This window comes from Emys orbicularis, chromosome 4, assembly GCF_028017835.1.
Source record: "Emys orbicularis isolate rEmyOrb1 chromosome 4, rEmyOrb1.hap1, whole genome shotgun sequence".
NCBI lineage: Eukaryota > Metazoa > Chordata > Testudines > Emydidae > Emys > Emys orbicularis.
In genome coordinates this window covers 97964905-98253262 of record NC_088686.1, presented here as the reverse complement: position 1 = coordinate 98253262, position 288358 = coordinate 97964905, and the positions used below count along the sequence as shown (strand labels likewise).

Here is a 288358-nt window from a genome sequence, read left to right as displayed (position 1 = left end):
ACTCTATAGAGTTTTCAGGTGCCTAAGTAGTCCCTGGAATCATGGCTAAAGTTTCCTCCTACCCCCTGTCCCCAAAAATCTGAAATGACACCCCAGGTGAGCCAGGAGTGGCCAGAGGGCTCCAGGAGGACTGCGGGCTCTGGCAAGATGCAGCACCCGTGTGACTAAAGTAATGGTAAAGACTTTGTTAACATAAAGCAAAGTTAAGTTGTGAGCAAGAGGCAGGCCCTGTTCAGAGTCTGGCAAGGAAAGGGCTGATGTTGCAAAGGTTTATGTTTCAGGGCCTCATCTTACTACAAGCGCAAAACCCGCCTTGAGCCACATGCTGAGCATCAGGCACCAGAAGCCACAGCAGCAGCACAGAAGGGTGGCAATACACCATATATCATGCCACCCTTACTTTTGCACTGCCCCTGCTGGCAGTGGTGTTGCCTTCAGAGCTAGGTGCCCAGCCAGCCATAGGCGCCAACTTTTCCTGACACTGGTGGGTGCTCGCTCCTGGCCCTGCCCCGACTCCACCCCTGTCCCACCCGCCTCTGCCCCACCCCTATTCCAACCCCTTCCACAAAGTCCCCACACCAACTCCGCCCCCTCCCTGCCCCTATTGGATTCCTTTCCCAAATCCCCGCCCCGGCCCCGCCTCTTCCCAGAGCATGCCGCGTTCACCCTTCCCCCCCCCCCAGCACTTGGAGCTAGGGGGAGAAGCAGGGATGTGACGCACTCAGGGAAGGAGGCGGAGATGGAAGTGAGCTGGGGCGGGATGGCGGGGTGGAGAGCTGCTGGTGGGTGCAGAGCACCCACCAATTTTTCCCCGTGGGTGCTCCCACCCCGGAGCACCCACGGAGTCGGCGCCTATGCAGCCAGCAACTGCCAGTATCAGGCCGCCCTGTCAGTGCTTAATTTGTGCCGGGGCTGAGCTCTGGCATCTCTTTCAATACAAATTAAACGCTGTGGGAGGTAGCAGGGCCCAAAGGTGATGGGGGGAAGCCCAGTTCGCCCAGGGTGCCATTTTCCCTAAGGCAGGCCCTGGTAGGTGTAGTTAGGAGGATGCAGCATCCATGTAGACTGGGGTGGCCAACCTGAGCCTGAGAAGGAGCCAGAATTTACCAATGTACATTGCCAAAGAGCCACAGTAATATGTCAGCAGCCCCCCATCAGCTCCCCTCCGCCCCCCACTCCCAGTGCCTCCTGCCCACCGGCAGTCCCGCTGATCAGCGCCTCCCCCTGCCTCCCGATCAGCTGTTTTGTGGTGTGCAGGAGGCTCTGGGGGGAGGGGAAGGAGCGAGGGCATAGCAGGCTCAGAGGGTGGGAAGGGGTGGAGTGGGGGCAGGGCCTGTGGCAGAGCCAGGGGTTGAGCAGTGAGCATCCCCCAGCACATGGAAAGTTGGCGCCTGTAGCTCCAGCCTCAGAGTCGGTGCCTATACAAGGAGCTGCATATTAACTTCTGAAGAGCCGCATGTGGCTCCGGAGCTACAGGTTGGCCACCCCTGTTGTAGATGCTATGTTACTTACATTGGCTGTCATTCTTGACAATTTCACAGCTCTGCACTGGAGCTGTGAAAATGACAAGAAAAGCTAACAGGCTCCCTGCTCTGAACTCCCCCAACCCTGGGGCAGTTGTGAGGGCTGCAGCTGGAGCGCAGCTGCCACCTGGGCTCAAAGCCAGGAGCAAGGTGGCAGCAGGGATCTCTGTGGGGAGTGGGGAGCCTGGGCAGCAGTCGGACTTCCAGCAGGAAGCTCCACCAGGAGATGAGAGCCTATGCTCTCAGCCCCCCCACACTGCCCCTCTTAAGTTGGTGCAAATACTACTAGTAGAGTAGAGACATGCTCCACCGAAAGAAGGAGGCTAGTGTGGACCTGAAAAACCACAGTAATTACTGCAGTGGCTGTAAAACTTAAGCTTGTAGTGTAGACATGCCCTGAGAGTCACTGTGCCAGCCTCAAAGGCATTATCCATTTATCCTCCCTCCCTGGAGAGCACTGTGATATTTGTATGAAGAAGCTATATTGCAAGTTTCCTCTGTACGTTATGTATGTTATTAAACTGCTGGGTCTGTGCGTTAGCCAGATGGGGAAAATGTATATGGACTTCTCTCAATCTGGAGCAGCCCTATAAGCCTCGGGGCCGCAGGGGGGGGGGGGAGTCCAGCTTTGCATGATTTACAGGGAGCAGCCTGCTGCCCGCCTAACCCCGGTGTGAGCTCATCGCCGGTCTTGGGCTTTTGGGGGTTTTCCTCCAACGCCAGCGGTTCCAGGGGAGCCTCCCGCGGCTGAGCCAAAACCCGCAGCAACAGGACACGGCGTCACCCCAAAGGCTGCCAGACACACGGCAAAGCGGGGCCCCCGCCGTGCTGCAGCCACTCGGTTGCATCCTGTGGGAGCCCGTCTGGGGACTTCTGAGGGCTCGGGGCTGGCGATGCTGAGACAGGCGCAGACTCCGCCCGCGCCCCTCTCCCCACAGCGGCCCGGGCAGGAGCCACAGGAGCCCACCGCCGGCGGAGAGCAGCGAGCCGGGCCCGCCCCAGCCGCGGCTCCCGCTCCAATGGGCCTCAAGGGCGGCCGGGGTGAGCCCGGCAGCAGGGGCAGTACCTGCAGTGAGGGGCGCGCGGCTGCGACCCCGGCGAACCAGAACTCGTCCAACTACCCGGGGGCGGGGCGGCCGTTACCCGGCGTGAGCCCCATTCAAACTCGCGGCCGCTCCCTGCTTGCTCCCGGCAATAGGGCAGAGGTCATGTGAGGGGGACAGGCGAGTTGGCGCATTCTGGGTTCTGAGCACCAGGGGGAGCCAGCCAGACTGCCAGGCACACAGCCCCGGGGCACCGTACGGTGTCTGCACTCCCAGGGCTGCGGGGGTGGCACTCGGGGTAGGGGCAGCGTGCGGAGCCCCCTGACCGCCCTTACCCGTAGAAGCTGGAAGGGAGACATGCCGCTGCTTCAGTGAGCCATGGCATGCGTGCAGGGAGCGGCCCGAGACCCCGCTCCCCCGATGGAGCGCAGGAGCAGGGCAAGCCCGAGACCCTGCTCCCCGATGGACGCAGGAGCAGGGCAAGCCCGAGACCCCGCTCCTCCGATGGAGCACAGGAGCAGGGCAAGCCTGAGACCCCGCTCCCCGGCGGGAGCTTGAGGGCCAGATTCAATCGGTTGGAGGGCCAGATGTGGCCCGCGGGCCGTAGTTTGCCCACCCTTGCTACTGAGCATGAATTATAGAAGTGTAGAATTGAAAGGGACTCAGTAGGTCATCTAGTCCAGTCCCCTGCACTCAAGGAAGGAGTAAGTACGAAATAATTTTGGACCTTGCTACCTGACAGACTGTCTCTCTCCCCACAGTTACAGTTATCGTTGGGATTAGGAAAGGTGCTTCAGCTGGACTCCTTCAGGATAGGGTTACCATACGTCCGGATTTTCCCGGACATGTCCGGCTTTTTGGGCCTCAAATCCCCATCCGGGAGGAAATCCCAAAAAGCCGGACATGTCCGGGAAAATAGGGAGGGAGGGCCCGGCGGTGCGGGGCCGGGGGCCGGGCTGGGGCCGGCGGTGCGGGGCCCGGGGCCGGGGCCGGGCCGGGGCCAGCGGTGCTCGGCCGGGGGCCGGGGCCGGGGCCGGCAGTGCTCGGCCGGGGCCAGACCGGGGCCGGGGCCGGCGGTGCTTGGCCGGGGACGGGACGGGGACGGGGACGGCGGTGCTCGGACGGGGCCGGGACGGGGACGGGGACGGCAGTGCTCGGATGGGGCCGGGACGGGGCTGGGGCCGGGACCAGCAGTGCTCAGACGGGGACGGGACGGCGGTGCTCGGCCAGGGCCGGGGCCAGGGCCGGGGCCGGGGACGGCGGTGCTCGGCCGGGGCCGGGGCTGGGGCCGGGGCTGAGGCCGGCAGTGCTCAGACGGGGACGGGGACGGGGACGGCAGTGCTCGGCCGGGGCCGGGGCTGGGGCCGGGGCCGGCAGTGCTTGGCCGGGGCCGGGGCCGGGGACGGCAGTGCTTGGCCGGGGCCGGGGCCGGCGCCGGCGGTGCTCGGCCGGGGCTGGGACACGGTCGGGGCCGGGGCCGGCGGTGCTCGGCCGGGGGTGCTCAGCCAGGGGCCGGGCCGGGGCCGGGGCTGGGGGTGCTCGGCCGGGGGCCGGCGCCCCAGGGCCCGAGCCAAGCCGGGCAGGAGACACCGGGGCCAGAGCCTCTTGGTCTGGGCCGCCCGGCCGCCGGAGGGAGCCGCTCGGCCAGGGGGGCTGGACTGGGCCGCGCCCCAGCCCCAGCCCCAGCCCCAGCTTACCTGCTGCCTCCCTGTTTCAGGCTTCCTGCGAACATTTGATTCACGGGAAGCAGGGGATGGGGAGGAGCAGGGGGCGGAGCATTCAGGGGAGGGGGCAGAGTTGGGGCGGGGACTTTGGGGAAGGGGCGGAGTTGGGGCGGGGCTGGGGTGGGGAAGGGGCGGAGTTGGGGCGGGGCAGGGCCCTGTGGAGTGTCCTCCTTTTTTAAAACTAAAATATGGTAACCCTACTTCAGGAGATAGCTGCTTTCAGGGCACTCCTGGCCCATGAGGGCCAAAACCTGTAGTGGGCATGATGCAAAGCCCATTTATTTTCTAAGGCACTTTGAGAGGGGGGAGGTGGTAGACTTTAAGGTGTAGTTAGGGAATTTTTATGGTTTGTGGTTAATGGATAGGGTGGTGTGAGCAGCACTCAATGTCTTCTGAGTTTTTAATGTATTGGATTCCACTTGTTGTTTTAAATGAACTAGTGTGAATTTTACTTCCATTTGCTTTGGCCCTAATTAGCTAATTACTAGGGCTGTCGATTAATTGCAGTTAACTCACACGATTAACTCAAAAAAATTAATCGCGATTAATCGCACTGTTAAACAATAGAATACCAATAGGCTGTATGACTGCATCAAGGTCTTCATTCAAAAATAAATGGTTATATTTGTCTAACTAAGCAGAGATGGAAAGGTGCCCTCTTGACTACAGCTGCTACCTGTTATTGAAAATGAACAGTCTACTAAACAAAAAGCCAAATTCCTCTCTCACTCGCGTAATCTCACTAGCAGCTGCCTAAGTAAGGTGGGACTGCTCCGTAGTGCACCATTCCAGTGCAAAAGGGCCAGTCTTGCTTACTTTGCTCAGGTGTAGAGCCTGATTGATTTTAAAGGGACTAATTCCTTGCAAACAGAAAACAGGATTTGACCCAAATTGTACAGCAGCTCAAATTTTCTTAGCCAATGTACAATACAATAACAAAAACATTATCTAACTGTGTTCTAGAAAAGTCACAGGTCAAAGTTCTAATGTTTTACCTTTTGATAATTAAGGAGTATAGACTTTCACTAGCTTTATGCCTTTTTCAAGTACACATTTAGAAGGGCTTAAATGTATTATACAGTTATCAGTTTTCATACAGGCACATCAATATGTTCACAGAGTGCTTGTGTACCTCACACATGTATTGTAAGGATTTATTCATTAATGTCTGTAATACACTTTGAGCATGAAGTGTAATTAGGAATTCCTGCATTTTGAATTAGATAGAAAACACATTCTTTGGAGGATTTTTTCCCTTTTAATAGCTAATTATTGCAACAAGTAGTCTTTTTGTATTTTGACAAGGTCTGTGTAGCAGCAGCGATGTTTCCACTTCCTCTTACACTATTGGTGATTGGGTGATTTTAGTGCTTTGGTGCCTCCAGCTAGAGCAAAAGCCCCAGAAGGGAAGGACAAGAGACAGTCCTTTTCTCCCTATGGAGAACAATCCTAGCCCTCTTGCTGCAGGTTTTGTTTCACCAATTTTAAAGGTAACTCCCTCCCCAACAAACTAAATTATGCAACAGTGATCTACCCTCTACCCAAGATGGCTTTGCTCCACTGGTTTCCATGGCCACTTCCTACAGTGCCTATTACCAGTCATGCCTTCTCCTTTGGCTCCTGAATGCATGAAACCCTCCTCAGAATCCTTCTATAGCCTGTCTCAAGGCCTCTTTGGCTTTTATACAGCCCTTCCCAGGCTACTCCCTGCCGGTTCTATTCAGGCCACAGCTTCTTCTGCACTGGAAAGTCTTGTCAGAGGCCTAGCTTCTTTCTCTGGTCTCAAAGTCCCCCTTGGGTGCCTTACCTGGGTACGTGTCCGGTTTTCAACCGGAACACCCAGTCGAAAAGGGACCCTTTAAAAGTCTGATCGGCGGCGCAGCGGGGCTAAGGCAGGCTCCCTGCCTGCCATGGCTCTGTGTGGCTCCCAGAAACAGCATCATGTCCCCCTTCCGGCTCTTAGGCATAGGGGTAGCCAGGGGGCGCCACGCACTGCCGCCGCCCCAAGCACCAGCTCCACAGCTCCCATTGGCCAAGAACAAATGGGAGCTGCGGGGGTGGCACCTGCAGATGGAGCAGCGCATAGAGCTGCCTGGCTGCGCCTCCACGTAGGAGCCGGAGAGGGGACATGCCACTGCTTCCGGGAGCTGACTGAGGTAAGCACCGCCTGGAACCTGCACCCCAGACCCCCTCCCATGCCCCAAGCCCCTGCCCCAGCCCTGATCCCCTTCCTGCCCTCTGAACCCCTTGATCCCAGCCCGGAGCACCCTCCTGCACCCCAAACCCCTCATCCCCAGCCCCATCCCAGAGTCTGCACACCCAGCCGGAGCCCCCACACCCATCTGTACCCCAACCCCCTTCCCCAGCCCAGAGCCCCCTCCTGCAACCCAAATCCCTCATCACCAACCCCACACCAGAGCCCACACCTCCAGCTGGAGCCCTCACCTCCTCCCACACCCCAACCCCCATCCCAGAGCCCCCTCCTGCACCTTGAACCCCTCATTTCTGGCTCCACCCCAGAACCCGCACCCCAGCCCAGAGACCATAACCCCTCCCACACCCCAACCTCCTGCCTCAACCCGGAGCCCCCTCCCATACTCTGAACCCCTTGGTTCCACTCCCCCAGCCTGGAGTCTCCTCCCACACCCTGAACTCCTCATTTCTAGCCCCACCCCAGAGCCTGCACCCTCAGCCGGAGCCCTCACCCCCTCCCACACCCGAACCCCCTGAGCCAGCCTGGTGAAAATGAGCGAGTGAGTGAGGGTGGGGAGAGTGAGCGACAGAGGGAGGGGGGATGGAGTGGGTGAGGAGCGGGGCCTTGGAGTGGGGGTGGGGCCTCAGAAGAGGAGGGGTGGAGCAAGGGTGTTCGGTTTTGTGCAAGTAGAAATTTGGCAACCCTATACCTGGGGGTGATCCCAACAGCCTGCTTCCACATAACTCATTCCCTCATTCCTTTAGTAGAGTCCCATACCAGCTCCTGCCTCAACCCTTGTCTCCAGAAAACTTCCCAGCACTAATCTGCTCATACCAACTCCCTTCACCTATCGAGTTATATCTCTTAGCAGGCCTGGCTCTCACTCATACCTGTGGGGGGGAATGCAGGCACTGGTCAGAGATGAAACTTGAAACCCTTAAGGGCCTGCTCACCCTGTGACAGTCTCTTATGAGAAAGTGATCTAATGCTTTGAGCACAGAACAGGGAATCAGGAGCTCCTAAATTCTAAGCCTGACTTTCTCATTTACTTGTCTATTGTCTTTGGCAAGTTAGGGTTTTTGCCAGTTTTATTATTATTACTATTTTTTAATAATGCTTAATACAGAGATGTATTATAGAATGGATCTGATCCTACATTGTTTGTTCTACACCTGGCTACTATATATAGCTACTGCAAAATTCACTCCAAATTAAAAAATAAGAGTCAGGAATAACAGTTTTAACCTTCAAGGGTAATGGAACAGAAATTCAACTTAACAAAGAAGTTGACTCAGAGTATAATTCTGAGTATGGAAGGTGGAAAAAAATACCTTATTGACTACCGCTGTTGTTGTAGAGAAAAATCAACCAATATAGAAATAATCTATGACCCATATGATAATGTGGGGAGCCTAATTGTCATTTTAAAGTAATCTTTTACTTTTGTGCTACTCTTGGGGAAAAAGGAATAATCAGTATGTCTTTTGGGGTTAGCAGAACTCTGGTGACTACTAGTAACCATGGAAATGAAAAGAGAGCTAATCAGAGACCAACACCAAACTAGCAGGAGTGCTTAAAAGCATAAAACAGACATATGACTAATTTTCCACACATCAAAGCTGACTGCTTCTTTATCAATTACATTAAGGACACACACAAAAAGTCCAGGAAGCCTTTTGAGTGTATTAAGTATACAGCATATGTCATTGCTTCCCACTGAAAACACAGGAAATGCCTTTGAAGGCTTGGGATTAGGCACACAATGCATCTGAGCTGGTTTAAAGAAATGAAATAAAAATGGCTATTGTCTTTGAAAAGGATTAGTAACAATGTGCAACAAAAGAATAAAAAGGCATAGCTGATGGAGTGTTTTCTCTCAAAGGGTAGAACTGGAGTTATGGAGCTTAGGAGCTAATGATTAGTAACGTCTTAGTCTATATCAAATGACATCTGACTGCTTGCTTACCAGCTGAAGAGAGTCCTGAATTTAATAGGCACAGAAAAGATCAGCAACAGCCACCACTCAGCTGATGATGTCATTAACTAAGCATCTTATGAACCATATAATTATGCTGGGTATTTGATTGCTGTATTTGTGATGGACCAAACCCAGACATTGCTTACCCAACCACAATTATGGTCCTCAAAGACATACATCTTCAAAGAGGAGGGAACTGGCAAAAAAGAGGCATTCCCTGCTATAGTATGCAACTTGTGATTGTTGACAGGGAAAACCTTTCCAGCAGTGCATACCCATAAATGACATCTGCTTTGAAAGGGCACTAGAACAGCGTTTGTCAAACTTCGGGTCGTGACTCAGTACTGGGTCGTGACATGTCAGGCACTGGTCACTCTGGTCAGCACCACCGACCGGGATGTTAAAAGTCCCATCGGTGGTGCTGCCCAGCTAAGGCAGGCTAGTGCCTACCTGTTTCGACACCACGCGGCGCCCCGGAAGCAGCCAGCAGTGGGTCCAGCTTCTAGGCCGGGAGAGCCATGGGGCTCCACGCGCTGCCCCCGCCCCGAACACCGGCTCTGCACTCCCATTGGCCTATAGTGTACAGTGAATCAAAAAGGTAAATATATCAGCCTGATCAGTGCTAGCCCTACCCTACATGGTTCCTGCCCCATCAGCACTAAACTTAGCATCACTAGACAAACTTATAGTGATCCAGGCCCTCCTCCTTGTCTTTCTTCCCTGTTTGCAGTTCAGAGACAGTACCAGAGTGGGAATTCCTATCAACTTTCCTACTTAGGAGGCTGAGCTCCTGGAGCAGCTGGAATACCCTAACAGACTTTGTGCCAAGCATGACTTGACGTAAGCATAAAGATTGCTGGTTTTGGAGTGTACTAGGCAGCTGGTATGCCAGGTTTATCAATGGCACAGAGGCATCTGCATCAGCAGAATGAAGAATTATGTCCTAGTGGGGCCTGGACCACCTGCATCAGAGTTCAGACAGTCCTGACTAGTCTGTCAATTGTTGCCCTGATATTGTTGTTAACCTCCCTGCCCCATCTCTCCTCTCCACACGTGTGAGAAATTGAATGTATTGCCTAACTCTACTAATCCCAGTCCCATCTTAATTCCCTCTACCATTTCTCTTCTTGCCTCATGTTCAACTTCTTGAATTTGTTTCATTTTCTGGTGCTCTTTCTTAATCAACTGCTTGTGGTGATTTCAATTTTAGGAGGCCAACAGAGGATACCATTTGTCAAAAACAGGTGAAGGGGAAGCCACAGCAGCTAGAGGTGAAGGTCACAAACTAGCATAGTATAGCTGAGTGGATATTCAGAGGTGGCAAGAACCCGGCAGCTGGGTGGTCTGCCACATTTTACTTTGAAGAGGATCCTGCAAAACTCAGGACTCTTGGATCCTGTTCCTGTTTCTGCCACCACCTTGCTATATGACCTTGGGCAAGTCATGCTTCAATTTATCCAGCAGTAAAATGGACTTAGTAACATTTACCCCTCTAGTGCATCACTTTGAGATCATCAAATAAAAAGTGTACAAAGTATAATTATATATTATTGTTTGATTAAATATACATTTTTGTTATAAAATATGGCATATTATTGTGGATATTCAGGGGACACTATAAGTGATGGTTGTGATATTGTTCCATGGAATAAAATCAAATGCACCAATAAAATGGATCTACCCAGTACTTCCTTTCAAGCAGTGTAGACAGAGAATCTCTTCTATTCTGAGTAGGTTTATCTAGATGAAGTCTTCCTGCTTTCTACTAGAATCAAGACCGCAATCTCAATCTAGTTATCCCAGCAGTCCAGCAGCCATGCTGCTGGCTGGAGAGACTTTGGATCCCTGAGACAAGAGATCCAATAAACTAGGAAGAAGGACTTGTATATTTGATAATAGGAGCAGAAGATTAGAGAACCAAAGCTGGTGAACATGGGACAGGGTTATCATATTGGCTCTGTCCTGTGTGACTTTCCAAACTGTCTTCTGGATCAGTGGAATTGGAGGCAATGCATAGAGGAACTCTTGATTTCACTTCAGGAAAAAAATGTCTTTTGGTAACACTTGGTGCTACCTGCTCCTGAAGGTAATGGGCACCCTCTAAGGTGGCAAGGAGATCTTCTTGGGGCTTGCCCCACCTATGGAACAGATAATGAAGGACTGCGTGCCTAAGGGACCTTTTGTGCTGTTGAGTTTACTATCAAGGGCTCTGTCAAAAGATTGTCCCTTCCTGGCAGATAAAGATCCCATTTGAGTTATCTGATGCTGAATGCTGCACTTCCACAGCAAAATAATTACATGTCATAGCTGATAGCTCAAACCCCTCCTTGGCAATTGGTGTAATAGTACCATATTGTAGTCTGTCAAAATTTGGTTAGGTTTGGAATTGATGAAATCATTGCAAGCCACACAAATAGCTCCCAGTTCCAGCACATTCATGTGGAGCCCTGTTTCCTGCAGATTCCAGAAACCCAGAAGATGGAGGAAATACAGGTGAGTATTTCAGCCAGCTCCAAGGCATCTGTGACTTACTGTAGAAAACAAGGGAGGCAAGAAGGGAACTCCCTGCCAGACATGTTCCTCCTTCATCTCCCACAGCAGGGAGTCCTGAATATCCTAAAGGCATTGTGACACAGATGTCCATGCTATCAAGATGGAGATGGTACACCTCTCATTACCAGCTCTGCAGAAGCCTTGGACATAATTTAATAAATTGTGTCATGTGAATGCATGAAGCCATCATGAGGCCTAACAGCAGTAAGAAAAGCTGCACATTTGTCCAATGCTAGGATCTCAAAGAGGAAATTGTCTTCTGGGTGATATAGAATCTTTCTGTTGTCAAGAAAGTTTTCAGAGTTCCAATTAATCTCATTTTTTGTGCAGGGATGAAAGTTAATTTTTTGTTTTGTTTCTGCTGCTAGGATAGAGAACAAGGAGAGGGGCACCACAGTGTGCTATTTCCTTTTAGGGAACATCTCCACAGACCTAGCATGTGTCACAAAGGAGAGCAGGGAATAAGGGAGCAGCTGGTTTCTGCAGCATGCTCCCCCATGTACCGAGTAGATTCCCAATTGGAAATCTACAGGGAAGGTAATACTCCTAGAAAAAGTATTAACTCCACAGTTAAGCTTCTCCCCCACTTTAGAGAAGAGTGTATCGCACAGCCACAGATATAACAGCCAGCAGAATCAAGTTTTTTAGAGCCTTACAGCTAGGCAGGGAGGGAATCCCAGAGAGCAGAACTGAGGTGAAGATCATCCTCAGGGATGGCCAGGGAGTCGCAGAGCTTTTCTGTGTGCATGGATCCTTCAGATCCAAACAGCTTGCAGGGTGCATCACCTGTACACTTCTAAGGCCAAGAAAGTAATGGAAGGTTAACCTAATAGAGCTTTAAAAGTGGTTTTCCTTTCCTGCGAGTTTTTTTCCAAGGAAGGAGAGCATCTGGAGCCTTAGATAAGAAATCAGGAATAGTCTGAGCACAGGATTGGAAAGTAGGATCTCCTGTTTAGGGTTGGCCAGAAACCAAGAATTCCATTTTGCAAAATATTTCAAGTTTTCAATATTTGTTTTCATTGTGTATTAGAATGAAACTGAGACCTTCCAAAAAATTTAATGAAAAAAGAATAGTTAGGGCACACCCCCAGGAGGTGGGAGAGCAAGGTTCAAGTCCTTGCTCTGTCTGATTTGGAGCAGGGATTTAAACTTGGGTCTCCACCAGGCTACACAGTCAATTTCTTGCGGTGGAGCTGTTACATCTTGTTTAAATAATTGTATATTCACTGGGTCAGAGAGGAAGAGACTGGTTCTCTAGTCCAGGGTACTCACCCTGGATGTAGGAGTCCTGGGTTCAAGATCCTCCTCCAAATTAGGCAGAGCAAGGTCTTGAACTCCCCCATCACAGGTGAGTGCCTTAACTACTGACATTGGTTGGTCATTCCCCCTCCTCCCTGATTCCATTCTGGATCTAAGAACCCTTCCTGACAAAACCTTTGCTGAAACCTACATGTTTCTGGGGAAAGGTTTGGGTTTGACAAATCAGGATTGTCCAGCAAAACACATTTAATCAAAAAATTCCTGACCAGCTCTACACCTGAGTTCTAATCCCAGTCTGATTGTGACCTCTCTATCACCCTAGACAAGTCATTTACATGTTCCTTTTCACTTTCTATCTCTGAAAAATGGGTGTACTAATATCTATTTAACACACAGTGTGTGATCAGGGTTAATTAAATAATATTAATAAACTACTTTTAAGATCAAAATAACGTAATACATACTAATTATTTTTAATTATTTTAAATACATATACATACAGTATTTTTATAAATAAAAATATTGTGTATTTTAAAATATTAATTTCAAGAACATAAAAAAAGTCTTCCTGGCCTTCCTCCCAGCCTGAAATTGAAAAGGAGTTTTGTACTATGTAAAAGCAAAGATAACTTCACATACACTGAAGGTTTGAATGGTCATCAGCACCCAGTAAGTGTTAGGTGCAGCTGAGGTAGAGAGTCCCAAATAAACCCATCTCTATACCCAGCATAGCGCATATACCAGCAGACTGTGGTACCAAAGATCTAGTATGCCAGCCAGGGATTACTGGAGTGCAGCCATGCCCCTTTACAATTCAAGCATGCCACCAATAGACCAAGGAAAGCTGGCAGTTGGTAAGACTTAGAAGAGCCTTTTGGATGCTCTTAAACTGACATCAGTGCACACCAGGGGAGCACTTAGATGACTTATTGCCATCTTTGCAACCCCAAGGAGCTCTGTCAAGCATTCCATAGCTGCATCAGGAACTGGGTTGCTGAGTTGAATTTGATACTTAGATTGTAAGCTCTTTTGATAACAAACCTGGGTAATTTTTCAGAAACACCTATGTCCCATTTTCAAAAGAGATTTAGGAATACAGAAGGATAAGTCCTATAGGCTTGGTCTACACTACATGGTTAGGTCAACGTAAGCTGCATTGAGTTGATCTAGCTGTAGAAGTGTCTTCACTTAAATTTGGCTCCCACTGACATAAGTGCCTCTCTACACCAATTTAATAACACCACCTCCCAAAGCAGCGTAGAGTCATGATCAATGTAATTAGGTCAATGAAGTATCAGTGCAGACACTGTGTTGCTTACATCAATTGTTACTGGCTTTCAGAGCTGTCCCACAATGTCCCGCATTGACTATAAAACCTATACAAGCGCTCCTAGTGAGGACGCGCATCGCCAACACAGGGAATTAAGTGATGGCTGTATGTCAACGTAAGATAGGTCAACATAATTTTGTAATGTAGACATGGCCATAGACTTTCAATGAAATTAGGCCCCTCAGTGCCCAAATCACTTTTGGAAAATGGGACTTAGGTTCCTTGGGGATTTAGACACTTGTAAAAATGCTACCCCCTATCTTCATTTGTCCTTTTATAGCACCTAGCACACTGGTTTGGTAATCCCTAATTGGGATTGGCTTCAGTGGAGTTGCATGGAGTGTTAATTAAAACAGAATATGGACCATTGTGTTCCATGAGAAATCTCAGTTTCTCCTTCTGTTTTTGTTTTGGGTGTGATGAATTTACTGGTATTGTTTGGGTATCAGTTAATTCAATATATGCTATGAACTGATGAATAGAGGCAGCAGTGAATCAAGAAGGGGAAGACAGTGGGAAGATGGTCTCTAGAGTTTGCGTGAAGCCTCACCAAGAGGTAGCAGATGGGGAAGCAGTGATATGTGTCCCCATTAACTAAAAGATCAGAGTGACTAAATCTAACAGAAATCAGGGAAGGAGGCAGGAGGTTGAGCAGTGAGAGACAGTGCCCAATCATTTCAAATTTCCAGTATCCCACCTAATTTATGGAATCATATTTGTATTAATATCACTAGATTTGCATTAATTCTGAATTGAGGAATCCATGTGTGGATGTTTGCAGGATTGGGGCCTTATTTGGTAGTTTATGGCTAGGTCTACACTACAGCGGGGGTCCGACCTAAGATACGCAACTTCAGCTACGTGAATACCGTAGCTGAAGTTGCGTATTTTAGGTCGGCTTACCTAGCGGTGAGGACGCGGGAAAGTCGACCGCTGCCGCGCTGCCGCCGACTCCGCTGCCGCCTCCTGCCGAGGTGGATTTCCGGAGTCGACGGCAGAGCGATCAGGGATCGATTTTACCGCGTCTTCACTAGACGCGGTAAGCCGATCCCCGATAAACCGATTGCTACCCGCCGGATCGGCGGGTAGTGAAGACAAAGCCTATGTTGATACATATCAATACAGAACTGCAATGTATTAGTGTAGTGTTGGATGTCTATTATGTCTAGTATTGTAAACATACATAAAAGGAAGAGTTCACAATGTAGATAAAAAGGGTTCATTTCAAGTGCTGAATTCAGATGTAAAACTTATAAAATATTTTATTGTGAATGTCTTTCTTTAAAACATTGTCCTGTGTTGATGTTTACTGTTACTAATTACTGTTTATAAAACTGAAGTTTCATACTCTGAATGCAATTTAATGTCTTATGAATTTAGAGTTATAGAAGGAATTGTTTGTACAGTCACCTCAAGCAATTAAGATAATAGTCATGATGCTTCAGCAATATAAATTCAAATAAAATGTCGTTTTCTGACATTTACATTACAAAAAGCACAGTTAAAAATGTAGCCATTGACAATTTCAAAGATTTTAATGGTATTTCTAAGTAGGAGCCTTCTGTGCTTGAACTAATTCAGGTTGAATGCTTGTAACCTGAATCTTTTTTTTCAGGTAAACTTAGAGAGAACAGCCTGAAGGTAACAAGTATTTACTGGTACCCATGGCTATAAGCAATTACTGTGTCTGCAATATGATGTATCTGCAGTGCACTACTAACTATGCTGTACACTGTGTCCAATAAGTCAGATAAGATTACACAGACACACAAGGAAACAACTTTTGGCTTTTGTTCTGCTGCTTCCCATCAGCATTTGAAAACCTTCAGGCAAACAAACATATATTCATAATACAGGTCAGTGCCCAATGGTACTGCAAAGAAATTCATTTCCAATTTCCTTGAAAACTACACAATTTATGTCATGTTTCCTGTAAAAAAATTGAAAGGACCTTTAAGATAAAAATCTTGGTGTATGTCCTCTGCTCCATCTGACGTGGCTGGGGTGCATTCATGGCTTTCCAAAACTCTTCGGCCTCTTTCTCCAATATTAAAATTTGCCTGGGACTGGTTTGGCACCAGGTACAAGTCAGAGCTGCTTCAAGGCTGCATTAAACTGTGCCAGCTGGAATTGCCCTCTAGGATCCATTTCATTTGCCCAGATCACTGGCTGTGCTCCAGTTTATGCCCCTTTTCATCCCTGACATGCCTCTGTGACGTTCCTCTCTGGTGTTATCTGGACTGGTGATCTGCTAGGTCACTCCAATCCTTGACTCTGGGAGCCAGCCTTACCCTGCTCTGCTATGAGAACCCCCACTCCTGGGCTGTTCAGGCACAGCCTCTGGCATGTAAACTGCTCCCTGGATTGTGCAACCGAATGACACTAGCCAATATCTCCAGTCCCAGACACAACCCTAGGTACCTCCGTCTTGCAGTGTCCAGTTATGCCCGCTGGACGCTGCAAGCTTTTATGAGTTTGTCAATTTAACAAAGAAATTGATATGTACCAGGCTTGTTATCCCAAGGGGAGTCTCTGACACGCTTAGAATCACAGAATCATAGAATATCAGGGTTGGAAGGGACCTCAGGAGGTCATCTAGTCCAACCCCCTGCTCAAACCAGGACCAATCCCCAACTAAATCATCCCAGCCAGGGCTTTGTCAAGCCTGACCTTAAAAACCTCTAAGGAAAGAGATTCCACCACCTCCCTAGGTAACCCATTCCAGTGCTTCACCACCCTCCTAGTGAAAAAGTTTTTCCTAATATCCAACCTAAAACCCTCCCCCACTGCAACTTGAGACCATTACTCCTTGTTCTGTCATCTGGTACCACTGAGAACAGTGTAGATCCATCCTCTTTGGAACCCCCTTTCAGGTAGTTGAAAGCAGCTATCAAATCCCCCCTCATTCTTCTTTTCTGCAGACTAAACAATCCCAGTTCCCTCAGCCTCTCCTCATAAGTCATGTGCTCCAGCCCTCTAATCATTTTTGTTGCCCTCCACTGGACTCTTTCCAATTTTTCCACATCCTTCTTGTAGTGTGGGGCCCAAAACTGGACACACTACTCCAGATGAGGCCTCACCAATGTCGAATAGAGGGGAATGATCCCTCGATCTGCTGGCAATGCCCCTACTTATACAGCCCAAAATGCCGTTAGCCTTCTTGGCAACAAGGGCACACTGTTGACTCATATCCAGCTTCTCGTCCACTGTAACCCCTAGGTCCTTTTCTGCAGAACTGCTGCCTAGCCACTCGGTCCCTAGTCTGTAGCAGTGCATGGGATTCTTCCATCCTAAGTGCAGGACTCTGCACTTGTCCTTGTTGAACCTCATCAGATTTCTTTTGGCCCAATCCTCTAATTTTTCTAGGTCCCTCTGTATCCTATCCCTACCCTCCAGCATATCTACCACTCCTCCCAGTTTAGTGTCATCTGCAAACTTGCTGAGGGTGCAGTCCATGCCAGCCTCCAGATCATTAACGATCTTCAAAACCAAATGCACTGCTTCAGGTAGAATAAACAAACAAATTTATTAACTATGAAAGATAGATTTTAAGTGATTATAAATCAAAGCATAACAAGTCAGATTTGGTCAAATGGAATAAAAGCAAAACACATTCTAAGCTGATCTTAACACTTTCAGTGTCCTTACAAACTTGGATGCTTCTCACCACAGGCTGGCTGGTTGCTCTTCAGCCAGGCTCTCCCCTTTGATCAGCGCTTCAGTCGCTTGGTGGTGATGTCTGTAGATGGAGGTGGAAGAGAGAGAGCATGGCAAATGTTTCTCCCTTGTATCATGTCCTTTCTTCCCTCTTGGCTTTGCCCCCCTCCCCTTCAGAGTCAGGTGAGCATTACCTCATCGCAGTTCCAAACTGACCAAAGGAAGGGGGGTGACTCCCTCGAGAGTCTAACAGATTCTTTTGTTGCTGCCTAGGCTGGCGTCCTTTGTTCCTGTGAGGCTGGGCTGGGTTTGTCCCATACCTGCCCTGATTAGGTGTCAACTGCCTCTCTGTTCTTGGAGAGTTTTTGCCTGGGCTTGCTTTAAGCCATGAGGATACACTTTCAGCCTCATAACCACATACATGAAATTATAACCTATAACATTACTATAACAACAATGCTCAGTTCATCATGAGCCTTCTGAAGACACCCAACATGACAAACTTTGCATTGGATACCACACAATCATTTTACAAGGATGAACATGGGGGTGCTGGGTGTTCCCCCGAGGTACAGAGAGTCACAGCCTCCAGTACATTTGCTATGCCAAGTGGCTCAGGAGCAGGTGACATAGAGCTGGCTATTTGGGTAGCTTGCCTTCCCCTCTGCACCATAGAAGAGGCTCAAAGTATATGGAGTTGGAGATGAGGATCTGGCCTTTGTTTAAAATAACTCACAGATAGAATGTTTTCAGAATCAGAAGAGAAGCCATTTAGAGGACTTGGAATAAAACAGTTGTTTATTGGTCTTTCAAGTTAAGATGACCGTGGCTCACTATGTACAGCGACACTACTGAAAATACTGCCCTCATTATTGTCGGGACTGATGTCACCACCTATTATTAAGGTTGCCTGCCACTTTCCATTATAAGACCATTTTCAGTTCCTTACAACATTGCCAACCTTAATTATTTGGGCTGAAATTTTCCACACTGGGTTTCTGCCTCAGACAGAATTTGATTAGAAAAATTTCAGCCAAAACAGTTCAGTCATTTTGAGAATGTGGCTAGTGAAAAAAACATTGTTTTTGCCCATCTTAAAATATTCTGGTGACTTTCTCACTGAGAACTTTAGCGCTCCCTTTTGGAGTAGTGATTTAAAATACGGGAGTGGATTGGCCTTTGTGTCAGGGACGTGCCTTTTGCCTTCCCCATGAGAATCTGCCCAAATTTGGCCAAGCTATAAACCTTGGAAAAATGTCAGTTTGCACATGCTCAGTAGAGACTTGCTACAGGTTTGCAGCTAAAAATTCCAAAACTTCTGTCTGCACTGAGCAGGTTCCAGCCTGGGGCTTTACCTGCAATTGCAGCTCTGAGCCATTTTGGCGCTGAAACTGAAAGAAGGGAATCTGTTTCTCCTGTGCTCTCAGTGACCCCCAGGTAGTGTGTAGAAAGAAGCTGCCTGATTCAAATGCAGAGGCAACAAGAACTGGAACTGTGTGGGAGTAGGGGGAGTAGATTGGGTCAAGGATGCTGAAGGGAGGGGATACACACAATTTGAAGTGAATACTGGCAGGAAGGAGAAGGAAACTGAGACTCTGAGCTGGGATTGGGGAAGACTGGGATAGGCTGGGCAAGGTGACAAGGATTGAGAGCAGGGAGGAGGGGAATTTAAGGCCAGAAGGGTACTTTAGATCATCTAGTCAAGACCTGTTCCCTGCAAGAGCTTTCTTCAGGTTGTGCATAGAAATGAGGAGAGGATGAAATATTTTCTTTTCCTTTTCTCTAGTTCTTGAAGTGCCATAGGATTTCTTCTCTTCTTCAACGCTTAGCCAGGCAGTCCGCCATAGCGATCATTCACCATGTGGTCCATTCCTGAGCAACCGCAAAGGCTTGACGGCCTGAGAGTCCAACATTGGAACAGACTTGATGAACCCATGTAATAGGGGGTCTGCCTCTGGGCCGCCTCCACCCCTCGGTTGGTGGAATTTTATCCTGGATGTTACAAGCCACCCAGAAAACGGCGTTTGCTGGAACATCTTGTGGCATCCTTGCGATGTGTCCGAAAAGCGCAAGGCGCCGCCTGCGGACAATGGCCCCAGTAGTCTGTAGATCTGAGCGACCATAAACATCTATGTTACAGATGAAGTTATTCCACTTTATGCCCAATAGACGACGTTGACATTTTGTGTGGAAAGCCTCCAGCTTTGTCCAGTCTGAGCGGCGTAGTAGCCATGTTTTGCAGTATGGGAAGGATACAGCTCAAATAAATCCTGAATTTAGTTGTCATACTAAGATGATGTTGATTCCATATCCATTGTAAATGGCCCATTGCAGATGCTGCAATGTCAATCCGATGGAGAACCTCCTTGTGAGAATTGGAGGAGCTGGTAAGTATAGAACCCAGATAGCAAAAGGCGGAAACTGATTTGACGGTTTCATTTTTCAAGAGATTGGAGTTGCAGGTGGACCTGGTCCTAGATTTTGCAGTTTTGTCTTTGACCATGAAATATGGAGACCAATCTTAGCTGACTGCTCCTCCATATGCTGGAGTGCATCACGAAACCTGTCGGGGCTCTGGACTAAAAGAACAACGCCATCAGCGTAGTCAAGGTCTGTGAGTGAGAGTTCACCGATCTCAATGCCTGTGGACCTGACGGAATGCTGCATTATGAAATCCATTGCCCGACAAAAGAGTGCAGGGGCCAAAACAAACCCTGCCTCACACCAGATACTGATTTAAAAGGCGCTGACATCCGGTTCCCCAGACGAACGCGGGCAGTGGTTCCATTATGCAGCCATAGGATTTGCTAGGTTTATATGATTTGGAGTGGTTTGAGAGCGATGGATGGACAGAGGAGTATAGGGCTTCAAAATTTGGCCCAGCGATTATATTTTTATTAATTTCTGCTGCAGTTTTTATTCATGTAAAGGATGGAAAGGAAGTATTTCCATCATCAGCTAAGACTACAAATATTGCTTCGGTGACTTAAATACTAACCAAACAAGGAAGAGTATGTACCATTAGACAGTTCACCAAACAAGGAAGAGTATGTACCATTAGACAGTTCCATGAGGTGCTTACTAACTTTTTCTCTCCTCCCTCTCTCTATGAATAGAAAAACAGGCATGATAAAAGGCTATCTACTCCAAATGTAACTCCACTGAAGTTAATGACATCAGGTATAAGTTCAGTGTAACTAGTTCATATATACTGGAAAAAATTCCCATTAGAAAATGTGGTTTCATTTAAATAGGGTTACCGTACATCCAGTTTTTCCCGGACATGTCCGGCTTTTTGGTAATCAAACCCCCGTCCGGGGGGAATTGCCAAAAAGCCGAACATGTTCAGGAAAAATACCGGCCGGGCACTTCCCCTCCCGGGCTCCAGCTGCTCTGCTCCTCCCCTGACTCTTCGGCTCTTTTTAAGAGCCGAGCTGCCCGAGCGCTCCGGCTTCGGGCAGCCCCCTTGCCTCCGGACCCTGCGCCGCCGGCCGGGCACTTCCCCTCCCGGGCTCCAGCTGCTCTGCTCCGGCGGCGCAGGGTCCGGAGGCAAGGGGGCTGCCTGAAGCCGGTACCGCTCGGGCAGCTCGGCTCTTAAACAGAGCCGAAGAGTCAGGGGAGGAGCACAGCAGCCGGAGCCCAGGAGGGGAAGTGCCCGGCCGGGGGCGCAGGGTCCGGAGGCATGGGAGCTGCCCGAAGCCCGAGCGCTACCGGCTTCACGGTTTGCCGGGCAGCCTCCAGACCCTGCGCCCCCGGCTGGGCGCTTCCCCTCCCGGGCTCCAGCTGCGCTGGGGAAGCGCCGGCCGGGGGCGCAGGGTCTGGAGGCTGCCAGGCAAACAGTGAAGCCGGTAGCGCTCGGGCAGCCCTTTTCGCATGGCTGGGAGGGAGGAGGGGGAGTTAGGGCGGGGACTTTGGGGAAGGGGCGGGGAATGGGCGGAGTTGGGGCGGGGCCGGGGTGGGAAAGGGGTGGGGCCAGGGCCGGTGGAGTGTCCTCTTTTTTTATTTTTTAAATATGGTAACCCTACATTTAAATTTAAATTTTCTGCTAGAAAATGTCTATTTAGACAAAATTTTCCAAATTTTTGATTGGGAGAATTAAACAAAAAACATTGTTTTGAGTCTACATTTTTAAACAAAATTACATTTTTTGTTTTGAAATGTTGTTTTTATTTTAAAATGTCAAAATTGTTTCATTTCAATTGAAAATGTAAAAAAAAAATCATTTGGACATTTCCAATTCAAAACTTTCCAGAATTTTTTGTTCCACAAACATGTCAACACTTCAAGTTTTCATTCCAATTCATAATGGAAACTAATTTCAAAAATGTCAAAATTGCCCACAAGACAAAAATTCTAAACAGCTCTAATACTTAGCGAAGTGGGCTAGAAAGCACACTATTATTCCACTTGAATGTCGGAAATCATATTTGATATATGTCAAATGTATTTGGCGGTCTAATATTGTTTTCTAGCATTTGCAGACTTTTTTTTACAGCATCCTAAAACCATTGTGATGAAGCTATCTGTACTTACAGTAATTAAACTGTGTTTAAGTAAAATCATGCTTGTGATTAAATAATATTTTATGGTATTTGTTTATTCAGATAATGGCAGATGTAAACCCCACAGATCATGACACTATACCTCTTAGCCCTGTTTGCCATCATTTGCAGGAGCTGCTCCTGAGGGGCATACTATTTTGTAGGACAGAACTAGAAGAATGCTGTAGAAAAGTTTGCACTGTATCTAGCCCACATTATATGCCATCAATGTAATTATGTGTGACACAGCACAATGATAACATAGCAAGCTTGAAGAAATCCAAAATGATAGTCTACTTCAAGCTGCCAGTTATGACTCACTTGTAGTTTGAATAGTTTGAAGGTACATCAATGAAAATATCAAATAATGAAATATATATATGGCCATAAGAAAGTGCACACTGAGAAGATGACTGATTTTCTAAAGACATTAGAAAGGAGACTGGTTCCAACCTGCTCACAACTGCCCAGCCCTATTGTGGGTCCCCCACTACCCTGCAGACTCTGGTCCGGACCAGACTGGGCCAGCTGGAGTGGCCTCCCTCCGAGCGGGAGAGCGAGAGACCCCTACAGGGAGCTAGTGGAAGGGGAAATGGAGCCCCCTGGCACTCACAGAAACTCTCTCCCCTCTCTGTGGAGCAGGGTCCTTCCCTCTGTCCCCCAAATTCCTTCATCTAGGGCAGGAGCTCTTTCCCTCGCACCCACTCCCCTTCCCCCTTTCCTTGGTCTACCCCCTCCCATTCCTCCTGCGCCCAGGCAGAGCTCTCCCTGACCCATATGGTGCAGAAAGGCCCTTGTGTCAGGGCCACAGCCCCACTGGAGCTCGGAAAGCTCCACTTTTGAGGAGGTGGGGGTGGGACAGAGGTTCAGGGCTAGCTTCACCTTCTGCCCTTTATTCTCCCCTTGGCCCTTCTATGGGGTCTCTAGGTGTGAAAGGAATAGGAGACTCCTTCCCAGCTGTCTTCCAGGCCCTGGGATCTGGCACAGCCTTCCAGACGGGCGCATCCTGTAGCTGAGCCACGTCAGGGAGCAGTGGGGACAGGTCACCTTGTCCCAGCAAAGCAAGCAATGCTGGCTCTCAAAGAGGCTTAGATGGAAGATCCCACTCCCTCATGGAGGTAAGAGCCATTTACTCCTTGGGACGTGTGGGTCTCTTGGGGGAGAAATGTCATCCCCAATGCATAGCCTGTCTGGGAGCTTCCACATCCCTGGCTCCCAGCTCTGGGACAGAGACGTCTCCATCATCGTACCACCCTGGTTTTGTTCCTAGGAAAGGGCTCTCCAGAGACATCCTCTAACCTGGACTCCTGAGAGCATTTCTGGCAGGAGACTCCAGCTCCTCGGGCATGAAGAGAGCATCGGGTAGTCTTGATCACCTGGCATCTCCGGTCTCCAGCTCCACTTCCCACAGCAGTGCGGTTTCTCCAGCCCCCTCACCACACCTGTCAGCCTCTGAATGTCAGAGTCACCAGAACGAGCAAACTCCAGTTCCAGGCAGTGGGGCCTGTGTGTCCTCAGCCCCTCTGGAAACCAGGTCTGAAATGGGGACCAAGGACCGCAGGCCAAGAACAGTCGGAGTGGGCAGAGCAGGCCTGTAACAGGGTGCTTTCCTCTGGGCTGCACAGCCTGGGGCCTAGCCAAGCTGATTATAGACTGAGCCCTAACTGAGAGGCAAAAGGAGAAGCCAGCCCCTCCCACCTCCCCTCCCCCGGAGCGTCGCTAAACTATCAAAAATGAATACAGTGGAGTCACATCTTACGCGGGGGTTAGGTTCTAAGGACAGCGTGTGTCAGGGTTCCTTCCCCACTCTGAATTTTAGGGTACAGATGTGGGGACCTGCATGAAAGACCCCCTAAGCTTATTTTTACCAGCTTAGGTTAAAAACTTCCCCAAGGCACAAATTCCTTCCTTGCCTTAGTAGCACTGCCACTACCAAGTGATTTAAACAGACATTCAAGGATGGCCACTTGGAGCCCTACCTTCCCCAAATATCCCCCCAAGTCCCTACAGACCCTTTCCTGGGGAGGCTTGAGAATAATATCCTCACCAATTGGTACAGGTGAACACAGACCCAAACCCTTGGATCTTAAGAACAATGAAAAATCAATCGAGTTCTTAAAAGAAGAATTTTAATTAAAGAAAAGGTAACAAGAATCATCTCTGTAAAATCAGGATGGTAAGTACTTTACAGAACAACAAAAGACTCAGAAACACAGAGGATTTCCCCTCTAGGCAAAACTTTAAAGTTACAAAAACAGGGATAAACCTCCCTCTTAGCACAGGGAAAATTCACAAGCTAAAACAAAAGATAACCTAATGCATTTCTTTCCTATTACTTACTACTTCTGCAATACTATATGCTTAGTTCAGATATGCTTAAGGAGATATAATTTCCCTGCCCTGTTTCCTGGCTGGCTCCGAGGGACACAGACAAAAAACCTTTTCCCCTGCCGATTTATAAGTAGAATCATAGAATATTAGGGTTAGAAGGGACCTCAGGAGGTCATCTAATCTAACCTGCTCCTCAAAGCAGGACCCATCCCAAGACAGATTTTTGCCCCAAATGGCCCCCTCAAGGATTGAGCTCATAACTCTCTATTCAGCAAGCCCATGCTCAAACCATTGAGCTATGAAAGTATCTTCTCCCCTTATTGGTCCTTTTGGTCAGGTGCCACCCAGGTTATCTGAGCTTCTTAACCCTTTACAGGTAAAAGAGGAATTAACCCTTAGCTGTATGTTTATGACAGCATGTAAGAGGAAAATCGTGTATAGTGAAAATTACCATAAAGTACAGTATACACTAGAACAGGGGTCCTCAACCTACGGCACACGTGCAAAAGGTGGCATACAAGCCTTTTTTTTGTTTGTTTTTGTTCTTTTTTAATGGCAGGCTGCGGGTCCCGGCTGTCTCTGAGACCACGGCCGGCCTGGGGTTCCGTTCACTCAGCCCGCTGCCGGTATGGGGTTCCGTCTGCCGGCTCCTGCCAGCCGGGGTCCCAGCCGCTGGCCCCGCTCAGCCGGCTGCCAGCTGGGATCCCAGCCACCGGCTCTGCTCAGCCTCCTGCCGGCCTGGGTGAACGGAACCCCAGACCGTTCACCCAGGCCAGCACGAGGCTGAGTGGAGCTGCCAGCAGCCGGGACCCTGGCTGGCAGGAGCTGGCGGACAGAACCCCAGACCGGCAGCAGGCTGAGCCCGCTGCCGGTCTGGGGTTCCGTCCACCAGCTCCTGCCAGCCAGGGTCCCAGCCGCCAGCCTTGCTCAGCCCGCTCAGGGTCGGCAGAATGCTGAGCGGGGCCGGCAGCTGCGACCTCAGCCTGACACCAGCAAGGGTCCCAGCCATTGACTCTGCTCAGCCTCCTGTTGGCCTCGGTGAACAGAACCCCAGGCCGGCAGTGGGATGAGAGGGCCGGTGGCCGGGATCCCGGCTTTCAGGAACCGGTGGACAGAACCCCAGACCGGCAGCGGGCTGAGCAGCTCAGCCCGTTGCCAGTCTGGGGTCCCTGCCACCAGCCCTGCTCTGCCCGCTCAGGGCCGGCAGGAGGCTGAGCAGGGCCGGCGGCTGGGACCCCGGCTGGCAAGGCGCCTGCAGCCAGAACCCTAGACCGTCAGCGCGCTGAGAGGGGTCAGTGGCCGGGACCCCAGATCGGTAGCGGTCTGAGTTGCTCAGCCCGCTGCCTGTCTGGGGTTCTGTCCACCAGCCCGCTGCCAGCCGGGGTCCCAGCTGCCAGCCCTGCTCAGCCCGCTGCCAGCCGGGGTCCCGCTCGGTGAAGGGAACCCCAGGCCAGCAGCGGGCTGAGAGGGTCTGGCGGCCGGGATCCCGGCTGGACAGAACCCCAGACCGGCAGAAGGCTGAGCAGCTCAGCCCGCTACCGATCTGGGATCCCAGCCACCAGCCCCGCTCAGCCCGCTGCCAGCCGGGATGAACGGAACCCCAAACCATCCACCCAGGCCGGCAGGAGGCTGAGTGGAGCTACCGGCTGGGACTCCGGCTGGCAGCGGGCTGACCAGGGCTGGCGTGGGGAGCCGGCAGACAGAACCCCAGACCGGCAGCAGGCTGAGTCCGCTGCCGGGCTGGGGTTCTGTCCGCTGGCTCCTGCCAGCTGGGGTCCCAGCCACTAGCCCTGCTCAGCCCACTGCTGGCAGGGCTGGTCCAGGCACCAGCATTCCAAGCAGGTGCTTGCGGCGGCAATCTGCAAGGGGCGGCAGTCCGTGTGTTTTGCCACTCCAAGCAGCGCACCGAATTGCCACCGCGGACTGCGGGGGCAGTCCGTGTGCCGTTAGGGTGGCACGTGCGTTTCCGCGGTGGCGGCAATTCGGCGGCAGCTTCTATGTTCAGCTGCCCGCGGGGGCGATTCGGCGGCTTCTGTCTTCCGGCTGAAGACAGAAGCTGCCCCTCAATTGCCGCCGCCGCGGAAACGCGTGTGCAGTCCTAATGGCACACGGACTGCCCCTGCCGTCTGTGGCGGCAATTCGGCAAAAACAGTAGAGCCGGCCGTGGCTGCTGGCCCCGCTCAGCCCGCTGCCAGCTGAGTGAATGGAACCCAGGCCGGCAGCAGGCTCAGCGGCAGCTGGGACCCGCAGCCTGCCATTTAAAAAAAAATGTAGCTTGCATGCCACCTTTGGCATGCGTGCCGTAGGTTGAGGACCCCTGTTCTAGTGTATACAGTGTACACTGTGTGTACTGTACTTTATGATTTTCACTATACGCGATTTTCCTTACGTGCTGATGTTAGAACCTAACCCCCGCGTAAGATCTGACTCCACTGTAGTGTAAAAAAAAAAATTGGGGCACCACTTTTTGGTGTCCCCAAATCTTGGTGCCCTAGGTGGCCACCTAGTTCGCCTAGTGGTTACACCGGCCCTGGAGGCCAGGGCCCCAAGAAGTTAGAAAGAAAGAAGAAGGTGTCCTCTGACACAAACCCACATGAGGCAGGCAACGTGGAGGTGGCAGGGATGGCCATGGACTTTGCAGACCCTCCAGCAACACACCCTGTCGGGTGCTGCAGAGAGGTGAAGGACAAAATGGTTGGCCCAGAGATGAAGCAGACTGAAGTAGGAACAAACACAAGGGTGGAGCAGTCCACGGTGGGCTCTCCGACCCTGATGGAAAAGGTTTTGGTGTATGCAGCGGCAGTAGCAAAAAGGCTACAGAAGAAGCTAAAGGCTTTAGAACAGGCTCTGCAAGCAGCTGTTACTGAGACTGAGCAGCTGCAGGAAGAGCGTTGGGATACTGCAGAAGAGGAGGATTGCCTCTCCATTCTGGTGAGCGAGCTGGCAGTGGAGCTGGAGACACTGTGGGTGCAGGCGGTACAAGCGCGCAGCCGGTGACAACGATGAGATGATGAGGGATGAAGCTTGGAGAAGAATAGAACTTGCCCCCATGTGGGCCAGTTTCTAAGGAGGAGCGTATATGACAGGGGGGCTTGGCCTGTGGGCAATAAAGCCTGGAGCTAGGCCAAATGGATTAGAGTGAGCTCCACCTGAGGGGAAAGCCAGGGAAAACCGCAGCAAAGGTACAGGAGCAGGCCTAGCTGTTCGGTACAGGGCCTTGGGGCAGAACCTAGAATCCAGGGTAGGACTGGTTCTCCCACAGTCTCTGTGAAAGAGGACATACAAGGCCAGAGAAAGGGCTACCAAGGCCAGCAAGGGCAAGGCCGAGCCAAAGTCAGGCTGAGGAAAAGCCCCCAAGGGACGGAGGACCTTGTTTCCGTTAAAGATATGTTTGGACTTTTCGTTTGGGATGAGCGCGACCCAGGAAGGAATGGACTAAAACACGGTCACCTGGCTGAAGGGCTAAGTTCCCAGCCAAAAAACTGCCAGAGTGCCCTAGCGACTCTCGGCGGGGGTGCTAGCCCAGCAGGAAAGCTGTGACCCCAGGCCTGGCCAGGAAGGGGCACCTATCGGTGAGTGAACTCTGTTACAAGCCTGCTTCCATTATGGAAACAGCCTGGTAGTGGAGAGGGCCTATGGGAGAGGATGGCTGGAGGCGGTCATACAGAAGGGGCAGCAGGGTCCAGTGATGAGAGCAGGGAACAGGTTCTACTGCAGCCCTGCCACTGAGTGGGAACGTGATCCTGGCCAGATCACTCACCCCCCTGGTGCCTCACTTTCTCTATCTTTGAAATGGGGATCATCCTGTCCCACATGAAGAAAGTGTTTGATCCTCTGCTCTTGCTTCCCAAATCCCTGCCCTCCTTGCCCCACACAGGCCTCTGCCCTGTTCCTCAAATTTCTGTGCCCATGTTGCTCTCTTGGTAGTTGGGGGTGCGGCGGGCCATTGGGCCACCCGTGGTCAGGGCAGAGCAGTGTTTAACCAGTTACCAATCCATGAGAGGACCTTATGATGTACCTGTATGGCACAATCATTCTTCATTGAATCAATTGCTTATTCTTTGGGGTTCAGACCCTCTGTTCTCCCCCAGAGGTGACAGAATCCTGATTGTCACATCTGTCTTTCAGGCTCTGTCCAGCCTCTCACACAGATAGATCCTGCAGCCAGCCCAGCTCAGGGAGCAGTGGGGACAGGTCATCTCATCCTGTCAAACCAAGCAACATGGGTCCCATTGAAGCTCAGGTAGAACATCCCATGCACCTCCTGGCGGTAAGAACCGTTCACTCGTTGTGCCACTTGGGGCTCTTGCAACAAACAGGGGGCTCCTGCTACATATCCTGGTTGGGAGCTTTCCCTGTCCCCGGATCCCGGGCCTGGTACAGAGACCTATTTCTCATCATGATATCCTCATTTTATTCTCAGAGGATGTGTCCAGGATCCTGGAGACTGTTTCCTGCTGCAGGAGGTTTGAGCAGGGAGAGATCACTCACTGTCATGACCCAGGGGTCTTCAACCCAGGTCTGCAGGGTTCATGGGAGCAGCCACACTCCAACCCTCCACCTGGAAGCCTGCTGAAAATTGCTTACCTAGGACCCATGAAGTTCAGCCCCAGTTTGCGGCTTCACTCCTGAGGTCCTATTGGAGGAGTCCCAGGAAAGCTCATTGGCCCCCTAGCCCTGCTTAAGACAGCAGCAGGAACAGGAAGCTGACTGAACACCAGGGCTGCTCCCTGTTCTGGACCGTGTGCTTCCTGTTTCTGCTGCCGCTCCCCTGGCTTGATTTCCTGGCATCTGATTTGTGATTGTGATCGCAAGTTTGTCTTTTGCTGCTGATCTTCCAGTATCCTGACTCTCGACTCCTGTCATGTGAGTGTGGACTCTGGCTCTGACCAGTAGGTCTGGCTGCCCTTGACCCAGCCGTGACATTGACTTTTGTACAATTTCTCCAATGCCCTTTTCTGCTCTCCAGCAAGATACACCAGTCCCTTGGCTCCCAAAGTCCTAGTTGCTGCTCTTCAAGGGCTCAGGGGTAGTGCTTGTATTGCCCCCACCCCCACCCCCACCCCAGCTACTTTTCCTATGGGAATCCCCCTAGAGCAGAGGAGAAATCTGCTCTGCTCTTGGGTAGGGTTACCATACGTCCGGATTTTCCCGGACATGTCCGGCTTTTTGGGCTCCAAATCCCCGTCCAGGGGGAAATCCCAAAAAGCCGGACATGTCCGGGAAAATCGGGACATGCGGGGCCGGCGGTGCTGGGCCAGGGGCCGGGCCGGGGGCCGGGCCGGCGGTGCCGAGCTGGGGGCCGGGCCGGGGACCGGGCCGGCGGTGCCAAGCTGGGGGCCGGGCTGGGGACCGGGCCGGCGGTGCCGAGCTGGGGGCCGGGCCGGGGACCGGGCCGGCGGTGCCAAGCTGGGGGCCGGGCCGGGGACCGGGCCGGCGGTGCCGAGCTGGGGGCCGGGGGCTGGGCCCCGGGCCGGCGGTGCGGTGCCGAGCCGGGGGCCGGGCCGGCGATGCCGGGCCGGGGGCAGGGCCGGCGGTGCCAAGCTGGGGGCCGGGGGCCGGGCTGGGGACCGGGCCGGCGGTGCGGTGCCGAGCCGGGGGCCGGTGCCGGGGGCCGGGCCGGCGGTGCCGAGCTGGGGGGGCCGGGGCCGGGCCGGCGGTGCCGAGCCGGGGGCCGGGGGCCGGGGCCGGGGCCGGAGGCCGGGGGGTGCTGAGCCGGGGGCCGGGCCGGGGACCGGCAGTGCTGGGCGGGCCGGGGGTGCTCGGCCGGGGGCCCGGGGGCCGGGCCAGGGACCGGCAGTGCTGGGCGGGCCGGGGATGCTCGGCCAGGGGCTGGCCCGGGGCCGGCACCCCAGAGCCCGAGCTGACCCAGGCTGAAGACGCCGGGGGGTGCCAGACTGGGCCGCGCCTCCTCCCCCCACACCCCCCTTACCTGCTTCAGGCTTCCCGCGAATCAAATGTTCGCAGGAAGCAGGGGAGGGGGCGGAGTTGGGGCGGGGACTTTGGGGAAGGGGCAGAGTTGGGGTGGGGCATGGGCGGGGCTGGGGGCGGGGCCGGGGCCCCGTGGAGTGTCCTGCTTTTGGAGGCTCAAAATATGGTAACCCTACTCTTGGGATCAGTCCCAGCAGTAATTCCACTCACCCTGGCCTCAGCTCAGCTACTTTGTTTACCTGGGGTCAGGGAACACTTTTGAAGCCCTTAGCGTGTGGGTGGAGGTGGGAGCAGAGGCTGAAGCTCCAGCGGTTTCCACCAAAGAACTCCCCCCTGTCTTTCTATAGTCTGACTAGGGCTCACCATCCATCTTGGAGCTGAACACCAGATGGGAGCTGATAGATTGTCCTTGGTGGACCATGTTCTTGTGTGGGATGGAGCTGTGTGCCAGAGAGGACCAGGAGCAGATGCACCACGCCTAGCCAGGACCAGGCTAAACAGCCTGTAATGCTAGGTGAGTCAAACCATGGCCACAATACAGACCCCCTGGGCATCCATGGGGACTGAACCTGGGCCCTTCACCACCAAGAGCACAACTCATTCCAATTTGAGTCATGACAGTGGTGACCCCTGCCAGCCCCTCTGAGGTGGGTCAGTATTATCCCTGTTAGCTGGGGCATAGGGATACAAAGCAACTGGCTGCAAGGTCACACATAATGCCACTGACAGAGGCAGGAAGGAAGCGTGGGACTGATACCAGTCCAGCTCCAACCACTAGACTCCACCCACTTCCAAAGTCAGAGAACCCAGGAGCCCTGACTCTGACAGCGAGGCCTTAAATGACAAGACCAACCTCCCTCCCACTCAGGAAGCCATAGAAGGGACTATCTGCTGAGCTCCCCTTTGCAATGCCGCTGTCAGAGACCATTGCTAGTGGGTGCCAAGTGACTGAGGAGGGAACAGCTTGAGAGCCTCCTAGAGACTCACAGGTTTTTCACTGTGACCCTCTGGGAGACGTGGGAAGAGACTCCCTGGCTCTAACAAAGGGTCTCTGTTCTCCTAGACAGTCAGCCAGTGAGGCCACTTTGCAGAATGTGGAAGAGTCCTTTGGTGATGGGTTGGAGGATTCACCATGAGGGTGGCAGCAGCTGCAGTGCCTGGGGTCCCCATGGGCCAAGCCTCCACTCCTGACACTCCAGGCTAATCTCCCCCTGCTCTCTGTGGGGCTTGGCTTTAGCTGCTGGGCCTGTGAGCCTAGACCAGGGGTCTCAAATTCAAATGACCACGAGGGCCACATCACTGAACGCCCCCCTCGCTGACCCCGGCCCTGCCCCCAGAGGGGGCAGGAGGGGTGTGACGGGGGCTCAGGGCAGGGAGTTGAGATGCAGGGTGCAGCAGGGTGCTCAGGGCAGGGAGTTGGAAGGGTGAGGGGTGCGGCAGGGGGTCGGGGTGCAGGGTGCTGCAGCGGGCTCTGGGCAGGGGGTTGGGGTGTGGGGTGCAGGAGGAGTGAGGGGTGCAGCGGGGGCTCAGGGTAGGGAGTTGGGGTGCAGGGTGCAGGAGGGAGTGTGGGGTGTGGCAGAGGGTTGGGGTTCAGACAGGGGGCTCAGGGCAGGTTGGGGTGCAGAAGGGGTGGGGGATGCAGCAGGGGGCTCAGGGCAGGGAGTTGGGGGGCAGGAAGGGTGTGGGATGCAGCAGGGGGCTGAGGGCAGGGAGTTGGGGGTGCAGCAGGGGGTTGGGGTGCAGGCAGGCGGCTCAGGGCAGGGGGTTGGGGTGTGGGGTGCAGGAGGGAGTGCAGGGTGTGGCAGAGGGTTGGGGTGCAGGCAGGGGGCTCACGGCAGGGGATTGGGGGGCGGGGTGCAGGAAGGCATTGGGCTCTGGCCCGGAGCCGCTTACCTAGAGCGGCTCCGGGGTGGCAGCAGCGCACACCGGGGCCAGGGCAGGCTGCCCGGGCCGCTCTGCTTCGGGAAGCAGCTGGAACCGTGATGCCAACTGCTTCAGGGAGTGGTGCAGGGATCAAGAGGAGCAATCCTGCAAGCCGGATGGGGCCCGCGGGCTGTAGTTTGCCCACCCCTGGCCTGGAGGTAGGAGGGTGGGCGGGGCGCGGGCTGCTTGGCGGGCCAAAGGAAATAGCCCCGTGGGCCGCATGTTTGAGACCCCTGGCCTAGACAGAGCACTCAGGTATTTCCATCAGGCTGCTCAATGGCAAATGCAGCTACCCAAAGAAATGAAGAAGAATGGAAGGGAAAGAGTAAAGCTGGACCATCCGCTGAGCTGCTGCAATCAAGTGAGCAGAGCTGGGGAGAGAAGAGGGAGAACTGAAGGTGGCTGGCAGCAGTAGGGAGGAGAAGCAGTTTGGGAGCCAGGAGAGGAGAAATAAATAGTTCATGACAAATACTGCAGGCTTTCTCTTGTGTGGTGAAGGGTTGAAAAGGGGTCTCTTTACTATCACGCTAAACTCTAAAATAGCTGTGTATGATGGGGGGCGGGGGTCTATAAAGGTAAGAGGTCACTCTAGGGGCTTGAAGTCCCAGATTCTGGGGCTATTGCCTCCTTCTACCAGCTGATCTCAACCCAGCAACTCCCTCAGGTGGTAGCAGTAGTGAGCTCTTGTCCTCCTTTTCTGGACTAGCCACCAGAAAAAGGACACGATACATGTGGCCAAGGAAATAGAGGCAGTGTTGCCTGTTCATATGGCTCTTGTGGGGGAGTACGGCAGGTTACTTTGGACTAGGTAAGAGCCACATGTCTCCAAACCTCTCTCCAGATCCCAGAGCTTCCTCAGAGTCCTAAAGAGCCAGATGGAATCTGGCCTCTCTCCCCCCACCTCAGCAGCCCAGAAAAAGTTGTGTAGACATGTTATGTGTCCTCTCCTGCCACACTCACCTGTTGGCGACTAATGCAGTCACAGAGTCCAGGCTTGGTGTCATGCATTCCTCTGGGCTGTGACGGGAGGAGGACGTGAGCTGCAATGCCATGCCTGTGCATGGGCTGAGTGGGCAACCTCTCTACTGCCATATCTGGTTTCCAGCCCACACACAGTAAGGAGGAGGTGAGGGACTTACCCCAAAGGTGGGGGTGGGAAGAAGCAGAGTGAAGAGGAGATCAGAGCGCCATCCCATAGCATTCCTCCTAGAGTCTCTCCAACCACCACCTGGCTCCTTCCTGCCATAGGCCACAGCCCCTAAGTTCCACAGGGAATTTCTGAATTAACCCTCTAGAAAGCTGCCTCTGGCTTTCTACAAGCTCTCACACAGCCCTGTCACGAGAGGTAAGGAATAAGGTCCTGCCTCCCCCCAATTGCTCGGGGGAATCCTCTCAGAGAATCAGTGCAGGGCTTTATGCATCTCTACAAACAGATCCCTTTGCATGGTGTTGTCAAGAAGCTGCACACCCCTTGGCAGCTCTTTTTAGAGCAACATTAACTCCCACAGGGATTTCTGCTCTAAATGCTCCAGGCCTGAGGGAAGGATTCTGTGGAAAACAGGCCTTTCCTTTGCTCCAATCCAGGCTCCGCAGTTCTGATGCTGCAGAGGCTAGAGGGTTCTTGGAGAGCATGCTGCAACGCCAGCAATCCCATGCTGCCTCAGCCCTGGGGACACATTCTCTTCCCCTCCCCCCCCCAGCACCTTGCAATGGAGGGAAGAAAGGGACATGTGACATGGAGTCTCTCACTGCAGGATGGGTTATCTGTAAGCCAGGAACACCAGTGTGGACTCAGGGGAATGCTGTCCTGTGGTGTATGTGCCCTGCAAGATATCACTCGCGAAGGGAAGCAACACTGCTCTTGGCAGCGGAATCTGGGCAATAAGGAAGAGGAGTTGGAAATTCTCCATGGGGAGGGGAAATGGGGAAACCCGGTGGGACGATGCGTATGACTGGAATGTTTAGTGTCACTGGTTACAACCCATTGAGGTAGTGGACAGAGGGTAAAAAAAAGTGGTGGGCAAGGAGGCGGTTCTCAAACTGTGGGTCAGGACCCCAAAGTGGGTTGCAACCCCATTTTAATGGGGTCACCAGGGCTGGCTTATCCTTGCTGGGGCCAAAACTGAAGCCTGAGCCCCACTGACTGAGGCCAAAGCCACAGCCTGAGGGCTTCAGCCCTGGGCAGTCAGGCTCAGGTTGCAGGCCCCTTGTCTGGGACTGAAGACTTTGGGCTTTGATTTTGTCCTCCCCACGCAGGGTGGGGGGACTCGGGCTTTGGCTTTCCCCCCGCACCCGGGGTTCGGGAGGGCTCGGGGTTCGGTCCCCCCTCCTGGGGTCGTGTAGTAATTTTTGTTGTCAGAAGGGGGTCAGAGTGCACTGAAGTTTGAGAACCCCTGCATTAGACACATCATAACCTGTTTTACGTTTTTGGTTATTGAGAACCCCAGGACCTCGAATGGATAGGGATCAATCTGCTAACTAACACAGCCCAGCAGACAAACCGGTGGGGGGCTGGCACAGATCACTGAATCCAAACCAGAGAGCAGGAAATGTTTCTCCTTTTGCGCCTGTCTGTGACTTGTGGGAAGAAATTAGGTTAGCCCGGGGGACTTCCTATTGGGAGACAGATGGGGGAGGTCTCACGTAGCCAGGAGTAAATCGTCCTTGGAGATTTTGAAAAATTATAGATACTTTTCTAATACAAAGTTTTCTACCCAACTAGGGGTGACTCTATTGTGGGCCTCCTTGTGGTGGATAAAGATGAACTGATCACTAGACTGGATGTCCGTGGTTGCTCTGGGGCCAGTGATCATGACTTGACTATTCTGTAAGGACCAGTAATGAGGTTTTGGAACAAATTGATAAATTAAACAGCAATAAGTCACCTGTTCTTTAAATCAGATTCCATACCAGATGCCTGGAGGAGAGCTAATATGACACAAATGCATAAAAAAGGCTCCAGAGATGCTCCTGGCAATTACAGGCCACTAAGGCTAACTTCAGTACCAGGCAAATTGGGTGAAATTATAAAGAGCACAATTATTAGACACATAGATAAACACAATCTGTTGGGGAAGAGAGAACATTGTTTTAGTAAAGGGAAATCATGCCTCACAAATCTACTAGAATTCTTTGAGGGAGTCAACAAGCATGTGGATAAAGGTGATCCCGTGGATATAGCGTACTTAGATTTTCAGAAAACCTTTGACAAGGTCCCATCCCAAAGGCTCTGAAGCAAAATGGGATAAGATGGAAGGTCCTCTCTGGGATAGGTAACTGGTTCAAAGGCAAGAAAGAAAGGGTTTGACTAAGTGGTCAGTTTTCAGAATGGAGAGAGGTAAATAGTGGTGTCCCCCTGGGGTCTGTACTGGGACCAACACTGTTCAACATACTCTTAAGTGATCTGGAAAAAGGGGTAAACAGTGAGGCGGCAACATTTGCAGCTGATACAAACCAACTCAAGTTAGTTAAGTCCAAAAGAGAGTGCAAAGTGTGACAAAGGGATCTCACCAAACTGAGTGACTGGGCAACAAAAAGGCAGATGAAATTCAATGTTGATAAATGCAAAGTAATGCACATTGAAAAACATGATCCCAACGCTACATCTAAAATGATGGGGTGTAAATTAGCTCTTACAACTTAAGAAAGAGATCTTGGAGTCATTGTGGATAGTTCTCTGAAAACGTCCACTCAATGTGCATTGGCAGTCAAAAAAGCGAACAAAATGTTGGGAAGTCATTAGGAAAGGGATAGATAGCAAGACAGAAATGTAATATTGCCTCTCTATAAATCCATGGTATGCCCACATCTTGAATACTGGAGCTGGTCCCTCCATCTCAAAAAGATATATTGGAATTGGAAAAGGTACAGAAAAGGGCAACCAAAATGATTAGGGGTATGGAACGGCTTCCGTATGAGATGAGATTAATAAGATTGAGGGGAGTTTTCAGCTTGGAAAAGAGATGACTAAGGGGGGATAGGATAGAGGTCTATAAAATGATAATGGTTATGGAGAAAGTAAATAAGGAAGTGTTATTTACTCCTTCTCATAACACAAGAACTAGGGGTCACCAAATGAAATGAATAGGCAGCAGTTTTAAAACAAACAAAAGGAAGTATTTCTTCACACAATGCACAGTCAACCTGGGGAAACTCTTTGCCAGAGGATGTTGTGAGGGCCAAGACTATAACAGGGTTCAACAAAGAACTAGATAAGTTAATGGAGGACAGGTCCATCATTGGCTGTTAGCCAGGATGGGCAGGGATACAAAACCATGCTCTTGAAGTGTCCCTAGTCTCTGTTTGCTGGGAATGGGTGACAGGGGATGGATCGCTTGATGATTACCTGTTCTGTCGATTCCCTCTGGGGCACCTGGCATTGGCCACTGGGGGAGGATAGGATTCTGGGCTGGCTGGACCATTGGTCTGATCCAGTATGGCTGTTCTTATGACCAATAGAGGGCAGTCCCCACCAGCAATATTTATATTTGGTGCACTGAAAGGGCTAACTTTCCAAAACTGACCAAAATGATTAGTGAAAGTGTTTTGGAGAAAAACACTAAACAGAACAATGTGAATGAAAATTGGGAGCTATTGTTTAAGGAGCTTGTTAGATGGGGCATAAGCCACATTGCATAATTAGCTGAGCTTGCAATGGCCTTCCACTCAATTCGCTGACATTTCTCCATCTGCAAATGTGGGAACCTTTTTAAAATCTAGATCCAATCAATTACAATGCATCAGGGAAGATTCTAGGCATCAATGATCTGATCATTGGGTTGATGGCGGTAAACAAGAGATTCCCATAAGGCTCCCTCCCTCCCTCTTCCCAAGAGCCACCCTCATCCTCTCTCCCCTTTCTGCTCCCGCATCCTCTACAAACTTTCAAAGACGGATGCCTCGTGATGGCCTTTGCTCATGGGGATGTTGCCTAGTGGTCAGGGTTTTGGCTCTTTAGGGGGAAAGGGCGCAGCAGATGGTGGGGGAGCCCAGGGCCTCCTACTGGGCTCTGACCCAGGCCGCTCTGGGGGCAACACAAGGGGGTGACACTTCCTACCACCCTGCTATTGTCCAAAGTTCGCAGTTTATCACAGGAAGCTCTGAAGGGTGCTTGGCACCTCTTCGCGGCCAGGCGTGGCATGGCAGCTCTTTTCTTGGGGTGGCAGCTGCCTCTGCAACGCTGACAGATCCCAGTCATCGGTGGGTGGGATCAAACCAGGGACCTCTGGAGCTTAGTGCATGGGCCTCTACAGCATGAACTAAAAGCCAGCTGGCTGTTAGCTAAGGCTGTAGAGAAGAGTCATTTTATCTCTCCCTCTAAGTGGTCTTGGTGCCACTAGCTGGGACACACCACCACACCCAGAAGGTGTGTGGGTTACATACTTCCCCTAGCTGAGGAAGCGCGTCCTGAGCTTCAGAGACTTCCCAGTTGTAATCCCGGATGACCCCTGTAATGATGCAGCCTCTGGCGGGACGCTACTGAGAGTATCAATTCAGGACAAATTGCTTGGAGCAGGGCAGTCACAGCCCAAGGCTGTGTGTCCTTTACGAGTAAAGCACGCCAAACCAGCCATACAGAGAGGACTTTGGTTTTACCCCACTGGCTAATCGGAAATCATACAAGCAATTCCTTCAGATACTCCAGTTCCCTTGTATCACCACCAGCACCACTCCTTATGGGGATGAATGGTTATTGTAGCGAGGCGGTGGGATACCCCACAGCCCCGCTGAGGGCAGAACCTCCCCTAATACCGCCAGGGGCGGAGCCACCGGGTCCGGCGCCCGCCCCTCAGAGGTCACGGTGCCGACCCGGAAGTATAAAAGCCCTCCTGCATTGCTCAGTGGAGCCCACGCCGGCGGAGAGAGCAGACGTCTCTGGCCGAGCTCCCGCTTGGGAGACAGCCACAGGCCACGAGTGGCCTGCTGACTTACCAGGCCTGCCGAGCCTACCTCTCGCTCGGTACCCTGAGGAGGACTGGCCGAGCCTGCCCCGTGCCAGCTACCCCGAGGAGGACTGGCCGAGCCTGCCCCGTGCCAGCTACCCCGAGCAGGGCTGGCTCCAGGGTTTTGGCTGCCCCAAGCAGCCAAAACAAAACAAACAAACAAACAAACAAAAAGCTGCGATCGGGATCTGCGGCGGCAATTCGGCGGGAGGTCCTTTGCTCCCAGGCGGAGTGAGGGACCGTCCGCCGAATTGCGGCCGAATACCTGGACGTGCCGCCCCTCTCCGGAGCGGCCGCCCCAAGCACCTGCTTGACAAGCTGGTGCCTGGAGCCGGCCCTGACCCCGAGGAGGACTGGCCGAGCTTGCCCCGTGCCAGCTACCCTGAGGAGGAGCCAAGCCTGCCCCGTGCCAGCTACCCCAAGGAGGAGCCGAGCCTGCCCTTCGCCACCTTCCCAGAGGAGCCGATGCTGGTGGAGAGCACCGAGGACAGTAGGACGGCACAGGTACCATACGAGGGGGAGTGTGGAAGTAGCCCGGGGGCAGCCGACCCCAGTCTGCCTGCTGTACTGCCAGAGCCGATGTCAGTGTGTTGCGGCCAGGATCCCCACTGACAGCAGCGAACGTCCGTCGCTGCTAGGGCCCCGGGCTGGGACGCAGTGGAATGGGAGGGCCTGCGTCCCCCCTGCCACCTTGGGTGGCAGACTCCCCCTTCTTCCCTGGCCTAGAGAGGCTGCAACCTGCTACAAACCCTGACCCAGCCCCTGCTTAAGGCCTGGGCTACTGACTGCCTATTTGCTTGCTGCCCCGCCCTGACCTAGGGCCTGGGCTGCTACAAACCCTGACCCAGCCCCTGCTTAAGGCCTGGGTTACTGACTGCCTATTTGCTTGCTGCCCCTCCCTGCCCTAGGGCCGGGACTGCTATAGATATTGCCTCAGCCTCTGTGTAGCGAGGCGGTGGGATACCCCACAGCCCGCTGAGGGCCGAACCCCGGCTGAGACTGTTACAGTTATGAAAACTAATACCCCAGTAAAAGAAAAAAGGTTCTCTCAAAGGACCCCAAAGGACCAAGCCCCACATCCAGGTCAATAGACAAGTTAGATCTTACCCACAAATCACACTGTTGCCAATCCTTTAGCATCTAAAATCTAAAGGTTTATTCATAAAAAGAAAGAAATATAGATGAGAGTGTTAAAGGAATCAATTACATACAGAAATGACAAAGTTCTTGGTTCAGGCTTGTAGCAGTGATGGAATAAACTGCAGACACAAATCAAGTCTCTGGAGTACATTCACAGCTTTGGATGGGTCATTCAGTCCATTGTTCAGAGCTTCAGTTTGTAGTAAAGTTCCTCCAGAATGGAGGGGTTTCCAGAGCCTTTTATATCCTCTGCCGTGTGGAAGGACCCCTTTGTTCTTACTGTGGAAAATCACAGCAGCAAGGTGGAGTTTGGAGTCACATAGACAAGTCACATGTCCATGCATGTTCTTTACAGGTAGAGCAGCCATTGCTCACATGCTACCTTGAACGTTCCCAGGAAGTTCTTCTCATACGTGGATTGGAGTCTCCTAAGGTCCATTGTGAGTTAAGTGATTCTTGATTGGGCACTTAATCTGAAAATTCCTTTCTCAAGAAACTGACCAAATGCTTCACGAATGCTACTTAGAATCAAACACATTGCGATACAAGTGCATAGCCAATACTCATAACTTTAAATACAAAAGTGATACACACATACAGACAGTATCATCATAACCAGCAAATTACAACCTTTTCATAGACACCTCACATGACCTCCTTCGTACAAGATTTGGTGCAACTATAGACCTTGGTTGCAGCAATGATCTATACGGTCACAGTTCATGTCACTAATGTCACAACCCCCCACTTAGAACACTGATAGTCCCCGGTCGTCAGCAGGCAGAATCGAACCTGGGAGCTTAGTGCATGAGCCTCTACAGCATGAGCTAAAAGCCAACTGGCTATTAGCTAAGGCTATAGAGCAGACTCATTTAATTCTCTCTCTATGTGGTCTCAGCGCCACTAGCTGGGACAGAACACCACACCCTGGTGCAACAGGAGCAGGTCCTCCCTTCCCTCAGGGTGAGGGACCTTCAGGTAGTTGCTGAGGGAGAGATCCTGCTTCCTTCTGTGCTTCTCTCCTAGGTACCAGCAGGGCTGGATGGCCTTTTCTCACTGTGCTGTGGGGAGCAGGTCCTGGGGACTAAGAATCTGAAGAAGCTCTCAAGGACTAATTTTTTCAAATATTTTTTATCAGTGAATAGGGAGAAAACATGTAATCACAGCAGATAAGATTGGTGGGTGAGAAAATACTGGTGGAGTGGTAATTATTGATTAGGAGAGGGCAGTGATACAGAGCGATCTGGCTCATTCAGCAAGCTGGCCCCAGTCAAAGAAAACAAGTTTGACCAGAGCCAAATGCAAGGTCCTATACCTACATATGTGACAGAAATAGAACACCGTGGCAATGACTGACAACGGCCCCCACCCATCACAGCGCGGCAGGTGGGACTGGTGCCCTAGGAAATGTTTTCATTGATAAAAGCTCCCCTCTTCCCCACCCCCCCTCACAGGAGGGAAGCCAGCTGTTTATCCCGCAGCCAGATGTTTCAGGGTGTTTTCCACTGCAAGGGGAGGAGGAGCACAGGCAGAATGAGCGTGTGTGCGTCTGAGGCACACGCAATCAGGCCCACTGACGCTAACACACGTACGTAGCCAAACACGAGTCCTGACGGTATCAGAACTGGTGTTTCACCCGCGCCCCAGATTCCTCTATGTGTGTTTTTCACCGAGATCAGGGCCCCCGTCATGCTGGGCAAACCTTCCCCGCCCTCCCCAAGTGAAATCAGTGCCCCCTTGTGCTCGGTACTGCATGGACCCGACTTGCCCTTCCCTGACTGAGATTGGGACCCCCGTCATGCCAGACACTGCAGGGAGCCCCCCAGCCAAAACCAGATCCCCCACTGCTCCAGATGCTGCACAGACCCCCTCTCCGCAACCAAGATTAGGGCCCACCATTGCGCCAGACGCTGGGCAGACACACAGTGAGAGATGGTCCCTGCCCCGCAGAGCTGACAATCTAAACAGACAAAGGATAGTTCTCCCCGTTTTACAGATGGGGAAACTGAGGCCCAGATGCAGCATCTGAGGCAGAGCTGGGAACAAAACCAAGATCTCCTGGGTCCCAATCTAGTGCCTCACTACATGGCCCAGTCCCCACTGGTTCTGTTGACACGCCAGGGTCATTCCCCTTCCACCTCTCTCTGCCAGTGATAAAGCGTCCGTCACCTCTGCCCCGTCCCTGCGTTCGGTCTGGCTGTTTGCAGAAGAATGAGTAAACTTAACTGTGGTTCTTTCCCTCCACCCCTCACACCTCCCCCCAGGAACATTTCCCCCCTCTACTAAAAAGGACAGCAATTCACTCCAGACCCTTCAAAAACATTTTAAAAAGAAGTTTCAAGGGCCTCCAAATGACATGTAAAGTAGTTTCAAGTGCTCCCCCGTCCGCCAACTGAAAAGTAGTTTCAAGTGCCTCCCTCCAATTGTGTTATAAAACAGCTAAATGTTTGCCATTTTATAACACATTTCCCTATATTTTTAAAAAATGTTTCTTGCCCCCCCCCCCCCCGCCTCAACTCCCCAGTCTCGGTATCCTTACAGTCGCTCCTAGAAGCACTAAAGAAGGATCAACAGCCCACAGCACCAGGCGCTGTACAAACCAGGGCCAAGATGGCAATCCTTGCCTCTGAGAGCTGAGCAAGAGCTCTGAGCTCCAGCGAAACCACATTCTAGCCACTTGGCTGGTGGGTCCGGCTCACTGAGGGTCGCCAGATTTGGGAAGAGGAATTCCCCCAGCTCAGACTGGCAGGGGCCCTGGGGCAGACTTCACCTCCCTCTGCAGCGTGGATCACCTGGGCACATCTCAGCAAATCCATTCCCTGGCAACCTGAGGGCCTCAGGCATTGGGGCCCCCTCAGTTTTGCCTGTTCTCTGCCTGATCCCGCTCAACACAGAGGTAACTGGGTGAAACTGATGGCTTGCACTCTCCAGGTCAGACCAGATGATCTCAGGGTCCCTCTGGATCTACCGAACAAACTGGGGGAGTTGGCAACACAGAGCACAAAGGGGACAGGCTGGAAACAGAGATGCCAGGTCATCAGCAGGGCTGAGGCAGCAGGAAAGGACTAAGCAGAGAGTGCACAACTACAGGGCTCTCGCATGGAGTGGGAAAGCACATAGGGCCTAGGAGGCTGGGGTATGCCCCGTGGGATAGGCACATAGGGCTGCAGCATGGCACAGTGGTGTGGGCACAGCACAGGGGGCAGCAGGGTGGAACACAGCGCATGGGATTGGGGCAGCAGAGCTATTGCACAGGGGGGCTGGGGCAGTTGGGGGGCTATTGCACAGGGAGGGCAGGAGCACGGATGTCACTGCACAGGGAGGCTGAGGAAAGGGGGCTATAGCACAGGGGTGTTGCAGTAGGGAGATGGGAGGTTCATGCAATGGGGCTGGGGCTGCAATGGGGGGAGAGGGGGTCATGCAAGGGAGGGAAAGGGGGTCATGCAAGGGGGCCGGGCTGTTGCAGTGGGGAGCAGGTGTTACAGTGGGGCAAGGGGGAGTCATTCAATGGGGCCAGGGATTGCAGTGGGGGAGGGGGAATCATGCAATGGGGCCAGAGTGTTGCAGAGCAAGCTGGGGTTGCAGTGGGGCGACGGGGAGTCATGCAATGGGGCCGGAGTATTGCAGTGGGGGGAGGGGAGTCATGCAGTGGGGTCAGAGGCTGCAATGGGAAACAGGGGGGTTGCAGTGGAGAGAGGGGGAGTCATGCCATGGGTCGGGGGTTGCAATGGGGGGAGGGGGAGTCATGACATGGGGACGTGGGTTGCAATGGGGCGAGGGGGAGTCATGCCATAGGGCCGGGGGTTGCAATGGAATGAGGGGGAGTCATGCCGTGGGGCCGGGGGTTGCAATGGAGCGAGGGGGAGTCATGCCGTGGGGCCAGGGGTTGCAGTGGGGAGAGGGGGAGTCATGCCGTGGGGCCGGGGTTTGCAGTGGGGTGAGGGGGAGTCATGCAATGGGGCCGGGCTGTTGTAGTGGAGCGAGGGGGAGTCATGCCATGGGGCCGGTGGTTGCAATGGGGGAAGGGGGAGTCATGCCATGGGGCCGGTGGTTGCAATAGGGCGAGGGGGAGTCATACCATGGGGCCAGGGGTTGCAATGGGGGAAGGGGGAGTCATGCCATGGGACCTTGGAGCAGCTGACAGAGGGGCTCAGGTCGCACATGGCCCGGTACCCAGGGTCCCGCTCCCGCGAGCTCTCCACGTGCAGCGCGTACACAGAGAGCCCCCTCCCTTCCCACAGTCCTGACCCCCAGCTCCGAGCCCAGCCCCTCTGAGCCGGACACCCCCCTGACTCCATCCCCCCACAGCCCTGACCCCCAGCTCCGAGCCCAGCCCCTCTGAGTCGGGCACCCACCTGACCCCATCCCCCCACAGCCCTGACCCCCAGCTCCGAACCCAGCCCCTCTGAGCCGGGCACCCACCTGACCCCATCCCCCCACAGCCCTGACCCCAGCTCCGAGCCCAGCCCCTCTGAGCCGGGCACCCACCTGACCCCATCCCCTCCCACAGCCCTGACCCCCAGCTCCGAGCCCAGCCCCTCTGAGCCGGTCACCCCCCCGACCCCATCCCCCCCAGCCCTGACCCCCAGCTCTGAGCCCAGCCCCTCTGAGCCAGGCACCCCCCGACCCAGAGCCCAGCTCCCTACCCAGCCCTGGGCAGCAGCAGCGCCACCCCCAGGCAGCGACAGCCCATTGGCACCAACCATCACCATCACCCAGCGCCAGCCCATTATGTAATTCCAAATGTATACATACCAGTAAAACATTTAATGTTTTTAAATAATGTATTTAGTGTATTTTTAAATTAATTTTTGAATGTATTTCACTGGTTATTTTTTACATTTCCAAATACATGTTACTATAGTATTGCAACTTTTTTTTATGGAAGGGGCCCCCGAAATTGCTTTGCCCCAGGCCCCCTGAATCCTCTGGGCGGCCCTGCTAAGGCAAACCAAACTGGCCAAACAGAGAATACTTCAGTTTTACCCCACTGGCCAACCATAAGTCACACAAGCAATTCCCTTGGACACTGCAGTTTCCCAGTATCACCGCCAGTGCCACTCGTTATGGGGATGAATGGTTATGAAAACCAATACCCCAGTAAAAGAAAAAAGGTTCTGTCAAAGGACCCCAAAGGACCAAGCCCCAGACCCAGGTCAATATACAAATCAGATCTTACCCACAAATCACGCTGTTGCCAATCCTTTAGAATCTAAAATCTAAAGGTTTATTCATGAAGGGAAAAAGATATAGATGAGAGGTAGAATTGGTTAAATGAAATCAATTACATACAGTAATGGCAAAGTTCTTGGTTCAGGCTTGTAGCAGCGATAGAATAAACTGCAGGTTCAACTCAAGTCTCTGGAGTACCTCCACAGCTGGGATGGGTCATTCTGTCCTTTATGTAGAGCTTCCATTTGTAGCAAAGTCCCTCCAGAGGTATGAAGCAGGATTGAAAACAAGATGGAGACGGGGCATCAGCCTTTTATAGTCTCTTGCCGTGTGGTCTTTGCTTTCTTTGTCCCAAGGACACTCTATCCAGCACGTGGCATAGAAAAACCTTAGAGTTCTGTCCATAGGCAGGTCCCTGCATACCTTGCTGAGTCACAAGGTGTATCTGCCTTCTCTCAGTGGGTCGATTGTATAGCTCATGGTCCTTAATGGGACATCAAGCAGGCTAGGCAGAACTGACACCAATTTGTCTGGGGTGTTCCCTGGAAGCATAGCACAAGTTTGAAATACAGACAGTATAGAGCCAATATTCATAACGTCAACTACAAAAATGATACACATATACAGATAGCATAATTATAATCAGCCAATCATAACCTCTCCATAGACCCCTTCCATGACAACCTTTATACAATATTGGCTGCAAATATATCACAGTGGTCGCAACGGTGATCTATTCAGTTACAGATTATGTCAATAATGTCACAGGAGGTGACACGGAATCAGTGAGACTGATATTGGAATACTGCATCCAGTTTTGGTGTCCTCCTTTGAAAAAGATGTTGTGAAATTGGAGCTGGGGCAGCAAAGAGCCACCAAATGTTCTGAGGGCTGGAGAAAAATGCCTTCTAGTGAGTGATTGAAAGCGCTCAACCTGTTTAGCTTATCAAAAGAAGATTAAAAGGTGACTTCATTGAAATGTTGAAGTGCCTTAATGGAGAGAAAAGATTGGGTATTAAAGGGCTCTTTAATCGAGCAGAGCAAGGCAGAACAAGACCCAATAGCTGGAAGGTGAAAAGAGACAAATTCATATTACAAATAAGGCACAAATATTCAACAACGAGGATGTTTCACCACAGGAACAAGCTACCAAGGAAAGTGGTGGGTTCTCCATCTCTTGATGTCATTTAATGAACACTAGACACCTTTCTGGAATGTGTTTGCCCAAAAAGTAGCTATTGTGTCATACGGGAGACCTGTGACATGCAGGGGGTCAGATTAGATGCTCTAAAAGTCTACTAATTTCTGAAAAACTGAGGGTATGTCTACACTACGAAATTAGGTCGAATTTATAGAAGCCGGTTTTATAGAAATCGGTTTTATACAGTCGATTGTGTGTGTCCCCACATAAAATGCTCTAAGTGCATTAAGTCGGCGGATCGTGTCCACAGTACCGAGGCTAGCATCGACTTCCGGAGCGTTGCACTGTGGGTAGCTATCCCACAGTTCCCGCAGTCTCCGCCGCCCATTGGAATTCTGGGTTGAGATCCCAATGCCTGATGATGCAAAATCAGTGTCGCGGGGAGTTCTGGGTACATGTCGTCAGGCCCCTCCCCCTCCATCAGAGCAACGGCAGACAATCGATTCGCGCCTTTTTACCTGGGTTACCTGTGCAGACAACATACCATGGCAAGCATGGAGCTCGCTCAGCTCAGCTCAGCTCACCATCACCATATGTCATCTGGGTGCCGGAAGACATGGTACTGCATTGCTACACAGCAGCACCTAATTGCCTTTTGGCAGTAGACGGTGCAGTATGACTGGTAGCCGTCATCGGCTATCTGGGTGCTGGCAGACATGGGGCTGCATTGCTACACAGCAGCAGCTCCTTGCCTTTTGGCAGTGGATGGTGTATTACGACTGGTATCCGTCGTCGTCGTACTCCTCAGTGAGTTCGGTCAGAGGCACCTGGGCAGACATGTTTTGTCTCCTGGAGACTCAGTCCTGCCGGCAGTCCTATTGAACCGTCTTGACGATGATGTCTAGCAGTCGTAATTCAGCATTTTCTGCCAAGCACCCAGAAGATGCCGATGGCTATCAGTCATGCTGCACCGTCTGCTGCCAGCTTAAGATGTAAAAAATAGATGGACCAGATTTGTTCTGTATTCATTTGCTTCCCCCTCCCTCCGTGAAATCAACGGCCTGCTAAACCCAGGGTTTTGAGTTCAATCTTTGGGGGGGGGGGCATTCTGTGTGACAGTTGTTTGTGTTTCTCCCTGATGCACAGCCACCTTTGTTGATTTTAATTCCCTGTAAGCCATGTCGTCACTCGCCCCTCCCTCCCTCCCTCTGTCAGACAATAGTTTCGCGCCTTTTTTCAGCCCAGACGCCATAGCACTGGGATCATGGAGCCCGCTCAGATCACCGCGGTAATTATGAGCACTATGAACACCACGCGCATTGTCCTGGAGTATATGCAGAGCCAGAACATGCCAAAGCAAAACCAGGCGAGGAGGCGATTGCAGCGATTGCAGAGCGGCGACGAGAGTGATGAGGAAATTGACATGGACATAGACCTCTCACAAAGTACAGGCCCCAGCAATGTGTAAATCATGGTGTTACTGGGGCAGGTTCATGGCGTGGAATGCCGATTCTGGGCCCGGGAAACAAGCACAGACTGGTGGGACCGCATCGTGTTGCAGGTGTGGGACGATTCCCAGTGGCTGCGAAACTTTCGCATGCGTAAGGGCACTTTCATGGAACATTGTGACTTGCTTTCCCCTGCCCTGAAGCGCCAGAATACCAGGATGAGAGCAGCTTCTCACAGTTGAGAAGCGAGTGGCGATAGCCCTGTGGAAGCTTGCAACGCCAGACAGCTACCGGTCAGTCGGGAATCAATTTGGAGTGGGCAAATCTACTGTGGGGGCTGCTGTGATCCAAGTAGCCAACGCAATCAAAGACCTGCTGATATCAAGGGTAGTGACTCTGGGAAACGTGCAGGTCATAGTGGATGGCTTTGCTGCAATGGGATTCCCAAACTGTGGTGGGGCGATAGACGGAACCCATATCCCTATCTTGGCACCGGAGCACCAAGCCACCGAGTACATAAACCGCAAGGGGTACTTTTCAATGCTGCTGCAAGCCCTGGTGGATCACAAGGGATGTTTCACTAATATCAATGTGGGATGGCCGGGAAAGGTACATGATGCTCGCGTCTTCAGGAACTCTGGTCTGTTTCAAAAGCTGGAGGAAGGGACTTTCTTCCCGGACCAGAAAATAACCGTTGGGGATGTTGAAATGCCTATCGTTATCCTTGGGGACCCAGCCTACCCCTTAATGCCATGGCTCATGAAGCCGTACACAGGCAGGCTGGACAGTAGTCAGGACCTGTTCAACTATAGGCTGAGCAAGTGCCGAATGGTGGTGGAATGTGCATTTGGACGTTTAAAAGCGCGCTGGCGCAGTTTACTGACTCGGATAGACCTCAGCGAAGCCAATATTCCAATTGTTATTGCTGCTTGCTGTGCGCTCCACAATATCTGTGAGAGTAAGGGGGAGACATTTATGGTGGGGTGGGAGGTTGAGGCAAATCGCCTGGCCGCTGATTACGCGCAGCCAGACACCAGGGCGGTTAGAAGAGTACAGCAGGGTGCGGTGCGCATCAGAGAAGCTTTGAAAACCAGTTTTGTGACTAGCCAGGCTACGGTGTGAAACTTCTGTTTGTTTCTCCTTGATGAACCCTCCGCCTCACACCCCCCCCCCCCGGTTCACTCTACTTCCCTGTAAACTAACCACCCTCCCCTCCCCCCTTCGAGCATCGCTTGCAGAGGCAATAAAGTCATTGTTACTTCACATTCATGCATTCTTTATTAATTCATCACACAACTAGGGGGATAATTGCCAAGGTAGCCCAGGAGGGGTGGGGGAGGAGGGAAGGAAAAGGACACACTGCAGTTTAAAACTTTAAAACTTTAACACTTATTGAAGGCCAGCCTTCTGATGCTCGGGCAATCATCTGGGGTGGAGTGACTGGGTGGCCGGAGGCCCCCCCACCGCGTTCTTGGGCGTCTGGGTGAGGAGGCTATGGAACTTGGGGAGGAGGGCTGTTGGTTACACAGGGGCTGTAGCGGTGGTCTCTGCTCCTGCTGCCTTTCCTGCAGCTCAACCATACACTGGAGCATATCAGTTTGATGCTCCAGCAGCCGGAGCATCGACTCTTGCCTTCTGTGTGCAAGCTGACGCCACCTATCCTCTTCAGCCCGCCACTTGCTCTCTTCAGCCCGCGATTCAGCCCGCCACCTCTCCTCTCGTTCATATTGTGCTTTTTTGCACTCTGACATTGACTGCCTCCACGTATTCTGCTGTGCTCTGTCAGTGTGGGAGGACATCTGGAGCTCCGAGAACATATCATCCCGAGTCCGCCGTTTTCTCCTTCTAATCTTCACTAGCCTCTGTGAAGGAGAAACATTTGCAGCTGGTGGAGGAGAAGGGAGAGGTGGTTAAAAAAGACACATTTTAGAGAACAATGGGTACACTCTTTCACGTTAAATTTTGCTGTTCACATTACACAGCACATGTGCTTTCGTTACAAGGTCGCATTTTTCCTCTTATATTGAGGGCCTGCCGGTTTGGTGTGAGAGATCACTCACGCAGTGCCAGGCAACAGATTTCGGCTTGCAGGCAGCCATGGTAAGCCACAGTCTTTTGGCTTTTTTAACCTTCATAACATGTGGGAATGGTTTCAAACAGTAGCGCCCTCATTTCCCATACCAAGCACCTGTTGGGTTGGCCATTTAAAATGGGTTTGCAATGTAAAAGGAGGGGCTGCGGTTTCCGGGTTAACATGCAGCACAAACCCAACTACCCCCCCACACACCCAATTCTCTGGGATGATCACTTCACCCCTCCCCCCTACCGCGTGGCTAACAGCGGGGAACATTTCTGTTCAGCCGAGCAGGAACGGGCACCTCTGAATGTCCCCTTAATAAAATCACCCCATTTCAACCAGGTGACCGTGAATGATATCACTCTCCTGAGGATAACAAAGGGAGATAAGGAATGGATGTTGTCTGCATGCCAGCAAACACCGGGACCATACGCTGCCATGCTTTGTTATGCAATGATTCCAGACTACGTGCTACTGGCCTGGCGTGGTAAAGTGTCCTACCATGGCGGACGGGATAAGGCAGCCCTCCCCAGAAACCTTTTGCAAAGGCTTTGGGAGTACATGAAGGAGAGCTTTCTGGAGATGTCCCTGGAGGATTTCCGCTCCATCCTCATACACGTTAACAGACTTTTCCAGTAGCTGTACTGGCCGCGATTGCCAGGGCAAATTAATCATTAATCATTAAACATGCTTGCTTTTAAACCATGTGTAATATTCACAAAGGTACACTCACCAGAGGTCCCTTGTGTGCCCTCAGGGTCTGGGAGCCACGCCTTGGGTGAGTTCGGGGGTTACTGGTTCCAGGTCCAGGGTGATAAACATATCCTGGCTGTTGGGGAAACCAGTTTCTCCGCTTCCTTGCTTTGAGCTATCTTCATTGTCTTCATCATCATCTTCCTCGTACCCCGAACCCGCTTCCCTGTTGCGTGATTCTCCATTGATGGAATCAAAGCACACGGTTGGGGTAGTGGTGGCTGCACCCCCTAGCATGGCATGCAGCTCCGCGTAGAAGCGGCATGTTTGCGGCTCTGCCCCGGACCTTCCGTTTGCCTCTCTGGCTTTGTGGTAGGCTTGCCTTAGCTCCTTAATTTTCACGCGGCACTGCTGTGCGTCCCTGTTATGGCCTTTGTCCTTCATGGCCTTTGAGACTTTTTCTAATATTTTGCCATTTCGTTTACTGCTACGGAGTTCAGCTAGCACTGATTCATCTCCCCATATGGCGAGCAGATCCCGTACCTCCCATTCTGTCCATGCTGGAGCTCTTTTGCGATCCTGGGACTCCATCATGGTTACCTGTGCTGATGAGCTCTGCGTGGTCACCTGTGCTCTCCATGCCGGGCAAACAGGAAATGAAATTCAAAAGTTCGCGGGGCTTTTCCTGTCTACCTGGTCAGTGCATTTGAGTTGAGAGTGCTGTCCAGAGCGGTCACAATGAAGCACTGTGGGATAGCTCCCGGAGGCCAATAACGTCGAATTCCGTCCACACTACCCCAAATCCGACCCGCAAAGGCCGATTTTAGCGCTAATCCCCTCGTCGGAGGTGGAGTAAAGAAACCGGTTTAAAGGTCCCTTTAAGTCGAAAAAAAGGGCTTCGTCGTGTGGACGTGTCCAGGCTTAATTCAATTTAACGCTGCTAAATTCGACCTAAACTCGTAGTGTAGACCAGGCCTGAGTGTAGCATTGGGAACAGCATCTGATGTTTTACTGTCTAGCCGGCTTGCTTCCTAGAATGAACACTCCTTGAATGGGGTGATCCACAGGGAGTAGCTCAAACCTCCAAAGTGCCTGGCCAGCGGCAGGACATTAGCACAGCAAGGGAGGGGTGTGGCAGTGACATCACAAAGGGCTTTTGCAGGACCTCAGACTATTGGTCAAAGGTGGTGGGGAGGTGGTGACCTCACAGAGAGATGCTGACATCAGCCAGGCAGGACAGGGGTGAGGGGCCAGGGAAACCTCAGAGACTACTGTGGCTTTGCTTCAGCAAGTCTCCTTCTCAAGGTCTCTCTTTGAGGACTGAGAGAATATTCGGGTTCACGTACATGAGCGCCAGGAGGAAAGGGCACCCTAACCCTCCGATAACCCCTGCCTCCAGGGTGAGGGAGTCTTGCCTGTGCCTGAGTGTTAGCTCTACATATACACTCCATTGAAGTCACGCTACAAGGGCCTCCCCCTGACTGTGTCTGAACCCAGAGCCCATCTTTTCCAGGGACTATCCAGGGGCTGGAGGAAGAACATGCATCCTCCACAGACCTGCTACTGGCCCTCCCACTCCTCTCTGCTTGTCCCCAAACACATATCCAGAGATCTATGGAGAGGCCAGTGTAGTAGGTTCTGGGTGAGGTAAATAGTGTGATAGGTCCCCTCTGTGCACAATCTGATCCTCCAATATGGAAGAACTCAGTCTTTTTGTTACCACTCTGCCTACAGACTCTGTCTAGGTATTCAGGAGCCTAGGGAAAATATTTGCTCTTGAAAATCATGGGAAATAGTTCCAATGGCACTAAGAGCGCTAGAAAGACCTTTGTCTTAAAGTTTGCAATCAGGTGTGGAAATATAAAGCTAAATGTCAGGTGGAGTTCAAAAAAGTGTAATATACAATAATGTTTAGGATGTATGCCACTCCCAGTAAACTCCATACCGCTAATAATCAAGTCTCTGCAGTACAGTGAAATGGGTGTGGAGAGGAAGAGACCTATTATCATATGTGGTAGCCCTGACTTCAAATACAAAATTACTGAAACATGATAAGATCCTGCTGTAGAACTGGAAATACTGACTGCCAATTTAATTTCAGTCTATTGGCAGATTCACAAAAACACACAGTGAACACTGCCAAGTTTGGCTTTCTGCTCCCATTGGGAGTCGGTCAGCTTCAGGTTGCTCCCTTTCTTGCTGCCACTGACACGGTAATTGGCAGTGGCTGCACTCTTGGTGAGAAACCTGCTAGTAGGGATTGCTGTTTGTGTTGTCAACTAGTATGGCACTGGTACTCAAGTTATTGGAGGGAGAGGTCAGCTAGAAGTATGAAACAAACAACTGCCAGTATGCAGCCAATCTCTACTGTATACGATAATAAAACATGCATGAAATTAACCAAATTTCAAATATATAATTTAAAATATCTATATTTCATTGCCTTTCCTACCTAAGATTTTTCTGTTGAGAATATGGCCAAATAATCCATCTAGGTTCTTGCACTGTGCCCATCAATGTGATATCTCAGTAACCACATGACTTTCCTCCACTTTCTTCAGATATCCTGTCCCTTTCCTCTACACTCACCAGGAGCCATTATCCTCTGTGGTCAGCTTTTAGACAGCTTTTAAGGGTGGCTAAGAATTTAGTGGCTTCAGATGAAAAAGGACTTTACTGACTTTTTTAATGAATGGATGGATGGGAAAAGTCCTGGAACATCATGGCAATGGACAAGCTATTTGTATCTACAAATAGATTGCAGTATCTAAACTTTGTTGAAACCTGGCAACCATTTTCTACTTACGTAAATTAATATCTCTGAAATGGAGCTAAATCACGTATGCTGCCTGGCTTTTCACATAATTGATAAATACACAATGGCTCTTCTGTTATATGTGTTGTTCATTCGATTTCTCCCAGCGTTTTTATTATTGAGTCTTCTTTTTGTTGCTCTTTTAGGCAATGTACTCTATATTTTGCCACATTCTTTTCTGCATCTTACTGTATGTTCTGTGTGCATTAAGGGTATCTTAAAGATATGTAATTTGTTCACATCATAAAAAAGTTACCATGGACTATAACTGATGTTACTGAAAGACAAGACTAAATTTAAAAAAAAATTAAAAGAGACAGAAGATGCACATAGAAAAGGCAGTGACACTTAAAAACTGACAGAATACAGTTACATTAGAATAGACTTCACAACATTATATTACTATTATTTATCATTTATATTGTGGTATTTTCTAGAGACCTCAGATAGATCCTTTGTGTTAACCACTATCCAAATATATAGTAAATGGCCCTGAGCAGAAATCTTAAAATGCAACAATTGACGTGCAAGATAGTGTCTCTCAATGTCCATTCATAAAGACTCTGAATTATCCAATTTTTTTGTTTTTTCAGGCAAATCTATTTCCACTTGTTTCTAGCAGAACAAATGTACCAAACACATCAAACTTCCCAGTTTTCCAAGAAGTGTCTGCTGCTTGTGATGCCAAGTTCAATTGCTTTGTTTATATTATCAACTTTTTGGAAACTCCATTCTAGTCTCCTATCTGATTCATTAGTGCAGCTGAGTAACCTTCCTGGAACTCACTTGGAACAAGAGGGAATCCTTCCCTAAGTACTTCCTGTCTTTTCACATAAAGTGATGATGGACATAGTATACTTACTCCTACTTTCCCCATTCTTCAGCCTCCAGGCACACCCATGGATGGAATTATCTGTATCCCTGAGTGTGTATTTTAGAATATCTCAAGTTGCTTATCCTTAATGTTGTTCTGCTTACAAATACTGTACATATACTAAAGTAAAAGATAAAATACATTTGCTTAATATTAACAAGTATCAAAATAATATTAATAAATGTATAAATTAGACAATGTTCTTCTTTAGTCTGTAGATTGCAAGGAAAACATATTTCATTGCAAGTATGAAGCATGTAGTTTTTTTTGTTTGATTTTTTAAGTGATAACTACTGCGACATAAACTATGGCTGAATTTAATAAGCCATGCATGGCACTTATTATAGACTTCAGTCAGTGCATCTTATTTGGTGCACCAAGCAAATTTGAGGGATATGATGAGACAACTTGATGTCCCTGGAAAGATAGTGTCATTAACAGAAGAAGAGTTCTATAATGGAATGGAAAGCCAAGTTTGAGTCAATGGCAGATACATGGCATGGTTTCCTATCTCCACAGGAGTTCAGCAAGGGCTGCGTTCTGTCACCATTGTTCCTCAGTATTGGCATTGATTGACTGATGGATAAGCATATGGAGGCAGCTGTTGGTGGCGTTGAACTGACTTCAAGTTCTTGTTTTGTTGGCTCAGTTTAGTGAGTCACTGCACATGATGGCCAATCAGATAGGGCAAGAAGCAGCGCACATTAGTCTGATTATTAATCCAGATAAAATTTAGTCCCTGGCTATTACAAATAAGCAGCCTCCAGCTCCAGATTACAGCCAACTCAGTATTAACCTGTCTGGACAGGACATTTAGCAGGTGACAACTGTCAGATATCTGGGCAGCATCACACATAGTGCTGGAGAATGCTTGGAAGATGTGAACACTTGTATAGCAGTAGCTGCTGCCATGTTCTGAGCCCTTCAGTGTCCTTTGTGTGGACATTGTGACATCAAGTTTGTTACAAAATTGCAGATCTACAGAATCACAGGTATATCAACTGTATTGTATGGAATGAAACATGGCTGCTGAGAAAGGCTGAAGAACACAGGATTGACATTTTTAATTCTTGTCGTCAGCTGCTCCATATCAAGTGGGACGACAAGATCAGCACCGGATTGTTTTCGGTGGCTTTCTTGATATGGACATATCATTAGAATGGAAGACCAAAAAATTCTGAAGTGTGTGTACCACGGAATGCCGCTCCATGGCTGGCGACCATGTGAGCAGCAAAATTGTAGCTAAGGCAGTAGGCTGGGATTTAGGCAATCTGGGTTCAAATACACATATTTCCTGTGTGACCCTGTCCCTGGCAAATCACAATCTCTCTGTGCCTCAGTTCCCCATCTGTAAAATGGGAATAATATTTCCTTTCTCTCACTCTTTGCCTTTCTTGTAGGTTGTAAACTCTTTGGGGCAAGGACTAAATTATTATGTGTATATACAGTGCCTAGCATGATGGAGTCCTGATCTCAGTTGTGGCCTCTAGGTATTACTGTAATATACACAAATAACAACTGTTCTGTATTATGATTTTGACTTGCCAATAATGTAGTGAATATGTAAATATTGAATAGTTACATTTTTAAAAAATAGATAATACAAACAAAATCCTTTTCCTTAGGCCAAATCCTTATCTCAGTTACACAAATGTAAATCCAAATACCACCACTGCCTTCAACAGAGTTATACCTGTATATCTGAGGTCAGAATCTGACCCCTAGTTATTAAGCAATTCCTGGCATGTTCCAATATGCAAGGACCCGGAATCATGTCTTTCTGTGTTTGGAAAATGGCTAGCATATTTGGATGCTGCTGCATATAAATAAATAATAGCCACAGATGTTTCCTAGCCCAAATGGACTGTACACACACATTTGACAGCAAGGAAACCTCTAGTTCTAATTTTGACTCTGTGAGTGATTAAGCACATGTCTATACTACAAACATTTGCTGCTGCAGTTAGTATATCACTTGTGTATGTACATACTTGGCTCCTTGCACTGGCACTGCATATACTCACCAGGAGTGCTTGTTTTGATGCACAGTGAGGTGCACCATGGGTAGGTATCCCAGCGTGCAACTTGCCACTATCCAGTGCACTGTCTTTTGGGAAATTTTGGCAATGCATGGTGGGGCAAAAAAAGAATCACGCACAGGTGTGACTGGGACTTTGGGGTCAAGTTCCCATCATGCAACTTTCTCCATCCCATAATGCCATCTCTATCCCATAATTTTCACTCCTATTTTGAAAACCCCAAGAACCCACATGGGATTTCTCACTGTCCACCTCTTTGACAGAAGCATGGAGCTATGCCTGCATAGCTCTGCATTATTGTCAGGAATGTCAGGAGTGTTGCAAGCACAGGGTGAACTATCCTCCAGTATGTGCAGAACCGGAAGAAGAGTGGCAGGGAACATGATGATTTCCTGGAGGGCAGATTGCTGTGGGACTCAGTGAGAACCAATTCAAGGTTGTTAATGGAGTTCATGGAGCAGCTGCAAATGGTGGAGCACCACTTCTCGGCCTGAGAAATGAGCACTGGCTGGTGGAATCGCATCATAATGCAGACTTGGGGTGACAAGTAGTGGCTGCAGAACTTTCAAATGTGCAAGGCCACATTCCTAGATCTATGTGCCAAGCTCACCCCCATTCTCCAGTTTAGGGACACCAGAATGAGAACTGTGTTGACAGTGAAGAAGCGATTGGTGATCACACTGTGGAAATCTGCAATGCCAGATTACTACCAGTCAATGGGATATCACTTTGGAGTTAGAAGATCCACTATAGGGGCTGTTGTCATGCAAGCATACAGGGCCTTTAATCATCTCCTCTATGCAGGACTGTGACTCTCAGCAATGTGCAGGACATAATGGATGGATTTGCAGCAAGGGGACTCCTGTACTGTGGTGGAGTGATAGATGGCTTGACCCTTGGCTCTGGTAACTGACAGTTGACTCTGGTGCTGACCCTTGACTTCATTCGCCACCCTGGATGCCTGCTGTGCCTACTAGACCTGACTCCTGCTCTGACTACTAGGCCAGACCACATCTTGGTCCATAACACTCTGTGCCTGTTTCCCCAGTCTGTGAAATGGGGATAATACTTAACTCACAGGATGTTGTGAAAATTAATTAGTTAACATAGTACTTTGAAAATGTAAAATGCTAATTACATATTATGATTCTAGCTAGCTCTTCTATCATGGGCTTCCTCTTTAGCCCTTAAAACAATCTCATCACAATTGGTGTTAAAGCCTTCTCTGCTTGAGCTCCTACTCCCAGGAAAAGCCTTCATGCTATTCTCCATTTTATTGATCCTTGCCTTCATTTCAAATCATAGATGAACATAGATCTCCTTTCCCTTGCCTATAGTGTGAAACATGGCTTGAAATCATGTGGAGTGAGAGTCTCTTATTGGTTCAATGGATTTTGCTTCTCTTATAGCAAAGCTTTACTCCAGTTTTACTCTACTGTAATCATATGCCATCTGTTCTAATTCTCTTGGAATGCAGTAATTACCACCTACCAGATAGATATTTGCTGCATTTCCAAGGGAATTTTCCTTTCTCAGATCCTGTGAAGTTGCCACTACTCTGTAGGGGAGGAAAAGTAGAGAGAAGCACCTTGGCCTCAGACTTGCTGAAGAGGAGTCAGATTAGTTTTAGAGCTTGTCTATGTTAACATCTGTTCACAGCAAACTGGGGTGTAAGTCTACTCTGCATTAGCCTGCCATACACTGTGTCCAGGTGGATCCTGCTGCCGCGCACTAAAAGTTCCATACTGAGTTCTGACCTACCCCATTTGAAACGGTAGTAGATTAAAGTGCATTAGGAATATTTTAGTGCATGGCAGCAAGATCTATGTGGACACATGTTGAGCAGCAGGCTAGTGAGGGGGTAGATTTGCTGCAACTTGTTGCAAACTAAGTGTGTGTGTAGACAAGCTCTTACTAAAAGATGCTCCTAATTGCCCATGTGTCATACAGTCCTGGTCTACGCTGGGGGGGGAGGATCGATCCAAGATACGCAACTTCAGCTACGCGAATAGCGTAGCTGAAGTCGAAGTATCTTGGATCGAATTACCTGGGGTCCACAGGGCGCAGGATCGACGGCCGCGGCTCCCCCGTCGACTGCGCTACCGCTGCTCGCTCTGGTGGAGTTCCGGAGTCGACAGTGAGCGCGTTGGGGGATCAATATATCGCGTCTTAACAAGACGTGATATATCGATCCCGGATAAATCGATTGCTACCCGCCGATACGGCGGGTAGTGAAGACGTACCCAAAGAGTAGCTAATCCCAGAGTGAAGGTAGTGGTTCCCTAAGAGTCCAACCAGCTGTAGTGCCCCCTTCCAGTGTGAAGAGACATTGCCAGCAATCCCAAGGTAAAGAAGAGGGATTTTTTGCAAGATAGACCATCTTCTGTTATAGCAAAACTACTTATAGAAACGTTGGGTTTTTGTTGTTGTTGTTGTTGTTGTTTTGTAACAAGGAAAGAATCAGTCCTAGTTCTGGCATCAAGTTTAAAAGTAAAAGAACATAATAGTGGGAGGTATCAAAAGCATTATTAAAGTGGTTATCAACATTTTTCATTTATCAGAAACCAGAGTTTTCAGTAAATAAAAAGTTTTGATGAGTGTTTCAATAAATTGTGATAGGTTTAGTAAAAAGCAAATAATTTTTAAAAGTCAAGGTTTTTGTGAACTTTTCACTTTTTTTTTTTAAATAAGGGCCATTTTTCTATTTTAAAAATGTTGTATTTGAAAATTTTCAATCAGCGCTATCCTGAACTTAGACACTCGCACTCCCAAACTCTGAGACAGCTCAGATCAAGATCTGACTATTGCAGTTACTTTCTGAATCTATAATAGGCTGGACCAAATCTCAAAACCCCCAAACTTTGAGAAGTTTTGAATCCATATCCAGATTTAAATGTTGTGTCTTGGGCCTCTGTCTAATAAATAAACAAATATTAGAGAGAAGGGAAGATTATAATTTCTTAGGTCTGTGTACTGTAACCTCATTTTCCTGTTTTTTCTTCACACTACAGGACAGCAAGATTGCCAACTCTTGTGATTTTATCATGAATCTCACAATATGTAGTGTTTTTTTCTTAAGGCTGCTGGGAATCAAAAGATTGTATAAAAATCTAATCTTTCATTCAAAAAGTTTCCAGCCCTCATGGCTGCAGACAAAACCTTGTAAACACGGTTGTAAACATGAAGAAAGTGCATACCAGAAAGCTCAGAAAACAGAAAGCAAACAAAAAGAACCAGATAGTTATTATTTTTAAGCCAATTTCATGATCTTTTGGGACTTGACTCATGATTTTTGAAAGCTTAGGATTGGCACTACCGTGGCAGGAACAAAATGATAGGTATTTATGTAAATAAAAGTAGAAAAGCTTGTATTCTCCCATCTTAAATGTTGTAATGCCTCAAGGATCTGAAGAACCTGAGAAGAATGGGAAAGCAATAGTTCAGTGAGATGAACTGGTACTATAAAGTATGCACAGGAATGTAATAGAGTTAACTTTTTAGATTCTGTTAAAGAAACACAGAGGAGCTATGGTATATGATTAATCTGTCATAGTAAATATGATATCAGCTGCAACCTGTTTAGGTTTATTTCAAACAGTAACTTACAGATACTATTCTAAACCAATGTAGCCAATGGGCCAAATTCTCCTCTTACTTATGCCAGCACAACTCATTTGAAGTACATGGTGCTACAGCAGTGCAACAGAGAGTAAAATGTGTCTCAGTACATTTGTGAGTTGCTTTTTAAGCACACAAGCACAGTAGCAAGCCATGAACGCATTTTATTAAGCCTTGCTAATTTTCTGTCAGTTCCAGGAGCTATAGATTTTATCCATGTAGATATCTTAAATTCAAAATGCAAAATAATAATAATAATAATTAATAATAATAATTAAAAAAAACACTTGGAAAAAATATCCTTCAAAAAAGTACTAATACCAAAATCATTGTTGGGATGCAATAATAAACATCCTGAGTCTACAGTTAGGTGCTAATAAATTTGGAATTAATACATTTTAAAAAAATAAATATGTAGGGTAATGCTTCCAGACTTTTGAATGTACCACAAGACCTTAAGTGACAATTCTCTCTCTCTCTCTCTCTCTCTCTCTCTCTGTATCTTTAACTGAGACCCAAAATGAATGTCAAAATGAATACTCTAGAATAAAGACAGATTCAACATTCTCATGATAAATGTCCCCTTCATCATCAACTTTCTAGACAAACATCATATAGAAGCTTTTTCTCTCCTTTTTTCAAATATTAACTTTTAAAAACTACTAATCCGCTTATATTTCTCGTGTTAAAGAAAATCACTGTAGTGGCTTCAGTTGATTTATTATGGAGCAACCACTTAAGGTTGCAAGTAAATTTCTGTTTAAAGCCAAAATTTGCTTCTTCTCTAAAACCCACACCAGCCTTGAAAATTGTTAAGTCGGGTGCGGGGTCTGGGTAGAGTACCTGGGGAAAAATGTAGGCTACTTGCACAGGGGGCTCCTGAAATATAGCACTCCCAAATAGCTGCTTACAAAGTTTCAAAAGTCTTCTAATGCTTTTTTGTGCACAGATAGAGAATAAATGAGGGTTAAGATACATGAAGCTTATTTCTCTGAAATGAGATCTAGTGCACAATATGAAGAATAACGTGAAATTAAAAAAATAAAATGTTATTAGACCTTGTTTTGTAACTATAGAGTGGCATGATTGTGTCAGTGACCGATAGTGTTGTAATCCACTAACAGATTACCAGTACTGTAAAGACTTCTGACCAAAGTACTCTGCTGTGCTGTACTTCCCAGTATGTTCTGAATTTTGAGAGATACCTCCCCATCAGAATACCCTTTAGCCTAAGGGAAAGTGCACTGCCCATAAATTCAAGTCTCCTTTTCTATCTACTGCTGTTAATATTTCCGTACACTTCAGAACCTTTATTATTATTGACCACAGTCTGATGCCCCTACCCTAAGAGGCAGACAAGTATAATACCTTCTTATATCTTTCCCCCCACCTCCCATTTTACAAATATGGTACTTGAGAGGTGAAACAATGTTAATTCTGGCAGAGATGGGAGTAGAATCTAGGTCTCTAACATGGCAGACCCAACTCACTTCAATCTTAAATGTATCACTTCCTAATTCTTTACGGCTTGTCTTTGCAACCTTAATAGTTTTAATATATAATAGTCACTTATAAAGTTCTTTACAAACTTGCAGCAAGATGTGTCCTGCTCTGAACAGCTTGTAATCTAAGATTAATCTAACAATTAAAAATAGGGTGACCAGATAGCAAGTGTGAAAAATTGGGACAGGGGGTGGGGGGTAATAGGAGCCCATATAAAAAAAAGAACCAAAAATCGGGACTGTCCCTATAAAATTAGGACATCTGGTCACCCTAATTTAAAAAATATAAATAAAGAGTAATGTATGGTTGGTATGTGCCATCAGATACCAAAAGCCAGAATTTGATTAACCTGATGTTGTCACTTTCTTTAATACCTCATTAATAGAAACTACAATAACAAAAACTATCTAATGTAAAGTGACTATAGGTGGGAAGTCACAACATATGGCCTACTGTGTGGCTGCTCTCCCACTGGAATAGATGCAGACCAGTATGCTTGGCAATTGGCATCATTCCCTGGCCAATAATTACTGTGCATTAACCCAGATGATGGGGCGTGCATGTATGGAGAATCTTTCTTTAAGGTGGAAGGAAACAGTGACGAAAACTGCAAAAATTCATGGATAAGAAGCCAGAGAAATTCCTCCAGTTGCATGACCCGTATGTGTTCAAAAATATTTTAAAACTTCCCAGCCAAGCAATGTATTTTCTCCTTCTCTTTTTTTCCATATGATGTGTATTTTCATTTGCTGAATACATAATATGCTATTTACTGTGACCTGCTGGAGGGTTGCTATTTAAGATCTTCCTGATTTGAACAGGGAGATTCTGCATCCTGCAAGGGCCACTTGTGGTCAATATTCACAAGTCCCAAATCAATTTAATGGCAAGCAGACCTTGATGCTGCCATGAGATGAGATCATGTTCTATGGTGATGGGCTGAAGTAACAATGACAATGTGAGAAAATAATATTGCAGTGTGAGCTTCTGAGGCGATGTGATGCTAATAAACATTAGATGAAATTTTGATGTGATGACGTGATAGGATAACATAGGAGATTTTGAGGCAATGGGATAACGTGTTACAAGTGGTGTAATGATAATACAATGCAATGTTTGGGTGTGGTACAGTATATGAATGCAACAACATTGTGATTATGCAGTGGCGCAACACATCCTCTCTGTGTACAAGTACTGAGATGTCCATGTTTCTTCCTACTCACTTCTTAGCATGTGTAACTTTAGACTGTAAACTGGGGCAGTGAGTGGCTTTACTATGTTCTGTAAAGTGACTAGCACACTTTAAGAGCTGTATAATAATACTATTGCATTAAGACACTACATGAGCCTATTGTGAAATGCTATAGCATTTGGTAGCAAAGCTGGGGTGCTGTGAGGTGGTGATGCTGTGGGTATACTGCTGTGACACTGTATGAACACTGTGAGGCAATCTTGCAAGGACACTGTTGTGCAAGGCACTATGGGATAAGGATAAGTGTGAGGCAGTAATACGACAGTGATGCTGTAATAATAAATAATTAATGGAGATATCCCATCTCCTAGAACTGGAAGGGACCCTGAAAAGTCATCAAGTCCAGCCCCCTGCCTTCACTAGCAGGACCAAGTACTGATTTTGCCCCAGATCCTCAAATGGCCCCCTGAAAGATTGAACTCACAACCCTGGGTATAGCAGGCCAATGCTCAAACCACTGAGCTATCCCCCCCCCCTGTAGTGTAAGGGGATAATGTAGAAGCCTGAGGAAGTAACACTGAGCAGGTTCTGTGGTGCAAGATCATGACCAGGGATCCTAGTTTTCCGTGATAAAAAACCCAAAATTCTCTGATGAAAAAAACCATAAAAATTTGCATTTCCCCTTGATTTAAATGAAATACTGAACTTTCATTTCCCATGTCTCGATATATAGGTATTAGTTGAACACAATGTTTTATTGATACATTTACAATTTTTAAGCTGACAGCGCAAGTGCCGCTGCCCAGGGCTGAAGCTAAAGCCCTGCCGCATGGACCTGATAGCCCGAGCCCCACCCATTCTTCTGATTATCCAAATTATTGATTATCCAATCTGGCCCCAGTCCCAATTAGATCAGATAATCGGGGTCCACTGTATATGTTTTTATTTTTTCACAGATGTAAAAGCTAAAGATTATCTGTAAAAATGCAAATTCCCTGGCAAACGGATTTCTAGGATTCCTTTTGATGACGATGTGAGTGACATCATGGTTCAAGGCAATGATGCAGCAGTGGAAGCACTGCTGTGACACAACAGGGATGATATAGCATCACGAGACAAGGCTAGGGTTTCCACCTTTGTGATTGCAGAAAACGGAAGAATCTTGCCCCACCCCCTGCCTCGCCCCTTCCCCAAGGCCCCCCTGCCCCGCCCCTTCTCCGAGGCTCCGCTCCCCGCTCAGTCCATTGTCCCTCCCTCTGTCGCTCGCTCTCCCCCACCCTCACTCACTTGCTCATTTTCACCGAGCTGGGACAGGGGTTTGGGGTACAGGAGGGGGTACGGGCTCTTGGCTGGGGGTGCAGGCTCTGGAGTGGGACCGGGGATGAAGGGTTTGGGGTGCAGAAGGGGGCTCTGGGCTGGGGCCAAGGGGTTCGGAGTGTGGGAGGGGGCTCAGGGCTGGGTCAAGGGATTGGGGTACGTAAGGGGGTGCAGGCTCTGGGAGGGAGTTTGGGTGTGGGAGGGGGCTCAGGGCAGGGGCGGGCAGTTGGGGCACAGGAGAGGGTTCAGGGTGTGGGCTCCAGGCGGTGCTTACCTCAGGCAGCTCCCAGGAAGCAGTGACATGTCTCTCTGGCTCCTAGGCACAGGAATGGTCAGGGGGCTCCACGTGCTCCCCTGTCTGCAGGCGCCGCCCCCACAGCTCCCATTGGCAGCGGTTCCTGGCCAATGGGAGCTGCAGAGCCGGAGCTCAGGGTGGCGCTTGCGCCATGGGTAGTGGCAGCGTGTGGAGCCCCCCTGGCTGCCCCTGCACCTAGGAGCCAGAGGGAAATGCTGGAGGCTTTTGGGAGCTGTACGGAGCCGGACGCTGTGGCCAACTGCACTTTTAGCGGCCCGGTCAGCTGTGCTGAGCAGAGCCACCAGGGTCTCTTTTTGACCGGGCATTCTGGCCGAAAACCGGACGCCTGGCAACCCTACACAAGGCCATTGTGGTGACACAGCAAGGTCAAGCAGTAACAGTGAGGAGCTACTGTGGCATGAAGGGAAGATATGGAAGCATGAAGCAGTGGTCACACTGGCAGTGATGATGCTGCAGCACAACGGGATGGTGTAACAGTGTAAGGTAGTGACCCTGCACTAGAAGGTGGTGACACTGTAGTGACGATGCAGGGTGAGGTGATGATGTAGTGGCCCAGTGATGTCATGGCAATGACATAGAATCATAGAATCGACAGGGTGGGTGATGTCATAGTGATGACACGGCAACTGCGTGAAGCTGCTGTGGTGAACTGACCCACAGGAAGAATTGTTCAGAGACCCCCCCTCCAGCTCGCCCGCCAAACCGCTCCCCAGAGTCCGATCGGGGCAAAAGCGCGCCCGGCAGCACCAGCAGCGCTACATCCGGGTCCCGCCCGCCACCGAAGCGTTACGCAACTGCTGACTCCGCCCCCTCATCGCACACGCACGCCCCGCCTCTCCCCCCTCCCCCCCAGCCCCTAGTTAGTACTTCAGTGGGGCGGGAGGAAAACTGCGAAGTCCCTTTCTGATTGGGTCCCTCTCCTTGGGCGTGCGCGGATTGATCGGAGTTCTGAGGGGCAGGTCCTGGAGGCCCGCTTGCAAGCCATTGGACGACGACTTTTGTGAGCGGCTCGCTCATTGGCGGAGAGGGGCGCTAGGTCTCGGGCTGGGGGAAGAAGCTATTGGCTGGAAAGTAGGTTAGTGGTGCGACGTTCAGTGGCAAGCCAGGCGGAAAGTAGGTCAGGGACGGGGGCTGCCTGCGTTGCCCATAGCCCTCACCGCGCCGCCGAGGGGCACCGACCCCCTCCCCCCTATACGGTGAGGCGAGAGGGGTGGGGAAGAGGGGCTGGTGCCGGTCGGGGACCCGGCGGGGGAGAGACGGGGGGACTCCTGTCAGAGGGGGGAGAGACGGGGTTACCGTCAGGGAGAGTGCGGGGGCGAGAAAAGGGGGGCGATTCCTTTCCGGAGTCCAAGAGAGACTGGGGGCGAGGGGAGTGTGTGTGTACATCGAGGGGGCGAGGGGCAGGGAGTGGGGGTGTATGGAGGAATGGAGGTGTATTTTGGGGGTGTATGGAGGAGTGGAGGTAAGGGTGTGGGGGTGTATGTTGGGGGGGGTGGGGGTGTGTGGAGGGGTGTGGGGTATTTGTATGGGAGGAGGGGGTGTTTGTGGACACCCAGCAGAAATATATATTACAAATGTGTGTGTATACTGTATCTACATTACAGGTCCCCAATCCCCATACCCTGACCCCCCCCCCCTCCCCCTGCCCAGTGTATCCCCAGGGTATATAGTTTTCAATGCTTCGTGAGGGAAGAGGTGGGGGAATAGACCGAGTGCCTCCTTCTGAGTGGAGAGCAGCATTCTCTCTCTTCCAGCCATGGCTAAGGCATAGTGTCTGGTTCAACTTGGGGTTTGTTTTTGTTAAATAACCCCCTGCTGTGTGGTGTAATAAATGACATCAGTTAACCATAAGCGTATATATAAGAACCTAATGGAAATACTAAGACGTCAAACAGGATGAAATGGGCTTATTAATACACAGAAGGAGAAGCTGCAGGTGGATTCCACTGGTTATAGTTTACATGGTGGAAGATATCATGCATCAGTTCTTAGTGCTTAGAGTCTATCTTAGTACATTGGTTAAAATAATTTGCTTTACTTGTAAATCTGAGGTAATTATAATTATTCTGTGCGGAAAATGTCCAGTGCTGGAACAAAGTGTGGTTCGGTCCCCTCATGTGCTCTCTGAAGTATGAGGGCTCCCAGCCTTCCTGTAAGCAGTATTTGAGTAGACTCTCACCATTTTGCAGAGGCAGAAGAAGAAAGAGTGGGGCAAAGAGTATTAGGCCAGAAAATCTTGCTGTTTGATCATATTTAAAATGGTTGACAGTCTTTTCAAATTTGCCTTGCTCTCTTAGTTAGCTGAGCTGAGTTCAACCACTGAACCAAAGCGTATTGGTCCCTCTTTATGTAGGTCATCCTTGGGCCTGTTATCCCACTGTTGGCTGCCTCTGCTGTCTACCATAAATTATGTACCTGGTGGAGGGTTTGCTTATGTGAAGAATGGGATAGTTTGATGAACAAAAATGTATGTAGTTTTAGACACCCCTTCACACCAATGTAAACAGGGTTTAAACATCATTTAAAACAAGTTAACTGGTCATGATCAATCCTAAAATCCTCCTATGGATCCTTTCTGTACTGGGTTCTAAGTAGTGTCTAAAGTATTAGCTAACTAACTTTAAAAAAAACAAAATAAAAGCTACAAGACACACTATAGGAAAAGATCGAATTCCAACTGAAATGCTGAAACATGGTTCTTTGCAGACTTGATGCTCTGCTAAATTCTTCCCTGCCACCTAAACTTACTAATCCTGAAACTATCGTTGTATGCAGTGTTGTTGTAGCTCTGTTGGTCCCAGGATACTAGAGAGAGAAGGTGGGTGAGGTAATATATTTTATTGCAGTGGTTCTCAAATTTATTTGATCGTGCCCTCTTCTTTGTGTCTAGTCATTTACGCTCCCCCTGCTCCCACCACACAAGAACATATACCGCCAGCTCTGAAGGCTGAGTGTAAAGTGGCAACTGCTGACCAAGCGCCCAGCACCCCGTCAGCAGCAGCAGCACGGAACTAAGGGTGGCATGGGATGGCATTGCTGGCACTGGCAGTGGTGCTGCCTTCAGAGCTGGGTGCCTGGCCAGCAGCCACTGCTCTCCTAAAGCTTCTCTCTCTCACACCACACACACACACACACACCCAGAATACATTCCGTGCCCCCCAGTTTGAGAACCTCTGTTTTATTGGACCAACTTCTGTTGGTCAGAGAGGCAAACTTTCGAGCTTACACAGAGCTCTTCTCTGGAAGCTCGAAAGCTTGTCTCTCTCACCAACAGAAGTTGGTCCAATAAAGATATTACCTCATCCACCTTGCCTCTCTAATCCTGAAAGTATAATAACTGTCCAAAAGAATAATATTTAAGCTTTCGTGACTACAAACTATATCTAGTCAGTAAAACTAATATGAACATTAGAATATCTTTAATGAGAACTGCTATCTTAATACTGTCCTTTAAGACTTAGGGTATGTCTACACTACGAAATTAGATCGAATTAATAGAAGCCGGTTTTATAGAAATCGGTTGTATACAGCCGATTGTGTGTGTCCCCACATAAAATGCTCTAAGTGCTCTAGTCGGCGGACCGCGTCCACAGTACCGAGGCTAGCGTCGACTTCCGGAGCATTGCACTATGGGTAGCTATCCCACAGTTCCCGCAGTCTCCGCCGCCCATTGGAATTCTGGGTTGAGATTCCAATGCCCGAATGATGCAAAACAGTGTCGCGGGGGGTTCTGGGTACATGTCGTCAGGCCCCTCCCCCTCCGTCAGAGCAACGGCAGACAATAGATTCGCGCCTTTTTACCTGGGTTACCTGTGCAGACAACATACCACGGCAAGCATGGAGCCCGCTCAGCTCAGCTCACCGTCACCATATGTCATCTGGGTGCCGGGAGCCGTGGGACTGCATTGCTACACAGCAGCAGCAGCTAACTGCCTTTTGGCGGTAGACGGTGCAGCATGACTGGTAGCCTTCATTGGCGATCTGGGTGCCGGCAGCCGTGGGGCTGCATTGCACCAGCCCCCTTGCCTTTTGGCAGTAGATGGTTTATTACGACTGGTAACCGTCCTCGTCGTACAGCGGTGGCTGTCAATCATGGGCACCTGGGCAGACATGCTCAGTCCTATGGAACTGTCTTGATGATGATGGTTATCAGTCGTAGTATGCCATTTTCTGCCACGCGCCCTGTTGGCTCATCGCACGTTAGCTGAGTCTTCCCTGAGCAGCAGATCGTGCAATAGGCCTGAAGGCTAACTGCCAAGCGCCCAGAAAATGCCGAGGGCTATCAGTCATGCTGCACCGTCGTCTTAAGATGTAAAAAATAGATTTGTTCTGTATTCATTTCCTTCCCCCTTCCCTCCGTCAAATCAATGGCCTGCTAAACCCAGGCTTTTGAGTTAAATCTCTGGGGGGGGGGGGCATTCTGTGTGACAGTTGTTTGTGTTTCTCCCTGATGCAAAGCCACCTTTCTTGATTTTAATTCCCTGTACCTGTACGCCATGTCGTCACTCGCCCCTCCCTCTCTCCCTCCCTCCTTCCCCTGGTCCGTCAGATACTAGTTTCGCGCCTTTTTTCAGACCAGACGCCATAGCTAGCACTGGGATCATGGAGCCCGCTCAGATCACCGCGGCAATTATGAGCACTATGAACACCACGCGCATTGTCCTGGAGTATATGCAGAGCCAGGACATGCCAAAGCAAAACCAGGACCAGCCGAGGAGGAGGCGATTGCAGCGCGGCGACGAGAGTGATGAGGAAATGGACATGGACCTAGACCTCTCACAAGGCACAGGCCCCAGCAATGTGGAAATCATGGTGTTCCTGGGGAAGGTTGATGCCGTGGAACGCCGATTCTGGGCCCGGGAAACAAGCACAGACTGGTGGGACCGCATCGTGCTGCAGGTGTGGGACGATTCCCAGTGGCTGCGAAACTTTCGCATGCGTAAGGGCACTTTCATGGAACTTTGTGACTTGCTTTCCCCTGCCCTGAAGCGCCAGAATACCAGGATGAGAGCAGCCCTCACAGTTGAGAAGCGAGTGGCGATAGCCCTGTGGAAGCTTGCAACGCCAGACAGCTACCGGTCAGTCGGGAATCAATTTGGAGTCGGCAAATCTACTGTGGGGGCTGCTGTGATCCAAGTTGCCAGGGCAATGAGAGACCTGGTGATATCAAGGGTAGTGACTCTGGGAAACGTGCAGGCCATAGTGGATGGCTTTGCTGCAATGGGATTCCCAAACTGTGGTGGGGCGATAGACGGAACCCATATCCCTATCTTGTCACCGGAGCACCAAGCCACCGAGTACATAAACCGCAAGGGGTACTTCTCAATGCTGCTGCAAGCCCTGGTGGATCACAAGGGACGTTTCACCAACATCAACGTGGGCTGGCCAGGAAGGGTACATGATGCTCGCGTCTTCAGGCACTCTGTTCTGTTTCGAAAGCTGGAGGAAGGGACTTTCTTCCCGGACCAGAAAATAACCGTTGGGGATGTTGAAATGCCTATCGTGATCCTTGGGGACCCAGCCTACCCCTTAATGCCATGGCTCATGAAGCCGTACACAGGCAGCCTGGACAGGAGTCAGGACCTGTTCAACTACAGGCTGAGCAAGTGCCGAATGGTGGTGGAATGTGCATTTGGGCGTTTAAAAGCGTGCTGGCGCAGCTTACTGACTCGCTCAGAACTTAGCGAAAAGAATATCCCATTGTTATTGCTGCTTGCTGTGCGCTCCACAATATCTGTGAGAGTAAGGGGGAGACATTTATGGCGGGGTGGGAGGTTGAGGCAAATCGCCTGGCCGCTGATTACGCGCAGCCAGACACCAGGGCGGTTAGAGGAGCACAGCAGGGCGCGGTGCGCATCAGAGAAGCTTTGAAAACGAGTTTTGTGACTGGCCAGGCTACGGTGTGAAACTTCTGTTTGTTTCTCCTTGATGAACCCTCCGCCCCTCCCCCCCCACCCAGTTAACTCTACTTCCCTGTAAACCAACCACCCCACCCTCCCCTACCCTCCCCCCTTCGAGCACCACTTGCAGAGGCAATAAAGTCATTGTTACTTCACATTCATGCATTCTTTATTAATTCATCACACAACTAGGGGGATAATTGCCAAGGTAGCCCGGGATGGGTGGGGGAGGAGGGAAGGAAAAGGACACACTGCAGTTTAAAACTTTAAAACTTTAACACTTATTGCTCGGGAAATCATCTGGGGTGGAGTGACTGGGTGGCCGGAGGCCCCCCCACCGTGTTCTTGGGCGTCTGGTTGAGGAGGCAATGGGACTTGGGGAGGAGGGCTGTTGGTTACACAGGGGCTGTAGCGGCGGTCTCTGCTCCTGCTGCCTTTCCTGCAGCTCAACCATACGCTGGAGCATATCAGTTTGATGCTCCAGCAGCCGGAGCATCGACTCTTGCCTTCTGTGTGCAAGCTGACGCCACCTTTCATCTTCAGCCCGCGATTCAGCACGCCACCTCTGCTCTTCAGCCCGCGATTCAGCACGCCACCTCTCCTCTCGCTCATATTGGGCTTTTCTATAATCAGTCATTGACTGCCTCCACACATTCTGCTGTGCTCTGTCAGCGTGGGAGGCAGTCTGTAGTTCTGTAAACATTTCATCACGCGTCCTTCGCTTCCGCTTTCGAATATTCACTAGCCTCTGTGAAGGAGAAAGATTTGCAGCTGGTGGAGAAGGGAGAGGTGGTTAAAAAAGATACATTTTAGAGAACAATGGGTACACTCTTTCACGTTAAATTTTGCTGTTTACATCACACAGCACATGTGCTTTCGTTACAAGGTCGCATTTTTCCTCTTATATTGAGGGCCTGCCGGTTTGGTGTGAGAGATCACTCACGCAGTGCCAGGCCACAGATTTCAGCTTGCAGGCAGCCATGGTAAGACACAGTCTTTTGGCTTTTTTAACCTTCTTAACATGTGGGGATGGTTTCAAACAGTACTGCTCTCATTAACCATACCAAGCACCCGTTGGGTTGGCCATTTAAAATGGGTTTGCAATGTAAAAGGAGGGGCTGCGGTTTCAGGGTTAACGTGCAGCACAAACCCAACTAATTCCCCTCCCCCACACACCCAATTCTCTGGGATGATCACTTCACCCCTCCCCCCCACTGCGTGGCTAACAGCGGGGAATATTTCTGTTCAGCAGAGCAGGAAGGGGCACCTCTGAATGTCCCCTTAATAAAATTGCCCCATTTCAACCAGGTGACCGTGAATGATATCACTCTCCTGAGGATAACAGAGCGATAAGGAATGGATGTTGTCTGCATGCCAGCAAACACCGGGACCATACGCTGCCATGCTTTGTTATGCAATGATTCCAGACTACGTGCTACTGGCCTGGCGTGGTAAAGTGTCCTACCATGGCGGACGGGATAAGGCAGCCCTCCCCAGAAACCTTTTGCAAAGGCTTTGGGAGTACATGAAGGAGAGCTTTCTGGAGATGTTCCTGGAGGATTTCCGCTCCATCCCCATACACGTTAACAGACTTTTCCAGTAGCTGTACTGGCCGCGATTGCCAGGGCAAATTAATCATTAATCATTAAACACGCTTGCTTTTAAACCATGTGTAATATTTACAAAGGTACACTCACCAGAGGTCCCCTGTGTGCCCACAGGGTCTTGGGTGAGTTCGGGGGTTACTGGTTCCAGGTCCAGGGTGATAAACATATCCTGGCTGTTGGGGAAACCGGTTTCTCCGCTTCCTTGCTGCTGTGAGCTATTTACATTATCTTCATCCTCATCTTCCTCGTACCCCGAACCCGCTTCCCTGTGTGTTTCTCCAGTGAGGGACTCATAGCACACGGTTGGGGTAGTGGTGGCTGCATCTCCTAGAATGGCATGCAGTTCCGCGTAGAAGCGGCATGTTGGCGGCTCAGCCCCGGACCTTCCGTTTGCTTCTCTGGCTTTGTGGTAGGCTTGCCTTAGCTCCTTAATTTTCACACGGCACTGCTGTGCGTCCCTGTTATGGCCTCTGTCCTTCATGGCCTTGGAGACCTTTTCTAATATTTTGCCATTTCGTTTACTGCTTCGGAGTTCGGCCAGCACTGATTCATCTCCCCATATGGCGAGCAATCCCGTACCTCCCGTTCTGTCCATGCTGGAGCTCTTTTGCGATCCTGGGACTCCATCACGGTTACCTGTGCTGATGAGCTCTGCGTGGTCACCTGTGCTCTCCACGCTCAGCAAACAGGAAATGAAATTCAAACATTCGCGGGGCTTTTCCTGTCTACCTGGCCAGTGCATCTGAGTTGAGAGTGCTGTCCAGAGCGGTCACAATGAAGCACTGTGGGATAGCTCCCGGAGGCCAATAACGTCGAATTCCGTCCACACTAACCCAATTCCGACCCCTTAAGGCCGATTTTATCGCTAATCCCCTCGTCGGAGGTGGAGTAAAGAAACCGGTTTAAAGGGCCCTTTAAGTCGAAAGAAAGGGCTTCGTCGTGTGAACGTGTCCAGGCTTAATTCGATTTAACGCGGCTAAAGTCGACCTAAACTCGTAGTGTAGACCAGGCCTTAGTAAGAAAAATGGAAATACACTAATTCTCCATCTTTTTATGGTCTGTTGTACCAAATTAACTCTCAAAATTCCCCAACAGTACCTTTGATTTTGGCGTAGAAGTGCCAATATCTGTTTGAGTTGAATAGACTGACTCTATCGCTACACTACAGCTTAAGTTGACATAAGTTATGTCGCCTGTGGCTAATTCACACCCCTTCCCCTGAGCGACATAACTTATGCCTACTTAGTGCTGTCCACACTGGTGCTTATGTCGGCAGGAGAGCTTCTCCCACTGACATCGCTACCACCGCTTCCAGGGGCTGGAATAATTAAGCCGTTGGGAGAGTGCTCTCGGAATTGGGCCTATAGCATTCACTAACTATGAACACTATAAAAACAATAGATAAGAATGAGTTATCTTTCTATTCCTCTTAACTTTATCAAAACATTTTGGGATGAAGTTTTCCAGGTATGATTTTAGCACCAAGCAAAAAGTTTGTTTTTTGTTTTTTGTTTTAATTTGATCAATCTATTCAGGTTGAGTTATGAGTCTGCATAAAAATGTGGTGGGTTTTGTAAGCCTTATTGAAGGAGAAACTATCCAAGCTAAAAGAGAAAGTTGTATATTTTTAAAAACACCTTATGACGTTGTTAAAGGTGGCATTTTCACTCATACGCCTAGAGCACTTTCTGCTCGGCTTTCTACAGGGATGACTAAACTGGCTCAAAATTTTCAGATACTTGCATATATGGCTGCCTTCTGCTCCCTTTACTAGTTTTTTCTCCCTCGAAAGCAAGGGAAGTTAAATGCAAAATCTAATGGCAAGGTTGAAGAACTTAGCATATAAATCCTAAATTTCAAAAAATTTTTAACACAAAACATGAACTTGGCAGAACTGTGCATGCAGTGTTCTGATTCTCCTGATGAAATGTGTACCCTCATATAGTGCTGTTTAAATGTGAGAGATTCAGGAAAAACAAGTTAACAATGTATTTGAAATCCTAACTTTTGCTGTATTTCATTGAAAAATTTGTAGTTTTAAAGGTTGGTGAAATTGTATATCTTGGGTTTTCAGGTAATCTAATATAGCCTATAAGGAAACTTCTTTTATAAAAACCCTGGCTAGTTAACTGTTTTACCCTCAACTATGAATGGCTGATTCTGCATTAAATATACCCTGTTGTATAAAAATGACACATGGGTATATTTTCATCACCTTTTACATCAGATTATGTGCACCACTCTACAATAGGAGCTACATATCTTATCTGATGTTTTAATCCAATCTGTGAAAAGAAATTTAATGTTAGGCTACGTATTCAGGGCCCAGGCTCCATCTCCTTGGAAACCTGATCTTTCACTCAACATTGTAAGCTTAATTTGTCTATTTAATCAGTTTTTAAGAATAGATGCAAAACCTCAAAGCAGCTACCACTAGGTTTCAGCAGCTTGATGGATTCATGATCCATTTAATAAACTGGAACAAGATGTTATTTGTGGCCTTTGAGAAAGTTGATGGCTAACGTAGTTGTCCTTGCACTAATTTGGACAGTGGCTAATATCTAAAAACAAATTTCAAATTACATTATAACATTAAACTTTCAGTGGGCTTTAGCCCATGAAAGCTTATGCTCAAATAAATTTGTTAGTCTCTAAGGTGCCACAAGTACTCCTCATTCTTTTTGTTTAACTAAAGAATCTGAAGAGTAAAAATCTAATAAAACTCCTCCCCCATAAATGAACCTAAGATAGTACTAGGTTAGCGGTTCCTAGGAAGGACATCTGTTGTTAGCCCATGTTCTGTGTTTTTTCTCATTTGCAACTACAATGGGTATTTCTTAGTCAGCATACAAATTCTGTGTAACCTTTTGAGCTCCTGCTGTTTGAAGAGCTTGGTATTAAGTGTCTCTGATGTCAGATATCAGAGAGGTAGCCATGTTAGTCTGGATCTGTAAAAAGCAACAAAGAGCCAATACGGCTGTTAGTCTATAAGGTGCCACAGGACTCTGATGTCAGAGGTAACACTGGCAGCTGACTCAGAGTCAGAACAACTTGTGAACCTGGGCTGATGCCACACTGTAGTTTGGAGGGGAGGGAGGGAGGAGGAGTTTCTAGTAGGAAGGATGCCAATGGGCTTCTTTTAGAGCAAGAAATATCATTCACAGGAGTTAAAGCAGTAAATGGCATAATCCATTTTAAATGGCCCAGTCAGTCTACATTTCTTAGTAACTTTCTAAAGAAGACTACACAGACAAGTATAAACAGTGATAAAATACAAATTTATTTTTCATAACATGTCATTGCTTATGGCAACATTTTCTTTGCCTGTCATTAAATTAGCAAGCTTTCCATTGATGTGGGGCTTTTGAATAGCAGCTTATGTGAAGGAAGTACTGTTGTCTGAAAGCTTACTCTTAAGGTAAATATTTAATGGTACACTTCTGGTATGGCTACTGTTGAAATATAATTCCCATTAAGTAGTTACAGTATCATTGTGGAGGAGTATTTCTAACACTTGTCGTGTTAAAGAATGGTAGTTTCACAGTTTCTGAACAGTTTGCATTGGCATCATATCCTCCAAGCCATTTTGTAACAATCCTGCCATTGAGGTTTTTAGATTTCAGATACATGACAGATTTCAAAGAATACAGTCTTCAGCTATGATTTTTTTAAATGAAATTTAGGGGAAAAACAGCTAATGCAATCTATGTATTTTAAATGTTTTCAGTGTTCTGGTTACAGGATTCTATATAGAAAGCCGATTAGGAGGTATTGTTATCTTGCCGCTCATGTGCTTTTTTGCAGTTTCAGTGAATTACCATATTATTATAGGTTATCAATTTGCTAAGAATCAAAGAAATACCATGCAGTAATTGAGCACTAGATCTTTTTTATGCAAGTTGCCCTTCATCTTAGAAGTAAGTGTGTGTGTGTGTGTATGAAGAAGGGAGTACCTACATGACTTGTGCCTTTGACTGTCTTGGTACCATGGACAGCTGAAAAATTGGTAACTACAGAATGAGTCCATTTGTGTTTTTCCCCTCAAACCTATGTTTTGAATCCTTCATGAGAATTCAGATGTCCAAGAAGACTCAGCTAATTATGCATGTTATACAATTAGCTTTATTTTTTTAATGAAGTATTTCTTCTGCCCTGAGACTTTTAAATAGACTAGTTATTTATGCAGAATATAGTCTGTGCTCCAGTCCGGAAAAAATAAAAATGCAGAGTTGGATGTAATTGTTCCAGGCTAGTGTTATGAGCTTACTTAAACACTGGTATTATCATTCAAACATAGCCTTACATTGTCAGTTCAGGACCAGACAACTGAAGGAGTTTTCAGTCTTTAAACTATCTATTGGACAGAGGGGGTCACTGTAATCTTGAGATATAGGGAACTTAAAATGAGTTAAAAGAAGTTTTAAGTACTACACTTGCTCCCAAGTGCCCCTGCCATTTTAAAATAAAAAAATTCCAATCACATTTTCCTGTTTTTATATTTTAGCTGATTCTTTCCTTTGTGGTGAAAGAGAACCAGAGAAACAGGAAAAGCCTATTGACTATACAGGAGAAACTGAATAAGCACAAAGTGTGATCAAATGCTTTTCCAGTTTTATACAAGATGCCAGTAGAGTTGAAGAAATGTAGTTTCTTTTAAGGATTCTTTAAATAGCCAGATTATTCATTAAACATCTATATGAATATTTAATAACTTGCTCTTGGAAGAGCTTTAATATACAAACATTCTGCATGGGGGAAATTACAGAAAGCCCAAGTCCATTCTTAGAATGGAAAGTTCTACTATCTGAACACCTTAAGTTTAAATAATTGTCCATATAAAAGTTTCAGCCAGCCTTTCTTTGTCTGTACTCTTCTCTGTTTTCTGAGTGTTGTTACATTTCTGTCAATAAGACTAAGTACTGAAATGAACTGAGGAGGAATATAAGGAAAGAAGATGGAGTGGATGAATTACACCAGTGGAGGGCAACCTGCGATCCACAGGCCGCACGCGGCACATCAGGGTAATCTGCTGGCGGGCCGCCAGACTGTTTGTTTACATTTGCACGGCCGCCTGCAGCTCCCAGTGGCCGCAGTTCGCCGTTCCCGGCCAGTGGGAGCTGCGGGAAGCAGTGCGGGCCTGACTGCCACTTCCCACAGCTCCAATGGGCCACAGGTTGCCCACCACTGAATTATACCTTTCACAGTCTCACAGTAAGATCTTCAAAGGACATGAGTGAGTAAAAATCAGAAGTGCAGTGCCAATGATACATGAACTACTTATGGGACTGAGCATCAGATATATTCATGGGCTAGCACTGGAATCTAAGGGTATGTCTACTCTGCAAAATAAAAGCCATGGCTGGCCTGTGCCAGCCAACTCCATCTTCCAAGGCTTGGGCTGTAGGGCTGTTTCATTGCTGTGTAGACTTCTGGGCTTGAGCCCTTGCAGGGTCCGAGAGCCCGGGCACCAGTCCGAGCCCGGAAGTCTATACAGCAGTGAAACAGCCCTGCAGCCCAAGGCCTGTGAGCCCGAGTCGGCTGGCATGGGCCAGCCACAAGTTTTTCTTTACTGTGTACCTGAAGAAGACTTTGGGTAAAAACTATTGTACTTGGGCTCAGTGCCTGGGTGTACAGTTTGACTAACATTCTAAAGATGTTTAATATATGGTGTGAAATAGTGGACTTATCACTGGAGTTTCTCCTTGTTGCTATGCATGGCATAGCAGCGCGCGCTCTCTCTCTCTCTCTATTTCTTCCCGCCCTCCCCCCATGCCGCCTGCTGATGGCTGCTCTGGTCTTCCAGTAGTTCACCTCTTCCTGTGACTTGGTCCTCTGCAACCTTTTTCATTTATTCTTTGTTAGCCAGGTTTGTTTTTTAATATCCTTTCACTTAGTCTAGTGCAGTGGTTTTCAGCCTGTGGTCTGCAGATCCCTGGGGGTCTGCAGACTACACCTCTACCCCGATATAATGCGACCCGATATAACACGAATTCGGATATAACGCGGTAAAGCAGCGCTCCGGGGGGGCAGGGCCATGTGCTCCGGCGGATCAAAGCAAGTTCAATATAACGCGGTTTCACCTATAACGCGGTAAGATTTTTTTTTTTGGCTCCCGAGGACAGCATTATATCGGGGTAGAAGTGTATATCTAAAATTTCCAAAGGAGTCCACACCTCCATTGGAAAATTTTTAGGGGTCTGCAAATGAAAAAAGGTTAAAAATAGCTGGTCGGGTGTCCTTAAAAAAAAATGCCGCAAGGCTTTCTTTTCCCCCCCTCACCCTTACCCCCATTCCATTTCCCTGACATTCTCATTAGTCTCTTTAAGGAAAAATTGAGTTGGCTTGGAATCAAAGACTTCTTAATAAACTTTCCTTCCCCAGAATATTGCTTATTGTCTTTTATGCTTAGTCTGTATAGCACAGTTGTCTGTGAAAAGGGAAATATCTGTTCCCATCTGCACACTTTCTGGGAGATCATTTATCATAATGTAAAACAAAGTAGCAGTCCCAAAATGAACTGGGTCTCTTTTAGCTACCCTCTTTACGTCTGACATTTGGTACAATTGTACTGAGGTGGGGCGATTGGGTCCACAGGCCCTCATTAATCCCCCTTGCCAGTGAGGGGCCTGTGTGCCCTGTCATGTATGGTAAAAGTAATTTTGTAATTGATTAAAAGTGTGCAGAGACTGGAGTTTTCTTTTTATGTTGCAAATGGCTGACCTTAAAGTGCATCTGTTTCTTCCATAAATGAAAAGCTTCACTTTGTGAATTGCAATAAGTTGAGCTTTTTACTATTTTCAAAAGACTAGAGGTACATTCTGGAAGACCTTTCTGATTAAGTCTTTTCTGCTGTTTAAGTTAGTTCTAAGATAGGAGAAAAATGTTTCAGATTTATGCTTGGATCTCTTATAACTGAATTGCCGCTATAAGTGAGAAATTTGAAGGTCATCCCTGCCATATTCATAGAATCATAGAAACGTAAGGCTGGAAGGAATTATAAGCTATCAAGTCCAGTCCCCTGCACTAAGGCAGGATCAACTCAGCCTAGACCATCTCTGACAGATGTTTTTCTAACCTGTTCTTAAAAACCTCCAGTGATAGAGATTCCACAACTTCTTTTGTAAGCCTATTCCAGAGATTAACTACCTTTGCAGTTAGAAAGTTTTACCTAATATCTAACCTAAATCTTCCTTGCTAAGGATAAAACACATTATTTTTTGTCCTACCTTTACTGGACATGGAGAACAATTGATCACCATCCTTTTTATAACAGCCTTTAACACATTTTAAGACTATCAGTCCCCCTCCCCCCCCAGTCTTTTCTTGGGACTGAACGTGCCCAGTTCCTTTGCTGTTAGGTGCTAAAGTGATTATGTAGTTTGGCCCTCTGTTTTAGGAAAAAGACTCATTTCCTCCAGAAAGGGTGTAGAACAAAAAGTCCAAAGTAAACATTGGCTCTAACCAGTGTCTGGCATTCTTTGCTCTCTCCAGGCCACAGTACATTCCCTAAGGTTAGTGTGATATATTCTCCTTTATACTAGGATTCCCCACATATTTTCTTCCCTTAGTTATAGGGTACAAACTGGACAACACCAATCTCTTTTGTCTGGTTCTAATCTCTCTGCCAGGGTTATGACCACCTCCCATCTGACCACAGTGGAGATTGGGTGAAGATAGGGTTACCATATTTCAGCAAGCAAAAAAGAGGACGGGAGGAGCCCCGCCCCCGTCCTGCCCTAGCCCCGCCCCTGCCCCTCCCACTTCCTGCCCCCCTCAGAACACCCAACCCTCCCCCCCGCTCCTTGTCCCCTGACTGCCCCCTCCTGGGACCCCTGCCCCTAACTGCCCCCCAGGACTCCACCCCCTACCTAAGCCTCCCTGCCTCTTGTCCCCTGACTGCCCCCTCCTGAGACCCTCCCCCCATCCTAACTGGCCCACTAGAAGCCTACCTGTACCCTGACTGCTCCAACCCTTATCCACACCCCCACCCTCAGACAGACCACTCGGACTCCCACGCCACATCCAACCATTCCCCACCCCCTGACAGCCCCCCCAGAACTCCCGACCCATCTAAACCCCTCTGCTCCCTGTCCCATTGACTGCTCCGATCCCTTTCCCCACTCCTGCCCCCTGACAGCCCCCCCAGAACTCCCAACCCCCCCCTCGCTCCTTGTCCCCTACTGCCCCCTCCTGGGACCCCTGCTCCTAACTGCCCCCCAGGACCCTACCTGTACCCTGACTGCCCAAAACCTTATCCACACCCTCCCCCAGAAAGCCCCCCCCGAACTCCCGACCCCCCCCGTCTCTTGACTGCCCCATCCAAAACCTCTCTGCCCCTTCTCCGACCCCCTGGCCCCCTTGTTGTTGGCCTTCGCCTAATGTCTCTGTGAACTTGCTCAGGAACGGCCTGAGCCGTTCGTCCCGGCACGCTTGTCCGGGCAAGCTGGCTGGCAGGGGAGGAGGAGCGGGGGAGGAGCTCCAGACTGCGGGAGGCAATCTGCGAATGCAGGGAGGGAGGGAGGGAGTGATCTCAGCTGCAGGGGGGAGGAGGAGGGGCTCTCTCTGGCTGTCAGAGCTTCATGTAAGTGGCACCATCCGGCCGGCTGCCCTGTTAGCCGCGCTCTGCGTGGGGGTGGGGGGTGGGGAAGTCCGGACATTTACAAATTCCCCCCCGGATGCTATTTTTAGCTCAAAAATCCGGACATGTCCGGGGGAATCCGGACGAATGGTAACCCTAGGTGAAGAGGAATAAATAATAAATAAAATAAATAAATTAATGGAGATATCCCATCTCTGAGAACTGGAAGGGACCTTGAAAGGTCATTGAGTCCAGCCCCCTGCCTTCACTAGCAGGACCAAGTACTGATTTTGCCCCAGATCCCTAAGTGGCCCCCTGAAGGATTGAACTCACAACCCTGGGTTTAGCAGGCCCCTAAAGAAAGGGGAAGCTCACCTCCAGGGGCTCGGCATGCTCTATTACAATGCCCTGGGCAACTTCATTCACCCACTTCTGCAACTTCTCTCATCTCCTCCCTTTAGTAGATATCCAATGTCTATTACTTTTCAGGCTCTCTAGCACAGCCTGCCTGTTTGCCAGGAACTCTCAGAAGAAGAACCACTGCAACTCTTGATCCCTCCCTCCTCTCTCTTTCACTGGGGAACAGGAATTGCTTTTTTCCTCCTGCTTCCTTTCCCAGAATGCATTGCTGCCAAGTCTACAATTTAAAACAGTCCCTAAATGTAGATTTACACAACAGACTGTTATAGACTTGAATGAATTAAATTAAAAAGTTGTCTACGTTGTCACTGTTACTTATGGTGTATATTCTTTAAAAACACTTATCTTCAGGTCTTGGTTTTAATTCAGAACCCCAGAAAATCACTTAGTCTCTGTAGCAGATAGTTTTGCACCTGGCATTCCTAAATGGCACTCTTATTAAAAAGCCTCAGGACAGTAGGTAATTTTACTTCCCACTGAAATGAAAAATAGGGATAGTTGAGGCCAATTTCAGCCTTTACCCAGCATAGTGTGGCTTTTGTGGGTTATGCCAGACCTTCAACAACTTAATGTAAAAACAAACTGAAGTTTTCTGGTTTCAGATTCTGTCTGCCACAATTTGAAGTGTCTGTTACATTTCCATTTAGGAATTTTGCTTTTTATTTAAAAAAAAAAAAAGTTAACAAACCACTGTTCAAGTGACTTCCATGGCATGATTTTAAAACTCATGTAATTGAGGAAATTCAGATGTCTGTTACTTGATTCTTCACTAAGCATTGCAGTATGCAGTGTTATACGCTGTGTGAGTGGAGTGGGGAGATAGCTAGCTGCATCACCCAGTAGCTGCACAGTAGTATGGAAATGTGTCAATAAACTTAAGGATATTGACACACGCTATTCTAATTTATTTCTCATAACATTTCTTTTATGTGAAATAGATTCCCTGTTTTAGTTGCTGCTATAACAGTTAAATTGGTTGTTCCTAAAGTAAACTGAATATTCAACATAGGACTTGCATATGAGATCAGTCCAGTGGTCCAGCGAGTCCAGTGTCTTAGGTGCCATTGGGGAGTACCAAATGCTTCAGAGGAAGGTACAAACATTCTCTTAAGGGCAATTATAGAATAACATGCCCATAGGACAGTGATGTCAAACACCCAGTGTGCAGAGGATCCAGCTATCGTAAGGTATTTATTTGGCCCCCCTTGGCAGACCCAGATTCTACATAATTTAAGCATTCTTTGAGAGGCAGAGGAGGTAGTATTGAACTGTGGTGGTGGTTTGTTTTGGGACAACCAAAAGGGCTAGAAAAACATTTCAAATGTGAGCAGAATGTAAACCAGTGCATGCTTTTCTTTCTGAATTTGCAAACAGCCTGAAACAGCTCAGGTAGCTAACCTTCTTTAAGACGATAATTCTTAAGCATGACTTTGACACTTAAAAGCTAGATATTCAAACAATTTAAGTACTCAGCTGTGTGCCTAATTTCTGCAGTTACGGGAATTGTGTGTGTGTGATCAACTATTTACGTACACCAATGGCCAAACAAAGGGCAGCAATAGCTGTGGTTCTAAAAGTAGCATAAAGCTTATGTCAGTCTAGTTCGGGCGACAGTGTCTGTGTAGACACTGTGTCCCTTACATGTCTGTTGGCTGTCTTGCCATGAAATTGACAAGAAAGCTGGGGAGCTAGAACCCCTCCCCTTGGAGAGCTGGGTGGCTGGCTCCCAGCTGGGAGCCATGGCAAGAATGGACTCCTTCCCAGCTGGGAGCCTTCCCTCCTTCCCTCAGCTGGGAGCCAGGGTGAGAAGCCACCCCCATCCCACCCATGCTCTGCCAGGAGCTGGGCAGCCTTTTCAATGTCATGGCTCTGTGATAAGACAGAGTCTGTCTGGGCAAAAATCACATTGGGGAAGAAAGCTACTAGAGCCTCCCCTGGGATAGTGCTTGGGGTGTGCTATAGACCCCTGGGATCTGATTTGGATATGGATAGAGACCTCTTTAATGTTTTTAATTAAGTAAATACTAATGGGAATTGTGTGATCATGGGAGACTTTAACTTCCCAGATATAGACTGGAGGACAAGTGCTAGTTATAATAGGGCTCAGGTTTTCCTGGATGCGATAGCTGATGTATTCCTTCAACAAGTAGCTGCTGAACCAACAAGAGGGGATGCCATTTTAGATTTGGTTTTGGTGAGTAGCGAAGACCTCGTAGAATAAATGATTGTAGGGGACAACCTTGGTTTGAGCAATCATGAGCTAATTCAGTTCAAACTAAATGGAAGGATAAACAAAAATAGATCTGTGACTAGGGTTTTTGATTTCAAAAGGGCTAACTTTAAAAAAATGAAGGAAATTAGTTAGGGAAGTGGATTGGACTGAAGAACTTGTAGATCTAAACGCAGAGAAGGCCTGGAATTACTTCAAGTCAAAGTTGCAGAAACTATCAGAAGCCTGCATCCCAAGAAAGGGGAAAAAATTCATAGGCAGGAGTTGTAGACCAAGCTGGATGAGCAAGCATCTCAGAGAGGTGTTTAAGAAAAAGCAGAAAGCCTACAAGGAGTGGAAGATGGGAGGGATCAGCAAGGAAAACTACCTTATTGAGGTCAGAATATGTATGGATAAAGTGAGAAAGGCCAAAAGCCATGTAGAGTTGGACCTTGCAAAGGGAATTAAAACTAATAGTAAAAGGATCTATAGCCATAAAAATAAGAAAACAAAGAAAGAAGAAGTGGGACCGCCAAACACTGAGGATGGAGTGGAGGTTAAGGATAATCTAGGCATGGCCCAATATCTAAACAAATACATTGCCTCAGTCTTTAATGAGGCGCTTAGGGATAATGGCAGGATGACGAATGGGAATGAGGATATGGAGGTAGAGATTACCACATCTGAGGTAGAAGCCAGACTCAAATAGCTTAATGGGACTAAATCGGGGGGGGGGGGGGGGGGAGATAATCTTCATCCAAAAATATTAAAGGAACCGGCACATGACATTGCAAGCCCATTAGCAAGAATTTTTAATGACTCTATAAACTCAGGGGTTGTACTGTATGACTGGAGAATTGCTAACATAGTTCCTATTTTTAAGAAGTGGGGGGGGGGGGGGGGGGAAGTGATCTGGGTAACTACAGGCCTGTTAGTTTGACATCTGTAGAATGCAAGGTCTTGGAAAAAATTTTGAAGGAGAAAGTAGTTAAGGACATTGAGGTCAATGGTAATTGGGACAAAATACAACACGGTTTTACAAAAAGTAGATCATGCCAAACCAACCTGATCTCCTTTTTTTTTTTTTTTTGACAAAGGAAACGCAGAGGATCTAATTTACCTCGATTTCAGTAAGGCATTTGATACAGTTCTACATGGGGAATTATTAGTTAAATTGGAAAAGATGGGGATCAGTATGAAAACTGAAAAGGGGATAAGGAACTGGTTAAAGGGGAGACTACAACGAGTCATACTGAAAGGTGAACTGTCAGGCTGGAGGGAGGTTACTAGTGGAGTTCCTCAGGGATCGGTTTTGGGACCAATCTTATTTAATCTTTTTATTACTGACCTTGGCACAAAAAGTGGGAGTGTGCTAATCAAGTTTGCGGATGACACAAAGCTGGGAAGTATTGCCAATACAGAGAAGGATCAGGATATCATACAGGAAGATCTGGATGATCTTGTAAACTGAAGTAATAGTAATAGGATGAAATTTAATAGTGAAAAGTGCAAGGTCATGCATTTAGGGATTAATAACAAGAATTTTTGTTATAAGCTGGGGACTCATCAGTTGGAAGTAACAGGAGGAGAAGGACCTCGGAGTATTGGTTGATCTCAGGATGACTATGAGCCACCAAATGTGCTATGGCCATGAAAAAAGCTAATGCGGTCTTGAGATGCATCAGGTGAGGTATTTCCAGTAGAGATAAGGAGGTGTTAGTACTGTTATATAAGGCACTGGTGAGACATCATCTGGAATACTGTGTGCAGTTCTGGTCTCCCATTTTTAAGAAGGATGAATTCAAACTGGAACAGGTACAGAGAAGGGCTACTAGGATGATCTGAGGAATGGAAAACATGTCTTATGAAAGGAGACTCAGAGCTTGGCTTGTTTAAATATATGGAGATATACCTAGCTCATAGAGCTGGAAGGGACCCTGAAAGGTCATGGGGTCCAGCTCCCTGCCTTCACTAGCAGGACCAAGTACTGATTTTGCCCCAGATCCCTAAGTGGCCCCCTCAAGGATTGAACTCACAACCCTGGGTTTAGCAGTGCTCAAACCACTGAGCTATCCCTCCCCCTAATGAAAAAAGGGCTGAGGGGAGAGATGATTGCTCTCTATAAATATATCAGAGGGATAAATACCAGTGAGGGAGAGGAACTATTTAAGCTCAGTACCAATGTGGACACAAGAACAAATGAATATAAACTGGCCATCAGGAAGTTTAGACTTGAAATTAGATGAAGGTTTCTAACCATCAGAGGAGTGAAGTTCTGGAACAGCCTTCCAAGCGGAGCAGTGGGGGCAAAAGACATATCTGGCTTCAAGACTAAGCTTGATAAGTTTATGGAGGGGATGGTACGATGGGATAGCCTAATTTTGGCAATTAATTGATCTTTGACTATTAGCGGTAAATATTCCCAATGGCCTGTGATGGGATGTTAGATGGGGTGGGATCTGAGTTACTACGGAGATTTCTTTCCTGGGTGTCTGGCCGGTGAGTCTTGCCCACATGCTCAGAGTTTAGCTGATTGCCATATTTGGGGTTGAGAAGGAATTTTCCTCTAGGGCATATTGGCCAAGCCCCTGGGGGTTTTTCGCCTTCCTCTGCAGCGTGGGGTACGGGTCATGTGGGATCCTCTGCACCTTGAAGTCTTTAAACCATGATTTGAGGACTTCAATAGCTCAGACATAGATTAGGGGTTTATTACAGGAGTGGGTGGGTTAGATTCTGTGGCCTGTGTTGTGCAGGAGGTCAGACTAGATGATCATAATGGTCCCTTCTGACCTTACATTACAGTCTATGACTTTATGACAAGGCTGACCTGCTCCTGTTGGTGGGTGGGGATGAGGGTGAGAAGCCAGGGCAGCTGGACCCCACTCCTCGGGGGCGAGAAGCCCCAGGCAGCTTCCCCCTGCTCCCAGCGGGGAACAAGGAGGGGAGAAGCCCCAGGCAGCGATTAATCGCAATTAATTTTTTTTAGGGCTGTCGATTAATCGCAGTTAACTCACATGATTAACTCAAAATTAACTGTGATTTAAAAAAATTAATCATGATTAATCACACTGTTAAACAATAGAATACCAAATGAAATTTATTAAATATTTTTGGATGTTTTTCTACATTTTCAAATATATTGATTTCTATTACAACACAGAATACGAAGTGTACAGTGCTCACTTTATATTATTTTTTATTACAAATATTTGCATTGTAAAAATGATAAACAAAAGAAATAGTATGTTTCAATTCACCTCATACAAGAACTGTAGTGCAATCTTTTTAGTGAAAGTGTAACGTTCAAATGTAGATTTTTGTTTTTGTTTGTTTGTTTTGTTTTTGAGTGCAGTTAGGTAACAATGTAAAACTTTAGAGCCTACAAGTTCACTCAGTCCTACTTCTTGTTCCGTGAATTGCTAAGACAAACAAGTTTGTTTACATTTACGGGAGATACTGCTGACTACTTCTTATTTACAATGTCACCTGAAAGTGAGAACAGGTGTTCGCATGGCACTTTTGTAGCCGGCATTGCAAGGTATTTATGTGCCAGATATCCTAAACATTCATATGCCCCTTCATGCTTCGGACACCATTCCAAAGGACATGCTTCCATGTTGATGATGCTCTTTTAAAAAAAAAAAAAGTGTTAATTAAATTTGTGACTGAACTCCTTGAGGGAGAATTGTATGTCCCCTGTTCTGTTTTACCCAGGTTCTGCCATATATTTCATGTTATAGCAGTCTCGGATGACGACTCAGCACATGTTCGTTTTAAGAACGCTTTCACAGCAGTTTTGACAAAACGCAAAGAAGGTACCAATGTGAGATTTCTAAGGATAGATACAGTGCTCGACTCAAGGTTTAAGAATCTGAAGTGCCTTCCAAAATCTGAGAGGGACGAGGTGTGGAGCATGCTTTCAGATGTCTTAAAAGATCAGCACTCTGATGCGGAAACTACAGAACCTGAACCACCAAAAAAGAAAATCAGCTTTCTGCTGGTGGCATCTGAATCAGATTATGAAAATGAACATGCGTCGGTCCGCTCTGCTTTGGATTGTTATGGAGCAGAACCTGTCATCAGCATGGATGCGTGTCTTCTGGAATGGTGATTGAAGCATGAAGGGACATATGAATCTTTAGCGCATCTGTCCCATAAATGTCTTGCGATGCCAGCTACAACAGTGCCATGCGAATGCCTGTTCTCACTTTTAGGTGACGTAAACAAGACTTGGGCAGCATTATCTCCTGCAAATTTAACCAAACTTGTTTGTCTGAGCGATTGGCTGAAGTAGGACAAATGAGTGGATTTGTAAGTTCTAAAGTTTTACGTTTCATTTTTGAATGCAGTTATTTTTTGTACATAATTCTACATTTGTAAATTCAACTTTCATTATAAATAGATAGCACTATAGTACACCTCTACCCCAATATAACGCGACCCGATATAACACGAATTCAGATATAACACGGTAAAGCAGTGCTCCGGGGGGGGCGGGACTGCGCACTCCGGCGGATCAAAGCAAGTTCGATATAACGCGGTTTCACCTATAACGCAGTAAGCTTTTTTGGCTCCCAAGGACAGCGTTATATTGGGGTAGAGGTGTACTTGTATTAGGTGAATTGAAATATACTATTTCTTTTTGTTTTTTTACAGTACAAATATTTGTAATAAAAAAATAAAGTGAGCACTGTACACCTTGTATTCTGTGTTGTAATTGAAATCAATATATTTGAAAATGTAGAAAACATCCAAAAATATTTAAATAAATGGTATTCTGTTAACAGTGCGATTAATCATGCGATTACTTTTTTAATCGTTTGACAGCCCTAATTTTTGTGTGTGAATCGTGTGAGTTAACTGTGATTAATCGACAGCCCTAAATAATAGTAATAAGTTAGTCCCCTACACAGAATGAATTTAACACACCATACCCCCTGCCCCACCATGGGAAAATTCTTCCCAGAAAGCTAGTGATAAGCATATGTGGTAGGTCTATGTCCTGAAGTGCAAGTGCATGGTTTTGTGTGTTTAATCCTACTTGATTACTAATTTGGCCTCAGTGATATCTTTTTGGCAAAGAGTTTCACAGATTAATTATGTATTGTACTACAGAAATAAGAGTCCTATAAATCACTTTTAAAGTTTTACCTTTCAATTTGGCTGGATGTCCCCATTTTCTAAACGAGAGAGAGAGAAAGATAGGAGTGCCTGATTTATCCTGGTCTATGCTGTTAATTTTGTATCAAGGGTAGGGTTGTCTGGGAGTCTCTAGGAATCGGGCTCGATATCCCAGAGGATGCTGAAGCCAATCCGGTAGATTTTTAGGCCGCTAAAAGTCCGTTGGCATAGTGGGGCTAGTGGGAGCTGCGGGGGCAGCGCCTGCAGGCAGGTGCAGTGCGCGGAGCTGCCTGGCTGCCCCTTAGCCTAGGAGCCAGACTTGCTGGCTGCTTCCCAGGAGCTGCCTGAGGTAAGTGCCGCCTGGCTGGAGCCCGCACCTCAACCCCTGCCCCAGCCTGGTGAAAGTGAGTGAGGGTGGGGGAGACCAAGTGATGGAGGGAGGGGGGATGGAGTGAGTGCAGCGGGGCCTCGGGGAAGGGGTGGGACAAGGGTGTCTGGGTTTGTGTGATTAGACGGTTGACAACCCTAATCCAGGGAATCTGCTGCATCAGGCTTGAAATTGCTGTGGTTTCTCTCTTCTCTTTCCCCTCCCCCCATTCCCAGTTAAAGAGTCATACAAGACATTCGATTAATTTACGTAGGAAATACCATCTGCCTGTCGGCATCTGCTGTGGGCACACCTGGTGAACCGTACTGATGTTGCCTGGTGCCCCCATTTTCTCCTTTTCCTCAAGTTTTTTCAGCAGCTGTCTGAGGGCTCTATCTCCGGGTTATTTATTTATTTTGTCTTTAAACCAACTTCTCCATCTTTTTGCAGTTGGTCTCTGACAGGAAATGAATCCCGAGGGGAGCAAGATGGCTGGTGACTCCTCTTGCCTAGCAATAGAGCCTTAGCTATGTCAATGGGTCAGTAGGTCCCAGATGGCAACAAAAGTCTCCAAATTCCAGTATTTGGCTTCCTGCACTAGTAACCTCCACAGACAGCTTCTCCAGGTTTATTTTGAAGCTTTTCCTCAGCAGATGCCTGACTCGCTTTCCTAGCATGGGGCTTGCTTTCCCTATTCACCCTGCTCTAGTACTACAGCAGCCATCAAGTCTCAGGTGATTTAGCGGGGGAAGAATTGTTGGACTACTCCTGAATTGTGCAGGAGGCTGGCTGTTAGTGTTTGAGGACAGTCCTTGTACAAGTTCTGTTCCTTACTTTGCTTCTCCCACTGTTCACCCTCTGATTCATCTAAGAGGTCCCTTCCTTGTCTCCTTCTCAATTCCCCCTCAAGCTGTAAGTGACCAATTACCTCAATAACTTTAAATTTTAGGCAGATCAGGCTAATCCCACCTAAGCAACTTAAATCCTGTCTTTACTCAGATTCCCTTGCTCTGTTTTGACTAATTTCTCACAAATCCAAACCACATGGACTTCCCTGCTCACGAGTCCCTCGCACCTCAACAGGTAATCCCTCCCCTTTCCCCTGCATTTCACTCAGTGCGGAGGACAGAGTTCTCCTCTCTTTCAGGACTCTAAACAAAGGCCATAACTACCATACCTCCAAAAATGGAAATGGGCCTCTTCTTCTGAGTGTTCCCATAGAGACAAGTGTCTGCAGCAGTCCTCTGCTGATGAAGGGTAACTTTGCTCCTGCTTTAAATCACATGGTTTAGATTGCCTCTTTCTTAATGAAGACCGACATGAAGGTCTTGGTTGAATTGATTCATTCCATTCATTAAAATAACTTAGCCAGTTCGACCTCACCTTTCCCATCTTGAAAAAAATTGACTGCAGGTGGTCCATCCCTGACACAAATTGGGTCATCAGTAACAAGTCTTCTTAAATTTGATAATTTCACTTGTTAAAGGCCGGACTGCAGCTATTAAATGATATGGACTTCCTATTGATAATCCCTCCATATGTCCAGTTGTTACTTTACTAGTGGCGATCACCGTATTATCTCTGTGTGGGAAAACCTTTGTCAGATTTGCATGACTGATGGATGGACACTTGGGGCCTTACATGGCTCAGGACAGGTGGTGTCCTCTGGAATTCCAGATCAACATCAACCTCATGAATTGTCAGCCTTCTTCCTAGGGTCCCTCTAGGAACTGCAGTCATTCATATGGAGAGCTACAGCAGAACCACCATGGATTAGCTCAGCCACCAAGATGGTCCAAAAAATGAAAGCCAGAGGACAGTGTTTCAAGTGCAGAAGATTCTAACATTTGTCCTTGGCAAGACCATCAGTCAGGCCACCTGGCCTAGCATTGAAGCCAGATGTGGGAGAAAGTAAGTAAAGACCTGCTGGTATAAATCAGATTCCATTGTTGGTCCTTCCGTAAATCCACCAAAAAGATTACCAAGTCCTTGTCCTGGCATTGGCACCCACAGGTCTGAAGAATGGACACTCTCTATCGTTTCTCTGTCTGAATCTATAGAGAGATGTTTTTCCATTCTTTACCTCCTTATAGTTAGGGTGGCCAGAAAGATCAGCTAGGATTGAACTTTAGTAACTTTGTCTTACTTCCTGGCCCCAGATGCACATGTAAGTATGTCAGATGTGGATACTGCCAATTTCTCAGGACTTCATTCATCAGGGTCATTTGATACTTCCAGTTCTGAACAACCCACATCTCTTAGATGGTTACTGTCAGAATGAACACTTTTATAAAAGTGGACATTATCCAGAAACACTTCCATCAACTGATCTTACAGGGGAATTTGGAGGACCTGGAATCTAGTATATTAGAAAGAAGACTGTCCGTGTTCTGAACTTTCTTCTAGACTGTTTAATTTTTCTTCTTTCCCTGTAAGATTCTGAGCTCTAGTTTCTTCAGAGAATAATTCTTAGCCTTGAGCAAGATGTCTTATCTTCCCGGTTCTAGCATGTTGCTTCATCTATATGCCCCATTTTCTGAAAGCAACACTGGTATAAAGACTGCCCAACCTTCCACTGAGTGGAACAATGGCATCTTTTACTAAACCCTTTTTTGAGCCACTGTGAGAAATGTCCTTGTATTTCCTGACCTGAAAGTTTGCTTTCCTTTCTTGCTGTCACATAGACTTGAAGGTTTAGCAAACTTTGGAGCCTTATCTTCAATTTATTTTCCAAATAAGGTTAATTAAAGTCAGAGAATGGAAAGAAAAATTATTGCCTTCCACTTAAACCAATCCACTATCTTGTTTCTTTCAAGGCCATGATATAATTTAGGACAAGCAGGGCAATACAACTTTACATACATAGAACCAAACAGTGAGGAAGCCAGATGTTCTAGGGTATTTTATTAGAGACTTAGTAAGTGATGCAGAGTCATTTCTAGATGGAGTCTCCTATTTTTCCAAGCTTACACGGCATCTAAATGAGTCTCCTGAAGGTATAACCCCAGCAGAGTTACCGCTACTTTGTGAGTGGAAAAATACTATGTCTCTTCAGATGAGATTTGCTGGGCAGCTACTGAGGCTTCCATACACTTATTATTGAAGTCCTACAAAACTCATGTAATTTTCTTCATCTGAGGTGGCTTTTAGATGTAAAATCTTTCATTTGTTCATTGGAGGGCATCTGTGGAGATCCTTTTTAAAAAATAAATGTTCTGTCATTTGACTTGATATGTTTCCACTTGTTAAGGCATTTTCTCTTTTGTCTTCCAGTTGGATATTCCTTATGGCTTGCTAACTCCCAGTAGTTCCAAGCATAATGGATCAGTGAATTCCCATGACAGACTAATATACTTTTACTCATCATTTTTTGTTTTCTCTAATGAGAATAATCCTGGGTCCTCACAGTGCATTTATGTTCAGCAACTTCTGAACTTCTGGTAACTGAGATTTCTTGTCACAGAGAGAGATAGCATATCTGCATTTGTTTCATACTTTTCTTGTCCTGAAGGAGGAAAGGGGGGTGGAGGTTTTGAACCTGTTGTCTCAAGATTTCATCTTTTTGTTTTTTCTTGTTAGTTCTGGCAACATGACTTGAGAGCAGTATCAGTGCAGTTCACCGGGCATGCCTGCATAGGGTACTGACAAGCACACTGCAAGGAAGGGTGGGGAGGGAAGAGAGGAACTTCTTGCTAGCCTTAAAGACTTTGAAAAAGGCAGGAATAAAACCAGTGGTTCCAAGCTTGATGGAGCAGCAGATTCCTATTTAGTGAAGAAAAATTGCAGAGAAGGAAACTAATTTTATAATTTTCCCCCCACAAGTGAAATTTAATGTTGGTTTGCAGTGGGATGCTGTAGCTCTCCACCTTCAAATGCAAATTAGTCGCCCCATGATGTAAATTGGTTGGATCTGTTGCTTGATGGCAATAGTATACAGCAAGCTTCTCTTAAATGGTTATTTATTCTGTAGATCTATTTTTTACACATTTTGCCAAAAGGTACTCATAAAAATCTTTTCTCTGGCTGATCTAATCCATCCTCTTCCACTCTCAGCAGGTGCAGTCATTTACTACCTGTGGATCTCAATTCTTGTTTCCCTGTATAGTTTTCTCCACTGCTTTTTGCTTGCCTTTTTGTAATCTTCTAAATATACTGAAAAAGTGAGGCGAGAGCAGTTGCAAGGCGCTTTTTCTCATTATTATTCTGACTATAAAATGGTGGATTCATCAAATCCAAATTTGTCCGGATATTAGGCAATGCTCATCTGTTCACTTAAGCTTTTGTTTGCCTGATGATTGTGTGCATTGGGGATTTATATGTTTAGCTGATATTTTGTTAAAGTGAAGTCTTAAAAGAATAGTAAGCATATTTTAAAGTAGCCATTCACAAATTTTCATATGTACTCCACCTTTAGACAGTTCCATGAAACACATCCCATTACGTTAGTGACGTATGGAAAGATGAAAGTAGTAATAGGTATGCTGTATTGGCAACAGGAGGAGAGGAGCCACCTGCCCCCAAGGCTGCGAGACTCATGGCTCTTGCACACGAGGAGGAGACATAAGGTAGAGGTGGTCAGGGACTACCTTCTGAGCAGGACGGACGGAGAGCCCTGCAAATCTGCAGATATCCGTGGACCATTTTTGTGGATTGGACGCAGATATGAAATTTGTATCTGCGTAGGGCTCTAGACAGAGGCATTCATTTGCTGACCTTGACATGATGTACTAGGAACTGTGCTGTCTGCCTGGAGCCTGTATCCAAGCCATTACAAGAGGTTGCCAAAGCTCGTTTGTTATTCTGACCGCTACCCCTGCTGCTCATCCTGGGTACAAATGATAGTGTATGATCCTGAGCAGATGATCCTGATCAGATCAGTGGTGACAGGAGGGCTCTGGGAGAAAGGGTGAAGGTGTTGGTCCATCAATCCTCCCGGTTGAGAATAAGCACCCAGGCAGGGACCTGCATTCTGGAGGTGAAAGCATGCCTGCACAGATGGTGTTGATCGTAGGCCTTTGGCTTCGTCAATCATAGGATGCTATGCTGGGAAGGAAGACTGCAGGGAAGAGATGAGACCCACCTGACAAAGAAGGGGGAGAATGTCTTTACACACCAGCTCACCAACCTTGGGAGGAGGGTTTTAAACTAGGTTCAAAGGGGCAGGTGACAAAAGCCCCCAGGTAGATAAGCTTTTTTTGTTTTGTTTTTGTTTTAGTTCTTTTTTTTAAAGGGACCTTTAACAGAGCGCTAAAGGGGAGGGAAATGGAAAAGTATACTAGAATCATAGGAGCAACAAGAGCGATAATGGGGGAATCTACTCAATATCTTAAATGTCTATACACAAATCCAAAGAGTATGAAGAATAAACAGGAAGAACTGGAAGTATTAATAAACATCAGGACCCTGTCCTCAAAGCTAGGCCTGCTGGGTTTTTTGGGACGCAACCTTGGCTGTCGTGCCGTACTGACTTTTTGGGTTACCAGGGAATTCACAGGCTTGAGGGGGCCAGCTTCCAGGAGTCCGTGATCTGCTTCCTGATGAGCCCCACACAGTCTTGATCCCGATTGGCTGGTGCCTATGTATAAACGTACTGCTTCCCTTTGGGCCTTCTCGAGGGCAACCCATTGCCCATTAATTGCTATGGAGACCACCCTACTTAAATTGGTTCCTTGATCCTAACCGGAATCACTAAGACAACTGTCAATCAGATCATTCAAGGCAGAACTTCCCGTGGCATGCAGGCTCTACAGATTGTGGGTCACAGGGAGTGGCTAGGCTGCAGCTGCCAATGGGTGGCAGTATGGGGATGTTGGTCCTGCAGGCCTAGGCTCAAGTCCTGCTGATCCTTACAACTGTGCCCAGCTCCCCACCGCTGAGGACACCAACTCTTTATCTCCCACATTTTCCACCTCCATGGCCGCCTAGACCACATTACTTTTGATGGGGGACCCCAGTTTGTCTCATGGTTTTGAAGGGCAGTATTCAACTTACTAGCGGTGCATCTTCATACCTCAACCACCTATTACCTGCAAACAGATGGCTAATCAGAAAGAGGGAATCAGATACTGGAACAGTACCTACAGGGCTTCATATTTTTCCACCAAAATGACACGGCCTCACTGATTCCATACACAGAATTCACATATAATAATGCTGACCATGCCTTGACTCAGCTGAGCCTGTTTTTTTTTTCTAACTATGATTTTCAACACTGTTTTCATTCTGCACTTCCTCCCCGCAGCCTCAGATCTTATACATGACATCCCACAAACTCTCAAGAGAAGCTAAAGTGACACTTTGATGTGGCCACGGTGGTGTACCAGCATTATGCTTATCACCATAGCCAGGAAGGTCCCATTTACACAGTGTGGCAGAAGGTGTGGCCAAAAACTTCAAAACAGACTAACCTGCCCACAAACTGGACCACCAATATGTAGGTCCTTACGAGATCTGCAGACAAATCAACCTAGTAATCTTTGAGCTTCAGCTTTCCCTAACCCTAAAGCTGCATTCTGTATTTCTTGCTTCCTTCTCTCACAATCCCTCCCCCAACCAAAAACAACCTTCTTTCACACTAATTCAGATTCAGGGACAAGAAGAATATCTAGTTCATGAGCTGTGGACTCCCAAGTATGCAAAGGAAAGTTGTGGTATTTTATTGGTTGGCAAAGGTATGTCCCTGAGGAGCGGAGCTGGGAACCAGATCACCATGTACATACCCCCTTTAAAAAAAAAATACACTCATAGAAGCCTGGACCTCTGGTGTGAAGTTGCACCAACTGGGAGGGTGTGATGTCAAGACCCTGGTTCTAACTTAGGCCCATTGGGTTTTCAGGAAATAGTGTTGGCTGTCATACACACTGACACAGTGGGTTGTTACCAGAGAATTCACAGACTTGGGTGGGCCAGCTTCCAGGGTTCTGTGACCTGCTTCCTGATTTGGCCACACAGTCTTGACCCTGAGTGGCTGGTGACAATAGATTGTAGCTGAGGCCTGGCCTGACATGAGTAATTAACACAGGGGAGGAGGCCTCATTCTTTGAAAGTTAGGATTAGGGAGGTACATGAATCATTAGGCTGAAAACAGGATGTTTGTGCTAAATAAGATAAGTAAATAGGTCAGTAGGCTAAAAAGCCAGAATGTCTGAGCCAACTAAGAAAAGAGGGAGAACACCCAAGGCCTTATTTACTATGTACTAGATAACAAGGGACAAAATAAGTTAGGAATGTAAAGAGGAAGTTTAACCGGGGCCAGTGCATTCTGCACAGGCATTGATTACTGCAAAGTAGCCAAGCCAAAAATGTTTGATGCAATGTATAGTAAATGCAATGAAATATGTAATGTGTATATAAATGGAGAGGATTTCTGTGTAACTTGGGAACTGATGTATTCTACATCCATCACCGCTCCGTTTGAATCTAACTCAGCGTAGGATTGCTGTATGCCAAATAAAGTTACCTGATGACAGGTTTCAGAGTAGCAGCCGTGTTAGTCTGTATCCGCAAAAATAACAGGAGTACTTGTGGCACCTTAGAGACTAACAAATTTATTAGAGCATAAGCTTTCGTGGGCTACAACCCACTTCTTCGGATGCATATAGAGTGAACCATATATTGAGGAGATATATATATATATACACACACATACAGAGAGCATGAACAGGTGGGAGTTGTCTTACCAACTCTGAGAGGCCAATTAAGTAAGAGAAAAAAAACTTTTCACACTTGCTTCTTATCAAACTGTCTGTACTGAGCCATCTTGATTATCACTTCAAAAGTTTTTTTTCTCTTACTTAATTGGCCTCTCAGAGTTGGTAAGACAACTCCCACCTGTTCATGCTCTCTGTATGTGTGTGTATATATATCTCCTCAATATATGGTTCACTCTATATGCATCCGAAGAAGTGGGTTGTAGCCCACGAAAGCTTATGCTCTAATAAATTTGTTAGTCTCTAAGGTGCCACAAGTACTCCTGTTAAAGTTACCTGAGTAACGATGGCTCGTGTCAAACTGAGTTCTGGGGAAACTAAGTGGAAAAATGGTCTCTGAGAAAATCCAAACATAAACTGGGTTTCTCTTCTGGCCTTGCCCGAGCAACAAGCCGTTGCCTGCTGGTTGGCACTCAGACTCACCTGACCCTACCTTACTGCCCTGTTTGACCTGGCCATGCCACCGCATCTGAGCCTGCCCTGCTGCCTCACCTATGCTGCCTTGCCACCCCACCAGCTGCCTTGCTGTATTGTCCCCTTAGATTAGGTCTCATGATGATTGGACTCCTTGCATGAACGCCGATCACTAATTGGGACTGCCCTTTGATCTGCATAACTCTCGGTCATTATAATATGTAAGATAAAGTATGACTTAACTGGTATCACAGAGACTTTGTGGGATAAATCTTATCAGTGGAATATTGATAGAGAAGGAAAGAAGAGGCAAGAAAAAAAAAAAGGAGGACGTGCTGCATTATACATCAAGAATATATACACTTGTTATGAGTAAGGCTCCATGTTTGTGATGGAAGTCATGGATTCTGTGATTTTATGTGTCTTCTGCAGCAGCCTGGTGTGGCTGGCCTGGGAGCTGCCTGAGCAGCTCGGGCAGCCCCTGGGCCAGTTGCACTGGCTGCTGCTGGGGCAGTCTTGGGCTCTCCCATGCCCTAGCAGCAGGAGTTTGGGGGGCTCAGGGCTGGGGATTGAGGTGCGGGGCAGTACTTACCGGGGGGGGGGTGCTCCCTGGAAGGGCGACAGCAACTCCCCTCCCTCCACTCCTAGCTCCATGTGCTGCCTCTGCCCTCAGGCACCGCCCCCGCAGCTCCCATTGTCTGCAGTTCCCAGCCAATGGGAGCTGCAGAACTGGGGCTTGGGGCAGAGCAGAGGCAGCATGTGGAGCTAGGAGCTGGGTAGGGAGCCTGCCCCAGCCCCGCCAACACCTGGTTAGGGAGCGCCCCCCGGGCCGTGCCCCCCTCCCCAGCACCCGTGGGCCCCCGGGCCATGCCCTCCTGTCCAACACCCAGACTGTGCCCCTCTCTCCAGCACCTGCGGTGCTTCCCTGGGCCACACTCCCCCCACCACCCGCCCCACCAGCACCTGTGGTGCCTCCCAGTACTGCAGCGCCACCTCCTCCAGCACCTGCAGCATCCCCAGGGCCGCCCCCCTGAGTTGCCTCCCCCCCATTTTAGTCATGGGTATATAGTAAAAGTCATGGACAGGTCACAGTCCGTGAATTTTTGTTTACTGCCTGTGACCTGTCCATGACTTTTACTAAAAATACCTCTGACTAAAACGTAGCCTTAGTTATGAGGTCCAGAAGGAGGCGAGAGGCACGCTAGTTGAAAGTCTCTGGATAAAGATATAAAAGGGGTAAAAATAGAGGTGACATCATGGCAGGGGTCCATTATAGACCACCAAATAAGGAAAAAGGAGGTGGGTGAGTCATTTCTAGAACAAACAGAAACACAAGACCTGGTAATGCAGGACTTTTACTTTTCCAGCAGATGTCTGGATAGATATAAGGTAAAACACAAAATTTCCAATCAATTTTTTAGAATTGACTCTGATCAATAGGGAGGACTTGGTTCCAAAAGAGGAAAGCAATTTGGGTCAAAGAGAGAATGAAATTATAATTTCATGATTCTAAGGAATGAAAGGCACGAGCATCAGAATAAGGCAATAGACTTCAAAAAATGGACTTTAGCAAACGCAGAGAACTGGTGTGTCCCATGGGAAGAAAATCTAAGGGAAAAAAGAGTTCAGGAGAGCTGGCAGTTTCTCAGAGAGACAATATTAAAGGCATGACAGTTAACTATGTTGAAGTGAAGAAAATATAAGAAAACTGCAAGGGGCCAGTGTGGCTCCATCGAGATTTCTTACATGAACTGAAAATCAAAAAGGAATACTATAAAAATTGGAAACATGGATAGCTCACTAATGCTCAGTACAAAAGAATAGCACAAGCATGTAGGAACAAAATCAGAAAGGGTAAGGCACAAAATGAGTTACACTTATCAAGGGACATAAAAGGTAATAAGAAGAGGTTTCTTTATATACATTCGGAGCAAGAGAAAGATGAAGAAAGGTGTTTGCCTTTTAGGGGAAGGAGAGCTAATAATGAATGACCTGAAGAAGGCTGCGGTATTGAATGCCTATTTTACTTCATTCTTCACTAAAAAGGAAATTGTGATGAGATTCCCATAGGAATGGAGAAGGGCAAACCTAGTATGCATCTTTAAAAAGAGTAACAAAGAGGATCCAGGGAATTATAGATGAGTCATCCTAACTTTGATACCTGGGAAGATACTGGAACATATTATTAAACAATCAGTTTGTAAGCACCTAGAGGATAATGGAGTTATAAGTAATAGCCAGCATGGACTTGTCAAGAACAAATCATGTCAATCAACCTATTTTCCTTCTTTGATTGTAGAAAGAAGTGGATAGGCAGTAAGTTGTAGACATGCTATATCTTGATTTTAGAAAGGCTTTTGACATGATCCCTTCTGATATTCTCATAAGCAAAGTAGGGAAATGTATTCGAGATGAAATTACTATAATATGGGTGAAAAACTGGTTGAAAGATCATACTCAAAGAGTAGTTATCAACAGTTTGTTGTGAAACTGGGAGGACGTAACTAGTGGGGTCCTGCGGGGTCTGTCCTGGGTCCAGTAATAGTCAATACTTTCATTAATGACTTGGATAATGGAGTGGAAAGTATGCTTGTAAAATTTGTGGATGACACCAAGCTGGGAAGGGTTGCAAGCACTTTGGAGACAGGATTAGAATTCAAAATGACCTTGACAAATTGGAGAATTTGTCTGAAATCAAGAAGATGAAGTTCAGTAAAGACAACTGCCAAGTACTATACTTAGGAAGAAAAATCAAACGCACAACTACAAAATGAACAACTGGCTAAACCAGGGGTCTCAAACACGCAGCCCACGGAGTTATTTGCTGTGGCCCACCAAGCTCCCCATTCCCCCCCCCGCCCCTCCCTGAGTTATTTCCTGCAGCTGCCAAGCTCCCCTCACCCGCCGCCTCCTCTTCCCCCACCCCTCCCAGCGTGCCGCGTCCCCACTCCTCTGCCTACCTACAGGCGCTTCCCACTGCCAAACTAGCGCTTTCCAGGGGGGAGGGGGAGGTGCAGGGAGCCGTGCGCTCAGGGGAGGAGGCGGAGAAGAAGCGGGGCAGGGGCGGGGATTTGGGGAAGGGGTTGGAATGGGGGCAGGGAAGGGGTGGGAAGAAGTGGGGCAGGGCCTCATGGAATGGGTGGAGTGGGGGCGGGGGTTGCGGGGGTGTGTGTGTCAGTGATGCGGCCCTCGAGCCAATGTACTAGTCATCATGTGGCCCTCGTGGTTATTTGATTTTGAGACCCCTGGGCTAGACAGTTTTGCTGCTAAAAAAGATCTGGAGGGTTACCGGGAATCATAAATATAATATCAGTCAACAGTGAGATTCAGTCACGAAAAGGCTAAAATTATTCAGAGGTATATTACATGAGAGTTAGTTGTCCCACTCTACTTGGCTAGGTTTACACTGGGGGGGATCGATTTAAGATACGCAAATTCAGCTACGCAAATAGCGTAGCTGAATTCAACGTATCCGAGCCGACTTACCCCGCTGTGAGGACGGCGGCAAATCGACCGCCGCGGCTCCCCCGTCGACGGCGCTTACTCCTACCTGCGCTGGTGGAGTACGCGCGTCGATTCGGGGATCGATTGTCGCGTCCCGACGAGACGCGATAATTCGATCCCCGAGAGATCGGTTTCTACCCGCCGATCCAGGCGAGTAGTGAAGACAAGCCCCTTGAAACTGGTGAGGCTTCAGCTGGAGTACTGTGTCCAGTTCTGGAAACCACAATTTGAGAAAGATATGGATAAATTGGAGAAAAGCCAGAGGAGAACAACAAAAATGATAAAAGATTTAGAAAAAGTGACCTCTGAGAAAAGTTTTTGTTTTTGTTTTTTAAACTGGGCATGTTGAGAAAAGAAGAGTGAGTGGGGACATATGTCTTCACATGTGTTAAGGGCTGTTATAAAGAGGATTGAGATCAGTTGTTTCCCATGTCCAGTGAAGGTAGGGTAAGAAGTAATGGGCTTAATCTGCAGCAAGAGAGATGTGTAGGTTAAATACTAGGAAAAGCTTGCAGGGGGCTGGACTTGATGATCTCCCAAGGTCCCTTCCAGCCCTACACTTCTATGATTCTGTGCTTAGTGATTGGGTAAGCTTACTCCTTTCCCATTTGTGCTTGCATAAATATCCCTGTGTAAATTACTCCCCTATTAGCTGCACCTGTTTGCCTGCTGAGGTGTTTGCTGGTCAGGGAGTCAGGAACTATGCATTTACTGTGTGATTTTTGAGCAAGTCACTTCACCTCTTCCTCAGTTTCTCTATTTGTAAAATGGGGATAATGCCTCCCATACAGAATGTTGAAAATCTACTCACTAGTGTTTAAGTTGCTTTTGCGATTCTTGAATACATGGCACTGTGTAAGTGTAAAAGTAGTAATATTACTACATTCCTCAAACTTGTCTTGTATTTGTCTAATCCAGCCTCTGGTGCAATCCATATCATCATTATCATGGCAGAGTCCAAAGAGAGGTTGCCTCATTGCAAATTGAGCACCACCCGGATCAATCTCTGGCAAGGTGCTTAAGGTGGTCTTCTGATTGTATATTCAGTTTATGTCTATCACTGGCATTCATATGCCATCAAAGCTTTTGGCACCCACGTGATCACTGGCCAGGCAGTAGCATTCGTTGGTAAACATGCTTTGGAATTTGTTGGTGTCCCATTCTTATTTATTATATGTCCATACCAAGAAAGTCAGTGAAACCAAACCATGCTGATGGAGGTGGTTGCTGGTTTCAGCTTTGAATATCCTTGTTTCTGGTATTGTCCTGCCACTTTATATGGAGCAGCTGATGGAGACGACAAGAATCGCAAATGTCAATATAGTTTTCTTCAGCCTTCCTCAGTATCTGCCTTTCACTTCCATGCAACAGAGTTGTAATCCCACTCTAGTGATCTATATGCAGTCCAGAGCTAGTGATTCTTATATTTTATTCAAAGAAAACTTCCCTTACAGGGTTTCAGGCATTTGATTAAAATGGATGATTAAAGACAAAAAGTCCCAAAATTTAAGTTTGAAGTTTTCTCTCTCTCAGATTTTGTTCTCTTGTGATGTTCTGGTCTCACTAGTTGTTATTATTAATCATGTTTATTACAGAAGTGCCTAGGGACTAGATGATACTGGGGCCTCATTGTGCTAGTCACCATACAAAGAGTAGAACACATTCCCTGCCCCAAAGAGTTTACAGTGTAAATAGACAAGACTGACACAGGGAAGAGAAAAGGGATGTGTACAAGCAAAATGAACAATGTGATGGCAGCAAATGTCACATTAGTCAATCATCATGTTTTTCCATTTGTAGTTAGGAAATCACATGCTTAATTTTTTGAATAGGTCACGATTTCATATCTGTTACGTTTTGCATTAGTAATAATATAATGTATTCAATTCGTGAACACTTATGAGCCATAGAACAACTTTTCAACCTTTAGTCAAACTGCTCCAGAGGAAAATAGAGGAATAGTCATCCGAGTATCCAAGAAAACATAAAAGTGCAGTTCAACTTTCAGTTTTATTTTTGGGAATTTGATGTTTAGGACTCTAAAACTATAGGGTTTTTCTGATTATAGATGGAAAGGTAATCCAAATACCTATTTCTAATAAAGATGTAATATTTCACTCTAGAGTGTCTAGTCAAGAGACACAGGCCTGACTCCTCCTAGTTTCATGTCATATGTTTGACACTATTGGAAAACACGGTATTTTCTCAGCTAGGAATGTCAAACATGCTTAGTGAGCACTCAAGTTACAAAATCTAGTTCTTGTTAGTTTTATTTTGCTCCTTTCTTCTTTGAATATACAATTTCCTGTTTGCTGTATTGAAGATCAGATGCTTAATAAAAAAAATTTTTTTTTTGGTTGGGTGGAAGAGTAAGTAGTGCTGCACTGGAGGATAGTGTTCAGTGTAGGAGAGAAAAGGAAAGCTAGCCCTGTGAGCTCACTTTTTGACTAGTATTTGCGTTGAATACATATAAAATTTAGAAAAGCTGGATGAGCACAAGTCCGTGGGGCCGGATGCGCTGCAGCCGAGGGCGCTAAAGGATTTGGCGGATGTGATTGCAGAGCCATTGGCCATTATCTTTGAAAACTCATGGCGATCGGGGGAGGTTCTGGATGACTGGAAAAAGGCTAATGTAGTGCCCATCTTTAAAAAAGGGAAGGAGGAGGATCTGGGGAACTACAGGCCAGTCAGCCTCACCTCAGTCCCTGGAAAAACCATGGAGCAGGTCCTCAAAGAATCAATTCTGATGCACTTAGAGGAGAGGAAAGTGATCAGGAACAGTCAGCATGGATTCACCAAGGGCAAGTCATGCCTGACTAACCTAATTGCCTTCTATGATGAGATAACTGGCTCTGTGGATGAGGGGAAAGCAGTGGACGTGTTATTCCTTGACTTTAGCAAAGCTTTGATACGGTCTCCCACAGTATTCTTGCCAGCAAGTTAAAGAAGTATGGGCTGGATGAATAGACTATAAGGTGGATAGAAAGCTGGCTAGATCGTCGGGCTCAACGGGTAGTGATCAATGGCTCCATGTCTAGTTGGCAGCCGGTATGAAGCGGAGTGCCCCAAGGGTTGGTCCTGGGTCTGGTTTTGTTCAATATCTTCATTTATGATCTGGAGGATGGTGTGGACTGCACCCTCAGCAAGTTTTCAGATGACACTAAACTGGGAGGAGTGGTAGATATGCTGGAGGGTAGGGATAGGATACAGAGGGACCTAGAAAAATTAGAGGATGGGCCAAAAGAAATCTGATGAGGTTCAACAAGGACAAGTGCAGAGTCCTGCACTTAGGACAGAAAAATCCCATTCACTGCTACAGACTAGGGACCGAATGGCTAGGCAGCAGTTCTGCAGAAAAGGACCCTAGGGGTTTCAGTGGAAGAGAAGCTTGATACAAATCAACAGTGTGCCCTTGTTGCCAAGAAGGCTAACGGCATTTTGGGCTGTATAAGTAGGGGCCTTGCCAGCAGATCGAGGGACGTGATCATTCCCCTCTATTCGACATTGGTGAGGCCTCATGTGGAGTACTGTGTCCAGTTTTGGGCCCCACACTACAAGAAGGATGAGGAAAAATTGGAAAGAGTCCAGCGGAAGGCAACAAAAATGATTAGGGGGCTGGAGCACATGACTTATGAGGAGAGGCTGAGGGAACTGGGATTGTTTAGTCTGCAGAAGAGAAGAATAAGGGGGGATTTGATAGCTGCTTTCAACTACTTGAAAGGGGGTTCCAAAGAGGATGGATCTAGACTATTCTCAGTGGTACCAGATGACAGAACAAGGAGTAATGGTCTCAAGTTGCAGTGGGGGAGGTTTAGGTTGGATATTAGGAAAAACTTTTTCACTAGTGGTGGTGAAGCACTGGAATGGGTTACCTAGGGAGGTGGTGGAATCTCCTTCCTTAGAGGTTTTTAAGGCCAGGCTTGACGAAGCCCTGGCTGGGATGATTTAGTTGGGGATTGGTCCTGCTTTGAGCAGGGGGTTGAACTAGATGACCTCCTGAGGTCCCTTCCAACCCTGATATTCTATGATTCTATGAAAATAGCAGGTTGTTTAGAGGTGGAAAACATAAGGCTTCAGGAAAGTGAAAAGTTGTATGCAGTCAAACCTGACAGCTCTGACAATTGTCTTGTGCTGAGTCCCGGTTATCCGACTTAACTTAAATCCTTAGGATATCTGAGTTTTTCTGAGGGCTTGATACTTATCAATAATACCCAGAATGAATATGTGAAGAATATATTTTATGTATTGTTCCTTGTTATAATTGTTGTCTAAGAGCTTGAGTACTAAAGTTTGGTGGTTAACTAATCTCAAGAAACCCACTAAAGATACGGGAAGTGTTTTTCCATTTGTTAATGTGTGTACTGCACTCTGAAGGTATAGAAGTACTAAACATTTGGCTAAGAGTTGAAACTACTAATGACCAGCATTCATAACTGAGTGAGACCCTGTCAATGTGATATCAACATTAGTTAAGAAAATAAGCAACTTGCAGAAACAAGACACTTAAAACTCTCGTGCTAGTTTTATGTAGGAGCATGAACTGCCTCCTGGTATTCCCCAGCTCCATCAGGAGCAGACTTCACAGGTCCTGGAACATTGGAAGAGAACAATAGGTTTGACAATTTGTCTGCCCTACTCATCAAATATAGATTTTTTTTCTCTGTATTCCTCTTGTCGGAGAATAACAGAGTTCTCACTTTTTGTTTGGGTACAGCAAGTCAGATACTTTATTTTTTCTCTATCAATTGCATAGAGGGAGAGAGCTAAACAGGTCTCTTAACAGGTAACCAATTACAGCAAGCATTTATACCTTTTGTTACAGACAATAATGAGCAACAGCTGCATTTTGTTTATACATAGGTTATTCTGATATCTTGTTTTGCTCAGTAATGTAGACTCCTAGTCTACATTCCATATTATTTACACAAGGTCGCAACAACTTTTTACACAGTTTTTTTTCCACTCGCCTCACACATTCCTTGCTTCTACAAATTTCGCGTTATTAGGGTTACAGTTAGCCTGACTCTTGCTAACAAACTGTTATGCATTGCAATTCCCTTCCTGTCAGTTCTTTTTTTGCTTTCACAACCCCCCCTTTTGTACTCCTTGTACAACAAACATTTTCAAATTTTTATTTGCATTAAGTTTTGGAATTTAGATTTTACTTTAGATGCTTTAACCTTAGGGGTTTTGATTGGATGTAATGACAATGCATGATGAGCATGGACATGAAAGGTATTACTATTATTACGTTTTTTACAACAACAATAACATACTTTTACACTAGCTAACAACAACACAAGCAATAACATTTTCATAGCGATAATATGATGGGGTTGTTGTACAATTTTAGTTATAAAACACAATACATCATACTTAGTACATAAGGTGGACACTTTATAAGCTGTATGAAAGGCATACTTTTTAACTTGATATATATTTTGAAGCATGTGAATTTGCCCTTGTACTTCAGAGATTTTCTGAACCTCTGGTAACAGTGAAAGCAAATTTTGAAATTGATCTGGTACTAAACTAGTCTAATTAAAGGGTATTTGGAACCTAAGGGCTACTTGCAAAACTCTATTTGCAGGCCAGTAGATAATATGATTGCCTGCAGTGGTAGTGAGATTAAAATGTTGTGCAATGTGGTGGCACTAATATACACACAGCTATGGAAAAGTAAATGTTCTGTCAGGGTAGTTCCTTGTTCCCTATCCTTCCAGCAAACGTAGTTATGAACAGTGACAACTTTTCCTGGCTTCAGTTTAAGTATACACTGAAGCTGTGGGGGTTTTAACGGCCAAAATGTCCATTGACTCCCTAACCCCATCCAAATGTCAGGTGTAATTCTAGGAGCACTGACTAAAAATCGATTGGGCATACCAGGTAGTCTATGATGTCTCGGTGAATTACCCACATGCATCCTTCCCATGGACCCGGCAGGATTCGGTATGTGGGAGCCCACACCCCCTTAACCGGTCCATATGCTTGGAAGGAGCACTGAGAACGTCCACACTTCCACCCAGAAAGTTTCCAAGTATGTCTTCATGGCCACAGATCAGATGGTACTCCTGATGTGTCTGTAAGGGCAGTGGGCCAAGCCTGATGCTCAAGATCATTTCGAATGGCCATTAGCTGGTCATTCAGGAAATCCTGAATTTCTGAACATGCTAGATCCCACTGCAGTGCCTTCCCAGCCTTAGTGATATTCAATACCATCTCTGTCAGCAACTTTTGGGTTATTGAACTAAGGGCGGAAATAACATGTAACTTACCAACTCCAGCCTGTATCTGGGTTAGCTGTGCCCCAATTTTTTATCATGTTTTTGGTTTTTAAAAATATTTCAAACTGCTGCTGCACTATTGGCCCCATCCCAAAGGGATCCGGTCAAGTCTCTCTTTTTTCTAGAGGAAATAACCCAAGCCCTCTGTTGTGCTAATTTAATGGCAGCCCCCTGTGAGCAATTTGGGTATGTAGAGGTAATCTGGAAACTGGATAAGGGCAATGAAAATTTAACAGTCCCTAGTGTAGTGTTAATTACAGTCCATTGATATTCTAATACATCTTTTTTTGGTGTAGTACTATACCACATTGGTTGGTTGAACACCTTTATGTACTTCCGGGAGGCATTGATATTAATGGCATAAGAAGGGGTGTATTGCAATAAGGTACAGGTTACATTATTAGTCACTGGAATAATTTCTATGCAGGTAAAATTTCCAGTGGCAGAACAAACTTTTTGGGTATTTGTTTGATTATTTACTAATTGGGTGACCAAATAACAATAAGGGCCTTTTTTATTTAACACAGTGCAAATTTCAGGAACAGCCATTATATCTACTTCGCTATAGAACCCATCAATTGCAATTACAGATTCTTGGGGTTCGCTGGTAGTGATATTATGTATTTTTATTTTCACTGATCCATTTGTTTTTTATTTAATTGTTCGCTTATATATATTATCCTGAACTTTAAAGAATAATTTCTTTGAACAAAATTTTAGTAAATTACTAAGATGTGAAGGCCTTGGCCAATGGGTTTCATTGGAATATACAGTATTGTTGGTATCTGGGTAAGTAACAGTGGTGGTGGCAGGGGTCAAGGGACTAGTGGGCGTAATCTTCGTGGTGGCAAGGCGTTTTTGATATTTATTATCTGAAAGCCAATTAGGGAGGGCAGTGCATTCTGAAGGTACCTGTCCATAAGCACAAAGCCCTGCCCCTGGAAGAAATTCAAACCACCACTCGACCCCGTATTCCCAAGCACGATCCCCACAATTCCCTCCTTGCCAATTAACAATGCTCCGTTTTTTCCACCAGGGCCAGTTTTTAATGTTTTTTTTTGTAGTTAGGAATCCCTGGACTTTGATGGTTTCAGCAGAGCGAGTGTTTCTTCTTTTTTTCTCTAAAAGCAGTTGTGATTCAACATAGTACAGGGGAGAGGTTACTAGCACTTCACCCTATACTGGTGTGATTTCTTTAGAAAAATTTAAAGGCATTGTAGATTTGTCAGTGGACAAAGGAGAGGTTACTAGCACTTCACCTTGTCCTCCTTCCCTGTGTCCAGAAGGCACAGCAGAGCTAGCAGGAGAAATAGGCTGATTATCAGCTGGAGAATTATCTCCAGGTGAAGGGGTCTTTTTGCAGTGAGAAGCATGGGTCCAGGCAGGTAGTCCTTGGCACTTCACAGAGGTGTTGGTGGTTAACAGGACTTGGAAAGGGCCTTTCCAGTGTGGAGCCAAAGCAGTTTTACGTTGATGGACTTTACATAGACTCAGTCTCCTTGTTTTAATGAACGGCAGGGCTACTAGGGTCTTTGGGTAGCACTTCTTTTATCTGTGAGAAAAGAAACCTAACACATTTCATTAATGCCTGGCAGTGTTTTGCAGATCTTATAGTTGCTTGGGCACATTCAGGCCCCCCTTTTCTTGGCTGTCAGCCAAGTCCTAGCTGTGGGCAGTGTCCTTGGATGGGGCCAGCGTCTTATCTTTGGATTGAGCTTCCTAGCTATTTTTTCCAGTTAACGCGTTCTGGTTTTTTTCTTTTTTCCTTCTTGGCTTTTTTTAACCTACAAAGGAAACTTTCACTTTTTACTTATACACCTTTTTCCAACAATGAACACATACACATTGCCATTATACAGTACATTAGTTTTATTATTCAATGTATGCCATGTACACCCTTCCAGTAAAATAACTTTATTACAGAGCTTTGGAGCAACAAACCAGGACAAGCACACCCACTTTTGAGGAGTCCACTCGGTATAACCTCTGGTGTCCAATAGCTTTTCTTCCTCCCCAGCCCTCTGGCTAGAAATCTGAGGTAGCCAGAAGGATCCCATGGGCAATATGGGGAGTGGGTTAACCTTCCATGTCCTTGCTTCCAAAGACTGTTGGTATGCAAATTTTAACAACAATTTTGGCCATAGAACACAAAAATAATTTCTATTGTGCCAGTAAATGCATGGTACGTTGAATGCTATTCAGCTGGCATCCGTTTTCTCTGATGATCTGAAAGACAAAAGAACAGAGGTCTACCCCTTCTGGGCAGTTAGTCATTGCTTAAAATATTTTCTTTATATACACATACTTTTGTTGATTTTAGGCAAAACAGAGGAATTACCCCATATTTCCTTGTATTTGTTTTATAGGCAGCCCAGGTTTTAGTGGCTTTTACCTTATTAGTTAGAAAATTGCATTAATACAGATGCTTTCTGGCTTGCTTCCAGATCCAAAGCTATTCACAGCTTAAAGATTCTTACGTAAAAAGGGACACAATTAACTTTTCCAGACTTTTGATTGCCTTTTACTTTTAACTTCTGCTTTCAAACACACAGTGATTTGAAAAAGACAACACAACCTATATTGGTAGGTTTGCATTTTTTTTACCTCTACTACAATATACACTGCACATGTTCTGGGGAAAATGCACATTCTCTTCACAATTCAATTTTTACAACACTAGCCACATTAATTTTTACACAAGGTTTAACTGTTTCTTTTTTTAACACCGGGTAAAGGCCATTTACTTAACATATAATCCAAAGGACTATCCTTAGAGGGTTTTACCAGAGACCCACCCGTCTGCCTGCTGACACTCTAACAGAGAATTACACAGAGAACAGAGGGCATTATGGCCTAATAGGATCTTATTACAGGAATTTTTACTAATACTGACCGCTACAGGGGACGGGACAGAAGGATCCCAATTCGACCTCAGAGCTTCATTGCACGCGATGGCTTCCACTCTGAGGAATTACGAATGAGAGGCTCAGTTCCGTCCACACACCTAACGCCCAAATGTATAAGACAGAAATTTATTAACCGGTTAACCAAAACAGAACCAGACCAGAACCAGATAGTGTCTCCTTATCCTATTAGGACTCGCCTTATCGGAGCACGAACCCCAGGGGCTGCGGTGAAGCAGAGAAAAGGGGCGAAACACCCCGTTGGCGCCGTTCCCAGTTTGCCGCAGCCGTTCGGAGTCCAATGTCCGAGCTAGGAGAGTCCCGGCGGAGTCGCCAGAAACTGTCACCGAAATATTGGGTCCACCTAGCTGAGAGCCAATAACAGCCAGACAGGGATAAGGAAGAGTTGCTTTATTCTGCAGAAGAAAGGAGAGCCTTGCACCTTGGTACAAAGACTCTGTCTTACACACATTTTACCATTTTAATTATTATTCTGGGGATTTGAAATCCCCCATGCTTATAATTACTTACTCCTTTCCTTCCACTATGTCCTTAAAGTTTTCAACCTGTTTTTTAATCTCTCTATCTGTTGCCTGCCTGCTTGGGCCCGATCCTGCTTTTCTCGCTGAACTGTCCCTTCCATGGGCACCGGCTTTTTCACTACCAATTTAGCTAGGAGGGTGGGCCTCTTAACTAGCCCCCACCCTTCCTGGTCTCTTCCCTTAAACATTCTTACTCACAAGGCTACCCGAGTCTTCCCTTATGAGGCTTGCCACCTGGGCAAAACACATGGCTCATTGGCATTTAGCTATTCAAATTTTTTTTGTGGCAAACACACTGCTGTTACAGCATATGCAAACACAAATGGTTAAATTCTGACAAGTCCCTGAAGGACCGGTACTTGCTTAGCCAGTGCTTCCTTTTCTGCCTGGAAGTCATGTCTCAAGGCTTGCAACTTGCCCTGGGCGTAGGTTTGAGTTGCTGCCTGGTTCATGATCTATGCTCTTAATTGCTCAATTCTAGTTATCAAGTACACAACTCTTCCCTTTTCTCCAACTTTTCTATTGCCCAGTCCTGCTACGACTGGGGTAGATCCACCTGACACCTTTCCCGGTCAACCGGGGTGGAGAGAGGAATGCTAAATCCCTCTCCGGTTCTCAGACTTACTGCGGCTGAGAGTAGGCACACTTTCATACTCACACACGTACGTCCAGACTGGCCACGTCTGTGTATAACGTTCAGAGAAGGCGCTGTGCAATCTCCAACTTGCTTCCTCTCTTGGGAGGGCAGTTCTTCTACGCCCTAGGGGTCTCCTGGGGCGTCTTTTCAGTGATTCCAGTCCAGGCCGGCTGCCTGTGGCTTCTTCAGAGTCACCAAACCACGCCGGCTCCAGGGTCGCAAAGGCAGACTGTTGGATCTCACTGGACAGTTAAGCTTTGCAAATGTAATCTCAGCACTGTAACTTGTATTGCCTTTGGTTTGACTATGTCTATATTTTTTTCACAGCCAGCTGGGGCCGAAAGCAGTTTTTCTTTGTACTTAGCCTGGTCTGCATTGATTCTTGACCTTGAACGCAGATTAACTTTTTTTTTATCTCTGGACCAAGCTGAATTTTAAATTAACCCATTTCTTTCCTCAATAGACAGATTGGTCCCATTCTGTGTCAGAGGCTTTTTGGTGATTAAAAGCTCCTCTGAGATGTATGATCTTATCTAGATTGAAGGTACCTTTTAGTGGGCATTGTTTAGCTGGATTTGCACGCGTGTAATGATTCCAATTCTCTAAATACTTGCAGGTTTTAGGACCATAATGTACGTACATGAAATCAGATGGGGGTACCCTTAGGGGGTGAGAGGGAATGCTTAGACTGTCTCCCACCCATTTTCCAATCACACACACAGGGAGGATGCCCTGTCCGCTCTAGCGGCACATAAACTAAGGATCTTTCCCTACAGTGTACTCACACAGGAGAGGCTAATGAGGATGGCCACGACCCTCCTACACCTTCCTTCAGCAAAGAGCGTCGGCTAGTCTCTGAGAGACGGCGCCGCTTACTCTCGTTGCATCCAGTGAGATGATCAGACTGTCAGTGGCTCACACAGAGAGGAAAAGGGGGAGGAAAGATGGGTTCACACACTCCTAGACCCAGGTAGCTTCCTTGCCGGATGTTGTCAGGCCGAGTTAGCCCACCGTGGGTCGGATCTCCTAAAAGATCCTCTAGTCACCGGGCTTGCGTTAGAGTAGTTCTGGTCACGAGCCAAAAGACTTCGCAGAGTACTCTGGGCGTCTTCCGATAACTCTCAATTCACACTGGTGTGTACACACACACACACACACACACACACACACACACACACACCCCAAGGCCTCTATCTCCAAATACCACGATGCATCTGTACCTTCTGTCCGGACTCAATACACTATGAGGCGGTAACAACCCCTCATGAGGCGGTAACAACCCCTCATGAGGCGGTAACAACCCCTCATGAGGCGGTAACAACCCCTCAGCACCGGTGCATACCTAACGCATCTCCCTTATTCATATGGGGGCGGCCAAACTAATAGTTCCCCAGAACCGCATACAACTACCTTATTGGGGGCGGCAAAACAATTCCCCAGAACCGCTCTGCATCTGATCTTGCTGCACAGTCAATAAGTTCGGATGGCGTGAGCCCAACAGGGACAGACGGCCCCACGGACAGTCCTCCTCCGACACCCCAATAGAGATTTCAAAAGGTCTCTTACCTCTATTGTGGCGCCATGGGGTTCGGAGGGGAACGATCCGTAGCAGCTGCCGGTGCATCTGCGGGCGTTGCCATCCCGGACGAGCCCCCAAATTGTCGGAGAATAACAGAGTTCTCACTTTTTGTTTGGGTACAGCAAGTCAGATACTTTATTTTTTCTCTATCAATTGCATAGAGGGAGAGAGCTAAACAGGTCTCTTAACAGGTAACCAATTACAGCAAGCATTTATACCTTTTGTTACAGACAATAATGAGCAACAGCTGCATTTTGTTTATACATAGGTTATTCTGATATCTTGTTTTGCTCAGTAATGTAGACTCTTAGTCTACATTCCATATTATTTACACAAGGTCGCAACAACTTTTTACACAGTTTTTTTCCACTCGCCTCACACATTCCTTGCTTCTACAAATTTCGCGTTATTAGGGTTACAGTTAGCCTGACTCTTGCTAACAAACTGTTATGCATTGCAATTCCCTTCCTGTTAGTTCTTTTTTTGCTTTCACACTCTCCACTGCTTTTATTTTTTCTCAAAATGTAAAACCACCTATGCAGTAGTAGATACGTGATGATTTAGATATTATTCCAACCAACTTAGCATTTATCTGTACAAGAACCTTTCCTTTTCCTTCTATGGTTTTGTTCTGTTTTTTGTCTGTGTGAAAGTTTTTTTTTATAACAATCAAGGATGTTTGCATGATATAGAGATCTATTAAGTAAATCCACTAAATGTTCATAGTGCATGTATATTATGCTCTCTGTATTAATAGCCATCTCAATTTGATATGTATGAATGAGGTCCTAGCAATTTTAAAATATTGTTTTCAATTCCAATGATGACTTAAAGGAACATCTTACATTTGCTATTTTAAAACAATTTAGCTTTGGAATCCTTCCCCCATAACCAGTCTGTCTATAACTTAAAATTTGCACCCAAATTTATCTTTAATAGATAAATGTCATGTGGCTGATGATTTGAAGACATCAGCTTTGGAGTATGCATGTGCTGATAAGTGGAGCATGGCTCATCAGAAGTGCTCCAAGTCTGAGCTGCTGTCAGCTATAGGCATTCCCCAGGAGGACAAAAGATGCCACTGCTGTAGAACCAATGCCTAAAGAGTGGGTGAGGAACCCTTGATTCAATTGCCCCAATCTAACTTGACCATTTTAAAATATTGGAAAGAAGGCAGCCAACCCAGAATCACTAGCTAAAGTACACCTCTACCCCGATATAATGCGGCCCGATATAACATGAATTCAGATATAACACGGTAAAGCAGCACTCCGGGGGAGCGGGGCTGCGCACTCCGGTGGATCAAAGCAAGTTCGATATAACGCGGTTTCACCTATAACGCGATAAGATTTTTTTGACTCCAGAGGACAGCGTTATATCAGGGTAGAGGTGTAGTACATTTGGAATGTCTCAAAGGAAAGCCTATTAATATTAATAGAAGGATCCAAGGAAGATTCCAGAAGGAATGGGTAGCGATGCAAAACAAGTAGGAAGGGGTTTAATAAAGAGCACTATGTAGCAACCTCTGCTGAAACAGAGAAATCCAGGTAGTGTACCAAGTGTGTGAAATACAGTAGAAATTTGTAAAGAGCCTTGCTTAAAACACTAGGTGGGAAAGGTTGAGAAGGAGGAGATTTTTCTGTCTGTGTCACCATTAATATGGTGTTGACTTCAAGTGATTTACCTACAGCACTTTTATAGCCAGTATATATGGAAACTGGCAAATCATGAAGGGCTACTTGCCTGATAAATAAGGAGAACACAATATCATTGTGTAACATTCTTAGTTTTTGAGCAATAACTGATGCTACGTATGTTCGTCATTTGACCAAATAAGCCCAATGCCCCACTATATTTTCAAATTAAATCTTTAACAAAAGGACATTTCCCAGTACATCTGGATGCTGAAGAATGTTGAGGACAACAAACAAACATAATAAAAGATTAGTCTTTTTTCTTAAATATCCTGACTTTTGGAATTAGCAGTCGTTTGCAGTTTCTTCCAACAATTAAATATTGAGAGTTTTTTCCTATCGTCTTTTGAGTATAATTAAGAGTATGCTTTTTAGCCTACTGTTTGAGAAAAGGAGAATATGATAAGCCTGTTGTTAACAATCACATCTATAACTGAATGAACTTTGTATTTAAATCCATTTAGTGTACATTTTGATACCAAAAATGGCCCTTCAAGTTTTTGATTACCAGCAGTGTTGAATATAATAAAATATTTGATCTCTAAGTTTACCTCATTTTAAGATAACGTATCCTCGAGGATTGATGGATCATAAAATCTAATGTATGTCTGTGTTTTTTTTTATTTAAAACAAACTAGGATGATATTGTAGAGGGTTTTTTGACCAGAGATCAGTTGGTGGTGAGGGTGTAAGAGCAGAATACTTACCGAGGGCTTTTGACTCATATGAAGGAGTAGGAAGCTCTTTTAGACTTTGTGAAAGCTTTCCAACCTGCCTCCAGGAATTATCATCCAAATCAGAAAAGGAATCCACAACCATAAATATAAATGTCAAATTTTCAACTCCTCCAGATATGTCTTTAATTGAAATGAGGTGGTGTTTGAGGAATAAAAAGGTAGAAATCTAGGATGTAGGGCCTCATTATATGTCACGGCTTCTTCTTCCCCAGGTGCAATAGAATACTTTATTTGTTCACCTTTAGGCATAGGAGCAGGAGTGCACACACATCACTTCTGACAATAAGCTTTTATATGTGGTAGAGTTGTGGATATGTTTTAAATAGCCATTTTGATTCCAAATATCCCAAACTGTTATAATCATATCAGTCTCTTTAATGGAAAATTTTGATCTATTATTTTTATTTCTGTACAGTTTTATATATAATGCAGGCTAATAAGAAATACAGAAGTTCAGAATTTTGAAGAATTATACTCAACATAGCTAAAAAGGACTGATGGGAAATTTAAGAATCTCTGCAAAGATCCTTTGCCAGGAATAATGTATAAGCAGGAACAGATTCTTTAAAAATTAGTCCTGCACTTTATAAAGAGGATGAAAAAACAAATGTAATGTTGAATACCTTACGCAGCTAAGTAGGCAAATACATTTTTTTTAAAAGCACATAGATACAACCTCTTCATAGAACAATATTTAAAAAAAAAAAAAAAAAACCACCCACCAAATAAGTAGTACTAAATGGATACATACTGTAAACCAAGGCATATGTCAAAGAGGAGCAGAGGATATGTACCTCTCTAATAAATATTGTAATACTGGACAAAAGTACTACAGTAAGACAGTCGTACAGTCCTCCTGAATAAGCCTAATATGGCATGAACTGCAAAAATCACAATTTTCTTACTTATCAAATTTCCATACACAACAGTGTCTAGCATTCGGTATGTTTGGCTCCATCATTTATTCCTCCCTGTGAAAGGAAAACCAAAACTCCTGTGCCAAATGAAGATCCAACTTTCAAAAAGATCTGGAGTCATTATAGATGCTAGATAAATGTATGCATCAACTTCATTTCCTTCAATTAATGAGGCATCTATTGTCATTAGATTACTCTATGGATTTGGTAGATAAGAAACCTATCTACTTTGTCAAGATATAAATGAAATTTGTAAATATCTCTTCCATCCTCCACACACAAGCTAGCAAGGAAAGCTAGGTTTTCCTCCTGGGATATGGATCTGTGATGACTGATAACACATAATGAGGGAATTTCATTTTCATAGAGCATAACGCTCAGTGTTCAAAACTATCCTTGGTGAAGGAGCAGGGCTGGAAAATAAAGTAAGTGGATGTGTTGTATCTAAATGTTGACTTACATAAAGTGTTCCCCTTTTTTAAAGCGTGAATGTTATTCAAATCCACTAGAGTAAATGGTATAATATGGCCAAAAGACAGCAGATTTTCTACTTTTGGCAGTAGATCAGGAGCGACATGGCTCAGTATGTGCAAATCAGGAGATTTATCAGAGCCAAGGCATTCTCACTTGATAAGAGATTTGATCCAAAATCTGTTGAAGTATCCTGTTTATTATTTATCCAAAACCGGTTGAAGTAAATGGAAAAAGTTGACTTCAGTGGGCTTTGGATCAGACCTTTACTTGTAATAGTAGAAATGCTGCGAATCAGATGTGCCCACACATTAGGACAGCTTTGCATCACTCTGTTAGCCACAAGGGATCATTTAGGTAGCTCAGAGCTGCTGGAGAAGACCCTGTGCCATCCCCCTCTCCTATGGTTGGTACATAGAATGCAGTATCAATTGATACTCAGAGAGTAAGGTGCTATTCAACATGAGTAGGAATACCTGAGTCTGGCCCACAGCATTTTAAAGCGCCTGCAATCCCTCAGTATATATTACCTCTTTATTTATTTAATGTTGAGAGCCAAGTACTATTTCCCCTTCCACACATGAAGAAAAAAAGAGTCTTTAGAAGGACTGAAGGAAGGGAATATTAAATCCAGAGTGCCGGCATAGGTTTTATAATTCCTGTTAAAACTAGTCCCAATTAACACCTGTGCCCCTAGTTAAATACAAAATGTAACTATTAACATTCTGTCATACAGCTTACAGTTAGACATTATTGCTGTGCGAAATTTCAGGATGTCATGGTGAGCGAAATGTCTTCAGCTTTCTTTTAAAGTAAAATTGATTTTTTGAAATTGAAAACATAAAATATCCAAGATCAAACCCAGGTGGTCTACTTTAAGCCAATTTTTAAAATATTCTTATATGTTTAGCTAGTCCATGCTGTGCAATTTTTAACTTCTGAGACATGAAGTATTACTGTGAAAAGGAAATGAAGAATTTCCCTGATAGATGCAGTTATCTGACTATTTTTTGGTCCAGGCACTTTCTATAAACAAGATTGGTATCCCTTCAGTTATATTTCTCATGGAAACCATACCACAAATTTATTCTGTAATTGTGAAAGAATGCTTTTATGTTATTACATGCTTGTGATTCACAACAAGGCTGAGTGAAGTTTCTTTTTAAATAAATAATTGTTGTATGATGGCAGTAGTTGAATCTTGCCCTAGGCATTGCTGAAGCTGGCAGTGCTTGCATAAAGAGGTCTTGACTTCCAGATGGGTGCTTAGGCAGAGTTAGTTGACCTACTTTTGCTCTGACCTTGATTTGCTCAGTGAGGTGTTTGTGTACTCGTGATCAGCTTTGCTGCATGATTAAGCCAATCACGTGACAACTGGCACTTAAAAGGAAAACAAAACAAAACACAGATGAACAGTTAGGATTTGTTTTTTAGTGTCTGATTTGCCTCTCTTGAATTTCAGTGCAGCTAATAGGAATGAAGATAAAATACAAGAAAAATAATGAAGTGTTCAGATATAAAGAGAGAGACTGCAGAGAAAAGATGCATAATGTGGGGCAGTGATACCATGCTTTGGTTCTTTTCTACAAGGAAGTTTAATCAGGAAGTGGCCTATATGGCATTCTTTCAAGTAGGTCCTTGAAGTATCTTGGCAACAAGCTCAGGGTCATAATTGGAAGAATTTGGCTGTGTTTATGTCTGTGGGTGTTTATAGTGTGTTACAGTAGTGTTGTGTTGCATTATTTATAGAATTTTTTGTGCAGTTGAGCAATTAGCAGCTGGAGGCTGAAAAAAGTTACTAAATCTACCTTTACCAATTTTTTTAAAAAGCATTGCACTACTACAAGGCAGTTGAGAATTTATTACGGGAGATGCTGGTGATGCACTGATTGTGGGGTTGACAGTGTTTCCATTTTAAACCTCATTTCAAGGGATTTATAACATGGCTGTTTAAATTTACATGAGACTGAAATGTAAGACTGCTTTTCAGGACTGATGTGAGCACTGTGGGAGGGATTGTTATACATTTTGTTATAAATCCATACAGTAAGGTTTTTTGTGGGTTTTTTTGTTTTGTTCTGTTTTTCATTTAATTACCCAGATCTTTTTAAATAGTTTGCTTTTAGGAACATTTTTAATCCTTCAGGTAGATGCTTTTGTTTTTTATATATTTACAAATATTTTAGTAGCAGCAGAATTAAACGAACATTTAATTGCTAGACTGATTATTTATTATCATTGAGATATATATAGAAGTATTTTGAAATGAACTTCAGAATGTAGCTTTTTGTGTGAAAACTTACTCATGCAAAATAAAAACATGCTGTTCCTAAAACAATCTTTTGTTCCTAAGTACTGCAGGTCTTTTAAATTGGTTTATTTTAGGTGCCATATGTGATGCTCAGAGTTTCTCAGGTTGGAGGATTGTGCCATAGATGCACAGTACTCAAGTAGCATAGTGACCATCTAGATGAGATGGTACTTCTAGTATTAGATGCTTAGCTGTTACCTAGAGAAGAGAGGCAAAGTAAAACATGGGGGAGGGGAGAGTGATGAAGAGGCAGAGGTGAAGAGACTAATTCAGTGGTTTTCAAACTGTGGGTCGCAACCCAGAACTGGGTTGTGGAATGGAAGGGATTGGGTCACGGTGGCTTTGGTCAGCACCACCGACCGGGCCATTAAATAAAAGTCCCATCGGCGGTGCTGCCCGGCTAAGGCAGGCTAGTCCCTACCTGTTCCAACACCGCACTGTGCCCGGAAGCAGCCAGCAGCAGGTCCAGCTCCTAGGCGGGGGGGAGGGTGCCCACGGGGCTCCACACGTTGCCCCCACCCCAAGCACCAGCTCCGCACTCCCATTGGCCTGCAATCAACTTTCCCTTCCAGGGCTCAGACATATACATCACCCACTGAACCCCTAAAATATGCCCTGCAAATCAAATCATTTTTTTTCATAAGATCTCTGACTTGCATCTGCTGAATTCCAATTCTCTCGAGTACTTTTTCATTGGTTACATGATATTTTCAAAATCCTTCTATAACAGCATTTTTCTTTATTATTGCTTGTTTGAATGTCTGTGTTTTACAGCCATAATTTAACACAGACCTAATGCATGTTTTTAAGAGTTGGAATTTAGTCTTCAGATTTATGTCCCTTCTCATCAGATGTTTATTCGCTCTTGCTATTCTGGTGCTGACTTCAGCATCTGATCTTTCATCTTCTGTGATGATGCTTCCTTAAGTAGCAATTATTTCTCATTTGCTGTCCAGCTGGGTTGTATCAGCATTCAGATATGCTTAAATCTGGTAAATGAGCAGTTCACAAAGTTTTGCAGTAAGCAGGGCCGGCTCCAGGCACCAGCCCAGCAAGCAGGTGCTTGGGGCCGCCAAGGGGAAGGGGCGGCACGTCGGGCTGTTCAGTGGCTATTCGGCGGCGGATCCCTCTCAGAGGGAAGCACCTGTCGCCGAATTCCCACCGAAGAAGAAAGCGGCGTGGTGGAGCTGCCGCCGGAGTGCCGCCGATCGCAATTGCGATTGCGGCTTTTTTTTTTTTTTTTTTTTTTTTCCCCCTCTGCTTGGGGCGGCAAAAACCTTGGAGCCGGTCCTGGCAGTAAGACATCATATCCAAAACCTCATTTACATGAGTCCATACAACCACAAAGTGTAGAACCAATAAACATGTTACAGCAAGGGCGGATAGAGAATGAGGTCGGTGCAGTGGTGGAGTGGAGTTGTGGCTGTGGTCAGAGCTGGGCTGGGGGCAGAGCAGGGGGCGGAGTGGAGCTGCGGCTGGGCTGGGGGCAGAGCAGGGGGCGGAGTGGAGCTGCGGCTGGGCTGGGGGCAGAGCAGGGGGCGGAGTGGAGCTGCGGCTGGGCTGGGGGCAGAGCAGGGGGCGGAGTGGAGCTGCGGCTGGGCTGGGGGCAGAGCAGGGGGCGGAGTGGAGCTGCGGCTAGGGCTGGAGCTGGGCTGGGGGTAGAGCAGGGCTGGGTGGCACTCCCTTCCTGCCCCCCGTGGGGGCTGGCCTGGGCCCTACTGCATGCCCCCTTGAGTGTTCCTCTGGGGCCCCCCCTAGGGAGTGCACCCCACAGTTTGGGGACCACTGTGTTACAGTATAACCAAACCTATGTTTGCAGATTACTTCAGTACTAAACACAGTCATTTTTTTAGTGATGCACTCTGTAGGTGAAGAATCTCACTTTGACTAACAGGGCCAACCAGAGCTATATGATTATTAAAATTCCTGATATTAATATTTCTAATTTTGAGATAAAGCTGCAGAACATGATGCTGAAGCCCACCAGAGTCAGTCAATGCAAGGTTTCATGTTGTTGTTCAGACTTGTACTGCCTGCAGAACTATACAAACCTTCATTTATGTATAAACAAGCCTTCTAAGTTTTAATCATGCCAGAATAATTAAAGAAGCCATTTATGAAGAAGTTTGCTTCTTTCAGTCTTTGCCAGAGACAAGTTAATAAACCATCAGGACTGCTTTAAAGCAATAGTTTTGTGTAATGATGGTAAAAGATTGTGCTATAGGGAAAACATCCTCCTCCCTGTATGAACGTTTTGGTATCATTTTTCTCATAACTTTATTCTGCTAAAAGCATTCTCAGTCCTTCATGATGGATGTATGGTGCATCTCATAATTGGCTGTTTCCTACTTTTTTTATTTTCTTTCATCAATCTGCCATTACTGCCAGTTCAGTTTCTGTAATTTTTTCTCCTTTGTTCTATAGCATTTGGCATTGTTACTGGATTATAAAAGGTCTGTTTGCCTGGCATAAAAATATGCTATTAAGATTTGACTGTCCGTAGTATGAAACTCTGGAACAGTTTGAGTTGTCAGTGGATGTTTTTTGTCTAGAAGTGAGGAGAAACTATGTTAATGTGTTGTATGCTATTTGCCTTAATTTTGAGGGTGGAGTTAGTGTTGTTTTGGTGTAAGTAGTTTTGAAAAGTTTACGATGTTTGATAACTGACACAACTTCATTTATAAAGTTTGAGAATCTTACTGTTTTATCTGAGGGTGAAGATGAACTTTGCAAATTTAATCCCAGATGCTGCAGTCATAGGGGCCTTATTGCTGGATCAGAGCCTTATTTTGTAGACCGCTCCCTAACCAGTACTCAGTATTTCTTTTCAGTATGGTTGTAATTTCTGTTCATCATGCCACTTTATTATAGTCTTTGCCTTTTTTAAAACACGTCATGTAATTAAGAATATTATGGCAAGATTTTAGCATATGAAGATCAAAATATATCCCTGCATTATTTATTTGAGATGAAGGGCCCAAATCAGCCTTTCTTTATGTGGTGAGGGTGGAAGGAGGGGCAGCCAGGAATTAGAAGGCTCAATTCATCATTGCACCTTGTCTAGTATTTACATGAGTGAACAGTTAGTGCAAAGTGCTACCATTCTGATTTGGTAGTGTGTTACACTCACTTTGCATTGGTGTAATAATTGCACCCGGTACAGGGTCCAAAGAGTTTCCTGTTAGTCATGCCATCAGAATGGTGCAGGACTTGTCCCCAACCAGCCTAGAGCAAGCATGGAGCATAGCTCTCTTAACCAGTAGCTATCCCAAACCAGACCTATTTTAAAAGTGATAGGTCTCTTTTGTTTTCTTCCCATTCAGGTTTTTGAAAGAGCTTGACTAACAAATTACAGAGCATGACAGAAGTTTTAAGGTGATTGCTGAGGTAGAATCAGCTAGCAGATTGAGTGCAGGCCTTTTCTTCTAGGGTGGAGCTAGGCTTCCAGAAAGTAAGTTTTACGGTAAGAACTGTCCATTGTTGTTTAGTTGCTGCTGATGTGTAGTTACTTTGGGTATCTAATATTTTATTACGTACAGTATTCTGGCAGTGTTCCTTGCAAAATATAATTAAGTGGGTTATTTGGTCTATAGTACTCTAAAACATTATTAAGGCTAATTGATTTCTTTTGCACCTCTGCTCAGTCTTCTGAGAGTTTTTTGTTTGTTTGTTTTGTTGGTTCTCTTTCCACTCCATTTTTTTACTACCTTACACCTTTATGTTTTCCTTAGTCCCCTCTCTAGTACCTTTTATCCAATTCACCCATCCTCCACCACATCTTCTGCCTTGTTTCTTTTTCCTCATACAGCTGTTATGATGCTTTGATCTGTTTTTTAAGCCTGCCCCCACTTCTAGGTATTCCACACTTATTACTTATGTGTTGTACTTAACAGATTGCAGTTAACAATGTAGTGTATGACAGCATTTTAAGAAATTGATCATGTTATATTACTTAGTCTGCAGCACATCCTGGCAGCTGTATGAAACATTGCTTGACTTTAAATCATCCAACTTTTAGAGAAAACTGTCTTAGTTATATACTATTAAATATTTATCATACGTGTTGTTGGACACTGTTTACTAAAAGAAATTTAATTTCTCTTCAAAATTTCATAAATGTGCTGGTTTTATAATGAACAGAAATTGTGTAAATTCATCTCTAGCAAATTCTCTTAGCTTTGTTTTTTTGGGGGGTTGCTTTGTTTAAAACGAAATTTGTAGTTTTTTTCTTTTTAAATATAATGTAAAAGTAATGGACCCACGTGCTTCTTTTTTTGGTAATTCCAGACGATCCAATGGCTGACCAAAGGATGGACATTTCCTCTACAATTAGTGATTTTATGTCACCAGGACCCACCGACCTAATCTCTAGTTCCCTTAGCACTTCAGGAATGGATTGCAATAGGAAAAGGAAAGGAAGTTCTACTGATTATCAGTAAGTATGATTTCTATTAATTTTAACTCAGTTGAGAGGAATACTTATCTTTTCTACCCTATTGCAGTTTTGCTATGAAGAAGTAATGTGTTTTGGCATAGTTTCTAGTAGTTTGTTTTATTTTTTTCATAAACCATTTGAAAACTGCTCAGAGATTTGGAATGTTAGAAGTCATGCTGGTGCAGATGGATTGGGCAAAGTGCTCGATTGGTTATCAAATGACTCCATACTTTGACATGACCATCACCACTGCATGTTTGGGATGTTTATACCTGGAGGGTATATGTATATGTTATACATAGAAATCTTGACACATTTGCTTTCTTTTAAGTTTTGCCTTTAGAAATACTTACTCTTTTTCTTTCTAGCCTGGTTTAAAGCAAGGTATATCAAACAGCAACATTACGTTTAGACTTTTTTTTTTTAGATAACTTTTAGCAGTTTCTAAACTGTGTTTTTTTTCTCTCCATCTGGGACCTCTACAGTTGGATTCATGGTACTAAGTACATCTGGCTTTACAGGCAGAAAAACATGAGAAATAGTATTTCAACTTCGTAATGTTACAAATCTTAAGTAAGGTCATGCAGTAAATCAATGTCAGAGCTGAGAGTAGACCTCAGATGTCCTGTTGCCTGGTTCTTTGCCCTAACCAGTGTTCTGTGATTTGCTCTAATGCCCGGGTAAAACAAGGCTAAGCCAAGCAGTTGATCCAGTAGGAATTTGATCAGGACACAACTCTTTGTTTTTAATGAAAGATTCTATTATGTTCCTTTTTTTTTTTTTTTTTTTTTTTTTTTACTAACTTTGTCAATATTGTATGGATACTTACAATAGATATATGAAGCTGGGAAACTTAATGAATGGAAATAATTTAGACCATAAGGATGTAGTATGCCTAACTAGTAGGAGGAAATGGAAAGTAGGAAATTTTTAGGAAAGTAAAGATTTTAGTAATTTCTGATGAATTTCAGAATAGATAATCCAGAGGTAGGCAACCTTTCAGAAGCGGTGTGCTGAGTCTTCATTTATTCTCTTTAATTTAAGGTTTCACGTGCCGGTAATACATGTTAACGTTTTTTAGAAGGTCTCTCTCTCTCTCTAAGTCTATATTATATAACTAAACTATTGTTGTATGTAAAGTAAACAAGGTTTTAAACATTTTGAAGAAGCTTCATTTAAAATTAAATTAAAATGCTGATCTTACGCCGCCAGCCTGCTCAGCCCACTGCCAGCCTGGGGTTCTGTTCACCTAGGCCAGCAGTGGGCTGAGCAGGGCGACTCGAGGTCAGGGCAGAGGGCTGGGGTGTATGTGGAGGTGCAGGGCAGAAGGCTGGGTGTTGGGGGGGACTCGAGGTCAGGGCAGAGGGCTGGGGGTGTGTGTGGAGGTGCAGGGCAAAAGGCTGGGTGTTGGGGGGGTCAGGGCAGACGGCTGGGGGGGTGTGGAGGTGCAGGGCAGAAGGCTGGGTGTTGGGGGGAGGTCAGGGCAGAGGGCTGGGGGGGTGGGGGTGCAGGGCAGAAGGCTGGGTGTGGGGGGGGTTCAGGGCAGAGGGCTGGGTGTGTGTGGAGGTGCAGGGCAGAAGGCTGGGTGTTGGGGGTGCAGGGCAGAAGGCTGAGTGTGTGTGGGGAGGTCAAGGCAGAAGGCTGGGTGTGTGGGGGGTGCAGGGCAGAAGGCTGGGTGGGTGTTGGGGGGAGGTCAGGGCAGAGGGCTGGGGGGGTGGGGTACAGGGCAGAGGGCTGGGGTGCTCGGCTCGTGGGGGTGCTCCCAGCCCCCTGCCCTGAGCGGCTCATGGCAGGGGGCTGGGAGGGATATGCCCTGTTCCACCCCCTTCTCCCAGGCCCGTCCCTACCTCTCTCTGCCTGCTCTACGGAGCTGTGTGCAGCCTGCCGCTCTTCCCCCTCCCTCTCGCAAGGGCCATCCCGGCAGGGAGAGGGAGGAGGAGGAGGGGCAGAGGGGCCGGAATGCACCAAGCTGTGGGAAAAAGCAGGGGAGGAGGGAAACTTGGCTGCCGCAGGACCAAGCTTCTGCCTCCTGCCCCCGCAGGGGAGAGCGGTGGGCAGCGTGGCGCTTTCCGGCCCCCAGCGTGGCGCTTTCCGGCCCCTCCGCCCCTCCTCCTCTCACAGGCAGGCAGCGTGCCATTCAGAATCGGCTCGCGTGCCGTGTTTGGCACGCGTGCCATAGGTTGCCGACCCCTGAGATAATCCATATTCTGCAGTAAGCACCTCAAGACCAACCCAAAGGCTTTAAATCACTGTGTAAAAGAGTAAAAATCAGAATAATTTACAGCAAGCTCTTATCATTTATTTAACACAATTATTTCCATTTGGAGTATAGCCCGTTTTCACATAAGTCTGTACAAATTCTGTCATTCTAGGTCCTGAGTCTGATGTTGGAATGTTCCATTTTCTCTGGACAATTTTTTAATCCATATTGAGCATGTCAGTTATGAAGTAAATTAAGATTCTTTGAGAAGGATCCGCAAGGACAGTTTCTACTTTAGGGAAATCCAAATTCAAAATTCTAGTAGTCTTTGGAGACTCTGGACATATGTACTGTATACATTTTCACCTGCAATATTCATTTGGCCAGCCTTTTTGGAATAAGATCACTGTTCTAATTTAAATTAATTTTAGCAGATTTAGCTGGAGCATTCTTTATTTTATCAACTTCTGCTACCTCAAGAAAGCATTTTTCCATATTTATCCTTCTGAATAGGTAGCACTGCTGAATTCCTTCTTTCCTCCAGAAAGAAAAGTCTGCTCTTGGATATGTCCTCACATTAATCTCAAGGGTAGTATTTGTACTTAAGAGTTAAATAAGTGATAAAACACACTGGTTCCTTAAAGCCTAAGTTTAATAATCTTTCACAGTTCTCTTCTCCTGACCATAAGACACACCATAACCAGGAGGGAGTTGCTCCCTTTGGAAGTAGGTTATAAACAATTTTGTCACTTTAGATTATGAAAATTATTTGCTTTTCCAGACTACGGAATTGCATGTCAGTGCTTATGAATGTGGAAAAACTGGAAATTAAGACAAACAATAGCAATTGGCAGAATGTAGTCTAGTAAGCACTAATGCTCTTTGTACATTGAGTAATAATTTTTTCTTTATCTTTCCAGACTTGATGGATTTTCTTTTGAGTAAGTATAAACAATAATCTCTCTCTCGTCCCCTCCCTCACAGAATATCTGTAACAAAGTTTTTATTTCTGATTGAGACTCTGATGACCTCAACAAACTACTCAAGTTCTGCTCTTTTTTGATGGTACTGGAATGTCTTCTAATGTACAGTTTGGAGTACGCTACTCCTCATGCTCTAAATATGCTTATTAGATGAGCATTGATTGGTGAGGTAGTGCTTCAACTATCTCCCTTGCTGGCAACGGGGGAGTGTTAGAGACCCAGGTTGTAGACCCACTGAAACTGAGGACCCGAACCCCTGGATTTTTACACTTAGGCATGCTCCTCTCCAGGGCGCCACTGGGCCTGGCTTGTTGGGACGATCCCAGTAAAAATTTTCCACTAGCTCAGGGGCATGGACGTGGGCCACGGGCTCCCAGGATCATCCTTTGGGATGGTAACCTTTCCAGGCTATGAAGTATTGGAGGCAACTTCTCTACAGACAGGAGGCAAGGATTTTGTGCGCGATATATTCTTCATGCCTCTGAATCTTGACTGATGGGTTGTTGAGACTGATCCAAGAAGGGATTCTCTATGCAGGGCTTGAGAATTGATGCCTGGGACACTTGGTGGATGCAGAGGGACTGGGGAAGTTTCAGTTTATATGCGACTCTGCTGCCCCCTATTTGCAGGTTTGGAAAAGACTGAGGAATTAATTGTCTAACTTTTGAGAAGGCCTGATCATCCTGACGTGATTTGCGATGAGCCAGACCTTCTGGCTCACAACAAACACCAAACAGTCTTGGTGTTACCAGCCCACAAACCGCTTGTAGGCTTTTTTAGCCTCAGCCAGGTGCCTGCGGAGTTCATCTTGGATATGGTGAATTCACTGTACCCAGTCGACGGCCACCAGCTTTGGGAAGTCTGTGGGTAACACAGGGTGGATATGGGGATGATATCCATAATTTGAAAAGAAGGGGCTCTGCCTAGTGGAGACATGATCGGCACCATTGTAGGAGAACTTGATGTATAATAATGGGGAAACCCAGTTGTCCCAATGGAAGTTAATAAAGCACACAAGTATTGTTCCAGTACTTGACTTGACCCTCTCCAACTGCCCATGGGTCTGGGAGTCATATGCAGTGGGGGTGGATGCATGAACATCTATTAGGTGGATTGTCTCCTGTCAGAAGTGAGACACAAATTTTGGCTCTCGGTCACGGATGATTTGGTCTGGGAGCAAATGATGTGTGTCACCAGCAGCTGGGCTATTGTTTTGGCAAAAGGCTGACAGTCACAGGAAATGAAATGGGCCATTTTAGTTAGTCAGCCTACAATTATAGGAACTACGGTGTGGCCGTCAGAGTGGATTGTTGCACTTTGGTCATTCCCTTCCTAGGTGGAGTCTTCCAGAAGGGTCGTCTTGAGCAACTGTCTGAAGGAGGATTATCAGGTGTAGGTGGGTTGCGGTGTTAACAAAATTACAGGGCTTCAGGAGATGGGGTGGTTCCGAGTTGGGCTCCTCATTTCCTTGGTAATATTCCCCTTTACTTAAGAAGGTGTCTGCTTTCCCATTGCTGGTTCCTGGACGGTATGAAATGGTGACCTTAAATCAGGAGAAGAATAGTGCTCACTGGAACTGTCTTTGGCTCAGGGCCCAAGCCTTCTGGAGATACTCATGTTTTTCTGGTTGGGGAATACCTGTACTGGATGTCAAGCCTCTCCAGATAGTGTCGCTACTTTTTGAAAGTGGATTTAATGATGCGTAGTTCTGTGTCCAGTATTTCGTAGTTCCGAAATCCAGCGGGTGTAAGCTTGCATCAATAATGTGCACATGGGTTGTGACAAAGTGGGAATGTTCTTAATGTTTCCTCTGAATACTGTAGGGGTGCCTCAGTTTCCCCTATGCATTTCTTAGGTATCTAGGTGGGGGGATCAGGGTGTACAATTGTTGCAGAGCCCAAGAAGGCCCCTGTGATACTGTCTGGACAGAGAATGGCCGGCACTCTGTCTCCTGGCAACTAATGGCCTGGGCCCCTCCTCTGCAAAGATGCCAACTGAAGGTGTTGGAGAACAAAGCGATCAGGTGACTTCCTGGCCCGGGAAAGAGACAAAGGCCAGAGAGGAGGGGCTGACGAGTGTCAGTTTGGGGCTGGTTGGGGACGTGGAGTGAGTGCAGACGTGAGTGTCTGGCTCACTGCCCCCCAAAATGGACCCGGCTGAGGGGTCCTGTTCTCTGTACCTACAAGCTCTGTTTTAGACCATGTTCCTGTCATGTAATAAACCTCTGTTTTACTGGCTGACCCGGCAGCAGCATACATTCTGCTTGGTTGCTTGGACAGCCCACCCTGATCACTTCCGGGCTTACGTAAAGGGCATGAGCCATTTGGGCATTCTGATAGGACTTCCTGTGGGGGTCTGACCTTCCAGGATTGGTGAGGTGGTGTTTCCTCTGTCTCTCTTTGTGGAGATGAGGGAGTGTCAAACCGCAAGGTCCCCACCATCCCAGGTTCTAGACCCACTGAAACTGAGAACCTGCACCCTCAGATCTTTACAGGTAGACTCCTAGATTAGAATCCACTGGTAGGAGCTCCCTAGCATCAATGTATTGAAGTCCTCTATGAATATTATCTCACAGATGAATTTCAAAGCGAACCCTATTTTGAGAGGTACTTCCAGATTCCCATTGGAACAGATATAGTAAAGAATTTAAAATGAAGAAAATGAATTGTGGTGCTCTGAAATAAGAGATCAAGAACAAATCTTTAAATAAATGGGGTGGGGGAAGGAGTATAAAGAGAGAATTTTTCTCTTTCATTGATCTGCACCTGCAGACTCCATGCAAGAATGTGAACACCAAGAGTCAAAAAGGAATCTTAAATAGAATGAGAAGTCTAAATAACTTAGTTATGTTCAGTTTAGAAGTGACCTGAAGTAAAGATTAAACCAAACATGAAGAACTTTTGACTGTTAGCTGAAGACTTTGAAGTTTGAAGATGTGGAACTTAGAGTGACTATTTGTAGAGTCCATAATGAATCTGTTACTGTGAATCTTTTGTTTCTGTTTTGCCAATGCAAGTTGACTGTTAATGGATTAAAAGTATTTCTGCTTAGAAGAAAAACGTAAAAGGACGTATCAGTAGATTAAAGGACATTTTAATAACACTGATGCCTTCTCTGAATTGAAGCCTGTTTTACTGCCTGGTACAATTACTTGAACATCTTGGTTTATTCCATTCATGTGGTCCCCTCATACTATTTCACAGAAACATTTTTATGTTCTCTTTGAATAAATTGATGCATTATTTTTTGTACTAAAGGGTTTAAAGACAAAAGAAACATTTCATTATGATTTTTTGTGATAACTATGTCGGACTTTCCTTTAAGAAGCATGAATAAATGCTTATTTCATAAACAAGTTGACATTCGCTAATTTCACTGTATTTCTGACATGCTGTTTTGTTTTTATTTTTGTAGAGAAGGTATGGATACAGATAAAGATGACCAACATGGAAGGTACTGTTACATTATTACTAAAATGTGCATTCCAAGAGATTTAATTAGAGACTAGATCCTTGTGGGTGAACTCTTTCATTTGTGTGGCATATCACTGAAGTTACAGGGGCTGGGCTCCATGTGAGTCTGAGAAATTGCAGGATCAGGGAGGGCTTAATGTTAAAGCTAGAATAGAAAGTAACATGAAACTTACTGTGAAAATCTACTGTAAATAAAAATCCTTTCTAAACTCAGTTTAACTCAGTATGACCCCCAAAATATTGTTGTAACTAAAGACCAACCGCTACTTAGTGTATACAAAAGGAATTATTAGAAAATTATGTAGAAAATAATGGCAATAAACCTGTGACTTTGTACTTTAACTTCCTCCTCATCAGGTTGGAATATACGGACCAACAAGGCAGAATAAAAAATGCAAGGTAAACTATTTTATTTCTTAACTAACTTACTGAAAAAAGATGATATTCTAGTTTTCCTGTCATGTTAGGGACCTTGTGCACCGGTGCCTGAGTCTCACAGTAAAAGCTGATGTTTGGGTTTTTTTCTCTTTGGCTTTTCCATCCGTTTTCAGTTTTAAAGATTTGTTCTTTTATGAACTGCATGCAATTTTATTAAAATACTAATATGGTATATTTTTTTATTGGAAATGTGTAGTTAAAAAGCAGTTCCCATTAACATTAAATAGAAATAGCATGGCTAACTCCCTTTAAACAGAACCAAAAGCATTGCATGCTATAAGTGTTATAGCATTACCAGGCTGTAAAGTGCTACAGTACATGTAGCACAATTGGAGGATTGGGCCAAAAGAAATCTGATGAGGTTCAACAAGGACAAGTGCAGAGTCCTGCACTTACGAAAGAAGAATCCCATGCACCGCTCCAGGCTGGGGACCGACTGGCTAAGCAGCAATTCTGCAGAAAAGGACCTGGGGATTACAGTGGATGAGAAGCTGGATATGAGTCAGCATTGTGCCCTTGTTGCCAAGAAGGCCAAAGGCATATTGGGCTGTATTAGTAGGAGCATTGCCAGCAGATTGAGGGAAGTGATTATTCCCCTCTATTCGACACTGGTGAGGCCACACCTGGAGTATTGCGTCCAGTTTGGTCCCCCCACTACGGAAGGGATGTGGACAAATTGGAGAGAGTCCAGTGGAGGGCAACGAAAATGATTAGGGGGCTGGGGCACATGACTTATGAGGAGAGGCTGAGGGAACTGAGGTTATTTAGTCTGCAGAAGAGAAGAGTGAGGGGGGGATTTGATAGCAGCCTTCAACTACCTGAAGCGGGGTTCCAAAAAGGATGGAGCTAGGCTGTTCTCAATGGTGGCAGATGATAGAACAAGAAGCAATGGTCTCAAGTTGCAGTGGGGGAGGTCTAGGTTGAATATTAGGAAACGCTATTTCACTAGGAGGGTGGTGAAGCACTGGAATGGGTTACCTAAGGAGGTGATGGAATCTCCATCCTTAGAGGTTTTTAAGGTCAGGCCTGACAAAGCCCTGGCTGGGATGATTTAGTTGGTGTTGGTCCTGCTTTGAGCAGGGGATTGAACTAGATGACCTCCTGAGGTCTCTTCCAACCCTAATATTCTATGATTCTATCATTCTGTGTAATATATACAAAACAAACAAAAAAAGCCACTTTGAATTTGAACGTGCAATGTCAAAATGATGATATGATACTCCTCACAGTTTTTCTAAGCAATAGGAAAAGCCCAGTTTAGACCTGTTTTCCAAAATATTTTTAACAGTAATTTATAGGATGACATAGGAAACTTATTTACATAAAGCACATACTTCAGTAAAGAATTTGAATATTATAGTGAATTATAATATTTACACTTTTTAATGCTATTCTTTGGCATGAATTGTTGTCTCATCCAGTTCTGTACACACTGGAACTTATGCATCTATGATCTTGAGCTTGATTTTTACATAATGCCTATAGTACCTTAGTAGATGTGCTCAGATACCAAGGCAGCAGTATAAAAAACCTAAGATAGATAGATAGAACCTGCTTATCAGATAATTTCAGTATTTATTGTAAATAAGGCAGCATACAGTGCTGCTTGTGATATGAGTATCTGATGCTAAATTAGGGCCCCATCCTGCCACCTTTACTCCCGTGAATAACCCTTATTCACACAAGTAATTAACTTTTAATATTCACTTCAGTGGGACTACTTTTGTGTGTGTGGCCTTATGAATAAGGGGTGCAGGCTGAGCCTTGTAGTCTACTACTTTAAAATTAGTTTTTTTTTATTTTTTCTGACCATTTGAAACTTCATTACGTAATTCAATCTTAAATTTTTGTTATTGCTTAGAGAGGCTCATAGCCAGATTGAAAAAAGACGTCGAGATAAAATGAACAGTTTTATTGATGAATTAGCATCTTTGGTACCAACGTGCAATGCTATGTCCCGAAAGCTAGATAAACTTACTGTACTGAGAATGGCTGTTCAGCATATGAAAACATTACGAGGTGAGTTAAAAAAAATTCTTATCTTTGTTCTGCATTGAGCTATGAGGTGTGTTCTGGTCTAGATCTTATGAACTGAGAGCATGGTTCATATGTGTTAGCATGGACAACACTGTACCTTCTGCAGAATCCCTTATTTATATTGGATTACTCATGCTCTTGTCAGACATAATCTCTGTGAGGGATGATCGAGTAGTAGAATCCTGGCACAAATTGACTCTGCTTTGACAGCATTCATTTAAATCAGCTTTGAGACCAAAAGCAGTCTGAAATTGGCTTACTAATTAAAGGCAATGTAAGATTGCAGTTAAACAATGCGGAAGACAGGCAACATAAAGTCAAGTTTTCTAAAGGAAAGGTAACTCACCCATGTGCATAATGCATAGTGTAGGGAGGCAAAATCCACCCCCAAAACCCAGGATCAGTGTACTGAAGAGTATCATCTATAACGATGCTTCTAAAAGCTGGTCCACTGCTTGTTCAGGGAAAGTCCCTGGCAGTCCGGGCTGGTTTGTTTACCTGCCGCGTCCGCAGGTTTGGCCGATCGCGGCTCCCACTGGCCGCAGTTCGCCACTCCAGGCCAATGGGGGCCACGGGAAGGGCGGCCAGCATATCCCTCAGCCCACGCCGCTTCCCGCAGCCCCCATTGGCCTGGAGCGGCGAACCGCGGCCAGTGGGAGCCGCGATCAGCCGAACCTGCGGATGCGGCAGGTAAACAAACCAGCCCGGACCGCCAGCGGCTTTCCCTGAACAAGCGGTGGCTTGACTTTGAGAAGCACTGATCTATAAGCTCGTTTACTGCCATTTCCTGCTCTTTCATATCACAGAAATGGGCTGCTAGGGTCTCTGGATCCATTTAATCGTTGATCCAGTAGATCCTCACTCAGCCCAGCCCAGCCCATTCTTGTTTATGCAGGCCGGCACAGAGACCCCTCTGTGACACATAGGCTGTGCCCTCCAGGACTTAATATGTTGCTGAAGATCTTATGCCAGCTTTCTGCACCTGGGTGAATTTCAGCTGTAATGTATATTTTATTATATATATTTAACCAGAAAAACAGGACTACAAAATGCTACAAGTATAAAATATTAAGGTTAAGGTTTCTGTAGGAGCATTACCTTTTGAATTTTGAGATTTGTGTGGTTAACTTTTTAACTATAGTTTTATCAAAACAAGTATTTAACATTTAACATCTCTGTTTTGTTAAAAAAACAAAAACAAACAAAAAACACCAAAGACCAGGAGAGAGGGAGAAGAAAAAATAAATGCTAATTTTGTTACAGTTCTGTAAAATGGAAACTATATACAACTAACGAACTTTTCAGTGGAATAGGTTCCCCAAACCATCCCAATATAACTATCGATGCTAATGTGTTTACCGAACAATATGGTCATGTAAAGAACTACAAATAATAACGACTCACTAGAAATTTAGCACTATATACACAAAAACAATTTATAGATGAATTTTTATTTTTAAAAATTAATTTGAAGACAGTTCCTCAGAGATGTCTATCTACATGATTAACTGTTTGAGTGATCCATGCACAAGATCTAGATAATTTTTAATCCGGAAAGTACATATTAATTCAATGCTGTGCTAACTCAGACAGCTGACCAGCTCTTTTGGCCAAACTTTCAAAGAAGTAGTAATTTAGTTGAGATTGTATGGATATCTTTAACCCAAAAGAAAAATTTTGGAGATAATTAATGGCAGCTCAAAACAAAGTTACATAGAGACTTTCATAACAGAACCCTAACTATAGCATTCGCTGTCAATTTTTATTAATTTACAAGATTGGCCTGCTTTTCTCTGAGGACGGGGAGAAAAACAGTCTTTTGGCACTTTAAGTATTGTATATAAACAGTTAGTATGGGTTTTACTGCAGAGATGTTACAGCGTGAAACTAAATTAATGAAAAGATATATACACCTCTACCTCAATATAACGCAACCCGATATAACACGAATTCGGATATAACGTGGTAAAGCAGTGCTCCGGGGGGGGCGGGGCTGTGCACTCCGGTGGATCAAAGCAAGTTCAATATAACGCGGTTTCACCTATAACGCAGTAAGATTTTTTTGGCTCCCGAGGACAACGTTATATCGAGGTAGAGGTGTGTGTGTGTATGTGTGTGTGTATATATATAATGTAAGATGTAATGCAGCTATTTAAATATATATATATACTTAAATAGCTGCAATCTAAATAAATATATATAGTGCCATAATTATGCACGTTACTTTCATAATTGTCAGGAGTTGAGGTGGGAAGGTGGCTCACGGGAGGACCAGGAGGCATTCATTTTTTTTCTGTCTTGTGAATTATCAAGCATTACATCTTACATTACATTTGTTGTCTCTCACCCTGTTAAAGAACCTAACTTCCTGTGCTACTTTTAATTGGTAAGGCTATAATCTTCCATCAGCAACCTCATTACCAATTTAACTCAATTTATTGCTTTTCAAAGGAGAGAACATCAGAAGAATTACTCTAGAATTGGTACAACCTGGGTGGCATGACAGCATTGGAAGCTGCCTCACCTGTAGAAGTGAATGGTAGTTCATTCTCAATTCTTATGCAAATTCTTGGCCTCTGCTGAGACATGAACAGTAAGAATTGGATTGAGATCACCAATTCGTTTCACAAAGGCCCTGAGTAGCCATCAGATAATAATGACTTTCAGCCACTGTTGATTAGAGTCTACATTCAAGAAATTAATTTAAGATGGAAAACATCAGTCCCTTTAATAATGTCTCAGTTTTTGTTCTGTTGTGGAGAGCACACTTGGACAGGGCACAGCACAACATTCGGAAAACACGTTTGCGTGAAGACGAATATTCTTATTCCTTAAAGCAGCGGATCTCAAACTGTGGATCGGGACCCCAAAGTGGCTGGCTTAGACTTGCTGGGACCTGTGGCCAAAGCCCAAGCACCACTACCCAGGTCCGAAGCTGAAGCCCAAGCCCAACTGCCTGGGGCCAAAGCCCAAGCCCAATGGCTTCAGCCCTGGGCAGCGGGGCTCATGTTACAGGCCCCCTTCCTGGAGCTGAAGCCCTTGGGTTTCAGCTTTGCCCCTTTCCTCCACCTCTCTGCCCCCCTGCCAACCCAACTGGAGCAGCCAGGCTCGGGCAAGCTCAGTCCCCACTTGGGGTTGTGTAGTAATTTTTGTTGTCAGAAGGGGGTCGCGGTGCACTGAAGTTTGAGAAACCCTGCCTTAAAGGGTTATTAACATTTGGAATTACTGCCTGTTCTTGTCTTCAGTGTGTACTTTCCAGCCAGTGTTCGTTCTTTCCTGGGTTCCCTTCAGCTGTGTTCCACTTGTGTAAAGGATACTTGCAATTAGAACACAGCTGGAAAAAAACATGAGGGAGCATCAAAAGGCATGGAAGAAAAAGTGTTTGTAAACAAGAGTATCTTTATATATAATAGATGGATGTATATTAAGTTTATTTACATGGGGTAGTCACTCTTTTCTTTTTTCTTGAAGGTGCCACAAACCCATATACAGAAGCAAACTACAAACCTGCTTTTCTGTCAGATGATGAATTAAAACATCTTATTCTCAGGGTATGTTTCAACTTAAAAATGCTAAATTTAAAACTTTGGTTGTAAAAAATTTACGAATTTAATTCTGATGAAGGGAAAGACCCCAATAATTATGTCTTTAGCCAGACCCATGGTGCAACTTGAGATAGACAGTCTTGATTTTCAAAGATGATGAACTCCTTCAACGCCACTTTGAAGTCAGTGGAACTTGAGAGGATGCTCAACACCTGAAAATCAAGCCACAGTTATCAAGTTGGGCACCTAAAAATCAAGGGATCAAAAAATAAGTGGCCAGTTCAAACTATTTTCACATAAAAGCATTTTGACATAAAAGCACCCTACCATCTAGTCATTAGGATTTTCAGTTGTTGGGTTAATTAAGTTAGAAGTAAATAAATGAACACCATTGTTTTCAGCTCATTTCTTATTGGCTCATGGCCTTTTTTACAACCCCCCCCCCCCCCGATCATTTGATACAATTTTCAGTGTATAATCAGTTGATGCATAAAAGTCATAACTCAGATTGGTGAGGAAACAACATATAGGTGTATTTCAACTGATTGTAAAAATAAAATCTATATATTTTATCAACGCTATAAAAACATAAGCTATAGCCTTTTTGTTCCAATACTTAAGCACAGACTTAAAAATTGATTTAATAGGCTTGCAGTGCTTCACAAATCTCATTTAAATGACCAAATAGAGTATATGCAGGATTGAGTTATTTAAACGGTTCTGTGATTTATATGAATTTACAAAGTTAGGGCCTGATCCCCACAAATGCTCATGTACATGAGGCCCCTTGAATTAAGTGGAACTACTCACATGCATAGAAATGTTTGCAAGATCCGGGCCATACTTAGTTTCCAAAAGAAGTCAAATGAATTTAAACTGAAATAAACATAGGTCAAACACAAGAAGATTAGTTATTGATTTTTTTAATTTTAATTTAAGGAATTGCTTAGTGTACAACTATAATATTACATGAGAAGATGTGAGCTTTTACTATACTAAAATTCTTTAAATTCTTGTCATTATTAAGGAAAGTAGTGCCAAAAAATCTAATTCCAAGTGCAAAAAGATTAAGCTTTTATCATAATTTCATACTTTGCTAATTCAATTATTTCTATAGATGTAACGATATTAATGTTAATATAGAAATCCTATTGTGTAACAAAGGTACCTAAATGCTTAAAAAATGTAATTGTCTTTTTAAAATAATACAAATATCTTTCCTTATTAGGCAGCAGATGGATTTCTCTTTGTTGTGGGCTGTGACAGAGGGAAGATATTGTTTGTTTCAGAATCTGTCTTCAAGATCCTCAACTACAGTCAGGTATTGTTCTGTACCTTTGGAACTAATAATGGACAGACCTCAGGAGATTGAAAGGTTTTGTTTGGATACACATCTAAACTTTGAAGTATTCATCTGAAATGTCTATGTTTGAGTCTAGAATTATTTCAAAAACATGCTAATTTGCAAGATTTACAAAAATTTCTGTTTTTTGCTGGATTGGAAAAAAACTTCTTTTGGTAATACTGCTTCTGGTTTCAGCTGCACCAGGAAGTGAAGAGGAATATCTACTCTATTTCACCACTCACAAAACTATTGTTTTTGTTTTGTTTCGCCTCTAAAAAGGCTTGGGATAACATTATCAAAAGTGCCTAAATGACTTAGGCTCCTAGGTAAATTTTGAAAGTGGTACCTAGGCTCTTATGTCAGTTGGACACTTTTGAAAATTTTACTCTTGTTCTGGAAAATGTTTCCATTTAGTTCCTGTTTTATGTAACTTGATTGCCTTTCCCTTCTTGTTAATTAAATAAAGTCACATAAGGTTTGTACTGAGAGTCAACTTTTGCCATCAGGCAACAGGAACCCTCTATGTAAACAATGTTGCATTTAAATCAGTTTACCAACAAATCAAAATGCATTTGAGTTGATAGTAGCTGGATATGGGGGAAAATGCCAGTATTATATATGTAGATGTTCACGGGAGCAGTGTAAGGGAGAATGATTTAAATATGGGTGAGATTTGACAAGATGAGGAATCTGAGCAAAGTAGAAATTACTCTTATGCTACCATCTAACAGGACAAGCTATATTGAAAAATAATCAGCGTAATCATACCAAAGTCAGGTTTAATTTACACTTAACACAAGGCTTGACTTTTACCAACCCTTTTGTTACGATACTACCATTTCCTTAATTTTCTGTACCCTCTTTTCCATCATTAAAATTCTATGAACTTCAAAACTAAATTCAAAAAAATATTCTTTTGGCCAGCCTTTCATTCAGGGTACATATTCTAAAAGCTTTGGGAGACATGATTATGTTTTAGTTGTGATTTTACAATGAATATTTGATATATAATTGGGAATAAACCTTTTCAGGGGAAAAAAGAGGCCCAAACTTTGACTGCAATAGACTGAACAGGCTGTTGTAGACTGACAAACTAAGTGACTCTTTAAAATTTCTGCAATATTTCCCAAATTTTAACATATGTGTTTATTTTTAATTTCTGGTTTAATATTCCATATCTACAGAATGATCTGATTGGTCAGAGTTTGTTTGACTACCTTCATCCTAAGGATATTGCGAAAGTTAAGGAGCAGCTCTCTTCTTCTGATACTGCACCACGAGAAAGGCTCATAGATGCAAAAAGTGAGTATTTCTTTCCTTGAAATGTTTGTGCATCTTAAACTTAATATATATTTTTATCATCTTTTTTTTTAATACCAGGTACATCAATTAAATGCTGGTTAATACTGTTCACTTTCATAGTGCCTTCCAATTAAGGATCTCAAAGTATTAATATTTTCAAGTACTAATGAATTAATTTGTACAAATGGATTAATGAATATTTTCCCCATTTTACAAATGGAGAGACTGAGTTACAGAGAGGTCAAGTGACTTGCACAAGGTCATACAAGAAGTCTTTTTAGTAGAGCCAGGAATAGAATTTAGATCTCCAGACTTCCTTTCCTGTTGTTTTAACTACAAGACCATTCTTCTGCAAGCATTGCAACAAAATGGTAAATGACTGCCTAGGAAGGAGTACTGTAGAAAGGGATCTCGAGGTCATAGTGGATCACAAGCTAAATATGAGTCAACTGTGTAACACTGTTGCAAAAAAAAGCAAACATAATTCTGGGATGTATTAGCAGGAGTGTTGTAGGCAAGACACAAGAAGTAATTCTTCCGCTCTACTCCATGCTGATTAGGCCTCAACTGGAGTATTGTGTCCAGTTCTGGGCACCACATTTCAGGAAAGATGTGGACAAATTGGAGAAAATCCAGAGAAGAGCAACAAAAATGATGAAAGGTCTAGAAAAACATGACCTATGAGGGAAGATTGAAAAAATTGGGTTTGTTTTGTCTGGAGAAGAGAAGACTTAGAAGGGACATGATAACAGTTTTCAAGTACATAAAAGGTCATTACAAGGAGAAGGGAGAAAAATTGTTCTCCTTAACCTCTGAGGATAGGACAAGAAGCAATGGGCTTAAATTGCAGCAAGGGTGATTTAGATTGGACATTAGGAAAAACTTCCGAACTGTCAGGGTGGTTAAGCACTGGAATAAATTGCCTAGAGAGGTGGTAGAATCTCCGTCATTGGAGATTTGTAAGAGCAGGTTAGACAAACACCTGTGAGGGATGGTCTAGATAATACTTAGTCCTGCCATGAGTGCAGGAGACTGGACTAGATGACCTCTTGAGGTCCCTTCCAGTCCTACAATTCTATGATTCAGGTCATTATTAATCTTTGTGGCAGACCTCTCAAAGGGTTTGGGGGGGATGTGGTGATTGGGAAACTGTTAGCATCAATCCTCATTAAAACAGATCTTGCAGTCAGTATGATCTTGATGATATTCAGCCTAAGATTTTCCTTTTCTTAATCTATTCACATTATCTGTTAGGTAAAGGAGCCTTTAACCAACTTGTTTGTGGTCTAAATGCCAGCTTAAAATGTAGCATCCAATAACTGCCCAGAAAAGGGAAGAAATGCATATTCAAGGAAATGAATTCATTGCCATTAAGGCCTTGTTTTTGCTAAGAAAAACAATGTGTTTTTACCACATGTTGGTAAACTTCAGTTAACTAACATGAGGTAAAATCCTAAAGAAGACAAGGCAGTCTGTAGTTATCATGTGAGTTAGCAGGTCGAGTTGAACACTATGGTAGAAACTAGAGTTCACTTGAACCTGCCAACTCACGTGAAAACTACAAACTACATTGTCTTTACTAGGATTTTACCTCTTGTTAGTTAACTGGAAGTAAGAACACACCCTTTGTCCTACTGAAGAAGCACCCCGTGTATGAGGCTGGGCTGATGTAATTAAACAGTGTGGATGACTCGTTTATTCCTTGTTGACTGGAAGCCCTTTTTGAGGGGGAATGTATTCTGGAGTAATCCTGAAACAACTCTGTGGCAGGGAGTAAGGGATGTTTCAAAGTTTCTTTATCTTTTTGAAATCTTGTGACCTTTGGAGTGACGTGTTTCTCGGGAAGAGAAAGAAACTGACAATATAAATAACATTTATCCAACTTAGATAGTATAGTCAGATAATATATGATTTTTATACAGTTAAAGGTACCTGAATTTGGTGGTAGCTAGTGAACTTTGTGTTTGTTTGATACAGCAATATGGCCAGTGAGTTAGGAAGCTACTACTAACCCTGGCTGTCCTCTTTTGTAGATTGGAAATCCTTGTAATGGAAGAATGGCAGGAAGCTGCAGCTTCTTGCACTTGGCAGAGTAGTGTGAACTTTGACCCTAGGTAGGGTTACCATTCGTCCGGATTCCCCCGGACATGTCCGGATTTTAGAGTTAAAAATAGCGTCCGGGGGGAATTTGTAAATGTCCGGACTTCCCCCCCTGCAGAGCATGCGCTGCTGACAGGGCAGCCGGCCGGATGGTGCCACTTACATGGGGCTCCGACAGCCAGAGACAGCCCCTCCTCCACTTCCCCCTCCTCTCCCCTGCAGCTGAGAGCACTCCGTCCCTCCCTGCATTCGCAGATCACCAGCCGGCCGTTCGCGGCAGTCTGGAGCTCCTCCCCCTGCTCCTCCTCCCCGGCACGCTGGTCTGAGCGGCAGAGTAAGGAGGCCAGGGAGTCAGAGAAGGGGCAGGGAGGTTCTGGAGGGAGCAGTCAAGAGACGGGGGGGGGGGCTTTCTGGGGGTGGGGGTGTGGATAAGGTTTTGGGCAGTCAGGGTGCAGGTAGGGGGTAGGATCCTGGGGGGGGCAGTTAGGGTGGGGGGGGTCTCAGGAGGGGGCAGTTAGGGGACAAGGAACAGGGAGGCTTAGGTAGGGGGTGGGGTTCTGGAGGGCAGTTAGGAGCAGGGGTCCCAGGAGGGGTAGTCAGGGAACAAGGAGCGGGGGGGCTGTCGGGGGCAGGCGTGGGGAGAGGGATCGGAGCAGTCAGGGGACAGGGAGCAGAGGGGTTTAGATGGGTCGGGAGTTCTGGGGGGGGGCTGTCAGGGGGTGGGGAGTGGTTGGATGGGGCGTGGGAGTCCCGGGGGTCTGTCTGGGGGTGGGGGTGTGGATAAGGGTTGGGGCAGTCAGGGGACAGGTAGGGGGTAGGGTCCTAGGGGGCAAATTAGGATGGGGGGAGGGTCTCAGGAGGGGGCAGTCAGGGAACAAGGAGCAGGGAGGCTTAGGTAGGGGGTGGAGTCCTGGGGGGCAGTTAGGGGCAGGGGTCCCAGGAGGGGGCAGTCAGGGGACAAGGAGCAGGGGGAGGGTTGGGGGTCCTGAGGGGGGCGGGAAGTGGGAGGGAGTGGAAGGGGCGGGGCTAGGGCAGGACTGGGGCGGGGCTCCTCCCGTCCTCTTTTTTGCTTGCTGAAAGATGGTAACCCTACCCTAGGCCTATGGCTTTTTGGGATAAGTAGTTTTATAACCAGGTGATCATTTTGTTTTAAAATGTTGTGATCTGGTTAACTTTTAAGAAAGTTGTTTTATTAAGCAAATTTTCCTATTTAAAGTGGTGATCTACTCTCTTTGCAACACATGCAAGTTCATTAGGGTGGTTTCTGAGGATGGGAAATTAATAGGATCCCTCGTGTGCAAATTATCTTTGTGTGTTCAGTTGTGGTGCTTTGCACACACAAAATTGCAGCTGTAAATTTAGAAGCCACTTATGAAAATTTGACCAAGTAAGTCTATATTCCTCGCAAGCACATGTATAAATAACTTCTGTGGTTGCAGGATCAAGGCCAATTATTTTTGTGAGGCACAAAGATATTCATATGCTTAAATGTTTGCAGGAACATGCTGATCCATTGAAAGTATCATATATTCTGAGTATTTAGAGAGAGAGAGATTTTGAAATCATTTAAATGTATCTGATACTATGTACATCATATACCACTTTAATGCCACATTTATATATAAAAACATGACAAAGTATGAGCTCATAATTTGCTTTTTTTGTGACGTGTCAAGTTTCCAAATTCCTGGGGTAGCCATTAACAGTATGCACTGGAAAACATTTGAACACCATATATACTGTTAACATCTCACATTATCAGGATCTTGGCCCATGTATTATTTTGAAGTCTGGGTGCCAGGAACTCTGAGGGCCAGATTCAGCCTTGGTGTAAGGAGACACAACTCCAGTGACATTAATAGAGTTATGCCTGTTTGCACCAAGCTCTCAAATAAGGAGTCCCAAATGCCATACATATCTTGTAAGTTTACCACAGGCCCTATTAATGGTTTGTAGCATCCGGGCCAACTGCACAGTTATAGAGTTCAAAGGAATCACAAAATCTATTGCAAAGACAATGTAGGTTTTTGCAACAATTCTCTGACTTTCATATTTGGGATCCCTTAATTCTAGGTTGGTGTTCCTATACCCAATGTGGCCACTGTTGACAGTGGGCACACAAATAAATGATCCAGCCAGGTTATTTATTTTATTTTATTATTTATTTATTTATTTATGCATGCTGTCTGCTTGGCTGGTTAACACATCTTTCAACAAGTAAGAAACATACAGCAACAAAATAGCCCTTCTTAACTTCTGAAGGAGTAAGAAATATTTGTGTCATCTCTATGTGAATCCCAGCAACTCAGCATTGGATATAATCTGATCATTAAAAATAAACTTGAGATGCCATGAAATTTTCTGAGCACATTACTCTCCCCTCAAAGACATTACTAAAATAACTGGAGAGTTGAGAATGTAATTTAATTAATTTTAGTAAAGACAACGTTTACTGAGTTTAATTTTTTGTTTCATGCAGCTGGACTTCCAGTTAAAACAGATATAACACCTGGGCCATCGCGACTTTGTTCTGGAGCAAGACGTTCCTTCTTTTGTAGGATGAAATGCAACAGACCTTCAGTGAAAGTAGAAGACAAGGATTTTCCTTCCACCTGCTCAAAGAAGAAAGGTAATGTTTGTACATTTTATCAAATATAATGGTGGTTTTACAGTTATTTTCTCTGTACTGTTGCTATATGAAACACCTCCCAGAGCAACAAGAGTAACTGTCAGATTAAAAACAAAACAACCTTCAGTCAATTATAAAGAATTTCTGAATAGAGCTGCTCTGTGTTTAGTGCAGTCGTCACTGTTGCGACTGTGTAAAGGTTTGTCTGTTACTCTCTTGTTCTCTTTATAGCTCCCTAAAAGTAGATGTCCTAAAGTTACATGTGCTGAAAAAGAAATTTTGTTAGTGGATAAGGCAAAATTCTGCTCTCTGAAGCATGCATGGCTTTAGTTGAAATCGATGGTAGTGTGTGCAATTATTTGGGGGTCTGAATTTAACTGTAAGCCCTAAGCTTCAAAGTTAATGGTTCTTAAGTACCTAGGGAATAGATTCACAAAGGTACTTGCATGCCTAGTTCCTCTCTAGGTGCCTAAATCCAACATTTAGGCTTTGGTGTAAGGAGACACAACTCCAGTGACATTAATAGAGTTATGCCTGTTTGCACCAAGCTCTCAAATAAGGAGTCCCAAATGCCATACATATCTTGTAAGTTTACCACTGGCCCTATTAATGGTTTGTAGCATCTGGGCCAACTGCACAGTTATAGAGTTCAAAGGAATCACAAAATCTATTGCAAATACAATGTAGGTTTTTCTTCGAGTGCTTGCTCATATCGATTCCAATTAGGTGTGCGCGCGCCGCGTGCACGATCGTCGGAGAATTTTCTACCCTAGCAACACCCGGTGGGTCGGCTGTGGAGCCCCCTGGAGTGGCGCCTTCATGGCGCTGGATATATACCCCAGCCGACCCAGCGCCCCCTCAGTTCCTTCTTACCGCCCCTGACGGTCGTTGGAACTGTGGAGCGCGGCATAGGTGTTCTCCACTCTCCCTAGCTTACTCTTCAATTCTTGTAGATAGTTCCAGTTATAGTTGTTTTTACTCTTTAGATAGTTATTCATTTTAGTTTTGTGATAGTTGTATATAGTTAGCAGGGGGTTAAGGGGGTTGTTCTCCCCCCTTTTTCCCCCGGCGCATAGCCGGGCTCATGCCCAAGGCTCCTGGCTTTAAGCCGTGCGCATCCTGCGCTAAGCCTATGCCGACGAGTGACCCGCACAACTCCTGTCTGAAGTGCCTCGGAGAATCCCATCAGGCAGATAAGTGTCAGATCTGTAAGGCCTTCAAACCAAGAACGAGAAAGGAGCGGGACTTTAGACTTCGGCAGCTCCTAATGGAGGCGGCACTTAGCCCGGATCCTCCCTCGGCGCGCCCAGCCCCGGCGCCGAGCGCCTCGGTGCGCAGTGCCCCGGCGGCCCCCACTGGTACTACACCGCGGGCTGATTCAGACAAGTCCTCACGGCACCGGCCGCCTTCGGCACCGCACCCGCCACAAGGGACTCGGCACCGGTCCATATCTCCGGGCCGCAAGAAAGCCCGTAAGGCGCAGGAGACTGCTGTCCTCAAGACGCCGGCTCCCCCGGTGCCGGGGGTAGAGCCGCGTCCCTCTGTGGACCGACAGAAGCAAGTCCCTGCTGCACCGTCGACTCCGGCGCCGCGGCCGTTGAGTCCGATGCGCACAGAATCTCCACCTCGGTCGGTGGTGGAGCCCTGTCTCCCTTCCACCCCGGAGACGTTTGCGACGGCCAGGGACCTTATTGCGCTCACGGAGCAGGCACCGCTTCCACCTCCGGCACCGGTGGCTTCCCGCGCACTACAATCCCGGGGCAAGCCTGCCCTGCTGCGCCCGCCGTCTCCGGCCGGGGACTTCCGGCACCGCTCCAGATCTCGGAGCAGGTCCCGACGCCGCTCGCAGTCCCGGCGCCGACTATCACCTCGGCACCGGTCGGACTCGCGGCCAAGGTCTTCTTCCCGGCACCGCTCTACGTCTCGGCACCGTCACGATCATCGGTACCGATCGGACTCCAGACGTAGTTCGCGGCACCGGTATGAGCGTCGTTCGACTTCGAGGGGCCGCTCCCGGTACCACCTCTCGTCGCGGTCGTCGTCCCGCTCAAGGTCCGGATCTCGGCACCGGCAGGGCTACCGGCACCGGTCCCGATCCCGGTACCGCTCACCGGCACTGCGCAGGGACCGATCCCCCTACGACCGGCACCGATCGGCACCGTACCGTCTGGAGCCGGCTTCGACGCGCTCGGCACCGCCTTGGCCCTCGAGATCGGCATCTCGTTCCTCGGAGCGGGCCTCCAGATCGGCGTACCCTCCTCAGGGGCAGGCGGCTACGTCTGACTTGGGCCATTGGCAGGACGCGGCCGAGGACCCTGTGCAGGGACCTGCGCACTGGTCCTTTTGGACTCCCGTGGGCCTACCATCAGGCGCAGGGGGCTCCACCACCATCAGCCTCTCGCTCAGCACGTTCCGAGCCCAGGGCCCCGGAGGCCACCATCTCCCGCCCTCCCCCAGGAGGCATGGAGGCCCCCGTGCCTACAGCAACTGAGGCCCCGGACCCAGGGACAGGCGATGCCCAGCTTCATGAACCCCTGGAACAGGACCCGCCATTAGACCCCTTGCCACCGGAGGCATCCTCCTCATCTTCCCCAGATGAGGCGGTGGCGGGCACAACCGCCACGGGTCCGCCCCCTATAGATCTTCGGGCCCACCAGGACCTATTGCGCCGGGTGGCGCGTAATATGGATCTCCACGCGGAGGAGATCGTAGAGGTACAGGACCCGGTGGTGAGCATCCTCTCGGCTGATGCCCCATCTAGAGTGGCACTACCTCTCATACGTACGATTGAGGCTAATGCCACTTCAATATGGCAAACCCCTGCCTCTATCCCACCCACAGCCAGAGGCGTGGAAAGAAAGTACTTTGTTCCTTCAAAGGATTATGAGTACCTATATACCCATCCCCAACCGTGCTCTCTAGTGGTGTCATCTGTGAACGCACGGGAACGCCACGGCCAGCAGGCTGCAGCGCCCAAATCGAAGGACGCTAAGCGCTTCGATTTGTTTGGGCGCAAGGTGTATTCGGCGGGAGGGCTACAACTTAGAGCGGCCAACCAGCAAGCGCTCTTGAGCCGCTATAACTTTAATTCCTGGACCTCGATGGGAAAATTTAAAGAACTGGTCCCCCAAGACTCCAGGGAAGAGTTCGGGGCCTTGGTAGAGGAAGGTAAGAAGGTGGCACGTACCTCCTTACAGGCCTCTTTAGACATTGCAGACTCAGCCGCTAGAACACTGGCCTCAGGTATAGCCATGCGGCGAATCTCCTGGCTCCAGGTCTCAGGCTTGCCGCCTGAACTTCAGCAGACTTTACAGGATTTACCCTTTGAGGGCCAGGGCCTGTTCTCCGAGAAGACGGACTCTCGGCTGCAGAGCCTTAAGGACTCGAGGACAATCATGCGCTCCCTGGGGATGCATGTCCCAGGGCCCCAGCGCAGACCCTTTAGGCCCCAGCCTCAAAGGTTCTACCCTCCCCCGCCTCGTCCGAGACAGGACTTTGCCAGAAGGCGGGGCCGAGGTGGCAGGCGAAGGTCGACCGGCCCTCAACCGGCTCAAAACCAGGGGCCGCCTAGGCCACCTTCAGGCCCTAGGCAGAACATTTGAAGGTGCGGTCGAGGACGGCACCTCAACCAATATCCAGGATCCAACTCCCTCCTTTCGGGATCGCCTCTCCCATTTCCACCGTGCTTGGTCCCTTATAACCTCGGACCGCTGGGTCCTTCGCACGGTGGAGAGGGGATACGCTCTCCAATTTTCCTCGTTCCCCCCCTCCCATTCCCCCTCCCCGTCCCTCTTCAGGGACCCTTCTCACGAGCAACTCCTTACACAGGAGGTTTTTGGGCTCCTCTCTATGGGGGCCATAGAGGAGGTTCCGCTAGAGTTAAGGGGCAGGGGGTTTTATTCCCGCTACTTCCTGATCCCCAAGTCAAAAGGGGGTCTGCGACCCATCTTAGACTTGCGCGGACTCAACAAATTCATAGTAAAGTTGAAGTTCCGCATGGTATCATTGGGGACCATTATCCCTTCCCTGGATCCTGGAGATTGGTTCGCCGCCCTCGACATGAAGGACGCATATTTCCACATAGCGATCTATCCGCCTCACAGGCGCTTCCTGCGATTTGTAGTAAACAAGGTGCACTACCAATTTGCAGTCCTTCCCTTCGGCTTGTCCTCGGCTCCCAGGGTGTTCACAAAGTGTGTGGCGGTCGTCGCGGCATACCTTCATCGACAAGGGATACAGGTGTTCCCGTATTTAGACGACTGGCTGGTACGCGGCCGCACCAGAGACCAAGTTCAAGGTCATGTTCACATAGTGATACAAACTTTCCACGAGCTGGGCATTCTGCTCAACAGAGAGAAGTCCACTCTAGTGCCAACCCAGAGGATAGAATTTATTGGAGCAATCCTAGACTCCAGATGTGCCCGAGCCATTCTACCAGACAACCGCTTTCATACCATCACAAGCGTCATTCAAGGACTCGGGCATTTCCGATTACCACAATAAAGACATGCCTCGCCCTGTTGGGTCACATGGCCTCGTGCACTTACGTAACCAGGCATGCCAGACTACGGCTTCGCCCACTACAGGCTTGGGTATCATCGGTGTACCGTCCTCACCGGGACAACCTGAACATGGTGGTCACAGTTCCGTGTTCGGTCTTGACCTCCCTCACCTGGTGGTTGGATCGCACGGCAGTCTGTGCAGGAGTGCCATTTCACGCCCCACAACCCTCCCTCCACCTGGTCATGGACGCTTCATCTCTAGGATGGGGCGCTCACCTCGGGGAGCACCATACCCAGGGCCTGTGGACCGCGTCCCAACTAGCCCTGCACATCAACGTCCGAGAGCTGATGGCGGTGCGCCTAGCCTGCCAGGCATTCCTCAATCTCCTACAGGGCCGTTGCGTGTTGGTTCTCACCGACAACACCACGGCCATGTTTTACATCAACAAGCAAGGCGGAGCCCACTCATCGCTCCTATGCCAAGAGGCCATTCGCCTGTGGGACTTCTGCATCGCCCACTCGATACATCTCACGGCATCGTTCCTCCCTGGAGTCCAGAATACGCTGGCGGACCGTCTCAGCAGGTCCTTCCAGATGCACGAGTGGTCAATTCGCCCCGACATCATCTATTCCATCTTCCAGAGGTGGGGATTTCCCCAGGTCGACCTGTTTGCGTCTCGAGCCAACAGGAAGTGCCAGGCATTCTGCTCCCTGCAAGGGCGAGCTCTAGGCTCTCTGTCGGACGCCTTCCTTCTATCGTGGAAGGACCACCTGTTCTACGCCTTTCCTCCATTTCCACTGGTCCACAGGGTATTACTCAAGCTACGCAGAGACCAGGCACGGGTGATTCTAGTCGCTCCAGCTTGGCCAAGGCAGCACTGGTACACCACACTGTTGGAGCTCTCGGTTCAAGCACCAATCACGCTTCCCTTGTGCCCCGACCTCATCTCTCAGGACCACGGCCGACTGTGTCACCCCGACCTGCAATCGCTCCACCTCACAGCGTGGATGCTCCGTGGCTGAATCGGACAGAGCGGCAATGCTCGCAGCCCGTCCAGCAGATTCTGCTGGGAAGTAGAAAGCCCTCTACACGGACCACTTACTTAGCAAAGTGGAAACGTTTCTCCTGTTGGTGCGAGCAACGAGCTACGTCCTCCTTGCAGGCGCCTATTCCTCTCATACTTGAATATCTCCTATCCCTAAAACAGCAGGGCTTGGCGATATCTTCAATCAGGGTTCACCTCGCCGCTATTTCGGTCTTCTCCAACCCGATGGTCGTTAGATTCCTCAAGGGCTTAGACCGACTGTACCCACAGCAACGCCAGCCGGTTCCGACATGGGATCTCAACCTGGTTCTCTCCAAGCTCACAGGGCCTCCGTTCGAGCCATTGGCTACCTGTTCACTCCTGTACCTATCCTGGAAGACAGCCTTCCTTGTAGCCATCACCTCAGCTCGGCGCGTTTCGGAACTCAGGGCGCTTACGTCCGAGCCCCCATACACTGTTTTCCATAAGGACAAGGTGCAGCTTCGCCCCCACCCTGCCTTTCTTCCCAAGGTAATCTCACCTTTTCACGTGAACCAGGATATATTTCTCCCGGTCTTCCACCCGAAGCCACACGCTACTCGCCAAGACCAGCGTTTGCATTCTTTGGACGTACGCAGGGCCCTGGCTTTCTATATTGACCGTACAAAGCCGCTTAGGAAGACGACACAACTCTTCGTTGCAGTGGCCGACCGGATGAAAGGCTCACCGGTCTCCTCACAGTGCCTGTCCTCTTGGATCACGTCCTGTATTCGTGCTTGCTACGACCTGGCCGGTGTCCCGACGCCGCGCCTCACCGCTCACTCCACGAGGGCCCAGGCCTCCTCGACTGCCTTCCTGGCTCAAGTCCCGATCCAGGACATTTGTAGAGCTGCAGTTTGGTCGTCAGTCCACACATTCGCCGCTCACTATGCGCTGGTGCAGCAATCCAGAGACGATGCTGCATTCGGGTCAGCAGTTTTGCACACAGCAATGTCTCACTCCGACCCCACCACCTAGGTAAGGCTTGGGAGTCACCTAATTGGAATCGATATGAGCAAGCACTCGAAGAAGAAAAGACGGTTACTCACCGTTGTAACTGTTGTTCTTCGAGATGTGTTGCTCATATCCATTCCAAACCCACCCCCCTTCCCCACTGTCGGAGTAGCCGGCAAGAAGGAACTGAGGGGGCGCTGGGTCGGCTGGGGTATATATCCAGCGCCATGAAGGCGCCACTCCAGGGGGCTCCACAGCCGACCCACCGGGTGTTGCTAGGGTAGAAAATTCTCCGACGATCGTGCACGCGGCGCGCGCACACCTAATTGGAATGGATATGAGCAACACATCTCGAAGAACAACAGTTACAACGGTGAGTAACCGTCTTTTTTTGCCAACATTTAGGCACCACAGACGTTCTCAAAACCACTATTCAGCAGCTGCCTAACACTATAGGCGTCTAAAGTCACCATGGCACCCAAGTTTCCTTTGATAGGCATGTTCAAAGCTGCCTAAGTCTTGTTGCTGCCCAACTGCTAACAGGCTGGTTAGAGCCCTCACTTATCCCTAAGCCTCAGGGGCATTGTCAAACTAAGTGTTGCCCTGGACAGCACCCCAGTAGGGCCCAAACCAGTAGGCATGCTCAGGTTCACACGTACTTTCCTTGGAAAAGGTCACGGAATGGGCCAATGGCAAAAGCAGAAGTAGAACCCATTTATCCTGTTACTTTGTCTCATGCACTGATCATTTTGCCTCAGTGTGAATGTGATCTCCAGCCAAATGCATCATATGAAAATATTCAGTATAAATGTCTTCAATTAATATTAGGGCTGTTGTAATATTAGGGCTGTCGATTAATTGCAATTAACTCACGCGATTAACTCAAAAAAAGAATCGTGATTAAAAAAATTAATCGTGATTAATTGCCGTTTTAATCGCACTGTTAAACAATAGGATACCAATTGAAATGTATTAAATATTTTGGATGTTTTTCTACATTTTCATATATATTGTATTCTGTGTTGTAATTGAAATCAAAGTGTATATTATTTTTATTACAAATATTTGCACTGTAAAAATGATAAAATAAATCATATTTTTCAATTCACCTCATACAGTACTGTAGTGCAATCTTTGTTGTGAAAGTGCAACTTACAAATGTAGATTTTTTTTTTTTAGTTACACAACTGCACTCAAAAACAAAACAGTGTAAAACTTCAGAGCCTACAAGTCCACTCAGTCCTACTTCTTGTTCAGCCAGTTGCTAAGACAAACAAGTTTGGTTACATTTACAGGAGATAATGCTTCCCACTTCTTATTTACAATGTCACCAGAGAGTGAGAACAGGCATTTGCATGGCACTTTTGTAGCTGGCATTGCAAGGTATTTATGTGCCAGATATGCAAAACATTAATATGCCCCTTCATGCTTCAGCCACCATTCCAGAAGACATACTTCCATGCTGATGACGCTCGTTAATTAAATTTGTGACTGAACTCCTTGGCGGAGAATTGTATGTTCCCTGATCTGTTTTATCTGCATTCTGCCATATATTTCATGTTATAGCAGTCTCGGATGATGACCCAGTACATGTTGTTCATTTTAAGAACGCTTTCATGGCAGATTTGACAAAACGCAAAGAACGTACCAATGTGAGATTTCTAAAGATAGCTACAGCACTTGACCCAAGGTTTAAGAATCTGAAGTGCCTTCCAAAATCTGAGAGGGATGAGGTGTGGAGCATGCTTTCAGAAGTCTTAAAATAGCAACACTCCGATGTGGAAACTACAGAACCCGAACCACCAAAAAAGAAAATCAACTTTCTGCTGGTGACATCTGACAATGAAAATGAACATGCATCAGTTCACACTGCTTTGGGATTCTTCTCGAGCAGAACCTGTCATCAGCATGGATGCATTCCCCTGGAATGGTGGTTGAAGCATGAAGAGACATGAGTCTTTAATGCATCTGGCACGTAAATATCTTGCGACACTGGCTACAACAGTGCCACGAGAACACATGTTCTCACTTTCAGGTGACATTGTAAACAAGAAGCGTGCAGCATGTAAATGTAACCAAACTTGTTTGTCTGAGCAATTGGCTGAACAAGAAGTAGGACTGAGTGGACTTGCAGGCTCTGAAGTTTTACATTGTTTTGTTTTTGAATGTAGGTTTTTTTTGTACATAATTCTACATTTGTAAGTTCAACTTTCGTGATAAAGAGATTGCACTACAGTACTTGTATTAGGTGAATTGAAAAATACTATTTCTTTTGTTTTTTTTTATAAAGTGAGCACTGTACACTTTGTATTCTGTGTAATTGAAATCAATATATTTGAAAATGAAGAAAATATCAAATATTTAAATAAATGGTATTCTATTATTGTTTAACAGTGCAATTAATTGCGATTAATTTTTTTAATCACGATTACTTTTTTAATCTCTTGACAGCCTAATTAATATATTTTTTAAAGATGTGACAATATTAAATTGTTCTCTAGCAAAAGGTAACAGACACTGTTTTCAATTAAAAACCTGTGTACAGAATGCCAGTATATATTCTGAAGGACATTGCCATGGTATTCTATTTTAATTGAAACCTCTTTTCTGTTATTTTGTAACCTCTGGAAACTTAAAACTGAAATATTTTACTTTCAGAGTATATTTTCCTCCATAGTTTATGCCTCTGCACACTGATTTGTTTTGTCCTATATGAGCTAAGAATTATTAATGAAAAAGCTCATAGTGTGACTTCTTAAAATTGCAACTTTATGTCATTTGCGGGAAAATGCAAAATTGATATTGACTGCAATTGTTCAACTATCGGACTGGGTCTCGATATTAGCAGTGGTATCACAATGGTAAATTTCACACTAAACATTTGACTTGTCTCTAATATGCAGTGTGCATTGACATATACCTCTTCTGCATTAGTTTATGAGTATGCAGCAACTTAGTTTTCCAAGATAGAAGGAGAAGCACTGCAAGTTAGCAGACCTGATTGAGGGCCAAATTTATCTGAAGGCAATGCTGATGATGTTAACCTTTTCTTTTATAGCAGACCGCAAAAGCTTTTGCACGATTCATAGCACAGGATATTTAAAAAGCTGGCCGCCAACAAAAATGGGACTAGATGAAGACAATGAGCCAGATAATGAAGGCTGTAACTTAAGCTGTCTTGTTGCAATTGGACGGTTACATCCTCATGTAGTTCCTCAACCAGTCAATGGCGAGATCCGGGTTAAACCTACAGAATATGTCTCTCGACATGCAATAGATGGGAAGTTTGTTTTTGTAGATCAGAGGTAAGAATACGTTTATAATTTTCTTGGTAACTGGAATAATTGTATCATGCTACTTGCTACATAGCCTGATAAGTTATTTATTCACAAGAGAGCCATTGTATCAGTATGAAAATAAAATTGTAAATCATAACTCTTCTGTTGTACTTTATAAATAGTACTAATCACAAACTACTTTCATGTAAAGATAGTTCCAATGGGATTGCATTATAAATTATTTATGCCCTCATATTATACACTACTGACTCATTAACAAGTCTAACCAAAGCAAAATTATGTTGTACATTTTAAAAACAAAATAATACAAGGGCTGGGAACCTTGGTTGCCACAAAGATGAATAAATTCAAAGATGAATTCTGCTCTGCAGATGCTTGATAGAATTTTCTATATGGAATGATCTAAGGAGATATACTATAATAATAGTTTATAAGTTAAAGCATATGCTTAAAGTTAAGGATGTGCTTTAAAGTGCTCAGCTGAATTCGTGCCTTAATAGGGAATCTCTCATAAATGACTCTGGTATAGAGTTTAAAAGATTAATAATCTGAAAATATCAGAATCTTTGAAATGGAAACTATGTGCAATACTTCAGCAAAAATCACGTAAACTACTGATATCAGCAGTATGGTTTGGTTTTATTCCTTCTTAGGTTTTGGTTTCAGTCATGTTCCTGTGTTTAGCTTTTGTTCACAACTTGTCCTAGAGCAGAAGTTTTCAAACTGTGGGGCATGCTGCCCTAGGGGGGTGCGGAGGAATGTGGGGGTGAGAGTGAGGGAGAAGAGGAGCTGCAATGCCAGCCATGCGAGGCGGAGGGAGGGAACGCCACTTCCATACCCTGACTCACCTCAGTGGTCCACCAAGCCTGTGGGTCAGTGTCAATATCCACTGCTGTGGTGCTGATTTCCACTCCATGCCCAGCGCTGGATCCCCCCCAAAGACCGTTGCACGTGCCTTCCCCACCCTGAAATCCAAGGGGCAGATGTTTCTATTTTTGTCTAGGTAGGTGGGGGACGCAACCAAAAATTGTAACTCAAAGTGGGGGGCTCAGCTCAAAAAGTTTGAAAACCGCTGTCCTAGAGCATGGGTTGTCAATCTAGGGGTCACAGACAAATCCAGGAAAAGTACTTTCTTTTTCTTTCGAGCTGGGTGAGAAGGGGGATCTTGAAACTTTCAGGTCATGCATGGAAAAGATTGAGAATCGCTATCCTAGAGTGTTTGCTTTTATTTGCTTATCTTTTGGACTACAACATTGTTTTGGGAGCACTTCAGAATTTTGCCCTTTCAGTCAAATATATGTTATGGTATGTAAGTACCTTCAGATCTCCTAAATACCACACAATTTAACTACACCATTAAATGTTTAATTTGGTCATGTTTAGTTGCACTATTTTTGTTTCCTCTCTCTGTCGTATTTTCCTCCTCCTTCCCTGTGGCAACCAGTTCAGAATCTGAGGAAGAGAGAGACCTCTGCACATCCCAAATCATCTTAGTTTTCTATCCTATTCCTTATTTAATGCTCAGTCCCCTGGAGAGGAACTTGCTTTTCCAATGTTCAAAGATGGAGAAGATGGAAGGGATTGTAGCAGGGTCTCAGTTGGTCCGCCCAGCCGCTGGGGGGTGATGGAGAGCTACTGCCTCGCCGAAAGGCCTTGGTGACACCTTTCTTTTGATGGGGAGTTAGTGGAGGGAGGTGTGCCGGCACGAGTCAGTGGCGTGCCCCTCAGGCAGGGGGCGCACCGGCACGAGTCAGTGGTCTTTATAGAGGTTCTGCCACCTGAGGCGGGGTGGCTGGGGTAGGGGAACGCAGGCCCACCCAACTCCACTGCGTTCCAGCCCAGGGACCTGACAGTGGCGGGGCTAGGGTCTGTGGGGATCCGTCCGCAACACGCTGACCAAATACTGACTCACCACACTGTCCAGTTCTGCCCTTTGGCTACTTCCTACCCGGTCTCTCAAGTGGGTCCCTCTGGTTTCTCCAACTCATTGGGATATTCAGCCGCCGGTAGCTCCAGCTCACCCTCAGCATCAGGCTCACTCTGGCTTGGGTCACTGCCTGGCTCCTCCAGTTCCTCGAAGTACTCTGTGGCCGGCAGTCCTGGTAGCCTGAGTCCTTCCTCAAGGTCAGGTTTCCCCTGGTCCAGGGCCTCCCCTGGCTCGGCAGCAGGGTCTGCAGGGAACAGCCAGCAGTCTGTGTCTGTCTCCCTCCCTGGTGCAGCCCTGGCTGGGCTAAAGGCCCTGCCTTTTGTACTTTCTGTTCCACCCCCTCCCCTTCCGGGGGGGTGGAGTAAGCTTGGCCTGGCCCCGCCCACTCAGGTTGAGAGAGTGGCTCTTTACCCTCTGGTTTGGAGGGAGGCCACCCTGGCTCCCTACAGAGATTCACTAGCATATAGAAACTCATGCAGATCTATTGTAAACATCAGTGATGCACTTCCTGTTCTATTTCTTGATTATTTTTTTCTTTCTCATAAGTGAGTTGCTTTATTATTATGCCTGTAGCTCAACTGAAAATAGTTGGCACAGCTTCTGGTTTTCCAGAGTTATCTACAGTACAGCTGCTAAAGCCGATGGCATCCAGTGACCTAACAATGTAAAACTATCCCCGCACAAGTAATTTCCATGCTAATGCATGGTAGTAGTAATGCAAGGAGTATGGTATTTTGAATTCAGTTCGCTGTGTTGTAAGCTGTATTTATAATGTAGAGTTTCTAAAGCAATACATAGAAAAATTTGAGGACCATCTTGGAAGTTGCTGCACACTCTGGTCCTGATCCAGAAAAGAAGGTAAGCACAAGTTGAATCAGAATAAGGGTGCTCAGCACATTACAAGATTCAGTCCCTAATCTGGTCTTGTGACATTCAGGAGTCTATTATTCTGCACAGGTATAGAGCAGTTTAAAAAAATACTTCCATCATGCATTAGGGTTTATGTGCATGCATTGACTCCAAGCTTAGGATCTATATAGATCCTTGTTATTGGAATGTCAAACCCAGATATCCCTAAACCTCTCTCCAGAATTAACAGCAGGAGTGCTTGAAGTTTTCCGATGAGGAAGTGAAAATAGGTTGGCTTTGAAGAAAAAATTCTAGTGAAACAAAAGCCTTGTATAATGTCACACATTCCTATATTCCTGTCTGATTATAGTGGTAGTAAAGATGTAAAGTCAGGTATCTCAGTGCTAAATCAGTAAAATGTATCCATCGTATCTCCTCTTTACTTTTTCTGTTTTTTTTTCATTCTCAGTCATCTTTTGCTCCTCCTTTAAGGCCTTTCAGCAAAGATTGGGAAACACTCCTATCCAAAATACTAAGATTGACAAAAGCAGGCTTTATGACCAGGGACAGCTCCAAGTTTTTTGCCGCCCCAAGCAAAAAAATTTTCCCGCGCCCCCCCCGGCCCCGCCCCAACGCCGCCCCTTCCCCGCCCCATTCCAACCCCTTCCCCAAATCCCCAGCCCTGCCTCCTCCCCTGGGCGCGCCACATTTCCCCTCCTACCTTTCCCTCCCAGGCAAGCCTAGGGGGGAGAAGCAGAACGGCGGCGGGCTCGAGGGAGCAGGCAGCAGTGGAGCGGAGGTGAACTGGGGGGGGAGCGGTTCCTCTGCGCGCTCCCCCCCCCACCGGGTTACTTCCTGCGGCCCTCCCCGTGCCCCCCACCGCCGCAGCTCACCTCAGCTCAGGTCCGGCTCCTGGCTTTTTGCACCCCAAGCAAAACAAAAAAAAAGGAGCCAGAGTGCCGCCCCTTGGAAAGTGCCGCCCCAAGCACATGCTTGGAGTGCTGGTGCCTAGAGCCAGTCCTGTTTGACACAACAGAATCCTGGGTACACAAAGGAAGAAAACAGATTTTAGAACATTAGAAGCCTGAATGCTCTTGTTAAAATATTGTTTTCAGTGTTGTAGCTGTGCTGGTACCAGGAAATGAGGGGAACCAGGCGGGTGAGGTAATATCTTTTATTGGACCAACTTCTGTTGGTGAAAGAGGCAAGCTTCCGAGCTACATAGAGCTGTTCTTCAAGTCTAGACTTGAAGAAGAGCGCTATGTAGCTTGAAAGCTTGTCTCCCTCACCTACAGAAAGTTGGTCCAATAAAAGATATTACCTCACCCACCTTGTATCTTTAGCTAAAATGGCATTTTGTGTCCTCAGGCTTCCTCAGTACCTTGTGGCCTGCTACAAGAAGGCTTTAGCCAATTCTAAACACTCCAAATTACAATTTACATCCAAGGCTTGGTAATTGGAAGTGCTTTTGTATCTGTAGATGACCCATCAGTATAAACTATTTCAGAGAAAGTTATTGGTATTGTATGTTTTTTGTTTTTGTTGTTTTTAGCTTATTTCAAAATTAAGGTACGAATAATGGAAACTTTCAGTTTCTCCCCTAAGTTAAAATAATATATTCTATGGTATTGTTTTATAACTGAGTAGGGGGCATGGGTACATGTTAATAATACTGATGTACCATTTCATTTTAAAAAATTATTGTTTGGGGTTTTTTTGTTTGGTTTTGTTTTTTTTAGGGCAACAGCCATTCTGGCATACTTACCACAGGAACTTCTAGGCACTTCATGTTATGAATATTTTCATCAAGATGATATAGGACATCTTGCAGAATGTCACAGACAAGGTAAAATGATTTATAATTCAGTGTTAAGAATGAGGGTTTTAGTTTCAACAAGTCAAAACAGTCAAATATATATTAGTCTTCCTGATATTTCACACAAAAATAACAACAAAGGGATAAGATTTTTTCAGGTTGGCAAACGTTAGATTTTTCTTGCATGAAAAGGACTTTGTTTGATATACACTGAACAGTGTAAATATCCTAAGCTAAAGTTAAATTAGTATGGAGTCTTCTAATTTGCACTTCAGGTACAAAGATAAAAAAAAAAGTATTAGAAATAGTGCTGTTCTCTGCACCAAAAAAAAAAAAAAAAAAGGCAAATGAAACTGGGAGGATCTGCATCAAATCTTTACTCTTCGTGTATTCAGTGTGCAGGTCTGAAAAACTAGGGTTGTTCCTTATGTCTCCCTATTTTTAGTTTTACAGACAAGAGAAAAAATTACAACTAATTGTTACAAGTTTAAAATAAAAGATGGCTCTTTTATTACCTTGAGGAGTCGCTGGTTCAGTTTCATGAACCCTTGGACCAAAGAAGTAGAATACATCGTCTCAACAAATACAGTTGTTTCGTAAGTATTTTCTTCTAGCAGATGCCCTTGAACATCAGAAGTGTAGCCATGCTTCAAGTGTAAAATCATGGGCGTTGCTCCAAAAATGTGTACACATCATATATTACATAAAGCGTATGAGCTTAATAATGGCTAGCCTTACAACAAAAGGAATGAAATCTAGAAATTAGCTGATCTTTTATTACAGTTTGTATAAATCTAAATAAATAATGGACAGAGTAAGACACTGGGCCCCTAATCTTTTCATTGATTGTACACCAGTGTCTTACTCTGTACATTATTTATTTATTAAATAAAGGCTAGCCATTATTTAGATTTATACATGCTTTACCCACGTGGAGCCTCCATTTTCTTCTCTGGAGTTCTGTGATGATGCAGGGGTGTGCCCCTGCACAATGAATTGTTTGATCAAATCCTGGATCAGCTGCTCCCTCCTGTTAGGAGAAAAGCAGTTTGGGCTCAGTAATGCATGCTTGACAAGCCATAAGGGTTTTTGTTTTTCCTTTAGGATTGTTTTTAGTATATTATGCAGCTGTTGCTACTTAATGTGTCCTACAGAACTCTTATTGATTTATATAGCCCTACCGTATGTGTCATTCACTATGGTTACCTCCATGGTGATGACTAAATTTGTCTTATAAATCACAAACGTTGAAACTTCCCCCTTATAACTTGCTATGTATATTTAGCACTTACAGCTATTTTATCACAGTTTCTTCCTGTTGATTTCCTCAGCACCAGTGTACTTGATGGTGGAGATGCAGCCTTTCCGCAGCTTGCAGCTTCTCCGCACAGCATGGACAGTGTACTTCAGGCTGGAGAAGGTAACTACAGTATAGTGAGAAGCTTGCGCTTGCTAGACAGCAATCATTAATAGACTTTCCTTGGTTACTGAATTAACCCTGTGTGCTCCAGTTTGTTTCTGTCATCCACCCGAGATTATTAATCACTTGGAAGATGATAGGTGTACACTGTACTTAACATATATAAGTTCCAACAAGGGCTCTGCCCCAGTGAGGTTAAATCTATTTTAGATAGAAACATACAAATAGTGACTGAGGAGCCAGAGTGAGCGCATGCACTCATAGGGCTCAGTGGTGGAAGGCTGTAAGGAGAGATTTGGAGGAGAGGAAAGGTGTTTGCCACATGAGGACAGCTCCACGTGTAGGTCACTTTTTTATTTTTGGAAAAGACACCTGTTCTTTTCCAAAAATAAAAGCTGTGGCCAAGAAGCACATAGTGCAACTCAGCTTAATCCTTAGCATCCCTAATCCTATCTTTAAGATCCCCCCAGTTCTAGATCTGTCCTACCACTTTTCCAGTGCCAGACACGAAAGCTGCTCTAATTTATGCTTGTTGCCTGCCAACAGCCCCAAAGGGCTGTTAGGGCAGCTAGGGATCAGCCATACATAGGAGATACCCTGGTCATTTCATTGGCACATGGCAGCAGGGTTGGGAGGCTTGGTGACATAAGAGCTGCTACTGTGACTGTATGCCACATGAGGATCCCTCTGTTCTGGGGAAATCCTGTAGTAGCCAGTTGAGCTGGCTTTACAACAGTTTTGTGTTAAATAGAGCAGCAGAAATCTGCCCCAAAGTACTGAAAAATGAGTCAGGACTAGGGGCACTGGCCACTAAAAAGAGAGGATTGGCCAAGAATGTATGACCTGTGAGGTGGTGTGGAAAGGAACAGGAGCTGAGCTGTAGGCAAGGATGTGGCTGCGTTGCAGTAGTTCTGGCTGCATTTAGTGTGTGGTGTTTGGGATCTTTGAAGATGAATGGTGGTATATAAGCGGCTTTATTATTTTAAAATCTGTAATACAAATTTATTTTTCTTCTTAGATTAGAAAAAAATCCTATTAGAAAATATGCAGCAAAATATTTCAGACGGAAAAGTTGAGGTGGCGTTAGCATGGGTTTATGAGTTCAAGTTTGGGCCAGCAGTGATTCGTGCTGTGACCTGGCACACAAGCTTGCAGCACCACTCAAGTTTGGCCCACCCACCCCTCCATCATGATGGAAGGACAGCCAGGCCAAATTTGGGTGAGTGGCATTGGGGTCTCAGTGCCGCTCAGAATTTATGCCTGCCGTCAGTAGTGCGGAGAATGCTTTTACCACCCTGGCTGGGCCCAGATCCCACCATCGGCACCACTGGCATCGTGCAGGGCCTGAGGCAGCTCACCATGCCAAGAGCCCAAAAGTAGAAGCGGGGTTGGGGATACCACTCCCACTGGCAGTGGCTCTGGAGCTTAGGGAGAGGCAGGACTAGGAGTGGTCCCCTGGTTGCAAGCAGGGCAAAGTCCCTCCATCTGCACAGGGAGGATAGTGGCCCCACAGTTCTTGGCCCGCTGTATTCCCCCCAGCCCTCTACTGAGTTGAGATGTGATTTGTAAGGCTGACTTTAAGGACCTGATTCTTCAAGGTGCTGAGCTTCCCCAATTCCCATTGACTTCAACCCAAAGGGTTCCTGGCGAGGTTGCTAGTATGAATTGTTAACACAGAAGACCATTAACAATTGCACACAATCAATACTCTATCACTTCCTTATTGTTTTAGTTCATTTTATGTCAGTCCTTCCTCTACTTCCTTCATTGTGCCCTAGAATAGAGCAAACTCCTCCTGGCTTCCCCATAAGTGCTATTCAAGTGCCAAGTCCGTATTAGAATAACAAACAGCAAGAACATAATGTTCAGGTCCCCTGTTGCTTTTTACTCCCTTGTCAGACATTTACAGTTACCCTAATGGACTTGATTTAAAAGTTTAGCAGGTAACTGTGAATTATTCCCTGTTGGCGGTGGTGTTCTGCTAACATGCTGACATGATAGTACTGTGTTTAGTGTGTGTCAGTCCTCTCTCCCCCTGACTGAAATGTGTATAGACAGTAGATGAGCAGCTAATATTAATAAATTAAGTATTCAGCACTAACAGTTTGGGCAAGGTGCACCCAGCTGGGCTGGGCCAGCTCACTTATTCAGCAAGCCATCGGTTATTATAGATGTGTCATTAGATATATAAGTCCTGAGTCTGAGCTGCATCTCCTAAGCGGCACAGCTTAGCTAGGCCCAGAATTTACACCCATCGTATTCTGGTTCCAACCCCCAGCATAAGTTAGAGCAGCCCTGGGGCCTCCTCTCCTCCCCTCCCCTTTAAAAACCTTGCATAATCTCTTTCCCTTATTATGTGTGTGATCTTACAAATATTGTTCCATATTTTAGGTGGCACAAAAAGGACCCATCCTACAGTTCCTGGTATTCCAGGTGGAACAAGAGCTGGGGCAGGTAAAATAGGTAGAATGATTGCTGAGGAAATCATGGAGATTCATAGGTGAGAGAAACTGGTATTCTGCTCTAACTTAATAGATAATAATTTTTTTTAAAGGGGAAAGTAAGAAATACCCTACCTTTTTGATTTCCATAAGCACCAAGTATTACTATGCAGTTGCAGTGTAGTGGGTATTTTCCATTACAGTGAAACTTTATCTGTACTAAGGGTACACGGACATGGTCAAGTCAGAAATTACAACATTATCGAGAAATATAATTTGCTCTCATTTTTCAGTTTGTTTCTTCTTACCGTTAGTCTTTTAGAGTAATCTGTGTGCATGATTACTGTAATGATCTGATTACTAGTCACTGTAATCACTTACTTTAATAACCTTGGAAGAGGCAGAAAGAGAGCAGCTAACAGTGAAAGAGGTTAGCTCTGGAGAGAGGTCAATGAAGCAAATAGTCTGGGGAAAAAAGTTAAGTTTCACAAGCATAAACTGTATGCCCCCTGAATGCCAAAGAATGTTGAATAGGTACCAAGAAGTAAAGATTAATAGATAACCTGCAGCAGAACAAGGAATACTAGGACCAAATGCAGAGGTGATTTATCAATTGATGTAAGTTACATTCAGGACTCAAATACAGGATACTGCTCGGGGGAGGGAGAGCTGGAAGGTTGTCTGGGCTGGGGGGCACCCCGCAGCTGGATTCTGGGGGAGTAAGGGGTGTGGGTCTGGGCCAGGGGGTGCCCCATGGCTGGGCTCTGGGGAGAAGGGGATGTGGGTGTCTGAGATCGGAGGGGCAGAGTTTTCCTCCAAGATGTGCCCAGCTAGTACGTGTGACACATCCAGACTGAGACACCTAACGAAGAAACAGGAACTGGGTTGTCGCAGGAGTTTCTTTAACACACTACTCCCGGGGGGAAATTTTTGTTGTCTGTATTGTTACAGACATACTTGCTGAAAGGTAATTTGAAATAAATTACCAAAATAATTGAAACTGGCATGATTATATTGTGTTATTTTGTCAAACAAAATATGCAGAATTTTAAAATGTGCGCAGAACTTTTAATTTTTTGGTGCAGAATTCCCTCGGGAGTAATACAATGCATGGAGAGAGCTAGGTGCCTAAAATTGGGATTCCTAGAAGCCAGCATGCTCAGTGGGGAGCCACTTAAGCTAGCCAGTAGGAAATGCTGAGGAGTGGGGTATGGCCTAAGCCCCACCCCCAAAGGGAGTTCAATTTTGTGAACACTGATGGTGTCTAAATGTTGAAATTAAGTACTTAAGGTTCAATTAGACATCAAAACCCCTTGTGAATCTAGCCCTAAGTGATTTGACTAAGGTCACACAAGCAGTCTGTGGCAGAGGAAGTTGACCCCAGATCTCCTAGGAGGCTAGTGCCTTAACCACTGGACCATCCTTCTTCTCTTGCTCTAAGATAATAGTATCTGCCCTTGTCAGTTCTGTTCATACAGGCAATACCAGTAGTTAGCAAAATGGATAAACATTTTTGTAACAATGGAGAATAAATTCCTGCTATGTGTCTTAGTTCATTAAAATTTCCCACTATGCTTGAATGTCAGTCCTAAATATTTCCAGTAGGTGGCCACAGGTGCCACACAAGCCATGTCATATTTCATACTGGGATAAAATGGCTTGTTAGTGAATTGTTAGTGGCCTGGAGGTCACAAATCACAGTGGGCTGGATGCAGTTGACTACCAGATGTCTTGTGGCAATCGATTTAAAAGTGAAACGGTATGGCATTAGACCACTAATTAGTCCTCCATAGGAGACAGTAGTTCACTGTCTTGCACTTCAGAAATGAACGTTAGAGAGTAAAATTATAGATTATTCCTGAAGTATGAAAATTAGACTAAGACCAGTTTGAAGTGTGGTTATGTTATGTGAAGGGACTCTAAAATTGGCATGGGAGGGTGGCATGTTTGTGTATGTCTGACTCCAGCCCAAATTTGGTCAGTTGAATGTGTTTTAGAATGGCCAGACCTGTAAACTCAGCTTGGGATCTGAAAGTAAAGCTTGCTGACCTCAGGATGGGGATGACGGGGTGCAGAAAAGATTAAAGAAGGCTTTGCAGACACCCCCCATTCAGGGGCCATCTTTCCACCGGTCAAGCCCCAAACATGAAGGCTGTTCTAATTTACCCTACTGTCAACAGTCTTAAATAAGGGGCTGTTTTATATGGCTGGTCCCCAGCTGCCATAAAGGAGGCCCCTATCATGTTCCCTGTACCCAGCTAAATTCCCCTTCACTAGCAGCTGGGATGGTGGTTGTCATAGGACCTGCTACAATGAGCTCTCTGGCATATGAGGTTTCTTGCTGCATGTATCCTCCAGTGGAAAAAAAGAAGAAAATCTCACACATCCAATAATGATTCTGCAGCTTTAGTTCATAATCCTGATGATGCACAAGCCAGGACAAATTCCAGATCCTTTTCCCATAGCTTTGTTGATGCTGAAGGCACAAGAGGAGTAAAAACTAGTGAAATGTTTTTATCACTTCAGTGATGCACAAAATGTTATATAGGAAAATAACATTTTTACATAGTTGCTTTTGTGACCCTCCCCCCGCCACATTTTTTAAATTAAAAAAGCCAAATCCAAGGCTGAGCAAAGACTTTAAAAGTTTCCACTACTTTTAATAGCTGTAAAACAGTCTATTGAAGCTCATTTTAAATAGCATTTTGTACTATTATTCATCTTATTCACAGAAACAAAGTACTTTGGATTGTATACACTCCACCACTCTTGTTTTCCTTTCAAGTGGAGAGAGCCCTGGTTTAGTTCCAGTGCTCTTTCACCAGCTGTTTCTATTTTCCTCTACTGCCTTCTGTTCACAATCTTCCCACTGAAACTCTGCCATGGTAAATGAGTTTCCCACTTAAAAAAAAAAAAGTTTGGCATTTCTGATGCTAAGAGGATCCTTTTTACAAATTATCACATGGGAACTACCCCACTCTATTTTCTCTAATTGTACAGCCAGCAAGTCTACAACTCCCTAGCATTTCCACTAATGTGCAAAACATTCAATGCTAGTATACCAGGTTAGGGAAATCCTGAACTAAGTAAAAATAGTGTGGCTTTGAAATGTCTCTCTTACTGCATGCTCACTACACCATAGGGATAAAAACAAATGCCCAGTATACCTATGTCATGATAGCTTATTGAAAAAAAATTAGGAAGGAAAATATAATGAAGAAGTTTGTCTAGGGCTACCATATGTCCGGCTTTTCGGTCTATAAATAGCCGTCCGGGGGGGGGATTTTTAAAAATCTAAAAATGTCCGGGATTTCCCCCCGGTCGGCTATTTATAGACAGAAAAGCGGCGGCCAAGCGCTGCTGGGCACCCAAAGCCCCTTCCCGGCTCCCCCCATCCCCTGCAGCCTTAACATGCTGTCCGGCCCGCAGCTGTCTTCCCCCTCCTCCACTCCCCTGAACGCTCCGCCCACCTGCTCCTCCCCCTCCCCTGCTTCCCGCGAATCAGATCTTCACGGGAAGACTGAAAAGAAGCAGGGGCAAGCGGGAAGCAGCAGCAGGTAAGCTGGGGCGGGGGGGGGTCGCGAGGAGGAGAGCTCCGGGGAGGCATGGCCCGGGCCGAGCGGCGGTCCCAGCGGCTTCGGCCCAGCTTCGGCCCAGCTCGGGCCCCAGCGGCTCCGGCCCCGGTTCTGACCCCAGGGAGGCGACCCCGGCTCGGGCCCCAGCACCCCCGGCCCGGCCCGGCTCGGGCCCCAGCAGCGCCGGCCCTGGTTCCGGCCGAGCGCGCCGGCCCAGCCCTGGCCGAGCACCCTTGGCCCGGCCCGGGCCCGGCCCCCAGCAGCGCCGGCCCAGGCCCGGCCCGGCTCAGGCCCCAGCAGCGCCGGCCCTGGTGCCAGCCCAGCCCCGGCCGAGCACCTCTGGCCGGGCCCCAAGCCCCGCAACCCCGGCCGGAGTGCAGCCCGATTCCTGGGCTCTTTAAAGCCGGACCGGGACCGGGAGGGGGGGTCGGATGGGTTGGGAGTTTGGGGGGGGGGCTGTCAGGGGGGCAGGGGTGTGGAGAGGGGTTGGGACAGTCAGGGACAGGGAGCAGGGGGGGTTAGATGGGTCTGGGGTTCTGGGGGGGCTGTCGGGGGCAGGGGCGTGGAGAGGGGTCGAGGCAGGCAGGAAGCAGAGGGGGTTGGATGGGTCAGGGGGTCCTGTCAGGGGGCGGGGAGCAGTTGGATAGGGCATGGGAGTCCCCGGGAGTCTGTCTGGGGGCGGGGGTGTGGATAAGGGTCGGGGCAGTCAGGGGACAGGTAGGGTCGTAGGGGGTTCTCAGGAGGGGGCAGTCAGGGGACAAGGAGCGGGGGGGGTTCTGGGGGGGCAATCAGGGGGTGGGAAGTGGGAGGGAGTGGATGGGGGCGGGGCAGGGCTAGAGCGGGGCTCCTCCCCCCCCGTGTCCTCTTTTTTGCTTGTGGAAATATGGTAACCCTAAGTTTGTCCTTTTAACATCTCAAAGCATATAGAAACTGTATAAGTCTGGCTCTTTTTTGGGTCTCCCGTACAGCAATTTTATTGTTTGGACATTGTGGGCCAGACCTTTCTTCAGCTTATATAAATATGCAAATTTACATCAGCTGAGGATCTGACTCTGTGTACTGCTTAAAAATATTTCCTACAGAGGCTGTGCAAGAAAATGGAGTAGGGGAGAGCTGAAGTTTATAATCTGAGCAAATTGGAATATGCCAAATTCAAGTAATTGTTTCAGCTATCTACGTTGTTGAGGGTAATAGTGGCAGCAGTGTTTAATGGACGGACTAGCACTACCGACCTCATACCAACAGAAAAAGAGTGATCACAGAAGATAAACCTGATGTTAAAGGCACTTGGAGATTCACTTGACCGTTAGTCTGTTGCTGGCAGTGAACATTCTAGTATCCACCAACATGATTCATTGTTCTCTAGATGAATAGTACATTAATTGCATCATTTTGCATTGCCTCTTTCTAATTTTAATGACATTGGTTTGAAAGGATAAGAGGGTCATCACCTTCCAGCTGTGGTTCCAGTCCATTGAACATTACCAGCACACCACCCCCTGATACGTCTTCTCCAGGAGGCAAAAAGGTGAGAATAAAAGTTTTTAAAATTAGAATCAGTAGTAGTAATTGAATTCTTTGTCACATGTTTCATAAATCTGACTATCTGATCCCTTGGCTGCCCAAGTCTGGGGTAGCAGAACCTAGCATACTTAAGTTTTTGAGTATTTATACATAATGAAACAGCTTCAACAGGATAGATGGAGAGAGACCCATCCCAGAATGCCCCATATTGGTTTGAGCATTTACCTGCTATATCGGAGACTCAAGTTCAAATTTCTATTCCAAGTTAGGCAAAGTGGAGACTTGAATCTAGATCTCCCACATCACAGGTGAGTGCTCTAACCACAGGGCTGTAGGGTGTTGCAGTTGGGGAGCACAATCTCCTTTTGTGGTTTTGGGAATAGCATTTCCAGATTTCCTTTTTTTACACAACAAAAAGTGTTTAAAAATGCCCAAAATCAAAATGAAATGTTTTGTTTAACCCAATGCCTGCTTTTGTTTGTTTCATGAGAAAACCAAAGCATTTTAGTTTAGGATTGATCAGAAATGAAGAAGGTTGGTTGGTTTGTTCAATGACCCCTACATTGCTATGTTACATATCAGCTTTAGCCCTAAAATTAGACGTCCTACTGTGAGCACAGTGCATTAGTCTAGAATAGGGCTGTCAATTAATTGCAGTTAACGCATGCAATTAACTCAAAACAAATTAACATGTTATTTTTTTAAGAAGAGTTAATCGCATACCTCTGAAGACAGGACTCGGCGGCAGCCGAGCAGGGAGGTGGCCAGGAACAAGAGACTGCAGGTGATTTGGGAGACCTGGTCAAACACCTTCCAGTGGGGAGAGAGGAGCCCGGCCCCCCGCCGGCTGCCCCATCCCCTCCCTGTTGGACAGGGCCTGCCTTAGGGATGGGCAAGAGGGGCCACTGGCCAGGGAACCATGCTCAAGGGGGCGCCACTGCATGCCTCCAGGGCACGGGTGCCCTTCCTCCCACCGCCCTGCTCCACTGCTGCTCCTGCCTCCCCCCACCACCATGAAGCTGCCCCAGCCAAGCTGCTCTGGACTGGGAGACTGCCTCCTGTCTGTTGTGCAGGTCTTCCCCTGCCCAGGTACCCGATAGCGGCTGAGCTGGGGTCAGGGAACAGGGGGGAGCCTATCTGCTGCTGGCTCAGGAGTGAGTGCTGCCGACAGCAGCTGCTGCTGGCTGAAAAAGTGTTCAGGTTCCTGAGTGCTCTGCTTAAAGAGGCAGCACTCCCCCAACACACACACACACACGCAAATATCTGTAATAAAAAAAAATAATATAAAGTGAGCCCTGTACATTTTGTATTCTGTGCTGTAATTGAAATCAATATATTTGAAAATGTAGAAAACATCCAAAAATATTTAAATAAATGGTATTCTGTTATTAACAGTGCGATTAAAACTGATTAATCGTGACTATTTTTTTTAATTTCGCGATTAATCGCGATTAATTTTTTTAATCATTTGACAGCCCTAGTCTAGAACAGGGTGACCTATATTGGGACTGGAGTGGAGCGGGGACAGATTTGGAGAGATAAAAGCAAGCCCTCCAAGAAAGTTCAGTACATACAGATAAAGGCTACTGAGCAGCACCTCTTATAGCAAGCACATTACATCTATCCTGCAAGAGCTGCATGAGCATTCCTTTAGTCCTCTAGTTCAGGGGTCTCAAACACACGGGCCGCATGCAGCCCACGGAATTATTTGCTGCGGCTCACCGTCCACGCCCCCCCCCCCCGGAGTTATTTCCTGCTGGCGCCAAGCTCCCCTCATCCGCCACCTCCTCCCCAGCACGCCGCGTCCCCGCTCCTCTGCCTACCTCCGGGCGCTGCTGTTTGGTGGCGCTTAGTGCTTTCCAGGAGGGAGGGGGGAGGAGGCGGAGAAGAGGCGGGGCAAGGGCGGGGATTTGGGGAAGGGGTTGGAATAGGGGCAGGGAGGGGGTGGAGTTGGGGTAGGGACTTTGGGGAAGGGTTTGGAATGGGGGTGGGGAAGAGGCGGGGCAAGGGCGGGACCTCATGGAAGGGTGGAGTGGGCAGGGGCAGTGGGAGGTGGGATTTGTACCTTTATATGAAAATGTGTCAATGATGCGGCCCTCGAGCCAATGTACTAGTCCTCATGTGGCCCTCGTGGTGATTTGAGTTTGAGATCCCTGCTCTAGCTCCTCTTCTCATGCATATGGAGAAGTCCTTCTAGAGTGGCTTGTTTCAGAGCTGCAGCAAGAGAGGATTAGACTAAATTTGGGATGATCTGTCACATCGGGGCCTAAAGTTACATGTTTACTAAAAATTGGAGAAGCTGTAGTACGTGCTTAGTACTATGTCTCAAACTTTTATTTCTGATTTTAAATGGGATGTTTTAATGTATTTCTCCCTTCATTGGTTCTTTATTTGAACTATAAATGCATTTACAATACCTTAGGCTTCAGATCGGTGTTTGCTTAATCTCACTTATGGGCTAGATTTTTCAATGGGCTCTGTGCACCTGTGCCTTGAAAATCTCTGGAGAGATGCTCTAGAATCCTTTGTATGCAAGAATTCTATGGCCATGCAATCCCCCTTCTCCTTGTGACAGAACTGTGCTCCAGCATCTAAACTTTTCATTTTATTAAATTATTTCATAAGAACGGCCATACTGGGTCAGACCAATGGTTCATCTAGGCCAGTATCCTGTCTTCCGACAGTGGCCCATGCCACATGCTTCAGAGGGAAATAAATGAAATGGCAATTTATCGAGTGATCTATCCTGTTTTCTAGTTCCAGCTTCTGGTAGTCAGAGGTTTAGGGACACCAACAGCATAGGGCTGGGTCCCTGATCATCTTGACTACTAGCCATTGATGGACCTATCCTCCATGAACTTATCTAATTATATTTTGAAACCAGTTGTCATTTTGGCCTTCTCAACATCCCCTGACAAGAAGTTACACAGGTTAACTGTGCGCTGTGCGAAGAAGTACTTCTTAATGTTTATGTTAAACCTGCTGCCTATTAATTTCATTGGGTGACCCCTGGTTCTTGTGTTATGCAAAGGGGTAAATAACACGTCCTTATTCACTTTCTCCAGAGTATTCACAATTTTATAGACCTCTATGATATTTACCCCCCCTTAGTCATTTGTTTTCTAAGCTAAACAGTCCCAGTCTTTTTAATCTCTCCTCATATGGAAGTTGTTCCACCCCCCTTATCATTTTTGTTGCCCTTCTCTGTACTTTTTTCAATTCTAATATATATATTTTTGAGCTGGGGTGACCAGAACTGCATGTAGCATTCAAAGTGTGGGCATACCATGGATTTATATAGTGGCATTATTTCGAACCCTCCTAGTTCCAAAACTAACTTTGAAAATGTGAACAGGATGTAAACTGCCGTAGGGTTTTCTTAAGGCCTGGCCTACACAAAAAAGTTAGATTAACCCAGCTACATTGTGCAGGGGTGTGAAATGTAGTTAAGCCGACATAACCCCCAATGTAGGCAGCGTTAGGTCAGTGGAAGAATTCTTCCGTCAACCTAGCTACTGTCTCTTGGGGAGGTGGATTACCGATACTGACAGGAGAACCCCTCCTGTCGGCATCAGTAGTGTCTACACTGAAACAGTACAACTGCAGTGCTTCAAGTGTAGACAAGCCTTATATTCTGCAGAAAGTCTAAAACAATATCCCACAGAGGTGTGAACTTCCTATTAATCTGAACGGGGCATTAACTCAAATCTAAGAGTGTCAACCCCATTTATCATTTTAGATGATACATCCAACAGATGTTCTTATTGCACCATCTCAAAATGCTTAACATACCTGCTCGGCTGACAAAACCCCAACAGGTCCAGATCCAATTTTCCCACAGATTGTTCTGGGGCAATTATACATTGTCAGTACAAAAAAGTGACATACTGAAAACTACAAATAGTGTGAACTTAATTTAATATCAACAATGAAACTACTGTGCTGATATTTTCATAATTAATGAAAAACCTCCATATTGAAATCAAACTGCTGCAGAATTTAGGCTCATTTTGCTGCTGATTACCTGGGGCCTTCTCTGTAGGAGAAGGTGGGAAGCTGTGGGAAATGCTGTTGGTGAAACCACTTGACATTTAATCAGCGATTATAGAGCTGCAAGCCACCATTAGCTTCCATCTCCCAGAGCAGCTACTGGGGAAAAAGTAAGGAAGTAGGCCATTATCCAGAATGGATGTAGCTGCAGGAAGGAAAGCAATTATTAATTATTTGTATTTCTGTAGCACATAGGAGCCCCAGTCACTGATCAGGGCACCATTGTGTTAGGTGCCATACAAATACAGAACCAAAAGATTGTAAGCTCCTTGGAGCAGGGACCATCTAAGTCTGATACGTGCATGCGGTGTTCCCTTATTCTGTTAATCCTTCAAATGTCTTTTAATCCTATTGGGAAGAAGAGAGGAATTCAAGATATTCTGTGGCCAGGGCCCCAAGAATTTTTAATTCAGTCCTGCCTGGTAATACAGTGTATTCCATCAAGAGCTATATGCTATGTCCCAAGACTGATTCTGCCTCTTTACCACTGGATTTACATATTTATTATAATATAGAGTAATTTGATATCCAGATTCTTCCATGTGCATTGGTGTGTTAGTGTGCTAGAATAAATCTGGATTCTGAGATCTACACAAGAATATTGATAAGTTTTCCCATGATGCCGTGTGTCATAAGCATTAGGTACTTAACAAAAAAGCCTATATCAACAAGAGTCGATGTGAAAATGGTAATTAAAAAACAGTATGGTAAAAAACCTTGTTATGCTAAATATCTCCAGAAATAAAAGCACTTCCATAGGAAACGTGCTGAATACTAAATATTCTAGTACCCTTCTAAAAATTTTTTTAACAAAGTCCCTTTATTGAATGAACTAAACAATGTACGCTGCATGCAAGACTGCAAACGTCGTATCAGTTCAAGGGAATGACCCAGAAAATAGCATGACATTGCCCTGATTACATGTTTTTGCTGGAGGTAAGCAAAAGACACAGGTTAAGCAATAGTGGATATCACCTTCACATTGGGTTTGGCTCAGCTCATTATGTAAATAGTTTTATCTATTCCATTCATTTGCTTTCTCATGTAGAAACTCTGTTATGTACAGTGACTTTGTCTGAAGCTTACAACAGAACAAGCTACTAATGAGGCCTCCTGATTATTACAAAACTGGTCACCTTAAACATTGTCTCAATATGATAAAACATACACCCAGACCAACAAATATGGATGCTGACAGTGAGGCTACTAAAGAAGTGGTCTGATTTTCAGAGATGCTGAACACCTGCATTTCCTATTTACTTCATTGAGAGCTGCAGGTGGTAGGTAAACTTTTAAAATTAGGTCAGCTATTTAAAGTTGGACCTTCATTTTTGAAAATATGGGTCTAGGGATAATGTTTTCTGCCCTTTCTGAAAATAAACACAAGATCTTTCTTGCTGAAGACTTGTCAACTTTCAAAGAAAATTGTCTTACGCCACCTATGGGGGAACACTTAGTGTGCCAGTTCTCACATCCCCAAATGCATTTTTATCAAGCGAGAGATATTATTTCACATAAGTTTCCTAAATACAGTAGATTCCTCTTAATAGCAATGCTGTTATTAACAACTTAGCTTATTAGCAGCATTTTGCTAGGAACCAGTCCCATCCCATTGACTTTAATGTTAATGAGATTTGGATATTGGCAATAGTGTGATGCCTCTGGAGAACTTTTTTGGGAAGAAAGGCCTCAGCTGCAGGCAGGTTTCTGGGGCTGCAACCAGAGAAGGAAGCGCTTGGCAAACCTGCCTGTGGCTGGGGACTTGCCACCCACACAAAGGGGGAGCCCTTGCTGGAGTCCTGGCACTGCAGGCTGGGAGGGGGGCGGCTTTGGACAGAGCAGCAGTGGGGAGGAAGCTAAAGCTCACTTGCTGGGGAGCTGCACCGTACCTCTCCCTGTGCTCTCCAGGCTGTGCTCTGCCCCGGCACAGAGGGGCTGCAGCTAGAGAAGGAAGTGTGGGACATGCTGAGGCTGGGCATAGCTTGTAGAGTGCAGGAGGAATTACAGTGCAGGCAGCCCCTGAGGCCCCAGCATACCTGCTGCCTGTGGAAAGCTGGGCTGCAGCCCCCCTCCCTACTACCGCTGTGCCTGCAGGCGGGTTTGCAGGGCTGCAGCCAGGGAACGCATGTCCCACCAGTGCTTCTTTCCCTAATTGCAGCCTACAAACCTGTCTTCTGCTTATTGGCAACTTCCAGATAATGGCAACTTTTTGCTGAGAACAGAAGTTGCTAATAAACTGAATCCAGTGTATACAGAAATTTTAGAAATACAAGTTAATTACCTTTATATGTGCATTGTGTATCAGGTTATAATTACAGCTCTCTCATTTGTGATGTCACCAGCCCCCATTATTAGGACCATAGGCTCATTAGGATAAAGATCAAAGATTTATGACAGTACTGATTACTGTACTATTGCTGTAGTAGAGAATATATAATTAACTGGAAGTCTAACATTGATTGTAACTACTTTCATTGTCTTGTGACCTTTAGCCCTGGTGCCATGCACCTTACATTGTTTTTCCTTGCCAGCAAGCTAGTTAATTACTTTAGTATCCTTGTAATGGAAAAGACAAGAACGTAACTTCATACACTGTTTGTTGCACAAACTGACATGTTTTAGCTGAATACAGAGCATCTAGATGAGTAGAGGCTGGAGCCTGCTGCTCACAGGAATTGTCCCATTTAAGTCAACAGAAGTATTTGTACAAGTATGGATTTGCAAATTCAAGCCTTGAGACGACAGAAGCGGTTGCCAGAGAGACTGACTAGATGGTCAATGAGAATTTCCTTTACCATTAGGGGAAGATGTTTAATTTGCAACCAACCAACATCTGTTACAATATTTCAATTCTACTATGTTTATAAATGTATGAAATATCCCTCAGGCTACTCAGGTATGAAGTATGTGATTTAAATTAATGGAAGAAACTGCAGTCATATAGCATGATCAATTTTGAATCTCCTTTAAAGTAGCATAGCAAATACGTGCATAGAAACACACCTCCCACCGTGGGGGCCCTGATCCATAAATAGGGCCCCCAGATGCTACTATTACAAATACATAATAAAGCAGACTGAGAAGTTTACATGTAGCCTTGGTGCTTCTTTGGAACTTCTATTTAGCTATATTCTTTTATTAGGATACATGTATATCCTTTAACAGTGATTACCTAAGTAAAAGGAGCAAAAGCAGCCAACTGCTTTTTCTTTATGAAAAAGATTTAATTCCATAATCATACACTCAGGCACTAAAACAACTCAAAGTGCTTCAGTGTTTGGATAGTATCACCTCAGGGAACATGTAGCAGTTACAAGCCATCATCACCTGGAACCTAAGTGTTCATCTAGATTTTGCATCCCAACAAATACACTTGACTATGGATGATCCATCCATTTAGGCTGCAAAGTTGAGTGGGCATGACAACCCCCAGGCTTCTACCAAACAAGTCTGATTTATTTTTTGCTAGGTTTGTGGTAACTGTAGGATTCATAAAAATGAGATTTGAGCCACATAAACTAATGGACATAAGCCTTGTTGTGCCTGTCCTGTACTCTTGAACATTGAAAGCCAATCATGCTGATCTGTATGGTGGTTTTATAAGAAGGTTGGGTAGAGACTATAGATTAAGTATGACCTTAGTCAGGAGGTGAATTTTCATCTCCTTAGCTAAATAGCTAGTGTATTTACCCAGACATTTCAGTGTGAAAATATCCTTGCCAAGAATCAATACAGATGTGGTGCCCTACATTTAATTTTAATTACTAGTTTAATTTCTTCTCCCTGTACCCACAATGGCAGCAGTGTACTAACTATAGCAGTTCACACATCTCTAAGCTAGTGTACAAAAGGAAAATATAACTGTAAAACAACAACAATCGTGCTGTTAAATCAGTAGGCACAGAAGTTTGCAAGCCAGGCATTCAAAGTAGTGCAAAATAGTAAATTATAGTACAGCTGATTTCATATTACTTTTCAAAAGATTGGCAATGCAGTCTCTTTAATACAAACCACAGTGACTCAGAGAACACAACATTTTGATACTTCAAATTCTGAATGTATAGCTAATGTTCGGAGTTTCATGGGTCTAGATGACAGACAGAGAACAGAAGTTATTTGCTCCATTTTCAATAAATGCTTATGAAAGAGAATAAAGTCACTTAAGACAAATCAATGAGTGACAGCAGCCATATACTTCACTCTTTCTTTGTTTAAACAAGTTAGTATTATAAATATTCTTGCAGTAGCATCAGAAGCCTAGAAATCCCATCAGACTAAGGCTATGGATACACTACACAGCTTGCCGCTGTAGTGCTACTAGTGCAGATGATCTAAGCCAACAGGAGCCTTTGTGAACAGCGGTAGCTATGTCAGCAGGAGAGCTTCTCCTGCTGACACAGCATTGTCCACACCGGCACTTAGGTCAGAGTAACTTACATTGCTTGGAGGGGTGGCTTATTCACGCCCCTGAGCAACATAATTTATACCGCCATAAACTGTAGTATATACGTAGCTTGAGGCACATTCACAGATAGAGCGTATCATAGAATTCAAATTCCCTAGGAGAAAATACAAAAAGCATAAAAAACCCAACAGTACCTTGGGAGGAGAACTCACCCCTCTCCAAACTAAAGTAAAATGTTACTACAACCTCTACCTATATTACATAACAAAACTTAACAGTGATTGTAACTAGATGCTGTTTCTCTTGCCCCATGAGCCATGATCACGTGTAGTAATTGCGGTGTTATACCTGCTGCTAGTGTAGTCTGTATTGTACAAAAATCCTTTCAGCTTGCAGAGCGCTTCCCAATGGAGTAGTCTCTTATCGTAACCTACACTGGTATAAAGAAACCACCAACTATACGTGCAGCTTTGGCCAGAAATTCAAGGCCTGGTGCCAGTGGTCCCCTGGAGGGAAACACTACATTTTGGTTCTAGAAAGAGAGCAGAGGTTCCATTCAATGAAGGAAGGAGTAGGGCTGCTTTAGAAGCAGTCTCAGCTGGCGTATCGTGGAAGAAACAGAAGAGATCACCACTGAAAATACCATTAAAGAGATTTACTTATGGAGAAACTAGATGTTAATATAAGGCTAAAAAACTGAAGTCTTAGCTACATGGGGATGGGTTTTGATATTACCTGAGTTGTGAATTTAAACAGCTGCAGTTACACCAGTAAAATCCCCACGTGGGGGGACAATCTCAGAGAACGGTGCTTTTTTGTTTTGTTTAGCTTATGTCACCAGACCAAGTGTCCAGATTCGGGGAAGGGGTTATACCAGTGTAACTATACCATGGTAACACCTAAATCTTTCCCATCTCAAGAAACCCTTAGTCAAAGGGCCCGACTCTCTGCACTAGTATAAATCACTACACACAGAGCAAGGAAGCAAAATGGGAGTAAAAATGCTACCAATTCAGTTTAGTTATTTCCATCCTCTTTGCACTCACTTACAGATGGAAATAACTAGACAAGTTGCAGGGCAGTGGAGCATCAGGCTATATTTTGCCTAAGTATTGTTCTTGTGGATATATTCCTTAGAGCAAGCTCAGAACTAAATGACCTCTAATTTAAGCACAACTGAGTAGTTTCAACTAGAATCATAATTTTTTGTTTGTTTGTTTTTTGCTTCCTTATTGCCCATTATATTAGGGCATGGGGCAAAAAAACCAACAACCCTCCATCTCTATTCAGGGCATCCGGTAGGGTCTTTGTAATGCAGATACTCACCAATGGAATGTTACTAGCCAGAACAAGCTGAGCAAGCCCATGGCACTCTGTATCAAGAGGATTACACTAGAGATTGTATGCTTTTCAGGGCTGGGGCTGTAGCCTGTGTGTTTGCACAGCACCTAGGCACTACCCAGATTACAAATAAATACTCACCTTCTAGGCATCAGGAGTTAGACAAAATCATTACAACCTCTAACAGTGTTGGCCTTGCAGTGGGGGGGGGGGGGGGTTCAAATGCATTTTATAAATGGCTCTATTTGAAATTTACAAATGGTGGAACTTAGAAATTCCATAGCAAGAACCCAGTGCTGCAAAAAAAATTAAAAAATTAAGCAATGTTGTTTATAAAAAGCAGGTGTTTCTGAAGAAAGCGCTGCCATCTAAAGATCATTGGTTACAGTACCTTTTACAGCAGTTCCTTTACTTTCCAGTGTTCGACATTGCTTTGACACGTCTCACTTTCACTGGGCAAATAAACTTTGCCCATTCCTCACTGAGGCTTAAAATTGATACAATAGTAAGCATGAAGCATTTTAAGATAATTTCATGTTGTAGGTGGTGTTTAACTTCTAACAAAGTTGGTTTGCAGGTAGATTGTCTCGCATCTCTCCCCCAATCTTCACCACATTTAATATTAAAGTATCCTGCTGTGAAGTCTCACTGGAACGCAGTTTAAGTTCATATGTTCAGATCCTAAGACTTGCTGTAGGCCCTCCTTTTTCAGATGTGCTACATAGGTTAAGGCTGAGAGCAGCATGAGTACCACAGGACACTAGAAATTTACATTTTTCATTTGTTTCTAGATTTTGAATGGTGGAACTCCAGACATTCCCTCTGCTGGTTTACTATCTGGGCAGATCCAGGATAATTCTGGCTATCCATATTCCGACAACTCCTCCATTCTTGGTAAGCACAGTCATACAATTAAGTCTATAGTTCAGAGAGGTATGACAAATGTAACTCTAGCCATCTCAAAGCATCATCTTTACACAAAACTTTATCTAGAATAAAATTAGGCTTAAGAACATTTTAGGACAAAGAAGAAGTAATAGTCTTCAAAAATAAATTAGTAATAAATGCCTTTAAAGCTCTTTGCTGATAAATACGTTACAGCTTAATTGGTTATAGCAGCAAACCCCATTGTTTACATGATGTCTGACATATCTCAGCTCTATGCACACCCTGGCATGATCTTTTGCTCATTCACAAAACAATTAAAATACATAAAATGGTAGTTTATACAATGAATCTTTCCCATATGAAGGAAAATTCCTAGCAAAATGATAAGAAAATAGTGTTTTATAAACATCTACCCTATATGGTTTTCAAACACTTAAACATTTTCCTTGGACTATTTGAGCCCCTCACTTCCTATCCCTCAAAAGTTCGGCTTCTTTTCAACAGCCCAATGGCCATTTTCAACTCATTCTACTGAAAAAATGAAATTGGATTTTTTTTTTTTTTTTAAATAGAATGAGTTGGAAGTGGCCAAGGCCCCCCACCAGGCTGGCACATTGGTTACTTGAAACTGCTCACCCTGACATTCTACCCCTTTCACACACCTCCCACAGCCCTTGTCCTCCACTAACTCCCCATTCAGCCCCACGGTTAGCATAAATCCTGTAGGTAATTTTTCTGTCATCGGGGTGAGATCCCAGCTCTGTACTGTACGCTGAGGAGTGCATTTGCCATCAAACATCCCCCCCGCCACCTATCAGAATGCAGTTTAGCATGCTCACTTCCAACACAGTTAATGATTGACATTTTTCTGAGCAATCACTTTATACAATATATAAAATCATATTTTAAATGCTTGCTGCAGTTTTCTTTTAATACTTTCACAGGGGAGAACTCTCACATAGGCATAGATATGATAGACAACGACCAAGGATCAAGCAGCCCCAGCAACGACGAAGCTGCAATGGCAGTTATAATGAGCCTTTTGGAAGCAGACGCAGGCCTCGGAGGCCCTGTGGATTTTAGCGACTTACCGTGGCCCTTGTAAATGCTACATATTAATTCAGCATCTGAATATCAAAGTGCATTATTGGTGGAGTTCTACAGTCTGTGAAGCTTGGATTATGAGAATAGCTTTTATGTATGAATTTCATAAAAGCCATATCAGAACACACAACTCATCCTACCATGTGTCATTTCAGACAAAGTGGAGATAATACATGCTACAGTGTTCTTGCATTATGGATTTGGTTAGCTGTGGATAGCTTGCATTAATTGTATATTTTGGGATTCTGTTCTTTTTGAATTTTTTTTAATCACTGTGCAACTCAGCACTGTTATCATTGGTAGCTTTTATATGCAAACGGTCATTTCAGATGTATGATGTGTTTTTACACTACAAAAAGGTCCCCCATGTGGATATTTCTTATACTAATTGTATCATAAAACTGTTTATTCTTTCTTGTCAGAATCCTTTACTATAAATATTGTTAAAGTGTAATGTATTAGACAGTTAAATATTTTTAAAATAAATATGTTTCCCTTGTTCTAAAATGCAGCATTTACTTTTTTATAATAAAAAATTTCTGATAAGACCCCGCATAAGAAGTATGGTAGAAGCCATAGATTGTGCCTTGTTACTTTCAAAATGGAAAAAAAGGGAAACATTCAGTCCCAAGGCTTCATTCTCAGCTCACTGCTTTCAGCCAATTTCATATACACACACTTTACAGTTAAACCCATTTCTAACATGTTTGCTTTTTTATAGAGTTAGTTCTTCTATAATTCCAGTAACTTAAAAATTATCATGAACTATCTTTGGAAGTGCATCCGTTTGATAAATGGAGAGAATTATAGTTTAACCATATTGCCTTACTTCCACAACCGATGACTTCCTAATGGAGGAATGTCATCAGGTTTTTATTTTGGGGGAAGAAACAGATTGTTTATGACATTTTTGCCTCTTGTAAGTATGTCCTGTAGTCGAAACAGCTTCTCTAGTAACCCCCCAGCAATACAACCTCTTATCTAGTTGGCGTCAAGATGTGAACAATTTTTAATATTTTGATTCAGAAGATAGATTCCCCAGTGCTGGGATTCCTAACTGGTAATTGATGGCTGATAAGGAAGGGAAAAATTGAAGACTGACACCATGCCTTCCATCATTAACACATTATATTCCTCCTCTAAGACTAGAGGAGGAGAAGGAGTAAGTGCACAGATAGTCATTGGAATTTATACCTAGTATATATATCATCTTTGGTAAGGGATAACTCGTGTCAAACTGATTAAAATAATGGAAATTTTATTTGAATGAAAAACTTGAATTTACAATCATTTAATAAATGAAGAGTGAACCATCTGCATTTTTCTATTCCATGACACTTATTACAAACTTTTACTAAATAAATATTTCCATCAACAAATTCAGGTAAGGCAAAATTTAAGAGAAATCCCCCTATCAATTGTTCACAATCCTTGAACATGGCTCACATTACAAACAAGTGAAAAAATTCACTGGAGAAATTTGAGTTGGGCAGGATGTTAAATGGGTAATTGAATAATGTCCTCAATCCAAAAACCCCAGTGGTAATCATTTTGTGCTCCATCATATACAATACATTTAAGAGTCCATCTATTCAGAGGAAACTATTTACATTTAAATGAGTAGAAAGACTTTGATAGAAGCACTTTGTTAAAGTTAGCATTGTGCAACACATTTATAAAACATGGCTTTGAGAATCCATTTATCAAGCAGCCATTCATAAAGTGCTATCATCAATTCTGATTCTGCATTTTGCCTTCCATGTAACAATATTGAATGTACAGTAGCCAGCAGATCCCATTGTTTTTGATGGGCCTAGAGTGAGAAGGACAGTCCAGCATACAAATAACCAATATCGCAAACCTACTCAAACAAATACATGTACATAACTGGAACCTCAGGATGTTTTAGTTGTACTCTTTAAAAACCACGATTAGATACTCCTTTGGTCTCTAAGAAAGCCCATTCCGCAATATCCTAAACACTGTGTTACACAATGAAGAAAAGCTGGAATTGCAGTGCAGTATGAGAGAGAGTCACTTTTTAAAGTAGCATGCTTTTGTTTGAATAAGAATCTGAATCAGAGTGCTGGGTTTAGTCCCTCCGGGTCCACATCATTGTTGCTGGGTGGAGGATGAATAGGTAGAATATCCAGCTCATCCACTTGTGGTGTGGGGTGCATTACCACTAGCTGGTCCTGGGGGATATCTGCTGCAGCTGCTGCTAGGTTTGTAATAGATTTACTTTTTACACACTGAAAGTCAACATGCCGACTCTTTCCTTCTTCTTTTTCCCAAGACATCCGAATGAATGGTCTTTGGACATAGTTGTAAATCACCTCTGGCCTCCCACCTGGCCGTTTCTTCACTTTTTCTTTGTATGTGGGGTAACCTAAAAATATTAGAACAAAATGACAATTAAAGTTTCCAGTACTACTTAGCTCAAAGTTCTCCTTCACCAGCTCAGCTTCAGAGCATGTACACAACCAGCCAACCAGAAGGTTGAGATACAATGAAGATAAGCAAGTCCATTTCCAGATTAGCATACAGAATGATGCCGACACCACCATGTTTTTTTGTCTTTTAACACCAGGCATTCCCCAGTTTACAAACCAAACACAAATTAGCCAAAATCCAAGGGGAAAAAATGCTAAGGCCATTTACTACTAAAGCAAGTCTTTCTAGACCTAGTGAAGAGAGTGCCTGCAAAAGTAATGCTAGTAACTCTCCCCTCCAGACAGAATGCTGGTATGCTCCCTCACAGCACTGTTGGCCCGGAGAGCAAGGGATGAGGTTTGAGATGTGAACCCCCAGAGTGGTGAAACAATAATATGCTGGCATGAGTTCTCCAGGCTGGGTCCCAAGCATTTTCCCCCTCATTTCAAACACTGACTAGTGACAATAGTACATTACTATAACTTCTGCAGCAAAGCAAAACTGGTTTCCATATTTGTTTTGGGGGTAGGAGGAGAAAGATGCAGCCAAGTGGTATTTTATTTCTCATTACTAAGTATGGAAAGTTGTCTCCAGTTTTATTTCTGTGGGGACCCAGACAGATAGTCCCAAACACTGCATTTGTGGGACTATTTATTTAAGATCATAACCATGTTCACTTTCCTTAAATCACAACTACTGGGTTTCTGGGAGCCGGAGTTCAAGCCTAACTCCGTTCTTGTTCCTGCACTCATGCTCTAAAAATTTAGGGACACTAAACACTTCAGCTGTCCTTTTCCCGGCCCAAGTTGTGCTAATGGGGTATAAAGGGAACAGAGTCCAGCCCTTCTAGGCTAGAAGAAGGTTGTCATGAATACGGCTGGCCAACACTGTTCAAACTACTTTTGGGGGGAAATTTATCTTGACAATTTCCATAAAATCTGGCTTACTGCTTTTTTGAGTTACAAAATTCTTATTTATGGAAAACCAGTGTTCAGTAAGCTTAAAAAGCTTTTCCTATTTTTCTACCAGCAGAGGACAAGATCCTTAAAGCTCCCTAAAGTTCAGAGTGACCCAATTCCTTCCTTCCTCTCTCTTCCCCCACAGTCCAGTCATGGCAGCTTTCTATAGAAGACTATGAGAGGGGTCAGTTTGTCTATGTGAGCAGGTCATGAGAAATATTTTTATATATAATTTTACATTAAAAATCTCCATTATGAGATTATTTAGATTGCAAAGAAAACACTTGAAAGTTAGGAAATCCAGAATTAAGGTCACAGGATGCAGCAGAACCATCCACTCATTGATAAGTCAAAGAAAGTTCTGCAGTGGGAAGGTATGTTAGAATTTGGATACAAGATAAGCCAACAAGGTGAACAAATTAGTTTCCACCATAAAACAGACTAATAGGCTAATACCACTGACTTACAATAGCTCATATAGCAAGGTAGGGACAGTGGCTGTACAGAGGGGCAGAAGCACAGAAATGCTCTTTGCCAAAGGATTAGCTTGGAAGCAATGAAAATTACTCTTACCTTCAATACCCAATCGAATCTTCTTGAGCCCCCTTTCCTTCAGAACCGATTTGGCCACATCTCTGTTTTCAATATACTTGAAGAATCTATACAACTTTGTGCTGTAAATAACTGGGGAAATTGCATTTCAGAGATTAATAAAAAGTTGTACTGGAAGTTTTTAGCCTCTAGTTGTACAATGAAGATGGTCTAAGTGGTGTTTACAAATGAGGCCAGAGGGGGTTGATAAACACCACAATGTAAAGTTACCTAGAATTCAAGCATATGGGTGAATCATGAGCTCATATTCCATCATCCTATTTCAATCTGTAAGTCCAGTTGAAACTATTGAAAAAGTTCCTAGGATGTTATAAGTCAACTAAGACTGAAATATGAGAAAAATAAAGGCATATTTTCAAACACAGTTAAAGGGTATTGTCAACTGATGGTCTGGATGGTTTCTCCCACTGATTTCATTCATGTTTTTATAGACTGATGTTTTCTTGAAGGCGCTCAGAATGGAGACATGGCAGAGTCTGTAGTGTAAATTAAACTACAATGAATCCCAAGAAAGGTAAAGTTCTAAGATGTGTTCCGCATATAGACAGATTGCCCTGCACACATGTTAAAATGCTTGCCAATCTACTTAGCAAGTGGATTAGAGTTAAGCTTTCGTTATTTCTTTTAGAGAAAAAAAGTTTCCTAAAAGGGCAGACACTCCATTGACAAGTGGAGCCTGCTAAATACAGAGGAAACTTCTCAGTAATTTAGGTTAGTAGTCCACAATCCTTTCCTGTTTTCAAGCTATGTTATTTCTCGGAAAATAGGAATTGCAGAGATTTACACACAAAAAAGACCACTTCACAAGCTGTGTAGGATTCCCAGAGAAAACATGAGTGTGTGTAATAAATGGCTTTGGAGTGGAGACCGGAGCTAGAGCAGTGGAGCTGGAGCAGAGCCGGAGCACAGCTCCAAAGCCCTGGACAGAACTAATTACTTTTTTTTACTTTTTTTTTTTTTTTTTTTTTTTTTTAATTGAGAGAGTTACTGCCTCCTTAAGATTGCTAGAAGTCTGACCAGTCTTCTTTGCTTTGCTCTGCTAGAACAGTGACATTACTCATACTTGGGCTTGGAAGTATTAGATTTTTATTGATAAATGTCAGTAAACATCAATGTCACCATGTACACAAACTGACAAAAATATTTCCATCAATAATTAAAATTTATAGACAGGCAAAGTAAGAAAAATGCTGTTTGAGAACTTAGTGATTTAAGTATACTTATTTTGTATATTTTGACATGACACATTGACCATGTGTTTTTAACAGTTATAAAGCTTTAACTTTTTGAATCTCAACATCTGTCATTAATTGTCTGACCCCTCTATTCTCTGACTATAAATTCCAACTGTGAAAATTTAAATTAATAAAAATCAAAAAATGGTTAAAAATAAACATTAGTATTTTCCATTGAAATTAAAAAACAAAAATCAAATTCTGCCACGCCTACACATACTGTCTGAAATTATTTTCAGCTAAACTATTTTCATTCCCTCAAACATTGAGGGGGGTGGGAGGGAGAGAGAAGAAAAAAGTTTCTCAAGATTAAAATTCACCTTGACTGAGTTTTTGGTAAAGTTTTAACAAAAGTTACTTGAGAGGTTTGCATAGTGTCAGATTAAAAAAGAAAGCTTTTGAGGGCCTTTTATTTTGTTGGAGCACAAAAAAGTCAACTTTTTAAATACATTGAATCCATGTACTCAGACTGGAAAGGAACTTCAAACTGCACAAAGATACTGTGCATGAGCAGAAGGGAATTAGTTATCAATTGCTTCTAACTTATTTATGGACTAAACTGTTAAAAATGTTTTCATAACAAAGTAAGAGAACATTGGCTGCTGCACTCGATCCATTTATCTTCTGTAAACCAATTCTTCATTTTAAAGTAGAATTGGCCAAAAGTGGGAATCATTCTTCAAATGCTTTCCAACTAGCTCTGTTTGAAAGTATTTTTCCCCTCAACTGCTTGTGTCCTTTAGGAAGTATTTTATTCCTGTCTTTGAACAGAGTGCAATTTAACATGGCTGCATTTTCTTGACTTCAACTGATACAGCATATCATCATACCAAATACAAATAATCTGCGCACTAGTAGCAGTGAGGATGTTGTAAAGCTCTAATAGTGCCTGAGTTTAATACTGATGCAGAGTCAACAAAGCACTTTGGTAGAGCTAAATTCAATAAAAGTATAAAATCAGACTTACTTTGTGAATATTCCTCTCCCATCTGTGGAGGATACTCTTCATCCCAATCAACCACATCATCATCCGTAAGCACAACAATGTGGCACTCTCTCTCGCCGCTTTGGGCACTAGCTACCATCAGTGGAAGAATCATTTCTTCAAGGTAAAATTCAAACTGTCTGCGAGCACCATCATTTGATAATTCATGCATAAGAGCACCTGAAATCAAACCCATAAAAAGCGTACTGACATTGGGAATCGTGGTAGAGAAATGCAGGCTGGAATTAAAACTGAACAGCAGCACACATCCGCCCATAACGAAATAAAACAAGGCATAAGTCAATTCCTTTGACTGTTAAGTGGTCTGATAGATTTCCTTCAGTTTATTAGTATGAGCAAAAGCAGAACTGCCTTTCAATTTAAATAGCCAAAAATAATGTGTCAAGGTTTGTATAGGAAGGATTGTCTTGCAGTTTGCTATTTCCCTGTCAAACAGAGTAACCTGATAACTAGATTATGCAACCATGTCTTTCTACATTAAATGATAACATTTTTCTTGTATTTCTGGTACATGTATGATAGTGATTTGTAAAATTCCCCTCGAATTTGCTAAAAAAAGTTTGCAGTATTGTAGCAGCCCAGGATATGAGAGAAACAAGGTACGTAAGGTAATAGCTTTTATTTGGCTAACTTCTGTTGGTGGAAGGTGTCAGGCAAGAGTTAAAATTTAGCTAACAGCTACGACAGAAACTGCAGATCAAGCAGGAATGCTTTAGAAGCCCAAGGACACTGACAACTGTAAACACCTGATAAACTTATATGATCAAATGTCCGCCCAGTAACTCGGCTCTTAGAACAGAGCAAACCCTCCCTTCACAGCCCTCTGGATATTGTAAACACTCACCCCCACCCCACCCCTTCGCCTTAAGGTATTCACGAATAATTGATGTAATCAAAACAGTTTGATGCGTATGTTCTGTTCCTGTCACTGTCATGTTAAGTGCGTTCTCTGTCATTGAAACAATGTTTGTCTCTGTAAGAACAAGATAAATGCAAATGAAGTGATAAAAGAAAGGAATATAATTGGTCACTGTAACCCCACACCTTTGAAGCTGTTTATCAGTCTTCCCAGTACCGTGAATAAACCCCCTTCAGTATTGTCTGTGCTTGCCTGATTCTTGGGGGAAAGAATCGCTTTGCTTAACAAAGGTACAAGCTTTCAAGCTACACAGAGCTCTTCTTCCGGTCTGGGGGAACTCCAAGGTCTCAATTCTGAGGAATTCCCTCTAGGTGGGACATTACACTAATATGAGATTACAAGTATCAGAAATATAGACTCATGAATGGAAAAATGTGTATGCCAGTATATTACTTAAAAACTTGAAATACTATCTAGGATGCACTTTTTATTTATTAAAAATTTTGTGCCTACTCTATTTGGACCAAAAGACTTGTATAAGTATTGGCTCTTCTAAGCCTAGAAAATACGGTCATAGATGCTAAACATTGTATTTTATACATCCATTTCTCATCAAGACAGCTTGTCACTTTTACTGTGAAAACACTGAAATTAGAGAATGACCAACTTTCTAAGGGTACGTCTTCACTACCCACCATATCGGCGGGTAGCAATCGATTTATCCAGGATCGATATATCGCGTCTCATTAAGACGCGATATATCAATCCGCGAACGCGCTCACCGTCGACTCCAGAACTCCAACAGAGCGAGCGGCGGTAGCGCAGTCGACGGGGGAGCCGCGGCCATCGATCCCGCGCCGTCTGGACCCCAGGTAATTCGATCCAAGATACTTCGACTTCAGCTATGCTATTCGCGTAGCTGAAGTTGCGTATCTTGGATCGATCCTCCCCCCAGTGTAGACCAGCCCTAAGTAACAAATGATGGGGAGATCTGTTCATTAACTGCACCTTATGAATTTGTTCCCAAAAGATCTCTGCTGTCATCCAACTGCTGATATTTCTTAACTTGTCTACACAAAGATATACATGAATAAATAAGGACTTTAATGAGACACCTGTTACAAGGGCTGTGCTGATCTGGTGCACAGGAGGGAGTGAGAAAGTTTGATCCCCCACAACATTCTACACATTCCAGATTATGCATTTGATTTTCTTACAATATTTTACAGTAACATCAAGTCTAAGTAAACTATGTGTACATTTTAATTAACATATGTACACTACAATTATTGTAATAAATTCCATACTTACTGAGATCTCTACATTTGATAGTACTATATTCAAAGGAGATGCAAAGATAGTCACATGCTTCTCTTAGTTCAGGAATAGATATTCCGTCAGGACAACGTATTATCCCAGTCTTATAGTAATCCTTATAAAATAGAAAAAGCACAAATATTAGACTAAACCATCTGCTGATAGAAACATTTCATTCACTATTAAAGGACCTTTTTCACATTCATAAATCCTAATGCTTTGTATTGCAATCTTCAAAAACAAAGACTGAACCACATGATTAATATGTTCAACATATATTTATCCTCAGACTTAGAGCTTCCAGAATAGAAGGGCCACTATCAAGTGAAAAGTCATTTTAAAGTTTTAGCTGTATTAAGTTTCTATTTTAAATTTCAAATTCTTGAAACTGAACATTTAAGTATGACATTTATTTTTATGGCTTACTATTTACACATCACTCAGCTTCCACCACTCTAGCTCAGCCAACAAAGCAGTACAGCAGCCGGACTGCATTGTGATAATGTTTAAGGCAGTCTAATTTTCTTTGCAGACTGCACTTCGCATTTTTCTGCAAGTGTAACTGCCACCTACAGTATGTTCTGTTGAAATAACTTATTTCATCCACTGCAAAAGAATCAAGAACAAGAGCTGATAAAATAAAGCCAAAATGGCTTTTTGAATTATAAGTTTACAAAAAAACTGTTTAAAAATAAGTGAAATCTTTCATAATCCTTGATTCCTGAGGCTTAGCCAAACCCCCGGAGTACCTGGCTGGAAGCACAACTGCACTTAAAAATAAAAGGAGCATTTCCATATCAAGGTATTCTTTCAAAAGGAAAAATAATCACTTATTTATAGAAGATTGTATTTAAAATGTCACATCAAGCAGAGAAATATTGCCTCACCAGGATCTCTGTCAAACTTCTATTATGTGCCTGTGTAGTTTTTAAATATAGAAAGTGTTCAGCTTTTCCAGTTTCAGGGATTATAAAATCCACACCTCCTGTTGGCTAAATTGTACTATTGAAAATAAAAGATCACCAGAATAGCACGAAACACAGTTGAGCCAATTCCTTCAGCTACTTCGTATTCTCCCTTTTCATTGGGACGGGTGAAGTTATGTTCTCTGCCTGATCCAAACATCCTATTGAACAGAATGACAATTCAGTTAGAACTCACTTCCAATTTACAAGGAACTTAGATGAAGCACAACATGCTAAAACTGCAGATGTAATGGCAAAGAATTCACAGTCTAGCTCGGAAGTTATTGACCCTATACAAGAGAAGATATTTGTGCACTGTTCAGCAGAGCTGGCCCAAACTTGGAATTTCCATTCATGGACATTTCAATGTTTGATTTAGTTCCAAACTGGAATGAAAACAAGTAATTTCAAACCCTCCAGCAAAACAAAATTCTGAAAAAAAAATTCTATCTTGAAAAAAATTCAAAAGTTTCATGTTGATGTTTATTTTGCAATACATAAGGAGGCTTGGAGGATCGGAGAGTGGTTGCTACAGAGTAAGAAGAGGAACACGTTCTTCCTGAAGGTTGAGGGCACTGTCTCCGCAGCATTCCCAATCTCAGGTGTGTTATCATTATACTCCCCATTCTACCGGGCTCTGCTCACATCTCTTGGTTCATCCTCCTCCCTCTGCTTCTGGTTTCTACCATTTCCCCCAATAAAGTGCTTCCAGTAGAGGATTTTGCTTGTGCCACTGCTATACATAGCACATCAACAAGTACTGGCAGCAGTAAAGAGAAAGTTACTAGGATTGCACACATTGCAATTAACACTGTTGGTAGCAGCCTCATGAAACCGAGAAAGCATTCTGTGGTGAAGCAGCACCGGCACAATTCTCCACTGTGGAATTCTCCTGAGCTATCATTTTAAAAATGTAAGTTTAACATGAGGAAATAGTGATCCAAGTGCTCTTAAAACTCTACTCAATGTATTAATAGGAGTTATGTGCATATTATGGAAGGACATTTCCTACGAAGTACAGTTTTACTGGCTGTGCTTCCCAGTTAAAACCGCCGATCTTCATTAATAAGGGAGACCACAATCTTAAAGAGGATGGACTTTCAGCAGTTTTGAAAACTCCATCTATTGCTTTTACACTTTTCATAAACATCAAGCTGTACCCATTACTTTATATCAGACACGAAGCTGAAACGCTGCTTTATTTTTTTTTTTAAACACACAAACAGGCTTTAAGGCATAAAGTGTTATGCTTTTATCCATCTTATACCATTAGACATTTTACTTTAAAAATGCACCCAGTTGCCCCCCCCAAAAAAAGTTTCTGCATGTATGTACATATCAAGGGCAAATGCCTAGTCTGAGTAATTTTTGTATTAATATAGGAGGCCAGCCTTTACATTCATATCCATGCCCTTGTTTAATGAGTGAGTTTAATATTTTTAATTTATGAAAGTGAGTCCAATAGGTTCTATTAGGCTTTAGGCAAAGAATAAGTCTTCACCATGGTAACTTTCAATTCTAAGCAGACTCTGGTTAAGCGGTTCTTGCTCAATGCCCTGCCAACTGGTGCTGGAGAAGGAGCAACATTAGATGTTATTTTTAGACCAACATTTTTATTAATAACCTACTTTTGAACTGGCAAAAGTATAGAATAAGCTTGTTTATTAGACCAATCCCTAGAGGAGAGACTAACCTAATGACGTCTCAACTACACAAGAGCTCTAGTATTTTTGTCACTAGATGTCTATCCCCTAAGTCAATGACAAAGGAGACAAATTTGCTGTGTTTTACACTGACAGGCATTTTGTTTCCCACCCACTCCCTACATATGTCAAAAACATTTCCTTTCATCTATTATGCCACCTCATAATAAAGAAGGTTAAAGAGGCTGGTTTTGCCTTAATTCCAGTTGTTTTTGTTTCATTTTGTTTGTTCTTTTGGCACAATCACAAAAGGACAACAACAAAGTTACTATTTAATCCTCCCATTGGTCATTTAAACAAAGCATGAGATTGTTTATCATTTTTACCACCTACACCTTGGCAAGAACCTCCATCCAGACATATTTAAAAATATGACCGCATGAGTGCTGTGCTGAGACACAGCCATGTCGCACAAGGCTACATACAGAGAAACACAACAATTTGATACTCCAGCATGAGAGACCCCCTCAGTGTCCCATGAAGAGGAAAAAGTGACCCTTAAACATAGGAAATGGGAAAGTGCCTGGCGCCCGGCTGGTTGACCCAAAGGGTCTTTTCTGACCCATTAAATTTATTAAAAATACACAAAATATTGAAGTCAACACTGAATATTAAAGCCACGCCTCTGATAATCTTTCATTCAACAATTTACCACTTCTTTAAGTGTTTTGATTCTCTTTGCTAATAATCACTGCCAACCATCTGCATTACAAGGCAGTGTCATTCAATCTCATAGAAACAGGGCATGCCACTTTAGAAAACAGGAATTTGTGGGTATTGAGCACCATTATGACTTTTCAACTGACTAGAACAAGATAATCCATATCTTCCTGAATGGCTTTCCTTCACTCTATTATCCCAGAGATTAGCTATGGTTCATTGCTTTGCTATCACCAAAAAAATGAATTAAGAAGGGCAAGTGTCCAGATAATCCCAACACTCACTGGTTCAATTCAAAACCAGTTGCTTTGTAAATTGACTACAGTGCAGGATTGTATGTCTGAAAAATGAGAAAACATTGAAGCAATGTACGTCAAGAGAAGACGAAGCAAAGCTTCCATTAACAGATGAATGCTTCATTTCCTCTCTGAGAGACGGCTTGCCAGCAGTGACCATTTTTTCCATTTCACAGATTTCTCACTACCTTTTTAACTAGTCATTTCACAAGGATGTTCTCTCTTGGATACAACTAATTGTGCTACTAACTCAGTCACAAAATCATGTGAAGTGAAATACAGGAAAGTAGAACTTACACAGTAACTATGTTTTTAAAAAAAAATATTAAAAAAATTTAAGATAAAACATTAGCAGACAAAAACGTTAGTGTTTAACATTTGTTTATAAAAAAGCAATTCAAATAGATTCAAGAAATGTTTAGAGTACTGTATTGTGCAGAATAATAATGATACCAACCTGCCCAACATTGTATTAGGCTGTGCAGTAAAAATCGAAGGATCTACAACAAATCTAGTGTTGTCCACTATAAGAGTAACTCGTTCAGAGGTTCTCACACTCCGGGCTCCTTCTTTTGCATTCTCATATACAAATACCATTTCCCCAGCAGTCTTGCAACTCCCATCTGAACTTGACTGGCTACTGTTTCTACTGCTGTTCCCAACACTACTATTGGAACCATTTGGGGAAGTTTTCTGAGGACGAGGACTGCTTGGCCGAGATGAACTGTGATCCTTTTCTCGATCTAAAAACAGAAATGGGGGGGAAGGGAAGTCAGAATTTTAGGTTTACAAGAGCACGTCACACCATCTACCTTATTTAACAAAAAGCAACAACCATGAACGTGGTGACCTGATTAACTGAAAAAAGTCTTAGGACTTGTCTACACAGCAAGTTAGTGCCTGGCAAGTACAGCACATTAGCTTACTATGCAGTAACATCCGGTGTGGACATTGCTGCAGCACAGTGGAAGTCCCAGGGTGGAATTTAGCACCAATACTGCCACATAGGAAGTTACTGAGCAGCATGCTGGTGTGCAGTAGACCCACACACTGGCTTGCAGAGCAGAAGCTTGCCATGTAGACAAGCCCTTAAAAGACTAATAAGGCAACCCAAATATTACATTTGACAACACATTAAATCCTGCTACATTTTCAACCAAAGTTCCCATTTCCTAGATATAAGCATCCTTTTCTCCCAAAAAGAGTTCCTGAGAAAATTTAACATTCCATTTTCAGAGGAGAAGTTAAGTGTATTGTATGAGTTGAGTTTCCAGCAAATTAAAACAAAGCATCATATTTTAAAAATATTGCTTTTTAACAGCAGTTAAGCTTTTGCAGTGTTCTGTACCATTTGCATCAACCCTGTTACTATCCTCTGGTGAGTCACTGACCAGCGGGAACTGCCAAAGGACTTATTATATGCTTCCAACTAGTGGTGCACCCAGTAGTCTTGTTACCTGCCAGATGGAGGCCAGCACCAGATTACTTCACAAAAAGCAACAAGAAACGCCATAGTGGACATGAGGACTAACATGCCCGTAGGGGAAATTTCTACCTAACCCCGTCAGTCAGTGGTTAACTTAAGCCCTGAAGCATGAGGCTTTATATCCATTATAAAAAAAGATTTTAATCCTCGCTATTATTGTGGATGTTCTCATCTGTAAAATCTCTAATCTCTTGACTTCTAAGAAACTCTTGACCTCAATGAGATCTTGCGACAAAATACTGCAACATTTATACATGGGTGGGGGTGGGGGAATCAATTTAACATCTGCCTTTCCGTTTCACTGTAACATTGCCATTTACTTTCTATATACCAGTCATAATTTCGTATACCTCTCATAGAATTATAGAATATCAGGGTTGGAAGGGACCGCAGGAGGTCATCTAGTCCAACCCCCTGCTCAAAGCAGGACCAATTCCCAACTAAATCCAAACTAGATCCAAACTTCCTAACAAGTCTCTGTCTCAATGATCCACTGAATCGAACCCGTTGATCTGGGGCAGGGTGGGCGGGGCCCTTGTCATGTGTTTCCTCACTAAACTTTCTCAGTCTTTTCCCTCTTCATACCATTCCATGCCTCTAACCGTTTATACCACTTGGACCAATGATTTAAAAGTCACTTGATTATTTTTTTAAAATCTGGTTTAAATCAGGTTGAGGCTTTGTAAAAATTAATTTGAAAATCTGTGCTATGGAATTTTAGACTAAAATTTATAATAAAAATACACCATTTATAATTTTATTAAGTATCACTAATGATAAGATATATTATTTAAGATTACAGAACTGCTGTAGGCAAAAAACAAAAACTTGAAAGTTAAGGCCCTGATCTTACAAACAGCCAGCAGACACAACTTTACTCACATGAATAATCCCATTGATTTAAATGGGACAACTTGTGTGTTTAAGATTAAACATGAACCATAAGTGTTTGTAGCATCAGGGGCTAACATTTTTATTAAAAGCTTTCTTTCTAGCATAAAATCATTGTCATTTCAAAACAAAATGAACAATGTAAGCAACAATGCAATGTTTAGAGACTTTTGATACATTAGCAAAATTAGTGAATATTTTTTTATATACAACCCAAAAGTTTCAAAACAGGCATGTAACGTCAGACCCCTAGGATTGGTATTTTCAAAAGCACTGAAGTGACTCAGAAGCACAAATCTCAGTTACTGCACACCCTGAAGGAGGAGTTGTTGGGTGGTTGAAGCATTTCAGCCTTCTTAATTTGTGGAAGTTCTATAGGTCAGAAGTTGGATTTAATTACAAAGTTACACAGGCTATTTACTTATCAATTTTGTGTTGCTTTCACAGTAAGAATGTTAATGAGACCCTGGAGTTGTCTTTTTCGGCATAGTTGAGCATTTTAAGTATGAAATTTCTCCATAGAAAAAAATCCATGTAAAATCTAAAATGACACTAATTAGGAAACTTACAAGTACAAGACATCCACTTTAGCAATTTAGTACAAAATGGGAAGTAAAGCAGCTTTGACTTGTTTGTTTTAAAATAGATATAGATCATGGATTTTACCCACCATGCTTTGTATCCTTATGCTGTGACCAAGTCACCCCCTCCATTCTTAGGGGCAGAAGCACAGGGGCCCACTTCCATTCAGGAACAGAAGGGGTAGTAGCAGATATTCTCTCCCACCCACAGAGAAGGGTGGTGACAGGGCACCTCCTTCACCCCCATATACACCTACTCTAGAACGGGGGACCTTGTATTTAAACTTCCTATTGAGTTTATGCCTCTCAGAGCTATCATTTCACTCTGCCTGCCTGAGTCTGCAGACCTCACTGCATTGATTACATTCATTCAAGTTCTTCTTCACAACTGTGATAGCCAGATATTTGATATTTCCTAAAAAAATAAAAGCTCAGATTCTGATATAGTCACATGACTCCAGAAGATGGGGCCCTACATGCAGGCCTATAATTTGTATGCATCATCTGTTTCCAACTGAAAAAGAAATGAAAGTTTGGTTTTTTTTAAATCAAACACTGCATTTCTTGGCAACTAACAGAAAATTGCATGTTAGAAGAGGTCAGGATTGTTCCTAAAGTAGCACTTAGAAAACTGATTGCTTTTGTCAAAAGCGAAGAGGCAGACGACTTTGCATCCTTCAAGTTCTGGGAGGCAGGTAATATTCCTATAATTGACAATGAATGGAACACTGCTGAAGAGGACATTGGCACCTGTTGGATTTGGGGAGTTAAGGATTGTTCTCAACTGCCTCAATTCTGGATAGACAAGGTGGGTGAAGTGATATCTTTTATTGGACCAACTTTGTTGCTGAGAGAGACAAGCTTTTGAGTCTGGGAAAGGTACTCGGTGTCACAGCTAAACAGAAGGTTGAACAGCTACTCTCTAGTAATCACCACATGGAGTGAGCATCTCTATACGCAGTCACCTATTTCTGAAATCATACTCAGTGCAGCAAAGGAAAATACAGCCCAGTAATTGCAGAAAGTATCTAAAAGCCTTTAAAAAGTCACCTTTATTAAATATAAAAACATGTGAGTGAGTTGAATCTCTGCCCTTTCATGATCTGTGACTTGACCTGCATCTGCCTCTTGATCTCTCATGTCTACCACTAGTACTATGGAGGCTCATTTTGAAGGGAAAAAAATTACAGCAGTCCTTCCACCAACACCATTTAACTTTTCTCATTCTGCTAGTGAGGATTATCCCAGAGACCAGATTTTATTTATAAGTAGCAATCTACTGTTATCTCATAGAAAATAGTTCTCAACGGTGTAACAATGGCTTCACTGGAACAAAGAATGAAAATGTGAACATAAACCTTCACTTTCATTCTCAACCCTATAGTAGCCAGGTGAAGCAATGCTTCTTGTGCTCTTCAGAAAGAAAGCGTGTTCAGAATTTAGGAGTAAGTTAGTCCAGCTCAACAGTCCGCTTTGCCCAGTATTGCAACAGTTCCACTATTGCCTTAAAATGTTAATGCACAAACTTTAGTAACACTGGATTGTTAAACACCCCACAAACAGCAAGGTAGGGATGCTCATTTCCGAGCTTGCTTTTGGAACTGGAAAAATGCAGTTTACTTCAGCGCTAGAATCAAGTAAGATTTCATGTGTAAATTTGAGATCCTATAAAAATCCAGCTGTTAGAAACATAATGTCAATTACTGCCATGACATGAGAGCTAATCATGACCAACAAGTCATTCTGGCTATATTTCATCAGCTGTGCCAACATGTGGCAGGAGCTCCAAACGCCAGACTCAAAGAAACATTTAGCATTTTCTTCATCCCACGATGTCCGTTTCCATCTGGTACACCAGCTCCTTCTCCTATGTCACATCCCAGAAGGCAGGGAGCCTGTCTTTAAAAGGTATGGAGAGGCTGAGTTTTTGTTTTTAAAAAAAGCCAACTATATCACAGAGTCTCCAGAGTTTAATACTTTATACCTCAAAGAGTTCACCAATTTACAAAACAAGATAATGTTTTTTGTTTTGTTTTTTTAATGGAAGTATTTACCAGACACTCTCCTGCCTTCAAATATTTAAGGTGCTACAGTAGGGGAAAATATATTTATTAACCAACTCCGGGCTTCAGCAGAGTTCTCTGGTTATTATGACTCAACAGAATAGTGCAGATCCTACGTACTAGGGCATCATATCAAAACAGGAACCACAGGCCAAACATGAATCAGCAACACAGTATGCCTAAGTGGAAAACATGAGTTTTGGACTAAAACTACTACACCTCTACCCTGATATAAACGCGACCCGATAGAACACGAATTCGGATATAACGCAGTAAAGCAGCGCTCCGGGGGGGGGGGGGGGCGCTGCACGCTCCAGCGAATGAAAGCAAGTTCAATATAACGCAGTTTCATCTATAACGCGGTAAGATTTTTTGGCTCCCGACGACAGCGTTATATCGGGATAGAGGTGTATTACTTTCTAGTCCATGAGAGGCATTTTCCTAGTCTGAGGAATTTGAGCATGTATATATCATAATTCTGACATCGCTTGTAAGAAAAATTTTCCTTAGTCTGCTCTACACAAAGAAAAAAAAGATTAGATTAAAAGATTAAGTTTTCGGAACACAAATTAATCTCCAACATACCACCATGGTGTTGTCTTGTTGGTGAAGTTACATTCCTGATACATGGAGTGAGTTGAGACTCTGATCTTTCATGGGATGAGTCTCGTGATCTGTCACTTGACCTGCGTCTGTCTCGTGATCTCTCATGTCCACCACTAGCACCATGAAGACTCATTCTGGTATTGTCTACTCCTTTAGCAACACGAGATGGTGTACTAAAAACAAAAAAACAAAAACAATCTATTCAGCATTCGACAATCTTAGAGCAACTTGTAAGACCATTCAGATTTTGAAAAATAATCCAGTATGTTTCTATATAAAATTTTAAATATTTTATACTCAAGATACACAAAACTAGATTAATTTTATTTACCTACAGTTCATTGCTATATCATTCACATATTTCTGTATCTATGCAGTATCGTTTAGAGAATCAAACAATTACTCTCATATCACTGCAAATCAACCTATAGAAAAATGCTACTGATCACTTCCTCGTTTGTAAAACCTGATTTCACAGAATCCCTTGCAGAGCTCCGATAAACCAACCATTACAAGTGAAGCACATTTTAAAGTCAAAACAAAATATTTTGATTACTTCAACAAAATATATGAACAAAAGAAAACAACATAATGCACCTTCAAAAGAAAAACCGTGAAATTAAAAAGGGTCAAGTTTAGCCCCCAAAAATTGAGTTTTGTAAAGAAAAGCTTTTATAAAATGTAAGACTAACAAACATTGCCATAATATTTTAAAATTTAATTTTTCCCCTGAAGTAAACATTCCCCTGCAGTGTTCAGCCTCATGCTAGCAACCAAAGAGAACCTGAAAATGATTTGAATTTTTGATATCCAAAACTGAGAGAAATAGAAAAATGAAAATCCATAAATCACAGCAATCCAGTAAGCAAAATAGTAAGCTACTTTCTTAAAGCTGAGAAGTTATTTAAAAATCTACAGTGCTAGTAACAGACAAGGAAATTTGTTTTAAAATATTTTAACTTGACTGCGTAAGATCAAAGATTTAATCAATATAAAAAGTCATGTGTTACATTTCTTTGTTTAAATAAACAGAATGTGTTTTCTTAATACTGGCACATTTAGCATTTAAACAAAGTTTTACTTATACATGTGAAAATATTTTTGTACTAAGAACTGGATTTCAAGCTCCATAATTCCAGAGGGTAGCTAAAATTACCTAATAATATTCTTAATCTTAAATTAATTTATGGCACTTTAAATGTATCAAATTTTTAGATTACTACTGCGACAGCTTGGCACGGGAGTGATTCCACATAGTTTCTTTTTTGCACTCTTGACTTAGTTGAGAGTTCTAGGAAGACTATCAATATAGACATGAATTATAGGATTTCATATCCGATAATAGAATGCAAGCCACTTTCTAAAGATTAAGTACTGAATTACTGAGGCATAAAGAATCAGCCTAGGAGGCCAACATCAGATAAAGAAAATCACTCTTTCCTACTTGTTTGTGTCCAAGAGATGGGGCTTGAATTACTCACTTACTTGCCAGCTTGTAAATCCCACAAACAACCGTACTCTCAACCAAGAGAGCTTAAAGAAAGGACTGCTTGAGAAAAGCAGAGAGATTCAAGAACAATCCTCACCAGAAAAGGTGGTAGGAATTATGATCCAGTTAAGAACTACCAAGCTAGACAGTGTACTCCACTATAATTAGAGGCACAAACTTGACAAGCCAGTTTCTGAAATATTTTTAAAAGGTTGATTAGAAGTTATCCAAGTGGAGATGAGACTCAAAGACCACTCAAAAGGTAAGTAGACAGCACATAACAGATGTTTCCCCTTCAGTGATGGGTGCAACATAAGAGCCTAAACACAACAGAATGATAAGCCTCAAGCCATCACTGCTTAATCTTGATGCTAGACCCCACCAAATTAAAAAAAGTATAGTGACTCTCCAAGAGGAGGAGTTGGTTAATGCTAGTTAAGAGACATCCAAGAAAATCCTAAAAATCTACATCTTTAAAAGAATTTAAGAGGTCTAAAGTTTCTCCACACCCTACTTGGATGCAGACCATGAGGGGAAAGTTTCTACCAATGAGGCAAAAAATTGGTGCGGAGAAACTACTGCAGTACCATTTTCTGCCAAGTTTAAAATATGCTGCAATAAGACGACACATTTTCTGGATGTAAAGTTGGCTAAGAGGTTACTGAATAAGGTAAAAAATGGCAAGTCTTGATTTTTAGAGAGTAGCAAGGATTAGACGCACATTTCAAAATGAACAGGCTCTAAATGGATTCATTAACAAATGATGCTTTCAGAAGACACTTAGTGCCTACTTTAAAAATAAGTAATAAAATAAATTTGTATTCTAGAATGTCAAAACTTAAGGACTGTAAACATATCTTCTTGTATTTGCCTCTCCCATTATGAAAGTAAAATAAGACTGGGCCTTCAAAAGAAAATGAGACTTGCAGCAGAAGTTGCAAACAAGAATCTGTAACCCCACCCCTTAGATTCCATGAAGATTTTGGGAGGTAACATCTGCAAATGCCTTATTTTTCTTCTAAGTATTTGCATTTATAAACTCAACTACTTTCCCTGGAAGACTATGAAATATTTTCAAAAATTAAAAATGACAGGCTACAACCGGGGGGGAGGGATAGCTCAGTGGTTTGAGCATTGGCCTGCTAAACCCAGGGTTGTGAGTTCAATCCTTGAGGGGGCCATTTAGGGATCTGGGGCAAAAAAACCTGGTCCTGCTAGTGAAGGCAGGGGACTGGACTTGATGACCTTTCAAGGTCCCTTCCAGTTCTATGAGATAGGTATATCTCCATATATTATTTGAGCGGGCCAATGCTCAAACCACTGAGCTATCCCTCCCCCCTAGTTTTAACCATGTGGTGAAAGGTGCCTCATTTCATAGTAACAGTATTCATCATGACATGTTTCTTTTTGGATAATGGTCTCCAAATACATAAATTTCTTTAGACAAAGAAAATGCACTACTGACACATGAGACAATACATATAAGGCTATAACAGGGTACCTGCAGATTACATGCTTTGGCACTCTAGAGACATGAGCCAATGGAAAAGTCCATTCTTCAAGGAAGGACATTTATAGATTTTACTATATTCTCTAGAATTAAAATTTCTTTGTACACGAAGGCCCAATCTTTCAGGTTGAGGCAAAGTCCTTCAAAAAACAAATCAAGATATCTACAGCCACCGCCACTTCCCAGGCAATGTTCTTGGAGCTCACAGCAAAGCAAGGTTGACCCTGGTTAATCTTTCAATGGGAAATCTCTAAGGAAAATCAATGCTACAGGAAGTAGTGTTGGTGACTCAATAGGCCATGTATTTTCCTCTTTGTCAGTCCTGAATAAACACCCAACGAAAGAGACAGCACTCATTATGTTACTGGAAATGCCTTCTCCTGGACAAGTTGTAAAAACCAAGACCTTCAGTACTCTGATCTTTTAAAAGGTACCAAGGCACTTTATGCCAGAAGAAGGGAGTCACAAAGGATAAGATTCCAGGCCCAATGTTCACATTCCACCTACATTCTCCACGTAGTTTGAGCTGGAATTGCTGTTCCTTCACTCCTCCTCTATAATAGGCTGCTGAAGGTTTCTCGTTTCCATTTTTAATGCACACACAGATTAGATTCTCACATGTAGAATCCTGTTCTTCTGGCTGCTAGGTACTCTATAAATGTAAGACTTAAGTACGCAAGCCAGACTGATTGAAACAGCACCACTTGAAACATGAACACTTATCTTAATTACAGCCACTTGAATGTCAATGTTACTGTTGAATCATATCCAGACAAATTCAGAAAATACATTTACTTGAGCAGTTAATATACCTGGCAACATTTAAAGTTCTATTCATCTCAACACATACACTACAAAATAGAATACTATTACTGAAACACAGGCATATTCAGCAGTAAGCAAGACAGTTAAAAGGGACAAGAAGCTAACCCCCAAATTTTGGGCTATATAAATGAAAAGGGTGGTAAAAACCCTAATATGTTAGATTTAGGAGAAAAATAAATGTCAGTTAAGAGAGTTTACTGAACTTTGCCCTGCAACATTGTGAGCCAGAACATTGCAGCATGAGGCTAGTCTCAGAGCCTCTGGAAAGTGAAGCTGAGTGAAATAGAAAAAACAAACCGGATAACTTGTGATTCAGTGATTATTTTGATTTGTAAAATTGTTTTAGCAGTAAAAGGTGTTAAATAGTAACACAAATAATTTAAAATACCAAAACCATCAGAAACATTTTTTTTTTAAAGTCTGGTTAAGCAAAAATCTTAATATACAGAAAGTGATCATCATCTCAAACTAAAAAAAAAAGAAAAAAAAGTTTTAAACAATTGCTACTTGTATCCTTATTGAACGTATGTATGCAGCGGAATCTCTCTGTTTCACACCAAACACTGGGAGACTGGTTTAGTTAACGATTTACACTCGTGCACAAAAACAACAACAAAAATAATGCATCACAAAATGCATTGTATTAATTTTACCACTGTGGTGTAGTTTACATGATAACACTACCAAGCGTACTAGCAAATGCACTGTAGTATATTTTGTGACTCAAATCTTAGGCTTTGTCCACATTGAGACTATAATCACCAGCATAGCTGCACTGCTGCAGACAAGCCCTAGGGGTCTACACTGATACATCTCTGTCACAGCAAACTCCTAGTGTAAGTGAGCTGCACTGGTGAAAAACTGATTTGCACCAGAAGGGCCTATCCCACTTTCAAGCAAGGATAAGCCATGCCGACATAAATGAAATTTATAGCCACGTGGCATGTCTACACTAAGCAGTTGCACCAGTGCGGCTACACCAGTGACCAGTCACTGACAGCTAATACACCCACAATAATTATTACTCTACAGTACCCAGCTGTCACACTGCATTAATCTGTAATTTCAATCTTCAAGAAAGCTATGGTATTTTGCTTATCACACTGTAGCAAGTGTCCAGATGAACCACTTTAACTGCACATCTCTCTTTCATTCTAAACTCTTGGAGGGTTTGCAACTGGGAACTTTCAGTTCAGAGACCTGAAAGTGCTTTTTTTATTCAACAATCACCTGTGAACTCCTCTCTCTCTCAAAAAAAAAAAAAAAAAAAAAAAAAACCCACCTTTGAATATAATCAATAAACGATTTAAAAAAGTAATTAGATTTGGTAGTTTTGCATGTTTGGGTCACAGTAGAGGAACAGAGCAAATTTTAAAAGCATAATTTGGAATGTAGATTCTCCTTATTTTGATTTTTAAATAAAGTTAACATTTTGAAATCAACGGTTGCATAGTCGGTTTTGATCCAAATCAAAATTACATTGACCCAATACTGAAAATGAGGTGTACAACATCATTATAAAAGGCAATAAAACGAATTTGGCTTTTTAAAGTTGCCAACATAAAGCAGCAGCATAGTCTGTTTTACTGTTTTCAGAACTAGTGAAGTAAAAAAAAAAAAAAAAAAAAATGAATGTTGTGACAATACTGGTGCACTCATCCAAAACTTTTGGGCCAGCCTACCTGGAGTATTTATTTTTCCTTCAATCACTGGATTAGAATGTTTTGCCCCGTAGTGTAGTGGTAAAAAAAGAAGTGGGTAAACTAACCTAAACAACATATTCCCCAAATGAGAAGTAGGTAAACTCAGTTTACCGGTACCTACTCTCTACTACACTACTGAATGTGCCTCTAGAAATTATTAAAATATTTTAAAGTGCTTTAAAAGCAATTGCATTACAAACAAAAAAACTTAACATGCTCAAAGCTTTACTTAAACACAGAAAACTAGATAATGGAGTTGGATGGAAGAAAAGCGTAAAATTTGTCAAAATGGCAGGTTTGTCAAAGTGTCATGATGTGTATATTTTGTATTTCTGCAGTCAGGCAAGAGTTGATTATTTTTATAAATGCCAAAAGTCCTATTCCAATTTAAAACCTGGATGCAATTGTGAAAGAAAAATTTTACCCTTTCAGAATAAAATTTTATTCATTTGATAGATACCAAACAATTAAGGAAGGATTCATTTTATCATCAAAGCAAGTGCCATAGATTTCAAATTGCCAAGCTAATCCACACTCTAATGGACATCGTATAAAATGTAATGGTTTACAAGCAATTTGTTGTATCAGTTAAATAGACTCATAGTATATTGATGTCTATGATCAGCAAAAATTTACTGTCAGTTCAATTACAGTGAGCCAATAACAAAACCAACTTTAATACAATTTCTCTTCTTGCTATATTCTCTAAGGCTTTTATTTAAAAAAAATTCCTAACATATTAATGTATAGCTAACCTCTTGCACGGAATTGTGACTGTATTCATGTAATCAACACTTTCAGAAAAGGGAAGCCAATCTTTAAACACAAAGTTACCACAGCATTTTTGTAAGGTTTTTTTGAAAAGAGAAAATCCTCTCTGCTTTTATTATAGTGACTTATCTTAGAAGTAACAAAATAGTCTCACACACACTTGGAAGTCTGCTCATTTAAATTGACCAGGATACACAAAGGACAGTGCATCTCCATCTCTGTACTGTCCGTCCTGTTATGTATTGCTCACAGATTATCCCATTATCAATGGTTACGCACCTTCCTGTTGTATACACCAGGGAAGAAATACAAAAACATTGAAATAATTTTGAAATCAGAGTACAAAAGAATTCTGCTCCTTCCAAGAAAGCAGCTCTAGAAGCCAGCTCAGCATCCTTTGGCATTACTTGCTAAGTTCAGCATATTTGATATTTCCATCATCTCCTCAGTAGCCCACTGCACCATTAGCCAGTCCTACTTTTTTCTTCTATTTTCCTCTCTCCCTCAAGATTGACAATCCTTTTGCAGCTATTCAGTCCATTAAGTGTTCAGAGACGCAAGCCCCCCTAGATATTAATTCAATTCATTGTCTCACAGTCACTGACTCAGCCGTGCGTAGTGCAGTACTGACGTCTGACCTCGCAGCCTCCTGTGAGCTGAATTCATGCTTGCCATTTCGCCATCTCTAAGCAGCCATTGGATAATGAAATTGACAGACAGGGTAAAGAGCGCGCGAGAGGAGAGCTGCTTGATATATTGCCAAATACCATCTGTGAAGCTATTTCTAGTCCTGCCAGTTTGTCAGGTTTCAGCACACAAACAAAACACTGAAAAGGTTGTTGCTAACTTTCTCTTATCATACATACATTTTTCATGTTTGTAAAATACCAAATGAAAACTTTAAACTAATGCCTTGAATAGCCATAAAACCAATCTGACTAAATTAGTATTTACAACCAAGACATTCTTTTGCTGAGACCACAAGCATGTGTTGCAATTGACTTTTGAGGGAGAGGGACGATAGGCTCCCACCTTTGGACCCAGAAATCTCTCTTCTGGCAAATCCAGATTAGGAAAGTGCATGTAAGAATGAGGAAATGATATAGCAAAGTATGGTACTTTTCCCTGTCACTAAGCATATTAGTATGTATTTGATACAAAACCAATTCATTGTCTTCTGATCAGTGCAGTCTTACAAAAATAGATCATTGAGTTTTTGGTTGCAAGTCCAATTTCTCATATACAAACAGGACTGGGTAAAAGCACCCCAAGCCTATATTTAACAGTTTCAGGGCCACATTTCCAAAAGTTTTTTGGTGATCTGAATGCTACACAATATTTTTTAAATTGATTCATATCATATCAGACTACTGCTTTACAGTCACATTACATTTAAAGAGAGAGGTAAATCCCAGGAAACAGACAACCATAATATGGAAAGTAAAGAAGGTTAAAGAGCAGATGATGGAAGTTAGATAAGAGAGATAGTTAAGAGTTCATCAAGAATTTGCAGCCAGGAAAGCAAATTTGAATTTCTAAAACAAAAAGAAAACCAGTAAAGGAAACAAGACAATACGGTTTTACTACCAGGGGCAAGAGAATAGCTTGCAGCATTCCAGACCTCTTGAAGGATTTCAAGAATATGGATTTAGAACAATAAAAAAAGGGACTTACAACAGTCAAGGTGGAAAGCTACAAAGGGTTGAAGAAAGATTTCTGCTCATACAGGTTCAAAAATCTAGATCAATGGGGTTCCCTTTGCTGTTCTAATTTGTCAGGTAAGCATCTATCTATCACTGGCTTCCAATACTTTTTCTCCTTCTCAGACCTATGCCCTCTACAAGCTGGCTTCCATACCTTGTTCGGGTAGTCTTCTGCCATATTTTAAGATGTCATTGGTCTCATTATGAAGCTGTCAACTGATAGGAAACACAGGTGCAACTGTACTCAAATTCCTTCAGCCACAGGCTCATGATGCTGTAATTGCAGGACTCTTGTTTCACCCTCCTGCAATGGAGTAAGCCCAAGTTCGGAGTCTCTTCCCCCTCCCAGGGCAAACAAAAGGGCCTCTTACAGCAACACCCATGCAAGGGACAGTAAGCTACAACTCCTTTTTGCTTGGTTTCAGGTGAACACATGCCCTCTCCTAGCACCCCAAAGAGTAGTCAACATTAAGAGATCAGGCTCCAGATCCCTCTCGCTTCTCAGGCCAGGTGGTGTATTCCACAAGATGTCCCAAAGGTATGATTCAGAAGTCCATCTCTACTTAGGGCTCCCACAAATAACCCTTCCAAAGCACCCACTACACTTCTTGGTGGTGCCACAAGTTTTTCCCTCACCAAGAGAGACCAGTACTCTAAAGAGCCTTCTGACCTGGGACCCTGGAGCACCCACAGAACCTTTAGTGGTTCCCCACCCCTAGTTCAGGGCAGTATCCCACACCAAGGATGGAGTACCACCATATTACTCAGAGCTTCAGATCCACTTCAAAATACTGTCAACGGAGGTCCCTACGAAGGAGATTTTTCAAGTAGTGAGGAATATTTTCTGGGGGTGGATTTACACAGAAACCCTATCTTCAGTGGGTCAGGTTATCCAGCATTCTGCACCATCCTCCATGAAAGGATGCTTGTTGTCTTTCTTTGTACTTTGGCTCCTCCTCTGTTTCCCAATCCAATCACTAAGTAAGTGTCCAAAAAAGGAAGAACTCAAGATGTAAGGACTTCCCACCCAGAGGAAGAAGAAGTCTCTTAGGGCAGGTCTATGCTACAGATTTACTTCAGTACAACTACATCACTCAGGGATATGAATAATCCACATCCCTGAGCGACATACAGACTTAGTTGCCGGTGCAGACAGCACAATGTTGGCGAGACAGCTTCTCCCACCAACATGGATTACCATCTGTCACAGAGGTGGATTAACTATGCCAATGGGAGAGCTCTTTCCCTTAAGCATAGAGTCTTCATTAAAGTGCTAGTGGTGCAGCTGTGCTGATGCAGTGTTTTAAGTGTAGACATGCCCTTACTCCCCAGAAGGACCAGACCTCAGACATTTCAATTCTGACAACCTAGGTTCAAGCAAAGGCCCAAACCTTAATAAGCCCATTACTAACACTCCAGCTACTGATAGGAACTGCCGGAACAAAGATTCACAGAAGGACAGGAAAGAATACTTTCTTAACAAGACTTAAAGGATTAACTCTTTCCCCTCCTATGAACTCGAAGATAGAGACATGGAAGCATCTAGATCCTTATTTTTCCATCTCTCCTACTTATGACAAGCTCTACAACATCCTCTCAGATACAACAGAACAGCGGCAGTCCTCCCCAAAAATTGACCCAATGGTCGGTCAATCTGAGAAATGTTCTCCTCTTTTCCAGTAAGAGACCAGAGTTTGCCTCTCAAAACCTGAGGCCAGAGAATTGGACTCTACCTTAAGAAAACAGCATGAATTGTCACTTACATTTTCATATGCACATCAATGCTTTCTCCTTGTGTGTCTCCTCTGAAAGCAAAATGGATTCAGTACCTCTTCAGAAACCTGGAAATTCAATCCTGACTGCCTAGAAAGTTTTTAAAAACAGCACCTCACATTTGCCTTACAATGCTGCCAGGGACTCAGTTTAAGATCCTGAATCTGGTAGTGGTATGCATCATTAGGGCCAGCCACTTCCAGCAGAGATCATGAACTGCTGACTCAACATCCATTTTGTGGCCCTTTTCTTTGAAGGGATACCCTGGGACAGAACATGAAAGACATGGCTGATCCTAATACGTTTCTTTCTTCAGATAAGCCAAAAAAACTGGGACCTCCTTGGCTAAATCTTCTAGGAACTGACTTTCCTGGATTTCATCCAGGCTCCAGTTTTCCAGATATCTCAAGGCCAACTTCCAAATTAATATATCTGTCACACATCTGCTAACTGATCAGTCCATGTTGCACCAAGTACTTCTTCTGAGCCTGTATCGCAGGGGTAGGCAACCTATGGCACGCGTGCCAAAGGCGGCACGCAAGCTGATTTTCAGTGGCACTCACACTGCTGGGATCCTGGCCACCGGTCCGGGAGGCTCTGCATTTTAATTTAATTTTAAATGAAGCTTCTTAAATATTTTAAAAACCTTGTTTACTTTATATACAACAATAGTTTAGTTATATATTATAGACTTATAGAAAGATACCTTCTAAAAACGTTAAAATGTATTACTGGCACACAAAACCTTAAATTAGAGTGAATAAATGAAGACTCGGCACACCACTTTTGAAAGGTTGCCGACCCCTGCTGTATCCTATCCATAACAAACAAATGGCTACATTTAATTTCAATTTTTTTTTTATACTCTTCAGTGGGTCCTCTCTTCCTTCTCTTTCCAAAACCTAGTTCTGTCCTCTTAGTCATCTTCCAAAAGATGCAGAAACCTCATGTTCCTCAGAGTCTATCCTATCTACAGTCAGCAGAAGATCGGTGCCAAATTATCCAGTCCTAGACCTTAAGGGGCTAAGTCACTTCACCCATGACAAAAAATATGAAGTATAATCCCTCTGATCCAGGGTAGTTTGGGCAAATTTCAAATGTCTACATATTAGAAGATGCGCACCTTCACATATATATTCTAGAATACACTCAGAGGTCTTTGTTTTGCCCATGGGAAGGGTCATTTCCAATACTCCTCCCTCTCGTTTTGGTCTTGTCTCAGCACAGTGAGTATATTGAAAGACTTTAGTTGTTGTGACAGCAGCTCATAGGAAAAGCAACATTCAGGCAACCCCTTCTTTGGAAGTATGGTCAGTCTGGGATTTATGATAGACATGGATAAGAGTTCTCTGCACATCCATTCCCCCCAGCATTATGACCAGATCTACAGTAGATGCACTTTGCTGGTATAGGTATGCTAGACCGGCAATGCACATCTAGTGTGTATGCAGTTTATACCAGTAAAACTTCATTTTGCTGGCATAGTTTATTCCAGGCTCCCTCCCCTACTGAAACAAGCAGAAGTGAAGTTTTGCCAGTCTGAACTGTGTCCACTGTAGGGGCTTTTGCTGGCACAATCATGTCCATCAAAAAATCAGCCCTCATTACATCCATGAGACAGCTTTCGCTGGCAAAAGTTTGTAGGATAGACTGGCCTCTCTCTCATTTGGTAGCCCATTTCAAGACAGTAAAAGGGAAGGTTCAGTCACATCAAGAATGCCTACAGTAGTTTACAAGACCACCACATTCAGATCCTCTCATCCAACAGTATTGGACATTCTCTGCTTTGAGACTGCTGTAGATATACTAACTGGTTCAGTACTGAGAGACTTCATTTCAGAACACTTCTTCACTCATTCATCCTTAGAGACCGCAACAGTTCCATCTATCATCGCATCATGTCAGGGAATAGTTAGGCTGCTTGATTCCTCACAGCACAATTTCTATTGATGTTATTCACTATGGGTTCGTCATGGAGTCCAGTCTAAATGCTCTGCGTGCAACCTGAACAACCTCTCAGCCCAAGATTTATGAGCTAGACAAGTTTAAAAGTGGCACAGACTGGATCTGCAAATTGTTGATCTGTTGGTAAGTCAGCAGCACTACCAAAGCCATACATCTGGTAGAGACACTCAATATCCAGGTCAACTGGCTCAGAACTGATTCACATAGCAAATGTGATCTGGCCCAATCAGTATTTTTAAGAATCTACAGCCACTGACGGGTTCCAAAATTTGACCTGTTTGCTGCTTAAACAATATTCCTGGGGGAATTCTACTCACAATATTTTAAAATTCTGCATATTTTACTCATGAAAATAATACAATACAATCAAGCCAGTTTTAATTATTTTGGTAATTTGTTTAAAAATACCTGTCAGTAAGTATGTCTGTAACAATACAGACACACACACACACACAAACAAACACATTTCCTGAATCTTTTTTGGACAAATAGATTCCTTACTAGGCATATTAATACAGAACTTTGAGTAATAATTAATTTAAACTACAATACAGAAATGCATTTCCTGCATCCTTCAAAAGCAGTGCAAAGACTTGGGGGGAGTCAGGAGTAACAGAGAAGCTGAGGGAGAGGGAAGTAATTGCTGGGAAAGAGCCTGAGTGTTAACTTGGAGAATTGTTGGGTTGTGGGTGGGAGATTGTTAGGAAGCCTTCCCCATGCAGACCCTGGCTGACCCCTAGCCTCTCTCAGTCAGGCACATCTGCCCCTGTCCCCATGTGTCCCTGTCCTCCCCTCTGTTCCCATGTGTCCCTGCACCCCACTCAGACACCCCTCTTCCCCCATTCACACATGTCTCTGCACCCCTCCTCCCCATCCCCATGTGTCCCTGCACTCTCACTCAGCCAGCCCCCTCCCCTCATGTGTCCCTGCACCCACCTACCCCATCCGGCCCTATGCCCCACACTCAGCAACTCCCTCCCCATGGGGGCCTGCACCCCTCCTCTGCCAATTCCCATGTGTCCCTGCACACCCATTGAGCTCCATCCCAGAATGTCCCCCCAACTAGCCCTTCTGAACTCCAGTCTAACTCCCCAGCAGCTCCATGTGCCCCACGCGGTCTGTCCCCCCATATCCCGTGCCTCCTGACTTGGCCCCACAGACAGGGCACTGTGAGGAATGCAGCCTCTTCTCTTCCCTATCTGCAGCTGGGGCTGCTCCCACCTGGGAGCTGCTGCTCTCTGTTCTGGTGTCACAGTGGCCCCCTGGTGGGCAAAAGACATAACTGCAGCACTTCTCAGCAGAATGTATTTTCTACTGAGAAAAAGAATTCTGTGCAGCACATGAATTCTGCTCGTGTGCAGTGGCGCAGAATTCCCCCAGAAGTAAAACAAGCCAGAGCTCTACAACAGGGTAAAGGCAGCAGCTCATCCTGTAGATGCCTTGTCCATAGGATGGGCAAGAGTCTGAATATCTATTTCCCCTTTTCCATATATACCAAGTCTTTCAAGTTACAAGAGAGAGACAGGGCACTCAATATCCCTCATGCCTTCTCTGAGGTCTCGGTATCCCAACTTCCTGCCCCTAACCAAACAGCCTCAACTTGTCCTTCCAATTGCTTCTTCCTTCCATTTCCGGACTCAGTACTGCAGCCCAGAACACAACAACTTTCTGTGGCATCCTTGATTAGCAAACCCTAGTGAATAAAAGAGTTGTCAAATTCATCCACCCCACTATCCAGTAGACACCCAATCACTTTCAAAGCCTACCTTGGTGTGACATACTGTACCCCAAAGTAGAATCCTACAATCCCCATATTCATCATTCATATATGGTTGTGATATTTCACACAAAGCATGCTATGTAAGATATCATATGAAAAGTCATGTTCTGCTGAAACCCATTGTTCTGTCAAAATATGTATATCATTAGCATGTATGAAGTTATGAGACCTTGCTGTACGGTTGTCATTTAAATATGTTGTAAGTTTGGGAGTCATTCACCACTAGTTCTCCAGTGACAGCAAAGCGGTGATCCACACCCAGGAGGGTGTTAAAAGACCATTAATCAAAAAGGGAGTTGTAAGCAAGGGATTCACAATTCTGTAAGAGAATTGTGCAAGCACCACACAATGGGTAATGGCTCAAATCTGACTCAAAGCCCACCAGGACATGTCTGGGCTAGTGTTTTCCAGACACATGGAATGAGGATATAAAATAGGGGACATTGGCATCATGCTTTTACCTTTCTCCTCCCCCACTGATGCTGGAAGCAACAAGAATGCTAGGAAGACAAAAACTTGAACTGAGGAGACTGGTCCCAGGCTTAATGGGGAAGCCTGTGTATTAAGGACTGTAAACTACCTGCAACATCCAGTGGGGTGAGAAAAACTGTTTGATCCAAATAATACCTAGTCTAATAAGGTTTAAGATTTAGACTGCGCGCTTACCTTTTATTTTCTTTGGTAACTATCTCTGACCTTTTGTGCCTACCACTTATACTCACTTAAAGTTTATCTTTTTGTAGTTAATAAATGTGTTTTTATATTTTATCTAAAACAGTGTGTTTTGGTTGAAGTGCTTGGGAATTCTCAGTTCAGTTGACAAAGGCTAGCATGTGTCCTCTCCACATCAAGGGAGAGGAAGACTGGGTAATGAACTTATACTGGTCAGGCTTCTGACCAGGGACAGACAGTATATTCCGGGGGTGCAAGGCTGGGGGCGTGGGAGATTTGCTGGTGCCTTTCTCTGTGTGATTCGTGAACGGCTCAGGGAGCATTCATGCAATTTAGCTGGGGCTCCACATGCTGTTGTGCTAAGTGATAACAGAGGTGGGTTTGCTGCTTGCCACTAGCAAAGCATTCTGAGAGACAGTTCAGGATGAAGAGTTAAGGGGGCACAGCAGTACCCCAGTACCTGGTTGTACCAGGGATCCTGTCACACTGGACAACTCCAAAAAAAAATTAAATTACATTAGATGAACATCACACAAGATAGTCACAATTACCTCACTCTCTTCTGGCAGGATTGCAATCTGGGTGTCCATAAAGCACCATGAAATGTCTACTCTTAAGGCAGGGGTGGGCAAACTACGGCCCGGGGGCCACATCCAGCCCTTCAGACATTTTAATTTGGTCCTCAAGCTCCCGCCAGGGAGTGGGATCCGGGGCTTGCCCCGCTCTGCGCGGCTCCCAGAAGCAGCGGCATGTTATCTTGATGAGAGTTAACACGAGTAGGTCTTGTCAAGCTGGGAATCATACCCTCAGCTTGAAGTGTAGATGTACCCTGCAATGAGCTACCACAACTGAATACTGAGCTCAGAGCGGGAACACACAGGCATTAACTTCACTTATGGTACTGAAACATTTCAGATCTGGGTTCTACCTGTAGGCTTTTTATTTTTATATTTTAAACTTGAGCAAAATCTGTTCAGCCATTTTCTTTTTACACTCTCTCTGTGTTCAAAAAAGAACCCAACAACATTCCCGACATGCCATTTGCTGCATTTAGCAAGGCACAAAGTGAATGAGACAGAATTCTGAAGTAGCCCTTGTCCGATTATCAACCTTGTGCAGGGCAATTTGCAAATAGTTCCAGATCATACAGTCTCTTTTTTAAACCTAGTAAATTGCATAAAAACTATATCAAAAATGCTAAGGTTGCTTGGTTACACACTCAAATCAGGAAATGCCAGTATGTGCATGCAACCTTAACTTTACTTCCTTGTTCAGATGGATTAGAATACAGTCTAGTTACATTACTACCACGTGCAATTTCTCAAAACATTTTTTCCCTACCATGATGTAAAGTATATTCTATAAAGTGCAACATGAATGAGACTGGGGTACGCAATCCTCATAACAAGCTAGTGCCTTGTGAGTGAAGGCCTTAAGTTTGTGTCCTAAAAAGCATTTTTCTACCACCACTAGCTCTATGCAGATTTTAGGTTCTTCTTTTGCAAAGATCATCCAGTAAGTTAAGAGCCATACTGAATAGACTGGTCACCTAAAAATACTAATTCTATTCTTTAGCTCAGCTTTTGGACGGAGCACAATTTGTTTTCTAGTAATTCAGTCCTTTGCCCTTACACACTACTTTTCATATATTTCAATGTCTCAATATGGCAAAGACACAGACTTTTTTCAATGTAAGTTATTTCTTGTCAGCTGAAACAATTAAGTCAATTTCTTGTTCAAAGTTTCCCCAAAGCTGCCTATATTATCCAATGGTCAAATGTTAGTTTGAATGCTTTCCCTTCAAAATGTACATTAGAATATTTTTGGCATATTATACAGATCTAGAACCTGTAGAGCACTTAGCTCTACCAAGTTATTTATCTTTAAGAGAAAACATTTATTTTCTTGAACTTACTTTAATTTATGCTTCATTTTAGAGACATTAGTGCTCAATAATATTAATTCAACTGTTTTACCAGATGCATGTTTGGCTGAAAAACAATTATGCCAATTGCATGTCATCCATATCTCCTAATGTAATATTAAACTTTATATTGTAAATTTAAGTTATTTGATACAGCAATATCCTGTTACTGAGGGAGGAAGGTTTAGCAATTATAAAGGGAATATAACAATCTGGTCTTATGAATTGTATTTCTAGCTCAACTGTTGAATCACTGTGTGACTTGATAATCATTTAACAACTGAGTGCATCAGTTTCTCCACCTGTAAAATGGATAGTCTAACACTTACCTAGCTGAGCAGAATGTTGTGAGGTGTAATTAATGTTTAATAACGGCTCAAATCCTTGAACAGACATATATGTGAAGAGAAACTTTGCTAGAAAAATGTTTGCAACTTAAGCTATTGTCTCGTTTAGCTTCTATTCTGAATACAACAGCTGAAAAATAAATTTACTCCCTAAGCTGTCTTACAAAGCATCTCAACTTGAAAAAATCTGTATTTAGGTAAAGAACTCATTTAGCAGTCAAAAGCAAGCAAGTTTGTTAAGCAAACAAAGAGCCATAAAGAGTGAAACTCATATAAGCAAATATTAATTCAACCCCATGAGCAAGCTGCAATTACCCCAAGTGTGCTGTTAAACAATGCCAGCTCACTGAAATGATTACCAGGGAATAAACTGTCTGGTATCCATCCCAACTATTCAGGTATCCACGTCACAAGCTACCAACTAAGTGAATTCATTTAATTTGGAGAAGACTAAGAAACGAACAAATACAAGTGAAGATTAGGAAGACTGATAATTGTTTCAATAAAACTAATACTTTCAAGTGACATTTTTAACTAGAGTTGCGTTAAAAAGAGAAGAACTCCCACATTCATGACAGGACTTGCCACAACCAAATACGGTTGTCTTTAGAATGAGACTTACTGTAGCTCTGAGATGCGATAGATTGTATATGGCACCTACCTTGAATGTTTACAAAGCTTACGGGGTCTATTATGCAATTTCCGATCCCAATTCTCTGGATCACTGGAGTTACTGTCATAAGGATGAGGCCGTCCTGCCATCCCACTGCAAGCTTCCTCACACTACTGCTCTGAAAAGCACACATGCAGCACTCAACCTACATTAAAAGAGCAGTGTCGATCTTTAACAATGCCATACAGAAAGAAAGATGAAGAATTCAAAGTGCTCTTTGTTAGTTTATATTAATGAATACAGTATATTCTAGTTTTTATATTCTTCAGTATCCATGGTGCAAAACAGAGCTTATATGTCCTACCTGGCCTGCTGATACCAACACTAAAATTGTGTTTTCATTAGAAGAAGTGTAATCCTATATACTTTAGTAAATAACTTTAAATTTGATTTAATTTATTCCACTGTGTGCAGACAAAAGGTTATTAATTAGATGTTACACTTTTCAATATAATTTTAACTACATAAAGTTAAATAATTCAGAAACAAACCATTTATCTACTACAGGAATCCTTGAATAGGAATAGATTTGGATTTTCTTAGGTATAAAATGTTATCGTCTAACAGTGAACGAACAGTTAACTGTTCGTCCAGTTGAAACAGAATTAAAAGCACCAACTTTATAGTTAGCAAATAGTGACATTATAGCCTATGCTCAAAATCCCATTAGAAAGAATTATTTAAATGTTAAATAAATGAAAAATCCTATAAATTCTAGAACAGACATAAGAATTAGATGTGAATATCTTAAAGTGAAGACTTTGCAAACCTGCATGCTTAAATTGTTTCTCAAACTGAGAAATGGTTTTGTACGTGACTCAGCCATTAAGAGTATTTTTAGGTAAAACATTAAACTTATGACTGATAAAAGACACAGTCAATACAAAACAAGTGACATAAAACAAGCTACATCTGGAGTAGACAATACATTCTAGAGAGATTTGCAAAGTTTTCCAATCAATCAAGTAATTCTTCACCATTAGAAGAAGGACATGCTTTACTGATCACGTAAGCAGTTAACATAATTTACTTCTTGTCTTCATAAGATATGGAAAGCCTAGAGAAAATTATTTCAGAAAGAATCTGCTACATTGGTTTGGCCAGATTAAGCTGAATATTCTGTGATCTTGTCTTCCTCTGCCTTTTCACTGTTATTCAAGTTTCAGCTTTTATATATTTTAATAACGAAAAATTACTCTCAAAACTAATGAGAATGTCAAAAAGTTTCTATTGCCCAAGAAGAATTTAAAATGTCTTGTTGCTTGGAAAAACTTCCAATAAAGGCAAACAGTAAAACACAAGACTCCTGGACAGAGTTAATTAAGAATTTAGAAGACAGAATTCGGTTAGTGCAGAGGAATGGAAAAGCACAATCCATTTTAAAATTAATTTGTGAATTATGTTTTCTAATTTGTGATGTCCATTTCTAACAAATGAAAAGAACAAATAGTTCTAAAAATATTTACTGGAAAAACTATTTAATACATGTAAGATCATCTTTTTCAGCTAGCTGTTTAATTAGTCTGCACCATTATCAATACTTACATATAGGTGCTTAAGCGTTTAACTTCAATGGGACAACTCAAACACACCGTTAAGCACATGCATAAGCGTTTATAGAATTGGGGTCTTAGTATCTTAAATGTTCAACAACTCCTCCATACATTTCTTCACCAAACATTCAGACTAACAAAAATCAATGGTTGGTGTGAAGAATGAGGGAGGGAGTTGTATGTAATTTTTAATATAAACATCATATGCCCTGATATTAACCTGCCTGAACACCAGAGGTTAAATCAAAGGATGCTGTGAAGGGGGAAAATCCACAGGAAACCAAACAATGGCAAATACAAGGTTCCTTGAGGGAACAATGGGAGGGGGTGCCATCAAAAAAAAAAAAAAAACTGGCTTCAACCAGGCCAGAATGGCTTCTCCTTCCCACAGCTGAACCTAGGATCAGAGATGATCCTCAAACCTCATAGATGCTAGAAAAAGGAGGGATTGAGTGAGTAGCCAAAGGCTACCCAAGTTGTATCAGTGAAAGCTAACGGACTGACACATGCAAAGACAGGGAGCCTGCTGCCACAGGACAGGCTGTTTCTCCCTGACAGAGACAGTTAGCTGGGCTGAGGGGAACTTACAAAGCTGGCAAGGAAAGTTTAAGGTGTAAGCCCCATGTGTGCAGGGCCGGCTCTAGGTTTTTTGCCGCCCCAAGCAAAAAAAATGTTTGGCTGCCCCCCCACCCCAGCCAGGGCCGGCTCCAGGCACCAGCTTAACAAGCAGGTGCTTGGGGCGGCCAAGGGAGAGGGGCGGCACCTGCAACAATTCGGGGGTGGCAGGTCCCTCACCCCCTCTAGGAGCGAAGAACCTGCCGCTGAACTGCCGCCGCCGCCGATCGCGGCTTTTTTTTTCCCCCCCAATTGCCGCCGCCGATCGCGATGGCGGGTTTTTTTTTTTTTTTCTTTTTCCCCCAATTGCCGCCCCAGAAATGCTGGAGCCGGCCCTGACCCCAGCCCTGGTCTACCCCCCCTCCACCCGCACCCCCCTGCTGCCCCAGCTCTGGGCCTCCCCCCACCCGCACCCCCCTGCCGCCCCAGCCCTGGGCTCTCCCCTCCCACCCGCACCCCCTGCTGCCCCAACTCTGGGCTCCCCACTTTCACCCCCCACAAGTGCCCCCCCACCCACCCCCTGCCGCCCCAGCCCTGGGCTCTCCCCCATCAACTGCACCCTCCTTCTGCCCCAGCCCTGGGTCACTGGTAACTCGCTCCCAGGGCGGGTCATTCAGCAGGAATTGTAGATGTGCACAGAACACAGACAGGATTGGTTCCCATATGGTTACAGAACTCTAGTAAAGTGGAACAATTTTCAGCTTGTGTGACTGGAGGATATCTGGATGCATATTATAAGACTGTCCTCCATAAATGAGGAAAAGTTGAGGTGCCTTTATTATTCTTTTGTTCCACTCTTTGTTTCTATGGGGAATTTGCCAATGCAATATCACGGTCTTCCTTTTAAACAACTAAAAAAAAAAAAAAATTGGCAATGGCTGTTGAAAATAGCAATTCCAGTCCTAATAACCACTGGGAAGCATTTCTTGCTCAATTTTATCCTGCTTTTTCTACAGCAAGTTACAGTGGATCAGTATATTTGATTTGGGAGAAATGAAGTAATAGCTGCCTAAATTGAGCTTGAACACTCCTGAATTTTGAGATGTTCAAATCTGGAAGGCAGGTGCTAGACTCCCTTTCTGAATATTAGCTAAATCTGGAAAGGAAAAGTCAATTTCTGCTTCCATGGCTCAGAAGTGGAAATCCTCCTACGTGCCTGGTACTGTATCTAAAGCTGCCCAGGTCCAGAGCCTCCCCTTCCTTACTTTTCATTTTAAATTCTAGTGGGATCCACGTACCTCCCTTGCTAGGCTTCAGATAGAGAGGGGCACTGTCCATTTAGTCCACCCAATTCTTTCTTTGGGGGCTGCAAGGTGAGGTCAACACCAGTATCCCTAATCCAGGCTGGGGATGTCTTCTGAAGGGGATATCTGGGGCAAAGCCTACTCCTTGGGCATACTTGTTCCCCATTCACAGTGCCACCCCGTTCTAGCAGTGAGCTCTCCATTCACAGCAAGCTGCAGCATGAGGTTTCAGCTACCATACTCCCTCCCCCTCCCTTTCCTGTTAATAGCAGCCAAGGGAATGCTGGGAAATGTAGTTCTTTCCCTGCTCCAGGGCTGGTTCTTTAGGCAGGGAGCTAACCAAGGAACTACAGCTCCCAGGGCCCCCTGTTGGTTCTCAGCTCCCATGCTGGCTCCCTGCCAGCTGCCGCCCCTGCAAATGGGCTGCCCCAAGCACCTGCTTGCTTTGCTGGTGCCTAGAGCCGCCCCTGCATGTGTGTAGGCCTATTGATTTTACCCTGTGCTATACACACTTCATACCTTTGAGGAACAAATAAATAACGCTTTGTTTTGAAGACACTGTTTCTATATCACTGAAAACTTATGCTATCACAGGTTCTCAAATGGAAACCACTGCAGATCTCCAAACCAAGTTGTGCCTTCGTGGTCATGAATCAGGGAGTTGAAGCCCAGAAATCCCATCTAAGAGTGGTTTGACTGCAGTTACACCCTGAGTGAGGTGCAGGAAGTCAGGCAAGTCACCTAAGTGGTGCACTCAAGAGAGCTAAAGAGGCCTAAGGTGCAATTTGCCCTGTAGTCATAGCAGTTTGACTTTTGAAATTGTGGCTTTGTGAAACCAAGAGAATTATAACATATCCTACAAATCAACAAAACATCTCTGTATAGCACACAAAGCAAACATAGAAGCAAGAGTATTCAAGTTTTCGGTAGTAAAAAGCATTTTGACAGTATCAGTGTCAAACCAGGTTAAAGCAGCAGCTGAAACTGCTACCTCTCACAATTCACAATTAGATGTCAAGATAAACAAGTTAACGTGTGTCTGCCCAAAGAGGCAGGAAGGAAAAAAAAAAATCTTAAATTTGTCTATTAGGGCAGAGGTGGGCAAACTACGGCCCGCGGGACCGTCCTGCCCAGCCCTTGAGCTCCCGGCCAGGGAGGCTAGTCCCCGGCCCCTCCCCTGCTGTCCCTCCTCCCCCGCAGGCTCAGCTCACCATGCCGCCAGTGATCTGGGTGGCGGGGCTGCAAGCTCCTGCCAGGCAGTGCGGCTGCGAGAGCCACCAGCCTGCCCCGGTGCTCTAGACTGCACAGTGGTGTGGCTGGCTCCGGCCAGGCGGCGCGGCTGCCAGTCCTGGTGCTCTGAGTGGCATGGTAAGGGGACGGGGAACGGGGGGGTTGGATAAGGGGCAGAGAGTTCCAGGGGGCAGTCGGATAGACGTGGGAGCCCTGGAGGGCCTGCCAGGGGGCGGGGGTGTGGATAGGGGTCGGGGCAGTCAGGGGACAGGGGAGGTTGGATAGGGGGTGGGGTTCTGTGGGGGCGGTTAGAGACGGGGAGTCCTGGGAGGGGGCGGTCAGAGGACAAGGAGCAGAGGGGGTTGGATGGGTCGGGGGGAGCAGTCGGGGGTGGGAAATGGGAGGGGGCGGATAGGGGATGGGGGCCAGGCTGTTTGGGGAGGCACAGCCTTCCCTACCTGCCTCTCCATACAGTTTCGGAACCCCGATGTGGCCCTCAGGCCAAAAAGTTTGCCCACCTCTTTGTTAGGGGATGCTAAGTTACTGCAGCAGTAAAAGAGCCCTATGACTCATTTTATATGTTAACTGAAAATTTAGGTGGCCAAAACATGAAGTGTATGTGACAGTTTTATAACAAACCTAAAGTTATGTAGGTCATTACTGTATTTACCATTTATCAAAGAGCAATGTTTTTGGTGCTTAATAAAGGAACCTGCAATCTAGTTCAGACTCAGAAAAAAGAGGATAAGATACTGTGTGTTTCTGTATGAGCTGATGGTGAATTTAGTAGTAATCTAGATCATTGTTTAATGTTAATTCATAGGTGCAGCATGCCATATATTTTCAGCCCCCAAATAGTATTTAATGAATAAAATATCTTTTTACATACCACATTTCACCTTCAATTGATACAAACTGTAAGCATCACTGATTCCATTATTAATGTGGGCTCACCTCTGGAATGATAAGCAGCAAGTTTAGCAATAATGTATCTGTGTAGTTTAGGACAGGAAGTAAAGAGTACTTTTTCCAGTTGAAACTACACAAGGAATTTAGGCAAGCAGGCAGAAGCGTAAATAGTCACACACACTAGAATTTGGCCAGAACACCACTACCCCTATTCATAGGTATTGTCTCCCCATCATTGCTGAAAGCCTGTCTCGTTTAGATCTGTTCTGAGCAGTGACATGGTGCTAAGAACACCTATACCCTATCTACTCTAGCACTCCTGCCATAACTACTGTTAATGTTGTTTTTCCAAATTACTTGCTCACTTTATACCCCATATTCTTTATGGAAATATGCTTATGATATGGATATGGCATAACAGATATATTTTATGCAAGATGGGGCTTATAAGGTATCATCGGAAATGTTATAATTTACTGAATGTGATTATCCAATTTTTATGCATGTACCATTTCTGTATCTAAAGTTAGGAATATTGACTATGTATGGGTGTGTATTTGGGACACACCCACCAGACAACAGCCTTTATGGGCCATTAGGAAGAAACAATAAGACTTTGAAGATACTAATCTCTCTCCTTCCTAAATGGCACTCTGGGACATTGTGGTGACACTAATAGGTCAGGTGGTCCTGTCACCTGGTACTAAACACCACCTTGGACTTCTAGTAATTTTCCACTAAAAGGAGGGGGGAGGTCAAGACTGGGAAACAAAAGATTCCCACCTTATGTAAATCTTATTTAAGGCTGGGGAGTAAGTTGATCTTGGTTCACTCTTCACTGAATCCCCACCCAGTATGACTGCTGGAAACACCTAAGGAACAAGGACAAAGAGAAAGGGGGCGGAGTACTGAACCCAGGCTGGAAATGGGATCCATCTAGTCTGTGAATAAGATACCTGAAGATTTAAGCTGCAAGCAGGGTAGCTAACCTTCAAGAATTTCTGCAACCTGCCCCAAAAGTAACATTTAGGGTGAGAAATTCCTTCTTGAAACCAAGTCTTTTTAAGATCTTAAGCTTAATATGTGTGTTTTGTTTTATTTGCTTAGTAATCTGCTTTCTTCTGTTTGCTATCCCTTATAATCACTTAAAATTTACCTTTTATAGTTAAACTTATTTCTTGTTTATAACATAACCCAGTTTGTGCAATTCATATGGGGGAGAGGCAAGAAGCTGTGCATCTCTCTCTCCACATTGAGGGAGAGGGTGAATTTTTATGAGCTTGCACTGTGCAGACTTTTCTATACACCGCAAGACAATATTATTTTGGGTTTACTCCCCCAAAGGGGGTGTGCACTTGAGTGCTGGGCAATTTCCTAGCTAAATCTTCCCATAGAGAGCTGCTTTCAGACCATGTGTGATTCTACAGCTGGTGCGTCCCTACCTATGTGTGTGCTTCCAGAGGCCGAGAGCCTGATTCAGCAAAACAGGGAGGGGGAGCCCAGGCTAGTGGAGCAGGCAGGCTCAGTGAAACCCAAATACATCAGGTGGCATCCCGGACAGAGGGTGGGGGGGATCTAACCCATCACAGGCTCCCTGGACTATTCTAGGCTATACCTACACTAGGAGAACTTTACAAGTATAGGTATACCAGTATACTTTACCAGCAAAGCGCTCTGAGCACATACAGAGATAGAACAGCAAAACTGTGCTTTCTATGAGTATAGTAAATCTACATCACCCCCTGAGCAAAAGAAGCTATACCCATAAAAGCACAGATTTACCAGCCCAGTGCACCTGTGTCTACACTAGGGGCTTCTTATGGTACAGCTGTGTCGTCAGAGATCACACCTCTTCACACGCCTGACTGACATAGCCATGCCAGCAAATATCCTAGCCTTGGCACCTTACCCTCCAGTTCAAGCCAGCTGCCCTATCAAAATAAGTATGCAGCAGCTAATTTCAACTTTTTATAAAAATTAACATTTGAATATTAAACAGCTCTCAATTTAACTTTTACACTGGAAAGTGATGCAAAAGAGGCCAAACGGACTAAACTGCAGCTCAAGTGGCAGCCAAACTTCTGGAGGGAAAGGAGCAATTTAAAAATCTGCTTTTTCTCCCTCACTTTCCTCATCCTCACTTACTTCTCTCACCGCGTTCATCTTTGTTCTCTCCATCAACATTCCCTCTCTCCCTTCATTTAATGTAACAGACACAGGGATTGTGAGTAAGTTTGAGATACTAAATCTGTGTACCACCGGGAGACAGTGTGCAGCTATGTCATCACCAAGAAGGCCCAACTTACCAGTGTCCCCAATCATATACACCTCTACCCCGATATAACACAAATTCTGATATAACGCGGTAAAGCAGTGCTCCGGGGGGGCGGGGCTGCGCACTCCGGCGGATCAAAGCAAGTTCAATATAACGCGGCTTCACCTGTAACGCGGTAAGATTTTTTGGCTCCCCGAGGACAACGTTATATTGAGGTAGAGGTGTACTGTAACAAAATGTTTCAATGTAGCAGATAATAAATAAGCTCTTACACAGGAATTCTTCCCAGGATCCTGCATTGTCCTTAACTGGATGCTTCAGAGACAGGCAAAAACTCTACAATGCCTATGGCTTTACTATACCATGGGGAAAGTACTTACTTCCCAACCATAGTTAGCAAACAGGTGACGCCCTAAAGAATGAGGATTTGCACCACTGTATATTTTTTTTAAATCATAGCTAGTGTAAGTACAGATGCTATTTTTACTCATATAAATTGCTTTTTGCATCAGCTTGTTTTGTTCAAGTTTATGCCAGTCCAAGTGACATTTTTCAGCTCTTACTGCTCTAATAAGACCAGGTCATAAGAGAAATATATCAAAAGATTAAAAAGGTGTTGATACCACTGAGAGAAGCTGTGCGGTAGTCTGAACTGAATGAGAAAACATTTGCCAGTTGAGAAATAACTAATCTCGCTAACATTTCACTGAGGCAAATCCACTTTTACTGCAATTAGTCTCCCCGGTAACAAATAGGCTTGGGGAAAAACAACATTAAAAAAGATGACAGATTTCCACCTACACCAGGGATCATCTTCAATAAGAATCTGGGATGTGCACAAAAGATATACTTACAGCCGCATACACAGAGGGTCAGACATTGATATGGACCATTAGCCTTTAAGATGGTAAAATGAGTTCTGTCTTGCCACTGAATAATGTATGTCCATAAGGGGAGGATCTCCTATTGCACTCTGTACCTCATTTGGCAAATCAGAACACCTTAGCCAGGATGGGTTTGCGGTTACTATGTTTGCCTCTGTTTTCACTGCAGTGTCAATGGCAACTTAAGTCTCTAGATGCCCTGGGTTTAGCTTCCTCAGGCAGTTGATAAAATAAGGGGGATAGTTTATCCTAGATATGGAAGACATAAATTAGCTAACAAACTGATAGTTGTATGCACATTTGTTGTTTGACAGAATACTACATCTTATCTTGGTAATCTGGTTTGGTTTTTCATCTCTTGGGATCAGGAGAGGAGGAACAGATTTTCTTGACCCATCATGAGTTGTATGCACAACTGAGAAACTTGGGATTGGGTAAGAATATTTGAACCCCTTCTGTGTAACTTGTAACACTGGTCAGCTTTCAATTGTGGGGAGGTACAGGCTCAGCAAGAAGTCCATAGTTGGTGCTTTCGTTCATTGGCTGGCTATTCTCACAGCCTCTTTCACTGGAGGTAACAGAAAGACTATTTCCACCTCTTCCCCCCACCCTCCCATCACCACTAACTCCAGAGCCAGAGACTATCAGCCATTCTCAGATGTTCCTGGAAACTCATGAAATATGAGATGGAGAGACTGACATTAGGACCACAGAATTGCCTGGAGTTAAAGAGAACAGTGGTAGTAGGCGCTCAGCAGTAAGTTTATAAAAAGCTTATACTAAGCAGTGGTCCCCAAACTGTGGGGGCATACCCCCTAGGAGTGCACAGAGGAATGTTCGGGGGGCACAGAAGCTATGCTCTGTCCCCAGCTCCACTCCGACCATGACCCCTGGTCCCCACTGCAGCACCAACCCCGCTCCCAACCACAGGTTTGCTCCCGACCATAGGCAACAGCCCTGCTCGGGGAGGGGGAGGAGAAGGACCAGGTAAGGGGGGGGGGGGGATATGACCAAAAAAGTTTGGGGACCACTGATCTAAGCTCTTGAGCTTCCACTTCAAAGCTAAGTGAACCTGAAGGGTTAAGGCAAAGATGTCTGCTGAGACGATGCAGCCACTTTTCTCCAATATATAAATCTAACAGGATGGACTCTTCTCAGCTTTTTTGAGGGAATCTATCTTTGGTCTTTTGGATTCCAGGCATTGAGCCCACATCTCCCAATAGGGCCAGAGGACTAGTCATCTGTATAGCAGAGCCACCCCATTGTAAAGCAGAGGGATTCCACATATGGCCTTTTAAGTGCTTACAGCATCACCTGAACTGAAAGAGTTGATAGCTCTCCAAAGGAAAGCAGCACAGGCTAAACCTCAGACTCCATGCTGAATAGCAATGAAGTTGATTCCAGGGACTAGAATCCACCTCTCCAAGGTGTGGTATATTTGACACATTGAAGGGAGAGGCAGGAGAAGATTCCCTGTTTTGTGCCACAAAGGAAAAAAACTAACCCAGTAAAAATGGCAGCAGACAGACTTAACTCCCAATAGCAACTCTCTCTGTTGCCTGGTCCTAGGGGAAAAAAAGAAAAGGGAAAAAGAAAAAAAAGGAGTGGAAGTATCAGAATTTTCAGTGCAACAGACTCTTTGGCACCTGGGAGCTGGATGTAATGCTATCAATCCTCCCTGAGGCCCTGATGCTGAAGCACTGAGATGCTGGATACAGATGCACTGAAACCCAATGCAGCAGACAAAGGTCTCCAAAACCAGATGGAGCGGATGCTAGAAGGCCTCTAACATAGAGAAGTGCCTGGCATGGAAGATGATGCAGCACCATGCTGGCTGTAATGGGGTGGCCATTTAATGAGCACCCCCTCATATCCAGGGGTCACTTTGCAGGCCCCCTGCCACTATTAGCCCCCCTCATGTGAGCCCCTTAATTGCTGCACACAGATTTTCATGTAGATATTAAATCAGGCCCAGGCAAGGGTGTTAACAAAAACGGCTCAACAATCCTCAGGGTCCCAAAATAAAAGTCCATCACCACACTACAGTCCATACTTTGCTCTGGTGTCTTCTTTCTCAGCCAGAGCTCTTCTTCTGTCCTAGTCTGTTCTCACAGCCCATCCTCCCAGCTCTTCCTATCTGGAGCCTACCTTGCTACACCCCCAAACTTCTAGGGTCAAACTCCATCTGAATTTCCCCACAGGAGCCTCCTGCTCCCTGTGCTTCTCTGTCACAGCTCCCTTGGTCTCAGGTCTTCCATGCAGGAGCTAGCTATTCATACACTCTGCAGTTTCTCCACAATTTTCTGAGCTTTCCACTGCTCTTTATAGGGCAATCACTGTGATCTCTGCAAGGTGTGGCTGATTCTGTAATCAGGGATGGCTAGCACCGGGCCTCCAGTGGCACACTAATCTGTTACACTGGCTATGACATCAAATTGAGTTGTGAGACACATGGCTCCATTTCTTCAACTCGAAATAAACACTGTGCCAGCAAATAATCCTCTAAAGGTTCAACAGGTCTTTCCACATTGACACTGAAGCCAGTGTTGAGCTTGACAGAGCAGACATCTTCCAACTCTAGGTGCCAGATTTTGGGGAATGCAACTATGAGATTGAAGAGTTCTTTGGTGGTAGCTTAGCCTAACCCTCAGTATCAAATGTAAGTGATAAGTCCTTGGATATCAAGCTTTTTCTGGCAAGGAAGTCTGCTGGATGCCTGTTCCTGATTCAGCAGATAGGGGCCAGGTACTGCACATTGACTGCTCCAGTTGATCAGTAAGAGGACAATATTTAATTAGCCAACAGGTGGAATTTAAAGCTAATACCCCAAGCCCTACAAGTATGATTGGTAAAAATCTAATACAGAGAAAGCAGAGTAGGTACAGAAAACTCATCTGTTGCAGACACAGTACCCTCAGAGGAATACATCTTAAAGCTGAACAACAGACTCACAATAGCACAAGGAAGTCTCACTGGAGCCTGGAAAATGGAATGCCCAATGGGGCCAAAATTTTGACAAAAGTCACACTATTAAATATTCCAAATTTCTAAGTCAAAATACTAAACTTCCAAAAAGGGACAGTCAGTCAATTTGCTGCTCACTGCCTACAGTCGGCGGAAGAATATGAATAGCAGTTGAACTGCATTCCTTTATATATCCTTAGCTGGGATGAGATGAGGAGATCAGCAGGTGTGCTTACAGTCCCAATGACATCTGCTTTGTAAGACGTTCCAAGTGAGCATTTGCCATTGGCGCGCGCACACATCCTACCCCACCTGCTGTGAAGGTCCATGTCTGTTGAATAAATTTGCTGTAGACTTAAGTACACATCTACTATATAAAAGCAACTTTATGTGGCTGTATATCAATCATAATTACTTATAAAATGTTACTAAATTGACACTGATCAAAGCCTAATTGATAAACATCCCTTGCAATACAGCATTAACTAACATTAGGTTAGGTGAGATGCAAGTAATTCAGAACTTAAAATAGCAGCCATGTACTCTACAGTGATGTTAAGAAAACTTCCCCTCATGAATAAACAATAGGTGGCAGTTGAGTGAAACTGACAACATTCTCACCTGTGTAACAGCAGATGTAGAAGAACAGTCGTAAGTTTCACTTTATTGCTACTGAAGGAGTCATGGAAGAGAAGTGTCTAGTCTCACAACAGCACACACCTAAAAACTTGTCCTCCTACTTTTCAAAGGACATCAATAGATCAGCTCAGTGAAATTCAGTCACTCAGCCTGCTCCTATTGATTTCAATGGAAGCAGGAGTGGGCTCATCCTACATGAAAGCAAAATCTTGCCTGCTACTGCAGGACCAAATGGAATAGCAATTCACAGGTTAATCACTCATCTCCAAACGTATATGCAGGGCTAGAAGTCAAAAGGCCAGTCACAGCTATCAACAGTTCAACTGCCTCAATAAGCGAGAATACCATTCCAGCAGAACCATAATTAGCTCAATACTACTCAACACCAGTGACAAAAGGATCATGGCAGAAACTTAGGACTCACTGCCCAAGAGCCAGGAAGGGTTTATAAAGGAGGAAGTTTCAGCAATCAAAGAGCTAATGGGTATTTCTACACAGCAAAGAAAAGCCTGCGGCTGGCCCATGCCAGCCAACTCTGGCTCGCAGGGCTCAGACTGCAGGGCTGTTTCATTTCTGCATAGACAGCCAGGTTCAGGCTGAAGCCCAGGCTCCAGGACACTTGTGGGGTGGGAGAGTCCCATAGCTCAGGCTCCAGCCTGAGCCCAGAAGTCTACACAGCAATGGAACAGCCCCTGAGCCTAAGCTGGCTGGCACGGGCCAGCCACAGGTTTTTCTTTGCTGTGTAGACATACACATGAGGCTTTGGGCAAAAGCTTTAGCTGTGTGGATGGAAGAAAATGTCCAGTCTTAGAGATGCCACACAGGGAAAAACTGCTAGATTTAGACAGCCTGGATATGTCGGAGTGGAAAGAGAATAAGTCAGAGATGAAACCAAGACTGCAGTCCTGAGTAAAAGAGATGGCAGCTGTGGACAACAATGGCACTAAGAAAGGGGAGAGATGTTTAGAGAAAACAGTTCAGTTTTGGCTACACTGTCAGGTTGAACTGAGAGATGTATATACCATCATTGTTTGCGATGTTACTGTAGCTTGTTGGTCCTAGGATATGAGACACACAAGGTGGACTAGGCTCGAATGCTTGTCCATTCCACCAAGAGAAGTTAGTCCAATAAAAGACATTACCTCATCTACCTTGTCTCTCTCAGGCTAGGTCTACACTACCCGCCTGAATCGGCGGGTAGAAATCGACCTCTCGGGGATCGATTTATCGCGTCCCGTTGGGACGCGACAACCGATCCCCGAATCGACCCTCTTACTCCACCAGCGAAGGTGGGAGTAAGCGCCGTCGACAGGAAGCCGCAGAGGTCGATTTTGCCACCGTCCCTACAGCGGGGTAAGTCGGCTGCGATACGTCGAATTCAGCTACGCTATTCACGTAGCTGAATTTGCGTATCTTAAATCGACCCCCCCCCCCGTAGTGAAGACGTAGCCTCAGATGCATATACATAAGGTGATGTAGAAAGATTTAGTCTAGCTAGAAGGACGCAGGTCTGAAGTAGCAACGAAGATCTGTAAATCTGCATAAAGATGATGACTAGAGCCTTGCTTTTGAATTAGATCATCCAGATATAATGTGTAGAGGGGCAAGAGGAATCCAAGAGCCTTGTAGTACCCCCACTGAATGTTGGAGCAGGGATGAGGAGTATCCTGTGAATGAAACATTGAAGAACAGTCTCAGGTAAGAGGAGAACCAGTAGAGGACAGAGCTATTACAAGCCAAAGGAAGGACAAGATTTTAAGAGCATGACTGATGTCAGAGTCAGTCAACAAATAAGAATGACAAAGATGAAGTACTTGTTTGTGAATTTTGGTGAGAACTAGTCAGATGAGTGTGTACAGGTAGATTTTGGCAAACCAGTAAAGTGCCTGAAACCACTATGGCTTATTGCTAAAAGCAGCCTAGTCAGCAGTCTCAGCTTAACCAAGGCAGGAAGGGAGGGGGTTTTGGGTGCCACAGAAAGGGCAGCTTGACCCCGCGTCCTTCCTGATAAGAATTGTGTTGAAGTTGCTAATACATGCATTTTAGAAGAGCAGGATGTGCCTCAGGAATGTCTATTGGGGCCTCAGGGCTGCAAACTCTGGAAAAACCCACACCTGGTTAATCAATAATCAGAAGGAACCTCTTGCTCGACCATTGAAACTGCTTACTTAACAAGTTTTCTTTAAGGGACATGTCATTCTATTACTAATGTATAAATAAGGGTGAAAAGTTTGAGGTAGTTGGACTCTTTTGGACTCTTCCTCTGGATCCGTCTGCCGGTGGGGACCGCAAGATGTAAGATTTGGCCACCGGAAGCCTGCCGCTGTATCACTCAAGAGCCGCACTCAGCTTTGGTAATTATCAAGGGTTTGGGGTGTTTTACTAACCTGTTGCGGACGTAAGTGCTTGAGACTAAGTAAAGTTTAGCTTTAAGAGGACAACACAAGAGTGCTTTCAGTTTGTGACAGCCATCTATCGGTCAGACGGGCCGTGTCTCCCGATTTATTTCCTGACACCACCTCACACTGAGTAAAAGTTACCAAGAGCTTTGGGTTGAAAGAGCCCTGGGTATATCAAGTGAAGTGGGCATTTCCCAAATTGGAAAGGGTCAAGGATGGAGTTGAAGGAAAAGAACTCCAGACAGGTGTTAGATGACATTCCATGATCTTAGAGATGAAATGGAGGAAGGAGATGAAGTGACAGCTGGAGAGGTGAGTGGGGTTGCGGGTGGGTTTTTATGCTATGTTGCTTGCAGCATTGGTGATCAACTGCATTTTACTCATCCCAAAACTTGCAATTGCATTTTGTCAAAGCAATTTTGTCAGAATACAACATTGTGCATTTCAGGTGCCAACACAGCATTACTAAGCGTATCTTTGAAAACAGACAGACACTTCGGGGCAAGGAGGCACTCTCAATAGTTTCAGGAGGCTCAGTGGAAAAGCTGGAGTTGCTGAAGAAAACATCAGAACTAAGACTTCATCAAGGTAAGGCAAAGTTGCTGGTCAATCAGTACATTCACCATTATGACAGTGGTTTTCAACCTGTAGTCTGTGGATCCCTGGGGTCCACAGACTATGTCTAAGATTTCCAAAGGGGTCCACACCTCCATTTGAAATTTAGGGGTCTGAAAATGAAAAAAAGGTTGAAAACCACTGTCTGATGGTACTACAATAGGATTTCAGATTACACTGTAAAATATTGACAAATTCAACAACACCAAAAACAAATCTCAAATCCAGAAGAATCAGGGACAGGCTACAGTCTTAACAACACCTCACCATCTCATTGTTTTTATCTAGCCACCCATTGAGAGTAGTTCATTTTGGTGTTGAGAGAGCGGCCCCAAAAGCTAAGTGCCCTGCTTTAAGTGATTGTACACAAAGGAATGTTTCACTGTTCACTAGTCATCACTGGGAGGAAGAGATATTAATTTCATAGGAACCTGCAGTACTGCCCTTTACAGTTTAATCACTGTTTTTAACTGGCACACAAGAGAACAGAGCTCCTTTCAATCCCCAACAGGAAATGCCATTCTGACACGTGACAGAAAACCTTCATTAACACTATTTATTAATAGCATCTCCAACCACTTCATTCAAAAGCTACTAGTATGACTAGCCAACCAAGAGCACCAGGAAACAAATCCACTGTCCATGTTCCCAGAAGGCAAGATATCGAATGTACACAGAGTACTAAGGAACGGTCATTTATAACGAAGTAGCACCTTATAGACAGTCACAGCAAACCTGCTACCGGGGGGGGGGGGAGGGGTCAGTGCTTTAAAAGGCCCAAAGCAGGAAACTGAAGGGGGGGGTCATTTATCTACACCCCCGCCACCCCCAGCCCCAGAGACACCCCACTTGTGCGCCCCGCAGCCCTACCTGCTTCCCCACCCCTACAACCCCGACGCCTCCGCTCCCCGCCCGGAACCTCCAGCCTCCTCCCCAACACAGCTCCGCTCCCCCTCGGCCCGGCTCCAGAGCCCGCTCCCGCCCCCACACAGCCCCTTTCGCCCCGCTCCGCCCCACAGCCATCCAGCCGCGCTCCCCATCCTGTCAGCCCCCGCCTGCCCTGGGGGGCCCGGCCGATCTCTCACCTACCCCGCCAGGTTCCGGGACAACGGCCGCCTAGCTACCAGGCTCCTGCTGTACCTCCCAGGCCGCTCGGCCTCGGCTCGGCCGCTACAAGCTCCTCCTCTCGCGAGAGAGGAGGGAGGAAACGGGAAAGGGGTGAAATATCGCGAGGTTTGCGCCGAACGCCAGGTATCGTGCGGGGGAGTGTGGTGGGTTTGCTGCTTTCCAGGCACTGCCCAGGCGGAAGTGAGGGGGGTGGGGGCGCTGCCTGGTGAAACCGAAAGCGAGGGCGAAGCCCGGGTCGAGGCGCGTGTCTGTCACCTGTGTGACGTTCGGTGCCCCAGGGTGCGGGCTGGGGAGCCGCGTGCGCCACCAGGAGGTCACCGGTCCCATGGTGACAGGGTGGTGCCCAGAGCCGCTCGCAGCAGGAGTGGGACAGGCCGGGGGAGGAGATGGGGGAAGTAGCGTGGGGGCGGTGCAGCCGCAAGTGAGGGACGGAGGAGCGGGTGGGGGGAGATGGGGCTGCGAGAGCGGGACCTGGGTCGCCGCACTGAGGAGGTTTTCCGGGGGATTCGAGCAGGCGCGTGGACGGGGGGAGATTGACGGGCAGGAACTGACCCCTCACCAGTGGCGCAGCAGGTTACAGACCATGGGGAACCGGGAGATTCTTAGTTCTCCGTGGCAGCTAGCGGCCTTGGTGATGGTAGGGGGTGAGGAGGACGAGTCGCTTGATAACGATGATCCTTGGCTCATCCAGCCTCTGCTAGCGTGGCTATGGGGGGCATATAAGAACCTACAGACAGGTCGCTAGCCTGCTGTCAGTTTCACCGGCTCGGCTGGCCGGCATCTCCTCCCAGCGGTCAGACTGCAAAGAGTTTACAAAACAGCATTCTGTAAGTAAGAATGACAGACAGGCCCTGAAAACAGAGACGTACCAGTGTTGTTCTAGTGGTCATCTTTATTGGGACAATTTGGCGTACCATCTGTAATTTGTGGCTGGGAGCGATGTCGTTTTGCCACACACTCAGAACTTTGGGATAGGGTGTGATGTTTTTGAATTATGGGTTGTCATAAGATCAGCCATGCTGATGAGTTTTCATGTGCTTGTCGTTTTGAAACCAATACCATAGCGTTAGATTTGGATCCTGGAATTTTGAATCTGTATACCCTGGTAAATTGAGAGGGTCTAGATCTGTGGTTACAATTTTGGCCCAATTCACAAAGTATAGTCATGAAGGAGGAAGTGGAGATGTACATCTATCAGTACAGTAGCTGTGAAATTACTTTGTTCTCTGCCCCCATCTATATGGATCTTTATGTTCTCAGAGCAAGAAAAATGGATAGAAACTAGATTACTGATGGTGGAAAACCCAAGCTGAGGCATACAAGTTGAAGCACAAATAATTTCTACATGTCTGTGTTCATAGATTCTCTCTTCTCTTCTTCCTACAAACATGCTCAAAAGCTGTTGGGGTGAGTTGCTTTATCTCTCTGCCTACATAACACAAGCTAGCATTTCTTGCATAAGGGTGCATTCATCCTTGTTCACTGAGCTCACCCATATCCAAGGTTTCTTGAGATACCTGGAACTGAACATCATGTACATGTCCAACATCATGACACATTCCTTCCCCTGATTTGGTCCATTTAGAAGTCCTAGACATACCAATCAAGAGCAAGTCATTGCTGGCTGGAGAAAGAGAGAGAAGAGTAACTAGGAGTCCTTGTAATAGAGACTGTTAACACCATGTTTGAAAAAGGGATACTACTTCCCACCTTAAAACCTGCTATAATCTCCCATTCCCAAAGAAACCTTTATGACACATAACAGATCTATCTTGGTACCAAATCTGTTTTTTAGCAAGCTAATCACAGCACGCGAGTACATACTTCAAGCCAATCTTAGATCCGCTCCATTCTGGCCAGGAATAAATCTGAAATGGTGCTGGTGGTGCAGATGAATAGTCTCCTGCAATCCATGGATAAAGAACATCTGTTCCCATACACTTAGATCTTACTGTTATAAGATACTTAAGAGATGAGACAAGAGTCAAGGGAAATGCTCTGAAATCTTTCCTTGAAGGCTATACTCAGAGGGTGCTGCTGGACAACTGCTTTTCCACCACCACTTTTTCCATGTTTACATATAGATGCTATGAGAAACTGACACTTTATGGGCTCAAATGCCAATGACCAAATGATCTTGGCTCCCTTCATCGTTTACAATATATACCACCATCTCGCAGCTATCTCCATGTCTATCAGAGATTAGCACATAGGTGAGAAAAGAGTTGGCTGATGTTAAATCTAAACAAAATGAAGGTTAACCTTGTAAATCTGATCAAGAGAGGGCCTCTACCAGCTCCCAGTTCATTTCAAGAATGAATTCAAAATCCTATTCTTAATTTATAAATCCTTTAATAGACGGTGATTGTGCTATCTCAGGGATCAGCTATCCATCCATGACTCTCCTAGACAGTTATTGTTATGTTCCACAAGTTAGACAAGCTCAGTTTGGTGCACGCTCCATATGGGAGGAGAATAAACTGACCCCAAGCCTGTGTGCATTCAGGTCTAAACTCAATGCTCACCTCTTTTCTAAGGATCTTATTCAGTATTATTATTAATTAAGTATTTTATATTAGGGTAGTGCCCAGGCTGATACCTCAGTCACCCCCATTGTACTGGGCATTGTACAAACACATACAAAAACAGTCAATTTCCCAAAGAATTTACAGCCTAAAACCAGTAGTATCTTCTCCCTTGGAAAGCTGGAAGAAGAGAATGGAGAGAGAGAAAGAGGAAAGAGAAGGGAAAATATTTGCAATGCGGGGAGATGAAAAGAATAGAGCCCCCTTTGGACACAATCTTATACATTTTAATAATCGTTCAATTCTTAGAACCATGTAATATGAACTGTGGCAGTATGCTTGATAGATGGAGATAGAATTGTTCCAGTAACATGCATGACAACCTGAGTTTGGGGGGTACCAGATATAAGAATGCATTGCTAGCATTCACTTTGCAAAGGATGATGTCAAACTAGTGGAGAAAGTTCACCAAATTGGCTCTGATTCCAGAGATTGAAACTCAATATAATCTTTGCCTGGTATGCTCTTTAAAGTTTGCTCTGAAGTTTCAGTGAGTTTATATCTCTGGCCTTGCCTAATGCATTATCAGGGCTGAGTTTTTGGAACTAACCTTTTCCGATAGGGAATCATCAACAAATAAGTCTTAAACTTTACATGAGATATGTGCATGAAGCTTTGCTCCCTTATAACATTAAATGGCATATGAGAAACTGGAAGCTTAACTACTGCATGCAGCAAAATGTGATTCAGTTAAATGAGCTCTCTCTGGGTATGTCTTCACTACCAGCCGTATCGGCAGGTAGCAATCGATTTATCCGGGATCGATATATCGCGTCTTGTTAAGACGCGATATATCGATCCCCGAACGCGCTCACCGTCGACTCCGGAACTCCACCAGAGCGAGCGGCGGTAGTGCAGTCGACAGGGGAGCCGCGGCCGTCGATCCCCTCTCCCCCCCCCCCCCCCCCCAGTGTAGACCAGCCCTCTTTCTGTCCTTTAACAACAGAGAGGTAAACCAGACTATTCTGGAAATCCATCATTAGGACAATAAAATGCCAACAAAGCCAGCACAAAAGACAAAGTAATTAGAATCAAGAATGTGCTACCTAGGCAAGGAGTCAAATGTTACATGCTGTTTAACAGCAGTCTCAGCAATATTCAACAGCAGTATTTAGAGGAGACAAGGCCAACAGCAGCGAAAACAATAATTGTTTTCTCAACTGACTTTACAATTTCTTCAGTTTTTATTGGAGTATATTTTGCATGCTTTCATTGCTGTACTATTGTTCTGCTTCCCCTGAAAGTAAAACAATCATTGTGATATTAGTTCTGCACGGCTTTTGAAATTTCTTTTTTGGGAGTATTCATAACCTCTTTAGGGCTGGCAGGAATCAGCATCTTCCATGATTGCTGATTTAATTGTGCCCATTGTTTCAATAATAATTCAGTAGTGATTCATGTATGGAATATTTATATAATAAATTCAGAATACAGTATTTCCTTTCTGCCTGCAGGCAGCATAGTAGTGTCAAAATTAGGAGTGTGATTCTACACGCTCTCCATGGGAGAGGCCTCGAGCATGGTATTGCATTCCTGGTCATCTTGGGTAATAGCCATTGATGGATTTATCCTCCATGAATTTACCTAATTGATTTTTGAACCCATTTATACTTTTGGCCTTCACAATATCCCCTTGGCAATGCGTTCCACTGGATGACTGAGCATTGTATGAAGAAGTACTTCCAGTTGTTTTAAACCTGCTGCCTATTAATTTCTTTGGGTGATCCCTAGTTCTTGTGTTATGAAAAAGTGTAAATAACACTTCCTTATTCACTTTCTTCACACTGTTCATGATTGTATAGATCTCTATTATATTCCCTCCTTAGTCGTCTCTTTTCTAAATTGAACAGTCCCAGTCATTTTAACTTCTCCTTGTATAGAAGCTGTTCCATACACCAATCATTTTCGTTGCCCTTCTCTGCATCTTTTCCATTCTAATATATCTTTTTTGAGATGTGATGACCAGAACTACACACGGTATTCAAACTATGGGTGTACCATAGATTTACATAGTGGCATTATGATATTTTCTGTTTTATTATCTCTCTTTCTTAATGATTCCTAACATTCTGTCAGCTTTTTTGACTGCCACTGCACATTGAATGAATGTTTTCAGAGAACTATCTATGATGATTCCAAGATCTCTTTCTTGAGTGGTAACAGCTAATTTAGATCCCATCATTTTGTATGTATAGTTGGGATTATTTTTTTCCAATGCACATTACTTGCACTTATCAACACAGAATTTCATCTATCATTTGGTTACCCAGTCACCCAATTTTGTGAGATCCCTTTATAACTCTTTGCAGTCAGCTTTGAACTTAACTATCTTGATTAATTTTGTATCGTCTGCAGATTTTGTCACCTCACTGTTTACCCCTTTTTCCAGATCATTTAGGAATATTTTGAATAACACAGGTCCCAGTCCAGATCCTGGGAGGATCCCGCTACTTACCTCTCTCCATTGTAAAAACTGACTATTTATTCCTACTCCTTGTTTCCTATCTTTTAATCAGTTACTGATTCATGAGAGGACCCTCTATCTTATCCCATGACTGCTTACTTTGCTTAAGAGCTTTTGGTAATGGATCTTATTAAAAGCTTTCTGAAAGTCCAAGTACACTGTATCAACTGGCTCACCCTTGTCCACCTGCTTGTTGACATCCTCAAAGAATTCTAATAGATTGATGAGGCATGATTTCCCTTTACAAAAGCCATGTTGACTCTTCCCCAACATATCATCTTTATCTGTGTGTCTGATAATTTTACACTTTCAACCAATTCGCTTGGCACTAAAGTTAGGCTTACTGGCTTGTAGTTGCCACGATCGCCTCTGGAGACTTTTTTTTTTTAAATCGGCATTACCTTAGCTACCCTACAGTCATCTTTTACAGAGGCTGATTTAAGTGGTGGGATGCAGTTAGTAGTTCTGCATATTTGAATTCCTTCAGAACCCTTGGAGGAATACCATCTGATACTGGTGATTTATTAATTTGTTTCAAAACCTCCTCTATTTACACTTCAATCTGGGACAGTTTGTCAGATTTGTCACCTAAAAAGAATGGATCGGGTATGGGGATCTCCTCCATATCCTCTGCAGTGAAGACTGATGCAAAGAATCCCCTTCTCCCCCCCCCCCCAACAGTCTTCTCTTCCTTGAGTGCTCCTTTCGCACTTTGATCGTCCAGTGGCCCCACTGACTGTTTCACAGGCTTCCTGCTTCTGATGTACTTTAAAAAAAATAGCTGTTAGTTTTTGTGTCCTTAGCTAGTTGATCTTCAAATTTTTTCTTGGCCTGTCTTCTTATACTTTTACACTTGACTTGACAGCGTTTATACTCCTTTCTATTTTCCTCACTAAGATTTGACTTCCAATTTTAAAGGATGCCTTTTTGCCTACTTTACTTATCTGTTTATCCATGGTGGCATTTTTTCGGTCCTCTTACTGTTTTTTTATTTGGGGTGTACATTTTGTTTGAGCTTCTGTTAAATAGTTTCCATGCTGTTTGCAAGCCTTTTACCCTTGTGACTGCTCCTTTTAATTTCTGTTTAACTAGCCTCCTCATTTTTATATAGTTGCCCTTTGTGAAGTTACTACTGTGATGGGTTTCTTTGGCATTTTTCTCCCTACACGGATATTAAACTTAATTACATTATGGTTGCTATTACTGAGCGGTTCAGCTATATTCACCTCTTGGACCAGATCCTGTGCCCCATGTAGGACTAAATCAAGAATTGCCTCTTCCCCTTGTGGGTCCCAGGACAAGGTGCTCCAAGAAGCAGTCATTTATGGTTTCTAGAAATTTTATCTCTGCATCCCTCCCTGAGGATAGTTGGAATCCCACATTATTATTATGTTTTCTGCCTTTGTAGCCTCTCTACTCTCCCTGAGCATTTCAGTCCCATCACTATCCTGGTCAGGTGGTCAGTAGTATATTCCTACTGCTATATTCTTATTGTTCAAGCATGGAATTTCTGTCCATAAAGAGTCGATGGTACAGTTTGATTCATTTAAGATTTTTACTTTATTTGACTATATGCTTTCTTTCATATATAGTGCCACTCCCCCACCAGCACAATTTACTCTGTCATTCCTGTATATTTTGTACTCTGGTATTGCTGTGTCTCATTGATTATCCTTATTCCACCAAGTTTCCACGATGCCTATTATATCAATATCCTCATTTAATACGAGGCACTCTAGTTCACCCATCATCCATTTTAGTATTTAGACTTCTAACATTTGTATATAAGCACTTGTATATTTTATCCATATTCAGTTGCTTCCCATCATGTGTTATATTTAAATAGGATTTATGTTTGAGTGTTCCTCAGTAGTTCCCACCTGTACTTTACCAACTTCTTTCCTATCCTCTTTACTAGGATACAGAGTTCCCCCTTTAATAGATTCATCCCTAAGGGATGTCTCCACCCAAACCATGTGCTCCTTCGCACCTGTCAGCTTTCCCCCAGCTCTTAGTTTAAAAAAATCTTCTACAACCTTTTTAATTTTTTATGCCAACAGTCTGATTCTGTTTTGGTTTATACTGTATACGTTCCCCCTTTCACAAAAGGTTCCCCGGTTCCTAATAAACCTAAAACCTGCCTCCCTACACCATCATCTTATCCGCGCATTTACCAATATAAATACTGACAGGAAAATCAGAGTTCATTATGCTTTATAATAATGTCCAAGAGCTTTTGGTCCATTTTATTTGGTGATACATAAGCGAGACATAGGTACAAAAATGCAATTTTATTCCTTTATAAGTTATGCACAAACATACCACAAAAGAATAAATAGAAGGTGCACTTTAAGGCCCCAGTCCCACAAATAGATGTACTATCATAGAACCCTAAACACCCATCACGTACCATTCACTGTAATGGGACTTTATGCAGGTGCAGGGTCTGCATTAGTGCATCATCTGTTTGTAGCATCAGGGCCTTTACATTAGTAAAGGTATAGTCAAGATAATGAAATACAGTTCACTAGTTGCAAGTACATTTCTAATTTGCTGAAGATTTTAATTTATATTTTGAAATTATTATTTATTATTTGTTCACTGATTTCCCAAAGTGTGAAGACACCAAACAGACAAATAAACATTATGTGGGAACAGGGCAGGTTCTAGGGGCGCCCTCGGTGCCAACTTCCAGGGAGCGCTGTGCTGTTGTGACCCCCTCTGCCTTTAACTTTTGCTCTATGCTTTGCCTGGCTGGCCGTTTTCCATTTGCTTCATTGATTGGCCAGCCCTTTTTTCCCTCCTCCCCTCGGCCATTGCAGGGAGTGGGTGGTGTTGAAAATGTTTACTTCCATGGCTGGCAAAATGGCTAGGGAACATGGGGAAAGCCAGGCTGGCTGAGACCAATAGTTCATCTCATCTAGTCCAGTTGTGCTCTGTAAGTGTTCTGATAGTGCTCTGTAATAGATGCTTTGGAGGAAGGTGTAATAAACTCCACAGCAGACAATTATGGAAAACATTACCTATAGGAAAAGTTTCTTCCTAAACTCCATTAGTCAGAAGTTTGTTTATGCTCCAAAGCATGAGGGTTTATATCCCTTCCAAAATTCAGGTTAAGGATTTTTTCTTTGCTATTCTTTTTTATCCTTACAATTTAACTTACAAACCTTTTTGGTATTCATAAAAATGTCCAATCCTTTTTTGAATTCTGCTAAGCTCTCAGCCTGTGTGGTATATTGTGGCAATGATTTCCACAGGCTAATGGGAACCTGTTGCAAGGATTTTAGAATCTATTACCCCATTCCTGTAAATACTTATGCATGCACATGAGTAACATTACCCATATGAATTATTAGTCCTACATGCATAAAGTTACTCACATATGGGGCCTACGATAACTTACAGACAATTTAGAGAGTGAATAATTTACAGACAAGAGAGGGGATGAAAATATTTTGTACGATTTTGGTTTTAATTTTAATTGTCTGACCCATACCTCACTCCCACTTTGTGTTACCTAACCTCACACCTAGATTCATGCCACTACATCTCCTTTTATTGTTTATGTTATAAATCCTATCCTTTTGGCCTTTGTTGGGTAATTAAACCTTTCCCTTATTTTAATATTATATTTAACCCTTGATTTTTCTATTGTTTATAGAATTAGTTTTAATTCTAACCCTTTCCTTTTAATAATTTATAATCTTTGTTTTTCCTATGTTTATATTTTACCTTACTTTTTAATATTTTTTAAATTAAAGTCCTCTTTTTTATTTTTATATGTAATTAACACTTCCCAGATTTTGGCCTGATCTTGTAAACGAATGTGGCTTAACTTTATGCATTGTGAGTAGTGGCTCAATGGGACTGGTCACTGTGTGTAGAGTGAAGCACATGTTTCAGTCCCTATAGAACTGGTGGTGCCCTTTTTATTATGGGGTCAGATTCTGCCATCCTCACTTAGGTTGATTAGTAATTTATTCTGTGAGGATTGCATTGGGTTAAGGTACTATTCAATGTGAGTAAGAGTGATAGAACCTGGTCTTAAATTATTTTAACTCTGCCTTTTTTGTAACTACTTATATTTAAACCTCCTGCTTGTTTGGTTTTTTAAACATACATTATTTTTTTAAACAATGGAAATAAATGGGACCCATTAGCGATTGAATTAGATATTCAAAAATTATCAACATTTGAGATGGTGGATAGGGACAATCTCTTAATCTATGTTTGTAAAGGACCTAGCTGAATGGAGCTGCAGTCTTGGTTGGGGCCTCTAGAAACTAATGTAATACAAATAATAAATAATAATAAAATGCCCTAGTTGCTTGGTGACTTACAGACATGTGCTTACTTGGACAGATACAATGCTATGCCTCTTTCACTGGGACTTTGTTTTGAAGAGTATGTTGTCCATGTAAGCTTTGTCCAGAACAATAGGTTTCTTCTGCATTGCTGCCTGCAAACGCTCAGGGAGCAGCCTCCGACTTCTGATCTCTCCCAGAACAATATCATCCTTCTTTCGGGGCCTCTGGGTTCTAGCATCCACCAGTGCCTCGGGGGCACTGTGCACATCCTGCAGTTTCAGCTGAAGCCAATCCTGTCTCTCCACAGTGTGCAGGTGCTCCCCAAGATTGTGCATCAGTTGCATCTCACTCACTGACCTCTTCCTGTATGAAGGGTGAACAAAGTAACAATCTCATAATGGCCTTTCCTTGAATTCTTGATCTCCACTAAAGCCCAAGTTTGGGATTTTGGGAGGCAGTGCAAGCACATTTATTCAACCTGGATTTTTACCCAGGGGATATACTGTCTGCTGGTGGGAGGGGAAGTAGTGATATTTAATTGGTGGTGGATTTATTAGAGGGAGGAGGGTTAGAAGAAGGAAATGGTCTAGTTTTGTGCCAATATTGTTTGGCCGCTGGCATTGTTTATTTTAATTCTTGTACTTGATGCCAGATTTCAGATGATGATAGGCAGGTAATCAGTCAAGATGAAAGTAAAGAATATTAGTAAAAATATCCCCAAATTCAAAAAACGTATAGCAATATACTTACGTCGCTGGTCTTCCATCAGATTTTGCAAAGAAACAAATTGCATATACAACGACTGCAGTCTTAGCCATATCTTTGACAGAAATCATGTTAACTGTAAGGATAAAAAGAAGGAAATTTGTAAATCTATATTTCAAATAATTTCAAACCAATTAAACTAGGGGAACAGTGAGGGTTAGGTACAGAGTAAAGTGTTGAACATGTGTATAGTCAGAAAAGAGATTGTGTAAAAATGTCTTTCACATGTAGTGGTTACAACAAGGAATTTAGGTATCAGAAGAACTGGATTATATTCCTAATTTTTATAATGACCTGCAGTATAATCTTGGGCAAGTCTCTTAACCGCTGTATGCCTCGGTTACCCCATATTACCATGGGCATAATAATACCCACCATTTTGATATCTTTGGATGCAAAGCAGTGTTTAGTTGCAAAGTATTATTATTTATTATTAATTTCTGTCTCATGGAGATATTTGTAAAGGTTCTTGAAATACCTGTATACAGCTATGTAAATTGCAAAGTATTAGATTTTGTCTGCTTCTTTTGTGTCATTAAACTTTGCTGATTTTGCTGATAGAACCAAGAACCTTGGTTCTCTTATGGCAGCTTTACATTGGCATAACTACTGAGGTCGGTGTTGTTAGTCCCTATATAACCTGATGTAAGAAAAATCAGAATTGGGCCCCAAGTTTTTACACTTTCTATTACTGCATAGGTCAAATAGTTATGGAAGAGAGATGGATTTTATTTTGATTTGCACATCAACAAAATTGTCAGTTGAATTATAATTGCAGAATATTTAGTACTGGTGATGGCAGAAATAACTTTGAATTTCAGATTCCAATTTGAGTTCTTAGTGATGATAGCTAAAAAAACATCTTTTGAGTTGTAAACCAAGCAAATTTGATGTGGAGTAACTGAGGCAGAATACATATAGAATCCTACAATGCCATTTTTACAGTTACTTTCCTGTTTGATTTTTACAGTTTTACTGTAGGTCAGAAAAGCATTTACAGTACTATATTTTACATCATAGCATGAATATGCTCCAAGCACAGTATCTAACTCACTATTTTAAATCCAGTGGTTGAATTCACTTTGAGTTATTTCTTTAATCCACCATCATAGGTGAATTTTATTCATTTAACTGAATTTTAAAAAGCTGATTCAGTTAACAATCTTAAAAACAGCAGATTTTCACTTTCATTCCATTTTTATGCTTAACCTAATCAGAAAACAAAATACGCAAACTGAATTATAATTTGTTATTAAAATCACTTATCTAGTGTATCCTAAAAGAAAATATGGCATACTTACCAAATAATGTCTTAACAGGTTTCTGCTTCAGATAAGTCAGCAGCTGACTGTCTTCTGATGTTGAGTATATTTAAAGACTACTGAATTGGTCTAGTGGACCCCTTAAATGTAACTTTAAAATAGAACTTCGAAGTAACTAAGAAGCCCTTTTATTGTCTCAGTTGATGTCATTCCCAACACACGCCCCCTTGATCCTCATCCAATCCTATCCAATCTTATGCTTTTTTGTTAATTGGGCATTTAAAGAAAGAGAGAGAAAGGAAAGGTTAGGCTAAAAGAAAGTATCCTGGGTAACTGTGAAGGAGTTTGACTTTTGGAGAATCTGAATTTGGGTTAGGAGGAAAATGCAAGTAAAGAAATTATGTCAGTGCCTTAATTTATTGATCAGTTTTAAATGTTAATGAGTCCACAGATGACTAAAGATAGTAATTTGAAAGTGAAGTGCAATGACCAAATAAAGTAAATCTCATGTTTCAGTAGCCTTTACTTTTCAGCTCCTAAATAGCCTTATCTAGATAGCTATTATTCAATAAAAAAGAAAGAGAAAAACTATTTTCAGTTGATAACTTTAATTCAGTATTGAAACTTGCTTTCAGTGCACATGCTGCAAAATAGAACAGATCAATACTAATGAAATGGATCAAATATTCAACTATTTTAATAGCTAAATTGCAATTTCTACTTGACCCACTCTGTTTCTTGGTTTTACAAAAGGATTTCTGGCCTTTGTTATTCCTTATTCATCTAACAAAGGGGAAATAGTTAGGATTGATATCCTCAACTGCACACTATGGCCCCAGTTCAGCAAGGTACTTAAGCATGTACCTAACTTTAAACATGTGAGTTGTCCCACTGACTTGCTGAATTTGAGCCACAGCCCTGACTAACTGCTTTTTTGAGATAAATTAAGTAATATATAAATATTGAAAAAAATATTGTAAAGATTGCACCAATGTAGTGTTCAATAGAATTTCAATATTTATGTGAAAATGTATGTGGGCACAGGTATGTCATATAAAAAAAAAGTCAACATCTGACCATAATCTATACAATTTCAAATATCTAAGGTCCCATCCTGAAGTCAGTGAAAGCAAGGTAGGGTCCTAAAGTAGGTAGATTGAATAACATCATCTTGCTGTTTGATAAGGTGTACATATTGTTATATCTCTATAGAACCTATAGGAGAGATGTTGTAACTAAAGGCCCAATCCTTACAGCAAAGAGCTCCATGCAAGTGGAAACCCTGCACCCAATAGAGTCCCATTGAAGTCAGTGGGGCACCATACAGGCACAGGGACCCACCCACACAGAGCACACTGCAGGACTGAAGCTTTAGTAATCACATACTTTCATGTTCCATTGTACCGGTAAAAGGCTTGACCCTGAAAGGAATCTTACATAAAACTCCCATTGATTTAAATAGAAACTTGAGCTATGAAAGCTTGCAAGATCTAGGGGCTTTGACATATGTGTTTCATATGGAGCAAAACAAGTCAAGAAAGTTGCACCCCATCTGAATTTTTTAAATCAAAATATGGTTTCCATTGTAAATGAGGGATTTTCTTGCTACTATCCAGAGGAAATAATATTTGAAATCAAAAAAATCATATGCAGGATTAGCTGGAATGTAATGTAGCTGTTAAACTTAACAAACAGAGTTGTTTTGTTATTACTTTGTTATAGACTATTTTGTATTTAACTAGTAACTTTCATCAGAGAATTTCAAACTACTTCATAAGTCTGAACAAGGGAAGCATCACACCACCGTGAGAGAGATACAAATGTTATCCCCATTTTATGTATGGATAAACTGAGTGATAAAGAGGTTTGTGACTCTTCCAAGACAGTCAATACCAAAGCTGTGAACAGAGCCCAGGGGCCCTGTTTTCTAATTTCCCATTATAACGATTAGGCAACAGTTCTGCCCTCTCCTTCAGAAGAAATGTTGCTGAGTGCACAAATGCTTTGTCCTGTTACCATTGCATAAAATTTGGTGAAAAGTCACATCCACCCAAATTTACTTCTAAAATATAAATTACTGTGCTCTGAAAGTCTTTAATAAGGACTTTAAACTAGGTGGTGATATTCTTTTGCATAGTGCACATATGAGTAACAAGTTACTTGATTCTGTGAAAACTTGGTAACAAATCATTATGATTAGGTGAAAAAATTCAGAGATTATCCTCCTTGAGAGGATATAATTGATTTTTCTGACTTGTTTTCAATGTTTTTAAAATGTAAAATGTCTGCTAAAGTTTATGAAATAACATATAGAGGTGTATATGGCTGATACTGTAACATAGGCCTTGTTTAATCATTGCAGAAGACAAGTCTGCTGTTCTGAATCTACCATTATTGATCTTAGAAATGAAACAATATACAACTAGTCAAAAGTGTATTAGAATAATGACTTCTCCATAATCTCAGGCTTTGTAGCTACAGGCATCAGACAACAAAAAGGTACTCCAGAGGAAGAGGGCTGGGAGTCTGAGGCTATGTCTACACTACCGCCGGATCAACGGTCCGGCAATCGATGCACCGGAGGTCGATTTAGTGGGTCTAGTGAAGACCCACTAAATCGACGGCAGATCATTCTCTGGTCAACCCTGGTACTTCACCCCGAACGAGAAGAATAAGGTAAGTCTCCCGTCAACCCAGCGCAGTGTAGACACCTCAGTACGTCGACCTAAGCTACGTCGACTCCAGCTACGTTATTCACGTAGCTGGAGTTGTGTAACTTAGGTCAACTTACTGTGGTAGTGTAGACATAGCCCTAGGGACTGAAGATGCTGGAGTCACACTGTGTGAGGGAAGAGCTGACTACAACCTTTTGAAGAGCTTGATCAGGCATAGCAATACCCTTCCCTGACCTTCACGCTCTGATTGTATAGATACTTTAACCAAGTCAGCATGAAGAAACTTTGTACTCTTACGTTTGCAGGAGGAATGCCACCTTGCCTTGTGTTTGTGCCACAATGTAATCAGGCTCCAAGCGGGAAAATAAACCATATTATCTGCAAGATAATTTTTTCAGAGGGAGGCAGAGGACAGTGTCATTCTTAAAATGCAGACTTTCATACACAAACATCCTTCCTGAATTATATTCATTTTGGCAGAGAATGGGGTTATATTCAGCAGAGAATGAAACTCATGCTTAAGTGCTTTGCTGGATCAAGGCTAGAGCCTTGTAGGATGGACCCCTAAGTGACATGAATAAATTATCACAAATTAAATATGCATCCCCATAAAAGTACATCCCAGTAGCTTCCTAATGCATTAAAACTCTAATTAAGGTTAAAGTCTTAAATTACATTATTTTCATCTGAGTTATGATATTAGGCTTTTGGCCTATTGTTTATGTTTATATATATATATATACACACACACACAGAGTGGGAGCTCCCACATTAAACGCATTCTAATCACCACTGCAGCTAGGAGGATATTTGTAGATTTTTTTGTGTGGAAGGAGGAGGGTAAATGATGACACACTGGATGACTGTGGTGAGGCAACCTTTCTAAATGTGTCTAAGGAATGTTTCTGTCTTGACACAATCTGGATCCAAAGTGACAGTAAATTCTTTAGATCTTCATTTGATTGACAAGATTTGTGGCTTTTCAAATGCCTCAGCCGCATGTTTGGTAATTTATGTAAGCAATGTGATGTATCTTTACGTGTTTCTTGGGTTATTACAGGTAGATGAAGCTTTAATCAAGTGCCAGATTCCAGTTAATGATGAAAAAGAGAAAGACCTCATGTCGAACTCAGAATGAGGCTAATACAGCTTTTCGCAAATGCCTATGACAGTATGATGCAATTCATTTATTAGTAGCTACTGCTAAATCTGAGTTTAGAAATAATAGCTTGCAATAATGTTTCCCTGCAATTTTATCGCACCTTTCATCTAAGGATCTCAAAGTGGTGTACAAATGCACGAATTTCCCCAGTTCCCCTGAGAAGTAGCTAGGTGTTACAGTGTTGTCTATATACTAGGGAAATTTAGGCAAAGAGAGGCTAAGTGCTGAGGTTACTCAGAATCAAGTCAGAGGAGAAGAGAATCCAAGGATCTTGGCTCTCAATCTGCTTTAAGCAAACTACCTCACATAGATTATCTTGATAGTACTCACTACTCAGTAATACAAAATCTTTCTAGAGTTTGCAGTGATTAAATCCAATATGTGATGTAACTAAAAGGGTACCTACTTTAGCCTTGCATACAGCACATCCACAGTGTCACCCTTGATTAGGCATTTTTGATAGTGATCTACAGTGGACATGCCATGTTTTGATGATATGATCATGAATGTATGAGTCTGCTCTCTGCATGCCACCCTACACCTTGGTTGCATAGAGTTTCATATAGCGTTACATGGCTGTTTTGAAGCCTAAATGGGGAACCCTGGTTACCTCATCTCTCTCTAATGAGAAGAATCTCAAGCTTGGTCAAAATACCCAGAGGAATGCTGCAATGGCTGTTAAGGAAAGTCATGAAGATGAGGTACATCTTATTCTCTACAGAGACATGCTTCACTGATCAATAACAGAAATGCCATTGTGTATCAGAACCAATAAGAAAAATCTTACTTAGTTTCAAAATCAATGTATACATACAAATATATATATATATATACACACACACACACACATAAATGACTTCTTTTGTGATATCAATTGTAGACCTAATGTCTTGTTATTTATAGAATTGTGTAGGAGAAAATTAATTGTAATTTCAAAATTTAAAATTTGGGTAAATTACTGTACTTTAAACTACTACACAATGATAGTAAAGTGAAGTATTAGCTTGCTCAAACTGAAAATTTAATATATTTACTCTGCTGAATATAATACATAATTAATACCAAGCATTTATAATATTTTTATTCTGTAGATCTCAGGGTGGTATTGTACTCAGACCTGGTGTCAGATAATCAGAAGTTTGGTGTCTGATCCCAAATTTGAAAATATCCATAGGTCAAATGCTAGCCTTAAATACTTTTAGCACAGACAGGGGTTCACATTTAACAATGTAAAAAGTTGCTTTAATGGGGGCCTGTTTTCTTTTTGTCATCCTAGAAGTGGACACACAATCCCTGCACAGCCACCCAAATAGATTACACATGCTAGGAGCACAAATAATTCCAGAGGGGTATGTATGTGTAAGAGGTCAGGAAGACCCCACCCTGGAATGCCTGCCCTGCTGCTGGGGCCAAGGAGGAACTCTGGAGTGTCAACTGTGTGGGGTTTGGCTGGGTTGCACCCTGGCTGGCTATCTCACTTTGGGCCATTCATTCAAATGCCATTGAAATCAGTGGAAACACTCCTATTGACTTTAACATGACTTGGATAAGCATCTGAAAGTTAGCTTGAATTTGGCCCCTTAATGTTAGCCAACAAATCAGTTTATCATTAAAGACTGTGGACTTTTACAAAGAGAAGATATAACGAAGTAGCTGGTTTTTGGAGTGGTTGAAGCACAGAACAGTTACATTCCCGGAGCCAGTTAGATGGTAGCTATTCAATAAAAGGGAAATTCACCCTTGTGCAGATGGCCAGCACAAGGCCCATGCACCATTTGGTGTCTAAGTGAGACTTGAGTGGTTCATGTGTCTTGTGCTGGCCCCCTACATAGGGGTGAATTTCACCCTAAGAGCTCTGTGCATTTCAATTCTTCAGCTTCATCAACATACGTCAGATTATTCCTGTTATACCAAATGACTGAAATAGACATGAATTAAATCATTTGTAATAGAATTTTGAGTGGGTAAATATTTCATATTTTTGAAATATAATGTCTTGGCATCACTGTGAGGTTACATCAGATTGCTGCCCTGGCCAAAATAGCTAGAGCCCATTATCACATAATCTCATTTTATTCCAGTATCACTAGCTATTAATCATATCACTGCTCATAATGCTATTGCTTGTAGTTAAATCTACAGTCTTTATAGTCTATGCAGTATTTATCAATACGTAATGCCATTTACTGTAATGCATATGCTGCCTTTTCTAGTAGCATTCTTGTTCTATGATTAAATGTTTTCCTGCTGTCTGTCTTCTGATTAGGATCTACGAGACAAATTCTGCTCTTAGCTACACCAGAGTAAATCAGAAGTCAGGTTACATTTAATGTGATTTTTATTTAAGTATCCTTATGCTCAAAAGACTAAATCTTTCCATTGCACTGACAAATATACCTTAGTACAGTGGTTCTCAACCAGGAGTATGCATACCCCTGGGGGTACACAGATATCTTCCAGGGGGTACATCAACTCATCTAGATAGTTGTCTAGTTTTACAACAGGCTACATAAAAAGCACTAGCAAAGTCAGTATAAACTAAAATTTCATAGAATGACTTGTTTATACTGCTCTATATATTATACACTGAAATGTAAGTACAATATTTATATTCCAATTGATTTATTTTATAATTATATAGCAAAAATGAGAAAGTAAGCATTTTTTCAGTAATAGTGTGCTGTGACACTTTTGTATTTTTATGTCTGATTTTGTAAGCAAATAATTTTTAAGTGAGGTGAAACTTGGGAGTACGCAAGACAAATCAGACTCCTGAAAGGGGTACAGTAATCTGGAAAGGTTGAGAGCCACTACCTTAGTACTCAAGTCCAGGTGGAAAGATAGGTACATTTGTTGGAGAATAACTTAGGTAGGATCATTCCCTCAGACAGGCAGAAAAACTAAAAGTGACAAAGTCAAGAAAAATGCCTAATTCCCCAAAACATGCTAATTCCCAAGAACAGTGCATAGATCTATAGCAGAACCCAGTCAGATTAGTAGTGATGTGAGTGCAAGGACTGGCAAGGAAGATAGAGGGTTCTGTGCTCCCCTTGACTTCAGCAAGAAGGGAGATGAAATCTTTAGATCTGGGCCTGAGGGTACATGGAGTGGAGGAGAGTTGGCAGGATGGCATGCCACCATGCCCTCAAACCCCACAGAAACATGTCCCTGGGTGCTGTGTTAGGGTTCCGAAGTGTTGGGAGGGGTAAGTCTGGCAGCCATCCATGCTTCATGGAATAATTTCCCTCTACCAACTGCATGAAACAAAGCTATAGACATTTACATCACACAAATGCTATAGTAACTTATATAGGTTCTCATCTGTCCTGTGACACACACACCCTCCCTGAGGGGAGTTTCAGAGGTTAAGAAACAGGCAGCACCGCTTTGCAGAGGAGACAAGCTGTAAGTAAGCTGCAGGGGCTAGATGGCAGTGCAGAGATAAGAGGCCGCCACTTGGATAGCCACTGTCTCTAGTGGTTTCTTCAAGATACATGTGGATCATGGGAGATTTGCAGGTTTATAATTATTAGTCCCTAGACTCTTCAGTAGAGAGCTAGTTTCAGCATCCTGATGGAAGAATTCCAGGGAAATTCAGCCTCAGCTGATACTCTTAGTTTCCAATGCCCTACCCAGGTGTCAGAAAGTTTAAACATAGACACGCACAGATCACTGTAAATGGAGAATGAGAAGACCTATTAGATCTTCAAGTCTGTCTTCCTACATCTGCAGAGCATAGACATCAAACAGAATATGTGTTAGATGAGACGCTTGTATTACACTGGATCTTAGTCAAAGGGTCTATAGATTCAAAAACAAAACTATAGACTTCATATCCTAACATGACCAAATAGACGCCCCTGATTGGGGATACAGGTAACTGTTATAGAACATTACATAGAACCCTGGATTGGTACCTTCACTTAATAGTCTGGGGTCTATTTGATGATTAAACTTACGGATTTTATGGAAGGTTGTTAGTTTATCAATTTCTTCAGAGAAAATCTTCCCTAAGTGAATGTTTGAAATACATCACCCTTGCCTAGCATTCCATTTTTTCCACTTCTCAGTAAAAGGCTAGTGTTCAGACAGTCACAGCTCATTTCTTGCCATCCGTCCATCCATCTATGGTGTTTCTAGATCATGTGTCACTACAGTAAGTAGATATATATCAGCACAATCCGCAAAGCCTGTTGATTTACAATAAATTAAGACATTTCCAAAGATATGTTTAAGCAATTGAATTGAATATTTTCAGTCATTTTGGCCCAAAAATGAGAGGCTGGTGAACCACAGATACACAAGAGTATCAGTTTGACCTAACGGGGGTTGCTAATACTGCATAAAGCATTCTTACGTGGCTCTGAACAGTACAGTATTGAATGGGGTTGGTCTAGATGTTTTATCCAGGCAATCAGATATTTTCCCATTCCTGCTGTTCAAAAGATATTTCAAGGTGAGACTTCCATACTTTTGCAATCCTTGCAGATGAGTTGATAATTTCTGAGTAAATTCTCTACAGCTTGATGACACAGCACGGGAATGACCAGCTCATTTTACAAATGAATGATAACATGTCAGACCTTTGCTTCAATGAAGAAAAGTCCTTGGAAGTGCTAAGATTGCAGTTTCTCAGCTAGAAATATAGATTAAAAAATTGATTATCTGGCAAATAATTATTTGGCTTACTAAAGGCCCCATTGTGCTAGGTGCTGTACAGACACATGGCCCTTCCCTAACGAGTTTACAGTCTAACTAAAGGCAACATGTATGAGTGAGTTTAACAAACAGTAGGAGGGAGGGATGATAGAATAACAAGTTGTACAGTAAAAAGAAAATTTTTGACATTCAAGTTAGTGCAGATCTTAACGGGGCTTCTGTAATAGTACTAGGTTTTTCTGTTTAATACAAATTAGGACTGTTTACAGGCTATTTTTAAGCATCAATGAGAAAAGGACAGTAGCAGGAAGTTGGCCAAGGGCAAGAATGGAAGAGGTACCAGGGATGGCGGGGAAGGACAGGAAGATAGCATGGTGTGGTTGATTGGAGAAGAGGAAGGAGAGTTGATATAAGGATCAGGAGAATGAGTAGAGGTGGCATTGTGAAGTAGGCAAAAGCAAATAGTGTCAATAAAAACATGCTAGATGAAGCGGGTCAGTTGAATGATGGCTGCATCTATGAATTTGCAGTCAATGGAAAGTGAATGGGTTGGAGTGGGGGTTGTTGGAGATCACCTTGCAGTCCACAAGTAGTGCCTGTGGTGAAGAGCAGCCAGAAACCTGGATGTTCTGGTTCATGGGAGGCCAAAGATGTGAAACACTGTGCTGGTTAAGGAGCTTTAGCAGCCCTCCAAGCAGCTCTTGTGCCTGGGGCCAGTTCTTCTGCATGATCCAGTGGGAAGACAGAGAAAGGAAGGTGAATGTAGATTTAAAATCAAACGAGCAAAATAACATAATACTGTAGTCTTTCAGCTACAGTTTCAGTGAGAGAGATAATCCCCAGGATAACTGCTATTTTGCATTAATGCTTTTTAATTTATTCTTATATTTGGATGATACCATACTGTTTATCTGCAATTTGCTAATTAACAGTGATTTCCATTTAAAGTCTCACTGTTTGTATCCACGCTTTATGGACAAGAGGGCAGTGATTTCAAAATGGAGGCAGCACCAATAGCAAGAGAATACACCTGTGCCATTTCCTATGCAACTGTGATCTTCAAATGATGCAGTAGGACTAGAGGATTAAGACTGCAGAGGATCCAGTCAACCAAAACTTTGGTCTCCTAGGCATGCTGGCCAGGTTAGAGTTGCACAACTCCCAGATATTGCCATTCTTCTTACTTCCCTCCAATTCTGTACTGCAACATAGTGTGAGGAGTTGAGGTAGAGGTACCATGGAACCAAGGTGCATTTCCTTTATGGGTCCTGCACTAGCAGCAGGTAGTTGACCACAGGACCCAAATCTCAATAATTCTGCCTGACTCCTTGCTTTACAATGAGCTTGTTATAAAAATAAGCAACTATCAGCTTTATGGAACCTGTCCAGACCATATGAGCTTCTACACAACTTTAACTAAATCTCACAAAGTCCTGCCCCAGCATGTACGGAACTATGGTAGAAACAGGAATGGATTCTTTGGAAGTGGGCTCTTCTTTGGTTGATCCGAAGTCCTGGTCAAGAACTAGGAGGGGATCTTCCTAGGACAACATATTGTGAAGCCAATCCTCCCAACCTTGTCCCCCTGATTGTCAGATTCTCACAGTTATCTCCATGTCTTCTTCCATGCACCTCCCCATGCATGGTACAACCTGTCCAAGCTCATCCATAAGACCCCTATCCTGTTCACATTTAAGTCCCTCTTGACAATCAACTTCAACTGTGCTGTCTATAATGAATCAAGTTGACCTATACATAAATTACCTATTGTTATTCCCCTTCCCTGACCTCTTTTTATTTGTTTGTCTGTAGACTGAGAGATTCTCAGAAGGACTGTCCTTCTGAAGTGTCTGTAAAGTGCCTAGAACGTAGTGAGTCCCGCCACAAATAAATAATAAATTATGATGTAGCCTTAAAAAATAACAACACTGCATAGATTATAGAAATAAGTGTTGTGTCAAAATGGGTTTGCTAATAGGGTTTAATTAATATGTTTTTAAACACCATTTAGCCTCTAATATAGACAGGGTTCAACACCTTTAAAACATGTTAGCTTTTCAATGTTGACCTTAAGGAATAGCCCTCAACATTTTAACACACCATCTATCTTCCTAGTCTAGACATATCTTAAAACAGAATATTGTCCTCTTCATTGTCTTGCCAAGATTCTTCTAATCTGAGGTTCTGTGTTTATCCTGCAAAATGTGATGCAACCCAAGCGCATAAAACACAGGACGTTCCTGAATGCTGTGCCCTGCTTCATGTACTTATGGTGTCAACTATTTCTGACTTTTCCTACAATTAGGAAAGGCATTAACCTCACTCTCTCAGAGGCTGTGGTGTGGTAACTCTTGGTAAATGCTCAGTTCTTCTTCGTGTGCTTGCTCATATCGATTCCAATTAGGGTGTGCGCGCGCCGCGTGCACGATCGTCGGAGAAATTTTCTACCCTAGCAACACCCAGTGGGTCGGCTGTGGAGCCCCTTGGAGTGGCGCCTTCATGGCGCTGGATATATACCCCAGCCGACCCAGCGCCCCCTCAGTTCCTTCTTACCGCCCCGACGGTCATTGGAACTGTGGAGCGCGGCATAGCTGTTCTCCACTCTCCCTAGCTTATCCGGTTAATTCTTATAGATAGTTGTAGTTATAGTTGTTGTATATTCTTTAGATTAGTCATCCTGTTCATAGTTCATTGTTAAATAGTTGTAAATAGTTAGCGGGGGTTAAGGGGGCTACTTCTCCCCCCTTTTCCCCCGGCGCATAGCCGGGCTCATGCCCAAGGCTCCTGGCTTTAAGCCGTGCACGTCCTGTGCTAAGCCTATGCCAACGGGAGATCCGCATGACTCGTGTCTGAAGTGTTTAGGGGAGTCTCACCAGACAGATAAGTGCAAAATCTGTAAGGCTTTCAGACCCAGGACCAAAAAGGAGCGGGACTTTAGACTCAAGCAGCTCCTCATGGAGGCGGCACTTAGCCCAGATCCTCCCTCGGCGCGCCAAGTTCCGGCACCGAGCGCCTCGGTGCGCAGCGCCCCTGCGGCACCCACCGGTACTGCACCGTGAGCAGACGCGGATAAGGCCTCGCGGCACCGTCCTCCCTCGGCACCGCGTCCGGCACAAGCGCCTCGGCGCCGTTCCCTGTCTCCGGGACATAAGAGACCCCACAAGACACAGGAGGCGGCTGTCCTACAAGCACCGGCTCCCCCGGTACCGGTGGTAGAGCCGCGTCCACCTCTAGAGCGCCAGAAGTCGTGAATATCTGCTACACCGTTGACTCCGGCACCGGGGCCGTTGAGTCCGGTGCGGACTGGCTCACCACCTCGATCCGTGGTGGAGCCCTGTCTCCCATCTACTCCGGAGACCTTTGCGACGGCCAAAGATCTCATCGCTCTCACGGAGCCGGCGCCATCTCAACCCGCGGCACCGCTCGCTCTTCGGACAGTGCAATCCAGGGGCAAGCCTGCCCTGGTACACCCACCATCTCCGAGCATGGACTCGCGGCACCATTCCAGGTCTCGGAGCAGGTCCCGACGCTGCTCGCAGTCCCGGCGCCGACTTTCACCCCGGCACCGGTCGTACTCACGGCCTAGGTCCTCTTCACGGCACTGATCTACGTCTCGGTACCGTCAGGATCATCGGTACCGATCGGAATCTCGACGTAGCTCTCGGCACCGGTACGAGCGCCGCTCCAGTTCGAGGTGCCGCTCCCAGCACCACGTCTACAGGCGGTCGTCTTCGTCTCAGTCCAGATCCAGATCTCGGCACCGACATGGCCAGCGGCACAGATCTCGATCGCGGTACCGCTCACCGGCACCGCACAGGGACCGCTCGCCTACGGACCGGCACCGATCGGCACCGTATCGTACCGAGCCCATGCAGCCGCGTTCGGCACCGCCCTGGCCCTCGAGATCAGCGTCTCGCTCCTCCGATGGGGCGTCACGATCGGCATACCCTCCTCAGGGTCAGGCTGCCGCTGACTTGGGTCACTGGCAGGAGGGGGCAGAGGACCCTGCGCAGGACCCTTCACATTGGTCTTTCTGGACCCCGTGGGCATATCACCAGGCGCAAGGGGCTCCACCATCAGCCTCTCGCTCGGCACGCTCCGAGCCCAGAGTCCCGGAGGCCACCATCTCCCGTCCTCCCCCAGGGGGCATGGAGGCTCCCGTGCCTACACCACCTCAGGCCCTAGACCCCGGGACAGGAGATCCTCCGCTTCAGGGACCCTTAGAACCGGACCCGCCTTTGGACCCCTTGCCCCCGGAGGCATCCTCATCTTCCCCGGATGAGGCGGTGGCGGGCACAACAGCCTCTGGCCCGCCCCCAATAGATCTTCGTGCCCACCAAGACCTATTACATAGGGTGGCACGTAATATGGACCTCCAGGCGGAGGAGATAGTAGAGGTGCAGGACCCGGTGGTGAGCATCCTGTCAGCTGATGCCCCATCCCGGGTGGCATTACCACTGATTCGGATGATTCAGGCTAATGCCACTACCATATGGCAAACCCCTGCCTCCATTCCACCCACAGCCAGAGGGGTAGAGAGAAAGTACTTTGTCCCCTCCAAGGACTATGAGTACTTATACACGCACCCTCCACCGTGTTCACTGGTCGTGTCCTTGGTGAACGCAAGAGAGCGTCATGGCCAGCAGGCGGCAGCGCCCAAATCGAAGGACGCTAAACGCTTCGATTTGTTTGGGCGTAAAGTTTATTTGGCGGGGGGTCTGCAGCTCAGAGCCGTGAACCAACAGGCGCTCTTGAGCCGCTACAGTTACAACTCATGGAACTCCATGGGTAAATTCAAGGAGTTGGGTCCCCAGGACTCAAGGGAGGAGTTCGGGGCCTTAGTGGAGGAAGGTAAGAAGGTGGCGAGGGCCTCCTTACAAGCCTCCTTGGACATAGCGGACTCGGCCGCCAGGACACTAGCATCGGGCATAGCCATGTGACGAGTCTCCTGGCTCCAGGTTTCGGGCTTACTGCCAGAACTGCAGCAGGCCCTGCAGGATTTACCGTTTGAGGGCCAGGGGCTGTTCTCGGATAAGACGGACTCTCGATTGCAGAGCCTCAAGGATTCGAGGACCATCATACGCTCCCTGGGGATGCATGTCCCAGGGCCCCAGCGCAGACCCTTTAGGCCCCAGACGCAAAGGTTCTACCCTCCCCCGCCTCATCCGAGACAGGACTTTGCCAGAAGGCAGGGACGAGGTGGTAGACGAAGGTTGACCGGCCCTCAACCGGGTCAGAATCAGGGACCGCCTAGGCCACCTTCAGGTCCTAGACAAAACTTTTGAAGGTGCGCTCGAGGACGGCGCCCCAGCCTCTACCCAGGATCCATCTCCTTCCTTTCGGGATCGCCTCTCCCATTTCCACCATGCTTGGTCCCGTTGGGTCCTTCGCACGGTGGAGAGGGGATACGCTCTCCAGTTTTCTTCGTTCCCCCCCTCCCACCCCCCTCCCCGTCCCTCTTCAGGGACCCTTCTCACGAGCATCTCTTTATACAGGAGGTTTTCGGCCTCCTCTCTATGGGGGCCATAGAGGAGGTGCCCCCAGAGTTAAGGGGCAGGGGGTTCTACTCCCGCTACTTCCTGATCCCCAAGTCAAAAGGGGGTCTGCGACCCATTTTAGACTTACGCGGACTCAACAAATTCATAGTAAAGTTGAAGTTCCGCATGGTCTCCTTGGGGGCCATCATCCCTTCCCTGGATCCTGGAGACTGGTTCGCCGCCCTTGACATGAAGGACGCATATTTTCATATAGCAATCTACCCCCCACACAGGCGCTTCCTTCGATTTGTAGTAAACAAGGTGCACTACCAATTTGCCGTCCTTCCCTTCGGCTTGTCTGCGGCTCCGAGAGTGTTCACAAAATGTATGGCTGTCGTGGCAGCATACCTTCGTCGACAAAGGATACAGGTGTTCCCGTATCTAGACGACTGGCTGGTGCGCGACCGCACCAGGGAGCAAGTTCAAGCTCACGTCCAGATAATACTGCAAACATTCCACGAGTTAGGCATTCTGCTCAACAAAGAGAAGTCCACTCTGGAGCCAACCCAGAGAATAGAGTTTATCGGGGCAGTCTTAGACTCCAGACTCGCCCAAGCTCTTCTACCAGACAATCGGTTTCACACCATCACAGGCATCCTTCGAGGGCTCCAGGTCTTCCCAATTACCACAATAAGGACGTGCCTCGGCCTGTTGGGTCACATGGCCTCTTGCACTTATGTAACCAGGCATGCCAGACTTCGACTTCGCCAACTTCAGGCCTGGGTATCGTCAGTGTACCGCCCTTATCGACACGACCTGAACATGGTGGTCACAATTCCGAACTCGGTCCTGACCTCTCTCACCTGGTGGCTAGATCGCAAGGCGGTTTGCGCAGGAGTGCCGTTTCACGCCCCACAACCCTCCCTGCACCTGGTCACGGACGCTTCATCTCTAGGTTGGGGCGCTCACCTCGGGGAGCACCAGACCCAGGGCATGTGGACCGCATCCCAACTAGCTCTGCACATCAATGTTCGAGAGCTGACGGCGGTGCGCCTAGCCTGTCAGGCATTTCTAGGTCTCCTGCACGGCCGTTGCGTGTCAGTCCTCACCGACAACACCACGGCTATGTTCTACATCAACAAGCAAGGAGGAGCCCGGTCGTCTCTCCTATGCCAAGAGGCCATTCGCTTGTGGGAGTTCTGCATTGCCCACTCGATACATCTCACGGCATCGTTCCTCCCTGGAGTCCAGAACACTCTAGCGGACCGTCTCAGCAGATCCTTCCAGACGCACGAGTGGTCGATTCGCCCAGACATCATCTATGCCATCTTCCAGAGATGGGGATTTCCCCAGGTCGACCTGTTCGCATCTCGAGCCAACAGGAAGTGCCACGCGTTCTGCTCCCTACAAGGGCGATCCCCGGGCTCTCTGTCGGACGCCTTTCTTCTGACGTGGAAGGACCAGCTGTTCTATGCCTTTCCTCCATTCCCACTGGTCCACAGGGTACTGCTCAAGCGCAGAGACCGGGCACATATGATTCTAGTTGCTCCAGCTTGGCCAAGGCAGCACTGGTACACCACGCTTCTGGAGCTATCGGTTCAAACACCGATCACGCTTCCCTTGTGCCCAGACCTGATCTCTCAGGACCACGGCCGACTCTGTCACCCAGACCCGCAATCGCTCCACCTCACAGCGTGGATGCTCCATGGCTGAATCGGACAGAGCTACAATGCTCACATCCCGTGCAATGGATTCTGCTGGGAAGTAGAAAGCCCTCTACACGGACCACCCACTTAGCCAAGTGGAAGCGTTTCTCCTGTTGGTGCGAGCAGCGAGCCACGACCCCTTGCAGGCGTCTATTCCTCTTATACTCGAATATCTCCTATCCCTGAAACAGCAGGGCTTGGCGATATCTTCTATCAGGGTTCACCTGGCCGCTATATCGGCGTTCCACCCAGGAGAACTCGCTTCCTCGGTCTTCTCTAACCCGATGGTCGTCAGATTCCTCAAGGGCTTAGACCGACTGTACCCACAGCAACGCCAACCCGTTCCGGCGTGGGATCTTAACCTGGTTCTCTCCAAGCTCACAGGGCCCCCGTTCGAGCCATTGGCTACTTGCTCACTCATGTACCTATCTTGGAAGACAGCCTTCCTTGTAGCCATCACTTCAGCACGCCGTGTTTCTGAAATCAGGTCCCTCACGTCTGAGCCTCCATACACAGTTTTCCATAAAGACAAGGTGCAGCTTCGCCCCCACCCTGCCTTTCTTCCCAAGGTAGTTTCACCTTTTCATGTGAACCAGGATATATTTCTTCCTGTCTTCCATCCTAAGCCGCATGCTACCCGTCAGGACCAGCGTATGCATTCCTTGGACGTACACAGGGCCCTGGCTTTCTATATTGAGCGTACAAAGCCGTTTAGGAAGACGACACAACTCTTCATTGCAGTGGCCGACCGGATGAAAGGCTTACCGGTCTCCTCACAACGTCTGTCCTCTTGGAACACGTCCTGCATTCGTGCTTGCTACGACCTGGCCGGTGTCCCGACGCCACGCCTCACCGCCCACTCCACGAGGGCCCAAGCCTCCTCAACTGCCTTCCTGGCTCATGTCCCAATCCAGGACATTTGTAGAGTGGCGGTTTGGTCATCGGTCCACACCTTTGCCGCTCACTATGCGCTGGTACAGCAGTCCAGAGACGATGCTGTATTCAGATCAGCGGTTTTGCACACAGCGATGTCTCACTCCGACCCCACCGCCTAAGTAAGGCTTGGTAGTCACCTAATTGGAATCGATATGAGCAAGCACTTGAAGAAGAAAAAACGGTTACTCACCTTTGTAACTGTTGTTCTTCGAGATGTGTTGCTCATATCCATTCCAAACCCGCCCTCCTTCCCCACTGTCGGAGTAGCCGGCAAGAGGGAACTGAGGGGGCGCTGGGTCGGCTGGGGTATATATCCAGCGCCATGAAGGCGCCACTCCAGGGGGCTCCACAGCCGACCCACCGGGTGTTGCTAGGGTAGAAAATTTCTCCGACGATCGTGCACGCGGCGCGCGCACACCCTAATTGGAATGGATATGAGCAACACATCTCGAAGAACAACAGTTACAAAGGTGAGTAACCGTTTTTTTTATTAGGGACCAATCTAGTATAGGAATCTTGACTATCCCAGCTCACTTGCAACACTGCTTGTGAATGTGATATTTCTGTTCTAGGGAGTAAAGTCCTTTTCACATTCCACTTGTGAATACATCGTCAGTCCTTTTATCAGCAAAGAAAAGAGTTTCCCATTTTCTACATGAATGTCCAGAGAAGTATGAATGTAAGATTTAAATCCATAATCTTGTTTCTATCAGTATCTTGTATTCAAATGTATTGTGAATCTGGGTTAATATGAAAAAATCTTTTTAGTGGAAATAGAACATCTTTAGGGCCACAACTTCTCTCTCCCATGTAACAGGAAGACTAACCTGAAAATATGGAGAAATTATTTTGTGTGAGAATCCACCACACTCTCCCATCTTTATGGCAGGGCACATGATCTTGCAACATCAGCATAGGGCACAGCCAGTTGAACTCACAGAACCATGGGTAGAATTTGATTAATTCATACAGTTTACAGACATCCATGTGTCCCCTTACTGCTACCCCATTCCTTTCTGTTCATCCCATGCCACAGCTCAGGTTCTTGTGCTATCCTGCCACTGGCTACTTCCCACTTCCCCGTGCAGTACTGCCTCCTCTGATAATATGTGGAAAATCTGGAGGAGTTATCATCATTAATTTACATGGCAATTTCTGCTCGACAACATTGCCCTGTCCCCTTCACATCATAGGCGCTTCACCTCTTGCTTCCCCATATGCACAGAGGAGCACATGACAGCTACATAGTATAGTGAACCATACTGCATATCTGATTTCCCCTCCCTAAAATCTCTTTTGCACATTCACCATCTGTTTGCTTCCTTCTGTGCCACAAAAGGAGAGGCGGATATGGACCTCAGTTATTTGTGCAGTATGAGCCATCTTTATTTTTGTGAATGTGGCACTGAATGTGTAACATTGATACCAAGCGTGGCTGATTTTAAAATACATTTCGATGTTAGTACAGTGATCCATGGTGAGTGGTTTTTTTAACAGCTGTCAAGAGGTCCTGTGTGTGAGGAATCTAATTGATCTCCTACATATATGCCAGTGCTCCCATGCTCTGTGCATCTGCCAGCAGTTAATCTCTCTTTCAACACTTATTATAATGTTATCAATTAGGTTTCAGAAAGCTCTAAGAGACAGAGAAAGAGCACCTAACTGCTAGTCATTGTTGCTTATGTTTTCTTTACATTTTGTGTAAATTAGTACATTGAAAAGTAATGAATATCACAGTTAGTCATGCTGTATGTAGGACTTTATAGAGAGAATGTCCACAGATAAGGAAAAATAAAATGTCATGCAGCAACACATTAGTTTTTCACCTCTGGAGAAGTGATCTGCAGTTTTGAGTAGGTTGCAACTAAAGAGAAATCTAGTGAGTTCAACACTCCTAATTCTGTTCAGCTACCATATATTAAATAAAACTATATATAGTGCTGAAGAATTGCTCTTGGTTGCAGTAGTGGAAATGTGTAGTAGCTCCATTGCTTTGAAGTCACTGAGAGATTGCGTGTACTCATCACTTTGCAGATCGGTGCACTAGAAAAAAAGGAAGGTAAAAGAGAGAGAGCTCTCGATTGAGAACTAACTTGTGCTTTCTGAAGATCATGTGCTCATAAGCTTGTTCCAAAGATTTGCAGGCTACAAGATTTACAAAGCTCTAAGGAATGAAAAAGAAATGTTTGAAAGGCTCTGCGTTGTCAGCATTCAGGAATATGCAACAAAATAAGTATTTATGCACTGTAGTTTTCTATTGTGTTCTAAAGCAACTCTCCCTGAAATAAACATTACAGTATTTTTAAATATTATTTTTTGGTAGTACAGTAGAGCCTACAAAGATTCAAACACCATTGTGCTAGGGGTCATATACATCATGAAAAAATTATTCCTGCCCCCAAAGAGTTTACAATCTTAAAATACATAGTTCTTTCTTTTTTATACAGGTATTACTTCATTTATAACAATGGCCAATAAAATATTTTATCTTGTATTTACAGAATGATTTGGCCCAGAAATTAAATTAAACAAAAAGCCTATCCATGCAAAAGGAAAAATAGTTTCATTATTATCCTTTTTATTTGGTGTTTCTTTAGGTATTCTCAGCGTCTGTATCATGCTGCAGATAATTTCCTTAGCTCTCAATTAATTGTGGATTCACAGGTACTGATTTTGAACTTTTGTCACTGATTTCATAAGCAGAGATTTTGAGGTTAATTATGGGTAGACCTTTGAATCTGATTGATTAATTGCTTTAATCTCTTTCCTCATAGTTAATATCATCTAAGACCTTTCCTTCCCTAGAAAAAATATTCATCAAAGGTCTGAGAAAAGTATAAAGGGACCTCCATTCACCCAACTATGACCCTGTGTTTCTATGTTCCTATCCCAATCTCTATTTTGAGCTAGAAGTGAGAGGCTAGTTTAGACTCCATAGCTCATTCAGTCCTTGGTTTCTTAGCTAAGACTGTCAACAAAGGAACCAATTAGTACTAATTGTTAATGTAGTTTTTGTGAACTGATTGACTGTACTATTCTGAAACTATGAAGCTCATTATGTCTTGCTTGGATTACTGTAATGTCCTCTCATATGGCCTCCTTTCTTCTCATCTATTCCCTTCCCAATCAATGCAACATGTCTCAACTAAAGTTCTCTTGATGGCCAGTTTTTTTTTCTCATATTCTCCTGTGCTCAAATCCCTTCCCTAGCTTTCTCTCTCAATCTGTGTTAAATTCAAAGTCGACATCTTCACATTCTAGACTCTTTTCTAAGGGCCTGATTCTCCACTGCCTTGCATCTTGCACTGTGTTTTACACCTGTGTAAAGTGCGTGTAAGATGCTACCAAATCAGAATCAGTTTTACACTCTCTTTGCACCAGGTGTAAACAATGACAGAAGGTGCCAGGCAGTGGAGAATCATGCCCTATACATATACCCTTATTTTCTGCAACACCCCAGCTTTCCACTGCACTCTGCCAACTGTTTCCCTTGGACAGCATCGTTGCCAGAGGATGTTGTGAAGGCCAAAACTATACCAGGGTTCAAAAAAGAACTGGATAAGTTCATGGAGGATAGGTCCATCAATGGCTATTAGCCAAGATGGTCAGAGATGCAACCCCATACTCTGAGTGTCCCTCGTCTCTGATTGCCAGAAGCTGGGAGTGGACAACAAGGGATGAATCACTCAGTGTTTTCCTACACTGTTCATTCCCTCTGATGCACCTGGCATTAGCCACTATTGGAAGACAGGATACTGGGCTAGATGGACCATTGGTCTGTCCCAATATGGCCGTTCTTATGGTCCAGTGGGTATGAGCATCAACCAAGAGTTAGGAAACTGTTGTATTCTTGGCTCTGCCGTTAATTTGCTGTGCAGCCTTAACCAAGTCACTTAACTCCTCTGTGCCTTGTAAAATGGGGTAAAGAACTTTGATACCTGCAGGTTAAATGCACTAAGTGATAGGTACTATTATCTATCTGACTGAATCCTGTCGCTTCCCACTCATGTCTGCATGCATTTTTCTGTGCTGACCCCTATCTGAGGAACTGTTGTTCTCCTGGGTGCCAAGCAACTTTGTTCTCCTCCTTCACTTCACTTCTAATATCTCATTGTTTTTGGTCTTCTTTTCACCACCAACCATCCAATTCTACTCCATTGCCTACTTTATAATATGTAAGAAATATATAAAATCAATGTGTGTGTGTGTGTGTGATACATACACCCAAATATTAGAACCAACAAGCATGCCACACCTATGTAATCCACATTGCATGATTTGATGTTGCTGCCTTTCGTCTCCTTCCTTTGTCTGTGCATTGTGAAACTTGGGGCCTCGTCCTGCCACTCTACAAGGCCCTGGTACGTTGGCGCCGACTTCCACTGTTCCCGGTGGATGCTCGATCCCACCCCCGCCCTGACCCCGCTCCTGCACCGCCCTCGCCCTGCCCCCATTCTACCCCTTCCCCAAAGTCCCTGCCCCCTTCCTGCCCCCATTCCACCCCCCTCCTCCAAGTCCCCACCCCTGCCCTGCCTCTTCTCCGCCTCCTCCCCTGAGCGTGCTGCGTCCCCGCTCCTCCCCCCTCCCTCCTGGAAAGTCCTAAGCGCCGTCAAACAGCTGTTTGGCAGCGGGAAGCGCTGGGAGGTAGGCGGAGGAGAGGGGAGGCGGCGCACTTGGGGGTGGGGAAGAGGTGAGGTGGGGCAGGGGTGAGGGGAGCTTGGCTGCTGGTGGGTGCAGAGCACCCACAAATTTTTCCCCATGGGTGCTCCAGCCCCAGAGTACCCACAGAGTCAGTGCCTATGCCCTGGTATGGTATACTCTTCAGGGATAGACCAAATATCAGAGGGGTAGCAGTGTAGTCTGTATCCACAAAAACAACGAGGAGTCTGGTGGCACCTAAGGGATAGACCATGTTTTCTCATGCATCTATAATGATGGGCCACAAGTGCAAATGTTACCCTCTCTGCCCTTGGAGGCAGTGTCCCTCCCTGCCCCCAGAGCACAGACCCAGGGATCCATGTGGAGGAGGAGCATGAGCACGTCATACCCTTACCAGCCCTATAGAGTGAAGGTCAGAAAAGTAACACAGTCCATGGCTGCATTAATTTTCCACAGCCCAGCACAGGTGTCAACTTTTTTCTGCGCCGGTGGGTGCTCGCGCCCCTGCCCTGACTCCACCCCTGCCCCAAAGTCCCCGCCCTAACTCCGCCCCTCCCTGCCCCTATTGGACCCCTCTCCAAATCCCCGCCCCAGCCCCGCCTCCTCCCCCAAGCACGCCGCGTTCCTTCTCCTCCTCCCCCCTCCCTCCCAGGCTTGCCGCGCAAAACAGCTGTTTCGCGGCGCAAGTTCTGGGAGGGAGGGGGGAGAAGCAGGACGCGGCGGCGCGCTCAGGGGAGGAGGCGGAGCGGAGGTGAGCTGGGGCAGGGAACTGCCGGTGGGTGCAGAGCACCCACCAATTTTTCCCCGTGGGTGCTTCAGCCCCGGAGCACCCACGGAGTCGGCGCCTATGCAGCCCAGTGCCCTCCCTGCAGTGGAGAACCCCTTTAAAGGAGATTCTGGGGATAGCTGCATAAGGCCTGACAACACATTTCCTACTTGCGCATGCCATAATGCATGTACACATTCACATATGTGTCTTTTCCTGGGGAACTGTACAGCCAGATTCCTGGAGACTTGGCTTTAGATGTTAAGAGCCCACTTGGTGGCACGGGGCTTCAATGCAGATGGATCAGTTGCGGTAAAGTCTCCTTTTTAATCCCCTCCAATGACTTCCCTGTGGGAAGGATCCAAAATTTCATGCCCATTTATAGAATAAGGAAACCTACTTTATTTAGAATCCAAGCTTTTCAGGCTAGGGACTATCTTTTACTATGTGTCTGTACAGCACCTAGCACAACAGAGCCTAGATCTTGGCTGGGCCTTCTAGGCATTACTTTACCACAAATAATTAATAATTTGAGGGATACAAAAGCACAAACAGAATGTAATGAGAAATAGTTGGCTGTGCACAGTAATGTGTGAAACATTTCAAAGACAATAGTGAGCCTACAGCTCTAAAATCTCATTGTAATTGAGAGTTCTGTGAACACAACCATCCTCAAATAAGATGCATAATGGTCACTTCAAGTGCTAACTGTTGGTTGTTATTGCCTGCCGGTGTCAAACTCTAGGAACAGCTTCCCTATAAATAATTCTAACCAGTTAACTTTTTCAGATCTTCAGTGATGCTTGATTCCAAAAATAGATCATTTATATCACTTGTGGATTCTCTGTACATTTTTTTGCTCTGCAAAATGGTTTCTTTTAATTTTTTTTTAATTAATGCATCCTTCTAGATGACAATTAAAACTCTTTGAAGCAGTTCCTCTGATTGTGTAAATAGGTATAGCTGCACTGAAATCAATGGAACTATGCTGATTTACAGTAGCTGAGGATCTCTATTCCATTGTCCAGACAATATTTGTTAAAATGCATGTAAAATAGGGCATAGATCTGATATATCAGACAGTAATGGAGATTGTAAGGCTAAAACGTAACCAAATCTTAAAAACAGCATTTCTGCATGCCTGACATGGATGCACAAATCAGGGCTTCATGTGAGCGTAGGTATATGTATGTGGGCAAATATCCAAGCAGCACATGCACATCAGGCTCTGAGTACACACAAAACCATGCACGCAGGAGTTGTCAATTATTTTTTGTCAAGGTCCAGATTTCTTGGTCAAGCTATAGCAAAGTCCAGACTCCAGAGAAAATAACAAAAAAATAACAATAATGATAAGTAAAGAAAAAGATTTCGGGGTCTGTTCAAAAGCATCTGGTGGTCCGGTTTTGCCCCCGGGTCCACCTATTGACTACTCCTTCATGCACATTTGCAGATTTGTCCCTTACTTTAGTAGCTGAATTTAAGATTATAGCAGAAGCTACGAGGATGGTCTCTTTTCCTGGAAAATGGCAATTGTCTCCAGCACATGTGATTTTAAAAAAATATTCCAGGTTTGGAGCTTTGAAATACCTCTGCAAATTTGGATCTGCAGCTGACTGACTTATCAGCATAACAAATACAAGCCCCATGTTCTTCTCTGCTCCAGACCATTGAGGGAAGAAAAGGCAGCAAAAATGGTGGAAAGGCCCTACAACTTGTGGGAGGCAGGAGACTGCAGTTCAGTGGCATATTCCCTCCTCCTTTGGAGCCCACAGAAGCCATTTTGCATCTGCAGTTCAGTGGCATATTCCCTCCTCCTTTGGAGCCCACAGAAGCCATTTTGCATCCATACCATTGAGCAAAGGAGTAGCTGATCTCTACATATCTGTGGGTCTAGTGGACTTCACATGGAAATCTCTCTCTGAAACTAACTTTAATTCCCTCTGTGTGCCTTTTACACCCACTAAGGGGAGTGGGGTGAATAGAGGCAGAAGAAAGATGTAGGCACAGCCAGGGGAGCCAATAATAATACAGAATCTGAGGGGGCCCAAGCTGCCAGGAATAGGAGCTATGTAAAGGGGATTAGGGCCAGATTTTCAAAGGTATTGAGGCACATAAAGATCTAAATAGAGTTCTAAACAGATCTGGTGTCTCCACAGGATTTCATGTCAGCATTAACTGTCCCCTTCACGAGACTCCAAGCTCCTCCCTTGTAAGGGAAACATTTTCCCTCAGAAACTGTACAAAGGCCTTGATCCTTTAAGTCCATGTGTGCTACATGAAGCAGAGTTCATGAGTGCAGTTGGGAGCTACGCATGGACCCAGGTAACTAAGTTCTAGACATCATCCTCTGGCACTGAGCAGTAACAGGTCTCAAAGCTCTTGTCCACTTGCTGCCAGACATGCAAGTTCACAGATTTAAAAAAAGAGGCAGGTCTTGGGAAGGGGTATATCTAAGGAGACATGCACTTAATCATGAGCCTCATCATGTTAAGGAGGCACTTAGAGGCATAGTCTCCTCCTTAACCTCCTCCTTAACCTCCTCCTATGCTGGAGTGACTTGGTGTCCATGCACCAACAGTACCATTAATGCAGTATCGGGTTTAATTGAACCTCACACATTTTCCAGAAGTGGGACAATAAGCAGTTCTCACAGCACCCCTAACAGGAGAGGTGTCTTACCCATTTTACAGATGGGTAAACAGACACACGGAAGGTGATTTGCCCAAGATCACAGAGGGTGAAATACACCTGTGGTGAGAAGTGCCACTGCACCATTCAAGCTCCTCACTGGGTGAGGGGAAGGTAGGTATGTGATGTAACTTGTTGTGCAAGGGTATGGCTGCAGAGACCAAAGGCCAGCCTCCATTTTGGAAGATGGGGTCCTGAACTGCAGGGGGCAGAACAGACAGTGCTGGCTGCCTTTTGCAGCAATCTCTCACGGTTGTATTACTTCATGTTAAATAAAAATAATGTAGTTGCTACACACAAGCTCACTGTGCCTTATGGAGAACAACAAAGCAAGAAGAGTGGCCTAACTCTTATGAGAACATGCGTCCCATGATACTGTTACTAAATCTGACAGCCCATTTTCTTCCCTGTGTTGCGATACACAGACATGAATATTACTCAAAAGACTATTTTCCTCCACGCTTCTCAAGTTCAATATTATTCGGATTTTCACTTTAATTCTAACCCACATCTCTCCCATGTTTTGAGCTCTCCTGAAATGTCAATACCAAACACATTTGCAGGAGAGGGGTGTATTTATATGGAATACATACTTTTCTCTTAATTTATAGGTATGTTCTCTTAAACCATAAAGTAAAAGCTCTTTAAAAAATATAAACATTGAACGGCATGGCTCTCATTCTTAGGATTGCTGGGAGGCCTCACACTGACAGCTGTTATTTCTGGTGCCAATTCCACCTCCGTTTTGTCATGTAATAAAACACTGTTCTGTATTATCTCACTAAACCAGTATGATAAATACTTTGTCACTGGCATTCACTTACATCCTAGTCCTTTCTGTGACTGTGAAACACAGGTGCTAACAAGTCACTCAGCAACTTCTGTGGCTGGACTGTTAATAGCCTTAGACTAATCAAGTGAGCATATCATATCAATATTTCTCACCCATAAAAACACAGGTTACATTTTTGAGCCCAAAGTGAAGATCATGAAACATTACAAAAAGATTTTCAAATTTATCCGTATTCAGAAGAGACTGCTATTTGTGTAGCATTTTTAACAGAAGGACAGGCTTTTAATGATCTCCCTATTTTACCACCAGATGAAGTGAGGGGGAAAAAATCTGCAAGATATAAAACCAATTATACATGAGTTTCCAGTGTGATACTGATGCAAAAATAGCAGATCCTAGAGTGAGGTGTTTACTTGACAGTTTCATATGCAAGACTAGGGAAGTAATAATTCCTCTCTGCATTGCCTTTTAAGGCCATACTTACGGAGTGAGTAGCATAGGTTGGGGCTTGTTATTAATAAAAAAGACACTAAATTAAAGGAAAAAGCGAGAAAGGCAATTAAAAACATAGAACTCTTAGAGAATGAATGGGAATAAACATTTATATGGATAAACTGCCTAACCAGAGTCATCAAAATTAATAACAAATTGTGTGAAAGGGCTATTACACCCTATGTTTCAGGGCTTAAGCCAATCTCTAATGATTGGAGATCTGGATGAGATCTAATGTGGGTGACAGATTATTCCACATCTGCCTATTGCAGAGTTCTTACACTTTCCTCTGGTACTGGCCACTGTCAGAGATAGGATACTGGACTATGTGGACCTTGGGTCTGATCCTGTATAGTATTTACCATATTCCTAAGAGTACATCACTCATTTGAGTCTCAAAGGTCCCTACATTCTACACAAATGTAGTGTCCTCTCACTTTTATTGTTAAAAGTTACTTAGACCAGGTATAAAGTAACATGAAACTGAGGTTACAGAAATAATTATCTATATGAAAAGAAGGAATCCTACAACATTTAAACATGCCTGCATGAATAATTTGTGTGCACCCCTCATTTTAGATCTTTGTCACCCATTGCAGCCTGCATTTGGGTCTTGACAGGTTTGGTACAGTTTCATATCTAACTGCTCTAGTGTTGAATGCTCAGAGCAATGCAATGTGAGAGATTTCTAGGACTTCAATTTAGCTTTGTATCTTCTTAAACTTATGTGTGTGGAGGATTTCTTGGTGTGTTTTCCAATCTTTCCACAGGTTCTGCCATCTTGGATAATATTAATTTGTATAGCTATGTATAGATGACATTAAATGACACTAATATGTTCAGATTATATATACACATATACCTTCTGTTCATATACATGCTTTTATCACAAGAACCTATAATACTTTTAAATGTATAACACTGCAGGACAATGAGATTTTACATATATACAGTTGCGGTTATATCTGATCAAATAAATAATTATGATTGTTCACAACTGTATCAATTAATACGATAAATTTCAGAGTTTCATGGGGATTCCGGAACAGTAAAGTTCTTGCCTCTTTTTCTCACAGGCTTTTGCTGGCTGCCAGCAGCAGACTGAGATAGGAAATATTTTACCAAACTGATGCCTTTGCAGCACATCAATAACACATATTTCAGCATTATCAAACCTACGCTATTAGTCATGGGCATTTGCAATCAGGGATGGATCTGCTGAGACGGATGTACCATGAAGGGCGTTCTTTGTCTTGCATGTGATTTCCTTGGCTGGCATTATCATTTTATCTGTATTACCATTTTTTGTTTTCAGCTATTTTTGTTGGCATATTGAACCAGAAAAGCAAAGCAGAAATATAAGATATTATGTGGAAGCAGGTATCATTTGAACAGATCATATCTGCCCCCACAATCCTTTGTATCACATTTTAAAGACGCAATTTGTAATGCATTTCAGTGCACTCAGGGCAGGATGCAAGGAGGGTGGCAAAGGTGGCACTATGACATATTTATGTTTCCTTATCCTGGAGACATCTGGGAGCCATCATAGTAATGCAAAGAAGATGGAGTGGGGCCCAGGGCTGGCCCTCAGACTCTGGCCTACCCAACGGGGAGAATGTTGATTGGATTTGGTCGGGACTACAGAAGCTCTGTGAGTTTCCTGGGCTTTGCAGCTGCAGAGGCTGCTTTCTATTCTATGGGGGTAAGAACCTCTCTGTAGTGGTCAAGGATTATGCATTCTGTGGGGGACAATCTGTGATTCCCCTCAGTATAAATTCTTGGGCCAAATTTCCAAAAGTAGCATCTAAAATTATACCCTCAGTTTATATCCAAATTTTTGCAAGTACAAAACCTCATATATGCTTGTGCAAGTCATATTTGCACTCACCTGGCAAAATGTTCCTCTCAATTGCACTGGTGAAGCTCCTTTGATGTCAGTGGAATTGTGCTGATGTAACTGAGAGGAGTAGAGTATGGCCTGCAGATCAGGTAGGGTAGTTGACCAACTCCTTGCTTTCGATTGTACAATGCAGGCTGCATTAACAAACGCAAGTTGCACCATTGCTAACAGGTAAATAGAGAGGGTGAAATCCTAGCCACAATGAAGTCAGTGTTTTGCCATTGACTTTAATGGATCAGGTATTTACCCAAAACTTGAGGGTGCAATTTTAAGGAGATTGGATTGAGGTCCCTTTGGAAACTGACCCCTATATAGTAAATGAGGTGTTGGAAAAGACATTGGTTACTCAGAATATCCCCCAAAGTCCTAATGCAAAGGCAAGTTCTTTCACTATGATTGAAAATAAGTTTACCAAAGCAGTGCTTTTAGTCTCTCCTCTAGCTGTTCTCCACTATTAGCATCTGATCCAAAGGTCATTAAGTCAATTGAAAGACTTCCAATGACTTCAATGAGATTTGGATCAGACCCTTATTGTATAACCAGCGCCGTTAGACATGTCCATTTGAAGACTAGAGCTAAGAGTACAATATTTTGTATGATATTTATTTTATAAGTTTTTAATGTCATCTTGTCAAATTAACAGAGGGTCCTGTGGCACCTTTAAGACTAACAGAAGTATTGGCAGCATAAGCTTTCGTGGGTAAGAACCTCACTTCTTCAGATGCAAGTGAGGTTCTTACCCACGAAAGCTTATGCTCCCAATACTTCTGTTAGTCTTAAAGGTGCCGCAGGACCCTCTGTTGCTTTTTACAGATTCAGACTAACACGGCTACCCCTCTGATATCTTGTCAAATTGTTACTCCAATAAATGATTCATGCAAGGTTAACAAAAGATCAAAGATATTGTTGAGAATGTGTCTATGTGCAACTAAACTCTAAAAGTTTAAGGAGACATCTGGGTAACCCACCCCGTTCTAAGACTTATAGGAGCTAACTAACCTATGTTACATTTTCAAAAACCTAAGCAGGTGAGGACAGGCCATACTATTGTTTTGCCTGCAGATTCTTGCATCTGTTAAAAACACTCTGCAGCACCTTCTTGTCAAACTGATCCAAAAACAGATGAGATGCAGCAACCATAACAGCACTGAATTATAAATTGGGAGTAAGAATTTCATCCTTCAACTCTAGGGTGATCTGACTAGATCTGTCTATGCAACCTGATAGACCTGATTTTTCTAACCCACAGTTAGAAACAGTTTCTAACCCTCCTCTCAGACCAAAGATATTCATAGAACTAGAAATAAAAGAAAACAAAAATCCTAAGATAACATCTGGAAGCAAATGAAAATCATGCTAGAAACAGAGCTATTTGCTACTGAGTAGCCAGAAGGGGCAAAGGATGCAGACCCTATGGTTGTCAGAAGTGATCCAATTTGTTTATAATTAATAAGTGCTTTATTCTTTCCACCCAACCATAAAAACATTTTTTACTGCTTTGCCTCTTGTATACATTTTGTTTCACAACACTCCCTCATCACTAATAATGCTGATCAGTGGTGGGATGTTCTACTGCCATGAATGCAAGAACTTCCAACAAAAAAAAGTTGATCATACTGAAAGGGAAACTATCAAGTAGCTTTTATTTTCTATAGGGCTGTCAAGTGATTTAAAAAAATTCATAACGATTAATCGCGTGATTAATTGCACTGATCAAAAATATTTTAATAAATGGTATTGTATTATTGTTTGATGTTTTCTACATTTTCAAATATATTGATTTCAATTACAACAGAGAATACCAAGTGTCCAGTGCTCACTTTATATTTATTTTTTATTACAAATATTTGCACTGTAAAAAAACAAAACAAATAGTATTTTTCAATTCATCTAATACAAGTACTGTAATGCAATCTCTTTATCATGAAAGTTGAACTTACAAATGTAGAATTATGTACAAAAAAATAACTGCATTAAAAAATAAAACAATGTAAAACTTTAGAGCCTACAAGTCTACTCAGTCCTACTTCAGCCAATCACTCAGACAAACAAGTTTGTTTACATTTGCAGGAGATAATGCTGCCCGCTTCTTATTCACAATGTCACCTGAAAGTGAGAATAGATGTTCACATGGCACTGTTGTAGCCGGTGTCGCAAGATATTTACATGCCATATGCGCTAAAGATTCATATGTCCCTTCATGCTTCAACCACCATTCCAGAAGAAGAAGTGAGGTTTTTACCCACGAAAGCTTATGCCCAAATAAATCTGTTAGTCTTTAAGGTGCCACCAGACTCCTTGTTGTTTTTGTAGATACAGACTAACACGGCTACCCCCTGATACTTGACACCATTCCAGAGGACATGTGTCCATGCTGATGACGGGTTCTGCTCGATAACAATCCAAAACAGTGCGGACAGACGCATCTTTATTTTCATCATCAGAGTCAGATGCCACCAGCAGAAGGTTGATTTTCTTTTTTGGTGGTTCAGGTTCTGTAGTTTCTGCATCAGAGTGTTGCTCTTTTAAGACTTCTGAAAGCATGCTCCACACCTCGTCCCTCTCAGATTTTGGAAGGCACTTCAGATTCTGAAACCTTGGGTCGAGTGCTGTAGCTATCTTTAGAAATCTCACATTGGTATCGTCTTTGCATTTTGTCAAATCTGGAGCGAAAGTGTTCTTAAAATGAACAATATGTGCTGAGTCATCATCCGAGACTGCTATAACATGAATTATATGGCAGAATGGTAAAATGGTAAAATAGAGATGGCAACATACAATTCTCCCCCAAGAAGTTCAGTCACAAAATTAATTAATGCATTATTTTTTTAACGAGCGTCATCAGCCTGGAAGCATGTCCTCTGGAATGGTGGCCAAAGCATGAAGGGACATACGAATGTTTAATATGTCTGGCACATAAATATCTTGCACTGCTGGCTACAAAAGTCCGATGCAAACACCTGTTCTCACTTTCTGGTGACGTAAATAAGAAGTGGGCAACATTATCTCCTGTAAATGTAAACAAACTTGTTTGTCTTAGCGATTGGCTGAACAAGAAGTAAGACTGAGTGGCCTTGTAGGCTCTAAAGTTTTACAATGTTTTGTTTTTGAGTGCAGTTATGTAACAAAAAAATCTACATTTGTAAATTGCACTTTCATGATAAAGAGATTGCACTACAGTACTTGTATGAGGTGAATTAAAAATACAATTTCTTTTATCATTTTTACAGTGCAAATATTGTAATCAAATATAATATAAAGTGAGCACTGTAAACTTTGTATTCTGTGCTGTAATTGAAATCAATATATTTGAAAATGTAGAAAAACATCCAAAAATATTTAATAAATTTCAATTGGTATTCTATTGTTTAACAGTGCGATTAAACCTGTGATTAATCACAATTAGTTTTTTAATCGTGATTAATTTTTTGTTATTCGTGTGAGTTAACTGTGGTTAATCAACAGTCCTAATTTGCTAGCATCTATTGTTTTTGCAATATTCTCTCGGAAGCATGAAAATCATATTTATTGCCCTACTGGTTCTGTTCCTTTCTATTGAGTAAATAATCATTGTTTCCCCTCTCTGTTTCTTACAGTATGTAGCACAAGCCACTGGGGATAGAAAACAGTTCAGACATTCAATACAAGCTTCTAAGCTGCAGGGCAGAGATTTACAGAAGTGAGATTTCTGCAAGGGCAGAATCACATCAGTCAATTTTGGAGGTTGAAATACACAGTGTAGTGTGGGAGATAAGTGGTTCAACACTGACACTAGCACTGCAGAAAAAGGCCTTGGGAATATGCCAGGAACGATGGTCCTGTAGCTGAAGAACAGGACTGCAAGTCAGAGCACCCGATTCTCTTCTGCCTTGCCTTGGTGGAGTCGTGCACCTGTGCAAAGGGTCTGTAAAGTACTAACAAGTCAGAATTTTCCGCTCAAATAGGTGTACTTTGTATGGGTGTAAATGGAGACACAAAATGCAAGACACAGGTTTTATTTCTGGTTTTTCACAGATTTACTGTGTGAGCTTGGCCAATGGCCTGATCATTAGAGGTGGTGAGCACCCCATGATTGCATCTTTAAAATGAAGATATTAATTCGGTGTTTCCCTACCTGCCAGGGCATATGTGAAGCTTAACTGATTCATGTTTACATGTTCTATAGCACCTCAGATAGAAGTGCTATAGAAATTCAAAGTATTTTTTTAGTTGTTGAGAAAATCAAAAACAAAAAACCTCCAACATTGTTAGTGGTAAAGGTGGGAACTGAAACAAAAAAGGGTTAGGAAAATCTCAGTTAAGGTGCCCACAGCTAACTTTAATGATATCTTGTCTTTTTCACCAAGAGAAGTTGGTCCAATAAAAGATATTACCTCACTCACCTTGTCTCTCTCATGTCTTCCATATACTTGCAGCAACCCGCCTCACAGGTAGACAGATCTCCCTCCACGTAACAATAACATTAACTCTGCCCTCATATGAATACATACTTTGAACTTTATGAGTGCCTTTCATCCAAGTATCTCAAAGGGTGAAGAGGCCTTCAGCACGTAGGTAGAATGTGACCATCAGCTACCAGAGATGGCTTAAGGCTCTAATTGTGCATTTGCACCAATGTGCTTACTGTGTGACTCACATTTAGTCCTCCCCCCATTTTTAACTAACATTTTAGTTCAAGTGCTGCTCATTAATAAAAGCTTTCTGATTCATTCCTCAAGGGAGCTGTGTGGAATTCTATCAGTCTGCGAGACTACCATCCTCAACAACATTTCCTGAAAAGGGATTTAATACACATTAGCAGCAGGATCATGAAGGAGGAGAAAAATGTAGGACTGACATCAAAAATGGAAATCAACAAATCAGATTTATTTATAAATTAAGCAATAAATGATGATTGTCTAGGTTGCCAATACTGGGGAAAGGCTATAATTATAGATTGTAAAACACCCGTAATGAAACCTCTTTGCTCTGTCCCTAGTTCTAAATAAGCTTTTCTTTATACTTTATAATGCTTCAAAGTGTGACAAAAATATCACTAAGTTCTGAGATGCTTAAAATAAGGTATCTGGGTGCAACCACTGCGCTGCAGTGATGCACTTTCTGAGTATCCTATTTGCAATACTGCCATCAAGTGGAGAGAAGGAGAGAACGTTTTTATAAACAGATTTAATTGATATCTAATCATGTCCATCCACTCACTAACAAGAATGCACTGAATGGATTTGCTGCCTCTACTGAATGCAATAACACAGGGCACCTAAGTATTGTTATTTGAGGGACAAGCCCATCACGTGGGCGAGGAAGGAAATGGATAAACAAAGGGCCTCCTATTAAGAAAAGAAACCAGACAACTGACTATATGAAAGATGCTGTGGCCATCAGTAGAATAAGCTGTATTGACAGAAGAGACTGGAGCCAGTTCACCCTGGATGTAACTCCAGTGTAGTCAATAGATTCTAAGGCCAGAAGAGATGGATTTGGAATGATAGGTCTAGCATTTACAGTTTCTCCATTGCTGGCTGGTGGTGCTGAGGTAATTGACTCCTATGTATCTTCAGCTTAGAAAAGAGACGACTAAGGGGGGACATGATAGAGGTCTATAAAATCATGACCGATGTGGAGAAAGTAAATAAGGAAGTGTTATTTACTCCTTCTCATAACACAAGAGCTAGGGGGCACCAAAGGTTTAAAACAAACAAAAGGAAGTATTTCTTCACACAACACACAGTCAACCTGTGGAACTCTTTGCCAGAGGATGTTGTGAAAGCCAAGACTATAACAGGGTTCAAAAAAGAACTAGATAAATTCATGGAGGATAGGTCCTTCAATGGCTATTAGCCAGGATGGGCAGGGATGGTGTCCCTAGCCTCTGTTGCCAGAAGCTGGGAATGAGCAACAATGAATGGATCACTTGATGATTACCTGTTCTGTTTATTCCCTCTGGGGCACCTGGCATTGGCCACTGTTCGAAGACAGGCTACTGGGCTAGATGGACCTTTGGTCTGACCCAGTATGGCCGTTCTTATGTAACTTGATGAGTTATGCATGTGTATGAAGAGAAGAATATATATCACAATGAAAAATGTATGTCACCAATCCATGTGGAGACAATTGACATCTAATGGGAGTGTTATACTACTTAGAAAGTAGCATCTTAGCCAGTGTGTGTATTAATGGCATTATGAACAACCACACTAGAAAAATATCTTGTATTACACTACTCTTACATAGTGCCTGTCATCCAAGGATCTCAGCGTGCTCTCCCAACACCCACTAGCTCAGCTTCGTATCATCCCTGGGAGGTCAAGAAAGATGATCAACCCTCTTGTACAGGTGGGTAAACTGAGGCTAAAATAAGCTTAAGTGACTTGTCCAAGATGACATAGCAAGTTAATGGAAAAGCCATTCAGAGGTCTTGCTCTAGATTTCTAAACCTTTGTGATCTTTTATACACACAGAGAAGAGAGAAATACAGGTCTCAGAGATGTTCTGATCACACCACTTGGCTCTCTCTCCAGTGTGACATCAGTTAACACAAATAGAAGTAGAAGGAGGAAATAGCTGCATGGAGTTTGTTCTTTGTCAACTGGTACTGTTGTATTCAAAGTTAACATTGATAATTAACTCCATGTTTCTTGTTTGTATAGACCACCAAAAAATGCATTTGACCATTACAGTTAGTTAGCAAAGCAAACAAAAAAAATTGTCTCCTGGGAAATCAATCTTGTCAGACATTCTTGCTTTTCCTCTGCTTTTACAATGAAAATATCTGACAGGATAAGGACACAGTTTTTGAATGCCACGTTCGACTCTCACTAAGATGTGCATGTACACATCCGTGGCAGACCTGCAAGAGCCATCCTGTCAGAAACCACAAGTAAAAAGATGATGTTAAAAATACTTTTTAAATTAAGGTTTTTACCAGTTTAATTAAAGTTGTGATTTTAAGATAGTTTCATTAAATTGGTGCAAAATTATGTTTAAACACTCTTTATTCTATTTAAACTTGCATCAATTTAGCTTAACTCATGAGTTAAATTAACACACGTGATACTTAAATTGAATAGAGTGAATACACAGATTGCACCAGATTAACTAAATCAGTTTTTAAGTCAATTTGAAATAAAACAGGTGCAATTTTGAATACAAAGAAGGCATAAATAAGATATTACCAATGGAGCCTTGCTCTTATATAGCACTTTTCTGAATGCAGTGTTATCTTCTTACAGTACAATGCCAACCTCCAAACTAACACACTTCTGAAGACCTGCTCATTGATACAGCGGTGACAGTGCTCATAACTAAAGTAGATTGGATTAAACTGTGTCAGCTTCTAAATAAAGAGAAGTATGATAAAGAACTTATTAAAGTCTTGCAGTAGCAATGCAGTCTTTTGCTTCACCCACATACATATACCCAGCAAAACAGAGCTATCACAGCTGAGATGAATGACAATATAATAATAACAGGAGTACTTGTGGCACTTTAGAGACTAATAAATTTGTTAGTCTCTAAAGTGCCACAAGTACTCCTGTTATTTTTGCGGATACAGACTAACACGGCTGCTACTCTGAAATATAATAATAGGTTGTTTTTACCTAACTAAAGACTTTTATGCTGTTTGGAACACGATATGAAATATTTCAAGGAACATTATAAATTCAAGAAACTTGTTACAATTTGTCTTTTAGTGGTTTGGGGGAGGGACGGGGATATTTGATATGGGAAGCATTCCCATTAAGCAATAGGGGGCTAGCGGGTGGAGTAGTTCATGGAAAAGGTTGAGAACCACTGCCCTATGCTAAAGTAATTTCTCCCACCCCTCCAATAAGAAAATCCCCAACTGAAACCCAATATTCTGGAGAGTTACATTTTGCTTACATGTGGTTTTTGTTGACTTCACTGAGCCATCAGAGCTCCAAATGCACACCCAAGGACAGAGGTTGACCCTAAGAATATCCCTGGTTAAAGTTACCTCCTAATATCGTTAGCCTTGGATTATCCTTGAAATAAAATTACTACCCCACTACCGAGAATTTCATACTTCCCTCATACAAATATCCCAAGTGAAGTTTGTCCTGTAGGAATTTCCACAATGGGGCACCCATCTCCAAAGGCCTCTAACTGTCTAACAAACGTAATGAGACAAATTAAATATAGCCCAATAAATCCTAGCACAGATGAACGAGAAACCCTCAATAATCCCTGCCAAACAGTCAATACATAAAGCATCACTCACATAAGATTAAAAAGGAAAACGGACATTTTTTGTGCTGTCCCTGGAAAGATGACATAAATATGTGTTGGTGTGTACTGAAAGACAGGAGTATTCCAATGTCATGGGCTGGCACAAGAGGAGACTCTGCCATCAAAGATGGTAAATTATTCTGCCTTTAATTTATCTCATTAAATTAATATGGGAATAATTAATAAGGAATTATTAAATTAATATGGAATAATTTACCTCATTACATTAATAGGAGATCTGCCTTTTTTCATACTGGGGCATACAAAGATCTTATGGTTTTGGCAGCAGAGGCCATAGACAGACTGTACCCAGGCCCTGTTACAAAAGTGGTGGAAAAAGAGACTCCTCGGTTTCAGACATGGGGGCCAGGCAGATCTCATCATAATCACATGTTATTGTGACGATAATTTATTTCCAGCAGATCATATTCTCAGTACAAAGCCATTGAAGATCTCAAACCAATTTATTCCATGTTACAGAAATGTGTAGACTGAGGGCAGCATTTCCCCCTTAATACTTTGATGGTGTGTTGTCAACACATTTTCCAATTAAAATCAAAGAGCAAAAAGATTTTTAAGTATTGCCCTTTTGCAGTTTATTGAAATCTTGGTTTTCTCCTGACCCAATATGTGCCCTGATTGTTTGCCACTAGATGGTGCTCTTTCCTTCATAGCCAAGAGTCCCTTATGGATGTTGGCCAAGAAGCCAACAGCATATTGGGCTGTATTAGTAGGAGCATTGCCAGCAGATCAAGGGAAGTGATTATTCCCCTCTATTCGGCACCTGGTGAGGCCACACCTGGAGTATTACATCCAGTTTTGGTCCCCCCACTACAGAAGCGATGTGGACAAACTGGAGAGAGTCCAGCACAGGGCAATGAAAATGATCAGGGGGCTGGGACACATGACTTACGAGGAGAGGGAACTGAGGGAACTGGGGTTATTTAGTCTGCAGAAGAAAAGACTGAGGGGGGATTTGATAGCAGCCTTCAGTGCTCTCACGCTGGCTCACGCTGGCTCACGTGCCAGGGCAGAAGCCAATAACAATGGCACTCTCCTGGCTGTCTCTGCTACCATTAAGGCAAACTAGGCCTAGGGTGCCAAGATTTGGGGGCGCCAAAAAGCGGTGCCCCCAATTTTTATTTTTTTTTACAGCGTTCCTGGGCTGGGCTGCCAGACTCCCTCTCCCAGCGCAGCGGCCGCTCCACTTCTCCCGCCTCCCAGGCTTGCGGCATCAATCAGCTGTTTGGCGCCGCAAGCCTGGGAGGGGAGGAGAATTAGAGCGGGGGCAGCGTGCTCGGGGAGGAGGCGGAGCAGAGGTGACCTGGGGTGGGGAGCTGCTGCACGGCTCCCCGGGCCGGGGGGGGTGGGGAGCTGCTGCGGGGGGAGGTGCCTCAGAGTGGGGGGGGAGCTGCCGCAGGGCTCCCCACCCCAGCTCACCTGAACTATACCCCCTCCCCGAGCACGCCGTCGCTGCTCCACTTCTCCCGCCTCCCAGGCTTGTGGTGCCAATCAGCTGTTTGGCGCCGCAAGCCTGGGAGGGGACGAGAATTAGAGCGGGGGCGGCGTGCTTGGGGAGGAGGCGGAGCAGAGGTGAGCTGGGGTGGGGAGCTGCCGCACGGCTCCCTGGGGGGGGAGGAGCTGCCGTGGGGGGGGGTGCCTCAGGGCGGGGAGGTGCCGCAGGGCTGGGGGGGCGGCGCATGGTGGAAGTTTCGCCTAGGGATCGAAACTTCCTTGCACCGTCCCTGTGAGTACCTTTCCCAGACCTGAAGAAGAGCTCTCTGTAAGCTCTAAAAGCTTGTCTCTTTCACCAACAGAAGTTGGTTCAATCCAAGATATTATCTCACCACCTTGTCTCCCTAATATCCTGGGACCAACATGTCTACAGCAACACTGCAAATCTCCTATCTCTGGCATCTCTCATGAGGAACACTGCCCCACCTGCAAGAGATAAGTCTGTTTGTTGTTGGTTCATGTGACTGTATGGCATTTTATCTTTTGTGTTCTCTCTCTCTCTTCTGGCTGCACTAACATTTTTTCCTTCCTTCTTGAGTTTCCCCTCCCAGAATTCAGATGAGTATTATTCAGGTCAGAGCTCATCAAGGAACAGGTCCCTCTGGTCCCCAATACTTGTGCCAGATGTGGCAATGACCTCACAAGCATTTTACTGATTGAACAAGAAACAGGAAGGACAGGTGGTTGTGGGTGCTCACTTGCTAATAAGCTTGAGATTTAAGGTTGTTCTGGGGGGCAGATAATTTAGCCTAGTATTTCTAAACATCTGGGATGCTATTCATTATAACATTCCTTTCTGTTTTTCTCTTGCAGGTAGATGCTGGGCATGTGGGAATTGCTACTAGGGCAGTTGCCTCTGGGACCTTTCAACCATGGCTCACATTAAAGTGAGTGGCCTTAGCACAATAGTACTCTGTCCCTCCCCTTCCTCTCTCTGGGGCAGTGTAAATCAGCTAGTGTAAATCAGTGTAGCCCATACAAAGGAGCGTAGCTCCATACAAAGCTCCATTGCATGGAGCTACACCAATTTACACCAGCTATGGATCTGACCCTCTGTTTTTCAGACAGAATCTGCTTCTATGTAGAAAGAGCAAACCTTGAACTGACAGCCTAAAATGACTTATTTTAGAATAAAGAAAACAAGAATGAACAAGAATGTGTTACAAGTTTCCCCTCTGTGTTGACCAAAGAGGATAAGAGTTGTTAAAGGCCCAGTTACTCTTTAGTTCATGCTGTAGCAGTTAATGCTTTTAGCGCTGTAGGGTCCCTGCTTCAATCCCCAGGTACTGGCACTCACCAGTGGGTTATAAGAGTACAGTGTATGAGTCTTCTTGTAACAGGCTGTTTCTACTTGGAGAACAAAAATGGCTGCTAAATTGTGCACACAAGAACTCTTGGAAGTTTAAAAGTGTAGTACACAAAAGAAAAAGTATCACATTTTCATAACTACAAACTTACATAGTCTAATGAAAGTGTGTGGAAGAGAGGGAAATAGGTCCACAAGAAACTTCATCCAAGTTCATTCTCAATTTTTACTAAGACAAAGTAAGTTTATTATAAGTTAGTAACATTTTTTTTTATTGCTTCAATGTATCTTCTGCCTTCAACCCCCAAAAACATTTAAGGACAGTCAAGACCCAGAAAATCTTCTAGTTTGTGTCAGGTCTGGGGATGAGAACTGGGAGTTGCAAAATGCAACAATGGGATAGAGGGGCCTCTATAAAAAAAGTTGTGCAAAGCATCCAACTTAGGTGTTGACCTTTTGTTGACTTTTTGAGTGATTTGACTTGCTTTTGATTTCCTACCTCCAGGTGAGAGAAGATTTCTTTGGAGTTCATTGTATTAAAAGGGCAAAAGTTTTGTATTATTGTGGCTTTTTTAGCAGGGAAGACATAACTAATGTAAACCCTGGGAAGTGTTATGAGCATCAAAGGACTATTTTAAACAATGGGCCAGACAAGAATAAACTTCTGATTGAGTGGAATACCAAGGAAATACTTGAGAGGAAGGGAATGCCAATTTCGACTTCTTAACATAAGAACATAAGAACATAAGAAAGGCCGTACTGGGTCAGACCAAAGGTCCATCTAGCCCAGTATCTGTCTACCGACAGTGGCCAATGCCAGGTGCCCCAGAGGGAGTGAACCTAACAGGCAATGATCAAGTGATCTCTCTCCTGCCATCCATCTCCATCCTCTGACGAACAGAGGCTAGGGACACCATTCTTACCCATCCTGGCTAATAGCCATTTATGGACTTAGCCACCATGAATTTATCCAGTCCCCTTTTAAACATTGTTATAGTCCTAGCCTTCACAACCTCCTCAGGTAAGGAGTTCCACAAGTTGACTGTGCGCTGCGTGAAGAAGAACTTCCTTTTATTTGTTTTAAACCTGCTGCCTATTAATTTCTTTTGGTGACCCCTAGTTCTTGTATTATGGGAATAAGTAAATAACTTTTCCTTATCCACTTTCTCAACATCACTCATGATTTTATATACCTCTATCATGTCCCCCCTTAGTCTTCTCTTTTCCAAACTGAAGAGTCCTAGCCTCTTTAATCTTTCCTCATATGGGACCCTCTCTAAACCCTTAATCATTTTAGTTGCTCTTTTCTGAACCTTTTCTAGTGCTAGAATATCTTTTTTGAGGTGAGGAGACCACATCTGTACACAGTATTCGAGATGTGGGCGAACCATGGATTTATATAAGGGCAATAATATATTCTCAGTCTTATTCTCTATCCCCTTTTTAATGATTCCTAACATCCTGTTTGCTTTTTTGACCGCCTCTGCACACTGCGTGGACATCTTTAGAGAACTATCCACGATGACGCCAAGATCTTTTTCCTGACTCGTTGTAGCTAAATTAGCCCCCATCATGTTGTATGTATAGTTGGGGTTATTTTTTCCAATGTGCATTACTTTACATTTATCCACATTAAATTTCATTTGCCATTTTGTTGCCCAATCACTTAGTTTTGTGAGATCTTTTTGAAGTTCTTCACAATCTGCTTTGGTCTTAACTATCTTGAGTAGTTTAGTATCATCTGCAAACTTTGCCACCTCACTGTTTACCCCTTTCTCCAGATCATTTATGAATAAATTGAATAGGATAGGTCCTAGGACTGACCCTTGGGGAACACCACTAGTTACCCCTCTCCATTCTGAGAATTTACCATTAATTCCTACCCTTTGTTCCCTGTCCTTTAACCAGTTCTCAATCCATGAAAGGACCTTCCCTTTTATCCCATGACAGCTTAATTTACGTAAGAGCCTTTGGTGAGGGACCTTGTCAAAGGCTTTCTGGAAATCTAAGTACACTATGTCCACCGGATCCCCCTTGTCCACATGTTTGTTGACCCCTTCAAAGAACTCTAATAGATTAGTAAGACACGATTTCCCTTTACAGAAACCATGTTGACTATTGCTCAAGAGTTTATGTTTTTCTATGTGTCTGACAAGTTTATGTTTTTCTATGTGTCTATGGGTCTTGTCCCAACCTTCTGCCCTAAGAAAGCCATTTTTTATGAATTACCTATTCCCAGATCAAAAGGTCCAAGCTGTATAAAGGAGGGACTAAACCTTTCTATCAGTGTTCTTTTTCTGAGCAAAAGGTCTTATAAATTTGTAACCACAGAAAATCCCCTGTGAGGGATCTGAAGGATTGTTCACCTGCCAGACCCATTGGTGGAGTTGGGGTAACCTCTGCTAAGCTTATTAGCATGTGTGTAGGTTCTTCTATTGTTTTTACCTTAAAAATAAATATGCTTGCTTAGACAGAGCAGTGTGCGAACTTAATTGTGGGCAATTACACTGTTTATAGCCTTTGAGGAGAAGGCTAAGCAGGCTGGCTTAAGCAGTTTGACTTGCTGGATAATTCACAGTGTAGGCAGGGAACTGTGCAGCCTGGAAATACCCTGGTCCGGAGGGAGAGAGATGCACGTCTCTGCCGAGCAGAAATGATGGCTGGAGAGCCATAAACCTTAGAATGGGTCCCCTGGCAGGATCACGGAGGGGGAAATACTGGTGCAGTTGATCTAAACTGTGACACATTGGCTTTGGAAAAATAAATTAGCTGTAGTTTATTCAACAAATTTAACATCTTGTGTGTCATCTCCCAAATAGCTTGGCCTAGAAATTCCCACACTTAGTTTGGCTGGCTGAGGAAAAGTGACGTTTTGGTATTTGGGGAAGGGGAGAGTAGACAGGAAGAGGAGCATAGAGGGAACATGAAAGGAGTTGTATGTGTGGAAGTGATAGAGGTGGACAGGGAAAGGCAAAATGGTTAAAGCTTTCCAGGTGAATAAAAGCATTCCCATCTCTTTCATGCCCTCTCCACCAACTACTCCCATATTTCACACAGGTGGACCCTGCCACCACACCCTTTTTATGAGCCCCAGAAAATCTCAGAAAGCAGAGCTCTCCTCCTGCAAGCTTTATCTCTAACCTACTTTACACTTCTGTCACTTCTCAAAGGAGAATTTGTAAGCAAGAGAACTTTTCAAAATGTGTTAGAGGTAAGTGTTTCAGAAGAACTATACCTCCCATTTGAACAAAAAAATCAGTTTAACAGCTTCTGGGATATGAAAATCACCATGCTCAACATAAATGATGACACCTTCCACAGCAGTACATACACTAACCCTAACTTTAATGCTTGGACTGCGGGAAATTTGTTTTCTATTGACTGAGTTGTTAAAAACCAAGTTATACCAGTTTGACTTCAAGACTCTTGAGACAGTGACCTCTCACTTAATCACTGCTTGCCAGACCTGTTCAATTGACATTAGAAGTCAGGAGTTCCCAATGTAAAGTGTCTTGTGCTCAGACCACTTTATCACATTGTTTTTAATAAGCATAATTATTGAGAAATATTGAATTAAGAAAAGAGCTAGTTTACGTGCATCACAGATTCACACTTTTTTATGACCCTATTATTTCTTGTCATCGTGGAAGAATCCACACCATTCTCCATAGTTTCACTGAGATATCTACTGTCTCAAGATACTTTAGTAGGCTGCACAGGATTTTTTTTATTATTATTTTTTATTTTTTACTATTAGAGGCAGAGGTTCATACTGTGAGGGGTAATTTCTCACACATAACTGTCACTCTAAACTAAGTGGAAGGTTAAGGTTAGTAGAGAAAGGAGGATGAGGCTCACAAGTTGTGTTGTGAGTAGAGCTGGGTGAATAATTCATTTTTTGGTTCAGTGGCCAAAATGAAAAACTGAAAAATTGGTCTCAGAGTGAATGAAACAAGCTCTGAGGGGTTGCAAGTGCTTTGGAGGATAGGATTAAAATTCAAAATGATCTTGAAATGGTCTGAAGTAAACAGGATGAAATTCAATAAGGACAAATGCAAAGTTCTCCACGTAGGAAGGAACAATCAGTTGCACACATACAAAATGGGAAATGACTGCCTAGGAAGGAGTATTGCAGAAAGGGATCTGGGCGTCATAGCGAATCACAAGCTAAATATGAATCAGTGTAACACTGCTGCTGCTGCAAAAGAAAAAAGCAAACATCATTCTGGGATTTATTAGCAGGAGTGGTGTAAGCAAGCCACGACAAGTAATTCTTGTCTGATTAGGCCTCAACTGGAGTATTGTGTCCAGTTCTGGGTGCCACATTTCAGGACCGATGTGGACAAATTGGAGAAAGTCCAGAGAAGAGCAACAAAAATGATTAAAGGTCCAGAAAACATGACTATGAGGGACAATTGAAAAATTAGGTTTGTTTATTCCGGAGAAGAGAAGACTGTGAGGTGACATGATAACAGTTTTCAAGAATTTAAAAGATTGTTACAAAGAGGAGGGAGAAAAATTATTTTCCTTAAACTCTGAGGATAGGACAAGAAGCAATGTGCTTAAATTGCTGCAAGGGAAGATTAGGTTGGACATTAGGAAAAACTTCGTAACTGTCAGCATGGTTAAGTACTGGAATAAATTGCCTAAGGAGGTTGTGGAATCTCCATCATTGGAGATTTTTACAAGCAGGTTAGACAAACACCTGTCAGATATGGTCTAGATAATACTTAGTCCTGCCATGAGGGGACTGGGCTAGAAGACCTCTCGAGGTCCCTTCCAATCCTACAATTCTATGAATTGCCCTCATTGATGAAAAGCCATTGCTTTGTACCACTATGAAGACTGAGGGCCAGAATTCCTTTGGGGAATATCACATTAGTACTCAGACTTTAGTGTGATAAATATTGATGGGCAAGTATCCATCTTTATTTTATTCTGTTAATATATAATACCTGTGCACAGAATGGAGCTATTCAAATACTATCAGAGGAGTAACCGGGAACTGCAGGCTTGTAATCAGTCACCACCCACAACATAAATAATGGAAAGGGCAAACAATGTCCTATATCTGCAAATATTATTTACAATGGTTGTACAGGTGCTTTCACATATATTTAACTTGTTAAACACTAAAAAATGGTTAGGTGATTTGAATCTAAAAAAAACTAAGCAATTTTTTTTAAATACATCAGAAGCAGGAAGCATGCCAAACAATCAGCAGAGCCACTGGATGATCAAGGTACTAAAGGAGCACTCAAAGAAGACAAGGCTGTTGCAGAGAAGCTAAATGAATTCTTTGCATCGGTGTTCACTGCAGAGGATGTGAGGGAGCCATTCTTTTTAGGTGACAAATCTGAGGAACTGTCCCAGATTGAGTTGTCAGTAGAGGAGGTTTTGGAACAAACTGATATATTGAACAGTAATAGGTCACCAGATGGTATTTACCCAAGAGTTTTGAAGGGACTCAAATATGAAATTGAAGAGCTACTAACTACTGTGGTATGTAACCTATTGCTTAAATCAAACTCTTTACCAGATGACTGGGAGGATAGCTAATGCAACACCAATTTTTTTGAAAGGTTCCAGAGGCAATCCTGGCAATTACAGGCCAGTAAACCTAACTTCAGTACCAGGGAAATTGCTTGAAACTACAGTAAAGAACAGAATTATCAGACGAACATGAACATGATATGTTGGGAAAGAGTGAACATGGCTTTTATTAAGGGAAATCATGCCTCACCAATCTATTAGAATTCTTTGAGTATGGCATCAAGCATGTGGACAAGGGTGATTAAATGTACTTGGACTTTCAGAAAACCTTTGACAAGGTCCCACACCAAAGGCCATTATACAAAGTAAACGGTCATGGGATAAGAGGGAAGGATCTCTCCTGGATCAGTACCTGGTTAAAAGATGGGGGGGAAAAAACTGTAGGAATACAGTTTTCACGAGGGAAAGAGATAAATAGTGGGATCCCCCAAGGATCTGTACTGGGACCAGTGCTGGTCAACATATTCATAAATGATATGGAAAAGTGGATAAACAGTTAAGTGGCAAAGTTTTCAGATGATACAAAATTACTCAAGATAGTTAAGTCCAAAGCTAACTATGAAGAGTTACAAAGGGATCTCACAAAACTGGGTGATTGGGCAACCAAACAGCAAATGAAGTTCTATGTTGATAAGTGCAAAGTAATGCACACTGGAAAAAAATAATCCCAACTATACATACAAAATGATGGGGTTTAAATTAACTATTACCACTCAAAAAAAGAGATCTTGGAGTCATTGTGGATTGTTCTCTGGAAACATGTGCTCAATGTGCAGTGGCAGTTAAAAAAACGGACAGAATGTTAGGAACCATTAGGAAAGGGATAGATAATAAAACAGAAAATATCATAATGCCACTATCTATATATCCATTGTACGTCCACAGCTGGACTATTGCATACAGTTCTGCTTGCCCCATCTCAAAAAGGATACATTAGAATTGGAAAAAGTAAGAAAGACAACAAAAATGATTAGAGGTAATGGAACACCTTCCATAATGAGGAGAGATTAAAAGATTGGGACTGTTCATCTTAGAAAAGATTCTATTAAGGGGGAATATGAGAGAGGTCCATAAAATCATGACTGGTGTGGAGAATGTGAATAAATAAATTTTATTTATTCCCTTCACATAACACATGAAGCAGAGGTCACCCAATGAAATTAATAGGCAGCATAGCATAAAACAAACATAAGGAAGTACTTCACACACACATACACAGTCAACCTGTGTAACTTGTTGCCAGGGGATGTTGGGAAGGCCAAAATTATAACTGTGCTCAGAAAAGAACTAGATAAAGTTCATGGAGGATAGGTCCATCAATGGCTATTAGCCAAGATGGTCAGGGATGCAACCCCTTGCTGTGTGTGTCCCTAAGCCTCTGACTGCCAGAAGCTGGGACTGGACAACAGTGGATGGATCACTCAATAATTACCCTGTTCTATTAATTCCCTCTGAAGCATGTGGCACCAACCACTGTTGGAAGATAGGATACTGGACTAGATGGACCATTGGTCTGACCCAGAATGGTCATTCTTATGATGTCTTCCTAGAACCTCATACAGATTTAGCTAAAGGCTCTTTGAGGCTGCTTCAACTGAACAGTACTGGGGAAAGGAATTTTTGTATCTCCCAGTGAGACCATCACTTCTTAAAGTGAGCTGCCTCTGTAGTACAGTTTGTTTGTCTTGAAGACAGGGCAGTCTACTAATGATAGGCTATGGTCCTGTTCTTTCAGTCAGGTGGGGGTTGAGAGAACAGTCAATTATCCATTTTGTAGCAAAAGTTTTCAGGCATAGTATTTTAGGGAAACCAAGGTTACATAATGTAGCACAGTATTGACTGGAACCTGCACTACCTTCTGGAATTCCAATGTCTAATCTGCTTTTGACTTGCAAAACTGAGCCTATTATAATGAGCTGCACAGTACATCACTCTAAATACATACTTATGAATTTAATTTTCTGTTGTGTAACCTCACACGTTAATTCCTCTGGATTAATCAATACTGTTTCTCAGATTCTAAGAGCAGAGCTAATCACTGTGTATTTCTTAGATCAGACCACATCCTGATCCTGTCAGCACTAATCTATGTACCACTGTTCTCCCTCCACAGCTCAGATCCTTGTCCCAACTGAAATTTTGATGGGCAAATGAACCTCATTACAGCTGTCAAACATAGATGACATTAAGCTGAAGACAGAGACACTCCAAAGTTACAAAATTCCAGAAGCTGAGGTTGACATCCTGTATTTTTAATGGTATACAGAACTAATACTGACCTCCCTCTGTAATGGGATGAAATCAGTGGGCTGATCACGTCAGCAAGGGTCTATGGATCAAGTCCTTTTGCATTAAAATTTACATTTAACAAGAAAAACTGGAATAGATTACATCTGTGCAATATGTATTTAACTTCTCTGTAAAGTTATGCGGTGCTCTTCTTCTTGGAGACCTTACAAACTCTGCCTTAGAGCTTGTAACTTCCTTAGTGGTGATATTCAGCTTGCAGAGTTTGTGAAATGACAACTTCACCAGCAAACCCAGTAAACTGCTTTAAGTGGAGTTATTTATCTTGCCCTTACTACTTTAGATCTGAGCCTATGCTGAAATGCTAATAAGAGCTTTAACTCTGGGTTTATGATAAACGGGGCCCTGATTTAATGATGCTGTTCTCGCCCAAATTTTTAACCTGAATGTTTTCAGTCCTAGTGGCTCTAGTACAACCATCTTTAAAGCATTCAATGGGGCATCCTTAATTTATCTGTACATAACTGGCTTAAAGAGTTTTTTGATACAGAGTTGTTCTAGGGCAGGGGTCTCAAACTCAAGCTTAGGGCCAGTGCCAGTCTTCAAATCCTCCCAGCGGGCCAATGTCACTCATGCTGCCCAGAGCCCACCCCCCAAAAACTCCACCCCCACCTGCTTAAGGTTCTGGGACGGAGTTTGGGGGGGGGAGGAGGTCTGGGTAGGGGATTGGGGTGCAGGCTCTGGGAGGGAGTTTGGGTGCAGAAGGGGTGAGAGGTTGGGCTCTGGGAGGGAGTTTGGGTGGGGGAGGGGGCCTGGGGTGCAGGCTCTGGGAGGGAATTTGGGGGCTGGGGGTGTCACATCCCAACGGTCCCCTCCCTCAAGGTGTCCCCTGGGGAAGGCAGATCAGCATTGTATATTGCTAATGCTGTTGCAGGCATCGCAGGGAATTTTGGAAAGGGTCAAAGGTGCGAGTACGGAATGGAAGATCACGAAAGGCCAAAGGGGGAAGAAGGAAGAAAGCAGAGAACGGGTTAACTCCACATTCCTGCTAGGCCCGAAGATAAGACGCTGACTCCAGCCAGCTGAAGGCCACAGCACACATCTGACTCTCGGCTGCCTGCCAAGAAAGAGAGGGGCCCGGACAGGGCTGGCGCTTCCATTTAGGCAACCTAGGCGGTCGCCTAGGACACCAGGATTTGGGGGGGGCGGCATTTTGCCGCCCTCGGCGGCAATTCGGCGGCGGGGGGTCCTTCCGCGCTCCGGGTCTTCGGCGGCAATTCTGCGGCGGGTCCTTCACTCGCTCCGGGACCCGCCGCCGAAGTGCCCCGAAGACCGGGAGCGCAGAAGGAGCCCCCCGCCGCAGAATTGCCGACGACGACCGGGATTGCGGAAGGACACCCGCCTAGGGCGCCAAAAACCCTGGCGCCGCTCCTGGGCCCGGAATCCACCGACCAGCCGTGAGAAAGGAAGATTCAGCTGAACAGACCTGCAGAGCCAGCCCATAACGAGCGAGGCAAGCGAAGGCCAGCACGGAGGAAAACCAAGAGGACAACAAAGTCTAGCCGGTGTGTTTTGGGAAAGTTGAGGAGACCACAGAGAGCAGTTTTGACTGGTACAAAGAGCATCAGGAGCAGAGGTCCCTGAATGGAACACCCCCAAAGGAACCCAGGACTTAAAACCCTCCTGAGAGCTGGAGCAATTCAGAGATCAACAGTGGATCTCGGATGACCTGGGCCCAGGACAGAACTCCTGTCCACCCTTCCCCCTCTTCTTCTTACATTACACCCAGGCTTGGCCAGCCTTGGGTAGAATGTGTGTGAGTATGAAAGTGGGTTAGGGCTTGGGGCACTAACGCTTTCTTCCTTCCTCTGAATGACCTGGGGAGCACCCATCATTCTCCGCTGTTATTTTATTATTTTATTAATTAAGCTTTAAAACTTAGACACTTGGTGTGTTTTGTCATCTCCTCCCCAAACAATCCTGTGGCCTCAGCCTGATCACCTGAAGCCTCAGGCAGATTGGTAAGAGAAATCTGTCACAGGGGGTGTGGGGACAGGGTGCAGGCTGTGGGAGGGAGTTTGGGGGCAGGAGGGGGTGTGTG

The 288358-nt window shown here is 44.4% G+C and overlaps 3 protein-coding genes across 5 annotated transcripts; 1 reads left to right on the top strand and 2 right to left on the bottom strand.

Moving 5' to 3' along the window:
- Positions 1–64407: 64407 nt before the first annotated feature.
- Positions 64408–177320, top strand: BMAL1 (basic helix-loop-helix ARNT like 1). Its single transcript, XM_065404534.1, has 18 exons — positions 64408–64471; positions 121467–121614; positions 124735–124755; positions 128212–128250; positions 128628–128669; positions 130570–130727; positions 134217–134296; positions 135519–135611; positions 136820–136937; positions 141517–141666; positions 151245–151491; positions 156001–156107; positions 156523–156673; positions 157409–157497; positions 159889–159997; positions 164948–165041; positions 175625–175727; positions 176666–177320. The coding sequence occupies exons 2-18, from the start codon at positions 121475–121477 to the stop codon at positions 176824–176826; spliced, it is 1902 nt and encodes a 633-aa protein (XP_065260606.1). The 5' UTR covers positions 64408–64471; positions 121467–121474; the 3' UTR covers positions 176827–177320.
- A 746-nt stretch (positions 177321–178066) lies between these two features.
- Positions 178067–228127, bottom strand: BTBD10 (BTB domain containing 10). Of its 3 annotated transcripts, XM_065403148.1 has the most exons (9): positions 228049–228071; positions 211621–211777; positions 194477–194670; positions 189328–189613; positions 186270–186372; positions 185241–185361; positions 183032–183229; positions 180791–180901; positions 178067–179214 (listed from the first exon to the last, which is right to left on the bottom strand). In XM_065403148.1, exons 2-9 carry the CDS (start codon positions 211719–211721, stop codon positions 178904–178906), a joined length of 1425 nt encoding a protein of 474 aa, XP_065259220.1. In that variant the 5' UTR covers positions 211722–211777; positions 228049–228071; the 3' UTR covers positions 178067–178903. The 3 variants fall into 3 exon arrangements, with proteins under 3 accessions (XP_065259220.1, XP_065259222.1, XP_065259221.1); XM_065403150.1 differs by lacking the exon at positions 211621–211777 and having other exon boundaries at positions 228049–228127; XM_065403149.1 differs by lacking the exon at positions 211621–211777 and having other exon boundaries at positions 228045–228119.
- A 9390-nt stretch (positions 228128–237517) lies between these two features.
- On the bottom strand, positions 237518–238279 carry PTH (parathyroid hormone). Its single transcript, XM_065404541.1, has 2 exons — positions 238194–238279; positions 237518–237806 (listed from the first exon to the last, which is right to left on the bottom strand). The coding sequence occupies exons 1-2, from the start codon at positions 238277–238279 to the stop codon at positions 237518–237520; spliced, it is 375 nt and encodes a 124-aa protein (XP_065260613.1).
- Between the last annotated feature and the right edge of the window lie 50079 nt (positions 238280–288358).

Excerpts from the sequence above, each read along its gene's own strand:
- BMAL1 (XM_065404534.1), top strand. The coding sequence starts at position 121,475 with ATGGCTGACCAAAGGATGGACATTTCCTCTACAATTAGTGATTTTATG. Across the intron at positions 156,108-156,522 it reads TGCAGAATGTCACAGACAAG|TTTTACAGACAAGAGAAAAA; the intron begins GTAAAATGATTT and ends CCCTATTTTTAG. Across the intron at positions 159,998-164,947 it reads GAAATCATGGAGATTCATAG|GATAAGAGGGTCATCACCTT; the intron begins GTGAGAGAAACT and ends TTGGTTTGAAAG.
- BTBD10 (XM_065403148.1), bottom strand. The coding sequence starts at position 211,721 with ATGGCAGGACGGCCTCATCCTTATGACAGTAACTCCAGTGATCCAGAG. Across the intron at positions 189,614-194,476 it reads AACAAGACAACACCATGGTG|ATCGAGAAAAGGATCACAGT; the intron begins GTATGTTGGAGA and ends TTCTGTTTTTAG. Across the intron at positions 180,902-183,031 it reads GGGAGAGGAATATTCACAAA|TTATTTACAGCACAAAGTTG; the intron begins GTAAGTCTGATT and ends CAATTTCCCCAG.
- PTH (XM_065404541.1), bottom strand. The coding sequence starts at position 238,279 with ATGATTTCTGTCAAAGATATGGCTAAGACTGCAGTCGTTGTATATGCA. Across the intron at positions 237,807-238,193 it reads TCTGATGGAAGACCAGCGAC|GAAGAGGTCAGTGAGTGAGA; the intron begins GTAAGTATATTG and ends CCCTTCATACAG.